The 242,314-nt window shown below is 40.3% G+C and overlaps 2 protein-coding genes and 1 pseudogene across 5 annotated transcripts; 2 read left to right on the forward strand and 1 right to left on the reverse strand.

Annotated features, from left to right (window-relative positions):
* Window positions 1-58,835: 58,835 nt before the first annotated feature.
* On the reverse strand, window positions 58,836-184,414 carry TRIM33 (tripartite motif containing 33). 4 transcript variants are annotated; one of them, XM_063625810.1, is made up of 21 exons: window positions 183,765-184,346; window positions 130,660-130,778; window positions 129,671-129,815; window positions 129,369-129,501; window positions 99,707-99,823; window positions 96,891-97,005; window positions 93,884-94,030; window positions 93,314-93,431; window positions 91,588-91,862; window positions 90,736-90,900; window positions 87,631-87,831; window positions 86,574-86,645; window positions 76,510-76,642; window positions 74,993-75,056; window positions 72,951-73,110; window positions 71,416-71,765; window positions 68,771-68,894; window positions 67,406-67,480; window positions 65,494-65,646; window positions 63,979-64,029; window positions 58,836-63,899 (listed from the first exon to the last, which is right to left on the reverse strand). In XM_063625810.1, the coding sequence occupies exons 1-21, from the start codon at window positions 184,288-184,290 to the stop codon at window positions 63,687-63,689; spliced, it is 3,456 nt and encodes a 1,151-aa protein (XP_063481880.1). In that variant the 5' UTR covers window positions 184,291-184,346; the 3' UTR covers window positions 58,836-63,686. The 4 variants fall into 4 exon arrangements, with proteins under 4 accessions (XP_063481880.1, XP_063481882.1, XP_063481881.1 ...); XM_063625812.1 differs by lacking the exon at window positions 86,574-86,645 and having other exon boundaries at window positions 183,765-184,414; XM_063625811.1 differs by lacking the exon at window positions 63,979-64,029 and having other exon boundaries at window positions 183,765-184,347.
* On the forward strand, window positions 137,544-138,628 carry LOC134734185 (eukaryotic translation initiation factor 2 subunit 2-like; annotated as a pseudogene).
* A 25,125-nt stretch (window positions 184,415-209,539) lies between the features above and the next one.
* LOC129466482 (pyruvate kinase PKM-like) lies at window positions 209,540-211,358 on the forward strand. Its single transcript, XM_063628216.1, is given in 3 exon segments — window positions 209,540-210,667; window positions 210,670-211,083; window positions 211,288-211,358. Coding segments are annotated over 3 exon segments (1,530 nt in total). The 5' UTR covers window positions 209,540-209,622.
* The last annotated feature ends 30,956 nt before the right edge of the window (window positions 211,359-242,314 follow it).

Here is a 242,314-nt window from a genome sequence, read left to right on the forward strand (position 1 = left end):
ATTATCATTTTTTCAGCCACAATAGGACTCCCCTCCTCCTCTCTCATTGAGGAAGCCACAAAGCTCCATTTCTTCCTTTCCAGGTCTAGTATCCACCAACAATAAGAAAGCAGGAGTTCTGAGGGACAGGTGGTGAGTGGACAAGAAGTCAGTAAGTGTGAGAAATGCCTTCTATGGGCCAGACATCATATCAGGTATGAAGACCCAAAAGGCTTATGGCCTTAGAGAATGACCAGTAAATCCACAAATATATCTGGGGTGCCACTGTGGGGCCCAGCAACTGGATTACAGAGAAAGTATCCTGAAGGAAGTGATGTTTCCATTAAGGGCTGAAGGCAGGATAGGAATTAGCCTGCTGAATGGAGGCATAAAGGCACCTTAGACAAAGGAACAGCATGAGCAAAGGCATGAAGGCAAAATCACGACAGCAGCATATTTCTGAAGCTTTTTTTTTTTTTAGACAGCAGAGTCTCTCTCTGTCACCATGCTGGAGTACAGTGGAGCAATCTTGGCTTACTGCAACCTCCGCCTCCCAGGTTGAAGCCATTCTCCTGCCTCAGCCTCCTGAGCAGCTGGGACTACAGGCATGCACCACCACGACCAGCTAATTTTGGAATTTTTAGTAGAGATGGGGTTTGGTTTCACCATGTTGGCCAGAATGGTCTTGATCTCTTGACCTCATGATCCACCCGCCTTGGCCTCCCAAAGTGCTGGGATTACAGGCATGAGCCACCGTGCCAGGCCATTTCTGAATCTTAAAGATCAAGGTGCAGAGTGGACGATGTGGCGATGTGGAGGTGGCAGGAATTGAGACTGATGAAGCAGCCAGTGGTCAAATTATGAAGGACCTATTGATACATCTTTGCAATTTTCTTATAAAAACCAAAGTTTTAAGCAATAAGATTACAAATTCATATTGGCATTTTGGATAGATACCACTGGAAGCAGTGTGAAGCAGTGAGAGGGGAACAAGACTGGAGGCAGGGAAGCCATGTGTGATAGATTGAATTATTAGTCCGAATTCTTCACTTCACTATAGTAACATTACACATCCACACCTCTTCCATGTCCTCATGGTGGGTGCCATTCATTTCCCACATGTTGTCTTTGGATTCAATTTGGCCAGTAGGATATTAGCAGCCATGACACAAGTAGAGATTTGAAATGTGCCTGCATGTTTGAGCTAATGCACTTGTGCTCCTGCCTTCCACGATGAGAAGAACATGTTGCTGCATGCCTCTGGTGTCAATAATCCCAGAAGGATGACAGACAAATGGGGCAAACTCAAACCCAACATGCAGTTGGGACTTGAGGCAGGTCCAGCCAAGACCAATCCAAGGTTATTGAACCACAGCCAACTTGTAGACACTCAGATGAGGAAGAAATGCTTGTCATTGTAAATCCCTGGGTTTGGGGGTGGTTTGTTTCCAGAATTATTGCTTCAGTAACTAATTTACATACCAGTTAAGAAGGTATTGAAAGACGAACAAAAAGAAAAAAGAAAAAAAAGAATAAGAGGATGATAAGGACTTAAAATAGGGTAATGGCAATAAAGATAAGAAAGAAGTAAATCGATGAAACACCTAAGAGGTAGAATCTAAAAGACAGGGTAAGCCAGGCGCGGGGCTCATGCCTGTAATCCCAACACTTTGAGAGGCCGAGGAGGGCAGATCATAAGGTCAGGAATTCGAGACCAGCCTGGCCAATATGGTGAAACCCTGTCTCCACTAAAAATACAAAAATTAGCCAGGCAAGGTGGCACCCACCTGTCATCCAGCTTCTTGAGAGGCTGAAGCAGAATTGCTTGAACCCGGGAGGGGGAGGTTGCAGTGAGCTGAGATCGTGCCACCGCAATCCAGCCCGCATGACAGAGTGAGACTTTATTTTGGGAAAAATAAATAAATAAATAAATAAATAAATAATAAAAGACACGGTAACTGACTGGATATGGAAAGTAAGTCAAGGAAGCCTCATGGGATCCTAGCTGAGACAACTGAATGAATGGAGACAAATGTCACCAACTGAGTTGAGGGATGTAAGAGGGATGAAGAAGAAGCATATTTGGTTAGAAGATGATGACTCTAGTTTTGATATGGGGAGCTTGAGCAGCCTGTCGGGTATCCAAGTGGAGATGACTGGGAGTCTATTAGAAAAGAGGGAGACGGATGTAATGAACTTGGTTTGGTTTGGTTTGGTTTCTGCTTTGCATCTTATGAACCTACTTTATATGCCAGAGGCGCTCCCATTGTATGAATTTGGTGGGAGACATCACCCCCACTAATTCTCCAAAAGTCGAAAAGGCCAGATATTTACTCTCCATGACATCTGAGGTCAAGAGTCACATGACCCAAGTATTGCCAATCAGCTAATTCTGCTCAATGCTTTGTTTCATTAGTGAAACAAAAAAGCAGGGGATAGTTGAAATTTAATTCAAATGACGCCAGTGGTAACATCCAGCGTCCTGTGTTTGTCCAAGCAGGGGTATCTGCATCTTGTGGGGGTGGCCATAGTATACCCCACCCCATCCTACCCTCGCTCCTGCTCATTTTCTAAACCTGGTTCTCCAGCCCCACTGCAGGCTCTGCGAGCTATCCAATATCCTCCCTAAATCAATTCCTTTTCTGATTAAGTCATCCAAAGTGGGTTACTGATGTTTGCACTAAAGAACCCCAACTAGTAAAGAAATTTACAACAAGACAGAGCTGCAAGGAAATGGAGAGTTTGCTGGCAGATTGGTTATAAGTCTAGTCAGAATACTAAAATCCAGTTAATGTTCAGGGAATCTGGCAGTCTGTGGCTCACAGTGGTAAATTGCTCAAATTAAATGCTCACTTATAGTCACCTGGAATGAAGAATTCATTAAGGCAAAACTTTGAAGACCATGTTGCTACTTGCGTAGAATGAAATGAAGAGCTTGAGTCATACAGACCGTTGTAAATGTAGCTTTTCCCAAGAGAACAGGAGAGTTAAAAAAAAAAAAAAAAAAAAAAAAAAGACAAGCTTAAATCTCTAAATGTCCAACTCAAAGACTTTCCAGTAATGTGCTAAAATGATATCTTATTTACAGTCTTTTAAGGCTAACATAGCTGAAAGACAAGCACAGAAGTGCATTGCCAAATTTCAACATCTGCTGAGGTGACATACTGAAGTAGCTGCATGGTCCAGGGTATACACCCTGGAGTTCGTCATCTCGCGCCAGGAAAATTTAGGACAGGGACGCACATGAGGAGTTTAGGAGCAGAGATTTAATAGAGAGAAGAGAACAGAAAGAGAAACAGCTCTCTCTCTAGAGAGGGGTCTCCCAGCAGAAAATGACCAGCTGGTGGAGGAGGCACTGGGTTTTATAGTCCAGCTTGAGGAGATGGTGCCTGATTTACGTAGGGCTCACAGATCGGTTGGATCAGGTATGACATTTACACAGCCCCAGGGAAGGCTGGCTACCCTGCCCTAATCTCATTATGTAAATGAACTCTCCCGCTGATAAAGAGAAGGGAAGATGGGGCCACCATTTTGAACATGATTGGCACAACTGCCGGCATCTATCAGCTCAGTTTTACAGGGTGCTTTTTGTTAGAAGGGAAAATGATTTGGGACTGCTTTTCATTAAAAGGAAAATCTTACCGAGGACTTCCCTACCCTCACTATGTGCCTAAGTAATTTCTTAACTTCTATATCAAAACTCCCTAGGTATGTTATACAAAGGATAGGGCATCGTTCAGAAAGGACTGTGGCCCCTACATGGGGCACGATGGCTCACGCCTATAATCCTACACTTTGGGAAGTCAAGGCAGGAGGATCACTTGAGCTCAGGAGTTTAAGACTAGCCTGGACAATATACTGAGACCTCGTCTCTACAAAAAAAATTAACTGAGCATGGTGGTGCACACCTGTAGTCTCAGCTATTCAGAAAGCTGAAGTGGGAGGATCACTTAGCCTGGGAGGTTGAGGCTGCAGTGAGCCAAGATTGCACCACTGCACTCCATCCTGGACGACAAAGAAAAACCATGCCCCCCCCAAAAAAAGACAGCGACATCCAAAATTGTAATAAGGACATTTGGGAAGATCTTGGAGACTCATAGAACACCAAACATGGAACCCTCTGGGTCTCTCTTGCCAGCTAAAAGGCATGTCCCTCCCTTGTCTGATGAGGCTGCTCCTGCGTGGTTTGAAGATGCTCTAACTCTGTGCACAGACTTCCTCACAGAAAGAAGCCAGCTCTGCTCATGCCTCTTTCCTCCACGCCATCGCTCATGGCTCATAAGTCTATAAATAGAGTCAGACTCTCGTATGGAAGAGAGTGGAAGGAAGCAGGAAGTGGAGCTTTTGATTACTTAAAAAGTTAAATCCCCATCAAAAGACTTTCAGATAAGCAGATTCTAAGGTGGAGATTAGCAAGCAAGACCTTTATCAGGAAGTGAGCTTGAGACCATGCCTGTGGAGCAGAAGGGACAGAAGCAGCCTTGGGCAAGGGAGCGGTTGTGCTGTGCGCACAACTAGCACAGCTCCGGAGCTAGATGGTCATTTAGAGCTCTTCTGAGTTGGAACCAAGGAGCCAGGCTTTGTTAACCCAACTTTGACCAGTCGTTGGATGTGGCTGCTTCATGATAGGGCCATTTCTTCACTCAAGGCATCCCCAGAGAGAGCTGCTGGCTGACGGCCCACTCCCAGCAGCTGGGAGAGTAAGTCCTTCATTTCTGAGAGGGGATACAGTGGTGTACCACAGTGTCCAACACCGTGCATTATTTCAAATCAGCCTGAAATTAATCAGGAGTATGCTCACCAGAAATCAAGAGACAGTGTGCTGTCTCCAGCCATTGCAAGTGGCCCTAATTGCTGCCTGTCAGTTGTTTTGAAATGTGGGCTCAACAGTGGCTCATGTGAAATGAAATTCCATGAAACAATGGAAGAAATAATCCAAAAATTTCAGAATATAGAAGTGCTGGAGAGGATTTATCATGTGTCACCTACCCATTCATCTGCTAATTCTCTCTCAAGACGGCCCAGAAGAGGGCCCAGATTGGTGAGGGAGCACCTCCATCTCTGAGAAGCAGTCTTGTGACTGATTTCCGTAAACTAAAGATGCAATTGTAAGCAGTTGAAATGGGATCCCTGATTTTAATGGAAAAGGAAAGATACCAGAATAGCAGAAACTGATTTCAGGCACTTAACTACAAAAGACAAGATAATCATGGTAGTTATAATAGACAAGAGGGCTGGAATGGTAATAAAAATGATCCAACCTGACTTGATGGGGGCTAACTGATGAAGTCTGGGGTAGAAATTGAAGTTCTCCATCAATATCCACTCTCTTGTTCCCTCTAACCCAGCCTCCTTTCAGCTGATATGGTTATATAACTAGCTCTGGCCAATGAGATGAAAGAAGAAAGGTGGGCTATCTTCATCCATTGTGCTTCTATAACAAAATACCTGAGACTGGGTAACTTGTGAAGAACAGGAACTTATTTATCATAGTTCTGGAGGCTGGGAAGTTCAAGAACAAGGCACCAGCAGGTTTGCTGTCAGTGAGGGCTGCTCTCTGCTTCCAAGATGGTGCCTTGTTGCAGCATCCTCCAGAGGGGACAAATGCTATGTCCTCACATGAGAGAAGGGCAAAAAAGGGCCTGACTCTCTGTGAAGGCTCTTTTATGAAGGGTTTATTCCTATTCACAAGGGAGAAGCCCTCATGATCTAAGCATCTCCCAAAAGGCCCCACCTTTTTATACCACCACTATGAGGATTAAGTTTCAATATGTAAATGTTGGACGGGACACCATCACTCAAACCACAGCATGGGTCATCTCCAGGACATGCCCTTAAAGGGGGTGGGGAGGATACCATCTTCACTCCCTTCCTCCATCCTACTGTGTGGAAGGAACATGGGGGCAAGTTGTCTTTGGTTGGGGGGACACCCGAGGGATGGTAGAGCAACCAGACAGAGTCTGGGTTCCTGGACAATTTTGGAATGCAGAGCTGCCATACCAGCCTTAGACTGTCTACCTTCAGACCATTACATGAAAGCTGGGTCTCTTCTATCTAAGTCATTGTTGTTTGGGGTCTTTGTTACACCCAGCAAAATCTATGTTATCTAGAAGTTGGTAGCTAAAAGTGTGGCATTGAGTTAGCAGGTGGCAGGAAACAATCATTGTGGGCTAGGAAATGGTGATGCTGGTTGGTTTCCCACGGCAAAACATTTGGCCACAGTGTCACCTATAATACATTGGGAGGTATGAACTAAGCTTGCGGTTGTGCAGGAGGTGATTAAGACAAAAATAAGAACATTGGTATATTTTGGGTGCTCTTTGCTCCCTTTAGAATAACCCAATGAGCTGAATGTGGTGGTGTGTGCCTGTAATCCCAGCTACTTAGGAGGCTGAGGCAGGAGGATTGCTTGAGCCCAGGAGTTCAGGACCAGCCTGGGAAAAGAGTGAGACCCTATTTCAATAAACGATGATAATAATTGTCATCATTATTCTTTAATAATCCCAGGAAGAGAAGATGCTGGGGAGAGCATCCAGTCTGCAAGGGTGGGTGGAAGGGGGAACAACTCTGCTGAGACGTTCCTTTCTCTGCCTGCCACCCACAATCTAAGTTGCCTAAGAGTCAAAGATGGGGCTTTGTGGGTCAAAAAAGCTAAGCTAACTGCTTCTAGTCACTAAACTAAGCATTTGTAAGTTAAGAGCCACCCTGTAGCAGGAAATAAGTATGTGGCTGTGGTGCTAAACCTTTCTCAACCTTTCCCAGTAGCCAAGAATGGATTAAGGGTGTTGACTTCCCTTCCAAGCCTGTTGTTTCAGCTGGCCTTGAGGTAACCACCGTTAAATTGGGAGTGGGGTGAGGAACGAGTTGAGCACAAAGGTCAGTGAGCAAATGGCCAGAGCCTTCAGGCTTAAAAATCTATGCTTAGACAAGACGGTTCGCTGTTGTTACTTGCACTTTGAACCAACCAGACGCAAAAAAAAAAAAAAAAAAAAAAAAAAAAAAAAAGCTTTTTAATAAACAGATGGCGAAAGACACACAGCCTGGCCTGAAAAATCTTGTAACTGGTCAACTTTCAAGTCTGTGGCCATTCAACCTTTTTACTTAAAAGGGGGTTGGGACAGCACTGATGAAAGGGCCAGTAGGTAAATATCTTGGGCTTTGTGGGTCCCATGCCTCTGAACCCACTTCCTATGTTTGCAGAACCTGTCACTGTGTGAATCGTGGTGAGAAGAACGCCCCTTCCTCCACTAAGACAAATACTTCCTTCCCCTCCCCCTGGCAGCCACAGCATGGGCAGGGGACCTACATGTGGCCCAGCTCTTGGGCAAGTGACACCAAGAAGCAGGAAAGTTAGAATTCCCTCAGGCAGCTCAGTGGTGTGGCCTGTGCCCAGCGCCAGTGGTGCCAGCAGCAGTGTCTGTGCCCTCAGAGTGTACAGTAGGTCAGGTTGCCCTGTGGTGTGACCCTGGAAGGGGTCCTGGCCATGGTTCCCCCACACTCCTGCCCGATTTCTAAGCCTAATCTCTTCAGCTTTCTTGTCCACTCATGAGAAACCTAGTATCTTTCCAATAAATTCTGTTTCCTGCTTAAGTTAATCAGTCTTCTGTCATTCTTCTTGCTGTTATTTGAAGCCAAGAAGCGTAAATTACAATTAGAGATAACTATTTTGTGGCCACCAGCACAAATGTAGTAGCTAAATCTATGAGGTGGTTTGAAATTGCTCTCAATGAGAGAGAGAGAAATAAGCTGGAGGTGAAATCTCTGGGAACAGAAACATTTAAGGGAAGGAGAGAAAGTGATCTATAAAAGGGGAGTGATAGAGAATGGAACAAGTACAAAGTGAAGAGATATGTACAGAGATGGAACTCCAAGTTCAGTATTTGGAGCTGGAATTGTTCTATGTGTAAATAAAATACAAAGTGGGTTGGTGACATTCACAGATGCCACCAAGGGCTGTAAGCCAGTAAAGGGTCATTGACATTAACATGGAGGTCACGTTTCTCAGAGTGACCTCCTTTAATCCAATTTAAGTAATTTATTAATTTGTTTGAGACAGAGTCTCACTCTGTTGCCCAGCTGGAGTGCAGTGGTGCTAACTTGGCTCACTGCAACCTCCACCTCCCAGGCTCAAGCAATTCTCCTGCCTGAGCCTCCTGAGTAGCTGGGATTACAGGTGCACTCCACCACACCCAGCTAATTTTTGTATTTTTCATAGAATTGGGTTTTTGCCATGTTGCCTAGGCTAGTCTCAAACTCCTGGCCTCAAGTGATTCCCCCACCTCGGCCTGCCAAAGTACTGGGATTACAGGCATGAGCCACCGCTCCTGAGCCTATTTATTTGTTATTTTTTTTAGAGACAGGGTCTCACTCTTCACTCAGGCTGGTGTGCAGTGGCACAATCACGGCTCACTGCAGCCTCCAACTCCTGGGCTCAAGGGATCCTCCAGCCTCAGCTCCCAAAGTGCTGGGATTACAGGCATAAGCCACTGTGCCTGGCCCAGTTTAATTACTTTATTTTTTAAAATTTTTTATTTATTTTTATTTTTAAAAAATTTTATTTATCTTATTTATTTATTATTATTTATTATTATTTTTTCTGAGACAGAGTCTTACTCTGTCACCCAGGCTGGAGTGCAATGGCACGATCTGGGCTCACTGCAACCTCCGCCCCCTGGATTCAAGCAATTCTCCTGCCTCAGCCTCCCTAGTAGCTGGGATTACAGGTGTGTGCTACCACACCTGGCTAATTTTTGTATTTTCAGTAGAGACGGGATTTCACCATGTTGGCCAGGCAGGTCTCGAACTCCTGACCTCAAGTGATCTGCCTGCCTGGGCCTCCCAAAGTGCTGGGATTATAGGCATGAGCCACCACGCCTGGCCCCAATTTAATTTCTTAATCCGTTTTCCATACTGTGCAGTTAAACAGTTTCCAATTTTCTCTATTTTTTCATTTTCACATTATTGAAATTATTCTCATTGGCAATAATTTTCTTCATTTAAATTCTAAGATGCTTCATCATCAGCTTGTGGCCCATGGATTCTACCAGTTACAGCATCTGCAAATGGGAATTTTCGTAACCATTTTTTCTCCAATCAAATTTTGTAAATTTGGTCAAGTAGATTTATTCTGTTTTACTCAGTGACAAATTTTATTCAGTGTAGTTTCCATCACTGACAGTTTCATTTAGTGATATTTAGAATGAATTGAATACACCCTGAGAACATGCATCTATTTGTATTTATTCCTTGGTTAACCCATGAGAAAACTGTGAATGGTTTTATGATATAGAGAGAAGCAGAGACAGGAGAGACATGGGCAGGGAGGGGAAGGGAGGAAAGGAGAAGGGAGGGGAAGTCGAGTGAGACCCAGAGGTAAGGAGGGGAAGGCACCCTCTGTCCCGTCTTTAATCACCAAGTATTTAACCACCAGCATTAGGGGGTCTCTGCTTGGGCACTTAGTAGAGTTGCATCTCTGGGATCCCATGAGGCTGAAAGGGTAGATAATCTTGTTCAGGCGGGGAGTTGTGAGCCAAGCCCACCTGCCCCCTGGGCCAGAGCCTGCAGTTGCTGATGGGACCCGCCAGAGCTCTCTGTTCTCTGACTCAGCACCCAGCAATGTCCCACAACTGGCGGCCCCATTAGTCTGGGCCTCCAAGCAAGCACAGCACAGAGCAGAGTGAGGCACATGGAATGTTTATGGGAAATAAACCACGACTGGTTTAACATGAGCCACTGGAATATGGGGGCTATTTATTATGGCAGCATAACCTACCTATTTCAATTGACATCGAGAGCTGTGTGGTTTTGCACAAGTCTTTAACCTTTCTGATTACCAGTTTTCTCATGTAGAAAACAGAGAAAACAGTACTTAACTTGCTTGTTGTGAGAATTTATTAAATTTAGGCTGGGCGTGGTGGTTCACACCTGTAATCCCAGCACTTTGGGAGGCCAAGGTGAGTGGATCACTTGAGGTCAGGAGTTACCAGCCTGGGCAACATGGCGAAACCCCAACTCTACAAAAAATACAAAAAAAATTAGCCAGGCATGGGGGCACGTGCTTGTAATCTCAGTTACTCAGGAGGCTGAGGCAAGAGAATCGCTTGAACCCAGGAGGTGGAGGCTGCAGTGAGCCGAGATGGCGCCACTGCACTCCAGCCTGGGCACCAGAGTGAGACTCTGACTCAAAAAAAAAAAAAAAAAAAAAAAGAGAGAGAGAGAGAATTTATTGAATTTAAAGTGCCCAATGTCTAGTAGACCGTAAATAAGAGCTTTTTAAATTAATAGTACAGCTTAGTGTGAATTTTAATCCGGTTTAATTCAGAAATCAGCTGTCTTCTTTTCTTTAATGTCTTAGGATTCCGCCCACTCTAAGGCAGGAAGGCACACGTGTATGCCCCTCACCTCCAGGGTGTTTAAAGACCCAGCCGTCCCCTGCCTGGAGTAATGGGGAACCCATTTTTGGATGCCATAGATTTGGGCTCGGGTTTTCTGGGCCATCAAGACCTATTGTGAAAGCAATAGGAGACCGGCGTTCTTGGTGGAAGGTTCTGGGGAAAGGACAGGGAGAGGGAATGGAGACAGATGTTGAGCTACTGGATGAGGCCTGTACAGGATGAGCCTGGGCCTCGGAGCAAGCACAACGCAAAGCAGAGTGATGGACTGAGACGCTTGTGGGGAGTAAACCAGGGCTGGCGCACTGTGATTCTGACCCCTGGAAAGTTGCCTGCGAAGGGCACCGCATTGCCAGAAGAGCCAAGTGAGCAGATCAAGGGAAAGGCCTCCACCAGGAGCCTTCCCCCGAGAGACCGCTTTTCCTCCCACCGCAGGGTCCGCTTGCATGAGAAGCCTGCGCTCCGCTGGCTCCAGCCCCTCCTGCAGGGGGGGCGCGCACCCAGACCCTCCCCTGGGCTCCCCTCCTCCCCTCCATCCCCCTTCCCTCCTGGCCCAGGGCCCCCGGGAGTGACGGCGGGAGGCGGAAAAGCTCTGGGAAGGGAGGGCCGGGCCAGCCTAGGGGAAGACATGGCCGTCTTCACCCTCCACGCCCTTCTTTCCTTCTCCACCTCCTTCTTCCAGATTCCTCTCCAGGCACTGATAGAATAGACCGAAAGAACGACGGGTTTGACTTGTTTAGCAAATGCTTTTGATACCCCTGAAACACAGAGAAACGTGTGCCTTGGCAATAAAGGATTATTGCACGTTTTAACTTAGCAGGACTGAATCAGGCGGAAAGAAACCTAATCACCGGTCTCCAAAATCGGCCCAAACCTCTGGCGGGCGCGTCACTCGGCTCCACCAGTCTGTGCCGCCTGCAGCGCCCCTAGCGGCCTCGCAGCCATCGCGCCTCAGCAGCGCCGCGGCGTCCCGCTAGGCAGTGTCCATTAGAGGGCGCCAGCGCGCCTCAGAAGAGGGACGGTGACGCTAGCCCTCGCCGGTGCAGCCCGGAATTGCAAGAAGGCTGCGGAAGGCTGTGCCAGCAACGTGCACCACAGCACCTTGCTTCTAGAGCATGAGTTTACCTGAACATGCAGCTCAAGGATTGTTTTCAGATTGAAACCATTGCACATTCCCTGTGGCAGGCAGCCCCTCTCCGAGGGTAACAATCATGACGATAATCATGGTCATGATCATCTTTGCAATGGCCCCTTGCCCTGAGGGTCTTCTGGCCCAGGATCGTCCGCTCCTGGCTGCTCAGGACAGGTGATTACCTTTTGAGGGCCTGAGCTACTATTCTCCCTCATTGGCAAAACTTTAATTGCCAATGTCTTGTAATTGTCTAGCTTTTGAAGATTCTCAGAACCATCTCATTTAGATCTCACAGAAATTGAACTCTCCAACTCCAATCCCCCAGCTTTTTGCCTCCCGAAATTTGCTGTGTGTGTGTGTGTCAGAGAGAGAGAGAGCATGCACCTCCCAAGTTCTTTGCTTACTAGCTCGCTGATACCTCGCAGACCAATATTCACTCTTCCCTTCTTTGACACTTTCCTTACTAAACTGTACCAGCCACACAACATACACGCGGATGGGTATGGACAGCACCAGATCCCTTCCCCACAGCACCAGATCCCTTCCCCACAGCACCAGATCCCTTCCCCACAGCACCAGATCCCTTCCCCACAGCACTGGGGTCCCAGCAGGTGTAGGAGGAGGCTTGATGGCAAGCACTTCAGATCAGCGTCTGGAGATGTGTGTTCTGGGCCTGGGCCTGCCACCACCTATGAAACCCTGGGCAAGGCACTAGCCCTGGGTGCCTCCCCCGAGGAGGCGACTGACCACATCTCTGAGGTTTCGCGCGGCTCTAATGCTTCTGCACTGTGATTGTACAGAAAGCAGAAGGGCCACTGCCAAGAAGAAGGCACCATGTGCTGTGTTGGGTGTGAGCGTTGCCGTGGACAGGCAACCCTGGGCACCGAGCTTCCACCCAAACCAGCCCTGAGCTCCATCCCACTCCTCTCCCCATCATGACCTGCAGACCCCACCTCAGGAGCTGCATTCTCCAAGCCCCAAACTGAGAGGTGTGGTCTGATGATTTCTTAAGGGAATGTCATCTTTGAATGACGGGCCTTAGGAACCCCAAAGCAGCGTCTGCAGGCAGCCACTCAGCCTCTGGCCCTGAATACATTCCTGATGCTGCCCTGCTCTGCCAGTTCTATTAATATTACATTAGCCTCCTCTCTCCACAGGGCCTCATACCGTGGGGGAGCTCCCAGCTTCCTTTGTTTGACTTCTCCCCAGATGCCACACCTGAGGACTTGGAAATATAATACGTGAATCCATTGTAATTATCAAATTGATGACAAAATGGTGTTTTTACTAAAGAAATAAAGAAGACCCTATGGAATTTCTAGGAAGCTCTACCTAATAATAGACTCCCCACTAAAGGAAAAGTACATATTTCAAGATCCAATATTATTTGCATTTTACTGGTATATGTGGGTGTGGTTCAAAGACTTTAGTCAGTTGGCTTTAATAAGTTGGCTTTAGTCAGTTGGTTTAAATAAATTTGCTCATTTATTATTTTTTTCTGACAACTATAACCACTCTAATGTGTTGCATTCACATAACATCTTTCATCTGCCATCTCAAATGTTTTTCCTCTCAGCTTCCTGAGTGCTGTTTGTCAAAATTGCTTTGGTTCTCTTTGTCCTTCAGGGATGGTTCCCCTGTGCCTACACCTGAGACGTGTCTCTCCTGAAAACTCAGGATGAAGGTGGACTTGAAGGAGGAGGCTCAGAGCCTGAAGGGCTGGGGGCTGGGCAGAGGCAGACACATGGCAAGGTGGGAGGATAGGTTGGGCAGACACGAGGCCTATTGGCCAGTCTTCAGCAGGCTCCCAGGCTCCTGAAGGAGAAGTTCGGGTGCCCTCAGGCCATGCCTGACTGCCCTGAGTGAGAGGCCCATCTTGTGGGCTGGGCACCGAGTGTCCCCACCAGACTGAACCAAGATAGGCTGAGCACAAGAATCCTGGCCAAACAGGGATCTGCATGGCCACCATTCCACAGGTGTTGCCAACCGTAGGAACAGTGCCTGCTCTCTGCCCCTGGGTCAAACCATTCTGAAGCTGCCTGGTCCTGACTCGCAACAACCTAAGATCTTTGGTGGCACAGGAGAGGTGATAGGTTTCAGTTAAGCTACTTGGGTTGCAAGGAGCATAGAGAGTTACAGACTAACCCAGGACCACAACGTTCCAAGCCTTGCAGCTGGGACGGGAGGAGTGGCTCTTGGGACCAGCCAAGCACTCCACCATGCTCAGGGGCCAGCTTCAGCCCTGAGTGTCTACTCCATTCCTCAAACTCAGACTCGCTGCTGCTTCTTTTACTCTCCCTTATTTACCTGTTCTCTGTCCTATAGCTTCTGCCTCCAGATAGTTTCTATCTCCTTGTAACTTCAGCCTGCCCAGATCCTCACTCAACTTCTTGGTCTTGCCCTACAGCAGGATCCTTCAGCTGAAGTCCCCATGCTGCGTGATTTTCTCCATATTCACAAATTCCAATGCCCCTCTTAGACCAAACAGCCTCAGGCCCCCAGGGACAAATGTGGGGTGACCTGACAAAGCCAGGTTTATTGACTTGTTGCAGTGAAAGAGCCACACACCAGAGGAACCATGAGGCATCTCACCAAATGTAGGAGATTGATTATTATACAGTGTTCGGGAAGGTGGTGTTTAGGTGACATTTAAATGATCAGTGTCTTACCAGGCTCACAGCAAGGCAAAGCTGAATGTGAAGGGGCAATGTCAGGTCTGGAATGCAAAGTGAATCCAAGGACCTCTGACCTTGGAATCTAAAGTTAGGATATATGTAAAATGTTGTGTCCAGAAACCCCTTACCTGAGGCTCTGCACATGGACTGTAAATTAAGGCTACTTCCCTGTGTCAATGACTGAGATCCTCCAAGCAACAGAGAGGTGTTTTATTCTTACTGATGTAATTTCAAACAGTGAAATTTCTGATAGTCTATATTTTAGAGAACCAAGTTTCTCAGTGAGTGAGAAAACAGTAGTCACTCAAAGAAGGGAGTTACGACATTTTACAGCTGCACTGTGTCCTTGGGGAAAATAATGTTTTCTGTGAACTTTGCAGCTCACTTTATCCACATCATTATTCCAGCACGATAGTCGGCTGGCAGATTCTTTCTTTCTTATGTTCAAAAAGAGCATCTGCTCGGCCCAGCCTATCTTTGCAGGCTGCTTCCCAGCTCAGGCACGCGGTGTCCTTGGGTTCCACTTCCCCCAGCCCAGGTCTCATCAGTGACACTAGGAAGAAGGCTGTCCTTCAGGCCACTCTCCAGAAAGGGCTGTGGACATAGCCAGTGTCCTGCTGAATGAATTCCACATGAAAATGGGAGCTCCAGCTCCAGAGCTGGGTAAAGTCCCTCATTCAGTCTACTTGGTCAGGGTGGAAGTATCCTGCAATCCCCACCCACCACTCCTTGCTCCACTCTGCCTTTCCACGTGGAAGCACGTGTCCTCGGGCAAAGGATAAACTGCTTAAACAAGAAAGAAGTTTCTCTCCAGGTGACAGTCCGGAGGTAGACAAGTGGTCCAGTGCTGGTGTGTGGCTCTGCCATCCTCAGGCATGGCTTCCATTTGCAGCTGCAAATGGCTAGTATAGTCCTTGCTAATGCCTACCCAGCAGGCCGGGAAAGACACAGGGGAACACACACTCAGTCCTCTTAAGTGCAAGAATATAACATCCTGGGAACTAAGGTGTATGATTTCAGCTCATTTCTCGTTCGCAGGACTTGCTCTCAGGTAAGGGAGGCTGGGAAAGGGACTTGACTTGGTGGCCACGTGCAGGAGCTGTCAACCCTCTCCTAGCCCACCACTTAGAGACAGTGCCCTTCTTGTTGGATAGCCTCTTCCATCCACAGGCAAATGCGTCCTTTCCTCTTTTGTCCTGTCCTAGTCTCTAAAAGAACCAGAGATGTTAACACCTGAGCCTTCCTTGCGTGCAGACCAATGGGGACAGGGCTGCAGATCCTGGGCAGGGATCTCCGTGCTGATGGTGAGGAGAGATTGTCAGTGGACATTTCTCCACCAGAGTCCTCCCTGCAGCGCCCTTCACCGCCCAGCCCCCTTGCCCACCCCTGTCATTTGGTGCTCAATTTCAGATGCCTGCCCATCCCCTACCTTGCTCCAAAGAACTTTGGTAGGTAGAGGAGGCACTGCTCCAGGGCCCCAGGAGCATGGGAGTATCCTGAGGCCAGTCGGTGCCTCCAGGGCTCTTCCCAGCCTCCTCCAAACAGCATGTTCTCTTCTCCCTTCCTTGGGGCTAAAAGGGGTCAGGGCATGTGAGAGTAGAGGGTACTGAGGTTGTGCTGGCCTTTGTGCTCAGCACCCTCCATCCACTGCCACCCACCTATGCCACTCTCTTGGCTTGTTGACTGGCCAGGCTGGGGATGCAGTTTTCTTACATGTCCAGAGCAAAGCAGTAGAAGACAGGCCAGCACTGCAAGCTTAAGCCTACATGCCCCAGCATCTCTGAACTCCCAGGCGTCCACCACCCCACACGTCAGCCACTGGCTCCTGGGCCCCGGCAAGTGCCACATTACTGATGTGGTAGACGCTGTCCCAACTCATGTCAGGCCAGGCCCAGAGGCAATAGGAACTGATGGACAAGATAGATCACCACCTCCCCACCTACACAATTATTGTAGACATCCCACCCTAAAGCTTGTTCTATAGTTGCCATGGAGGAATGCCCCAGAGGAATGAATTGGTACCAAGGTCATAGTGACTTCATGCACTGAACAGCAGGGAGGTATAGCAGTTAAGTGCATAGACTTGAAGTCAGGTTAACTGCGTTTAAATCTGAGGTCTACCACTTCCCAGCAACTGGGACCTTGAGCAAATTATTTAACTCCTCTAAACCTCAGTTTCTTCATTTCTAAAATGAGACTAATAAGGGTAGCACACTTCATAATCATCAAGAACGACTAAAACAATTGTTACACCAAAAGTGCTTAAAACAGGGCCTACCACAAAATGAGCATTTCATAAATGTTGGCTATTGTTACTTTTCTAGAGGTCTTTGGATTCAATGAATCAACATGACAATACACGACCTTGTGGAAAGACACTAATGGTGGTCTCCCACACATCAAGTCACAGAAGTAGGGGCATAGTTTTAGGGCATTGGGAAAGCTGATGTTGCCCACAGGGAATTGTCTGATGTAGAAAAGGGCTTCCCGGGAACTGTGGAGTCAGAAAAATTGGTCAAAATCAGACTGATTGCTGTTAACATGTCGGAGGCAGGCAGGCTGCAGAGACAAAGCCTCTGGGGTCTCCTGATCACCACTGCGTAAAACCCAGGTTATTCTTCAGCACCGCTAGGACAATCTCACCCCACAAGCAACAAGGATGGTTGTGTGAACCCTGCTGTTGTAAACCTGGGGCTGGGAAAGGTGAGACCAATTTGTTGGATAAAGATGTGAGGACATTTAAGCCCTTGCCATGCATGAAGTTAGGAAAATTGCAATCATTTCTGCTTATAGCAATGCCTTAAAAGTTATCCTATGTCAGCAGTTGTGACTGGGAAGAGCCCTGTGCTGGTAGTGCAAACAAGACCATGAGCTTCCTGAGGTAGGTGTGGATCTAATCAATTGCCTGGCACACAGATGATGCTCAATAAATGTTGGCTGGATGCAGTCAGGAAACCTGTGTTCCAGTCTCTGCTCTGTAGGGAGCCAGCAGTGTCACCCCGATCAATATGCCTCTCCTCCAGGGTTGCTGTTTCCCCATCTGCCTCTGGACGTGATATCTGAGATTCCACTGAGCAGTAAGATTCTGTCCGTTCCCAGCCTGGGATCTTGCTGCCCACCTAAGGAGACCTGTCTTGCTGTAAGACCCTGAGGCCTTGCCCTCCTCGACCTCAGCAGGGAGACTGCCTGCCTGAGTTGGAGGTGGCATGTGTGGTGGAAAGGCAAGGCCCCATGTTTCTTTCCTTTTAACTGCTCGACAGTGGAGCCTCAGACCCCTTGCAGGAGCAATGAGTCCATGTGAGGAGGGTAAGTAATTGAGCCGAACCTGGCAGGAGGAGGAGAATAGGTGCAAAGGAAGTCAGGGCAACCAGCTCCCTGGGGAGAGGCTGAGAGACAGCAAGGAGAGGCCGAGCCAGAGATGATGGGAGAGGCCCCAGCAGCAGCAGCGAACAGCAGCGTGGCTGGGGAAGAGCAGATGGGGCTGACAGATGGGAGCTGACAGGCTGCATGGACAGGCAGGCAGCTCAGCATTTCTCAAGAGGCAGCTCCGCTGAGCAGCCAAGGGGAGACGGGGAAGGCTGAGCTATCAAACCCCTTCTTCTTCCCAATCATGTCTTTCTCTGGGAGACCTACAGGAGAGAATTGGGCCTAAGAAGTCAGGGTTGCCTCCCACAATTAATGATAAAATTTCAATTCGAAATCAATAACTTAATGGAATGAGATTTCTTTTCATTTGAATTGGGAAGCATTCATTAAATACCTACTCCGTGGCAAGCCCTCAGTAGGATGCTAGGTGAGAAGGACCTCTCTGCTGTGCAGGGGAAGCTCAGTCAGGGAGTAGAGCAGGCAAGACCTCAGACTCCAGGCAGACAGTACCACAGTACAGGTGGGCAGTGGGCCTGCTGTGGGGGAGGAGGAAGGGCCACTGGAACTGGGAGGGGATGTAAGACAGGAAGGTTTGGCAAAGGCAGCAGCATGCAAATTGAACTCTCCATTTTCACATGGAGGAGGTAAGGCCTTCTGACCGTGTGAGTCAGTTTGCAGGAAAGTGCAAAAGCCAGTCTGAAACATAAAGAAATATTAAGACATGCAAGGCCATCCTTTGTTTCCGTTTAGTCTGGTTTGCTTAAGGGAAGCTTTCTTCATCCAAAATAGAACGTGGTTAGGGGGTGGTGGGGAAGTAAGAAGCAAATCCTGCCATCGTGCTCTGGATTCCATCTCTCCTTGCTGATCCCACCCTGGGACACTTACTCAATTGATTATCCCAGCTCTCTTCAGTCTCGAACTTCTCCTCTGTTGGTCCCTCATACCATCTTTGAACTTGATCCACTATCTCATTAATAAACAAACTATCCCCTTTCATACTTCCTTCTTCTCTGTCTCTTTCTCATTGTAGCTAAATATCTTTAAAACGTGGTCTATATTGTCTTAAAGTTAGTCCTGCTGCTGCCTTAGTCTTGCTGAAGAATGGGAACAGAAGATGGAGATTCTGAATGGCCAGAAAGAAGGGCCTGGCCACAGACAGCTTTGCCTTTCTCTGCACCGACCAGGTAGGGATCACAGGCCTCAGTAGTGCCGATCCCTTCCAGGTTTTGTGCCAGAAAAATTCCAAGTCAAGCCCCTCAAAGGATCACAAACTGCACCATTGGCAATGGCTTGTTTAACCGAACTTGAGAACTGTTCTTGACCCCACAACCTGGTATTGTCACTAAAGGTTTTACCCAATCACCTGGGGATGCTGTCTTTCAACTCTCAGATTTGGAAGAGGATGAAGAGGAGGTACCACTCTATACTTCAGCAGCCACTTCAGTGGAACAGAAACATTAAATATCCAAGCAACACTAAGCATCCTCCCACTACCCACACTTCAGGATAGGGACTGGCTGCTATTGCTGTCTCAAACCCAGGAAAGCATCTGTCATAGACAAACCGAGCATTTTCCCTCCTCACTACCTATGAGATATTGTATGTCTCTGAAATCACTCAGGTTGCCCCAAGCTCAGTCTCCCTTTATAATTCCAGGAGAAGCAGTGATAGCAGTTCGCTTATCACAATTATAAATTCTCCTGCCAGGTACTACAATTCAGCATTGATTAATCCACAAAATGTATGGTTTAAGACTTTCATTAAATCCTCCTAATGTGGGCCAGTTGAAGAGGAGTTTAGTAGACAGCTGAAGAGATTAGAGATAGCTAGAGTGATAGAGTCCTGATGCCCAGGAGAATGGAAGCTGCCAAGATGTGGTGGCTTACATCTGTAATCCCAGCACTTTGGGAGGTCAAGGTGGATAATCACTTGAGCCCAGGAGTTTGAGACTAGCCTGGGCAGCACAGTGACACCCCTTCTCTACAAAAAGTAAAAAATTACCCAGGAGTGGTGATGTATGCTTGTGGTCCCAGCTACTAGGGAGTCTGAGGTGGGAGGATGCACTGAGCCCATGAGGTTGAGGCTGCAGTGAGCCATGATCATGCCACTGCACTCCAGCCTGGGCAACAGAGTGAGACCTTGTCTCAATATAAAAAAAAATAATAAATGCAGGTAGCAGTTTGTTGGTGAATTGAAAAGGAATCACCCTTTCAGTCACGATGGGTAGCCTCGGACCTCCACTATGTACATCCCCACCAAAATTGGGTAGGTATCCTGTAGGACTGAGACTCAGCAGTTAGCTGACCTCTTGTACAAATTTGGATGCGAATAGTTATGCGCTGACTGAAACATCTGGTCTGGTTTGATTTGAGAAAAAAGAAATGTGGCAAAAAGGTTATGCATATGGAAGTGGAGGAATGGGAACAGAATGTGATGAGGAAGTAAAGGATGAGGTCTGATGAATGGAGAGATTGTGTATGCAAAGTCCATGAGTCTATGGAACCAGCAAAGAATGAAAAGTTTAAGACACTTCATCAGTTGGGTTTTCTTGCCTTGGAAAAGGGGGAATAGAAAATGACTTGGTAAGTACTCCCTCTTTTACTTCCTTTGGAAGGGATTGGGCAAAGTAAGTATTATTTCCTCCTCATATAAGTAGAATTAGTTTTTTTGGTTTTTTGTTTGTTTGTTTGTTTTTGAGACAGAGTTTTTGAGACTCTGTCACCCAGGCGGGAGTGCAATGGCGCGATCCCTGCTCACTGCCACCTCTGCCTCCCAGGTTCAAGTGGTTCTCCTGTCTCAGCCTCCTGAGTAGCTAGGATGATAGGTGCCTGCCACCATGCCTGGCTAATTTTTGCATTTTTAGTAGAGATGGGGTTTCACCAGGTTGGCCAGGCTAGTCTCAAACCCCTGACCTCAGGTGATCTGCCCGCCTCGGCCTCCCAAAGTGCTGGGATTGCAGGCGTGAGCCACCACATCCGGCCTAGAATTGGTTTAGAAAGCCATTTATCTGTGGAATTTTCTTTAATGAAAGATTAACTATAGATGCATTTCTCAAAAGTTATAAAAATTTGCATCAGTTTTCATTTTTCTAGAAATGTGTTGATTTCATCTAAATTTTCCAATTTACTGGCATAAAGTTGTCCATAAAATCTTGTTTTAGGCCCAGTGCAGTGGCTCACGCCTGTAATCGCAGCACTTAGGAGGCTAAGGCGGGTGGATCACTTGAGGCCAGGAGTTTGCGACCAGCCTGGCCAACATGGTGAAACCCTGTCTCTACTAAAAATACAAATATTAGCTGGGCGTGGTGGCATATGCCTGTATTCCCAGCTACTTGGGAGCCTGAGGCAGGAGAATCTCTTGAACCCGGGAGGCAGAGGTTGCAGTGAGCCTAGATTGTGCCACTGCACTCCAGCCTGGGCCACAGAGTGAGACCGTCTCAACAAATAAAAAAAAAAAAAGAAGAAAGAAAGAAAGAGAGAGAGAAAGAAAGAAAGAGAAAGAAAGGAAGAAAAAGAAAGAAAGAGAGGAAGAAAGAAAGAGAAAGAAAGAAAGAAAGAAAGAGAAAAATCTTTTTTAAAAAACTCATTTTAGGGCTAGGCTCAGTGGCTCATGCCTGTAATCCCAGCACTTTGGGAGGCCGAGGCAGGTAGATCACGAGGTCAGGAGATCGAGACCATCCTGGCTAACATGGTGAAACCCCATCTCCACTAAAAATACAAAAAATTAGCCGGGCATGGTGGTGGGCACCTGTAGTCACAGCTACTTGGGAGGCTGAGGCAGGAAAATGGTGTGAACCTGGGAGACGGAGATTGCAGTGAGCCGAGATCATGCCACTGCACTCCAGCCTGGGCAACAGAGCGAGACTTCATCTCAAAAAAAAAAAAAAAAAAAAATTCGTTTTAGGCCAGGCACATGGCTCACGCCTGCAATCCCAGCACTTTGGGAGACCAAAGCGGGCAGATCACCTGGGTCAGGAGTTCAAGACCACCATGGCCAACATGGCAAAACCCCATCTCTACCAAAAAATGTAAAAATTAGCTGGGCATGGTGGTGTGTGCCTGTAATCTCAGCTATTGGGGAGGCTGAGGTTTGAGGATCACTTGAACCTGGGAGGTGGAGGTTGCAGTGAGCTGAGATCATGCCACTGCACTCCAGTCTGGGTGATAGAGTGAGACTTTGTCTCAAAATAAAAATAAAAATAAAAATTCATTTTAAACTTTTAATTGTAAAATAAAGTGCAGATACAGAAAAATCATACAAATGTAGTTTTGTGAATTTTGATTAGGTTGACACCCATGTAACTACTAATTGGACCAAGAAATAAAACTCTGCTGGCCACCCCAGAAGTCCCACCTTCTGCCATGTTCCTATCACAGCCCACTCCCTTCCTCCAAAAGGAACCACCATTGTGACTTAATCGCTTCTTTATGTTTCTTTAAGATTTTATAACCTGAATCCATTCTAAAACAGTATTTTTTTAAGGCGTGTCTTTTTTTTTTTTTTTGAGACGAAGTCTCCCTCTGTCATCCAGGCTGGAGTGCAGTGGTGCGATCTCAGCTCACTGCAACCTCTGTCTCCCAGGTTCAAGCGATTCTCCTTCCTCAGCCTCCCAAATAGCTGGGATTACAGGAACACACTACCAGGCCCGGCTAATTTTTGTATTTTTAGTAGAGACGGGGGTCTCACCATGTTGGCCAGGCTGGTCTCAAACTCCTGACCTCAAGTGATCCGCCCACTTTAGCCTCCCAAAGTGCTGGGATTACAGGTGTGAGCCACCGTGCCCGGCCTAACGGTGTGTCTTTTAAGCCTCTTTTAATGCACAGGTTTCCCTCCTCCATCACTTTAATTGTCTTGCAATTTTTCTGCTGATTATGAAGAATACAGGGCATTTTACCTGAGGAGTTTCACACAACCTGAATTCTGAAATTTGTTGACTGCATAATTATGGTGCATTTCAATATGTTTCTCTGTGTTCTGTAATTTCTACAGATTGGTAGTGGGATGTAAAAGCTTTAGACTCAAAGTAATACTTTGCCAAGACCGTATATAGTTTGGGTTGCATTCTTTAATCAGGAAGTGACTTCTGAACAGCCAGCAAAATTTGGAAGTGGATGAGTTAGTTGAAAGTGCAACCAATCACCCTCTGCCACTTTTGGGGTGTGACTGGGGTCCTGCCCTACTTGGCTAACCGTGCCACCATTTGACATTTTATGCATTTGTATTTGTTTGTATTTGTGGCACCATGAGAGTTTGCTCAGATTGGACTCACTGGCCCATGCAGCCATTTGGAACTGGGGAGAAGGATTCAGGACCTCACCCAGCCCCCTTCACAGGGGACTCATTTGGAAGCACACTGTTTGCATATATGAGTGTAAGACTTTGTGTATGGGCCCTGATTCCTTTGCTATGGAAGATAAGCGAGAATGATGGGGGGTACTCCCTGCACTGTGTAATGGCTGGAAGGCTCTGGAATTTCCTTTCAATCATGTTACCTTTTTTTCTTCCCCGCCTTTCTTCCTCACACCCTGCTTGTAAGACCTGGCTCCTACACAAGGCTGGCCAGGCTCTATCTTCCTCTGTTTTCTCTTCTGCCTGCTTTTTATGAGTATGTAAGTGTGTGTTTATAGGTACATTTATGTATTTTGTTATGTGTTGTGGCCACAAGGTACCAAATTGGCTTAAAGGAGTACTCATAAATTAATAAGCCCAAATGCTTTCCAAGTTCATGTGACTTAAGTAAAATCTTTAATAAATAAGATGGCTCTAAAATTAGTAGTAAAATAATATTAGAAATGCCTTTAGAATTGTCAATATATATTTTTGTTTGGATTTACTGATCAAGCGGTTTCATATTTATCTCTGCCAGATATTATTAGGTGTCAACATTTGACATAAGAACTATAAAACTATAAACCCAGGCCAAACCAGAATGATTTTGTGTAATTTTTTATAAACAAGACATTTAATATTGTTTAAAGAAAACAACTAAATCTTCTGAGTTGTTGAAAAAATGCCCATATGTTTAAGTTTCTTATCTGGATAGACACCTGATGTTCACAAAGCTTTAAAAATGCTTAGCAGGGAAATAACTTTAAATAATGACCACCTTTGTATGGTATCTCAGTTTTCATAAATAATCTAAATAAACAGTGAAAAATGGAACGAATGGATACATAAAAATGAGACAAATGTTTGTAAGTAAGCTTTTTTATAAAATTTAAAATCTTTTTTTTTTTTTTTTTTTTGAGACAGAGTCTCACTCTGTCGCCCAGGCTGGAGTGCAGTGGCGCGATCTCGGCTCACTGCAAGCTCCGCCTCCTGGGTTCACGCCATTCTCCTGCCTCAGCCTCTCCGAGTAGCTGGGACTACAGGCGCCCGCCACCACGCCCGGCTAATTTTTTTTATATTTTTTAGTAGAGACGGGGTTTCACCGTGGTCTTGATCTCCTGACCTCGTGATCCACCCACCTCGGCCTCCCAAAGTGCTGGGATTACAAGCGTGAGCCACCGAAAATTTAAAATCTTAAAATGATTTTAAAATTTAAAATCTTAAAATCATTTTGGATGCTTATGGGATGTCTGGGTCATTTGCAATTTTAAAAAAAGGGTTATGGCCAGGCACAGTGGCTCATGCCTGTAATCTCAGCACTTTAGGAGGCCAAGGCAGGTCGATCGCTTGAGCTCAGGAGTTCGAGACCAGCCTGGAAAACATGGTGAAATCCTGTCTCTATATTATATTATATTATATTATATTATATTATATATTTTATATCAAAATTACACTATAAAAATATCTTATATCTTTATATTTTATACCAAAAATATAAAAATTAGCCAGGCACCCAAGAGGCTGAGGTGGGAGGACTGCTGGAGCCCAGGAAGTAAAGGCTGCAGTGAGCCGTGATCATGCCAATGCAACCTAGCCTGGGTGACAGAGTGAGACACGGTCTCAAAAAAAATCAATTAATTTAAAAAGCATTATTAGATGGAAAATATGTTCCAAAAATTGTGGAATGGTTCTCATCTATAAAATGCTAACATCTGATAAGCAGTTGAACATTTCTTACTTCCTAGGTTCATATAAAATATGCCAAAGAAGATGTGTTCTTATTGAGAAACAGAATAGTTTTGTCTAATTCAAAGGTTATCAAAAAGCTAATTCAAATTACAGACTTGAAAAGGTTATTCCATCCATGTAACTTTCTGTATTGCTTTTAAAGTCCTTGTGATGTTAAACTTACAGGGCTTTGACTCTTCAGTCTAAAAAGGGCACACGATAATGTCATGTCTAGACTTAATTCTCTTGAATACTTAAAATCTTTTGCAAGCTCAAAAATAACTGCTCTAGACTCATTCTGGGAAGAGCAATAGCAGTCACTGTGTACTATACTGAACTATAGTTCAGTAGCTAAGGTTTTGCACTTTCACACTGGTAGCCTAGGTTTAGTTCCTGGCTTTGGGAATAAGCCCTTTCTGTGTTGATAGTTGTGGGACTTTTGCCATTTATTGATTCTCTCCCCCTTCATGGACAGCTTCTGATTTTCTGTCTGGAATTGCTTACATACCAGATCGTTCCCCAAAAATAAGAGTTGCTAAGAGTTAACATTGTAACATGTACTTGAGATTACTGGAGAAAGTTTTACATGCAAGATATACAAGGAAAGTAGAATGTGCTTTCGGCAAAAGGCTATAAGAAAGCATGAAAATATGGTTTTTGTTGTAGGAATGTAATTTTTTCTAGTTCAGAGGTTTTAAAGGATTGTCCTAACGTAAAAGGGTAATAGGACAAAACTAAAGGTTTAAACAAGTTGTAAAAGATTTGTGAAAGATTGATCTTATAAAGAAAATTCTGTGGGTATGAGTAAGTTGGCTAAGATTTGAAGGGGATTACTTAGTTTTTCCATAATTTAAACATAAAAGCACACTGATGCAGGGCCAGAACCTGGGCCCATGTGTTTAAATAATAATGTGTATTTGAGAATTGGCCTATTGTTTAACAGAAAATTGAAAAGGATTATAGAAAGTTATGAAAATCTTACCTTATGGTCAAACTAATTAAGATTAAATAGATTTATTTATAAGGTTTTATTAAGAATTGGGTTTAACATTAACAGGATACTAATGCAAAAGTGAAATTTGGCTTTCTCTCTCTCTCTCTCTTTTTGAGACAGGGTCTCACTAGCCCAGGCTAGAGTGCAGGCTAGTGTGATCTCAGCTCACTGCAACCTCCACCTCCTGGGTTCATGTGGTTCTTATGCCTCAGTCACCCAAGTAGTTGGGGTTACAGGCATGCGCCACCACACCTGGCTAATTTTTGTATTTTTAGTAAAGATGGGTGTCAAAGGAAAATAAATCTTGGGGCCCCCAAATCACTAAGCTAAAGGGAAAAGTCAAGCTGGGAATTGCTTAAGGCAAACCTGCCTCTCATTTTATTTAGTATTCAAAGTCATCCCTCTGCTCATTGAGATAAATGCATATCTGATTGCATCCTTCAGAAAGGCTAATCAGAAACTCAAAATAATGCAACTGTTTGTCTCTTACCTACCTGTGACCTGGAAGCCCCTTCCTTGCTTGAGTTGTCCCATCTTTCTGGATGGAACCAATGTACATCTTACATATATTGATTGATGTCTCATATCTCCCTAAAATGTATAAAACCAAGCTGTGCCCCGACCACCTTGGGCAAATGTAGTCAGGACCTCCTGAGGCTGTCATGGATGCATGTCCTCAACCTTGGCAAAATAAACTTTCTAAATTAACTGAAATGTGTCTCAGATATTCAGAGTTCAGATTTTGGCGACCATAAAGGGATTCTAAGTGGAGGTGCTCCTGACCTTTGACAAGTCTCCTATCAGTATTTGGTAGAAGCTTGAGCTATGTTTTTGTTTGTTTTTTGGTTTTGAGACAGAGTCTCGCCCCATCACCCAAGCTGGAGTGCAATGGCGCCATCTCAGCTCACTTCAACCTTCGCCTCCCAGGTTCAAATGATTCTCCTGCCTCAGCCTCCCGAGTAGCTGGGATTACAGGTGCCTGCTACCAGGCCCAGCTAATTTTTGTAGTTTTAGTAGAGATGGGGTTTCACCATGTTGGCCAGGCTGGTCTCAAACTCCTGACCTCATGATCCGCCAGCCTCGGCCTCCCAAAGTGCTGGGATTATAGGGATGAGCCACTGTGCCTAGCCACCTTGAGCTCTTTATGGACAAACCAATAGGACAATTTGCTGAGGCCCAGAAGCATCCCTTCCAGAGAATCCCTGATGTCCTCAAATCTAAACTTTATTTTGCTGTACAATTCCTTTTTTTTTTTTTTTTTGGAGTTTTACTTGATTCCAACAAAAGGAAGGCAAACTTTTCCTGTTTCCATGACAATGGAAGGCAGGTAACTCCTTCCTGGAGTTTGAACTCACTTCCAACAGCGAAGACTAATTTGAATTTTTTTCCTGCTTCTCAGAAACTCAAAAGAATGCCTCTTTGGAGGCAGTCTTCAGCCTGAGACCCATCTCTAGGTAAGTAACTGAATTGGAGTTTGTCTTGGCTAAACTTAACAAGCAGCTGGTCTTAATTTCTCCTTACCATTAGAGCACTCAGTGATCACATAAGTTGTGCCATCATGGGCCAGGCACAGTGGCTCACGACTGTAATCCCAGCACTTTGGGATGCTGGGGCAGGCGGATCACAAGGTCAGGAGTTCGGGACCAGCCTGGCCAGCATGGTGAAACCCTGTCTCTGCTAAAAATACAAAAATTAACTGGGCATGGTGGCAGGTGCCTGTAATCTCAGCTACTTAGGAGGCTGAGGCAGGAGAATTGTTTGAACCCGGGAGGTGGAGGTTGCAGTGAGCCAAGATGGCACCATTGCACTCCAGCCTGGGCGACAGCGTGAGACTCCATCTCAAAAACTACATAAAAAATTAAAAAAAACAACAATAATAATAAATTGTGCCATCACTTGTTTTGCTTAACTGTTTTTTTTTGTTGTTGTTGTTGTTTGTTTCTGTTTCTGTTGTTTCCGTCTTTTTCCCATTGGGTTTGATCAACTCTATTTGACTTGATCAAATCCAAAGGAAAGTTCCAAATTACAGGGAACAAGGTCTCTGAAGTGGCTAAATTCTCCCCCACCCCCAACACACACACACAAAAAGGTGGTGTGGTGGGGGAGAAAAACAGCCAGCAAAAGGAAAAAAAAGAAGAAATGTTTTTGCTTTTGACTACTTAAGGGGCTTTATTTACATAACAAGGCCACGTTTTTGTTAGCCAATCTGAACTGAAAGAGCAATGGCTGTTGCACCATGCTGAAGTTCCATAGCTGAGGGTTCTGCCTTCTTTCTTCCCACCATGACAGCCTGGATTTGGATCCTAAATCAGGCCCTTTCAAGTTTGATACTTGGTATATCATAAATGTTAATAGTGTAGCAGGACGAGCCACAGACAAAACCCCTCAGACACCAAGTTGAGGAAGGAAAGGGCTTTATTTGGCCAGGAGTGTCGGCAGACTTATGTCTCAAAAAACCGAGCTCCTTGAGTGAGAAATTCCTGTCCCTTTTAAGGGCTTACAACTCTAAGGGGGTCCGTGTGAGAGGGTCATGATCGATTGAGCAAGCACAGGGTACATGACTGGGGGCTACATGCACTGGTAATCAGAACAGGACAGGGATTTTCATGATGCTTTTCCATGTCTGGAATCTATAGATAACACAAGCAGTTAAGTCAGGGGTTGCTTTTAAATACTAGGCTCAGGGCATGGCACCAGGCTGTCTGCCTGTGGATTTCATTTCTGCCTTTTAGTTTTTACTTCTTTTTCCTTTGAAGACAGAAATTGGCCATAAGACAATATGAGGGGTGGTCTCCTTCTTTATTCCCCCCTTTGAGAACTTCACTCATTAGTCGGAGTTCTCACTTTCATCCTCACTACCCATGTCTTCTTGCAAGAGAGATCAATAGTGATTCATATAGTACACTTGTGCTGAAGCATTTTGGTGAACTAAGGTAGTGATGAAGCTTTTTAATCATTTGAAGGAGTACAGGTAGCAAACAAGGGAGTAGTAAGCAGGTTCCTATTACTATTACAATTCCTTTTATAAGAGTTTTAAGTCCTCCTAGTGCTGGGAATCATTTTCCAAACATGGCCCCAGGATCAAATCCATGCCACACTTGCATGGGCACATGTGCCAGTTTTGTCATATCTCTATGTCTTCAGCTACTTGCCTTTGATCATCTATGTGTAGACAGCAATTGGTAAGGTTAAATTTCCCACAAATTCCACTTTCAGCTGCTAGCAACTAGTCTAGGGCTAATCTATTCTGATAAATGGCATTTCTCATCAGGGTTTCTTGTCGGGCTAAAACAGTCAAAGCTCTGCCAGTTTCATTAGTGATTATTTCTAAGATAGCTTGTTAGCCATATAATCTAGTTGAGCATGTAGATGGGCGTTCAGTATCCCTACGAGCCATCTTGTGCCCATGTGGCAAGCCCATAGTACTGTATGATTCATTCTTTCAGGGGGCCACTTGTCATTTTCCAATCACCTATGGCTATGCTCCTCTTTTCTCGGGAAGCATAGACAGGGAAGCCTAGGAGCTTACCTGTTTTTACAAGCAGTAGGAAAAAGGATGGCTTAATGGTGCTAACGACACAACTACCTGCCCATTGGTCAGGTAGCTTGGTGTAGGCTCCATGCCTGCATATCCAGTATAGTCCAGCTGGAGCTGTCCAGTCCCAGTGAGACTTGGGATGGGCCCAAACAGTTTGCAACTTAGGAAACTTACTAAATGGCTTCTTCTTAGTATGGTTTAGACCCTACCAGGTGACTGTTCTTAATCTTATTTCAAAAACTGTGACCATAGAGGGCTCAGATGGGTTACAACACACATCAGGCTGGTCACTTTCTGGGCTACATACCTGGTACTGGGTGACATTATACAAACAAGTCCCTTTTAGAGTTCCAGCACATTTATGATAACTATAAAACAAAAAGTTTTAATTTTTTGCCCTACCTCAGTGAGCTGATGTATACACTGGGAACAGTCCCCAGTTTGAGGAAGGTCAGTTGAGGTCCTTACTGCACAAGTCCAAAATTTAAGGAAAATAAGTCCCACTGTGAGTGTCCTCATACTTTGGCTGTGCATGGATCAGTCAGCTTCCAGGTGTGACTGGAGCAGAGCTTGTCATCTTCTTCAGAGTCACTTTGCAAGGATTGCCTGGGCTTGGTCTCGCCTCCCAAGTCTCAGGTGCTGTGGGTTTCACATGGCTGTGGTGGATCCAGGCTGGGATTCCTTCTACTTTCACAGCTGTGGGAGTGGTCAAGACAATGGTCTGGGGTCCTTACCACCATGGCTGCAAGGGGGCTACATTCCAATCCTTGATCCACACCCAATCACCTTTGCTGTCTTCTGTACCAAGTCAGCCATAAATGCTGACTCATTGTCCAAGCCGATTTGTAAGGGCAGTCCAAACCTAGGGATGAGATCTCCACAGTTGGGCATCTCAGTGAAGTCTACTTGGGGATCTTCAAAGGGGGCTGCTCCATAAGCCTATATGCCAGGTGGGACGGTTGGACCTTGCCTAGCATTTTGCTGCTGGCAGGTGACACACTGCTGCACCACTGTTTTGGCAAGGGCTGACAGATGTGAGATGTAGAAGTACCGGCCTAACAACTTTTTAAGAGACTCTTGGCCTAGGTGGGTGGTCTCATGCACAGCTAGTACGACTGTGGCTCCTAGCAGTTGTGGCATGGCTATTCTTCTGTCCAATAATGAGATCCATCCTTTTTCTATCACCTGCCCTCCCTCTGGTTGATGAAATGCCAGGGTGAAAGGGATAGCCAATTGGACTAAAGCACAAGTGCCACTCCAGTTATTCGGCAGAGTGTCCAATAAAGGTCCACCACAATACCACCACATGTCCACTCGGGGATGAACAAGGGCTGACTTATTGGTAAGCTGTTGAAAGTTCTTAAGTTCACTGCATCCCTTCAGGTCTCCAAGGAATGCTAAGTTTCCTCCTTGTTATGAGAGACACGAAGTGAACTTAGTGTTGGGAGACAGAGCTGGATGGCCCTTAGGGGCTGACCCGCAGAGTGCTGAACTTCGGCATATAGCGGAGAGAGAGCTTGGCATGACTTATTACTCCAGGCTATAGAATCCTGGAAAAGAGCTACCATGCAGCCCACGCCTGGTTGACTGGAGGACCACCTTAGTGGAAAGCAGACGATCTGGGCCTCTGTCCTACCACATGCACAAGCATAACAATTGCTTTTCTTTAATGTGTGTACAGAATATTTGATCCATTCCAACCAGGCATTTGCATCTTGGTATCCTGTCTTAATTGCCAAAGTTTAAGTCTTTAACTTCTATGATCCTATAGTAAAATGAATGTATGGTTTTAGGAAATTACAAAAACCAGTTGGGGCAGTCCATCCTTGCTTTTTAGTGGTCCACAGAACATTGGACCAACTACGGCATAAAAGCTCTACATCGGGAGGCAAGACTCCTGGTTGACACTGGGGTCTTTATCAAAATCTCCCCAGATTAAATGGTCCCAATTTACTAATGCCTAGTCTGAGGAGAGTCAGGAGGGACAGAGGCACTTTTCTAAAGTAGAGAGCTGTCTTTGACTTGGAAAATCCCCACAGGGTAAAACAAGGCAAGCATTAAATGCAATAGTTTGAGGCAAAATTGACTTGGTTAATAAGTAGATGATCAGCAATACAGCGAGGAAAGAAGAAAGAGTAATATAATAGATGAAAGAGTTAAATTTTTCTTAGCTTTAGTTTGGTTGGGTTTTCTCCTGGGACTATGGCCCACGACTCTGGAGGGGGTGGCGCTTTCTTGACTCAGGTGTGATGAGTCCATCCCCTTTCCACTTGTATGAACAGCAGTCTCAGTGGTTAGCAGCACAAGGTAGGGTCCTTCCCAGGCTGGCTCGAGTTTTTCTTCTTTCTACCCTTTGATGAGAACGTAATCTTCAGGCTGGTGCTGGTTTATCAGAAATTCTAGGGGTGGTACATGTGCTAAAAGACTTTTAGTTTTGAGGGAAAGGAAAGTGGAAGATAAACCAAGTATATAATTTCTAAGAAATTGACCTTTTGTTTTAAATGTGGGGACATCAGAAGCAGACTTTATAGTCCTTGGTGTCTTCTTACTGAGAAATTTCCTTTAGCACCTATTTTTATTAGTTTTTAGACCAAAGAAAGCCAAACAACATTTTATATTTGACGGTACTTTCTGTATGATTTTCAAACCAGATAAGCTAAATTTCACCTTTATATTAGTGTGTTATTAATGTTAAACTTAGTTTTAATAAACCTTTGTAGACATATTTATTCAATTTTTAATGTCTGACCACAAGGTAAGATTTTTATAGACTCTTTTTAACCTTTTATAATTTTTGTTAAAGAGCTTTAAGAAAAACCCATTTTGTTTTTACTTTAATGTCCAGTTCACAGAAAAACTGGATGATGCCCCTTTAACTTTAGCCAATATGTTTACACACAGAATTTCCTTTACAATTAACATTTTAAAACTTGCTTAAACCTTCAAAACAAAAAAAATTTGTTAACCTTTTAATGTAGGTAAAAATCCACATTTTTATGCCTCCTTGTAATCCTTTTACTAAAAGTATATTTTACTTTTCTTATACACCTTGCACATAAAGTGTTTCTTCAATAGTTTTACATTCAGGAGGCCTAATTACTTTTCAATTATACAACATTTCTTGCATAAATTCCTTTTTTATAGCACACTTTTTTCTTCTTTCACAACTTTCACAGACAATTCTTTAACATGTCTCAACTTTCTGACTTATTGCAAACATCCCTTTCTTTAAACAACCAGTTAATTTATTTTAGGACAAGAGTTTACTGTATAATATTCTTTTTACACAAATTCTCTCCTGCCTTTTTCTCTCTCTCTCTTTTTTTAACTTGGGATAGTTCTGAACTGGTGAGGTGTGCTTACAGTGAGGTTTCCTTTAAAAGTTATTTTTCTACTTTTTTCTGTTAGCAAAACCATTGCCGCTACAGATTGAATGTATTTGGGCCATCTGTGGGTAACTGGATTAAGGAATTTTGATAGGAAGGCTACGGGTTGTCAGTGGCCTCAGTGCTTCCATGCTACGCCCTTGTTTACACTGACAACAAAGTGGTATTGGAGTGTTATATGGTCATGGAGAAGACCTTTAATTATCAATTATAGGTTCTAAATTTACCTTGGCTTTTAAAGGAATAGGGTACACTTTTTTTTCTTAACTACTTGTATATCTCTCTCTTTCTCTCTTTGACTTTCTCTCTCTCTCTCTTTGACTTTCTTTTTGTTTCTGTCTCTTCCTCTCTCTCTCCTTTTCTCTCTTTGCCTCTTTTCCTCTCTCTTTCCTCTCTCTCTCTTTTTGCTCTCTCTCTCTTTCCCCTCTCTCTCTCCTCTCTGTCTCTCTATCTCTTTTTCTCTCTGCTGGTCTTTCCTTGCCTCTGCCAGCTGCTTATGCTGCTGTTCTCCTCTCTCCTTCCTCTTCCTCTAGGGGAGGGACTGGCGGGAGTGGAGGTACTCTTTCTGCCTTGGCTGTCTGTCCCTTTGCCACTAGTACTACTGCTGCCTGTCCTCTTAAGCACTGTGGGGGGTCTAAAACCAGCTGCAACCAAGTATCTATGTATGGAAACTGATCTGGTCCTGATTTACCAGTTACTTTGTGCCATACCTTTGAAACTAGGGACCTGTCTAGGCTTCCTTCTGATGGTCATTCCACCTCTAATGCTGGACAATGTATCTCACACAAAGCCTTAAGCTTTCCAAGTGTCATAGCAATTCCATAGTCCCCACTGAATCCTTTCTTGAAATTCTTTAACATCGTTCCTAATGGGGTAGGCTTACTTTGTGTTTTACTCATTTTCCTCTCTCAGGAGACAGAACAACGCTCTTACCACAAAGAGGGAAGGGAAAAAGGGGCAAAAAGTCACTCACTCCACTCACTCACCAAGCAATTCACACTAAAACCAAAGAATGGATAAGGAGTTACTCATTCATCAAGCAATTTGAGCCAAGTCAGAACCGAAATCAAAGCCAAAACAGTTCAAATCCAAAAGCCAATACCGAAATCTAAACCAAAGCAGTGCAAATCTACTCAAAATCAAAACCAAAACCAAAACCAAGTCACTGATAAAAGCATGCCATGGGTGATCAGGCCATGCTTCCACTCAGATGGAGTGGGCAAGTTCCAAGACCAGTCTTACCGTGTTCCAGATGTCTGGAGTCCAAGCACTGATTCCTTCTCGGTGTTCAGCCACTGCATTGATCCTCCATGGAGGCCTACCGTGCACTGCTCTGGCAAGGCATTCCACCAGGGTAATTGCCTACCTGGGAGTGCTCTCAGGATTCGTGTCGCTAAAGCTAGCCAGAGTCCCCCACAGGGATGCTCCACAGGGCAGGCCTAAGCCACGTAAGGGTTGCCTCAACCATCCGCTAATCACCTCGCTTCCTAGTTGGGCCACGATGAAATGTAGCAGGACGAGCTACAGACAAAACCCCTCACACACCAAGTTGAGGAAGGAAAGGGCTTTATTTGGCTGGAAGCATCAGCAGACTTATGTCTCAAAAAACTGAGCTCCTCCAGTGAGCAATTCCTGTCCATTTTAAGGGCTTACAACTCTAAGGAGGTCCATATGAGAGGGTCGTTATCAATTGAGCAAGCAGGGGGTACATGACTGGGGGCTACATGCACTGGTAATCAGAATGGAGCAGAACAGGACAGGGATTTTCACGATGATTTTCCATACAATGTCTGGAATCTATAGATAACACAAGCAGCTAAGTCAGGGGTTGATTTTTAGCTACCAGGCCCAGGGCACAACGCCGGGCTGTCTGCCTTTTGCTTTTTACTTCTTTTTTCTTTGGAGGTAGAAATTGGGCATAAGACAATATGAGGGGTGGTCTCCTCCCTTAATAGCAGCAATTTGTCCTAGCTGAAATATGGTAATGAGATTTTAAAAAGTTCTTTTAAAGGAGCTCAATGGTAAAAAGTCAGCTTAATTAAAAGCTAACATCCAAGATGTGTATGTACATGTGTGCATATGTGTGTGTTTGTATTTAAAAGGTCTTCATGTTTTTGTTTTGTTTCTTTCTCCTAGGACCTTGTCTTTTTTTTTTTTGAACAAAAGTTTTTCTTAGTTGACTGAATTCTGTTTTCTTCATTTACTTCTGCTGTCTCTCCTTTCTCTTGCACCCTCTGCTGCATGAGGGATGTAAAATAGTTTATAATAGCCTGGGGTTCCCTAAAGAAAATGGAGAAGGCACCAGACTCCCTTTGAGGGAGAAACATGTTTTTCCTTTTTCCTTGTGGAACCCCAAGAGTGTAAACAGACAAGTTTGTCTCAGCTCTTAAACTGCTTGCTTTTGTATTGTGTCACCTGATTTACCGACTAAAATAGTTATTGCAACAGAGACTACTCTTTGACTTTTAAGGAAGAGTGTAGTTTAGACAGTTAGAAATGTCTATGTTTAAAAAAAATGTTTAAGTGCACTGTAAAAACATCACATGGTCTAGCCTCATAATAATTCTCCCTTTTTGGAGACCAAGGATTCAGTGTGGACTCTGCCTAAAGCTCAGAGATCCATTTAAAAGATAGGTAATCCCTATCTAAATAAAATTGGGCTTCTCAAACAATCTTATGATAGATTTCTATAATTTTATGTTTGATTCAACATCCATCTTTAATCTCCCTCTAGCACCACCAGACTTTATCTCTCTGTACCTTGAGATGTAAATTTTGCTATCTGATTTTTCATCTAAGAGTTGTTTCCTTCAATATGCAGATTTACAGCTCTGTAGCTGACAACTGCCAGGATAATGAAACAGGTTATCAAGAGTTTGCAAGTCTAAGATAGGAAAAAAAAAAAAAGGAGATCTTAGGAATCTTTAAGATGTACTTCCATCAGTATGCCTAATACAGCTATGTTTTTATGTATTGTGTACACAATGTTTCACTTCTAAAAATATAGAAAAGAGGTCTAATTAATTGGCTTAAAGAAAAATAAAAGCACTTAAATCAAATACTTTATCAGAAAAAAGGAAAGACCAGTCAAATGCTCTTTCAAGTTTATGTACTTAAGTAAAATCTTTAATAAATAAGCTAGCTTTAAAAGTATTGGTAAAGTAACATTAGAACTGTCTTAAGAATTGCCAGCAAACATTTTTGTTTGCGTTTATTGATCAAGCAATATCATACTTTTCCCTGGCAAATACCATAAGGTGTCAAAATTTAACACAGGGGTTATGAAACTATAAATCCAGCCCAAAACAGAATGATCTTTGCTTGTGTAATTTTTTTTTTTTTGAGACAAGAGTTTCACTCTTGTTGCCCAGGCTGGAGTGCAATGGCGTGATCTCAGCTCACCGCAAACTCCGCCTCCCAGGTACAAACAATTCTCCTGCCTCAGCCTCCTGAGTAGCTGAGATTACAGGCATGCGCCACCATGCATGGCTAATTTTGTATTTTTAGTAGAGACAGGGTTTCTCCATGTTGGTCAGGCTGCTCTCAAGTTCCCGACCTCAGGTGATCCATCTGCCTCAGTCTCCCAAAGTGCTGGGATTACAGGCATGAGCCACTGCACCTAGCTGCTTGTGTAATTTTTAAAATAAGACATTGATACTGGTTTAATGAAAACAGCTACATCTTGAATTATTTAGTAAAATTATCATAACTTCTAATCTTGTGGTTTTAGGCAATGTAGTCCACAGGCACAAGGTGGTTTGTTTGGGAAAGGACTTTTATCATCTTTGTTTCAAAGCTTAACTATAAACTATCTTTCTCCCAAAGTGAATTTGACTTATGCCCAGGAATGAACAAGGACAGGTTGGAGGTTAGAAGCAAGATGGACTCAGGTCATGTCTTTTTTCACTATCTCAGTTATAATTTTGCAATAGCAAGTTTCATAAGTTTAAATGATGACTATCACAGTTTTCATAAATAATCTAGATAAACAATTAAAATAAAATAATTAGGTAAACGTAATGGGATAAATACTTGTAGACAAACCTCGTAATTTAGAATCTAAAGGTATATTAAATTAAATAATAGATATTTCAATAAAAACATATATTGTAGGAAAGCATCCTTTCTTAAAAAAAAAAGTGTCCTTTTGGCTGAGCACAGTGGCTCACGCCTGTAATCCCAGCACTTTGGGAGACCAAGACAGGTGGATCATGAGATCAGGAGTTTGAGACCAGCCTGGGCAACATAGTGAAACCCCGTCTCTACTAAAAATACAAAAATTAGCCAGGTGTGGTGGCATGTGCCTGTAGTCCCAGCTACTCGAGAGGCTGAGGTGGGAGAATTGATTAAACTCAGGAGCGGAGGTTGCAGTGAGCAGAGACCATGTCATTGCACTCCAGCCTGGATGATAGACGGAGACTCCATCTCAAAAAAAATAAAAAGTGTCCTTTTTAAAAAGGTGAACAATTCGTGTCTAATTCAAAGCTTATTTAAAGGTTATGTATAAAACAATGTAAAGGGAACAAGGAAATAACACAGACGTAAAGAAAGTTATAGAAATAAAGAAGTATTTTTTGGTAAGAAAGCTTAAAGAGAAATAATTTTATATGAGAAATAATCTTGTATGGTAAATTCAGTCCTAGAATAAAATGACTGTTTAAGGAAGAGGGATGTTCAGAACAAACCAGAAAGTCCAAGCATGTTATGGATGGTCTGTGTAAGTCACAATAAAAGGATTTATAAAAAAAACAACAAAAAAAACTTACATGATCAAGTTGTCTGTAATTAAAGGGAAATTACAATGGTCTTTCTAGAGATTGGGTTTTAAAAACCACTTATACACTAAAGAGTTGATTACAACAATAAAATTTTCTTAAGAGATTGATTTACTCACAAATTATAAGTGATTTTAATTTTTTTAAACCCAAAGTTCAACTTTTATTGCATCTCACCGTTTTTGGTTTTCTCTCCCCTTTTAAAAGGCATGAAATAGAAATGCTCTCCTTCAACTCATTTTCAGCTCATATAAATCTTTTTTTCCCTCGAGTTATGTTTGTTGTGGCCTGATACTAACAATGTTTTCTTAAAGGTCTAAAGGAAATGTTTTCTTTCAACATAATATTCTGTACACTGCAGACGGTCTTTTCTTTTGCTTTTTGGTAACTGGCCTAACAGATTTTACGTTTTATCAAAATATTTTCTATGTCATTATTATGAAGTTTTGGTTTGCTTAGAAAAAAACTGTGATAAACATTTTTAATTAAGGTTATTGCATCTATGTATCTTTCTGTATGTACTTTTAAAGTCGTTGTGACATTCAGTTGTAGGGCTTTGACTCCTGGGTCTAAAAAGGACACCAAGTCCTGCTAAATTTTAAACCCTGACAGTAATTAAAGCCTCATCTTCAGGCCTGGTAGAAGACGCCAATCAAAACAAACTGCATTCCTGAAACACAGGGCCAGAAATTAAAGCTATTCAACTCCTCAGGGCCCAGAGACTATTGCAGAAGAGATGGGTGTGTGAGATTGTCAGGGCCAATTTGAGAGATAAAATAAGTTCAGTTTTTCTATAAATTAATGATTAATGTCAAAGGCACACTGATGCAAGACACTGATGCAAGCATATGGGCCCCTGTGTCAGATTGACAAAGTTTTCTTGAAGCATTAACCAACTCCTTAATAAATGTTATAAAGTTTATAAAAGGCTTATGGAAGTTATATCTTGTGGTCAATATTAAAATTTTATAGATTGTTTATAAAATTTTGGAAAGCAAATTTAATTGGCTTCACTCTGTTTTTATTAGGGCTTATTGTTTGGAAAATTAAGTCTCCTCTCAAAGAATGAAGATTTTTGTCTTTTGTTGAAATCCTTATCACTTTTATTAAATGAATGACTTATTTTACAATGATCTGTGATCCTATTTTGTGATATCAAGTGTTTTAAACCTTTGATATTTGACAAACTTTCCAAAATCAAATTATAAATTATGTTTTTCTGATCTAATTAATCTTTTAAAATATTAGGTTCCCTAAAGCCCAAAAATGATATATTTGGCTTATTTGGTATAAAAATTTTACAGAAAGCATTGTCAAATATGAAATGGTATTTGGTTTTCTTTGGGCCATATTTGTATAAATATGTTATTGGTATGTGTTCCAAAATTGTGAAGAAACTCCTATAATTCTGATATGACTTACTGTACATTAACAGTAATAATTGGCCCAGCGCAGTGGCTCACGCATGTAATCCCAGCACTTTGGGAGGCCGAGGTGGGCAGATCACGAGGTCAGGAGATCGAGACCATGGTGAAACCCCGTCTCTACTAAAAATACAAAAAATTAGCCGGGCATGGTGGCGGGTGCCTGTAGTCCCAGCTACTCGGAGAGGCTGAGGCAGGAGAATGGCGTGAACCTGGGAGGCGGAGCTTGCAGTGAGCCGAGATTGCGCCACTGCACTCCAGCCTGGGCGACAGAGAGACTCTGTCTCAAAAGAAAAACAACAGTAATAATTATAATTGTTATGTTAAATTATTGTGTGCCACAGAGAAAACAAATTTCCTTGTCAATTGTGTCTTTGACTATGGCTGCCCTAAAACTTTTTGTCATCCACAAACAATTACTGTCTTGTTTGGGTCTTCTTTAGAAAGTGGTTTGATAATCAGCTATAAAACTCAAACAGGTGCTCTTGAATGCAGGTTTCTGATAACTTTGAAGATTGTGACATCAGAATAGAGGAAAAACTTTCAGGACTCATGGAGAGCTGAAATGTTCATGAATATCAAGCAGAATAGGAATTAACTGCATGGACTGAAGTAAAAGAAGACCGAAGTAATCTTTTTGACGTTTTGCTGAAAACATTGCTGATCCTTTTGTTTTTCAGAGTCAAGGAAACTTTTCTTTTGAGCTATTAACAGATTTTTTTTTTTTTTGGACACAATTTTGCTCCTTTTGCCCAGGCTGCAGTGCAATGGCACAATCTTGGCTCACCACAACCTCTGCCCCCCCAGTTCAAGTGATTCTCCTGTCTCAGTCTCCCAAGTAGCTGGGATTACGGCATGCGCCACCATGCCTGGCTAACTTTGTATTTTTAGTAGAGACAGGGTTTCTCCACGTTGGTCAGGCTGGTCTCAAACTCCTAACCTTAAGTGATCTGCCTGCCTCATCCTCCCAAAGTGCTGGGATTACAGGTGTGAGCCACCATGCTCAGCCTACTGACAGCTTTTAACAATTAAATATACTCCTATGAAAAAAATTTGGAGCATATTTGTTTCTCTCTACCTGATTTCTCCAGAATTTAGAAACTATTTGTGTGCATTCTTAACTTATGGCAATATTGTTATTTGCATAAGTGCAATAAGAATCTGTTTTCATTTGTAAATGAAATAGGACACAACTGGGGAAACTGGTTATTTTACCAAGGCTTTGGCTGGAATGGTGTGCATTCCTGTAAGGAATCAAACTTGACTTACAGAGCCAATAAAAGTGCCTTGGGAAAACTGGCCTCATACTTTGTACACAGTCCCTGTAGAGGGTTCCTGACCTGTGGTAAGTAAGGAATGTCACTTTCTGACAGGCCCAGGAGCCCCAAGTTATCTTGGGACCTCAAGAGGAGAAAAATTCACCCAACTTACAGGTATTTGATGGTACAAATCCATGGCTGGGCATGGTTTTAAAAAGTATTATCTGAGATTCCTTCTACGGAACAAAATTCCATGAAAGCCAATTTTAAAAGCCTATGTAAAAAATAATTATACTTAGATGGGTGTGGTGGCTTACACCTGTAATCTCAGCACTTTGGGAGGCCGAGGTGGGCAGATCAAGAGGTTAGGAGTTCGAGACCAGCCTGGCCAACATAGTGAAACCCCACCTCTACTAAAAATACAAAAAAAATTAGCCAGGCATGGTGGCATGCGCCTGTAGTCCCAGCTAATCAGGAGGCTGAGGCAGAAGAATCACTTGAACCTGGGAAGTGGAGATTGCAGTGAGCTGAGACCATGCCATTGCACTCCAGCCTAGGTGACAGAGCGAGATTCCATCTCAAAAAAAAAAAATTATTATTGCTGCATTTTTTTTTGAGACAGTCTCATTCTGTCACCCAGGCTGGAGTGCAGTGGTGTGATCTCAGCTCACTGCAACCTCTGTGTCCCGGGTTCAAGCAATTCTCCTACCTCAGCCTCCTGAGTAGCTGGGACTATAGGCACATGCCACCACGCCCGGCTAATTTTTTGTATTTTTAGTAGAGATAGGGTTTCACTGTGTTAGCCAGGCTGGTCTCGATCTTATGACTTTGTGATCTGCCCACCTCAGCCTCCCAAAGTGTGCAGATTACAGGCATGAGCCACCACACCTGGACTTTCTTGCTGCATTTTATACAAGTAATCTGGCCAAGTATAATAAAGCAAATTGGTCCTACCATGATATCTCTTTAGTAAAAATGGGAAATTAGAGAGAGAAAAATTATGTTTCAAAAACTATAGTACACCTGTTGTTAGATTCTAGTCTTGCCTAATGTTTTTCAATTTTTATTATTTTCTACAGTATGGTCTGAATTCTAATCTTTCCTGGCTACAAGTCTCCAAAACAATGTTTTCAATTTTTTTCTCCTTTCTTTTCCTTCACCCCCCATTTTTCCCAATTTTAAATCTCTGAAAACTAAGCTATGTTTTCTGAAATCCCTGTGAACTGAATCTAGACAACTTAAACTTCAGTAGAAAATAACAGCAATCTATTTGCATACATAAGCCACTTTCATAACTGCCTAATGATGTATGAACTTCAGAATAATGTGGCCTATATTGATTTTCCAGGATTGTTCTTTTGTTTGTTGTTGTTTTTCTCCCTTCCTCCCCTTATTTTCTCTTCATAGGACATGAGACTTCTCAACCTGCTAAAAATGAGTTTTCCTAATAACTCTAAGAATAAACCATCCTAGCCATGAGAGATCAGAAAAAACCTGAGACCAGGGCTCATTTTCTTATAAAATGCTTTCTCCAAAAGATTTTTAAAAAGGGGGGGAAATGTGAAAGGAAAATAAATTTTGGGGCCCCCAAATCACTAAGCTAAAGGGAAAAGTCAAGCTGGGAACTGCTTAGTGCAACCTGCCTTCAATTTTGTTTAATATTCAAAGCCATCCCTCTGCTCATTGAGATGAATGCATATCTGATTGCCTCCTTTGGAAAGGCTAATCAGAAACTCAAAAGAATGCAACCATTTGTCTCTTACCTACCTGTGACCTGGAAGACTCCTCCCTGCTTGAGTTGTCCCACCTTTCTGGATGGAACCAATGTACATCCTACATATATTGATTGATGTCTCATGCTTTCCTAAAATGTATAAATCCAAGCTGTTCCCTGACCACCTTGGGCATCTGTCATCAGGACCCTCAGGCTGTGTCATGGGTGCACATCCCCAACCTTGGCAAAATAAACTTTCTAAATTAACTGAGACCTGTCTCAGGTATTTGGAGTTTACACGAGGTTTTGCCATATTGGCCAGGCTGGTCTTGAACTCCTGGCCTCAAGTGATCTTCCCTCCTCCACCACCCAAAGTGCTGGGATTACAGGTGTGAGCCACTGCACCCAGCCAGCTTTCTCTTTTGAACATAATTTTCATGTAATATTAAAAGATAACAAAAGTTTTTTGTTTGGCTTTTGAACAAGTGACAGAAGAAAAACAGGGAAGAGAATAGAGACAGATTTAGTTGGCCTCATGCTGTCTTTATTGGGTTTTTTTGGAAAGCTGAGTCTATCCTCTATCAATGAGCAGAGATTTTTCCCTTTTTCTTATAATGATCTGGAATTCTATTTTGCAATATCAAGTGTTTAAACATTTGATATTTGACAAACTTTCCAAAGTTAATTTCTAAATTAAGCCTTTTTTTGCTCTGGTTATTCCTTTTAGATATTCAGTACCCTAAAGTCCAAAAGAGGCATATTTGATTTGGCATATTAAAATCATACAGAAAGCATTGTGAAATATGAAATGGTGTTTAACCTTCTCTAGATTATATTTATATAAATGTTTTATCAGTATGTGTTCCAAACTTGCATGAGATTCTTATGATTCTGATATATCTTAATATGTTATCAGTAGTGATTATTATGTAAAATTGTTGTATGCCATAAAAGTAACCAAAATTTCTAGTCAATTATGTCTTTAACCATGGCCATTCTAAGATTTTTGTCATCCACAATGGTTGTTTTACTTTGATCCTTTCATAGGGCAGTTTATAATCAGCTATTGAACTCTGAGGAGTACTCTTAAATATAGGTTTCTGATAACTTTAGAGATTGTGCCATTGGAATGAATACAGAGAAAAGCTTCTGGGACTCTAATGGAAAGCTGATATATTCATGAGGATTGCTGATTCCATATCGAGCAGCACAGGAGTTAATTGCATGGAACGAAATAACAAAAGATTGAAGTAATCTTTTATCACTTTTTGTTTAAAGCATTTGATTATTCTTTTTATTTTGTTTTTCAGAGTTGAGAAAACCCTTCTTTTAAGCTATTTGCAGCTTTTAACAGTTGGATAAAGAAAACTCTTAGAAATTGGAGTGTATTTCTTTCTGTCTACCTGATTTCCCCAGAATTTGAAAACTGTAAGTATACTTAATTTATGAGAGTACACTTATTTGCATAAGTTCAGTAAGAATCTGTTTTCTTTTGTGACAGGACATCATTGGAGAAACTGGTTATTTTACCAAGGCTCTGACTGGAATGGCATACTTTCAAATGGAAACAGACTAAGGAATCAAAGTTGACTTATACAGCCAATAAAAAGCCCCTTGGGAAAACTGGCTTCACACGTTGTCTACATAGTCTCTGTACAGGGTTTCCTGATCTGTGGTAAGTAACAAATGTCATTTTCTGACAGGCCCAGGGGCTCAAAGCTATTTTGGCACCTCAAGAGGATAGGAATTCACTCAAATCCATAGAACTATTTCTGGGCACAGATAAATCTGTGGCTGAGCTTAAGGCTTAAAAAAAAAAAAATCGAATCTAAAATTCCTTATGGATCAAAGTTCCAGCAAAGTAAATTTTAATTTTAAAAACAGCCTATATGGCAAATAATTGTTCTTGCTGCACTTTATGCAAATACTCAGACCAAGTATAACAAGACTAAAACTTAATTTTGCAAATAAATTTGTCCTACTACAACTTATCTTTAGTAAACATGGACACTGGAGAAAAATTGTGTCAGAAAAAGATCATAGTACCCCTCCTGTTAGATTCCAGTCTTGTCCATTGTTTTTGAGTTTTTATTATCTTTTTGAAATTTGGACTAAATCCTGAATTCTTTCCAGGCTACAAGTCCCAAGTTAATGCTTTCAATTTTTTCTTCCATTTTTCTAATATGGACTCAGTGAAATTACTACTACATTATTCATTATTCCTTGTAGTACAGTAAGAAAAACATGTCAGACTGCTGCTGTCTCCTCTATAACTTAAAGACACTTTTAGTCTAACATCTAACATTGTTTCCAACGTTAAGATTTGTTTTTCTTCTGTTTCCATAGGAATGCCTCTTATTAAAAATCTGTTTGCCTTCATTACATGCAGAGGCCTAGCCTATCTGCAATGCCACCCCCTGGATGAGGCACAGCTATTTACCTAAACTGGTCCATTCTCAAGAACTAGACATGGCTTGTGACTACCTTCATGGGTATTCAAACTTTCTGTAGCCTGCTAAATATATATTTAGCTAACCTGTCATCATATCTGGTTACAATTGGCAGTGGGGACCCTGCATGATAATTAAGACCAACTGCTATGTATACATCCCAGATAATTTGGGAAATGTCTCAGATAGCCCTGCAAGATATGCACCAACAAATCAAAGCTATATCTGACCCCACATTGTCCCTAGACCAGTGGTTACTATTCATATCTGGGTCAGGACCATCCTAGTGGCAAAAGGTGCTTGTAACATTGGCCTTAATTGCAGGGATAGGCATATCCCTCTCTTGTGGTGTTTACTGCTATTGCACCCTCTGTGTGGGAATGCAAGACACGCTTTCCCAGGGACTCTGGAGACCTTGCACCATATTGCTCCAACAAACATCTATAAGTCTGGGTACTCGTGAATATTTCCAACTCCAAGTAGACCTCTTCCATTCTGATTCCCAATGACTATGTCCCATTTTAGCAGGAAGTAGCCAGAACGAATACGGTGTCCAAATCCCATAAAAATGGAATTGAACTTGGCAGTGGAGATTTGTAACTGAGTAGTCCCATTTTTCTGATACAGTTTAATTATTTTTTTATCTGTTCTTATCCTTTTTTAATCTGGTTCTCCACTTCCTACTTAGTCCTTTAGAAATGCAAATATAGAGCTGGGCACAGTGGCTCACAGCTGTAATCACAACACTTTGGGAGGCCAAGGCAGAAGGAGCAACTTTTTATTTTTTGTAGGGAAAGGGTCTCATTATGTTGCCCAGGAGACCATCCTGGGCAACATAATGAGACCCTTTCCCTATGAAAAACACAAAAAAATTAGCAACACAAGGTTGTGCAAGCCTGTGGTCCCAGCTACTCAAGAGGCTGAGGTGAGAGTATTGCCTGAGTCTGGGAAGTCAAGGCCACAGTGAGCTGTGATCGTATCACCATGCTCCAGAATGGGTGATAAAGAGACCCTGTGTCAAAAAAAAAAAAAAAAAAAAAAAAAAAGGCTTGACATGGTGGCTTACATCTATAATGCCAGCACTTTGGGAGGCCAAGAGCAGGTGGATCATCTGAGGTCAGGAGTTCAAGACCAGCCTGGCCAATGTAGTGAAACCCCATCTTTACTAAAAATATAAAAATTAAAATTAGCCAGGCTTGGTGGTGGGCGCCTGGATGGCGGAGGTTGCAGTGAGCTGAGATCATGCCATTGCACTCCAACCTGGGTGACAAGAGCGAAACTCCATCTCCAAAAAATAAAAATAAAAAAAATACAAATAAAGCCTTTTACCTTTTACCTCCCCATTCACCAGATACTCTCTATATGGCAAATTCAACTATGTGCTCCAAGACAGAACTCTCAAGAGTTAACAGTCAATTTACAAACCAATGCATGCCCTCTGTGGAACTCCCACTCACCAGGAGGTTATCTCGAGAGGTAACAGTCAAAAGCATACACCCACTACTCTCTCACTACCTAGTTACAACTTATCTCTGCCCACAGATGTCAACCCAACTGCTCAGAAGATAAGACACCAAGCTAGCTAACAGACACCTACCTTGCTCACTTCCTCCTCTGCCTTTTACAAGTGTCTGCTTTCTGCTCCAAAAGTAAAGCTAGCTTTGAAATAAATCACTTTCATTATACTGGAACTTACTCTTGTTAATTGAACTTTGTGCAGCTAGCAACTGACCTGTGTTTCAGTTACAAGACCATATTATAACCTAAGAATTGGTAATAGCTTGCCTGTAGTTTCTAGCCCTCTGTAATGGACCAAGTTAGGGAGATAAAATAAATATTATTTAAAAATCAACTGTAGGAGATATAATTTATAAAAAATAAAATGTATCCATTTAAAGTGGATAGTTAGGCTGGGTGAGGTAATCCCAGCACTTTGGGAGGCCAAGGTGGGAGGACTGTTTGAGCTCAGGAGTTCGAGACTAGCCTGGACAACATAGGGAGACCTCATTTCTATTAAAAAAAAATTTTTTTTTAATTTAGCCAGGTATGGTGGTGCACGCCTGTACTTCCAACTACAGCAGTTCAGGGCTGCAGTGAGCCATGTTCACAGCACTGCACTCCAGCCTAGGTGACAGTGCGGGACCCTACAAACTGACTTCTACAAAGTCAGTTGGGATTTGGATAGGGATTACACTGAATCTGTATATCAGTTTGAGTATTGATCCATGAACACAAGATATTTTTTCAAATATTTAGATTTTCTTAACTTTTTTCAGTAATGCTCTGTAGTTTTCAGAGTATAAATTTTACACCTGTTTTGTTAAACTGTTTCTATCCTAATCTTTTTGATGCTATTGTAAATGAAATTATTTTCCTAATTCCACTTTCAGTTGGTTTATTGCAAGTGTGTAGAAATACAATTGATTTTTGTATATTGATCTTGTATCCTGCAATCTCAAACTCATTTATTAGTTCTAATAGTTTTTGGTGGATTCTTTGGGATTTTCTAGATATAAGACCATGTCTGCAAAAACATAGTTTGACATCTTCCTTTCTCCTTTTTTTGAGACAGAGTCTTGCTCTGTCACCCAAGCTGGAGTGCAGTGGTGCAATCTTGGCTCACTGCAACCTCTGCCTCCCAGGTTTGAGCGATTCTCACGCCTCAGTCACTCAGCAGCTGGGATTATGGGAACGTGCCACCACACCTGGCTTTTTGTATTTTTAGTAGAGATGGGGTCTCACCCTGTTGCCCAGGGTGGTCTCGAACTCTTGTCCTCAAGTGATCCGCCTGCCTGTACCTCTCAAACTGCTGGGATTATAGGCATGAACCATTGCGCCCAGCCTGTTTTATCTTCTTTACTTGTTTTAAATCAATTCAGATTGTCTATTTCTCAAGTCACTTTCAGGAGTTTATGTGTTTCTAAGAATTTATACATGTCATCTAGGTTATCTAATACAGTGTCATACAATTGTTCATTTTATTCTAATACTTTCATTTCTGTAATGTCTTATTCATTTCTGATTATAGTAATTTGAGTCTTCTTTTTCTTGGTCAGTCTAGCTGTTTGTCACATTTGTTGATCTTTTCAAAGAACCAGCTTTGGTTTTCTTGGTTTTCTCTATTCTCTATTTCATTAACTTCAGCTCTGATTTGTATTTCCTTCCTTCTGCTTGCTTTACGTTTAATTTGCTCTTCTTTTTCCATTATCTTCAGATGGAATGTTATTTTAACTCTTTCCTAACATAGGTATTTACGGCTATAAATTTCTCTGTAAGCTGGGCTTTAGCTGAAGTTCTGTTACGTTGTGTCTTCATTTTCATTCATCTCAAAGTATTTTCTGATTTTCCTTCAATTATTCTCTGACTCACTTAGGAGTATTTTGTTTAATAATTCCACATATTTCCGAGTTTCCCAAACTTCTTCCTGCTATTGATTTCTCATCTCATTCCATTGTGCTGGAGAACATACTTTGTATCATTTCTTTTTCTTTTTTTTTTTTTTTTGAGACGGAGTCTCCTTCTGTCACCCAGGCCGGAGGTGCAGTGGCGCAATCTTGGCTCACTGCAAGCTCTGCCTCCCGGGTTCACGCCATTCTCCTGCCTCAGCCTCCCGAATAGCTGGGACTACAGGTGCCCGCCACCATGCCCAGCTAATTTTTTTGTACTTTTAGTAGAGACGGGGTTTCACTGTGCTAGCCGGGATGGTCTCGATCTCCTGACCTCGTTCGTGATCCACCTGCCTCGGCCTCCCAAAGTGCTGGGATTACAGGCGTGAGCCACCGTGCCCAGCCGTATCATTTCTATCTTTTTAAACTTATTGAGGTTTCACAGACTAACATATAAACCTATCCTAGAGAATGTTTCATTAGCTCTTGAAAAGAATGTATATCCTCTTGTTTGTTGAGAGTATTCCACAGATGTCTGTTAGGTAGTTGATTTATTGTGTGGTTCAAGTCTTCTGTTTCCTTACTGATCTTCTGTCTGGTTGTTCTATCCATTATTGAAAGTGGGGTACTGAAGTCTCCAGCAATTATTATTGAAGTGTCAATTTCTCTCTGTTTCTATCAGTGTTTGTGTCATGTATTTTGGTGCTCCATTATTAGGTGCATATGTTTATAATTATTATATCTCTCTGAGGGATTAATCTTATCATAAAATGTCCCTTCACATAATTTTTTGTTCTAAAGTCCATTTTCTCTTAAAGTATATCCACTCTAATTTTCTATAGGTGCTATTTGCATATTTTATTCTATCCTTTTACTTTCATCAATCTATTTCTATTTTGAATCTAAACTGTGTCTCTTTTACATAGTATACAGTTGGATCAGGTTTTCAACATCACTAATGATCAGGGAAATGAAAATCAAAACCACAATGTGATTCCACCTTACTCTTGCAAGAATGGCTATAATCAAAACAAAAAATAATAGATGTTGGCATGGATGCAGTGAAAAGGGAACATTTCTACACTGCTGGCAGGAATGTAAACGAATACAACCATTACGGAAAACAGTGTGGAGATTCCTTAAAGAACTAAAAGTAGAACTACCATTTGATCCAGCAATCCCACTACTGGGTATCTACCCAAAGGAAAAGAAGTCATTATATGTAAAGATAGTTGCACATGCATGTTTACAGCAGCACAATTCTCAACAGCAAAATACAGAACCAGCCCAAATTCCCATCAATCAACAAGTGGTTAAAGAAATTGTGATATATATGTAATGGAATACTACTCAGCCATAAAAAGGTATGAATTAATGGCATTTGCAGCAACCTGAATGGAACTGGAGACTATTATTCTAAGTGAAGTAATTCAGAAATGGAAAACCAAACATTGTATATTCTCACTCATAAGTAGGAGCTAAGCTATGAGGATGCAAAGGCGTAAGAAAGATACAATGAACTTTGGGGGCTTAGGGGAAAGGGTGGGAGGGCGGTGAGAGATAAAAGACTACAAATTGGGTTCAGTGTATACTGCTTGGTGATGGCTGCACCAAAATTTCACAAATCACCCCTAAAGGACTTACTCATGTAACCAAATACCAACTGTTCCCTGATAACCTATGGAAATAAAAAATTTAAAAAAAAAAGGTTTTCAGAAAAGTCAGTCGGTCTTTTGATTGGATTGTTCAACCTATTCATATTTAACATTACTGATTTGTTGGATTTATGTCCTTTTCTGTTTTCCATGTCTTACCAAGATTTTTCTTTTGTGACTATTTTCTAATGTAGTATTTTCATTTCTTTTATTTTCTTTTTTTCTTTTTTTTATTTTTTGAGACAGAGTCTCACTCTGCCACCCAGGCTGGAGTGCAATGGTGCGATCTCAGCTGACTACAACCTCTGCCTCCTGGGTTCAAGTGATTCTTCTGCCTCAGCCTCCTGAGTAGCTGGGACTACAGGTGTGTGCCACCACGCCCAGCTAATTTTTGCAATTTTAGTAGAGACGGGGTGTCACCATATTGGCCAGGCTGGTCTCGAACTCCTGACCTAGTGATCTGCCCATCTTGGCCTCCCAAAGTGCTGGGATTACAGACGTGAGCCACTGCACCTGGTTGTATTTTCATTTCTTTAATAGTTTCTCATTAAAAGAGAAACTTTGTTGATTTTTTTTTTTGAGAGAGAGGGTCTTACTCTCTTGCCCAGGCTAGAGTGCAGTGGCATAATTATAGCTCACTGTAACCTCTAACTCACAGGCTCAGGTGATCCTCCTGCCTTAGCCTCTCGAGGAGCTGGGACTACAGGCACTCACCACCACATCTGGCTAATTTTTAAATTTTTGTAGAGACAAGTTCTCACTATGTTTCCCAGGCTGGTTGTGAACTCCTGGCCTCAAGTGATCCTCTCATCTCAGCCTCCCAAAGTGCTGAGGTTACAGGCATATAATCTCAGCCACTGCACAGTCCTGAATTTTAAGTCAATCTAGGCTTTACCATATGCATCTTTCAGAACTGGACTCATTACATGCAAACATTGCTCTTATATATCTCTATTTTCATTTTCTCCTTTTTGTGATCTTGTTATACATGTTAATATTACAAACTCAACAACACATTATTACTTTACCAACTGCAGTTTCTCTAGCCCCGTACACCTTTGCTCCTTCCTGCCCATTTGCTTTGTACCATTATCAGAAAATTTCATACACATTACATTTTCATATTTATAGGGCCACTATTATATATAATGTTTATATAATTTCGGTTTCTTCTTAAAATCAAGAGGAGATATTCATTTGTACTCTCCTATATAATTACACAATTACCTTTACTGGTATGTATTCAAATTACTATCTAGAGTCACTTGCTTTCAACCTGGAGTCCTCTTTTAGTATTTCTTGCAAGGCAAGTCTCCCAGCAACAAATTCTCTCACTTTTTATCTGAGACAGTCTGTGTTTCACCTTTTTTGGAAGTAGCTTTGCTGAATATAGAATTATTGGTTGACTTTTTTTTTTCTTTTGAGCATTTTGAAAGTGATCTGCTACTTTCTGGCTTTGTTGTTTCTCCTAAAATGGTCAGCTGTTAATATTCCCTTGAGAGTAACAAGTTGCTTTCCTCTTGCTACTTTCAAGCTTTTCTCCTGTCTTTTAGCTTTTTTGTTTTTGTTAGGACATGTCTGTTTTTGAAACTCTTTGTGTTTATGCTATTTGGAATTCATATACGTTCCTGAATATGTAAGTTATTGTTTTACAAAAAATTTGGGAAAATTTTTAGATGTCATTTCTTTGAATGTATTTTCAGCTCCCTTCTGCTGAAACTCCTATTATGTGTATGTTGGTGTCCTTAAAGGCCACACATATGTCTCTGAGGCCATGTTCACCTTTAAAAATTTTTTTTTCCTCTAATCTCTATCAATCTTTCTTCAAGTTCATTTACTCTTTCTTCTGCCAATTCTACTATTGAGCCTCTGTAATGAACTTTTTATTGCAGTTACTGTTCAACTTCAGAATTTCTGTTTAGTTCAGTATCTCTTTGATATTTAACATAATGTCATCACACCTTCCTTTACTTCTTCAATTATTGTTTCCTTTAATTCTGGGAATGTTTTTAATGGCAACTTTCAAGTTTTTTTCTCATAACTTGACATCTTGTCACTCTCAATTTTTTTTTTTTTTTTTTTTTTTTTGAGTCTTGCTCTGTCGCCCAGGTTGGAGTGCAATTGTATGATCTTGGCTCATTGCAACCACTGCCTCCTGGATTCAAGTGATTCTCTGCCTCAGCCTCCCCAGTAGCTGGGACTACAGGTGTGCACCATCACACTAATTTTTGTATTTTTAGTAGAGATGGGGTTTCCCCATGTTGGCCAGGCTGGTCTCAAACTCCTATCCTCAAGGGATCCACCCACCTTGGCCTCCCAAAGTGCTGGGATTACAGGCATGGGCCCCACACCCGGCCTCATAGTCAGTGTTTTGTTGCTTGCTTTATTTCTAGTGTATGAGTTGTACTTTCCTGTCTTTGCATGCTTTTATATTTGTTACAGACTGGATATTTTAAATGATATGTTGTAGCAACTCTGGATACCGGTTATTCCCTTCTCATATCCCTGGGGTTTGTCACTGCTTAGTGACTGGCTCATTTATTTTAGTGTAGCCCCTCCCATCCACCAGTATTAAGCCTCTGTTGTTGCTCCTCAGGTTGTCATGACTGGGTATGCCCAGTCTCCTTGGGATGACAGTGTTTTTTTCTAGGCCCAGCTTACTCTATTCATGATCATGTCTAGCTGTTGATCTCCAATAATTGCCAGCTCTGTTTTCAACAATGTTCTGAGTCATAAATTGCTCTACAAGCTAATTCTATCATATTGTGACTCCTTTGAAGAAAAGGTTTCCAAGGTCTGTTTCACATTTGTTCTAATCCCAGGAGAGCTCCTGTGAGCTGTCTTATTCCCTGGTTCTCCTGCAAACTAGCTGGTCTACAGTTTATACAGATGTTGAATCTCTTCAGTTGCTTTTTACCACAACCTCTAGTGGTATGCTCTGAGATTTGAAATTATCTATGCTGTGTTACAAACGAAGTCCCTTTGTTTTGGAAGAGAATAGGGTTAGTTATTTCATCTGGTTCAGTTCCCAGGCAAAATCTCTAAACCAGGGCATTGGAACTGTAACAATGGCAAGCTTCTGTGTGACACACTACCATCTCTATCTCCACCCTAGAAACTGAGTGCTTAGTGGAGGGGGTTGGGCAGCAGCCTGAGGCCTTCTCAGCTTAACTCTTCTGGCACATAACTATCACCTCATGAGCCAGGGCAAAGATCATCTGTGTCCCAGTATTCTAAACATGCCACACCCAACGTAAAGCCTCTGGTGGCAAAGTGGGAGCTGAGTGGAAGATGTGAACCCATACTGTTCAACTGTACTCCCCTGGGTTTTAACCTCAGCAAAAGCAGCTGGGGGCAGACCAAGAATTGTTAACATCCTGCTTTTCCCAAGAAGAGGGTTCTCCAACTGGGAGATGAGGAAAAGGGAGCCCTGTGTTCTTGGCTGCAACAGTCTGGAGTCTCCACATTAATAAGCAGAGAAGGAAGCAAGGAAGCAATCTAAGTTTAAATATCACAAACTCCCATTTCCTACAGAATTTTCACATTTCTTTGAATAGCTGTTTTTCTCATCTGCTGTTTGCTCACAGGATCATTTACAGAGGCTTTACATAAATAGTTTTAATGTTTATATTTTATTTCACATCTATTTTGTTTTACATAAGTAACTGGTGAAAATAATTATCACCAGTTTCCCTGAGGAGGGGGTAAGCACAGCTCTTCACACTATCACGCCAGTCATTCAGTTTTCTTTTTTTTTTTTTTTTGACACAGTCTGGCTCTGTTGCCCAGGCTGGAGTGAAGTGGCGCGATCTCAGCTCACTGCAACCTGTCTCCCGAGTTTTCAAGCAATTCTCCTGCCTCAACCTCCCGAGTAGCTGGGACTACAGGCACCCACCACCACACCCGGTTAATTTTTGTATTTTTAGTAGACACGGGGATCCACCACGTTGACTAGGCTGGTCTTGAACTCCTGACCTCAAGTGATCCGCCCGCCTCAGCCTCTCAAAGTGCTGGGATTACAGGCATGAGCCACTATGCCCGGCCCAGTTTTCTTTTTAACTCATAAAAATCAGTACCGTCATTTTTACATTTTTGTTTTTTAGAGATGGGATCTCACTATGTTGCCCAGACTGGTCTTGAACTCCTGGCCTCAAGCGATCCTCCCACCTCGACACTACCGAAGTGATGGGATTACAGGCATGAGTTGCCACACCCAGCCTCATTATTACTTAATTTACCCTCATTTACCATATATATATATATATATATATATATATATATTTTTTTTTTTTTTTTTTTTTTTGAGACGGAGTTTTGCTCTTGTTGCCCAGGCTCTGGAGTGCAGTGGCGCAATTTCGGCTCACTGCAACTTCTGCCTCCTGGGTTCAAGCGATTCTCCTGCTAAATTTAGCCTTCCAAGTAGCCAGGATTACAAGCAAGCACCACTACACCTGGCTAATTTTTGTACTTTTAGTAGAGATGAGGTTTCGCCATGTTGGCCAGGCTGGTCTCAAACTCCTGACCTCAGTTGATCCGCCCACCTTGGCCTCCCAAAGTCCTCGAATTACAGGTGTGAGCCACCGTGCCTGGCCTCACTTACCACACTGTCTTTGCTCACCATCTCTTCTTATGTCTTACATGTTCTTTCTGATCTTATTCTGATTCCTGGAATAAACTTTCCTAAGTTCATTTAATGAGGACATGTTGATAGTAAGCTCTTTTTATCCAAAATGTCTTTGGCCCATTTTCCTGATAGTTGTGTTTGCTACAGAATTCTAGATTGACACTTCTCAGCACATAAAATATACCACTCTCCTCTGTTTTTCACTGTTGTCAAGTAGCTGTTACACTAACTGCTGTTACTTTGTAGATAATGCTTTCTTTCTCTTGTTCTTTAAGAGGCTATTTTTAGTGGTTTGCTTATCAAGAGTTTCACTCTGGTTTCTCACGTTGTCTGTCATCTACAAATTAGCTCAATGGGTCTACAGATTGATTTATTTCCTTGATTTCCTCAAATGCAAGGATGACTTTCATCAAACTGGAAAATTTCTCAGCTAAAATACCCTAAAATATCATCCCAAACCATTCTATCATCTCTTTCTGGTAGTCTATTAGATGTTCATTGACCTTGCAAAATGTCCCTGGTGTTGAGTTTTCACACATTCTACATAATTTCTTCATCTTGGTCTTCTGGTTCATTTTCTTTTATCTGTTTTGCTTTTCATGTCTAGATGTTTCACTGTTTCCAAATCTTATTTTTCTTGTCACATGCTCTTGCTTATCCTCCACCCCCATCATTTTTTGTCTTGTTCCTTCTTAATCTTTGGATATTCTTTCATTCCTTACACATACTGTATTTCAATAAATCTAAGCCATCAAGTACTGAAAAACACATCGTTTTGTGCCAATTTAATGCTGCACTGTCATCCAAATTTTAGAGATGTTAAAAATTTTTGTGTGTCTTCGAATACTCTAATCCAGTAATTCCAAAATGTGCAGTCTTTGCAGGTCAGATTCTGTTATTAATGTATTCACAATGACTTTTCAAAACTTTGAATTTGAGTATGAGTCCAAAATTATCAGAATACTACCTATGGAAGTTATTTGAGATTGTTTAAAATGTTTCAAGAGTGTACTAACATTTGTTTTTGTTAAGGGCCCAGAATAACTTCAAACCTAACCACTTTAACTTCTTAGCTTTTCTTTTTTTTTTTTTTTTGAGACAGGGTCTTGCTGTGTTGCCCAGGCTGGAGTGCAATGGTGTGATCATTGCTTACTGCAGCATTGACTTGCCAGGCTCAAGCAATCCTCCCACCTCAACATCTCAAGTAGCTGGGGCTACAGGTATGCACCTAATATTTTTGTTAAAAATGGCATGCCTGGCTGGGCCTGGTGGCTCACGCCTGTAATCCCAGCACTTTGGGAGGCCGAGGTGGGCGATCACGAGGTCATGAGATTGAGACCATCCTGGCTAACACGGTGAAACCCCGTCTCTACTAAAAATACATAAAAATTAGCCGGGCGCGGTGGCGGGTGCCTGTAGTCCCAGCTACTCGGGAGGCTGAGGCAGAAGAATGGCGCGAACCTGGGAGGCGGAGCTTGCAGTGAGCCGAGATCGTGCCACTGCATTCCAGCCTGGGTGACAGAGCCAGACTCCGTCTCAAAAAAAAAAAAAAAAAAAATGGCATGCCTGGCTTAATTTTTAAAATGTTTTTGTACAGACATGGTCTATGTTGCCCAGGCTAGTACCCAACTCCTAGGCTCAAGCAATCCTCTCATGTTGGCCTCCTAAAGTTCTTAGCTTAATTTTTCTAACCACATTGGTAGTATGAGTTTGGCTCTAAATTGATTTGTCAGCTTGTGGATACAAATTATCAGGTGAATTTTTTCCTTCTCTCAATCCAGTTTTCTTATTTTCCACTCTGAGGTAGCATATTCTGGTGCATTCTTTCACTGAGCATATCATCTTTTGAGGTTCTAGGTTTTGGAAGACTGTCTCACTCTGAGTTCATATTAATGTTGGCCACTAGGCTTTGTTTCTCTTCTAGAGCTTAGCCCATTCCAAAGTCGTCACAAATAAAAAGACTGGGATAACTGTCAGGGAAAATGTCCCGTTTAATATTGTTATTTCTCTGGATTCATGCTTTTTTGTTCAATTCCACACTAAGCCTTTTATTTTTAAATTTCTCAAGTCTACCAAGATGTTGAAACATCAAAATACACAGTTATCTACCTTACACTAAGATTCACCAGCTGTTATTCTGCTGCATTTGCACTATCTCACATATGCTTTATACACCCACAACAGTTGTGCCTACTGGAAAACACCAAAAAGAATGACACTTCATCTCTCATTATTCCAGCATACATCTCTGAAGAAAAGGGACATTCTTCTATTCAGGCACAAAACCACTGTCACACCTAAGAAAACTATTCCATGTAAGAATTCATATACGAATTTTCTGAAATGTTCCTAAAATAGTTTAATGGCTGGGTTTAATTCAAAAGGAAATCAAAGTTCATGTAGTACATTTGATTATACTGTATTTCATTGCATTATTGATTACACTGCATTGTTTTATATACAACAGCCTCCCCACTTGTTTTGTACTTTTTAAGAATCCAAACCAGCGGTCCTGTAAATGTCCTACATTCCGATTTTGTTTAATTATTCCACGTGATTAGATTTAGGTCAAATGTTCTTGGCAAAAACGCTACACAGGTGGTGAAGTGGGGCTTTAGAGTATCTTCCTTGTTAGCTCTACGATGTGTTTAAAGATTTTCGCTTTTTAAAGAAATCTCATCCAGCATTTCAGGTATTTTGTACCATCAGGAGGGTTCTTCAGGGCATGCAGTCTGTCATACTGCCAGAAACGCATGCCCCTATGTAGTATTGCCTTTCCAGATCACTAACGGTAACATTTTCACAAATGAAAGACTGCTGATACATTTGCCACCAACTGAGGTAAGGTAATAAGAAAAGGGGATGCGGCCAGGCGCGGTGGCTCACGCTTGTAATTCCAGCACTTTGGGAGGCCGAGGCGGGTGGATCACAAGGTCAGGAGATCGAGACCACGGTGAAACCTCGTCTCTACTAAAAACACAAAAAAATTGGCCGGGCGTGGTGGCGGGCGCCTGTAGTCCCAGCTACTCGGAGAGGTTGAGGCAGGAGAATGGCGTGAACCCGGGAGGTGGAGCTTACAGTGAGCCGAGATTGCGCCACTGCACTCCAGCCTGGGCAACAGAGCAAGACTCCGTCTCAAAAAAAAAAAAAAAAAAAGGGGAAGTCTGGAGCCTAATATGGGTGGTTGTTGAGTTTTGCAGTCTAAGGATCAATTAATATAGGATTACATTAATATTTAGGGCTGAGGACAGACCTGAAAGACTTGAGTTCCAGTTTGAAAGCCTTTTCTTAGGTAGAAATTACATTTTGAACCTACCCTTTCACGGCAACAGAAGATGTGAAAAAAGAAACAATATCTGTTGAGAATTTATTGTGTGTCAACCTTGTGCTATAAATGATCTCAATTCATCTCCATATTAATTTCATGAGCTGGATATGACTATCCTCGTTTCACAAATAAGCCAAGTAAAACTCAGAGCTCTAAGTCATATTGGTAACACAAGGGTTCAACCCCAAATCTGGACAATGGCAGAACTTGTATTTTTTCCACTATATAAAATGCTTCTAGAAGGGTAACAATTATGAATTCCCATTCTGATGTTTTACTTGGTTATTCAAGGCCTTAAGCTCTGTATAATTTTTTAAAAAATCATTTCTTGAAAAAATAGTCTATACTCAATCATTCCTTCTATGTCTCATTCACCTAACCCACTGTACACTTGTTGCTGCTCAAACTGGAACAGCTTTTATCAAGGTCATCTATAACTTCTACATTGTTAAATTCAATGGCCACTTTATCTTTACTTCAACACTTGACATCAGCAACACCCCCACACCCCATCTTGAAACCTCTTTTTCATCTTCTATTATCACTCTCCTGGCTTTCCTGACTAATCCATAGGAATCCTTTGTGTTTTCTTTTCCTAGTTCTTAAATATTGTTTCCTCTGTTGTTGTAACTATTCTGCTCTTCCCATTCTACAAATTTCCTAGACAGTATCATATACTTATACTGCTTTAGTTGCCACTTATACTAGTAGCTAAACTTTGATGTTTATGGCCACCATGCACTAGATGTATTCACTGATGAATAAAAACAAATATGATACCTAACTGATGGATCTCACAGGCTCTATCTCTAGCCCAAGGGTCTCTCATGAGCACCAGAACTATAGAGACATGCACCTTAATTTTCTATTAGTAGTTCACACTCAATACATCCCAAACTGAACTCACTCCCCTGCTTCACTCATAACCTATTCCCTTCTCCTCCTCTTCCTAATTTTAATAGGTGCTAGCAACTCCATGGCTTCAATTACTGGTCCATTTTACTAAGTCTCTCAAGTTTGACTGCTATTCTCCCATTCTACTGCCAGATAGCTAATTAAGGGCTCACCTGAATTACTTAGAGCATACAACTGGGTCTCTACCTCTAATATTCTGCAGAACTCATTCTTTACTGCTACAATGACCTTTCAAAAAGGCAAATCTGATTATTTCACCCCTCCAGTCCCCACCTTGCTTAAAATTCTTCAAGGACTCCTTGTTGGCCTCAGCATAATTCCCAAACCCTTTAATATAACTTACAAGACTCTCTGCTTGAAGAGGGCTCTGCTCATTTCTGAGTGTAGTATTTTACCACTCCAACTTACACTGTTTCAGATTAACTTTCAGTTAATTAACTTTTCAGTTCCTGGAATACATACATGTTCTCTCTCACTCAGTCTTCTACATGTTGTATTCTCGTTTCACTCTTTGCCTTGTCCACTGTCCTTTTATGAGTGAAAGAAATTGCTTTCCTGGCAAAAAAGTTTGGGTTAGATCCTTTCCTACGCATTACAATTATATTCTGTTAATCCCTATCATAACATTGATTACTCTAACACAGAGTCTAAAGTCTGTGAAGGCAACGACTATATCTTGTTCACTACTGTATCTTTGGTGCCTGGCACATAGTGTAAATTTTTAAAATGATTTAAAACTATGATTACGTTTCAACTCACAGAAGAAGAAAAAAAGAAATTCATTTGAAAACTTTTTCAATTTTCTAATTTAATAGAAATAACCAAAACAATGTGGCTTTCAAACAAGGGTTTAAAACTAATCTAATACAACTTCTACAACACATTCCAGAGCATTATAACAAGAATTATTTACAGGCAGCTAATGTATTAAATAACCATGAAAAGAAAAAACTTGCTTTTATTACACACCAGCAAAAACACAGGAACGAAACAATTAGAAACTGCAACCTTGTTTTAAAAAATTAAATATGATTATTTAGAGAATACGATACCACAGAAACAGCACTTTTTAAGAATCATATTGAAGGGCAGTTAACTATGTGCAAAAATAATAGTACTAGTAGTAATAATAATAATGAGGGGAGGAGACCAATTGAAATACTGGAAGCAAGGAACTAGTAAGGCTGTGAATTTAACCCTTTCGTGTGTAGGTATGTCTACATAAAAAATTAACAGGCTTTCAAATTGCACAAACCTTTTTTATAGGCTTATCTATATGTTTCACTGTGTTTTAAAATGTAGTAGATGCCTACATTTTTCAGAACCAGGAGCAGACATGCATTCTATCCTTAAGATTGAAATTTAGGCCACACTTGAAAGGGAATATTGCAGTGGCACTTACAAAATCATTTTGGTGCCTTCCCACACATATAAATTTGGTGAATGTAAAAGAGGAACATTTTTAATTTTAAAGATCACTTTCTAGAAAAGGGCTAAACTTAACTTTGTACATTTTGTAGTTTGATATGACAAATATATCCAAATTAACTTATTTTTGAAGATAGTTTTGTTTCTCCGATACAATAAAAAATATATAAAGGACCACATAGGCAAACACAAGGAACTAAGATGAAAGAAATGCTATACATGCATTTTGACCAAGTAAAAGAAACCATTATATTCAAGAGTACGTGTTGAATCTGAAATGTCTATGTAAACTGTGGCATATAAATTTTTTTCCTTAAAAAAGTACCTTCAATTTTTTTACTCAAACACTTACTTTTAAAAAAATATGCAACTTTCCCCAATTTTTAAAATAAAATGCCACAATATATTGTCATTACTTCCAGCATACATTTAAATTTCTTAATTTTTAAAAGATAGACTGGGTGATATGCATACAAACTTTCCTATAAAATCACCATCCAGGATAGGATTCTGACATGCTATTAGGCAACAGACTTAAAGCAGTGTTATTGCTTTATCAAGGAGGAGATTAACTGTGAGAAAAAAAAAATTAAATATCCAGGTCCGGTACATGATCAAACTGTATTACACCTTGAAAATCTTGAGTCACCTTCAGCAGATCATTAACATAGATGGTACAGAAATTAAGAATTCATGGTATGAATTAAGAATCTGTTTTAACTAAGGGAGTTGGGTGCGTGGATTTTTTATAAAACTACTCACTGATCTGATGATGAGTATGCAAATAAGCAGTGCTGATTTTGACAAGAAATGAGATTTTTATATTTCACATGTTGTACATGAATGGGGGTGGGTATGGGATGTAAAAGCCAAGGGAGACGGGGCCACAGCATCTACTCCCATTTTGGATAGTAAGAGACCATTTAATAACATACGGTAGGCCACAATCCAAGGGCATAGTTGGAAGACCTGAATCTATTATCTTATTAACACTAATCACTAATAATTACATGGCAGGATACCTGCTGAGGTAATTGATAAATCTACAATTTGCACACTTATAAACCTTTTACTTCTATTTAAAAGCATTACTTATTTCAATTAACTAAAAATTCCAAAACTTGTTATCACAAAAAATGAGACAACTGACTTAGCATTACCTAAAATTCCCTTATGTTAAGATACAGAAGTCAGAAAGTACCAACTTGTTGATCCAAAAATAATAACTTCAATAGTGGATCCAATGCCTTATCATTTCTCTGTAGTAATGGTTTGATGTTTCCATATAGAGCACGACCTACAATCTAACCACACTTTAGAACTTTCACATGCTTTGCCTTATAAAGCAATTCCTTCACTCAGTGAATTGGCTGAGCCAAGTGCTGAAAACACAAATTTAGGTCAGCGGAACAGACTGAGCAATACTTTGTTCTTAGTTTTCTGATGGAAGAAGTAAATTGAAGTACAGCAAAAACTTTAAAAGCTTTTAAGAAAACATTATTATGTGGACTTTTCTCCAAATCTTCTAAAATACTGCCATTTAAACAACAAATACAAATGTGAGAGGGTATAAAAACAAACTGCCTTCAGGGACTGACAGATATTCAATTTTGTCTTTTTAAAACATAAACTAATAGGAAAACATGTATCCAAATATCAATTTAAGTTTTTATACTTTTTAACCATAGGTATATTAGAGCTGAAAAAATCATCTTAGAAACACAACGATCAGTGTGCAAGAAAAAAGCTTTAATAAAAAATCTAAAATGAATACCTTAATTTAATGGTGGCATGTTGATAGCTATTAACAGTAATTCCTCAGCAGTATAAATTATCTTAACAGAAGTGGAGGCTATTAAATTTTGACAAAAAAGTGGCTTTTAAATTGCTTTAACCAATCTTAAATTAAAACCAAAAAAACCTAAAAACTCTACCTAACATGTAATTTTAAGGGAGCACAATTATTTTTTAAGGCCCCAAATACTGAAAAATATTTACTTAAAATGTGTTTCTCCCCTCAGTTGGCAGAATCTATTTATGACTCATTATCTACAATTTTTTTAAAAGGATCCATTTGAAGAGCAATACAAAATATTAAAATTCAAAGGCCTGACAAAATGAAGTTATACTGCTGCTATTCCTCACTTTCCAAAAATGTGCCCTTAGATATATGTCTACTTACAAACTGAAATCATGGATTTTGTGAAAAAAGAGGGAAATAGGCATAGGCATAAGTATTTTTAAATAATTTTCTCCCTCTTATTAAAAAACTTTTTTAGGAATTTAAAATTTGAGTAAAACGTTTCAACAGTTTGGTATATTTTCAAAGGCTTAAATTATTTTTAAAAAATTGAAAGAAAAGTGAAAAGGAAGCCAGGAATAAAGTAAATCAATAGCAATAATAAAATCAATACTCTTTAAATACACAACCAGAAAGCCTAAATCATATTCCTGTTTACCCCCACCCCTTGTTAAGAAAAGAAAAACAACCCAAAGGAATTTGTATAATAATTTCTTTAGAGCACTTTATTTGATTCAATATGCACTAAAAAATATTGACCTCTTAGACAATTACGTGAAATAATTTTCTGAGTAGTCTACTCTCTGAACTGCTTAAACTGAATTTTTAAAAAGGCAAATAAACGATTTGCCACAAATCTGCTGACTTCTGAAAAATATCTAATGGCAAATTCTTCTATTTTGGTCTCTGAATATTCTAATGTGTCCATACAAAAGTAGGACTAAAATCTTTAATCAAACAAAAGAGAAGCCTGTAACAGTGCAGAACACACATTTTGAATCTGAGCATCACAAATGAAGAAAAGAAAAATGAACCAGAGCCAAGTTGGTTTATCGGCCTCGGGTGCTGTAATTGGGGTGGTAAAGGTGGGTTTACTCCAGTAACCATTCAAGTGGGGATTGGCTCATTTTCAGGATTTACTTACAGGTCTCTTCTAAGTCCTTTAAGCCCCCAGTCCATGCAAATGTCCCACTTGGTGGACAGATGAGTAATCTAACCCCACCGGGTTTATTTCAATATTTCGATATTTCAGTAATAAGCTGCTTCTGAAGATTTTTTGAGAAGTCTGTTCTCTATTAAAATAAGATAGAACCTCAAAATATGAATGTGAACATTAGAAATAGACAGCATATATTACAAATCCATTCTTGATAGGAACATTAGTAAGAATACACATTAGCTTAAAAAACAGGCTCAGCAAATGTTGCTGATCTGCCAAAAGTTTTAGTTCACTATTTACAAATAAGACAAAGTGAAATACAGAAAATTTTACACATTTGGTAGTTGACAGATACTGTTTGCCAATAGTGGTCTATCAGAAAACTGACATGAAGGAAGACTGGAAGAGAGCCAGTTGTCACCTTCTCAAATTTAAATGTACAGAAAACTAGATTAATTTTGAAACAAACATTCTGCCTTTCATGGGAATAACTGTATGATCACATGATTTGATTGGGAAGTACAATTGTGAGGAAGTGTTTTCTGGAAACGACTACTATAACTCTAAATAATCCACTAATGAAAAGTTACCATTTTTGTTTCAGTAGACCATTGAAGTTGATTAAATGATAACTAGTGGTCGTGTTTCCTAAACCCTAAGTATGAGTAGAAAATAAAACCACTGCTTTGTTCTTTATATCAATTTTAAAACTAAGACCCAACAGCATAAAAATGAGAAAAAATATAATGGCATGATTCAATGCAAATCTGCACTGACATTAAAGTAGAATCTGAGCTACTTGGGTTTTTAACTAGAAAACAACCTGATATGTATGTGTGTGAAGGGGGAGGGTTAAAAGTTGTTTTAATAACTGTGTGACCTAGTCCAAAAAGAAAATTTATCAAGTGACACGAGCCTCAAGTATTTACTCGTACACCAAGTATCCTGCACCAATCAATAGCACACAATCATCATTTGCCATTTCTAACAATCAGAGAATCATCCTCATTAGAACAAAAATCCTCAAATCATTTCACTTTTGCTTTTAAAGTTACAAAGAGTTCTCTCCCCCTTTCTTGACAAGAATGTGTTTCTGTCCATTATTTCAATCTAATACTGTGTAAAAGCTATCAGCTTCTTCAAGGAGGTGCCCACTGTAGGCAGGATATTCCAGCAACACTTTAAAGTTTTCTGGGTTTTCTTTTTTTTTCTTTTTTTTTTTTTAAACAATTGATTTAAATCCATGTCATTTTACTTTATATGTACTGGTCTCTCATCTGACTTTAGGCGTTTTCTGCGGGGCTGTATAAAGTCTTCATCAGAGTCCTCAGTTACCTCACCATCATCCTCTTCCTGCTCAAACTCTGGCAAAGGTGCGAAGGTCCTGTCTGAGTAGATCTCTGTGAGTTTATCTTCAAAGTACAATGCAACTGCTTTCCCTGCCTGAGCTACTTCTGAATCAGCCTGCAAGCAAAAGATAGGAATATTCACCTATTGGTAATGCATATTCCTTCACCAAGTTTGCATGGTCTGAAAAGCTTACCTTCAAATTAATCTCTTGTGTGTCTGCATAAACTTGAACAACTTTCATCATCTAAAAAGGATACCAGAGTCAAAAAAAAAAAAGGGAAATTATAATCCTTTCTAAAGTTATGAGACTGCATAGGATTGGCGACGAAAAGTCAGCCATACTAGGGAGAACAAATTGCTACAACCAGATAAAGTGCTTTTCTAAAATTCTACAGAACATGGAACCATTTTCTTTACAAAGCCCTGTTACTAAAGCTACTGTGAAACCTCAGTAATTGTCTTATTTTGAATTATCAAGGTCAATCTGAATAGGAATTGGTCTGAACACATCAATCTATTCAAGAGAAAAGTATTTGTGAAGCTAATTATATAAGAAACGTTGCTTTAAAAAACTGACAAACTTTCAACAAACCACTTAATAAAAATTCTATCTGTATAGCAATATGTTAATCATAAACTATCTAACTATTACTGAGGCAGGTAACATGGGTCTTCTTATCAACTATAGTTCATGAAAGCATATTTATTTGAAAATAATTTAACTGCACTGAAAAATAAGACAGAATTTGGGACTATAGTTTCTAAATATAACTTCAAACTAGTGAGATTTTACTAATATACTCTGTGTCATACTGCTATAAAGGTGACTTAGAATTTTCACCTTATAAGGATTTTGTTTTGTTTTTAATTTTAAAATGCCATCTGGATGCTTCCAGAGGCAGCTATAGGAATACATTACAGGATCCAGTGTGATTTATTTTAGTAATAATCATATGGCAACCAAATTACATCAGCAATAAAGAGACTTTAGTATTAATCTTTTAAAAGATTTTGTGGATTCTCATTAAATTCCATGTTCTTCTCCTATAATGAAACTCTTCCATAACAATAATAGAATCGATTTTATCCCTAATAAAAACAATTTCCCTGAAACAGGTATATAATACATTTCTTCTCAAGGCATGGCTAACTCAACCTTACCCTCAAAAAAAAAAAAAAAACAAAAAAACAAAAAACTCCCCAAACCAAAAAACATAACCAAAATTAATGAAAGTCACACTGCTGAAATAAGAAAACTTAGTATTATACACTCTGGGCTACTATTCAAGATGGGTCACCAGAGATTAGTTTGTTATTTTAAGGTTCTACATTTATGTTGTCAATAATAAAATGCAAGGACATGGGTACAGATACTTTCTTAACAGTACCCAAAATGTAAGCTGTTTATAATCATACTCCACAAAATATACTTAACTACTGACAGTACTTTCCATACTTATGCCAATTCTCAACTCATTTAGAAAAGGATATTTGATAATATTCTTAATTTATTATATTTAAGTATATACTCCAAATCACACACAGTAAATTTTCTTCACTGGAGCTGTTAATAAAATCAGATGTTACTTTTGACAGGACTTTAGCAGAAAAAACAATTTTAATAAAATTAAAGTCAGCAGAAAAAATAAAACAAGGAAACAAACAAAAACTAACAAATCAAGACTCTATAGGTTGGAAGTTAACATACTTCATTAAACCTTTCACAGTTCTTGAAGATCAAACGGACATCGGCCACAAAGTCATCTGGGATTTGGTAGTGTTGGGAATGTTTTTTCTGAAGCTTCTTTTTCACGGTGGATAAATCCATTGGTTTCTTTATAATTTTATAGTAGTTTGGTATCTAAAATAAGCACATAATGGCAAATAAGAATTCTCCAAAAATGCCAAACTGTTTAATTTGAAAATGCATAGCGTATTAAATTTAGGGAAAAAAATTATTACAGAGCCAGCTGCTTGCAAATTTTGAGTATAGACGTGTGTACTTTACATCTTCATGAAAACCAAATCTTATGCAGCATATGTGCCAATCTTCATGGTTAGTCCAAGTCCCCAAAGTCCTACTTTTAATAATAAGATTTGGAAAGAAAGCAATTAGCAAGGGTAACCAACCAGTTGCCTTGAGGCAACATTTGACTTACCAGAATTTTATGACTCCTTAAGAGTTTTTCTTTTTTTTTAAAGAAAAAAATTTACAAAGTATATTAATGTTACAATTAGAATATGATGTGTTTTGGAAAACATCACAGGGAATATCATTTACATCACGAAGTCTTCACTTAGTAACAGAGGAAGACTATTAGAACGTAAGAAAAATTTACTAACTTTATTAACCATTTAGTGTTCACGCTAGGGAATTCTGACCCCAACCCTGGCAAAAAATTTCTACCCTTGGGATAAAAGTAAAGTTACAGAAGCTATTTTATTGATTGATTGACTAATTGATTTTTGAGATGGAGTCTTGCTCTGTCGCCCAGGCTTGAGTGCAGTGGCGTGATTGTGGCTCATTGCCACCTCCACCCCCTGGCAATTATCCTGCCTCAGCCTCCTTAGCAGTTGGGATTACAGGTATGCACTACCACGCCCAGCTCATTTTTGTATCTTCAGTAGAGAGGGGGTTTCACCATGTTGGCCAGGCTGGTCTTGAACTCCTGACCTCAGGTGATCTGCCTGCCAGGCCTCCCAAAATGATGGGATTACAGGCATGAGCCACCATGCCCGGCCAAGAAGCTACTTTAATAGTCCACAAAAAGAAAACATTTGAAAGTCATTTTCTACTTTAAAATCCCTGCACTTAAAGATGAGACAAATTTTCCAGAAACAGATGATTACTGCTTGTACAAAACATCTTCCTTCTGTCTATACCTTTTGTGATTTAAAATTCATTTCTCAGACTACCCAGTAAACAAGTCAACTACCATTTAATATTCTCTAACAGGCCTGGTATGTAATAATGTACTATTCAACAACTGATGGCTAGCAATAAAATGTGTGTAGAATATTCTTACCCCACTTATTAGGCACCAAACACCTCTAATCTTCCTTTTATTGTGGCATTTTAGAGCCTTTATTCCTTACAAAAGTCAATGACTACAGACTATGCTAAACATTTTACATAGCTTATCTTATATAATCCTCAGGACAACCCAATGAGGTAAAAAAATCATGTCAGAAAACTTGAGTCTTAGAGAGGTGGAAGATCTTATTCCAGAAGGCTGAGGTGTAACACAAGCTTAGTCTAAGGCTATACTTTTTTTTTTTTTTTTTTGAGACACAGTCTCGCTCTGTCGCCCAGGCTGGAGTGCAGTGGGGCAATCTTGGCTCACTGCAAGCTCCGCCTCCCGGGTTCACGCCATTCTCCTGCCTCAGCCTCCGAGTAGCTGGGACTACAGGCGCCCGCCACCGTGCCCAGCTAATTTTTTTGTATTTTTAGTAGACACAGGGTTTCATCATGGTCTCTATTTCCTGACCTTGTGATCCGCCCGCCTCGGCCTCCCAAAGTGCTGGGATTACAGGCGTGAGCCACCGCACCCGGCCGCCAGAGCCCATACTCTTAAGTATTATGAGACTTCCCCACCGAGCTACTAAGGTAGGCAACTCACCGAAGCAGGAACAGGCTCCTGGAATTCAATACTTAATTCGTGGCAATAGAGGTAAAGCAGAAGACGTTCACATTTCTGGCCCAAACAAGGAAAGGAAAGCACATGAAATATTTTTCTCCTAATAAAACATTCTCGAGAATGAGAACTATATCACCACAAAGTTTGATTACAACAAACTGAACACAAGCCCCCTGTTTACTAGATACTCAACTAAACATAAACACCCAAAGAAAATTCCCTTGCTTCTCATTTTGTTTTCAGACTATCTTTTGTTCTACTTTAAATAAGAATGGAAGATAACTAAGGTAATTTATGGAAGGGAGTCACAAAAGCAACATCTAACACTTTGTGCAAAAACTTATAAATTACTTGGTAATAAATAAGTAAATAAATTATCACTATTGCTCCTCATGGTAATTCCTTAGACAGGCAAGACAAATGTTGGAAGTTATTATCCCTTTTCTTCAAATGACTCCAGTCAGGTTCAAAATAAAAATGGCCTTCTCAATCTAACTCCAAAAATATTTTTTTACCCAATCATGATTAAACTGAAATGCATTTTACATTCACAGTCTTCTATTTATCTAAACTTCTTTTAATACAAGTTTGTATACCCTAAACATGTATCTTGTCTTCACAGATAGTGGATGAGGGTTTTTACCAGTATATACACCAGAGTAGAGCCAAACTTAATTCTAATGACTGCACGACAATGCAAAAGATTCTGTCTTTGGGAATCAGACTGCAGGCCAGATTGGTAAAAATCTGAGTAAAGTAAGGAGAGAGTTTCCATTTTTAATATGATGAGAAGCTATTAGAGGATTTTAAGCAAGGAAATGATAGACTTGTTCACTTTTTAAAAAAGAACACTGTTTAATACAGAAAACAAACTATAAAGGTCAACAGCAGAAGCGGGGAGAGCAGTTAAGAGATCATTACAATAGTCCAGATGAGAAATTATGATGTAAGGTAAGAAAATGGTATTATAGTTATTATTATTTCATTTCTAATAGGTGTCTAACCTGAGCAACAGAAATGAATGGTGGTATCATTCAGTTAAAGGGAATACTGGGGGAGGAATACAGTTTTTTATGTCATTATTTGCTTGGTTTTGTGTTTGGAAGGAGAGGATTAGAAACTAAGATTTTAGTTGGGACATGTTAAGTTTGAGGAATCTGGATAGAAGGGTCTGTAGTTCAGGGTTAGAGGAAAAAAAGACCAGAAATCATCAATATACCATCAGATGACAGGATTAAAAATTAAATGTTATCAGGTTTTGTGTATGCTACACAGAAAAAAAAAAGGTGTATGTATAGGCAGACAACTACTGAATCCCAGTGACAAATCAACTTATTTGACACTTACCCTTTGGTCCACGGGGCTTAATCCCTGCGCAGTTTTCCCCTTCTTACTATGTTGCAAATTATCACAATCATATTCAACTTCTGGCTTTCCAATATCTCTACAAAATGTGCATATCCAGTCCCCACTAGACAGGGAAATAGGCAATTAGTCCACATAATTGTAAGAAAGCCTGCTCTAGAAAAGCTACTTCCCTAGACAGGGGCCTGGTTTATTTTCTTAATAATTTTTTGAAAAAAGGGAGGTTTTATAGTTGTGAAATCTCATCAGGTGAAGTCATGTGATAAAAACTCCTCTAAACTTTCCTAGTCATGCATCAATTGATTACTTTCTGGAATGCATTATAAAAATGGCATCTCCGCATTAAAAGGGGGGTCTCTTAGTAGTGATGAGCAGTACTTGCAGCATAAGGCCTAAGACCAATTCTCTCAGGTCCCAATATCACCATTATTTATGAATAAGAAGAGCACAGGTTACAGAGTTTCTCAGGTATCTTGTACTGTTTTGGCATGTATTAAAATACCACAAGTAAATCAGTTCTTTTTTCATGGTCAAAACCTAGAACACACACACACATACCTGCAGGCACAAGCACATGTATATATACCTCCCTTTTTTTGGAGACAGAATCTCCCCCTCGCCCAGGCTGGAGTGCAGTGGCATAATCTTGGTTCACTGCAACCTCCGCCTCTCAGGTTCAAGCGATTCTTGTACCCCAGCCCCCCTAAGTAGCTGGGATTACAGGTGTGCACCATCATGACCAGATGATTTTTGTATTTTTTTTGGGACACAGTTTCACTCGGTCCTCCAGGCTGGAGTACAGTGGCACGATCCTGGCTCACTCCAACCTCGGCCTCCTGAGTTCAAGCGATTCTCATGCCTCAGCCTCCTAAGTAGCTGGGATCACAAGGGCCTGCTACCATGCCCAACTAACTTTTGTATTATTTTGTAATATTTGTATGGGGTTTCACCATGTTGACCAGGCAACTCCTGACCTCAGGTGATCTGCCTACCTCGGCCTCCCAAAGTGCTGAGATTACAGGCACCCACCACCATGCCTGGCCAATTTTTGTATTTTTAGTAGAGATTGGGTTTTTTCACCATGGTGGCCAGGCTGGTCTCAAACTCCTGGCCTCAAGTGATCCACCTGCTTTGGCCTCCCAAAGTGCTGGGATTACAGGCGTGAGCCACTGTGCCCGGCTACCTCCTATCTTTTAACCCTGCCAAGTATATACTTTGTTTTTATCAGGATTTCTTATCAAACTATGAATTCTAAAATGATTTGCTCCCTCTCTCTATATAAATAGATATATGGAGATATATAGAGAGATACATACATAGATCCTAAATCTAGGGATTGTACTAACCAATCTATTTGTTTTTCTATTTTAGAGACGGAGTCTTGCTCTGTCACCCAGGCTAGAGTGCAGTGGGGCAATCTCGGCTCATGACAACCTCTGCTTCCCAGGTTCAAGCAATTCTCCTGGCTCAGCTCTCCAAGTAACTGGGACTACAAGGTGCATGCCACAATGCCCAGCTAAGTTTTTTTTGTTTTGTTTTGTTTTGTTTTGTATTTTTAGTAGAGACGGGGTTTTGCCATGTTGGCCAGGCTGGTCTCAAACTCCTGACCTCAAGTGCTCCACCTGCCTCAGCCTCCCAAAGTGCTGGGATTACAGGTGTGAGCTACCACGCCTGGCTAATTTGCGCCAACATTTTACAATCCTTTCAAAGCATTTGCCATTGAAAGAAGGCATTCAGTGGCAAAATTCTGACATTCCAGTAAATATTACTACCCAAAGAAAATTCTTAATTTCAAGATCAAAGTGCCAATGCTTTTCTTTTCTAAGTAAGAGTAAAGAAAAAGAAGGTCCTTATTATATCTCTAGCAAATAACTATCTCCAAAGACTTAGGTAAGAAATTACAATTCTTCAGAAAAGTATTCTGGCACTGTTTAAATATCTACTAGTTTTCTAATCCAAAAGGTTGATGCTTTCAAAGAGGGCACTATTATTCAATTAAAGTTACTGCTTCTCAGGAATTTGAGAAGATATATCTTTTTTTTTTTTAAATTTATAGCAAGAGAAAAGCTGTGTTTACCCCAAGAATACTGATTTACTTTCGCTAAAAAGAAATTGGGGGACAAGAGAGGAAGGAGAAGACTGAAAAAAACAAGTATGACTCTACTATTTTATGGTCTCTGAAATCAGAGACAAGAGATTGCATGAACATAAAATATTAAATGGAAGGGAAGAACTACAGCTCTTCTAAACCAAAACCTACCACTTGTAGATGCAAAAACTGATCCCTGATAACTAGTGAATTGCCCAAGCTTACTACAGAATTAGAACCAGACTACAGGTTTTGTAACTTTAGACCCCTCTTAATTTAGAGTTTTATCTATTTTCCTTATACTGAATATAAACTAAAGGCCAGGAGATGAAATCTACTCTTTAACATTAATGTACTACTTAGATCTTAGATATTTTATTGTTAGTTTCTCTGGAAGCTAATACCAAAAGAATAACAGGCTCCTTGTTTTACAGAAATACTATGCACTGGTTAGAAGGCCATGTGCCCTGAACAATCTTCTGTTATTTATTTTTAGCTTATGAAAATCAACACCAAAAATCAATTATTTCACTGGTACCTTGGAAAGCTAAGTAGTGTTGGAACATGACAAGTTAGATGAAAGACCTTTGGACATTTTTCGCAGCACAAGAGATCTCCTCCATTTTGGCAGACAGCACACCAGTCTTCATTTGGGTCATCATCTTTATTGTTGCCATCTCCTCCAATCCTTGCCGACCTGTGCATGAGGCTTCGAATTGGGGACTTTCCATTAACAAGGCTGCTGAGCCCTGACTGTTTGCAGCTTTCATTCATATCTGCAGGTTCAGTTTTCACATGGTTTTCCAGGCTTGCCAATGCATCCAACTCACTTTCTAGATGCAGGTTGGTTGAGAGAGGCGGTGTCAAGCTACTCTCAGGACTGCTCAACTAAAACAAAACGATGACAAATTCTTGAAGAATCATTTAATCTTTATTGTATGCCGTATGTGTATTTAAAAGTTATGTGAATATGCATATAGATATACTGATGTAACAAATTTATTTTATAGATCACAATAGTGCCATAAAGAAATGACAATAACCCCAAAATTATTCAGGCACACTAACATATATGATTTTAAGGGGTCTGCCCCTCTGATAATGTCTCACTCAGATAATAATTAATTAAACTGTTAAGCTATCGATTGGGAAGTGAGCATAGGGTTATACTTTTCCTTGAGAGAGCTAATTATGGCACACTCCTTTTCACATACAGAATCTTTTGCATAGCATTTTAGAAGCATTCTATAATATTCTTCTGCTCACCCATCATTCTACTATATTGTAGGAAGGTTGCAACAACATAAAAGAAATCGTTCACCACCCTTGGTACCCATTTTTTTTTATGGGGGTACTTTCTAAACCAAGTTCTGGATGAAGAGGTAACAGTACTCCAAAACCAAGGCTGAATCTCTTGCTCTCTGAATCTATATATACTGTGTTAAATATACTAATACCTTGAGATGAATTCCTATGTGCCAACCATATAAAAAAGCAAAAAGAAGCCCGGTCAGAAAGAGAAAACAAAAATCAAAATATTTAAACCAAGAGGGGCTTGGCCTTCCTTCATTCTGTATTAGAAATTTTACAAAATGTTCCACTCAAGGGAACTCCAGAATGATTAGTAATACATAAGCCAAAAGACAATCTTCCTATCACAAATCTCTGATCAATAAATTTCTTTTCTGTCAGCAATCTTAATGCTGAGCTCACAGGTCCAGGAGAATCCCAAAGATCTTTTGTGGCCTGAGATTCAATGTGACTATTGAAATAGTAATTTCAGGACAAGATACAATCTGATTTAGCATCATGGGAAGAATATTGACTAAATACAAATTCAAAGATAATTTCAAATGAGTACTTAATACAATTAAGTCTTTTCTGATTAATTACAGCTGACTCTTAGACAAAAAAGTTGAGTTAGAAAAAGACATATCTGGCTTGTGCCAGGCATGAAATTTCAAAAATAAATAAATGTTTCTAGAACCACTACTTAGTCTTAATATACTCAGAGCTGAAAGAATCAATGAAGTGATGTCTTTAAGTCCCTGTCAGACCCCAGTAGGAGCTTACCATGCAAGCACTCCTCCTGCCATCCTCTGTTTTTTCTTGTTTTACACCTCCTGAAAAGCTACATATTTCATCTTCAGTCCCAGGTTCTTGCTTGACCTTCACCTGATCAGATTTGAAACTAAGACTTGTCTTCTCAGCAGTTCTTCCTGATGATCCACAGCTAATAAGAAACAACAAATAAAGATCACATACGTTTGACTATATGGCATAAAAACAATTATATGAAAAGTAATGTTCACTAAAGTGAAGACAACAGACAATTAACTTTATAGAAGGATACCTCATAATGTAGTTAAGGGGAATGTGGTATAAAGCCTAGCTTAAAACTCTTTAAAATTATGCAGCAACTTTCAGAAGACCCTAAAAACACATTTTATGGTTTGAAGCACTTCTATCTACACACACACACACACACACACACACACACACACACACTCCTATTTCTTAGCTCTGTCCACTGAAAAGGCCTAAGAAACAATGAGCAATTCAGTAGCAATGAGTGCTATTAGTACTAGAATATTATCCTCAAACACCATTTTCCTGCTTTCCTGCTAACACTACCAGAACTTCCTGGGAAAGTGGCTGATTCCAAGTCTGAAGCAAGAAATGTACAAAATGAACCTGAAACACTGTTTCACAGGAAACACGGAAGCTTAAAAAAGACTGCTGTGATTACAGCCAAAGGACTAAGGAGCAAGCCTGAGAAAGCTCTGACAGGCCAAAGATAGAATAATGTAAGTGTTCAATATATACATACATACATACATAACATATATAATGGATTAAAAGATATAAAGTATGTTTAAATATCTCAGTCCATAAAGGTAATAACAATAAAATTGTCACTGTTGGAGGGTGTTGGAAATCAATTCATTACCACAAAAGCAGGGAAATAAACAGAAAGAACTTATCCTATTTTTCTTTTTTTTTTTTTTTTTTTGAGACGGAGTCTCGCTCTGTCGCCCAGGCTGGAGTACAGTGGCGCAATCTCGGCTCACTGCAAGCTCCGCCTCCCGGGTTCACGCCATTCTCCTGCCTCAGCCTCTCCGAGTAGCTGGGACTACAGGCGCCCGCCACCACGCCCGGCTAATTTTTTTGTATTTTTTAGTAGAGACGGGGTTTCACCGTGGTCTCGATCTCCTGACCTCGTGATCCGCCCGCCTCGGCCTCCCAAAGTGCTGGGGTTACAAGCGTGAGCCACCACGCCCGGCCTATTTTTCTTATAACCCAATAGTTGATGATAGAAAGTTTCTCTTTACAGAAATATTCTAAAGAAATAAAGAATGATACAATAATTAAAATATAATATTTCAACCAGCAGAAAAATAATAGAGCTAAACAATGATTATTAACAGTTGCCATCACAAAAACCCCCAACCAGGCATAATTCGCCCCGATGGAAGTATACACTACCACTACACTACCAAGTCTTCTTGCTCTCCCTTTCCCCAAATCAAACCTAAATCTGATCAACCCTCTTGACCTAAATACCAACATAGACAAAAAAAACAAGAGGCAATGTACTTAAATGACAAGATGGAGAAATCGGGAAAACACTGTAGGAGAAACTACACTTTTACAACAAATAAATTGATAGTGATGTAAACAAACTGATGGCAATGTATAGAGCTTATTTGCATCTGATTCAAAGAAATCATCCGGTTTTTTTTAAAAAGGCATTTGTTGCAAAAATTGGGAACACTAAATATTAACTGGATCTCTACTGATATTAAAGAATGAGTTGTTAAATTTTTTTAGGTGTGATCATGGTTCTGTGGTTATAAATTTTTAAAGTTCTTTTCATTAAGTGATACATACTGAAACAGTCACAAGTGAAATGACTGAGATTTGTTTCAAAATAATTCAGACCAGAAAGGAATTGGCAGAAGTATAGAAGAAACAAGGTTGGCCATTATTTGATCACTGTTAAAGCTGGGTGTTAAGTATACAGGGGTTCATTGTAATATTCTACTTTTATTATATATATTTGCTGTTTTTCTTAACAAAAAGGAAAAAATAATTATTAATAACATAATACTCACCTGCCTCGACTGCCAGTACTAGAAGTACTTGGGGGTCTCACAGGTGTGTGAGAATTGGATAAACCTAAAAAGTAGTAAGTCAAAATGAGTATCAATGCATGTAAGAATATTTGGAATTCTACCTACCAGTCACAGAACTCAAGATTATTATAACCCAGTTAAAAAATTATTGGAAATCAGACCTAGTCACAAAGCCAGGGATGCATGTGTAACCATTAGCAGACATCAACCAGTTTCTCTCAGCTGTGTCCAGACATCACCTCAGAATCCTCCTCAGGGCACCACTATCCAGTCAACAAAACAGACCAAGAAAACATTATCTGCCATCCCTCAACAAGTTATTGGATAAAATATTCTACTTAGGTTCCCATTAATTATTTTCAGAAGTCCTGAAATAATTCTTATTAAACCTTAAAAATTATGTGATTTAAAAAATATGTTAATGTTGCATCTCATGGAAAATCCATATTTACATGTGAACTGTTCTTCCTCTAGAAAGAAGTAGGTGGTCTGTTTCAGTAAGAAAGAAATAACATTTAATTTACATCAGAAAAATACATTCAATAACACTTCAAGACTGTTAACCTGTTTGGAGTTGCTTCAATCATGTATTCAAGAGTCCCAATTGAATCACTGAGTAATAGGGTTAATAAAACCACTGGGATTTTGGAAGAGAGCTACATATCATGGCTATTTTAATAGTTTTCAGCAAAATTTTTATTTTAAAATTACAGTTTGAAAATTAACCTGCCCTTCTTCAGCTCTTATTTTTTTTAATAATTTTTCAATGTTTCATTATTTTACAAAGTGTTTTAAAGTTGACTTGGAACCAAAGAACTCTTCAACTGACCCTCTGTGTTGTAAAATATAAGATTAAACCCATAAAAGACTGTGAATATACTAAGGGTTGAGTAACTTGGAGTTCCAAATAGTGTAGACTACAGATATACATTAATATGGCTTCAGTTACCGAAAGAGTACCAATAGTATTTGAACAAAAATAATTACAAAGAACAATCAAGAAAAAAATATGTTATTGTGTCAACTTGGCTAGGATATGACACCCAGCAGTTTGGCCAAACATCAGTATAGATGGTACTGTGAAGGCATTTTTTTTTTAGATGGGATTAATTAACATTTAAATAAGTTGACTTTGAGAAAAGTAGATTATCTTCCATAATGCAAGTGGGCCTCATACAATCAGGTAAAGCCCTTTTAAGAGAGAAGAGAAGACGGAGCCCTGTTCTCTCCCCTACCTCCTCATGCCCCAAAGAAGAAATTTTGTCTCAAGACTGTAACAATACTCTTACCTGGGTCTCCAGCCTGCCTGACCTCCCTGCCAACACCCACAATCACACGAGCCAATTCCTTAAAATAAATCTCTCTCAATCTCCTTTTCTCTCTTCAAGTAGATCTCCTACGTATTCTGTTTTTCTGGAGAATTCTGACTAAGACAGATACTGAGACATTTTTTTTAAGGTGTTAAAAAAATAAGGTAATACCCCTGTTTGCTTTACCTGATGATCCCGGAGAAAGGGCAGAGGGACCTGGAGAAGGATTCATGGTGCTTGTAGGCTGTGGGGGTAGGTGACTGCCTGAGATGTATCTACTTAGTAGATTATCTAAACTACTTGAGCCAGCATCTTCCAACTGAAGAGAAAGAAGATAAAGACAAATTTGCTTTGATTAAAGCAGAGAAGTTATTAATTTTATGTCACTGCTTATACTCAGTTTATTAATAAACTAACAGATTATCCAATATCAAGCTGAGCCTTATTATTGCTTCCTTAGGGTCCCCTGAGGGCCCACACAGTATAAAGTTTATGTGGATAAAACTGTATTATTCAACAAACAACTAGGTGCTCAGAGCAAAACAAATCCTATATGTTCTATTATGAAAATAGCTGACATGCTCTGACACTTCTGCCGTTTCTCAAAATTGCTGCAGGACCTATTTATCAGTATTCTTGTCCCCAGTATCCCTCCATTTCAATGTCCACAATCATTCACTTAAATAGAAATGTAATTATGTTAGTATCCAGCTCTAAAACTCTGAAAAATTCTTATAGCCCACAGAAAGCCCTTAGCTTGACACATAAGGCCCCTTACTACATAAAAAAAGGCACAGTCAATAGTACATATGAGCCTTTCCCTTACTTAGAGGCAGTATGATAAAGCCAGAAGACCCATAACTATGATTCTGGGCTGGTTCTCAAACTGAACGTCAGTTACCTATCTTTAAAACATGCCACCTATATTGCAGAACTCCTATGACTAAATGAGAAAATGTGTAAGAAAGAGTAAAAAAAATGATTTAAGTATGAATATTACCTTAAATTTTACACTATTTCATAAAATAAATGGTCATATTCTTCTTTTATTTATTTTTGAGACAGGGTCTGGCTCTGCTGTCCAGGCTGAAGAGCAGTGGCATCATCTTGACTCACTGCAACCTCCACCTCCCAGGCTCAAGCCATGCCCTCCATTTCAGCCTCCTGAATAGCTAGGACTACAAGCATGTGCCACCACGCCTGGCTAATTTTTGTGTGTTTTTATTTTTTTTTAGAGAGATGGGATACATTGCCCAGGTTGGTCTCCAACTCCTGAGCTCAAGCAGTCTGCACACCTTAGCCTCCCAAAGTACTGGGATTACAAACAACACAAAACCCATGCCAGAGACATGAAGGGCTGAAGGTGAGAGTGGACAGTAGGTTAGCTGGAGGGAATCAAAGGACAATAGCAGTTGTGTTACCCTGTGGTCATAGCTGTTGGCCAAGTATGCACTTGTAAAGCTGTGACTACAGGTGAATCCCTAGCTGCAACTCAAGTCAACTGGAAGATTTGTTATGAGGGGGGAGTACCTAATATGGGCCAGACATGAAAATGGGGCTGCATCCCACCTAAAAACAGAAGGGGGAAGATGATTCAAAACTGACATGAAAATCCCATGTTACCTATTTCCACTCCTTTTTATACTCCTCACCTACAATTTGTATCTTTTGCTAGAAAGATAACTCTAAGGGTAGAGGATGAACAGGTCAGGAAGAGGCAAACAGGAAATATGTTAAAGGACATCCCTGTTGTCATTATAACCTCCAACAGGTAGGTGCTAACTGAAGCATTCACCTGTGGGTTTCACTAGACAAGGTTTGTCACCATAAAGGTCTAACTGGAAAGATATTAATTCATTTATTCATTAAAGCAATGTTTTTTGAGCATCCCTGAATAAGTACATGGAAATATAAGTATTATATAATTTTCATGATTTAAAAGTAAAAACACAGTCCAATAGGAAAATGAGCAAAGATATTTCCCTAAAGACAAAGATAATTTACAGAGGAAATAAAAATAATCAATGAACATAAGAAAACCAATTTCACCAATCAAAGAAATGAAAATAAAATTAACAATAATATCATTTTAATCCATCACTGGAAAAGATGGAAGAATGAATAATTTACCTAGTATTGGGAAGACAATGCAAAAATAGGCATTTTCAAATATATAAGCTGGCACAATATTTTTTGTAGAGCAATTTGTTCAGTATCTATGTGAAATTTAAATGTGTAATTACTTTTGGCCCAGTAATTATACTTCTACCAACTTCACTTACAGAAATATGTGTTTAAAACTATACGCTCATTGTGCCTCAATGCAGCTTTTTACAAATGACATTAAAGTATAAATGATGTACAATAAACTAAACATATTCAAAGTGTAGGATCTGATGTGAAAGTTTAATGCATTTTCACATAGTCTACAACTGGGAAACCAAAATCAAGAATAGTGGACAGATCTTATCTATCACCCCCAAGATTCCTCATGCCCCATGGTAATCAATCCCTCTCTCAAACAACCTGTCCTCAACCAACCACTCATCTGCTTTCTTCAGCTTTAGTTTTTTTTTCTAGAGTTTTATATAATTTGAATTATATACTGTATGCTTTCTTCATCTATTTTTTTCACTCAGTATAACTGAAATTTATTCTTGCTGTTGGATCAAGTTCATTCCTTTTCACTGTTAGTTACTATTCTATTATATGAACACACAATTTGTTTATCCATTTATCTGCAGGTGGACATTTGGGTTGTTTCCAGTTTTTGTCTTATTACAAAAAAAGCTGCTAAAAACATTTGAGTACGAATCTTTGTATAGATATATTTCCTGTTTTATTTTGGCAAATAAAAGCAGAACGGCTGAATCATTATGACAGATACACGTTTAACTTTTAAAGAAACTGCTGAACTTTTTTCAAAGTGATTGTACCATTTTACAATCCCAACAGTGTTTGAAGGTTCTAGTTCCTCCACATTCTCACCGATACTTGCTATGGTTAATGTTAAGTCTATTTAATTTTAGCCATCCTAAAAAGTATGTCGTGGTACATTCACTGTGGTTTTAACTTGCATTTTCCTAATGACTAATGATGTTAACATCTTTTCACAAATGCAGCTTTGTTTTTAATAGCAACATATGAGAGATAAACCAAAAGTTCACCAACAGAGGGCTAAAAAACAGCCAATGAAATGGAATACCATATGGATTAAAACGCAAGAAAGCCCTAAGAACTGACATGAAAAAGTCCAAAAGCGGCTGGGTGCGGTGGCTCATGCCTGTAATCCCAGCACTTCAGGAGGCCGAGGTGAGCAGATCACCTGAGGTTGGGAGTTTGAGACCAGCCTGACCAACATGAAGAAACCCCATCTCTATTAAAAATACAAAATTAGCTGTGCATGGTGGTGCACGCCTGTAATCCCAGCTACTCGGGAGATTGAGGCAGGAGAATCATTTAAACCCGGGAGGCAGAGGTTGAGGTGAGTCGAGATTGTGCCATTGCACATCAGCCTGGGCAACAAGAGTGAAACTCCATCTCAAAAAAAAAAAAGAAAAAAGAAAAGAGAAAGTCCAAAAGCAAACATGTAAAAAAAAAATGTAAAACTTGCAACACAGTATTTATAGCACTAGTTGTGTACATGTGGTATAATCTCATTTTCTGTTACTTAAAAAAATTACAGGATGGCCAGGTTGGCTCATATCTGTAATCACAACACTTTAGGATACCAAGATAAGAGGATCACTTGAGACTAGGAGTTCAAAACCAGCCTGGTCAACTATTAGTAGCAAGACCCCATCTCTACAAAAGAAAAATTTAAAAATTAGCCAGGCATGGTAGCGTGTGCCAGTAGTCCCTGTTACTGGGGAGACTGAGACAGAAGGATCCCTTGAGCACCACTACACTCCATGCACTCCAGCCTCGGCAAAAGAGTGAGACCCTGTCTCAAAACAAAATAAACCAAAATAAATCACACACACACACACACACACACACACACACACACACACACGTTTTTAAATTCATGTTTGCATATTCCTAGGGAAAAATCTGAAAGAATGTACACCAATTGGTTATAGTGCTGGGATTTAGTTAGGTGAAAGAATGGGGTAGGCAGCTATTTTTGTTTTTTTCCTTTTCCTTTTTTAAAAGCTACAATGGTTTTATATGGCTCATAAGGGCCTTTAAAAAGTAGGCAAATCTGATAGGTCATGTACACTGCTCCTACCCCACCAAAACCCTTCAAAAATGGTTTCTCATTGAGTTTAGGATAAAATCCAAAATCCTTTATGCAGCTTAGGAAGGCCCTACCTGATCCAGTTTCCATTTTCCTCTATAGAACTAGGCCCTTCTCTCTTTCCTGTTCTTCACTGGCCTTTTTTCTGTTCTTCAAAAGTGCCCAGTTCCTTCAGACCTTGTGGGATTTGAAATTCTGCCCTTTTTCCTAATAAAATTTACTGCTGACATCTCCCTACTAACTCTTACCCAGCTTCCAGGTTTCAAAGCGGCTTTAACAACCCACTGTGTTTTACTGGGTTCTTCTGGTATACACGCACCTTAGGTTGATGCCTTATAATTTCCCCTTTGAGTAATGCTATACAATTTATTATAGGTAGGGTTTTAAAAAATCTATAAATGTCTGCATTCTCCTGGCCTGTAAACTCTATGACAGCAGGTCTCTCTTATCCCTATTGTTCCTCAAGACAAGTACAAAGTACTCAACACACTTGGATGAATGTTTATAATTTTTCTATTAAGCATAATACGAAAGCATAATAGCGGTCCTTCCTCCCAAAGCTTACTTTTTAATAATGATGGCTGGTGAAGAAGAAGAGGAAGAGAAAAATAATCGTAACAACTAACATTTATTGAATACTTATACGTCAGGCACCAGACTTAATCTTACCAACATATCCATCCATGAGGTAGACTCTATTTTTTTTTTTTTTTTTTTTTTTTGAGACACAGTCTCACTCTGTTGCCCAGGCTGGGGTGCAGTGGCACGATCACGGCTCACTGCAACCTTGATCCCCTGGGCTAAAGGGATCCTCCTGCCTCAGCTTCCCAAGCAACTAGGCTCATTTTTAATTTTTTTTGTAGAGACTAGGTCTTGCTATGTTGCCCAAGCTAGTCTCAAACTCCTGGCCTCAAGTGTTCTTCCTATCTTGGCCTCCTCAAAGTGCTGGGACTACAGGCAGAGCCACTGCACCCAGGTTTAAGAGAGCTTAAAATAAAACAGTGACAAAGTCAGCATAAAAAAGAAAAATCACAAAATCTGACCTCAGATTTGAAATTATCATCTACAGTACACCTAACTGCTTTGAATCTCACACTCCTTTCATGCCCTTTGTTGCTTCAGCATACATAATTCCTATCTGGAATATCTGCCTTCTAACTAACCTCGACTAGCTAACACTTGCCTACTTATCTTTCAAGTCCAAATTTAAGATTATCTCATATAAAGTCTATTCTGACTTCCACAGGCAGATGTAGAATCTTCTGCCTCTATTCTTTCACTGTCATCTATACACATCCATTTGTACCAATAAGCTCACTGTTTTGACCCTGTTTAGAAAACTGTCACACGGCCAGGTGCGGTGGCTCACGCCTGTAATCCCAGCACTTTGGGAGGCTGAGGTGGGCAGGTCACCTGTGGTCAGGAGTTCAAGACCAGCCTGGCCAACATGGTGAAACCCCGTCTCTATTAAAAATCCAAAAAATTAGCCAGGCGGGGTGGTGCATGCCTGTAGTCCCAGCTACTCGGGAGGCTAAGGCAGAAGAATTGCTTGAGCCCAGGAGGCAGAGGCTGCAATGAGCCAAGACTGCGCCACTACACTCCAGCCTGAGCAATAGAGAAATACTCCATCTAAAAAAAAAAAAAGCACAACAGCAACAAAAAAGAACAAAAGAAAACTGTCTCCCTATTACATAAGAAACTCCTTGAGGTCAAGGACCATTTCCATTTGATCCTTGTATAATCAGTACCTAGGGTCTAATACACGGTAAGTTCTCAGATATTTGTCAAAGAAAATACACAAGTGCATTAATAGTGATCCATGTTTCCAGAAATTCTCTGGTGTTATGCACTATTGAAGACTTGGCCTTGAACCTAATAAAAGGATTCCATATTTAGGTGCTATTCTACTGATTATCAGGAAAATATTACATTTTATCAACAAACAGAAATGTTCTAAAACTGATTGAGATACATGTACTGTACCATAAGTGAAACACTAAATATACTACAAAACATTCCGTTTTCCATTTACTATCTCCTATTACCTTCTTGTATAAATAAAATGTAAATGCTAAAATTCTTCATTTTAATATATTTCTTCTAGTTACCTAACTATATCACCATTAATACATCTGACTTAGTATAATCAAAAGCTATACAAATAATTCCTCATCTATTCTATTTTGGATAACAACTCACTTCTATCTTATTACTCCAGTTATGCCTTTTCACTCCCTCAAGCCATTGCATATACTATCCTCTATCTTGACCAACAAATATATCTCATATCTACACACTAAAGTATAATTCAGTCCTTGAGGAAGTTTTTCTTGATTAGGCAAAAGAAAATTGAGACTTCATCTACATTTGAGTCTTAAACTTAGCTGTCTTGGCTATTTCACCAGCTTAAACTAATGCTAATGCTAGGTTTTCTCCATGTGAATTCTTAATCTAGCCAAATTAAGTAGAAAAAGAGTTAAAAATAATCCATAAATGTGCTTGAATATGCTTCCTGTAAACCTGCAGAACAGTTACACAATTAAACCTCTTTTCTTTATAAATAGCAATGCAACAACAGCCTAGTACACTACGTTCATACTTGTATGAACTCGTACATGAAAGCTCACAGCAGCATTATTCCTGACAGCCAGAGAAAAGCAAATGTTCAATGATGAACAAATGATATATGTATACAATGAAATATTATTCAGCCATAAAAGAATGAAATCCTAATACATGCTAAAACATGGATAGACCTGGAAAACATTATGCTAAGTAAAAGCAGCCAGACATCAAAGGCCAAATATAATTCCATTCATATGTGGAATGTCCATAGAGACAAAGTAGATTAGTGGTTTTCAGGGGCTGGAAGAGAAGGATATGAGTGACTGCTAATGAGTACCATTTCTTTTGAGGTGAAGAAAATATTCTTGAATTAGTGGTAATGGTTGTACAATCTTGTGAATGCACTAAAAACCACTGAACTGTACATTTTTAGAGTGGATCTCATGGTATAAGAATTGTATTTCAATAAAAAAGTAGATGATACTTGCCTCTCCCTTTGTAAGGTTCTTAAGAACTAAAACTAAGTCTTGTTTATCTTCTTATCCTCAATGCTTGAGGACTTTAGCATACAGTAAGTGCTTAGTAAAAACTGAATGACATCGTTATACTGTGCATACCTCTGGCCGCCCAAAGCTCTCAATACCATGTGTTTCCAGGCCTACAATCCCAAACTACCTCCCTGGTATTGTCACAGGTAGTGTGGAGAAAGAACTGGACTTAGTAGTCTGGACTTAAAACTCCACCTTTTCTTATTATTTATTTATTTTTCTTGAGATAGAGTTTCACTCTTGTTACCCAGGCTGGAGTGCAATGGCGCGATCTCGGCTCACCGCAACCTCCACCTCCCAGGTTCAAGCAATTCTCCTGCCTCAGCCTCCCAAATAGCTGGGATTACAGGCATGCGCCACCATGTCCCGCTAATTTTGTATTTTTAGTAGAGATGAGGTTTCTCCATATTGGTCAGGCTGGTCTCAAACTCCTGACCTCAGGTGATCTGCCTGCCTCAGCCTCCCAAAGTGCTGGGATTACAGGCGTGAGCCACTGCACCCAGCCTAAAATTCCAACTTTTCTATCTATCATGTGACTCTAGGAAAGTCACCAATGAAACTGCATTAGTTCGTTTTCACACTGCTATAAAGATACTACCGGAGACTGGGTAATTTATAAACAAAAGAGGTTTAAATTGACTCACAGTTCTGCATGGTTGGGGAAGCCCCAGGAAACCTACAATCATGGCAGAAGGCAAAGGGGAAGCAGGCACCTTCACAAGGCGGTAGGAGAGTGAGTGAGTGCAGAGGAAACTGCCACTTTAAAAACCATCAGATCTTGTGAGAACAGCATGAGGCAAACCACCCCCATGATCCAATCACTTCCTAACAGGTCCTTCCCTCGACAAGTAGGGATTACAATTCGAGGTGAGATTTGGGTGAGGACACAGAGCCAAACTGTATCGCTGCCTTTGCAAAAATTGTATCAGTGAAAGAGTCGGGGAGGTTCTGATCTAGTCAACCTCCCTCTTCTTTGCCTTTAGCCTTCATGCTGACATTAATTATTCCTGGGCCTGAGACAAGCTGACTTTGGGAGACATTTAGTTTATAGTTTACATAATAGCCCTTCCCCAAAACTGAACTGCCTTTGTAAAGTTAAAAAGAGACCACCAGGCTAGGAGGAGGAAAGGAGCCTGAATTCTGCTAAGGTGTTGACATAAAGGACTGCCAGCCATTACTCTGGAGGTCATAAGATAGACAACTTCCTTAATTACTCCTGCAGATAACATCACTATTGCTGAACCTAAGATTGTCCTTTTTAGATATCTTTTGAGGTTTCTCGAATGTCTGACACAGACAATGGCTCCACCTGGACCCAACAAGCCCTCCAACAAGCCCTCCTGTGGCCCCACCCAGAAGCGATTCAGCAATTAAAGGGGATTTTCCCACACCCCATGACTGCATTCCCCAACCAATAAGCAGCAAGCACCCATTGCCTTACTGCCCCCACCCCTTCCTCCAAACTACCTTTGAAAAACCCCTAAGCTGCCAAGCGTAGTGGCTCATGCCTGTAATCCTAGTACCTTGGGAGGCCGAGGTGGAGGTCAGGAGTTCAAGACCAGCCTGGTCAACATGATGAAACTCCGTCTCTACTAAAATACAAAAATTAGCCAGACCTGGGGGCGTGTGCTTCCAGCTACTCGGGAGGCTGAGGCAGAATAGCTTGAGCCTCGGAGGCAGAGGTTGCAGTGAGTCGAGATTGCGCCACTGTACTCCAGCCTGGGCAACAGAGCTAGACACCATCTCAAAAAAAAAAAGAAAGAAAGAAAAAGAAAAACCCCTAAACTACAAGCCTTCAAAGAGACTGATTTGAGTAATAACTCCATCTCCTGCGTGGCGTGGGTGGCCTCGCGTCAATTAAACTCTTTACTGCAATGCCATGGTCTCTGTGAATTGATTTTGCTTGTGTGGTGGGCAGAATTAACTCACCAGGTGGTTATACGAACCTCTCTTACTCTTATCCATAAAACAGGGATATTACATATCAGGTGATTTTAAGCATTAAACTTATGTATTGCCTGTGAAAGCGCTTCACAAACTATAAGCTGTTAACTTAGAAATGTTACTTTTTAATTTATATTTTAAAAGTTTCCATTGTGTATGGTCCAGTCCTCTCATCACCAATAAAACTACCATTCCCTCAGGCAAAAAAGACTTCTCCTAGTATTAGGGAAGCAATCAGGTTAAGAGAATTCACAGTATGTTAGTGATTTCTGAACAATTTTGTTAATAGTGCATTGTATTCAAAATTTTCGCTAAATGAGTAAATTATAGCTGCTCTTACAGGAGCAGGGGGATGGGTAATTATGTGAGATAATGGATATGTTAATTTGTTTTACCACAGTAACCAGTTTACTATGTATATGTTTAACATCATGCTGTTACCTTAAATATACATACTTACTTTAAATAAAATTTAAAAAATGTTTGAAGCTATAGAAATATCTTTTAAAACTCTTACATAGCCCACTAAAATCCACTAAAACAAAACGTTAAACTGCAGCCACAGAAAGAATCAAGGGTGCTACTGTTACAACAGTTTCATTGCTCCTTGTTCCTATGGTGACCCCGGACTCTAAGATATGAAAGTAACACATACAATGCATAAATTCAGTATAACGCTGGCAGATTATATTTACGTTTTAAAAGACAATGCTTTTAACTGAAACAAACTGGTGAAATTTCAGAAAGATCCAAAGGATACTTTTCTTCAGTTGAAAGGGACAAAAGGCCTCACTCAAAGGTCCTTCACATTCCATCTATTCCTCTTCTCCATCATTTCCCCCTCTCAGTATAAGCCTCAAAATGTCTACTATCTTGGCCTTCTAACCCCATCCTTTTCCCAGTCCAACTGACTACCCCTTTTAGATCTAACAGAAGAACAACAAAGATCTAACCACATTTTGGTCCTGGGTCTTCTCTCTGGCTCCAAACTCACACCAGGAGTGCATCATCTGAACAACGTTTGCCTGTAGCAGGTGTAGAAAGGGAGTAACTAGCCTTTTAGCAAAGGTGATATTAATCCTCCATTATTGTACTTCTGTTTAGATAGTCCCATAATTTGCTATTCATACAATCTTCAATTCCCCAGAACTTTAAAATATTGAAGAATGCTAGTTTTAGCTAAATAACTTTTCAAGACTCAAGTATTTATACTTAACTCTTTTTTGTTTAACTGGCAAATAACAATTGTGTCTACCTATGGTGTACAATGTAATGTTCTGATCTATGTTACAGAAAGATTGAATCAAGCTAATGAACATATCTAACCCCACCAACCCATCATTTTTTTGTGGTGAGAAGCATTAAAAATCCATTTTGGAATTTTGAAATATATAATACACTATCGATCAACTGTTGTCACCATGCAATGCAAGAGATCACTAAAATTTATATCCAAAAGAACTGAAATTGTTACATCAGAGAAATTATCTGCACTCCCATGTTCACTTCAGCATTACCCACAATAGCCAAGATATGCAAGCAATCTAAGTGTCCATCAATGGATGAATGGATTTTTTTTAATGTGGTATACATATACAATGGAACATACTATACAGCCTCTAAAGAGAAGGAAATTCTGTCATCTTGCAACAACACGAATGGAACCAAAGGACATTATGCTATGTATAATAAGCCAGGCACCGAAAGACAAATGCTGACTAATCTCACTTACATGTGAAATCTAAAAATGTCCATCTCATAGAAACAGAGAATAGAAAGATGGTTAACTGGAGGCTAGAGGAGGGGGTGGGCGGGGAATGCAGAAAGAGAGGATGTTGATGAAAGTTTCACTTAGACTGGATGGAGACTTTTAGTGATTTAGACTTTACTCTTTAGAAATTTCAAGGAAATGTTGATCCTGAATTAAAAAAAAAAAACCTCTGAAATAAATACTCTAACTCTGTAATTAACATTAAGTTTAATGAAGCCTCATTCAACTTAAATACAAACCTGTATGGGTGGAATATCTGGCAGCGATGGAAGGTTTTCTGGATTGGTAACTGAGGGGATTAGCTCTATTGCTGTAACAGACGGGCTGGTGGGACCTCGGTTTGCATTTGCCATAGTTGCTGTAGTAGGGCTCGTTGGGTTGATTGTGGTGTTGTGTACCGATACTACGGGAAAGGGTCCAGCATGCCCTGGGTTTGAGTGCTAATAAGAAAGAAGACATTATCATTACTTGATCTGCCAGAATTGCTGAATATAAACTATACCTTTATAATTTTTAGTTTAGGAAGGAAACAGAAAAAACAAAGAAGTGGGCCCTTTCAAACTTATTCAGGAGAAGAACAATTCAAACTCAGCCTTTTCATTTTTCTATTCATTTTTGTGTAGTATCTAGGGAAAGGCAGACTTGTCAATAATTTCCCAACACATCAGCCTGGTGATATGATCTTATTTCAGTAGAAGGAAGTATGTAACAGAGGATCTGTAAACCTCCAAATTTTCAAACACCAGGGTAAGAGAACTACCATTCGGTCATTATTCCTCTTCGACCCTTAGTCATTTTTCTCATAAAAACGATTATATAATGTAGCTTGATGTGGTAGAAAGAACAATGAATTTACAGAAAAGAAAAATGGCATCAAGTCCTGACTCTACTGTGTGACCTTAGACAAATCACATAATCTCAGTCATTTAGAAATGTGGGTAACAATACCTCACTTGTTTCATTGTGAGGGCTGTTATGAGGATCATTTAAGACAATATACAAGAAAATCTTAAGAAAACGAATTCTACAAATATAAATAAATCATTTGAAATATTTAAAAACTAAAAATGCTTAATAACATCCAGTGATTTCTGTAGAGGTATACCCAAAGTCTAAGGAAAATGAAAATGTTCTGAGATGATTCATTAGTCTGATTGTGTAGCTTCTGCACTCTGACAAGGTGTGCTTGGCCCCTAGAAATACCTGAAGGCCTTCCATGAACTAAGGGGCACATGATTATGTGAAAAGTGTGAAGGAAATAAATGTTCAGATCCTCAACCTTTTGTATGTGCTCTTTAAAAACAAACAAACAAAAAAATCTGATTTGCCTGAGAATGTGCCATGCTCTGCTGGATCTCCTTTTCCACCACTTTCGCAAATGCCCTTCCCCCACCCTTGACAAAAGAACACCACACCTTTGACCATTCCTAAATCTTATTCTAGGCACACTGCACCAGGAAGGAAAAAAAAAACCTGTAGAAATAATCAAAGGTACAATTGGAAATAATGATGTTGGGTGTCTGACTCTAAAACCTGGGTAACAAACCTTCAAATGGGTTCGAATATTTGATGATTAACAAAAATGAAGTTGTCACTGACAAAAAGTTTTTAAATAGTTTTGATAGATTGTTTTCTCAGCTTATAATCTAGAAAAAATTCAAAGAATTGAGGGATATTACTATAACAAAATTCTTTTAATTCCCAAATACATAATTTTGTAAACACGTTTCCTGAGCATTACATAAAAACAAATCCCAAAAAAACTAGTAATAAAAACCAATGTTGAATTCCGACTTATTTTAAAAATAACAGCATACAAACATACATAACCAAAAGCAGGAGGTGAAAAGTCTCCATCTAGCTCAAAGAAACGTATATCCAAAAGAGTTTTGTATCTTCTAATAGTCTTAAACCATGTAAATACACCCATTTTGTTTCAACAATTGTGGCGATATAACGATAATTCAGTCCACAGAAAAAGTTTCAAATCTTAATAATAACCCTATTGTCACCGGAAATTTAACAATTTATTACAACAAACATTTTTTCCTGCAGAAATTTACAATAGGCTAATCTATATCTATCAAATAAAACTATCTTACGGTAAGATAAAAAGAAGTAGAAGTGAAATTCAAGTCCAAGGAGAGCTTGCTAGGGTATTTGGAATTCCAGTGGATTCATTTAAAATAATGTAAAGGTTTTTTAACTTTATAGCATCAATATTTACAATATGCTATAAAGTATAGCTTTTGAAACTATTTAAACTTAAACCTATAATGTAAATTTTAAATGAAAGCCTTCAAATGTGAGTATATATATATATATATTTTTTTAAATAGAAACGGGGCCTTGCTATGTTGCCCAGGCTGGTCACGAACTCCTGGGCTCAAGCAATCCTCCTGCCTCGGCCTCCCAAAATGCTGGGATTACAGGCGTGAGCCACCACTCCCAGCCAAGAAGCGCCATTATTTTAAAAAGCTCTTTTTGGGCGTATATGGACCAAAAAGTTGAAGGACCACTGTTCTAGGACAGTGTTTCTCCAACTTTAGTGTGCAGATTGACCTGAGAGACTTAGTACAAATTTAAATATTACTGAGTACTCCCCACCTAGAAATTCTGATTCAGTGGTTATGGCTAGTAATCTATTCTGACAAGGTCGCCCACCCCACCAAAGCTGACTGGTGATTCTGATGGTGTTTAAAACATGTTTTGAGAAACATCATTCTAAGAGTTAAAAAATAAACTCTGTTATCTTATAACTAGAAATCCTATGAAAAAGTGGCCTCACTGTATACTCATATCTCCCATATAAACATAACTAGGCAAAGATTATAAAACATGTCTCTAAATACACTTATTAAAGCGTATCTACATCCTAAAATGAACAATATTTGAGTAGAGAAAAAGGTAAAAAAAAAAAAATACATATAGTTAGCTCTATTACTCTTAAAGTCCTTTTTATATATTAGGATCAAAAAGCCACATTAAAAGAGCAGAGCAGCATTTTCAGGAAACTAAGGTTCTTGCTATTTTATCACTGCTTTTTGTGATTGTGGGTAAAATCACCAGCTCATTAGATTTTTTTCACTTCTGCAAATTGAATGGGTTAACTACATCAGGGTTTCTTAACCCATAGTATATGATGCACTTAAAGCATTTTTTAAAAGCTCGTAAAATTAAATACAAAATCTCATGTGTATATTTATTTTTCTGGGACAAGAGGATATATAGCATTAATCAAATTCTCAAACACATCAATGACCTGCTCCCAAAAAGTGATTAAGAAAATGGTGTCTTTTAATTTTAAAATTGTAGGATTCTTACAAATGTAACTCTATGCATACTTGTCTTTGGAGGTGTGGCTGCATCATGGAATATTGAGGGCCGCTGTGCCTGGGTATCCCTGGTATTCTGGCAGCATTCTGAGCCAGTCTCATCTGATGGGCTTGAAAAGCTCCACAGTTGATGTTGCCTCTTTGCATTGTTTGCACACTGATCAATCGAGGAGGCTACAAAAAGTAGAAATTGCAATTTATGTAATAATTTTAAAATAAATTTATCTCTTAATTATAAAATGTAATCATAAAAATAATTCAGTCAAGATAAAACAGTATAAAGTAAAAAGTATAAATAATTCTTATCGCTAGCCCCAATCCCCAGAGGACTGGTAATGACTAGTTTGTGTATCACTCCCTAATTTCCCTTGTCTCCCTCTCTCTTTCCCATTCCCTCTCTTTTTCTCTGTATGTGTGTTTAAAGCGTATCAACATTAACGTATCCCATCCTGGAGTAATAGTTTTGATAAGGATGGCAGTGGAGAGAGCAAAAGACACACAGGTATAGGAATGATTTGAAAAAATGCTTAAGGAACATATCAGATCCTAGGCAGAAACAGTCTGGTCCTTTGGTCCACACAATTATACGTGGAAAACAAAAAAGATTTGATGTGAAAGGATGAGAACTTACATCCTTTCAGAGTATTAGTGAATTAATTCTGTTTCCTAAGACAATTTACTTACTGCCTTTCTTTACAGCTCCCTTACATCACCATCATAACTACAGCAAATATTTAAACTCTGAATTTTGAACTCTGCTCAAAGTCTTGCTAGTAACTTTGAAATGTGTAATTTATATAGGAAAAAGTGTAGTGTTGAAGGCTTCATAATTTCTATCAATAATATAGTAACAATACTTACCTGTTGTTGTAACATCTGAGGGGCTGCTTGTCTAGGATGCTGTTGTGTTGTTGTTGTTGTAGTTGGTACAGGTGCTGGTGGTTGCTGCATCCTCATCTGTTGCAACTGCTGATGTTTCTGTGCATATACTTGTTGTTGCATGTGCTGGAGTCGAAGCTGTGCTAAGTTAATCTGTCCAGGGGTTTTACTAATGTGGTTTGTCCCTGGAGGAACTTGCCCAACTACAACATTAGGAGTATAACCAGGAGCTGGTTTACTCTCTATTACTAGATTACCTGAAAAATTTAAAAAAATGAGAATTTGCATATAATCAACTAAATCATCTACTTTGTTGAGTAATCACCATGTTTTCCTCTCTCCTCTGACAACTATCAGCATCTCAAAGCTCCAACAGTACAGCAGGGAATGGAGTCAGTTTAAAGATGATGATGATCAGAAACTTAATACATTCCAAAGCTGAATAAATGACTTTTGGCTATTCAGAAAAACATATTCTCTGTCCTTATTCTTTTTTACATAGACATACAGAAAATTAAGACACTAAAAGCGATATCTATTAGAAGAGGCCTATCTAATCAATCTAAATCAATTCTCCCATGACAAGACTTACTCAAGGATACTCAAGATTGCTAATACTGATTCCATCTGCCTTTGAATTGCCAAAATATGCAAGGCAGAGCATTACAATGTCACGAAATCGTCTTCTGTGGAAATACTGAATGCTTTAAACAACTTATATCCTTAGACGTGATGGTTTTCCTTGCTTTTTATGGAGCCATTGCTTTCTAGGGATAGAAGCCAAATTTTAGGAAGATGTGATTTAAGGAACAGGTTGACAGGCTTTCTCTGTAATGGGCTATAGAGTAAATATTTTATGCTTAGCAGGCCACATAAGATCTGTCTCACAGTCCTTGGTTTGTTTGCTTTTACAACCAGTTGAAAATGTAAAAACCATTCTTAGTTACTACGTCACATAAAAACAGCTGGCTGATGTCAGAACTAAGGCTATAGCTAAATTTGAATATAATTTTTTTCTTTTATGCAAAGATCACTTTTTTTTTTTTTTAAACACAAGAGCAACTAGCCTCTGCTTTTACAATTCCCACTGTTTAGGACTTAACTGTTCTGAAAGTGAGTTTACTCAATTTGTAAATAGCTCTCTAATTGCTAGGAAGTTTGTGTCATGTGTTTTAACTGAGCTCTCTGTAACTTTCATCTATGGTCTTTAGGTCCACACTATGCTGTAACAAAAGCAAAATCCATTTCTCTTCCATGTGAAAAGAGCTAGTCTTATCTTTCAAACACTCCTCAGGACCTAACTACTGGACACATTAGCATCCTAAAAGTCCGTCACTAATGTACAATTTGGCTTAATTAAACAACTAAACATCTGTGAAATTATTCCAGACAATGAATCATTTGCTAAGATTTCTATACGAAACAGTCAATATAAATTTAAAAGATGGAGGGTCGGGGGACTAGAAACAGTACACATTAAAAAACAATATACAGAGTGGACTCTCAACTTTCTTAAGATGTAATAACAGCCACACAAAACCACAGCTAAAGTGAGTTTCCAATGAATAACAAAATATTTTTACATAAAATGTAAAACATAAGTAGTTTTATATTTTAAAGTTAAAAATTTTATCTAAATTTGCTCTAAGTATTTTCTCCTTCTAATTCAGTGTTCCAAGTTATATTCATAAAACTCATTATTTCTCACCTAAATTGACTACATTCTTTGCCCAGAAGGTGGGATCACAATGGAAACGTATTGCTCCATTAGCAGCAGGGACAGGATCACACCGTGCTTTCAAAATATGACGCAACTGGAAAGTAATCTTAAAGGGAAAAAAATCCACATTAGTCTCAAAATTAAATATCAATTGGGAAAACATAAGATAAAGACATTAAGAAACAAAGCACATATATTCCCACAGTGTCAGCCTCAGATTAGGCAGCATCAACATTTAAATAAGCAATCAAATCAAATGTACATACTTGAATTTCTGCCATTTTGGGTAATAAAGTGCACTAAGATACTAGGTATCTTCAAAAGAGTACATACTATATAATTCCACTTATATGAAATTCCAAAAAATGATAGAAATCAGATTAGTGGCTGCCTAGTGGAATGAGGAAACTTTGGGGGGTGATGGAAGTTTTCTGTATCTTGATGTGGTGGTGGCTACATTTGCCAAAATTAAAATGTATACTTTAAACAGGTGCAGTTCACTGAATATATATCTTAATAAAGTCCATTAAAGAAAAATAAAAACAGTATGTGTCTCACCAGTCGCTTGCTGTATAGTAGTGCTGTGCTGCTGCCACTTGCAATTGCCCAATTTGTGAAGTTCATAACATGCTTCACCTGCCGCGAAAGGCCTGTGATGTCATTCTGCTGCTGTAGTAACTTCATCTGTCTTTCCTTTGTAACATTCTGAAACAGAACAAGAGCTTCGCTGTAGAATTCTGTATGAAAAAAAAATCAACCCCAAATTTCTAATGCAAATGGGCACAATACCGATACTTCCTTTAAAAATGGGCTAAGTGAATAAGCTCCAGGATTATTTAGCAAGCCTATCATCAATCAGAGGAAAAGCCACTAACAAAAGTGGGACTAAAACTTAGTTCTCTAAGCTAAAAAGGATATTCCACATATAGAAATTAATGTTAATGTCACTTTTCTACCAACATGTCTGTTAAAAATAGTGTCTTCCTATTAGATTAATCTAATATATGGTATTTATAGCATAAGGAGCTAACTTTAGAAATAAACTTATATAATCTTAATATACTTTAAAGGCCAAAAAAATTTTGTGTCACCAGTGCCACCTCCTGGTATGGCATGAGAATGAAGTTAAAATCTCTCTTAAATATACAAGACAAAATGAAAAAGATAACTTCCAGAGTTCTAAGAGTAGAATTAGGGAAACTTTTGATATGACAGAACTTCATAGAGAACAAAGAAGTAAGGACTGACCAAACTGCAAAAACCAATTTCAGAGAAACACTGCAAAGGAAAAATAAACTGCTTTATGGAAACTAAAATCACCCCAGGAGGGATGGGTAATGTCCTACATACTTTTGACATTCAGCATGCTAAACAACTCATCTACTATTTTCTTAAGAACTTTATCCCAAAAAATGATTCAAGTTGGTTTTCCTGGACAATATTTTTCCTAAGGAAAGAAGTTGTTCATTTTATAATGTAAATCAATGGATAAGAGTATTCAACTGACAGAAGTTTGGTTTACTATATTTCTTTTATAAAGCTTAGGAAAAAGTTTCTTCTACAAAGTGTAAGAACATATTACACTAGAAAACATCCATTTTAAAATTATCATCATGTTAGTAGTATGTGGCGTATTTATCATTAGGTATTTGTATACACTTTAGCCTTAAGAGGCTTTTTTTTTTTTTTTTTTTAACAGAGTCTCACTCTGTCCCCTAGGCTGGAGTGCAGTGGTACAATCTTGGTTCACTGCAAACTCTGCTTCCCAGGCTCAAGGGATCTTAAGAAGCATCTTTTAATTCAGAAACTCTTGAAATGGTTTTACAAATACTATTTTAGACATACAGCTCAAATGTATTACAGTAAGTTTAAGTGTATCAAAAATAGTCACTAAGTGCTCTATATTCACATGGGTCCTTTTGGGGGAAAAAAACCTATTAGGGTTAAATGCAACAGACTGGTGTACAGTAGGAAAAGGGACCCACAACTTTTAACAATCTACACAAGAGTACTTTTTTTTTTTTTTTGAGACGGAATCTTGCTCTGTCGCCCAGGCTGGAGTGCCGAGGTGCAATCTTGCCTCACTGCAACCTCCACCTCCTGGGTTCAAGCAATTCTCCTGCCTCAGCCTCCTGAGTAGCTGGGATTACAGGCATACAACACCATGCCTGGCTAATTTTTGTATTTTTTTTTTTCAGTAGAGATGGGGTTTCACCATGTTGGCCAAGCTGGTCTCGAACTCCTGACATTGTGATCCACCCACCTCAGCCTCCCAAAGTGCTGGGATTACAGGCGTGAGGCACCGCACCCGGCCAAGAGTACTTTTAATCTCACAAATTGTGTTTCACTGGAAAGATGTATTCCATTCAGAGATAACATTCTAATGACATCATTTCATTTTTATGTAACTATGCACCTAATATTTTTAAAGGGTGCTATGAAGAGATAGGACAGAAAAAAAAAAAACTATTGACAATTTGAGGTTAATGGAAGTAATCAAATAAATCATTTCATTATTACTATTCAATGGTGCAGAAAAAATAATCCCCATATCATCTGAACCTAGTTAAGAGCATGAAATTTTCAATCAGGAAACATTTCTCTTTCTGAAACTTCAATTTCCCAGAAAACTCATATTTGAAATTTGCTAAAAATAAATCAAATGGGCAGTGGAGACTTTGATTAAAAATTCAGATTTCATGACCTGACTAGATTTTCATCTAGAAACTTACACCTACAAATTAACTTCAAAATATGCAATATAAATACCTAATATCACAAAATTTTCATTAAGTTTAAGGTTTATAAATTTCAAAATGAGCAGCATTTTCTGCAAAACTATGGAAATATTTTTAAAATAAGGTAAAACACAAATGACTCAAGCAGAAGCCCAACATGCATCTATATGGAAAAGTTAAATTGAGGCCCCATCTTAAGGGGGTGGGGAAGAAATGTGGTGGGACTACTTTGCCTTTATGCACATCACATTTTAGTAACATTTCTTTTTTCTTTTTCTTTTTTTCATTTTGGAGACAGAGTCACACTCTGTTGCCCAGGCTGGAGTGCAGGACACAATCACAGCTCATTGCAGCCTTGACCTCCCGGGCTCAGTCGATCCTCTCACCTCAGTTTCCTGAGTAGCTGTGACTACTGGTGCATGCCACCACCCTGGCTAATTTTTGCATTTTTTGTAGAGGCAGGTTTCGCCGTGTTGCCTGGGCTGGTCTGGAACCCGGGGCTCAAGTGATGTGTCTGCCTTGGGCTCCCAAAGTGTTGGGATTACAGGTGTAAGTCATCATACCCAGTCTTAGTAACAATTATTTGATTTCTAAAAGGACATCACTATTTCCTAAGGTATACAGCTAAAGGCAGTGTTATTAAATTGAGCCGCAAAGTAACTAACTAGAAAAGGTCTCTTTTCTAAAAGTAAATTTTAAAAACCTTATTTTAAGTTTTACTTTATTTCCATACCCCCCAACCCATCTAAAATAGTTTTCAATAAACATTAAAAACAGCTAAAGAGCAAGAGAAGCAGTTTTTGTTTTATTTTGGCTTTGAACCATACCTCTAGCTGCTGTAAGAGAGATTTTCCTTTCTTATTAATTTCATTGATAAGGGTGAAAATGGCCACTTTAATTTCCTGTTCTACTCGTTTGTTAGTCTCATTTACTTCTTTTATCCTGAATAAGAGAAATGCATCATTAGGTTATCAACTTATCCTAGGTCTCTGAATCATCAACTGTTACAGAAATTCATCCAACTGGGCACTTAACCGAGTAATGAAAATGAAAACTTCGTCAAAATGCACAACTCATGTTTCAGCAGACCTGACCAATTTGGTCCAAACAAGTTATGTATATAGACAAATAATGAAACTAATATTTAGTAATTTTAAATTATGCTCATAAAGGACAGTTTATTAAGCTGGATGGCAATCTCCTTAAGTAACTATGACATGAATGTGATGCGCAAACACCAGTGACTTCTGGTTAGTGTCAAATGCGGCACATTGGTTCTGTTTAACCTTGACGCTTTCCAAGAACAATGTGCAAAAGGACAATGTCACAAGCAATAATTATCTTTTGAAAGGATAATAGTTAAACGTAGAAGCATTTATTTTCATTTATAACTTAGCCACTTCAAACGTGGGTTCTGATACACTCCCTTCAAAATTACTCTTAAAATAGTTTCCTTTTGTATACAATAAAGGGCATGAAACATTTTCAATCCATTTTTAAGAATAGCTTTAGATGTTTTATAAGTAGGAGTAAGCACTCAAAGCAGTTATGGAAGTTTTAGGTGCAAATATGAAGTGGCTGATACTTTGGTATTTACAAAACAGGAAGTGGAGAATCCCACCAATATAAATATATAAAATGTCAATCACCAACCATAAGACATAGCCTTCAATTTTTATACGTTCTACTTCTGTAAAAACTATAACCCATGCTTTCAGCTCCTAAACTGCCTTTCATTTGCCAAGTTCAAATTTAGTAACTTTAATACACTCCAAGAAATAATGTAGTTTTTTTCCTTCTCTGTACATCATTTGGCACTTACTTGAAAATTTTGAGTTCTGTCCTTATCTTACTAAGGTGAGTGGAAGATATTTTTAATATATAAAGGTACTAATAACTAGTGATACGAAATACAGGTGTCAAATATAAAATGACTGGGCCAAAGATAGAAATCACTAAGCATGCTGAAAACAGAGAGTAGTTAGCCTCAGTCAGACTCCTATTGGTCTTAATTAAGTCTACTGTATGTTCAATTTTGAAGAAAAAAATGTACATTAAAAAATAATGGAGATAGGTCAGTGAAAAATGTGTCTAAAAGGGGAAGTTATCAGAGATTTTAATACTGTTTTTTAAAAAACTTTCTACGGATGAAATCAATCTCCTCAACCCTGTGCAATCTTGTAACAGGTAAACCTCTTGCTCTACTTTTGTATACAGATTCTGGAACACGTGTACAAAATATATTTAAAAAATACTTATACAATGTACACACAAAACATCTGTATAAAAATATGAAACTGCCATATGAATCAACTCACTATATTTCCTTTGAAAGAGACACCCATCTATCATTTCTGAGAAACAGTCTTCTCCAAATCAACCATATCACCAGTTTAACCTAAAACAACTGAACATTTCCAAAAACAAAAAGAGTGAGTGTGTGTGTGTGTGTGTGTGTGTGTGTGTGTGTGTACAATCTACAAGCTCTGAGGAGCCTTTTATTTTCTTTTGGTATTACTTAAGATAAAAAGTAAAAAGTTCGGCCGGGCACAGTGGCTCAGGCTTATAATCCCAGCACTTTGGGAGGCCGAGGCGGGCGGATCACGAGGTCAGGAGATCAAGACCATCCTGGCTAACATGGTGAAACCCCGTCTCTACTAAAAATACAAAAAATTAGCCAGGCATGGTGGTGGGCGCCTGTAGTCCCAGCTACTTGGGAGGCTGAGGCAGGAGAATGGCGTGAACCCAGAAGGCGGAGCTTGCAGTGAGCCAAGATTGTGCCACTGCACTCCAACCTGGGCGACAGAGTGAGACTCCGTCTCAAAAAAAAAAAAAAAAAAAAAAACTTCTACCATGTGTAAAGTACTATTTTCATTCATTCATTCAATTATTTAATACTTTTGAGCATCTACTATGTGTCATTTTAATCATAATGAACTTTAATATCCTTAGAAGTTCTAATATTTTTGAGTCTATAAACACATATTAACCTTATTCATACCCCCAAGAATTTAAGTTTTAATTACGCCAGCTCAAAGTGTTTGTCCTTCTGGTGTAAAAGTCATAACTTTGTTAATCTGCTCTCTTATGGAACCTACTCTCACTTATCAATAAATTTACTTAGAAATATACCAAAGTAGAATACTTTTTAAATAATAAATGGTGATGATAATTATAAATACAATAGCAACAGCTAAAATCTAAGTGTTTACTATGTGCCAGAAACTGTATCATGTATTCATCTTATAATGCTACTCATAAGAGAAGCACTGTTTTCAATGAAATGGGGAAATAATTTGTCCACCCGTGATACTCTCTTCTCTATACTGTATCTTCCACACAATCTCCACTTTAAATTTTATATGTCAACTCTCTCCATATTAATTTCTTTGTTTCCACATTTAAGGTTTAACACAGACTAGAGTCTTATTAAAAGAGACAAAGATGTGTCCTAAAAGGGTATACAAAAGTTTGGTCAATTAAATTTTGTTTAATTGACAAATACTATAATCCCAAATTCATACCATTTCCCCCTCAAAAAAATGTTTTCTTTATATGCTTCATATAGCAGAAAAACAGATTTAAACTGGACCACTTCTCTTTAGTAATTCTTAAAATTATGGTTTTAAGGCAACAAACTTACCTATTCTGCACCTGAGTAGCTGCAAAATGAACGTAATTCTTCTTCTCAAGAAGTTTCGCCAGTAGATTCTCAATTGCACCCTTCTGATTTTGAAAAGCTTCTTCCAAAAACTGATACCTTAAAACCAAAACAAAACTACATTTAAAACAAAACATTTATGATTAAGATTTTGGAAATAAAGAACAGCTACATAAATCAATCTTGAAACCTTAATTAAGTGATCAACTCTATGCTGGCCACTCATACCCTATCTCAACAGCAACTTTTAATTGGCAATCACCCATCTCCCTCCAACTCTGACCCTGAAAGGCCATTATGAAAGAAAAAAATTACTCAGATAATGGTTGAGTGCTCTTATATTAGAGTTTTCATTCAGGATTACACCTTTTCAAAAATTCAAATATTGGCATAAGTTGTATACATTTTAAATCATAAAGTGTAACCACATTACAGAAAATACTATAAAAGGCAGGGAAATCACCCAGAGTTCCAACATCACAAACTCACTGCTACCACTGTAATATATAGTTCCTTAATCTTTTAATTATACATGTACTTATTTACTTATTTTTTAATAAAGACAAGGTCTATGTTACCCAGGCTGGTCTCAAACTCTTGGCCTCAAGGAATCCTCCTGCCTTGGCCTCTCAAAGTGCTGGGATTACAGGAGTGGGCCACTGCATGTGGCCTAACTATGCATTTTTAAATGCAATTATAATAATAATGAACATGCAAATTCACATCTGACTTTTATTCTTTATCTTGTCTTTATAATTACACTTAAAATAATTTTTCAGTTCTGGATGCCATGTACTGTCAAACTTTCCACAAGGGTTAAATCAATATAAAACATCACATCAACACCAGTTTTACTTTGTCAGCATGAATGCTATATGTTAAGATTTTCTAATCATAATAGTGCAAATATAGACTCTAATAACATTTATTTGGCTACGAGGAAGCCAGAATAATAGTTTTCTTTGCTACTTTTATTTCCTTTTTGTAAATTATTTATTAGGTTTTTAAGTTATTAAGTCAACAAATATTATTTAGTTTTTTTCTATGTCCTTTTTACATGGACTAAAGAATCCATTATTGTTTGCATTACCAACAAATAGTCACAAATACAAAATGATACCACACTGTGACAAGAGATATAATTCAGGTATATATAATTTACAAGAAACCACTGCCTACATCGGCCTCAATACCAAGAAAAGCATAGCAGAGAAGTAAGAACAGCATCTTATGCTAGGTACAGAGGCATGTTTGAGACACGTAAATACTTCAATATGGACAAATAAAAATATACAAAAGTCAGAATATGAGACAATAAATGATAAAATCCACACATAAATACTTCAATATGGCCAAAGAAAAATATACAAAAGTCAGAATATGAGACAATAACTGATAAAATCCAGAGGCAAACTGTGAAGGGCCAAGTATAGCACACTACTTGTGCATTTAATTCTCTAATAATGGAAAACTTCTGAAGAATTCTAACCAGAATGTAATAATCACATTTACATTCTAGGAAAATCATCATACAGAAATATAAAAGACCCAAAGAAGGGAGTGGAAGGGAAAGACCAGCTAAAACTCTAAGACAGTAACTCATATGAGAGATCAGGGTACAGTACTGGTTGGTACAGCCAAACAAACAAGCTGGAACTGACTTTATCAGTGAGATCAGCAGAATTGAGAGGTTATGTGTCAGTCATGGCAAGGTCCACGGTACAACCTGAAAACTAAATGCCTAGCTAAGGCACAGTCAAGAAACAAATCATTGGAAATGAGTTCACAATTACTGTGTAATTGTCTATGTGGGCACTAAAATCACAAAAGTAATAATACTATGAGCATCTAAATGTCCATTGTTTCAATGAAAGTCTCAGCTAAGGCAGACAAGAGGAAAGACTATGAAATTGTTAACATAAAGGAAAGTTTGTTAAGATAAAGGGAAGTTTACTTAGTAGTGGGATACAAGAGGTACAAGAAGAATGGAGGACAGTAGGAGAGAAAATGTAGATCAATATGGGAATTTCTGTTACAGAAAACTGCTGGTGCAGTGATTTTATTGTGGTAAAATATAAGTAGTAAAATTTACCCGTTTAAACTTTTTTTCTGAGTCAGGGTCTTACTCTACCGCCCAGGCTGGAATGCACTGGAACCATCACGGCTCACTGCAGCCTCAAACTCATAAGCTCAAGCAATCCTCCTGCATCATTCTCCCGAGTAGCTGGGACTATAGACACGTGCTTTTTTTTTTTTTTTTTTTTACTTTTTTGTAGAGATGAAGTCTTGCCATGTTGCCCAAGCTGGTCTTGAACTCCTGGTCTCAAGTGATTCTCCTGCCTTGGCCAAAATGCTAGGATTACAGACATGAGCCACCACATCCAGCCCAATTTAACCATTTTTAAGGAGAATATTTTTAAAGCTCAACTGTCTACAATGTTGAGCAACATTATAACTTGTATAAGATATTAATAGCACAGGCCGGGCGTGGTGGCTCACACCTGTAATTCCAGCACTTTGGAAGGCCGAGGCAGACGGATAACGAGGTCAGATCAAGACCATCCTGGACAACATGGTGAAACCCTGTCTCTACTAAAATACAAAAAAATTAGGCCGGCATGGTGGTGTGTGCCTGTAGTCCCAGCTAGTCAAGATGCGGAGGCAGGGGAATCACTTGAACTGTGGAGGCGGAGATTGCAGTGAGCCAAGGTCATGCTACTGCACTCTAGCCTGGCGACAGAGTAAGACTCTGTCTCAAAAAAAAAAAAAAAAAAAAAAAGATACTAATAGCACAAAAAAGCACGTGAGTATTTTAAGAGAGTTTGTTTGTTTGTTTTTGAGACGGAGTCTCGCTCTGTCGCCCAGGCTGGAGTGCAGTGGCGCAATCTCGGCTCACTGCAACCTCCACCTCCCAGGTTTGAAGCAGTTCTCCTCCTCAGCCTCCCGAGTAGCTGGGACTACAGACGTACACCACCACGCCTGGCTAATTTTTTTTTTTTTTTTTTTTTTTTTTGAGACAGAGTCTTGCTCTGTCGCCCAGGCTGGAGTGCAGTGGCGCAATCTCGGCTCCCTGCAAGCTCCGCCTCCTGGGTACACGCCATGCCATTCTCCTGCCTCAGCCTCTCCGAGTAGCTGGGACTATAGGCGCCCGCCACCACGCCCGGCTAATTTTTTGTATTTTTTTTTTTTTTTAGTAGAGACGAGGTTTCACTGTGGTCTTGATCTCCTGACCTCGTGATCCGCCCGCCTCGGTCTCCCAAAGTGCTGGGATTACAAGCGTGAGCCACCGCGCCCCGCCACGCCTGGCTAATTTTTGTATGTTTAGTAGAGATGGGGTTTTGCCATGTTGGCCAGGCTGATCTCGAACTCCTGACCTCAGATGATCCGCCCACCTCGACCTCCTGAAGTGCTGGGATTATAGGCATGAGCCACCGCTCCTGGCAAGAGGCTTTTAAAGAGGCTTTACTGTTAAGATAGGGGACCCAAAGTTTGTTCCTTCGTGAAAGAGCAACATTTGATTTATCCCACATACTATGATATCTCTACATCCAATAAAAACTATTACTATGTTAAATCTGAATAAAGTAGAAATATGAGGATTCCATGCTAACCCTTTTGACTTAGCTTTATTTACATTGTGATTAAAAACAATCTTTTTGAAGGAGAATTTGATGATGTCAACAAATAAGCATTTGATAGAAAGGTTAACTAGTATCAAAATTCACAAAATTCTAACTCATAAAATTTAACCATGTACAAATTCTCCTTATCCCAAAATAAATATTTTTCAAAGTCCTGTTTCTAAATATATCTTGTTACATTCATGTGAACAAGAAACAAGCAAACACACACTATTTTCCTAGATATGATATACCTAGGTAAACTGAATTTTCTTTAATAAAAATTACAGCTGAAATGGGGAGAAAGAATAACCAACAAATGAACTAAATGTAGTTTTGATTAATACATAAATACTTCAAAGTAACTTCTTAGATTTCAATCTTGCATTTTAAAGTAGTATTTATTTATTTATTTAGAGACGGAGTCTCGCTCTGTTGCCAGGCTGGAGTACAGTGGCGCAATTTTGGCTCACTGCAATTTGTACCTCCTGGGTGCAAGCGATTCTCCTGCCTCAGCCTCCTGAGTAGATAGGACTACAGGCGTGAGCCACCACACCCAGCTAATTTTTGTATTTTTAGTAGAGACGGGGCATCACCATGTTGGCCAGGATGGTCTCAATCTCTTGACCTCGTGATCCACCCACGTCGGTCTCCCAAAGTGCTGGGATTACAGGCGTGAGCCACCGCGCACAGTCTAAAGTAGTAATTCTTGTGGGCTTTCTTAGTCACAATGAACTGTTCTCCATATTTCAAAATAAGTAAAATAAAGTAAAAATTATGTATGCCCAGGATTTAGTTAGGACAGACTAAGTAAAACTTTTTGTGCTTCTGGCTAGAATTATATAAACTTGGTAAAATTATCTGGTTTTGATCAGAATTAATCAGTGTGCTTAGCTTTTTTAAATTATTGAGATACAAATTATATTTAATACAGTTTTGTAAGAAGTTTATGAAAATATAGTGCTCATGAGTAAAGGGTAGGAGATAAATAATAAAAGGGTGTTTTTTGCTGGGCACAGTGGCCCACACCTGTAAGTCCCAGGTACTCATGAGGCTTACGAGGCTGATGTAAGAGGACCACTTGAGCCCAGGTCAAGGCCAGTCTGGGCAACATGCATACAAATATACATGGATGGGTGTTTTTTAAAAGGCTGAGAATCACTTAGCTAATAACTTCAAACTTCTGAATGTACATTATGGTCTTATTAAGTCCTGTGCTCTACTACTCTACTTTGCAAGTGATACAGTACTATTCTTAGTAATCGTCACTGTATATAGTAAGTTTTGATTTTGGCACACCTAGGGAAAAATGCATCATAGTGCTTTATATCCAAACTGAATAAAAGAACCCTTTTAATAAAACCCAGTTTCATTTTTCTTCAGTTATTCCATTTTTTAAAATTACATTAAATTTCAAACATATATTAGAAGTCTAATTCCGCTGAATCGATCACCCATTTTCAAGAAGTATCCATTCATAGCTGATTTTATCTATACACCCACCCACTCCATCAACTGGACTACTGTGAAGAAAATTCCAAACATCATACTTTATCTAAACATTTCTCAATCTATAGATGGCAATGGCCTATTCTGATAACTTACGACATTTTCAGGCACTGGGCTAAGTATCTTAACATGCATTCTCTCATTTAACCTTTAGAAAAACTTAATGACTTAGATACTACTAATATTTTCATAGTTTAAAGCTGGATGACTTTGACAACCCTCTGCGTCTCACTTCTTCTCCAGTAAAACATAGAACAATCATCATATATACATGCACAGGACTGTCCTAAGAATTAAACTGGTCAAAACGCACAAAGCAAAGCACTTAAGGCATACTAAGGATTTAATCCCTGCTATCACTGTTATTCTTAGCAGTAATTTTAAAGGATTTATACTGTTAGAATTTATATTGTTGCAAATGTATATTGTTCCTTATTTAAAGCTCTATATGAAGGGGAGATGATAACAACCATAAGAGTTCAGGAAAGGGACAGAGAGTAGGATATGTGAGCAACTGTGAGGAAAATCTGAAAGGGTAGAAATTTCTATGAAGTATGGGAAAGACATTAAAATCCTCACATAAATAGAACAGGGACCAAAAGCTAACTCTAATTAAATCTCAAAGATCACAGTGACATCACCTGATATTTCAATTACCTAAGACTTCATTAGAACAGGATGTCACTTTCTATTGCTGTCTTCCAAATCATTTATCTTTTCTTCTGTAATATCTAATCTTCTGGCCGGGCACGGTGGCTCACGCCTGTAATCCCAGCACTCTGGGAGGCCAAGGTGGGCAGATCACAAGGTCATGAGTTTGAGACCAGCCTGACCAACATGGTGAAACCCCGTCTCTACTAGAAATACAAAAATTAGCTGGGCATGGTGGTGCACGGCTGTAATCCCAGCTACTCAAGAGGCTGAGGCAGGAGAATTTCTTGAACTTGGGAGGCGGAGATTGCAGTGAGCCGAGATTGCGAGATTGCGCCACGGCACTCCAGCCTGGGCGACAGAGTGAGACTCTGTCTCAAATTAAAAAAAAAAAAAAAATCTAATCTCTGTTAATCCTATCCAAAATTAACCCCCCCATCAAAAAAAACCAGTGAGCAATGAAAAGTCATAAGTACATTAATATATGTATAATTGGCATCCCCAAAGGAGAAAAACAGAGGGAAGAGAAAAATATTAGAAATAGTAGTTACGGATAAAAGTTTTTCAAATTTGATGATCTATAGCTCTAAGAAGCTCAACATCCCCCAAGCACAAGAAACATTCAGAAAACTACACTAAGGTATATAATTTCCAAACTGTTTAAAACCAGTGATAAAGAGAAAATATTAAAAGCAACCAGAAGAGAAAAAAGATACATTGTACACAAATGAACAAAAATAAAACAGATTTCTTGGTGGAAACAATGAGAGTGGAGCAATATCTTTAAACTACTCAAAGAAAACTTTCAGCCTTGAATTATTTATCCAGAAAAGTTAGTATGAAGGTGAAACTACTGGGAGAGATAAAGATGTTCACTATTTTGACTGTGATGATGAATTCACAGTCCGTCACCACAAAGCAGAGATCTAAAACCTATACCACTACAAAGCAGAGATCCAAAAGTGCTATGACCTTAACATAAGGGTATAGTAAGGGTAACCTGCCCCTCTATCACCTCAAAAAGACTGAATGACAGTAACAACGATGCTGTGGAAGAGGACAGGGGAGATCCTCAGAAGTTGTATCCACAAAACACTTCACATGTGAATTTTCAGACCAAGCGCACATCATCTTGGTGGTTCAAAACTTCATTCCAGAAATTTAACTGTTGGAAACTGGTAGCGCTTCCAGGCAACAGCAACAGGAAATTCAATCCTTTATTGTGGGAAGTATCTTAATTTTAGACAAAAAAAAAAAAAAAAAAATTGCATAATTTTTCAAGTAAAGAGGAAAGTTCATAGTTTTAAAAGACTACATATATAAGGAAAAACGGCACCCTAAGCAAGAATCAACAGAAATACCAGGAAGAACAGACTCACTAACAAGGCAAAATAAATACATGTACTCTATTTAAAGAATAAAACACAACTAAAATGTTCAGACAACTATTTAAAATTTTAGATGAAGTATACAAAAGACATCTTTGAACTTTTTTTTGCTATCTAAAAATAAAATTTTTAAAAGGGGAGGAGCTGGCTGATTTAAAATATTTAAATTATAATGGATGGATTTTAATGGCAGTTTAGACATAAAGAGTATTTGTGAACTGAGATTGTTCAGAGAAAAGTGTCTCCCTGTTTTGCATTTTCAATGTAAAAAAAGGGGGGGAATACAAACATTAAGAGAAATGGAGAATGGATTGAGGGGAGTCTAACATACATCTCACTGGAATTCCAGAAGAAGGACCAACAAAGAATGCAACACATGGAATATGCAAAGAGATTACTGATTGAAAGACACAATCATAATGCACATTTTTAAAGACATCTTTGTTATTCTTTACACGTTTCTTTAGGTATACTTCTGTGTATAAATTACGTATCTTGTGACTCTTAAAAGACTTTTAAGACTCTTAAAGTACAAAGGCCAGGCATGGTGGCTCACCCCGTAATCGGCAACAGTTTGGGAGGTTGAAGTGGGAGGATCGCTTGCGGCCAGAAGTGCAAGACCAGCCAGGGTAATAAAGCGAGACCCTGTCTGGACAAAACATTTTAAAAAACGACTAGGGGTGGTGGCACATGCCTGTGCTTCCAGCTACTTCAGAGGATCACCTTAGTCCAAGAGTTTGAGGCTGCAGTGAGCTATGATCACACCACTGCTCTCCAGCCTTGGTGACAGAGTGAGACTTCATCCCTTTAAAAATAAAAAAGTATGTAGTCATTATTGATATGAACTAAATTTGCCTATTTGCCAGGAAATATTCAAACGGTAGGGACACCACAGTAAATAAGGTAAAATAAGGTCCTGTTCTTCCTTTCATTTTAATTAAGGAGAAAACAAAAATTTGAATAGGGTGATGTGATAGAGAGGACGTAAGTGGCTAAACATTCTACATTGGATACATGCACACAAGGGAACTCTTGAAGACCTGATGACACGTACAATTATTTCAAAGATAGGAACTAGACATGCACAGAGAGATAAGAGATGAGCTGTAAATAATCAGAGGTAAAGCTGCATTTTTGCAAATGAAAATGACCAATTGGTTTTATTCTTTGCAATAATTTTGCCAATTAATAAAATTTTCACATGGGATACTTCTCAACCCATCTGCCCTCTTTGCCAAATGGGTAACTTTTATCTGTGGAACTAATGACTCTGAATGTGTTTCTTCCTCAAGTCTTCATTCCTGATATTCTTATCTTTCAAGTTAACTCTTAGCCATACGGAATTATTCTCCTTCTAGCCATAAGCAATGATTCTGCTGGGTAACTGACTCATTGAATCTATGGGCTCTTCAGATAGTTTGATATCCTAATAGGATCAGAAACTATAATATTAAAATTAATGAGGCTATGTTTCAGCAATACCCAAATGAATTAATTCAAATTTTAAAGAATACTCAGAGATGAACTATTATGGAACCAAATACTCAATCTCAGTCGCATACAGACTATACAACTCCAAGATAGCAAGGACAGAGCATATTTTTTCATTATTGTATAGCTATCACCTAGCAAGGTACCTGGTATATGGTGAGTACTCGAATATCTACCGAACAAATGAGATCAATGAATACTTATTTGTTGAGTGAAGTTCAATAAACAAACCATTTTGTCTGACAATAAGTGTACCCCATGAAAAAATTATGCTTGGATAGGAAATCTTTATTTGTTGCCACAGCTCTGAATCTAGCTCCCTAAGAGGACTGGTGGTAGATACGTATTTACGTATCACTTCTACCAAAAATGTATTCAGATTCTTCAACAACTTGGATTGCATCTCAAAGAATTTTTAGGGTCGGGCATGGTGGCTCACTCCTAAAACCCCAGCACTTTGGGAGGCCGAGGTGGGTGGATCACCTGAGGTCAGGAGTTTTGAGACCAGCCTGGCCAACATGGTGAAACTGTCTCTACTAAAAATACAAAAATTAGCTGAGCATGGTGGTGGGCGCCTGTGATCCCAGCTACTTGGGAGGCTGAGGCAGGAGAATAGCTTGAACCCAGGAAGCGGAGGTTGCAGTAAGCCAAGATCGCACCATTGCATTCAAGCCTGGGCAACAGAGCAAGACTCTGTCTCAAAAAAAAAAAAAAAAAGGAAAAAAAACCTTTTAGAAGAATTTACAGAAAAACTAAAAAAATGAGTTTCAGCAAAGGTTCTTTTAAAGCTATGAATAATGCAAACTACCTGGGATGATTTACCAGTATTCTTAAAAGATTGTAAAAACAATTTTTTTATATCCAGGCCATAATATAAGATTCTTATCTAACTAGCCTGGAACAGGAATGAGGCATCAATATATTTTTTTAAATCTCCCTAAATAGTTTTAATATAAATTTAGAATTGTGAATATCTGCTCTCAAGTTTATCCATACAAAATCTTAATTCAAAAGTCCAATTCTAAGAAAAGCTATTCCTTCCCTTCCTTTTCTTCTTTCCCTTCTCTCTTCCTCTCTCCCTCCTCTTCCTCTCTCCCTCTTTTTTTTGTTTTTAAAAATAATGGAGATGGGGGCTGGGTGCAGTGGCTCACACCTGTAATCTCAGCACTTTGGGAGGCCGAGGCAGGCAGATCACGAGGTCAGGAGTTCGAGACCAGCCTGGCCAACATAGTGAAACCCCATCTCTACTAAAAATACAAAAAAATTAGCTGAGTGTGGTGGCACGCACCTGTAATCCCAGCTACTCGGGAGGCTGAAGTGGGAGAATCGCTTGAACTCAAGAGGCAGAAGTTGCAGTGAGCCGAGACCATGCCATTGCACTTCAGCCTGGGTGACAGAGTGAGACTCTGTCTCAAAATGAATGAATGAATGAATGAGACGGTGTTTCACCATGTTGCCCAGGCTTGTCTCCAACTCCTGGACTCAAGCGATCCACCAGCCTCAGCCTTCCAAAGTGCTCAGATTACAGGCATGGGCCATTGCACTCTGATGAAAAGCTATTTCTTTAAGAAAATATTTTAGAGAAACCTCACATCATTCAAGTAACTACCATCATAAACTATCTTACTCTTTAATAAAAATATCTGATACTAGGTTTTAAGTAGCCACTCTCTCTTAAACAGTATCCTCAAAAACAATCTAAAATTACTCTTCTCTAACTATACACAAAATTGCAATAGGGTATAAAAAATATTAAGTGAAGTTAATATTGGAATGAAATGGAGCCAGGTGTGGTGGCTTATGCCTGTAATCTAAACAATTTGGGGAGCCAAGGCAGGAGGATCACTTGAGGCCAGGAGTTCGAGACCAGCCTGGGCAACACAGTGAGACCGTATTTCTTAAAAAAAAAAAAAAAAAAAAAAAAAAAAAAAATTAATTAATGTATTAAGGTGGAACAAAGGTGACTTTCACTTTCGGCCAGGACACGACTGGTACCAGACTAGCCCTTGTCACCAAAAATTATAAAAAAAGACAGAAATACATGAGGCAACTATATTCAGTCACTGAACCACATGTAGACAAAAATCTACATTCCTTCAGAGAGCATCATAATCATCCTACCTCTCTGTCTGTAGACAATTTTATGATAACTGGAACAGGGGGCTAGAGACCAAGTAGAGCAGAGGAAAAAATTATGGTGTGGGCTCATGAGTGGCTGAAATCCATGGGGCAGGGCACTGGAATGGAGGGAACAATGTAGGATGAGAATGGAGAACAGAGGGTAGATAGAGGGAAGAGAAGATATTGAATATGTGTGAATTCCTCACAAGTCCTTGGTCAAAGTCTGGGCTATATATGACAGGGTGAGACTACACAAAGTTTAGCAGACTGCAGTTGCTATGAAGTTGACACTGGAAGAGAAGAACTAGAGGTTATGGAGTTCTAGAAGAATTCAGCTTGAATTCTATCTTCAGAGGAGAAAGACTTTGTTAATCTCCCTGGGATCTACCTGAGAAACCAGAAAGGTCACCCCTAAAGGACTATACCCTGGAGTGAGCTCTACCCTAGGCCTATCCTGTCCTAACAAAACCTAAATAAAACCAAGCCTTGACAAGATCTTCTAAGAAACAAGGTTCAGAAATTGGGTACCACCAACTTAGAAAGGCTTGGGAAATGACTTGGGCTTTCTACAGATCTTCCCTAACAAAGCATAAAACCAAGCATACACAAGCTTACAGTAATTTAAATGCCTACAAGAACAATCAAGTCTTCAGAGGAAGATAAAATTTCTAGAATTTCTACAGTGTATTGTCCACAATGTCCCAATCACAATAAAAAATTACCAGGCATTCAAAGAAACAGGAAAGTCTAACTCATAGCAAGAAAAAAAGTACTCAATACAAACTGACACCAAGATGATCTAGATGTTGTAACGAGCTAAAAGTTTAAATGGGCTATTGTATATTTATTCAAACCTTTAAGTGAACATAGGTTCTTAGTGAACAAAATGAGAGGAAATCTCAATAAATAGATGGAAACTACTAAAAGAAAAAAGGAAATTCTAGAAAAGTACAACAACTGAAATGAAAAACGTCACTGGATGGACTTAGCAGCAAATGGGAGACGTCTGAAGAAAGGCTACGTGACCATGAACACACATCAATAAAAAGTATCCAGTCTGAAGAAGAGAGGGAGAGAATAAATTCAAGAAAAATGAACAATCATCAGGGATTCTTGTGACAAAATCGAATAGTCTAACATACATGTAACTGAAGTCCTGGGAGACTTGGGGTGTTTTTTGTTTTTGGAGATAGGTCTCACCCTGTCGCCCAAGCTGGAGTGAGCACAGTGGCATGACCACAGCTCACTGCAGCCTCAATCTCCTGGCCTCAAGCGATCCTCCCACCTCAGCCTCCCAAGTAGCTGGGACTACAAGCATGCACTGCCATGCCTGGCTAATTTTTAAAAATTTTATGGTAGAGATGGGGTCTTACTATGTTGCCCAGGCTGGTCTTGAACCCCTGGGGTAAAGTGATCCTCTCACCTCAGGATCCCAAATTCCTGGGATTACAGGCGTGAGCCACCATAACTGGCTGGAAAATCTGTTTTGAGGAATAATGGCCAATTTCCCAAATTTGATGAAAATCAGCTCAGTGAACGCCACAGTGGAGAAACAAAGACGAACATATCTAAAAACTTCATGGTCAAAAGGGAAAGCCCAAAGAAAAAGAGGAAATCCTGAAAGCAGCCAGAGAAAAGCCATAAAACATTCAGGAAGGAACAATACGAATGACATCCAAAACAATGGAAGCCAGAATACAAAGTAGTAATATCAATATCTTTTTAATGTTGAAAGACAAAACTGTCAACCCAGAATTCTAGAGTAAATCATCCTTCTAAATTGAAGATTTTTTTGTTTTTGTTTTTGAGACAGTCTCGCTTGGTCACCCAGGCTGGAGTGCAGTGGGGTGATCTCAGCTCACTACAACCTCCGCCTCCTGGGTTCAAGCAATTCTCCTGCCTCAGCCTCCCAGGTAGCTGGGACTACAGGCATATGCTCCCACGCCCAGCTAATTTTTTGTATTTTAGTAGACAAGGTTTTCACCATGTTGCCCAGACTGGTCTCGAACTCCTGAGCTCAGGCAATCCACCTGCCTCAGCTTCCCAAAGTGCTGGGATTACAGGAGTGAGCCACTGTGCCTGGCTTAAATTGAGGATTTTCATATGACAAGAAGACGAGAGTGTATTCATTGTCAGCAAACCTGCAAAACAAGAAATGCTGGAGAATATTCTTTAGACCAAAGGAATATAAGAGATAGAAACTCATATATACTGGAAGGAATAAAGTGAAACAGAAATGGTAATAAATCAGTAAATATGAAACACCAGCTTTTACTTTCTCTTCTCATAACTTCCTTAAAAGACAGCTTTTTTTTTTTAAGTATTGTATGTTAAGGTATATAATGCATGAATAAATGACGTGGCAATAGTACAAAGGATAGTAATTGAGTAAAATGAATAATCCTTTTGTAAAGTTACTAAAACCATACAATATTTTAAGTAGACATTAAGTTAAAATTGCATATCACTATCCCTACAGCAATCGCTAAAAATAATAAAGTACAGCTTAAAAAGCTACAGTAGATATAAAATGGAACACCAAAAACTATTTATAAACTTAAAATAATGCAGCAAAGAGACAACAAAAGAACAAAACACAAAAAAAGAGAAATAAAAAACAAATAGTAAATGGTAGATTTAACCATATCACAAGTTACATTAACTATAACAAGATTACACATTCCAATTAAAAAATAGAGAAAGGAGCCTGGCATGGTGGCTCATGCCTGTCATCCCAACACTTTGGGAGGCAGAGGCGAGAGGATCACACTTGAGCCCAGGAGTTCGAGACCAGCCCAGGCAATATGGCAAGACCCCATCTCTATAAAAATTACAAAAATTAGCTGTGTGTGGTCCCAGCTACTTGGGAGGCTGAAGCAGAAGGATTGCTTAAACCCAGAAGGTTGAAATGTTTGAGAAGTAGCAAGAAAGCCAGTGTAGCTGTAGCAGAGATGGAGGGATAGGCAGAGTAGTAGCAGATAAAATGCATGTATAGGGTCTTTAAAGCCACTATAAAGATTGACTAAAGAGTCACTGCAGGTTTTGAGGAGGGAAGTGATACAGCCCAACTTAGGATTCACTCTAGCAGTTGTATTAAGAATAAATGGAAGAGAGGTAGTATTAGAAGCACAGAGACTACTGCAGTAATCTAGGCAAGAAATGATCGTGGCAGAGACCAGGCTAGAGGCAACAGAGGTAGTACGTGGTAGGAGTTGGTGATATATTTTGAAGGTGAAGCCAAAAGGATTTCCTGATAAAGTTGGATTTGGGTATGAAAAACAAGTAGAGTCAAGGATGGTGCCAAGATTTTTGGCCTATGCAACTGAAAAAAAAAAAAAATGCAACTGCCAAACTGAGATGGGGAAAGGCTGCCAGTGAAAAAAGGTTTGGAGAAAGTGATCAGTAGTTGAGTTTTGGATGTGTTATGTTTGAAAAAGTAGACATTCAAGTGGGAGATGTCAGAGTCTGTAGGGCAGACAAATCTGAAAGTCCAGGAATGAACAATGAGCTAGAAATATAAATTTGGAAATAAACAACATATAGATGGTATTGTAAGCCCTAAGACTATACGTATAGATAATGGTGTAAACCCTCGTACATCCAACCTAGAAGAACAAACAAAATAAGCAAATGAGATTGAGAAAAAATAATCAGTAATTAGTAGGAAGAAAATGAAAACAATGTGTTCTTCTGGTAGCCAAGTACATAAATGTGTTATAAAAGGAACATTAAACATGTCAAATGTTGCTGATACAATAAGGTATTAAGATGAAAACTGAGAAATCACCTCTAAATTTAGTTATGTAGTGGTTATTCATGACCTTGAAAAGAGCAATGTTGGTACAATGCTGACAGTCAAAAGTATGTAAATTTAGACAGAATGGGACAGGAGGAATTAGAGACCATGATTATAAGCAATTCTTTCAAGTTTTTCAGGGACAGCTCTGATGGCAAGGAAAGGAAGTTAAAGAGAAGGATTCGTGTTTCATTTTTAAAAATGGAAGAAAAACAGCAGCATACCGAAATACAGGAATAATTGTTAGAAACTGAAAAACTGACAGGTTAGCAGAAAGAAGGGTAAATTTCTGAAACAATGTCATTGGCTACATGAGATGGGATGGAACTCAGTGTATAAGCAGAGAAATTAGCTTTCTAAAGGAAGAGAGTTCAGCTAAGATAACAGAAATGTAGAAATATGGGTACAGGTGCTTGTTGGAAAAGTAGATGTGGTAGAGGGAGTCTGTAGTTCTCTTCTGATAGCTTCAATTTTCTCAGTGAAGTTGGAAGCAAATGCCAGTATTTCAGAGTGAGGAGGAAGTATTTGACATTTAAAAGAGGGAAAGGTATGAATATACAATATGACTTCCAGACAACATTAAGGGTCTACTTGAGGGAAGTGGTCAGGAATTGAGAATGTGACCTATTGGTATCATTATGCTAGAATGTGTTTTTCTCCTGTGATATTCAGCTGGATAAACAAAATATGATAGGAAGAAAGTCAGGTTTAATCAGGACTGTAGTTATACCAAGTGAATTCAAAAAGTGGGATATGGGAGTCAAGGCTAAATGCAAGGGAGTGATTAAACTGACTAGCCATGACATTAAATAAGGAAGGAGTTAAATGAGATCACAAAGGGATGAGGTAAAGTGAAAGGGTAGTAGGATCAATGGATTAAAATAAAAGTCACTGTGTGGTTGAATAATTGTAGAAGTTTCGTACTAAGCAGAATGAGCTGGAGTAACAGATGTGGCCACAGAAAGGAATGCTTAAAATTGAATAGAATTATTACAAATGATAAGGTCTAGTATATGACTATGCATATGAGTGGCTATAGCAGTGTAAATGACAAGAACACTGGAAAGGAGGTCAAAGAACACAAAGACTAGAGTGTCTGAAAGATCAAATCCATGTATATTAAAATTGCTAGGACTTAATAGTAGCATTCTACAGTTTACCACTGAGTTAGGGAAAAAAACCTTTGAGAGATGAAGGGGAATGACCCAAGGGTTTTTAGATGACAGCGGCAATGAGAGGTTATGGATGATGACATGAAATTAAAATCCGGATATTTTAGGGAGGAAAGAGAAAGAATGGTCTAAAAAAACGGTAAAAAGACTTATCTCATACCTCCAGGCCCAGTCATACATGAGATGTGGAAAAAAAAAAAAAAGTCACCAGTCACGACAGTTGCAAGAGATGCAGTGTCCATTATGCCAAATAAAGCAAAGAAAAAGATAAAAAAAAAAGGCTGGGGATATACGGATTCTGATGACATGCCAACAATTCCAAAGGACAAAGTGGCAGAATCAGGCATATGTAGAGCCTATGGAATTAAAGTGTGACAGATGAGGTGACACCTGGGAATGTGGCACTTGTGGCATTCTCTTGGGTAACAGAAAAATACAGATAAAAAATGTAACAATATTAGTCTAGTAGATATAAGGCTGATAATGATGGAGAGGCTGCAAATAGTGGTGGTAATGAAGGATGCAGTTTGGGTCTTCCTCTTGTAAAACTGTCAATGGAAAAGAAATTCTAGTTTCAGCGAGTCAACCCTATCTTCACCTCAAACGAGGATTGAAGACTAAGAGAGTGTGGTCTTAACGTGACTATTCATTTCAGGAGAAATAAATACATTTCTCCAAAATATATTCTCTCCAAATTTATTCCATCTTGCCCCATGCTGCAATCGCTAATGTTTCTCATGAACTACCACATGCCAAACTTGTCAGCATTATTTTTCAAATGACCCAATATAACAAATTTAATAGACATGGTTCCATTTTTTTCCTGGAGACCTTCTTCATAGGATCCTCAGTTTTCATTCCTCATTCTAAATTATTTTACCCCATGGCTGTCATTCCCTTACCTTTTATTTTCTTGGTTTACTAACTTATTTTGGTGAATCACATTCTCTAATGGCTTTCCAAAAAGAGGCACATAAGAGGCAAAGCTTCTCAATACTTGCATGATGAAACATGTCTACATTTTATTCTCACATTGATTTATACTTTAGCTACAGAATTCTAGATTGAGGCTGGGCGTGGTGGCTCATGCCTATAATCCCAGCTACTTGGGAGGCTGAGGCAGGAGAATCGCTTGCACCTGGCGGGGGCAGAGGTTGCAGTGAGCCAAGACCGCACCATTGCACTCCAGCCTGGGCAACAAGAGTGAAATTCCGTCTCCAAAAAAGAGAATTCTAGATTGAAAACCTTTGCCCTTCATCTCCCAACTTTAATGATCCTGTTTTTTTGTTTTGTTTTGTTTTTGGAGACAGAGTCTCAATCTGTCACCCAGGCTGGAGTGCAGTGGCATGATCTCAGCTTACTGCAACGTCTACCTCCTGGGTTCAAGTGATTCTTGTGCCTCAGCCTCCCGAGTAGCTGGGACTACAGGCATGCACCACCACGCCCGGCCTAACGTTTCTATTTTGATTCCTATTTCATTGCTGGCTTTGGAAACTAAAAATTTACTAAAATTTTTTTGTATTTTTAGTAGAGATGGGGTTTCACCATGTTGCCCAGGCTGGTCTTGAACTCCTGAGCTCAAGTCATCTGCCTGCCTCAGCCTCCCAAAGTGTTAGGACTACAAGCGTGAGCCCCCATGCCCAGCCTAACGTTCCTATTTTGATTCCTATTTCATTGCTGGCTTTGGAAACTTCCCTGATCTTAACCTTAATCCATAGCATACTATCATTTTATGATGTTATACACCTTGATATGGGTCTTTTTAAAAATCATTGTTCTGGGCATTAAATGGGACATTTCATCCTGGTGACTACATTCTTAGATGAATTTCTTGCAATAGTTATCTAATAATTTCCCAACATTTGTTTTCTTTTTTCTATAATTTATACTGGTCTGCTGGAACTCGTAATTTTTTTCTTTTAAATATTCTTGCAAGGGTGAAAAGGTCTCTAAATCCTAAAAGAGAGGTAGGAAGGGACAGTGAAATGAAAAAGCGTCATGACTAGCAATATGGAAGTCAGAGAGACTGAAGGTCCCTAGAGCTCAGTGGGCAGATTTATACTTAATCTCCCTGATTTCAGTCTGGTACTTCCTCCCCATGTGGACCCAGTATCTCCAAGTCCAGTGCCTCTCTGATTTTATTTCTCCAGAGAATAGGTCCAATTTTTGTGACACCTATCACCTCTAGGTACTAGGTATTACAGGTTCCTGAGAAATATATTGATTGGCTTCCTTCATATCTCCTTTGCATGGCCTTAGATCATTCAACCCCATTAGGCCACATATCAGATCCACCAAATCTTCCGTTCATTACCCTGCTTTAAAAAAAAAAAAGGACTGAAATCCCCATTGATGTCTCTTCTCCCATTCTTAGTCTTTATAAGTCTACAGATTTTTAAGTTCCTTTAATGTGAATAGAATTTTTGGAGGGAGATGGAAAAACCCCATGGTTTATCTAGAAACCTAGTAATGTTCTCAGGTACAAAATTTCATGCAGTTCTATAGCTGCTTTCCTTTTTCAAAACAACTTCTAAAGCCATAAAGTAAATCGAAGACTTCAATTAAAAAAAAATGTAAAGAAAGAGAAAAAAATAAAACATGTGGGCTGCAACTGTAATAACCGCCAATAATAGCTAAACTGTTATTGAGTGCTTACTATGCTAAGCACTTTATAGGTACAATTCTCAGTACTTGTAATCCTCACAACAACCTTATAAAGTTGGTAGTATATTTCACTTAAAAGATACACACACAAAACATAGCTCATCTTTTTTGCTATACAGCAATTATTTTAATTTAAACAAAAATTTTAAAAAGCAGGGAGAGGCAAGAAAAAAACAAAACACAGTTATAGACTGTATAAATGGATGATTATGGAATGAAGCTAAATTCAGAGGAAAATTCACATCTTTTTGATTAACTGAGGTTTCACATAAGATTCTAAAAAGTATACAGCAAAATCAAACTAAGTAAAAAATTAATAAAGATAAAAGAAAACTGTGAGGATCAGAACATTTTCAAAGAATAGAATAATGAATTAAAAAACTGGGTCACTAAAATGACCAATAAAGACCACAAACTTATGGCCAATCTAATAAAGAACAGGAAATAAACTCAGCTATAAAACATCATAAATAGGCTGGGCATGGTGGCTCATGCCTGTAATCCCAGCACTCTGGGAGGCAAAGGTGGGCGGATCACGAGGTCGAGAGATTGAGACCATCCTGGCCAACATGGTGAAACCCCGTCTCTACTAAAAATACAAAAATTAGCTGGGCGTGGTGGTGTGTGCCTGTAGTCCAAGCTACTCCGGAGGCTGAGGCAGGAGAATCACTTGAACCCAGGAGGCGGAGGTTGCAGTGAGCCCAGATCACGCCACTGCACTCCAGCCTGGCAACAGAGTGAGACTCTGTCTCAAAAAAAAAATAATAATAATAAACAATCATAAGATATAACTACAGATCTTCATAAAATCTTAATGTTTAATTCAACATTTTTTAACCTCTACTAAATAATTTCCTAACAAAATATACATTATCACAATTGCAAAGTTGACTCAAGACGAGATGGGAGCTGGATGCAGTGGCTTATAACTGTAATCCCAACAATTTCGGAGGCCAAGGCAGGAGGACTGCTTGAGGCCAGGAGTTCAAGACCAACCTGGGCAATGTGGCAAGACCCCATCTCTTAAAAAAAAAAAAAAAAAATTAGCCAGGCATGGTAGTATACACCTGTAGTTGTAACAATTTGGAAGGCTGAGGCAGGAGGATCACTTGAGCCCAGGAGGTTCAAGGTTACAATGAGCTATGATCATGCCACTATACTCCAGCCTGGGTGACAGAGCAAGACACCCTGTCTTCTAAAAACAACTCAGAAGAGATAGGAAACCTGACTGAATCAATAAGCATATGAGAAATTGAGGTTCTTAAAGAACTCGCCCTAAAAGTCCTTAAGTCCAGAGAGAAGAAGGGGGGGTATTGGTAGGGAGGGAAAAGAATGGAGCAGAAAGCGTTAGTTAAGACACACAGAAGTGGCTAGGCACAGTGGCTCATGCCTGTAATCGCAGCACTTTGGGAAGCCGAGGTGGGCAGATCACTTAAGGCCAAGAGTTTGAGACCAGCCTGACCAACATGGCAAAACTGCATCTCTACTAAAAATACAAAAATTAGCCAGGTGTGGTGATGTCCACCTGTAATCCCAGCTACTCGGGAAGCCGAGGCATGAGAATCACTTGAATCCAGGAGGCAGAGGTTGCAATGAGCTGAGATCATGCCACTGCACTCCAGCCTGGGCAACAGACAGAGTCTCTCAGGGGAAAAAAAAAAAAAAAAAAAAAAAAGATACAAAGAGGTGAACTAGTTTTAAGGTTAAATGGCTCTCCTAATAAATACAGGTCTAAGAAAACTGCATGTACAAAGCTGGAGGGTTAGGTAGAGGGTTGTTGCTACTAGAGTGTAAGTGGAAGATAAGAGATTGTTTAGTAAAAAAGTTAACTTTGCCCAAAGAGAGATCTAGCCTTTGCCTTCAGTCCCTGGCAGGTAATCTCTAACCCCCTGAAATGTCCTGCCTGATGAAATTATCTTTGTTTGCCTGGGGACTTGAGCCAAGCTAGATAGTCTGTGTCAACAATCTGATTTACAGTGGGAGCTCTGGGTCACACAGTCTCAGATCAACCTCAGGAGGAGCTGTCCTGGAGACTGAGGTCTACCATGTGGCCGGTGAACCACATCTATGTGACAGAGACTGACTCAATAAAAATTCTAGACACCAAGGTTTAGGTGAGATTCCATGGCTGGCAATATTTTGTGCACACTGTCACACATCACTATCAGGAGGTGTTAATGATGTCCATGGCTCCACTGGGAGAAGACAACTGGAAACTCCACATCTAGAACTCTCCTGGACTCTGCCCTGTGCATCTTTCCCTTGCATGATTTTAATCTGTATCCTTTCACTGTAATAAACATAACTGTGAGTATAACAGCTTGCAGTGAGTTCTGTAAATTCCAGCAAATTATCAAACCCGAGTGTAGTTTTAGGGAATCTTGATCTTACAAGTGGCGTCAGAAGTGAAAGGAGTCTCGTGGATTACTCTCTAATTTTATACTCAGCATCAGAAGTGGGATCACTTGAATGACCCTGGCTTACTAAAACAGGTGGTTTGTGAAGAGGGAGGATGAGAAGGTGGGAATTGATAAACCTTTAATTCTTGGATGGGTACCAGTCATGGCATGGTTACATAACTGCAGCTGCAGTTACTAGAGGTAAAAATTACCAATGGAATTTAGAAATGGTAGACCCAATTCCCGAGGAGTTGAACCACCAGATAAATAAGGAAATGCAAACTAATAAGCAAAAAAGTAGGCCAGGCATGGTGGCTCATGCCTATATACTAAGCACTTTGAGAGGTCCTGGAGGAAGGACTGCTTGAGCCCAGGAGTTGAAGGTCAGCCTAGGCAACATAGGAAGTCTTCATCTCTACAAAAAAATAAAAAATTGGCCAGATGTGGTGGCACATGCTTGTAGTCCCAACTACTCAGGTGTCTGAAGCAAGAGAACTGCTTGAGCCCAGGAATTAAAGCCTTCAGTGAGCCACTGCACTCGAAGCCTGGGCAATAGCACAGGACCCCTCTAAAAAAAAAAAAAAGTTAATGAAACAATTCTTTTGTTACTGCTACGTGCACTAGCTAAAATGAAAATACAAGAGAATGTTAGGACAGATCCTGACACCAGGCCAAGCTCAGATTTCAGCCAGTCTGGGCTACAGTCACTAGTCTCAGGGTCACTCCAAAAGGAAAAATTATGCTGGAAATTAGATAGCATGTCTGTGACCTCCAGTTACAAGGAGGCGGTCCAGGTATAAGAATGACAAAACCAAGAAACTACTGAAACCAGGGATTATCGTACAAATTGTCTCATTTTGTTGATCAACACTATCAGCTTCTGGAATAAAAACCTTTACTAAAATGGACTGTGACAGTGATTGACTTAGAGGCACAGTATCTTTGGTTTTTAATGCTGTAGAATCAAAGAGTGTGTCTAGGTTGAAGCGAGACCCACAGCTCACTATTGCACAACCAGAGAAGGCTATACATGATCCAGACACACCAGCAGGTTATTCCCAAGGGGACAACTAGCCCAGTGGGCTAGATATAAAAGTCACTGTAAAGTGTGTTTACCTTGAAAAGGGCAACTATCCTCCTCCTCCTATAAATGCCAAATTGAACTCCCCAGAATAAGCAGCTGATAAGCTTCTTATGCAAGCTGCACTGGACTGACATGATGATGGGATAGTCAATAGATGACTATGAGTGACATGACTATGACTCAGTATGCATCATGGTATATGGTAAATACTGTGATTGAGGGGGCCCCTTTTGCATGGGCACTCCCATGTAACCTTACTGCTGTAAAATCTAGCAATAATCTGAGAAGCCTTATCAGAAGTATTATCTAAGCTTCCCTTTATGGGTCTTAACAGATGCTAAGAAAATTAGAGTTAAGTCGTAAGGAAACAGGGAAATAGTAGAGGTCAAGGAATTTATCCTAGGAAGATGGAAATCTATAGATGGTTGTTTTAAAATGGGATGAATAAATTGAACACGGATGGAGTTGAAACAAAGGTCTTAATGCAGCATTACCATGGGACTGGATAGACCAATGAGAGCCCCAGCTAGCTCCCAACATTAAAGGGCCTTAAACTAACTATGCTGTATTTTACCCCAGTTTGGGAAGATTTAAAAAGCCAGGGAACAATAATGACAATAAGCAACCTGACCTCAAATTGCCTGGGGCAATAGTCTGGCAGATTACTCAGATGAAGACAGAGAGGTCAACCAGCAGCTGGGGAACTAAGGCAATATACACGTGTGGGTAAAAATGCCAGGGGTAGATAAGAGACCTTACTAGAACTCCTTGACAGGGAGGCCCCCTTGACAGGGAGGCCCATAATTCTAAATCTTGTTGAAGTCCTAACTGGTGTTAAGGTTAAATTAAAAGGTGACAGCTGATGGGATTAAGGTAAAAATTTACATTAAAACTGGAATGTCTCAGCTGCCTTTATGTGAAGTGGTTACCTCTTCATTACCTGAATGTACTATTGGGATAGACAGTATGTTTGACTGAAAAGTACACCTGTCTAATACTGTAAAACAGAAAGCATGTAAGTTCACCCTGAGGCCAGTGTTGATGAGAAATGCTAACTAGGAACCACCAGAACCGCCCAGGGCCTCAGAGGTTGTTAATTTTGGACAGTATAAGGTACTACCTGATGAAATTACCTGTTGGACAAAAAAAGATTACCATTTTAATGAAGAATTAGACAATGGAGTGCTGGTGCCAATGAATTCTTTGTACAATAATCCTGTGTGGCCTATGAAAAAAGCAGATGGCTCATGGAGACTAACAGTGAACTATGAAAGCCTGAAGTAGTTCCGCCATAGCATCAGCAGTTCCTAATATGGTCTCAACAGTACAAAAAACATATAAAATATATAGCAGGGCAAAGGAAAACAGTACTCAGGGACTAATCTTATGAATTTTTTGATTTTACCTCCATCTTCAAAAAGAGCCAACCACAATTTGCCTTTGAGTGGGAGAGATCCCAATTTACACTTACTCTATCACCACAGGGTTATTTCCACTCACCAGCTTACCGTCATAATTTGGTTAGGAGAAATTTAGAGTTGATTTGGGTCCCCACATGTAATAATATAGTACACTGATGATGTCATGCTACTATCAGAAACTGAAGACCAAGGCAGGACTAATTTAAATGCAATGGTGATAAAAAGTTTGGGGAATTAGGGGAAAAAAGCAGCAATGACATGTGACCAACAGGAGCTGGCTGATAAATCCAGCAAAGGTCTAAGGGCGTGCCTAAATGGTGAAAAAATCCTTAGAAATAACCAGAACAGGAGCATCCTATGACACTCAACAGAGAAAGAAAAATATACTGCTGTAGCCACCTACCCCAGCACTAAATAAAAAGCCCAGTGTTTGGTTGGGTATATCCGTGTTTTGAAGGACACATATTCCATATCTGGGAATACTGCTGCTCCTATCAATAAAACTCCCTAAAAGAGGCCTACATTTCAATGAGGCCTGATCAAAGACAGGCTGTATCTGAACTGCAGAAAGTAGTCTCTCTCAATACTTTACGGCCCTATAATCCACATTCCGCCATGATTTTGGGAAGTGTCAGCAACACATACTAATGCAGACTACAGCTTATGGGAAAACCCTATGAGTGCCACCCAGTAGCAACCACTAGGATTTTTGGACCAGAAGATGTCCGGATGCCATGGTACAATGTACAACACTGGAGAAAAAAACAGCTACTGCAGGCATTAACTGAGACTGAATCTATGACTGAAGGACATAAAATAATCCTGAAATTCAAAATAGCCATAACATCTTAGGTGATGTCAGAGAAACACTAATAAGGAAGGCAGTGTCCAGAAGAGTTCCCTATAAAATAGAAATAGTTCGTGCAGGATTTACAACCAGGAGAATGCAAAGAGGTACTCATCATACTTATAAGCAGGTAGCTTCTTTTTCCCTAAGGCTGACTTTGAAACTACCTGAGGAGCTGCTGATGCTGTGATCAGATGGGTGCTACACTATAAACTACTTTCTATTAATCAGTAAAGAGCAGTTTGGTTTATGGACAATTCCAAGATGAATGCACAGCATCTTGTTTGGAGGGCCACTACTCTGATTACAGAAAGTAAAAAATCAACTCAGCAGGCATGTGATTTTCCCCTATGTTTGGGTTTTCACAGAACTCTGCAGTTGGTGTCAGAAGTGATGGTGATCTTGTGGACTGTTTTGTAACTCTGAACAGACGATGAAGAGAAAGACACTGGTAAAATTCAATAATGTATGTTATACTTGCAACTGCCTTTGCAAAATCATAACAGTGAGAGAAACCTAACTGACTCCACCTTGCTTCTAACCTCACAAGCTGTCTTTGCTCATTCCCATATGTGGGCCAACCTAACTATGGGAGGAATTTATTTTATGGTTTAAAGCAAGGATAATAGTCTCTTCCTGAAACTAATACCCTCCTTGTTCAGGGACTGAAACCACCTTTGTGAAGCTAATGAAAGGCTATAAGGTTAGAATTACAGTAGGGGCCTAAATTCTGCTAAGATTTAGGCATAAACAGCAATCATTGTTCCCTGTCTTGTTTTTTATAATTGCTTATTGCTCAGGAGTCACTAGCAAGTGGTCACAAGATTTCTAACTTCCCCTATAGATAAGATGACTATTGTGAAACCTAAGACTAGTGTTTGAGATATTTTTCAGACTTTGCATTCTGCTGGACTAACTGATACCACCCAGGCTGGTGACCCATACCAAGACACTAATTCAACTGGTCCTGTGACCCCCTACTCAGGAAGTGACTCAGCATAACTCACTGCACAAAGACAGTTTTGACACCTCTATGATTTCATCCCTGACCCAACCAATCAGCAACACCCATTCCCTAGCCCCTGCCCACCAAACTACCCTTTAAAAACCCTCATCTCCAAATTCTCAAGGAGTTGGAATTTGAGAAATATTTCTCAAATATCTCCCATCCTCCTTGCTCAGCCACTCTGCAATTATTAAACTCTCTCTGCTGCAACTCCTGCTGTCTCAGTGTACTGACTTTTTCTGGACAGGGAGAAAAGGAGAATCTGGCTGGGTGATAACATACTGAACACTTAAACTTTGATTACTGTTAAGTATTTTTTTTAATGGGGGTCAACTATACTTTAGCAAAATAACCCTGGCAGCAACACAGACAGGATGAATTTGACAGAGTAAACCTCAAAGTAGGGAGAATAGTTGTAAACCTGTTGAAGTAATGGGAGGCTGGCTTTTAAGTCCAATGATATGGTTTCTGCAACAGTCCATCCAGAGAAAATAAAATGAAAGCATGAACAAAAGAGAAGAAATGTGTGATATTTTAGTATATATTTGTTCTGGTCTTTGTCCCTATTCCTGGCATACAATTCCTAAAACCCTCAGAATCTCTGAAATAAGTACATTTTTGTATGTTAACAAAATGACCAATAGCTGGGGACTCCCAGACCCATCAGGATGGGTGCTGGCTGCCAGGCGAACCAACCAGATAATTAAAGAGTTGGAACTTTCAGCCCTACTTCCTAACCTAGGAAGAGAGGGGCTGAAGGCTGAGATGATCACAAATGATCAACAATTTAATCACGCATCCCTACATAATGAATCTCCATAAAAACCCGAAAGAGCAAGGGTTGGAGAGCTTCCAGGTTACTGAACATGTGGAGGATAAGGCATCCACCACAGAGGGTTGTGGAAACTCCGTACCCCTTCCCACATACTTCACCCTATGCATCTCTTCACCCAGTTGTTCATTTGTATTCTTTAAAATATTGTTGAGCTGGGCATGGTGATATGTACCTGTAATCTCAGCTACTGGTGAGGCTGAGGCAGGAGGATCATTTGAGCCTAAGAGTTTAAATCCAGCCTGGACAACACAGCAAGACCTAATCTCTTTTAAAAAATTAAATAAAATATTGTCAGGTGGGACACAGTGGTACACATCTCTAGTCCCAGGTATGCGGGACACTGAAGTGGGAGAATCACTTGAGCCCAAGAGCTTGAGTCCAGCCTGAGCAACAGAGTGAGATCCCGTCTCTTCAAAAAATAAGAAAAATTCTCTTTCTCCATATATATACAGTTAAACAAAAATTACAGGAGGACATTGTTCTGGACTAAGCTCCTGCACTAGGCCCCAACAGATCAGACTAAAAATCAAAATACAGACAGAACCAGAAGCAGCATACAGTTCTCTTCCCCTTTGTGGCCACTGCTGAAGCAAGAGTGGCCAAAATAAAGTTTAATCCCTTTGTAACTTCTGACTGAAGCAAGAACCACAAAAGGTGTTTCAATGCACCTTCCCACATTTATAGGAAGATTACGTCTTCCCCTCTTTCCTAAGAGCTAAGACAGAAGTACAGCGCTCATTCCATGCTCATCCAAAAGGATGATAAATTTCAGATTGTGCGAGGACACTATAAAGGTCAGCAAACTGGCAATTTAGTCAAAGTTTGAAATATATCATCAACACTGAACAGATGCAGTGGGAAAAGGCTAATGGCACAACTGTCCATGTAGGCATTCACGCCAGCATAGTGGTTATCACTAGGTTAAAACTGGACAAAGACCACAAAAAGATCCTTGAACAAAAAGTCAAATCTCACCAAGTAAGAAAGGAAAAGGCCAAAATACAAGGAAGAAACAATTGAGAAGATGCAGGAATAAAGTAATCTTATATACAAACTTTCATTGAAACTGTTGAAATAGAAAAAAAAAATCAAAATGGAGTCCCTCATGCTGAGTTCATCAAACTGAAAATGAGTTATCAGACCATCCAAGAAATCAGGAGAGAGATAGCACCCTCATTTCCCAAATAAGCCAGTTTCAATTGGCATGATAATGAGGCTCCCTGTGTTTAACCCCTCCCCCTTTTTTTCTTTTTTTTCTTTTTGGTAAACCTCTCCTATGGTGCTGATGTCTTTAATCCTTACAATAAAAGGTAACCTGAGGTAACCTGATGTTAGCCAATCAATTATTTCTCTATTGTTCTACCCTGCTCCAGCCTTACTAGGAAAGTAACTTTGAAATGACCAACCACTTTTTATTCTTTGTTTTTGCTTTCCTCAGTCCCTCTCTGTCTATAAAACCAAGCTCCTCTGCTCAGTTCACTGAAACAATCTAAAATCACAAATAAAACCAATTAAGATCTTTAAATTGTTGTAACTACTTTAATTTGTAATAAATTGGCAATAGTAAGTTAAATGCCTCCCTGAGTTCTATGACCCATTCCAGCAAATGACCAAACTCAAGGAAGGGGTCGTGGGAACCGCCCTGCCCCGCCCCCAATTTACAGTCAGTCAGTCAGAATACCAGAGGCCAGGGGCCAAGCTCAGTGGCTCACACCTGTAATCCCAGCACTTTGGGAGGCTGAGAAGGGAGGACAGCCTCAGGCCAGGAGTTTGAGGCTGCAGTGAGCTATGATCATGCCATTGCATTCCGGCCTGGGTGACAGAGCAAGAACCTGTCTTTTAAAAAATATATGTATTCTTTTTTAAGTATCAGAAGGTGGGACTTAACGACTGGTATTTGAAGTGGAATGGCAGTTTGCAGGACTGAGCCCTTAACTTGTGGGACCTGACTCTAACTCTAGGTAGACGGCGACAGAACTGAACTCATTTACTGGACACCAAGCTGGCGAGAATCAGTCAATATGAGGGGAAACTGGTCACACACATGGTCACAGAAGTGCTCTGTGTTGTGTGGGTATAGGAGGAGGAAAAAAACAGTTTTTTTAAAAAATTATACAAGAGATAATAAGGACTTAGATATAAGTGGTAAAGGAAAATGGTAAAAGAAAGGGAAGGATAATGGTTAAACTTTGAGGTGGCAATGCCGCTGAAGCTGTTCTTTAATGAGGAAAAGTTATGACATCTTCCTTTTCTTTTTGCCTCTCACCATCAACTTAAAAAGCTATAAGAAATCTAACACTCAAAAAACGATCTGACTGCAGCTGTGAAAAAGGTAATCTAATGTCTTACTGAGACTGTTAGCAGACAATCTAAAATTTCAGCCAAGTTATAGGTTAAGACATTTCTGAACAAATTAAGAGTACAAAAATTTAATAAATATACTGTAAAGCTGTGAGAGATGCCTTGAAAAAGAACAAAAAGCACTACCTTTATATAGTCAAATTTGAGACATTCTGCATTCTATATTCTCTATACCCTATGGAAGAAAATGAGCATATGGGTTAAGAAGAGATCTGGAGTCTGACTACCTGTATTCAAATCCTGGTACTACCAATTACTATGAGACTTTGTACAGATTACTACAGCTTTCTGTGAGTAGGCTCTCTTACATTTAAAACAGTCATAATACTAGTACCTAAACCTCATGGGTAGTTGGTATGAATTAAATACATATTCAGCACTCAGAAAAGTACCTGGCACAAAGTTAAGGCCGCAATAATTGTTGGCAATTAGGATTACTGTATCCCCTCTTTAAGAAGGCTCTAATAAACTTCAATGAATTCAAATGAATTAAAAACTCTAAGAAATCATATCATTAAGAAACACATTTAAGTGTGGTTAACCCAAGTTCTCTTACACATTTTTGGCAATAGATTAATAAAATCTATTCCCATCCAGCCATAAAAACTGTTGTTTGAAAAACACTTTGGAAAATTCTGGACTATGGGTGACACCATCTTTTTACTTGTAATAAATAGATGCCATGGAAGCTGGAGAAATTTACTGAAGGATATTGTTACACAACTACTAGAAATTTTAGTACAGTTCCCAAACCGTTCATATGAAACACACTCACAGTAAATGAATACTACTGAATTCTGAGGGTACAAGGCTAAAATACAAAGGTATGTATCAGAGGGTCAGTAACTCTGCTTAGTTGTTCATAAATCCCTAGCTTTTCTACAAATTTTATATGTAACATGAAATCAGTGTACTTATGATTTGATGTTTAAAGGAATACTGCTTTTGTAGATTACAGCCAAAAATACTATAGGACACCAAGAAAAAGCTTATTTGAATCACAGGAGTAGCAAACAAATGAATAATATAACTCCATTCTTGTAAACCCAAACCTACAAAATGATACATTTTAACAAACATTCATAAGACAATTAGATATAAATGTGGAAATCTTTAAATAATTTACCAAAACATATATTGCTCAAGAAATTAAAATATGTAAAATTTAGATTTAAAAGATTAAGAGACAAACATATAATCAATATTTGCTTTAAGACGAAGAATGACTTTACAAGCACTTTTTATAGTATTTCCTGGTAAGTAATTATGATTTCTGTACCTATGTTCTTTGTGTTCCAATAGCTGACAGTCTCTACATGTCAATCTATCACATGTTTCACAGAAAAGTTTCAACTGTTCTTGTTTGTGTACAGGGCAGAAAACAGGGCGTTGACCAGATGCTCCGACAGACTCTGTAACAAAATAAAACAAATATTTTTTAACCAAACATACAATTTTTGTCTAGTTTTCTAAATTCCTATTGATGTTGCTATCCAAAGTTTATAAAGAATAAGTAGAAAATGCTATAGGGGCAAAAGAGGGAGGTTAATCATTGTAATGATTACAATGCATCTATCTTACCTGAGACATCTTCTTTCTTCCTGATCAAGTGATCTTTAGTAAATTTTACTCTTTGATGTGCTTCGATACATGTCTTACATAGCCACTCTCCACATTCTACACAAAAGCCAACTGCACTTGCATTGTCTTCACAACTAGTACATACCTAAAAGAGGAAATAAGCACTAATCTAAATTAAATACATAAAATGTAGGTCCAAAAAATAAAAAAAAAAAAACTTGTTCTTAAATATACTATTTCACTGTACACAGAATCAAATTATTTTGTTATCCATTTATCTTCAACAAAATCCTTTTCCTTACAGATCATTCATGTAGGTAAAAATCTAAGGCTGAGAACACAAAGTCTGTGCAGATTTGACTGTGGTTTTTTTGTTGTTTGTTTTTTTGTTTTTTGTTTTTTGGTTTTTTTTTGAGACAGGTTCTCGCTCTGTCACCCAGGCTGGACGGCAGTAGTGCAATCATGGCTCACTGCTGCCTCAACTTCCTGGGCTCAAGCAATCCTCCGACCTCAGCCTCCCAAGTAGCTGGGACTAAAGGCGCACGCCACCACGCCCGGCTAGTATTTTTATTTTTTGAACAGATGGGGTCTCACTATGTTGCCCAAGCTGGTCTCGAATTCCGGGGCTCAAGCAATCCTCACACCTCAGCCTCCCTAAGTGCTGCGATAACAGGTGTGAGCCACCATGCCTGGCCCAAATTTGACTTTTTTTTTTTTTTTGTCTATCTACTGTGTCCCAGGCTTCTTTATTTAAGAAAAAAGTGATACATGATGTGGGATTAAAATCAAGAGCATCATATTTTAAGTAATAGCTTTAGTCTCATTTAACTAAGTTTGAGAGTATATAAGAAAGCTATCTTTAACTTTCTATTTGAAACAGGAATCCGTAGCAGAACCACCCTAAATTACTTAACTATCCAAACATGTTTTTCTTATAATTTACAGTTTGATATCAAGATAGGAATATAAAGAAAAATTGAGAAGCATACCTGTTCTGATTTTTCATCAGAACTGCTAGGAGCTTCAGATGTGTCTTTCACAAAATAATTATCCACAAGGTCTATCTGTCTGCATTCTTGGCGGCATACTGGGCACCGTATTACACCAACTACAACATAAAATAACAACATTTTAAAATATTCTTCAGGAATAAAGAAATTGTGCATGATGTCCATATGGAAACATTAATTCATCACAGAGAAGACCAAAGAAATGAGCATCAAGAGTTCAGTAAAATAACCCAGCGAGTTATTCCATTTGGGTAAAAGTGATACTCTATTTAGGAAAAGAAAAAACAAGCATTATGATGCCTCCCAAGAAGTGCTTCCTCATTACAATATGTGGTTAGCTGAATAATTGCCCCAAAAGAAATCCAGATCCTGATCTTTGTAAACTGTGAATATTAATTTACATGGTAAAAGGGACTTTACAGATGTGATTAAGGCTCTGGAGATGGTTTGTCCAGCGGGTCCTAAACGTGATCAAGTGACCTTATCAGGGGGAGGAAGAGGAAAATAAGACTACAGAAGAGTGGAAGGCAATTATAATAACAATGGACGCAGGGAGTAGAGTGATGTGCTTTATAAAGGAAGAAGCCAGAGGCCAAGAAAGACAGGCAACCACTAGAAGCTGAAAGAGACAAGGAAATGGATTTTCTCCCAGAGCCACCAGAAGGAACCAGTCCTGCCACCACTTTTGACTTTAGCCCAATGAAAGGGATTTCAAACTGCTGGCCTCCATAATGGTAAAACAGTAAGACAGGTGCTGTTTTAAGACACCAAGTTTGTGGTAATTTTGTTACAGCAGCAACAGAAAACTAATATACAATCTATCATCTTATAAATTCTGACTTGGTTAGAGATACTTGAATACATGCTATTATGAGAAGAAAGATCATCTGTACTTTCACCTGCTAGTGTTCTCCAAAACTTAGACACCAAGGCTCAGGTGAGATTCCCTACTTGGCAAACTCCCAGTGTATTGTCCCACATTGTTGCTGGGGACATCTGAAAGCATGGGTCTGCTTTCTCTTGGACTTTGCATCATGCACCTTTTCTCTTTGCTGATTTTAATCTGTATCTTTCAACTATAATGTCTTCAACTATAATAAAATGCAACCATAATATAAAAAATTTCTCTATCCTATGGGTCCTTCTGGTGGATTACTGTTCCTGAAGCCAATCTTGGGGGACCCCCAACTCAACTAAGAAAGAAGGAAACTGATAATAGCAAGTACAAGTTTACAAATTATAAGAAAAAAGAACAGGAGGCTACAAAAGATAGCAGAAAATATATCTATCTTTCCTTCTATCCATATGTATATAATTACATCTATGTAAAATACTGAGAAAATTAATGAGAAATTTGTAACATCTAAATGAAGGAATATTTTTGTTGAAAGACACAAAAGATGGAGAGACATTCTATGTTCTAAGCAAGATTCAACGTTCTGAAAGTATCCATTCTGTGTAAATAAATTATTCCATACAGCTCTATGTTACACTTTCTGAAACTCAAGTTAATTCTCAGATTCTTATAAATTTCCAACTCAATCTAGCAGGCTGACATCACAGCTTATGAAGACAAAAATTCATCTTCTTCTTAAGTCTAAATCCCCACTAAAATGATATTAAGGAATTTAGAGGATTAACACAAGATTCAAAAAACGAGGGTGAAGGAAGGAGCAAGGCACATATATCAGTACACAAGCAACTTTAGCAAATTTAGATGAAAAAGAATAATTCAACAATACAGAAGAAACCCAGGCCGTAGTACACAGGAATGACAAGATACACCTGAGTTAAGACTTACTTGCTGAAAAAAATTTCAGAGAAGCTTGGAATTCAGCCACAAGGCATGAAGAAGTCCCAAAGAGACACAAGGGAATACATGCAAGTCTACAGACATCAGCAAATCCCACTTCTATACTGACTACTTACCTCTGACGGATTACTCAGTAGCCAGAGTGTCTTACCCCCACAACAAGAGTTGAAGGTTCTTTAGGGATCTTGTTGCTATCTGCTTCTGTATTTATCAATAAATCTTAAAATTACATAAATGTCTGCTCTAAAAATGAGAGCTGGCCAAGTATAGTGGCTCACACCTGTAATCCCAACATTTTGGGAGGCCAAGGCAGGCAGATGGCTTGAGTCCAGGAGTTCAAGACCAGCCTGGGCAACATGGCAACACCCTATCTCTACTAAAAATACAAAAATGAGCCGGGCATGGTGGTGTGCGCCTGTAGCCCCAGCTACTTGGGAGGCTGAGGTGAGAAGATTGCTTGAGCCCAGGAGGCAGAGTCTGCAGTGAGCTGAGATTACACCACTGTACTCCAGCCTGGGCAACAGAGTGAGACCCTATCTCAAAAAAATAATAATAAATAAAAATAAAAATGAGAGCCACTTTACATTTGAGTATGTATTCCCCTTATAAGTAGTGTATATCAGATGAGTGTGCTCCGGACTTAATCACTCAGTACTAGTCACTATGATGAGTTCTGATCACTATACAAAAAAACTGACACCTAGACTCTAAAACCAAAGCTACTGACCAGTTTTATGCATAATGTCCCTAGAACTGACTTCATCAATTCAAAGCTCAAGTTCTAAGAGACCCATTCATACTTATTGAATTAGTTTCTTTTAAATGTAAATTTACTAACATTTTTATTTGGGTATGAGGGGTCAGTGGGAAATGAGATTCTTCTAAAAGGCTAAAATACACAAGTCTACAAAGCAGTTTGTCTTTACAATGTTAAGTGGAATTTAGTTTCAGTAAGTTGACTGGTGGACTTCCATTCAAGATGAGTGATTAAGCAGGTGTGGAAAGACCAACTGATTCCCTGAACTCAAACACAGAAATGGCTAAAACATAACAAATTAAAAGTGTATTTTGAAAAATACTTAACTAACCCTGGAAGGAAGAAGAAAATATTTTGAAGTGCCAGAAACAAAAAGAAAACTCAAAGCCCATGTGGTGAGGAACTGATGCATGTGGGTCACAGGAGTTATTACAGTACCACTGTTGGGAACAGGAAAACAAAGTTTAAAAGGTGAAACTCAACCCCTTCATAAAGCATGGAACTCCCAAACAATCTATGAACTCCCTTCATAAAGCATGGAGCAAAGCATGAAGCGGGCTTTTAGTGTCCTACAGCCTGAAACCCTTGTCGGTCCTAGAGAACCCCAAAAAAGCTGTATGCATACATATAAATATATAACCAAAATCTGTACCATCTGTACAGGATACAGAAATGCCAAGTCAAGAAACTAATAAAAAAAGTTGTCTGTAACCTTACAAACACAAAACCATCTCATGAGAACACCTCCCAACCTAGAGCACAACAAGGACTCCCACTGAAGACAGGCTCACACAATAAAAACTTCAATGCACATGAGCAAACCCAACATCTCAGTGTGAGTCAACAAACACAATAAACCAAGAAGTAACAACCTAGAAACCACAGATTTTAAATAAATAAATAAAGCAGTCTGAAAGATTTCAAATATGTATGAAATTGTTCAGAGTGATAAAGGGCCAAACAATCCATGAAACTGGGTAGATCTGAAAAAGAAATAGAGAAATAAAATAGCACCGAATAAGCTCAAAACAGGTTAAATGGTAAGCAAAAGATAACTGAAAATTATCAAGATATAGATATAAAAGAAATAATACAGAATTTGTACAGATAAACGAAAAAAATGGACACTGCAAAAGAGAAGGTAAGAAACTAAAGAACTAAATGAGAAGCTCTACCATAAGTCAAATAAAAGTTAATGGAAGATAAGCAATAGAGATGCTATTTAAAGAGATAATGAATGAGAATTTTCAAAGAAATGAGCCCTCAGACTGTAAGCCAAGTCCTGAGTGGGACAAACAGAAATAACAGCTAGATATACTATAAGAAAACTAAGAAACAAAGATAGAGAAGAAACTCTTAACTACTAGAATGAAAACAAAAATTACAGTTATAGAAGACAATCATGCTGACAGCAGACCTCACCAGTAAAAGGCAATACCAAAAGATAACAGGAGTAGTATCTTCAAAGCATTGAGGGAAAGCAAAAGTCAATCTAGAATTCAATAACCTAAAAAACTTTTACTCAAGAGTAAAAGCAAAAAAAAAAAAATTTCAGACATGAGTATTGCCCATTTCTATAAGAACTAGTAAAGCATAAAGTCAAACTATATAAAATTGCCAATATTAAACCACTTATGACTTGCAAATATGGCAACTTTATACAGTTCAACCTAATATTTAAGAAAATGGAAACATATTTAGATGTGAGATGCAAAAAGCAACTAGCAAAGGTAACAATAAAAGTTGTTACTAAACATGCATGGCCTAAAAGTAAATATAAAGATATATAAATATTAGTTTGGGAGATTTTAAAATGATGAAATCAAAACATCAAACTACAATAGCTTGTTACACTACAATTAAAGTTTTAAAGAGTCATTTTAATTACAATATGAAAGAAAAATTAAGGTATAAAATGTCAATCAAAAATACATTAAGGCCAGGTGCAGTGGCTCACGCCTGTAATCCCAGCACTTTGGGAGGCCAAGGCGGGCAGATCACGAGGTCAGGAGATCGAGACCATCCTGGCTAACATGGTGAAACCCCATCTCTACTAAAAATACAAAAAAGATTAGCTGGGTGTGGTGGCGGGTGCCTGTAGTCCCAGCTACTTGGGAGGCTGAGGCAGGAGAATGGTGTGAACCCGGGAGGCGGAGCTTTCAGTGAGCCAAGACTGCACCACTGTGCTCCAGTCTGGGAGACAGTGACTCGGTCTCAAAAAAAAAAAAAGTAAAACCTTGCCATAACACAACATAGTAATTGAGGACCTGGAAGTTGAATCACATGAAATACAGTCAAGTTGCTGTAAAGTAAAATAATCTGTGCAACCCTGCTCACATAGCCAATAATAAATTTCAGAGACTAAGTTCAGTGCCATGCTGACATTGCAGCTTTGTGGGCTATACTTTTTGAGAACAACGTTCTAAAATACAGACAAGAATTCTAAGAATCTGTTAGTTGATGTCATTTTTTCAGCTTGGCTCATAAAACTACTAGGGATGTGGGAACTCTCTGTTATGCCATGTCCCTTGCCTGATGTTTCCCAACCCAACTTTGCTCTTCCCTGCATGTCCGTCCTCACTCAAATAAGAACTTTAATCTGTCCATTTGAGAATGAGTGCTGTGCTGAGGACAGGCTCTATTCACAAAAAAATTGCATCTAAATATGCATTATTTACTATAAGATCAGTTAACTCTTTTTTTTTTTCTTTTTTGAGATTGAGTTTTTTTTTTTAGATGGACTCTTGTTACCCAGGCTGGAGTGCAATGGCACTATCTCAGCTCACCGCAACCTCTGCCTCCCAGGTTCAAGCTGTTCTCCTGCCTCAGCCCCCGCGCCCGGAGTAGCTGGGATTACAGGCATGCGCCACCACGCCCAGCTAATTTTGTATTTTTAGTAGAGACAGGGTTTCTCCATGTTAGTCAGGCTGGCGTCGAACTCCTGACCTCAGGTGATCTGCTTGCCTTGGCCTCCCCAAGTGCTGGGATTACAGGCGTGAGCCACCACGCCCGGCCAGATCAGTTAACTCTTTAAGAAGTTTATATGTATAAGTGTATTTAGTTCTCATAGCAGCCCTGTAAAGTAGGTTCTATTACTATCCCCACATTAAAGGTGAAAAAATTGAGGTTCGGAGAAATCAAGAAACATTCTGAAGGTCATGTGGTGATGTAAATGCCAAGATCTGAAACTAACATGTCTGTGTCTACGGCTCATGCTCTTAAGAACTATGCTAAACTATTTCTCTAATTAAAACGCTGGTCTATCAGTAACAAGAGACTAAACTAAGGCAATATTAAAGGAAATGCAGAGGATAAATCAGAGTATCAACTGGACTTAATAAATGACTGTATGATGAAGGTGTACTAAGAGTTACAATGAAGAAACAAATTAGAAATTCTAGATGATTCTCAAGTTCCTGGTGTGGGTAATGCATAGATAATTACATAACTACTCAAAATGAGGAAAAAGTGTTTTAGCCAGAAATGTAATGAGTAAGTTTTGGATAGATGGTGTTTAACTAGCATATTTCTGGAGCTGAAGGGTGTGGAGGGAGCTACCAGCATGTAAATAACTCAAATGTGAAGTGCAGTTATGACTGCTGAGGAAGAATATTATCAAGGACAATAACCCTTGTTACACCAATATTTACAAGTCAAGCAGAAGAAAAAGAGCTCTCAAATTTAGGAGACAGCTTTCAAACATTTTCAACTGCAAACTACAAGAAGTACACTTTACATCAAAGGCCAGGACACAAATACGTAGCTGTCTGTGTAACTGAAACAAACACGAGTCAAAGAGGGATCAACTACTTTTCCATTAACCATTTATGATTAACTTGTTACCACTGTACCAATTTACTTTTAAAATTACACAATGTGCTTAAAGTCAGCTGACTCTTAGCATGACCTAACAATCTTTTCATTTGGCCCTAGCTTCTCTTTCGAATATTCTCAAGCAGTCACTCCAAAGCTTTGGTCATCAACACCACTCTCCTTTCCCTTAGAAAATAATGAAAAATTACGGATATATTTTCATATAGAGACGTGAGTTGAGAGAATTTATACCTACAGCCTCTAATTACTTAAGTCAGAGCCCAGTCCAAATGATAAGAGAGTCCTGTGAGTTAAGTGTTGAAAGACTGGAATGAATTATCCAAAGAATGGGAAAAAGAAGCTGGAGGGAAAAAGATTGTCAAGTGGTGCCAGAAACCTCAAACTGAAGAAGTATAACCATGCCTAAGTCTAGTTCCTCTCTCCACCGTGCACTTATCTCTATTCCCACCCTATGTGCACACATTAATAAGGGGCTAGAGAGTGCAGTGGTAGGAGAGGTAACAGCAGGAGCAGCGCCGCTGCTGGGGGCTAGGGCAGATCTGTCTGACTTCCAGTCTGTGCCTAGCCCATTCGAGCTGCAGCCATGTCTGGGGATGAGATGATTTTTGATCCTACTATGACCAAGAAGTAAAATCAGCAGCAGCAGTCCTTTAGTTAGAGGAGGAAGGGGATACCCAAACAGAGGAGACCCAGCCCTTAGAAACAAAACAAGTGGAGCCAGAGCCAACTGGGGACAAAGAATTGGAAGCTGATGAGGAGAACAGTAGGGAAAAAGGTGCTTCTGATGATCTAGATGACTTGAACTTCTTTAATCAAAAGAAAAAAACAAAAAAGATGTTTGATATTGATGAAGCTGAAGAAGGTGTAAAGGATCTTAAGATTGAAAAGATATTCAAGAACCAGGTGACCAGAGAACGACCTTAATATTATGCTTGGCAATAAAAAGAAGAAAAAGAAGAATGTCAAGTTCCCAGATGAGGATGAAATACTAGAGAAAGACAAAGTTCTAGAAGATGAAGACAGCAAAAAAGACAACGGTATCTCATTCAGTAATCATAGAGGCCCTGCTAGGGCAGTCTCAGATACACTTATAAGGAGCTACTGAAGCAAATGTTCAACACCACGAGGGAAAAGAATCCAGATGTGGTTGCTGAAAAGGAAATTTGTCATCAAACCTCTACAGGTCATTTGAGTAGGAACCAAGAAAACTTACTTTGTCAACTTTACAGATATCTGTAAACTATTACATCATCAGCCCAAACATCTCGCATTTTTGTTGGCTGAATTGGGTACAAGTGGTTCTATAGACGGTAATAACCAACTTGTAATCAAAGAAGATTCCAACAGAAACAGAAAAAGTCTTCAGAAGATATATTAAGGAATACTTTTTACACATACTGATCACTGGACACAAACCCGCAGAAGGAGACTCAACTCTCCTTCTTACAGTGAGCAACTTATTGTTGACACTCTGTTGCAAGTACAAAACCAGTTTCCAGGCTGTCACAGGCAAGCAAGCACAGATCCATGCCAAAGCTAACTAATTTGCCAATCACTGATTTTACAATGTGTTGTGGAGATTTGGTGGGACAGGTTTGTCATCAGAAGGGATATACTGTTGTATTAAAAAAAGAAGATTAAAAGCTGCCAAGTTCTTTGATGAGGGGTCGGCTGGTCTGAAACTCTTGCAAGATGCTGCTGTTCAAACTGTTGACATAATCATTGCCTCTTCTCTCTCTGTCAGAGAGATGTGATACGGGGTAAGGAAGTGTTTTTCAAAATTGTTCACTGGCATCTGTAAGATAAATTAGTTCTTGTAACAGTGCAAGAAAATTAAATTTAAAAAATAGAGACCTAGAAAGCAATATGTATTTGCCAAAAGGAATGATGGCAAAAAACAGTAACTATGTTCTGGAGCAACAGGTCACTAATCTTTACTAAAGAAATTTTATAGCAATGGAGGTAGCGGCAGACAGACATTAGCATGAGTATGGGGAGCTGAAGATGTGAAATGCTGAATATGTTGCCCACTCTTACAAAAAACTTGGCAATGAAGAAAAGAGACAAAATGACCTGTCAACAGAGGGAGAAAAAAGAAGAATGCTGCTTTATACAGGGAAAACTTGGAGATACGATACAGAAAGTAACTGAAATAATTTATAATAAAAATGGCTTAAATCCTATAAAATAATATCACAGAGTAACATATATTTATATAACGTCAGTAAGTATTTCCAAAGTTAATTTTATCACTTAAGAATGAAGCTGGCTTAAGGTGAAGTCATAGTCATACTTGGCCACATATGTGCACATACAATCATATACGAAGAACACTAATATCTTATAATAAACTAAGTATAACTAATATCTATTATCATAAAGCTTCTTGGTATTCTTAGGGCTTCTTATATTCTTGAAGATACACAGGAATATCTTGTTTTACTGCATTTAGCTTTATACCGCTTCACAGATGCTGAGCTTTTATAAATTGAAGGTTTGTGGCAACCCTGCATTAACCAAATTAGTAGACGCCATTTTTCCTACAATGTGTGCTCACTGTGCGTCTTTCTGTTACATTTTGTTAACTTTTGCAATATTCCTAACTTATAAATTATTATTTATCTATTATGGTGACCTGTGATTTCTGATCTTTCATGTTACTACTGTAATTGTTTTGAGGCCCCACAAACTGCGCCCAATGAAAACAGCAAACTTTATCAATAAATGTATTCTGACTCTTTCACTGACTGGCCATTCCCTGTCTCTCCCTTTCTCAGGCCACCCTAATGCCTGAGACCAAACAATATTGCAATTAGGCCAATAAATAACCCTACAATGGCCTCAAAGTGTCCAACTGAAAAGAAGAATCGATTCAGCAGGACTTGGTCAATAACAAAAACAACAACAACAAAAAGTCAAACATCTCCTACATTAAATTTTAAAAAGCTAGAAATTGTTAAGCTTAGTGAGAAGGCATGTCAAAAGCCAAGACAGGCCAATGCTAGGCCTCTTGTGCCAGTTAGCCTAGTTGTGAATGCAAAGAAAAAGTTTTGTTTTGTTTTGTTTGAGATAGGGTCTTGCTCTATCGCCCAGGCTGGAGTGCAATGGCATGAACACTGCTCACTGAAGCTTCAATTTCCTGGGCTCAAGTGATTCCTACCTCAGCCTCCCATGTAGTGGGGACCACAGGCTCATGCCACCATGCCCAACTAATTTTTTGATTTTTTGTAAAGATGGGGTCTCATATTGTTGTCCAGGCTGGTCTCGAACTCCTGGGCCCAAGCAATCCTCCCACACAGGCCTCTCAAAGTGTTGGGACTACAGACATGAGCCACTGCGCCCAGCCTGCAAAGTTCTTGAAGGAAATTAAAAGTGATAGTCCAGTGAGCATATGAATGATAAGAAAGCAAATCAGACTGGGCATGGTGGCTCCCACCTGTAATCCCAGCAATTTGGAAGGCCGAGCTGGGCAGATCACAAAGTTAAGAGATCAAGACCATCCTGGCCAATACGGTCAAACTCTACTAAAAATACAAAAATTAGCTGGGCGTGGTGGCGTGCACCTGTAGTCCCAGCTACTGGGGAGGCTGAGGCAGGAGAATTGCTTGAACCCAGGAGGCGGAGACTGCAGTGAGCCAAGATCACGCCACTGCACTCCAGCCTGGTGACACAGCAAGATTCTGTCTCAAAAAAAAAAGTGCCCTGCTAAATTTAAATAAACACAATTTCCACATTAAAAAAATTAGAAGACCTGAAGAATGGTAATCCTAAGAAGCAAATTAGTAGTCTGCTACTAATGAAACTTTAAGACATACCTATTGAAAAAGAAAAGGATAAACAAACATACAGCAGCAACTGCAAAAAAACAAAACGAAAAGGCAAAACAAACCAAAAACAAACAGGAAGAATATTAGTATTAGATAAACCTAAGTCAAAGTTAAAAAAGCATTACATAGGAATAGTGGGAATACTGTGCAACAATGAAGGACACAGTCCACAAACTGTCAAAACAAATTATGCAATTTATGCAGGATAGTAGCCACAAACAAAAGGCAAAATAAAAATGGAAAACATGTTATTTTATAAAAAATTTAATGGTTGTCAAGCTCACACTTCCTTATCTGGTTTTTGAAATACAGAAAATTATGGTATGTTTAGCCACAAAACACATTTAGTGAAAAAAACCGGACCTGAACTGGCATAAAGCTATATATATCTTTAGTTACGCTATTTAGTGTAAATACTGCTGCAGAAATATTAAGGCATTTGATTATAGAGTATGACCACAGACGATGCTGGAAACTTAAGTACCATCTTGCCTTCCTGAAATGTGAACACTTACGCATCCCAAACACTGAATATATGAATAAAATTTTTAAACTTAGAAACATAAAAGTATTTTGTTTTCCTATGTCCACATTAATCATGTAACCTGGCTGCAATTTTCTTAAATTCCAAAAATTAAATATTTTACTGACAACATATATGAGCATAATCCAAATAACTCTAAGAAATAAAATTTTTAAAATGACCAGTTCCCCAAAGTGAAATAACTGCTAATTAAGGAACAATATTGTGGTTCAAGCAGAAAATTTTTCAAGTGGAATTTTTAAGAATTATCAAAATAGAAAATATTTTATAACAGTGTATTTCATTTCATAATAAAGTGATTGAAAACAAAATACAGAGGTGGCCAGATGCTGTGGCTCATGCCTGTAATCCCAACACTTTGGGAGCCAGAGGCGGGCAGATCACTTCAGTCTAGGAGTTTGAGATCAGCCTGGACAACAGGGCGAGACCCTGTGTCTACAAAAATAAAAATTAGCCAGGCATGGTGGCGCCTGCCTGTAATCCCAGCTACTCAGGAGGCTGAGGTGGGAGCATCACCTGAGACTGTGAGGTCAAGCTGCAGTGAGCAGTGATTGGGCCACTGGGGGACAGTGAGAGCCTGTCTCAAAAATGAAAACAAAAACAAAAACAAAACACAGAGGAAGGCCTTTGTGGCTCTTATAAAAATTCACAAGCATGAACTTAACTTTAAAGATATACACGGTTACAATTAAACTGTTAAAAGTCAAAGACAAGAAAATTTTGAAAAGAGTAGGAGAAAAATAACTCATGACATACCTGGGAACAATATGATTAACAATGAGCTGAGCAGAAACAAAAAAAAAAATTCAGAAGGCAGTGTGTTATAAATAAAGTTTTGGTGCCCCAAAAGAAACAGCACTCGAATATAAAATTTTCTTTTTTTGGAGGCCAAGGTGGGCAAATCATGAGATCAGGAGATCGAGACCATCCTGGCTAAGATGGTGAAACCCCATCTCTACTAAAAATACAAAAAATTGGCTGGGTGTGGTGGCAGGCGCCTGTAGTCCCAGCTACTCAGGAGGCTGAGGCAGGAGAATGGCATGAACCCGGGAGGCGGAGCTTGCAGTGAGCCGAGATCACGCCACTACACTCCAGCCTGGGCGCCAGAGGAACTCCGTCTCAAAAAAAAAAAAAAATTTCTTTTCCTCAGCAAGGCAATTTACTTTTATAGAAGGATGCACCCTCACAGATGGACCAATGGTGAGTGCACACCTGGACAAGGGAGGGGAAGGGGTTCTTATTCCTGACACACGTGGCCCCTGCTGCTGTGTCACTCCCCTATTGGTGAGGGTTAGATCACACAGGCTAAACTAATTCCAACTGGCTACTTTAAAGAGAGTGACGGGGTGAGTGGTTTGGCAGGAAAAATGGTTATGGCAGAGCAGGAAATTGGAATGAGTCAGGGTGGAGAATGAGTCAGGGTGGAGCAGGTAATCGGAATGAGTCAGGGTGGAGCAGGTAATTGGAATAAGTCAGGGTGGAGCAGGTAATTAGAATGAGATAGGGTGGAGCAGGTAATCAGAATGAATTAGGGTAGAACAGCTGATTGGAATGAGTCAGAGTGGAGCAGGTGATTGAAAAAGGTTGTTTTACGAGGAAGTTAAGTTTAAAAGTAGAAGGCAAAGAATTGAACATACTGACATATTGATTATCTGAAGAGAAACTTAGAACTCATATTTAACAAGTAGAATGACATAATTTGAAGTAGTTTTTAAAATTCTGCCTATATCAATTTAAGAACTTCAGTAACTTGGCCTAAATGGAAACCAATTTAAAAATGTAAGAAAAAAATAAAACAAAACACTGCCAACCAAGAATTCTATATCCATCAAAACTAACCTGCAAAAATGAAAATTAAATGAGGACATACTAAGATAAACATAGACTGGGAGAATTCATTATCAGGGGAAATTCAGCCCCCGATATTTCAAGTGGGTCCTTTTCTATTTTCCCTAAGTGTCGGCCGGTCTGAGAAATAAAGGGAAAGAATACAAAAGAGAAATTTTAAAGCTGGGTATCCGGGGGAGACATCACATGTTGGCAGGTTCCGTGATGCCCCGAGCCATAAAACCAGCAAGTTTTTATTAGTGATTTTCAAAAGGGGAGGGAGTGTACGAATAGGGTGTGGGTCACAGAGATCACATGCTTCACAAAGTAATAAAATATCACAAGGCAAATGGAGGCAGGGCGAGATCACAGGACTGGGGCGAAATTAAAATTGCTAATGAAGTTTTGGGCACGCAATGTCACTGATAACATCTTATCAGGAGACAGGGTTTGAGAGTAGACAACTGGTCTGATCAAAATTTATTAGGCGGGAATTTCCTTGTCCTAATAAACCTGGGAGTGCTACAGGAGACTGGGGCTTATTTCATCCCTATCTACAACCATAAAAGACAGATGTTCCCAAAGCGGCCATTTTAAAGACCTCCCCTTGGGAACGCATTCTCCTTCTCAGGGATGTTCCTTGCTGAGAAAAAGAATTCAGCAATATTTCTCCTATTTGCTTTTGAAAGAAGAGAAACATGGCTCTGTTCTGCCTGGCCCACAGGCAGCCAGATTTTAAGGTTATCTCTCTTGTTCCCTGAACATTGCTGTTATCCTGTTCTTTTTTCAAGATGCCCAGATTTCACATTGTTTAAACAATTTGTGCAGTTAACACAATCATCACAGGGTCCTGAGGTGACATTCATCCTCAGCTTACGAAGATGACGGGATTAAGAGATTAAAGACAGGCATAGGAAATCACAAGAATATTGACTGAGGAAGTGTTAAATGTCCATTAAATCTTACAATTTATGTTCAGAGACTGCAGTAAAGACAGGCGTAAGAAATTATAAAAGTATTAATTTGGGGAACTAATAAATGTCCATGAAATCTTCACAATTTATATTCTTCTGCCATGGCTTCAGCCGGTCCCTCCGTTCAGGGTCCCTGACTTCCCACAACAATTCATTGCTAGTCAACCTGCCTTACAAAACACGCTAACGAAAATTCTCCAGATTTAAAGGAAGTGACATCAAAGATCGTATCAAACGGATATAAAGAAAGAGCACTTGTAAGGTTAATCATATAGGTAAATGTCTAACACATATAAACCTACTTTTTCACTTTCTTAAATTATTTAAAAGAAAATTGCTTCAGATAATAATAGCAGAAAGAAAGGAGAGGGAATGGAAGTATACTAGATAGAACAAGATAGAACTAGATAGAACAAGAACATGCCACCAAACCATAAGTGGAATCCACAGCAATTAAAGAGTACTAGAAATGGTAAATAAACGCAGGCTAATTAACGTAAGAAAATTTACAAACATGTTTTTCCTTTCTTCTCTTAACTTCTTCAAAAACCATAAAAGTATAAAGAACTGTATAAACTCAGCACAGTATTGCTGAGTTTATAACACATAGATGTAACAACATAACAATTACACAAAGCCAGAGGTGGGGGGGGGAAGGAGGAAGAGAGCCACACTGGAGCAAAGGTTCTGCATTTTACTGAAGTCAAGTTAATAGTAATTTGAAGTAGACCGTGATAAATTAATATGCATACTGTAATCACTAAGAAATCAACTCAAAACTCACAGTAAAAACATCAATGAAGGAATTAAAATGATACACCAGAAAACATGTATGTAATGCAAAAGAAGGCAAATAAGTGTTACAAATAAAGTTTCGGTGCTGTAAAATAAATAGCACTCAAATATAAAATTTTCTTTTTTTCTTCTCAGCAAGGTGATTTACTTCTATAGAAGGGTGCGCCCTCACAGATGGAGCAATGGTGAGCGCACACCTGGACAAGGGAGGGGAAGGGGTTCTTACTCCTGACGCACATGGCCCCTGCTGCTGTGTCATTCCCCTATTGGTGAGGGTTAGATCACACAGGCTAAACTAATTCCAACTGGCTACTTTAAATAGAGTGACAAGGTGAGTGGTTTGGCAGGAAAAATGGTTATGGCAGAGCAGGAAATTGGAATGAATCAGGGTGGAGAATGAGTCAGGGCGGAGCAGGTAATCGGAATGAGTCAGGGTGAAGCAGGTAATTGGAATGAGTCGGGGTGGAGCAGGTAATCGGAATGAGTAAGGGTGGAGCACGTGATCGAAAAAGATTGCTTTATGAGGAAGTTTAAAAGTAGAAGGCAAAGAATTGAACATACTGACATTGATTCTTTGAAGAGAAATTTAGAACTCATATCTAACATAAGGAGGAACCAATGAACAACAATAAATACATGAGCTACACAGAAAACAAAGAGCAAAACAATCAACATAGATCTAACCATATCAATGATAGTAAATGAGAATGAATTAAGTACCCCAATGAAAATAAAGAGCAAATACAATTAACTATATACTGTTTACCAGAGACACACTTAATTTATTTTTTCCAGATATAGTCTCTGTAGCCCAGGCTGGAGTGCAGTGGCGCTCACTGCAGCCTCAACCTCCTGGGCTTAAGCAGTCCTCCTGCCTCAGCCTCCCAAGTAGTTAGGACTACAGGCATACACCATCACACTCAGTTAATTTACGTAAAATTTTTGTAGAGATAGGGTCTCACTATGTTACCCAGGTGGGTCTCAATCTCCTGGCCTCAAGCAATCCTCCCGCTTCAACCTCCCAAAGTGCTGGGATTACAGGCATACATCACTGCACTCAGCCCAGAAACACACCGTAAATCAAAGACACATACAGGATGAAAGAAAAAAGAAAGTCAAATCATGGAAACCGTAGTTACATAAGAGCTGGAGTCTTGGTGTGGTGGCTCACACCTGTAATCCCAGCACTTTGGGCTGAGATGGGAGGATCACTTGAGGCCAGGAGTTCAAAACCAGCCTGGGTGGCACAGCAAGGCCCCATTTCTACAAATTAAAAAAAAAAAAAAATTAAACCAGGTGTGGTGGTATTCGCCTGCAGGCCCAGTTACTTAAGAGGCTGAAGCAGGAGGCTTGCTTGAGCCCAGGAGTTCAAGGCTGCAGTGAGCTAGGATCATGCCACTCTACTGTAGCCTGGGTGACTGAGCAAGACCTTGTCTCTATTTAAAAAAAAAGAAAAAAAAGGCCAGGGGCAGTGGCTCATGCCTGTAATCTCAGCACTTTGGAGGGCCAAGAGGCCAAGGCGGGCAGATCACCTGAGATAGGGAGTTCAAGACAAGCCTGACCAACATGGAGAAACCCTGTCTCTACTAAAAATACAAGAATTAGCTGGGTGTGGTGGCGCATGCCTGTAATCCCAGCTACTCAGGAGGCTGAGGCAGGAGAATTGCTCGAACCCAGGAGGTGGAGGGTGTGGTGAGCCGAGATCCCACCACTGTACTCCAGCCTGGGCAACAGGAGCAAAAACTCTATCTCAAAAAAAAAAAAAAAAAAAAAAAAAAAAAAAGCAGGTGTGGCTATTCTAATATCAGATAAAATAGACATTTACACAAAAATAATCATTAGAGACAAGAGCAAAATTTGTATAATAATAAAGATATCCATTCTCAAGAAGATACAGTTATATGCATATGTGTACGTAACAAGACAGCTTCAAAATACATGAAGAAAAATCTGGCAAAACTGAAGGGAGACAAACAGAAATGAACATGAAGATGAACAAAATATGCCCTCCCACAAAACAAAAGAGAGGCTCACTACCTGTGGGACAATTATCAAGTGGTCTAATATATGTGTAACTGAATTCCCAGAAGAAGAAATAAAAACAATGAGAAATATACTTTAAGAACTAATCATCAAGTTTTCCAACTTTAATAAAAACTATAAGCCAAAGATGAAGAACCACAATAATCTCTGAAGATAGCGCTTCTAAATAAAACCATGCAAAGCACATCATAAATTGCTAAAAAAACAGTAATAAAGGATAAGTCTTAGGCCAGGCGCGGTGGCCCATGCCTGTAATCCCAGCACTTTGGGAGGCCGAGGCAAGCGGATCATGAGGTCAGGAGATCGAGACCATCCTGGCTAACATGGTGAAACCCTGTCTCTACCAAAAATACAAAAAAAAATTAGCCAGGTGTGGTGGCAGGCACCTGTAGTCCCAGCTACTCGGGGGGCTGAGGCAGGAGAATGGCATGAACCCGAAGGCAGGGCTTGCAGTGAGCCAAGATGGTGCCACTGCAGTCCAGCCTGGGCAACAGAGCAAGACTCATCTCAAAATAAAAATAATAATAAATGTTTAACAAAGCAAAAGAGAATGCCACTTAGTATGACCAAGAAAAAACAGCATGAAAATAATTTCAAAAGAAATCTATAAACAAAAACAACAACTAAATAAATAAAAGGATCCAGCCTAGGCAACAAAGCAAGACCCCATCTCTAGAAAAACTTTAAAAACTAGCTCAGCGTGTAGATGTGCATCTGTGGTCCCAGCTACATGTGAGGCTGAGGCAGGATTGCTTGAGCCCGGGAGGTGGAGGCTGCAGTTAGCCATGTTCACACCACTGCACTCCAGCCAGGGTGACAGAGAGAGGCTCTGTCTCAAAATGATAATAACGAAAAATTATTAAAATAAAAGAGATCATGCAAACATAGAAGTACAGTTTTCAAGTGAGGTATAAAAAAACAAAACATAAAAGAATGGATGAAATAATTTCAGAGCTATTTATTATATATTCCTGGAATAGAATATATACATTTTTTGGTATGTCTGTGTAATATTTACAAAATTTGATCTTGTATTCAGCTACCAAAAACAAATAAGAACAAAAAAAACCTTTCAATTAAAAAGATACTGAATTTTACAGTCCACATCCTATAAAAGTTTAAAACTTCACAAAGTGAAAGTAAATAAAAACATCACTACACACAACCCAAAATAAAAATGGATTCCATCTGGAAATCCAAACTAAAATTACAAGCTATCTGGAAAAAAACGCAGCAGAAACAGTTCATACTCAACTCTATTATTTCTATCTGTAGACTTAAATGTTTAAAAATAAAACTAATAAAACTTATCTTTCCTTGACAAATTTTTTAAAAAAGTATGAGAACAGAATTAAATATAAAAGCTGAAATATATACATTACTGAAAACAAAACTGATTACCTAAAAATAATTTTTTGAGAAAAAAGTAAAATCTTTAGGAATCTAACGAAGAGAAAAAAAACATAGAGAATGAAAACAGAGAAAGCAAAAAAATTTTAAAAGATTACTAAACCTATATCAGAAAATACTCCATGTAACTCTAAAGCAAGCAATATTAAAATCTAGCATAAATGGACAATTTTCTAGTAAAATATGATTCATCAAAAGCAAAACAAGAATTAAACTTGAATAGACATATTAGCATACAAAGATTAGAAGAAGTTGCCATTTTAAAAAAAAATACAAAATCCAGATAGACAGGAGAGTAATGCTTAAAGAACAAACTAGCATTCCATTATTATTTGAACCAATCTAGAACAAAAGAGTGAAAATCCGAATTCATTTTATAGAGCCCAACACTGCTTTACTATTAAAACCTACCAAAGGCAATTCAAAAGAAGAAAACTGCAGACCACTCCAGCGTATTGACTCTACATTTCTAAATGAAATATTAACAAACATTCTGTCAATCTGTCAAAAGAATGTTATGATCATGGTTTACCAGGAATTCAAGGATTATTCAACGGAAAGAAATTTAACAAACTAATCGTATCAAAACAACTGAAGGAGAAAACTATATGGTTATATAAACAGATGTTAAAGTGGCATATGATAAAATTCCAACATTTTTAGTGAGAACACTAAAAAAGAGAAGCAAACAACCTAAATGTGAAAGAATCATTTACCAAAATATTAAATAGCATTTAAAGCTAGCAAAACCTTAAAGGGAAAAAAAAAAAAAAAAAACACTTCTCTATTTAACTCAGAAAACAGGCATATCATTTACCAAAGAGGCAATATACAAAATTATTAATGGCACAGATTCTGGAGCCAGACTACACAGATTTAAATCTCAACCCCTTCAGAGCTGCTAATTCCTTAATCTTTGTGTTAATTCCTTAATCTTTGAGTCTTAGTTTCCCATTTGCAAAATAGGGATAACAGTACCTACCTCAAAGGTTGTTGGAAAGACTACATGTTTATACATATAAAATGTGACACACACTAAGTGCTCACAAAATGTAAGCTATTATTACAAGTTACTATTCGTCTCAAAGATTTTAGAGCATCACTGTGTAACAGAATTTTCTGCAATAATGGATACGTGCTGTATGTGCACTGTTCAATGCAGTACTCAATACAACACTGGCCACTGAGCACTTAGAAAATGGCTAGTGGAACCAACAAACTAAATTTTAAAATTTCATTTTAGATAACTAAAAGTTAAATCACCACCAGTGACTAGTTGCTATGGTACAGGACACTGCAGTTCTAAAAAACGCAGGATAGCTGAGATGTCACTTACTTTTTAAGACTACTAAAATTTAAAAGATAAGTTTACAACAAAATGAAGGTACAAAAAAAATTAACAGCTGGACCACTTTCAATAATGGCACAAGGGAAAGCAAATCCTCTCTTCAAAGACAAAGTATAAAACTGTACAAAACTGTCAAAAAGAAAAAAAAACAAACAACAAATTCAGACCACAGGGAATCAACTACTGTCATGCAAAATGAGACACACTTATTCTACAAAGACTGCTGAAGTTTCAGGTAAAAGCAATGACAGGCACTGGCCCTCTTGCTTGAGGATGCTCCCACGATTCCCATTTACTCCAAAACTCTGGTCTGAAAAATCAGTAGTTTTACTAGAATGGGACTGACCATGAAAACAGCAGCTTTGCTGTCACACATGGCAGAATCAATTGGGGAGAGAGGTGAATACGAAAACATGAGATTTGCCAGCTATAAATTAGTATCTGTTTGGAAAGAACAGGTTTTGCTATACCTGGGTTGGGGGTCACAGAGCAAGCAGCAGACCAACCACATTAATACAAAGAAACTTGAAATGAGAGTCAAAGAAGGGCTAAGATCAACTGTCTATACAGACATGGCTAATTGGGACACTGCACATATCAAATGGAGACACAAGAAAGCCCTAAAAAAACTAAAGGCCAAGTGAGAATAAAAACAAAGATTTCAAAGCAACTATCATAAATATTTTCAAAGAATAAAAAGGAACCAGTGTTCAAATAATAAAATAATATGGCAAAGCCTCAACAAATAAGAAGTCTCAAGAGAGAACTATAAAAAGAACCCACACAGATTAAAAGTACATGCAAAATAAAAAATTCACTACGTATCTGGGCTTCAATAATACACTTAAGGCCGGGTGTGGTGGCTCATTCCTGTAATCCCAGCACTTTGGGAGGCAAAGGTAGGTGGATCGCCTGAGGTCAGGAGTTCGAGACCAGCCTGGCCAACGTGAAACTCTGTCTCTACTAAAAATACAAAAAATTAGCCAGGCGTGATGGTGGGCACCTGTAATCCCAGCTACTCCAGAGGCTGAGGAGGAGAATTGCTGGAACCCGAGAGGCAGAGGTTTGCAGTGAGCCAAGGTTGCACCATCGCACTTCAGCCTGGGCAACAAGAGTGAAACTCTATCTCAAAAAAAAAAAAAAAAAAAAAAAGATTTGAGTGAACTTGTAGATGGATACATTAAAATTTAATTTCAATCCAATCAAAAAAATCAGAGACAAAAAAAGACTGACGAGAAAAGAACAGATCCTCAGAAACCAGTAGAACAATGTCAAGCTCCCAACATAAATGTAATAAAAGCCACAGGACATAAGAGCAAAGAAATAGAAAAAATGTTTGAAGAAATAATGGTGGAAAATGTCAAACTGGATGAAATACATTAATCTGCAGATTCAAAAAGGGGAGAGAACCACAAACAAAATAAACACAGAATAAACCAAACCAAACACATCACAGTCAAACTGCTGAAAACCAGGAGAAAAACAATTCATCAAGGAAACCAATCCATCAACATCTGACTTTTCATTAAAAATATGGAGGCCAGGAAGCAATGAAATGACATATTCAAAGTATAGATTATAACCAAGACTTGTATATGCAACAAAAACATCCTTCAAAAATGAAGGTAAAATAAAGACAGCCACAGGTAAACAAAATTTGAGAGAAAGTCACACTTAGCATATATTTGTACCACAAAAAATTCTAAAGGAAGTCTGTCAGGATGACAGGAAATAAAACCAGACTATATAAATCTAACAATCATGACAATAACTGTACAAAAGATAGAAATGGAGCTACAGTGGAACAAAGTTGCTATATTTTAACAAAATGAAGGTAGTATCGTCCTGAAGTGACTTGTGGTGTTAAAGATATATCATAATTGCAAGAGTTACAACTAAAACAAAAACTAAATCAAAGAAAATTTTAAGGTACACTAAAAATATTGGTTAACATAAAAGTCTCAGTAAAGAAGGAAAAGAACAAAAATGACACACGGAAAACAATTAGCAAAATGGCATACCTAAATCCAACTATATCACTGAGTAAACACTCCAATGAAAAGAAGAGATTGTCAAACTGGATAAAAAGCAAAATCCGACTATATATCCTCTGAAAGAAACATTTTTAGATTCAAAGACATAAATAGGGTTAAAGTAAAAGGAGAGGAGAAGATAAAATCATGAAAGTTGTTGCCTTAAAACAGCTGGAGTAGTCACACTAACATCAGAAAAAAAAAAGATTCTTGGGGTCAGGAGTTCGAGACCAGTCTGGCCAACATGGTGAAACCCTGTCTCTACTAAAAATACAAAAATTAGCCAGGTGTGGTGGCGCATGCCTGTAATCCCAGCTACTCGGGAGGCTGAGACAGGAGAATGGCTTGAACCCCAGGAGACGGAGGTTGCAGAAAGCCAAGATCACGCCACTGCACTGCAGCCTGGGCAACAGAGTGAGACTCTGTCTCCAAAAAAGAAAGAAAGAAGAAGAAGATTCTCAAAGCATATTACTAAGTAAAACGAAGCATTTTATATGTTAAAGAATCAATACATCAGATACATGTAACAATCATAAATGTAAATGAACCAAACACAAAATTAAAACTATAGGCCAGATGTGGTGGCTCACGCCTGTAATCCTAGCACTTTGGGAGGCCGAAGCGGTGGATCACGAGGTCAGGGGTTCCAGACCAGCCTGGCCAAGATGGTGAAACCCCGTCTCTACTAAAACTATAAAAATTAGTTGGGTGCGGTGGCAGACGCCTGTAATCCCAGCTACTCAGGAGGCTGAGCCAGGAGAATCGCTTGAATCTGGGTGGCAGAGGTTGCAGTGAGCGGAGATCGTGCCACTGCACTCCAGCCTGGGCAACAGAGTGAGACTCTGTCTCATAAAAAAACAAAAAAACAAACAAAAACAAACAAAAAGAAAAAAAATATATATATATATAGTTTTTTTTTCCTCCCCATGGGATACAGCTGAAAGAGCGCTTAAACATTTTTTTTTTTTTTTTGAGATGGAGTCTCACTCTATCACCCAGGCTGGAGTGCAATGGCATGATTGCACCTCACTGCAACCTCCGCCTACCCAGTTCAAGTGATTCTCCTGCCTCAGCCCCCTAGTAGCTGAGGTTGCGCGCCACCATGACCAGCTAATATTTTTGTATTTTTAGTAGAGATGGGGTTTCACCATGTTGTCCAGGCTGGTCTTGAACTCCTGACTTCAGGTGATCTGCCCACCTCGGCTTCCCAAAGAGCTGGGATTACAGGCCATTGGTCCAACAAAACTTTCTGCCATGACAAAATGTTCTATATCTGCACTAATATGGCAGCCATCAGCCACACATGATTACTGAATACCTGAAATGTGACTACAGTGACTAAGGAAGTAAATCATCAATTTCAATTACCCTTAATTTTGTCACGTGGCCATTAGGTACCACATTTAACAGCATGAACTTAGAAATGTATAGCTTTAAAGACATATATTAGAAAGGAAAAAAACATCTAAAAGCAATCATCTCAACATGCCCCTCATTAAGCTTGAAAAAGAAGACCAAATCAAAACATTAAGTAGGATGAAATAAAGATCAGGGTAGCTATGAATAGGGAGGAAAGGGGAATGAAACTCAAAGTTGGTTCTTTGAAAACAACTGATAAACAATTACCTAGATGGGAAAGTGAGTGCAGGGAGGGAGACGGGGGGAAATAGAGAAGACAGATTGATACTGATCTAAAAAGAAAAGAGAGCACATTGTGCCAAAACCAAAAATGAAATATAAGACTTAACAAGAGATCCTGCCAAAATGTTACTGATATGGTTTGGATTTGTGTCCCCACCCAAATCTCATGTTGAATTGTAATCTCCAATGTTGGAGGAGGGCTCTGGTGGGAGGTGACTGGATCACGGGGGCAGATTTCCCCTTTGCTGTTCTCGTTATAGTAATTGAGTTCTCATGAGATCTGGTTGTTTGAAAGTCTGCGGCACTTCCCCCTTCATTCTCTCTTCCTCCTGTCAGCCATATGAAGATGTGCTTACTTCCCTTTCACTTTCTGCAACGACTGTAAGTTTCTTAAGGCCTCCCCAGAAGCAGAAGCCTGCACAGCAGGAAGAACCAGAGAAACCTCTTTTGTTTGTAAATTACCTAGTCTCAGGTATGTCTTTATAGCAGTGTCAGAATGGACTAATACAACTATGAACTTCTTATGCCAAGTTAGACCACTTAAACAAAATGGGTCAAATTCTTTAAAAATACAAATTACCAGCTAGGTAATCCCAGCATTTTGGGAGGCTGAGATGGGAGGATCACTTGAGCTCAGGTGTTGGAGACCAGCCTGGGTAACACAGTGGGACCCTGTCTCTACAAAAATAATTTTTTAATTAGCTAGGTACGATGGTGCACATTTGTAGTCCCAGCTACTTAGGAAGCTGAGGCAAGAGGACTGCTTGAGCCTATGAGATGAAGGCTGCAGAGAGCTGCGATCACACCACTGTACTCCAGCCTGGGATACAAAGCGAGACCCTGTCTTGAAAAAAAAAAATTTTTACCAAACTGACTCAAGAAGACATAGAAAAACTGAATCTGAATACTAGATCAGTAATTTAAAATCTTCTACAATAAGGGAAGTCCAGACCCAGTCGGGTTTTTTTTTTCTTTTTGAGACAGAGTCTCCGTCTGTCACCCAGGCTGGAGTGCTGTGGCATGATCTCACTGCAACCTCTGCCTCCTGGGTTCAAGTGATTCTCCTGCCTCAGCCTCCCAAGTAGCTGCGACTACAGGCGCCCACCACCACGCTCAGCTAATTTTTTGTATTTTTAGTAGGGATGGGGTTTCGCCATGTTGCCCAGGCCGGTTTCGAACTCCTGAGCTCAGGCAATCCACCTGCCTCAGCCTCCCAAAGTGCTGGGATTACAGGTGTGAGCCACCGTGCCCAGCCCCAGTTGGTTTTAATGGTGAATTCTCTCAAGGAAGAAATAATACAAACATCAAACTCTTCAAAAAATAGAGAAGAAAAAAACGTATTTTAAGAGGCCAATATTACCCTATTACCACAGACATAAGACAAAGACATCACAAATAAAATATTACTAGAAAACTACAGACTGAGGAGTAGAGGAGTATTAGAAGAGGAGATGAAAACGATGCCCAAATTTCTGGTTTAGGAAACCAGAACAATGAGATGACTGCTCCAGTTTGTAAGTGGAGGTTTGGAAACTACAATTAGTTCAAGTTTAGAGACAGTAAATGTGAGATGCATCTGGGTCACTCAAGAAAAGATGTTAAGCAGGCAGTTGTGCTAAATAAAAATGTACATGACTGAGTTTGCACAAAGATGTCTTATTTTGAAATAATGGTCTGCCAGACAAAATTCAAGGAGCCTCTTAAGAGCTTGTGTGTCGTTTTAAATTTTATAATAAAGATGAGATAGTCAGCATTTCATACTTTGGAAGCTTACAGACTTAAATGAGTTATTTTATATTCTTTTATACTGTTTGAAATTCTAACCATGTCCACGTTTTACTTTTTCTAAATAATTTTAATTGAACTGGTAAAAAAAATAAAAAAATAAAAAAAACTTGGCTAACTAACCATCAAGACTCTGACCTGCAAATTGTTTCATTTGCAAGAATTATACTGGTCATCCTTTTCATCTTTAAAAACGTGTGTTTAGGCTGGGCACGGTGGCTCACACCTGTAATCCCAGTACTTTGGGAGGCTGAGGCGGGTGGATCACCTGAGGTCAGGAGTTCAAGACCAGCCTGGTCAACATGGTGAAACCCCATCTCTATTAAAAATACAAAAATTAGCTTCCTTCCTTCCTTCCTTCCTTCCTATTTCCCTCTCTGGCCCAGGCTACAATCTACTCGGCTTGATTCTGCCCGCGCCGCCGACTGCCTGGGACTGCTGGCGCGCGCGACCGCTGCCTGCCTTTTCTCCTTTGGATGCAGGCACGCATTCGCCATCTTGGCGACGCTCGTCGCCAGCTCCTGACGCTGAGTGCTCTGCCCACCTCAGCCTCCCGAGGTACTGGGACTACAGACGGAGTCTCGCTCACCCAGTGCTCGGTGTTGCCCGGGCTGGAGTGCGGTGGCGTGGTCTGGCCTCGCGGCAGCCTCTACCCCCCGGCCGCCTGCCTTGGCCTGCCAGGGTGCTGGGATTGCAACCCCTGCCCGGCCGCTGCCCCATCTGGAAGGTGGGGAGCGCCTCTGCCCGGCCGCCCTGTCTGGGAGGTGAGGAGCACCTCTGCCCGGCCGCCCCGTCTGGGAAGTGAGGAGCGCCTCTGCCCGGCCACCCACCGTCTGGGAAGTGAGGAGCGCCTCTGCCCGGCCACCCACCGTCTGGGAAGTGAGGAGCGCCTCTGCCCGGCCACCCACCGTCTGGGAAGTGAGGAGCGCCTCTGCCCGGCCGCCCCGTCTGGGAAGTGAGGAGCGCCTCTGCCCGGCCACCCACCGTCTGGGAAGTGAGGAGCGCCTCTGCCCGGCCACCCACCGTCTGGGAAGTGAGGAGCCCCTCTGCCCGGCCACCCACCGTCTGGGAAGTGAGGAGCGCCTCTGCCCGGCCGCCCCGTCTGGGAAGTGAGGAGCGCCTCTGCCCGGCCACCCATCGTCTGGGAAGTGAGGAGCGCCTCTGCCCGGCCGCCCCGTCTGGGAAGTGAGGAGCGCCTCTGCCCGGCCGCCCCGTCCGGGAAGAAGTGAGGAGCGCCTCTGCCCGGCCACCCATCGTCTGGGAAGTGAGGAGCACCTCTGCCCGGCCACCCATCGTCTGGGAAGTGAGGAGCGCCTCTGCCCGGCCACCCCGTCTGGGAAGTGAGGAGCGCCTCTGCCCGGCCACCCATCGTCTGGGAAGTGAGGAGCGCCTCTGCCCGGCCTCCCATCGTCTGGGAGGTGAGGAGCGCCTCTGCCCGGCCGCCCCGTCCGGGAGGAAGTGAGGAGCGCCTCTGCCCGGCCGCCCCGTCCGGGAGGAAGTGAGGAGCGCCTCTGCCCGGCCGCCCCGTCCGGGAAGAAGTGAGGAGCGCCTCTGCCCGGCCGCCCCGTCCGGGAAGAAGTGAGGAGCGCCTCTGCCCGGCCGCCCCGTCCGGGAAGAAGTGAGGAGCGCCTCTGCCCGGGCGCCCCGTCCGGGAAGAAGTGAGGAGCGCCTCTGCCCGGCCGCCCCGTCCGGGAAGAAGTGAGGAGCGCCTCTGCCCGGCCACCCATCGTCTGGGAAGTGAGGAGTGCCTCTGCCCGGCCACCCACCGTCTGGGAAGTGAGGAGCGCCTCTGCCCGGCCGCCCCGTCCGGGAAGAAGTGAGGAGCGCCTCTGCCCGGCCGCCCCGTCCGGGAAGAAGTGAGGAGCGCCTCTGCCCGGCCGCCCCGACCGGGAAGAAGTGAGGAGCGCCTCTGCCCGGCCGCCCCGTCGGGAAGAAGTGAGGAGCGCCTCTGCCCGGCCGCCCCATCCGGGAAGAAGTGAGGAGCGCCTCTGCCCGGCCGCCCCGTCTGGGAGGTGAGGAGCGCCTCTGCCCGGCCACCCATCGTCTGGAAAGTGAGGAGCGCCTCTGCCCGGTTGCCTCATCTGGGAAGTGAGGAGTGCCTCTGCCTGGCCACCCATCGTCTGGGAGGTGAGGAGCACCTCTGCCCGGCCACCTATCGTCTGGGAAGTGAGGAGCGTCTCTGCCTGGCCACCCCGTCTGGGAAGTGAGGAGCCCCTCTGCCCGGCCGCCCCGTGTCTGGGTAGAAGTGAGGAGCTCCTCTGCCTGGCTGCTCCGTCTGGGAGGTCTACCACGGAGGCCAGAAGCAATGTGGGGGCTGGACGTGGTGGCTCACGCCTGTGGTCCCGGCACTCTGGGGGGCGAGGCGGGTTGATCACTTCGGGCTAGGAGTTCGAGACCAGTCTGGCCAACTTGGCGAAACATGAAGAATACAACAGACAAACCAACCAACCAACTCAATGACAACAAAACAGGTCTACCCTGGAGTCATACTCTAATTTTTTCTATTTTCCTCCCTTTCTGATCCTTTATCCCACTTTCTTTTTCTTCCTCTTCCTTCTCCCTCTTCTTTGTCAAATAGAGGATTGAGTTATTATCACTGATCCATATAAAGTCCCTCTCTCATTTATTTTAACTCCCACCCCCATTTCTATTCCCCGACTTCCCATGTGCAACCTTCCTAATATGTTTGATACGCATCTTTTTGTTTGTATGTATTTTTAGAAAATGTTTATTGTTTTTGTATGCAAAAAAAATTAATTAAAAAAAAAAATTTTTTTTTGTAGAGATGGGGGTCTCTCCATGTTGCCCAGGCTAGTCTTGAACTCCTAAGCTTAAGTGATTCTCCTGCCTCAGCCTCCCAAAGTGCCGGGATTACACGTGTCAGCCACCACACCTGGCCTTAACTTTTATTTTAATGTAATCCTTTAGCAGCTAAATTTTGTCTGACTTCTCACTTCAATGGTACTGCTATATGATGTAATACAGGGGTCAGGTAAAATTAATATTTTAGGAGCTTATAAAATTTAGTATAATACTGATGATGATGATGATCAAATATACTGAGAGACTGAATTAAAGTCCTGTTGTGATGTTATTCCAAAAAAAAAAAAAAAAAAATACAAAAATTAGGCTGGGCATGGTAGCTCACTCCTGTAATCCTAGCACTTTCGGAGGCTGAGGAAGACAGATTGCCTGAACTCAGGAGTTCGAAACCAGCCTGGGCAACACAGTGAAACCCCATCTCTACTAAAAATAAAAAAAAATTAGCCAGGCATGGTGGTGTGCACCAGTAGTCCCAGCTACTCAGGAAGCTGAGGCAGAAGAACTGCTTGATCCCGGGAGGTGGAGGTTGCAGTGAGCTGAGATTGCACCACTGCACTCCAGCCTGGACAACAGAGCGAGACTACGCCACCAAAAAAAAAAAAAATGCACACAAAAATTGCCAGGCGTGGTGGCACACGCCTGTAATCCCACCTACTTGGGAGCCTGAGACACGAAAATCACTTGAACCTGGGAGGCGGAGGTTGCAGTGAGCCAAGATCACATCATTGCACTCCCGCCTGGGAGACAGAGTGAGACTCTTGTCCTAAAAAAAAAAAAAAAAAAAAAAGTATGCGTTTATTCAAATCTCCGAAACTCCAAACTCCCAAGGGCAGAGATAATCTAACACTGCCTTGCAGAGAATAGGAATTAAAAGCATGAATTTAGTGAGTTATGAGTCCATAATTTCACGACTATAATCTGTAAAATGTTAGGACCAAAAGAACTCAGTATCTCCACTGCTGGGATCTTAAATAAAGGCGACTTTAATTGAAGCCCCAATTTTTTTTTAAACTAAAAATACTGAAAAAAAAAAAAAATCTCCCATTCCTCAACATCAGTAGGGAATAGCACGAAGCTGAACTTCTACTCCCACCTGGCAATAATAAGGAATAAGGGGGTAAGAGATCAGGCAAATCATCACTTCCTATCCCTTTCCCTGGTATGATAAAATACAAGTGGAAAGCTGGGACTCCACCCCTATTATGTAGCAATCAGGTGGGATGAGTTAGCCCTACATTTCCTCCCTCCCTGGTGTCACAAGGGCTCAGTGGAACTGAACTTAAACCCTAAATCAGAGGTGACAAGGTGGTATGAGTTGGTACCCCACTTCATCAGGAAGGACCAAGGGAGAAATTGAACTTTCATCTCACTTATCTGCAACATGGCAGAGAAAGTCAGCACTCCACTTTTGCCAGGGTGTTGTCAGGAGGCCCAAGGGGAAGGTGAACATACACACCTACCTGGCCTTTATGTTATACCTCAGTAGAAAGACTGCTGGAAAATAATGAAGATTAAATAGAATCTCAAGTCTCGGAATGTGATATCCAAAATATTTGCAATATACTCAAAAAATTATTTGCCAAACACCAGGAAAATCATAACTGACAAAAGACAATCAGTACATGCCCAAACCAAGATGATCAGATATCAGATACTAGAAACATCTGACAAAGTCTTTAAAGGAACCATTATAAAAATGCTTCAAAAAGCAATACAAGCCAGGCACAGTGGCTCACACCTGTAACCCAGCACTTTAGGAAGCTGAGGCAGGCAGATCACTTGAGGTCAGAAGTTCGAGACCAGCCTGGCCAACATGGTGAAACCCCCATCTCTACTAAAAATACAAAAACTAGCCAGGTGTGGTGGCACACGCCTGTAGTCCCAGCTATTTGGTAGGCTGAGGCAGAATTGCTTGAACCTGGGAGGAAGAGGTTGCAGTGAGCTGAGATCGCGACACTGAACCCCAGCCTGGGCGACAGAGTAAGACCTCATCTTAAAACAGCAATACAAATGTCCTTAAAACAAATGGAAAATAGAAAAAAAATGAAAGTTATAGAAAAAAAGACAAATGGAAATTATAGGATTAAAAAATACACTTTGGAAGTGGAGATGGGCAGATAACTTGAGGTCAGGAGGTCGAGACCAGCCTGACCAACATGGAGAAACCCCGTTTCTACCAAAAAACATACAAAAATTAGCCGGTGTCGTGGCACCAAGATCACACCACTGCACTCCAGCCTGAGCAACACAGTGAGACCCTGTCTCAAAAAAAAAAAAAACAACCAATAACCAAAAATTTAAAACTCAATAAATGGGTTCAATAGACAAGAGAAGATGACAGGCAACAGAATAACTGACCTTCAGGTAAAATCAAGAGGGAAAAGGAAAAGAGAAAAAAGAAAAGAAAAAAAACAGAACACAGTCTCAAGAACCTGTGGAACAATAAGAAACTAGCTAGCTAACATTGCTGTCACCAGAGCCGCAGAGTTCCAGGAGAGGAGTGAGTACATAAAATTTAAAAATTACTTGAACAGGCCGGGTGCAGTGCCTCATACCTGTAACCCAGCACTTTGGGAGGCCAAGGCAGGTGGATCACTTGAGGTCAGAAGTCCAAGACCAGCCTGGCCAAAATAGTGAAACCCCATCTCTACTAAAAATACAAAAATTAGCCGGGTGTGGTGGCATACGCTTGTAGTCCCAGTTACTTGGGAGGCTGAAGGAGGAGAATCACTTGAACCTAGGAAATGGAGACTGCAGTGAGCCAAGATCACGCCACTGCACACCAGCCTGGGCAACAGAGCAAGACTCCGTCTCAAAAAAAAAAAAAAAAATTACTTGAACAAATAATGACTGAAAATGTCCCAAATTTGACAAAAGACATAAAACTACATATAAAAAAACTGAGTTAATGCCAAATAAGAAAAACCCAAATAAATCCACACCAAGATACATCATAACAGTTCTGAAAGATAAAGAAAAAAATCTTGAAAGCAGACAATAACCATTTTACTTGCAGAGGAACATCTATTCAAATGACAGTGGATTTCTCATGTAAAACCATGCAGGCCAAAAAAAAAAAAAAAAACAAAAACCTGGCTCAACATCATTCAAAGGCTGAAAGAAAGTAACTGAGAAATGCAAATTCTATATTCAACAAATATCCTTCAGGAATGAAGGACAACTAAAGATATTCTCAGATGAAAAAATATATAAAAATTTGTCACTAATACACCTAAAAGTATGTATGGTTAAAGAAAATTTGCCATGACAGAAAAAAAATGTTAACAGAAGGAACCTTGAATCTTTGGAAAAGAACACCGGAATGATAAAAATGAGAGTAAACATAATAGACTTCTTCTCATGGATTTCTTAAATCATGTGAGAGCTTATAAAAAAGATCATATATTATCTGGTCAGCTATATAGACAGAAAATTAAAGATAATCATTTTAAAACTAGGAAGAGTAAAGGGACTAACTAGACGTAAAATTTCTATACTTCACTCCAAATGGTAAAATGTCAATACAAAGACTTTAAGTTACAAATAAATGTTGCGATATCTACAGCAACCACTAAGAACCTATTCAAAGCACTCCAAAAAAGTATAAACTACACAAAACCACCACAAATAAAGATGGAATCTTAAAAAGATTTAGGTAACTCAAAAGAAGGCAAGAGAAACAAAGGAAACAAACAGAAAACAATAACATATTTAAGCCATAACACATCAATAATTACCTTAAACATACCTACATACCTTAAATACTCTGAAATACATGAATTAAATAAAGACCAGAAGAGTGGATAAACTTAAACCATAATCCAACAGTAATACTATCTATTAATACAAGAAGCTTCAAACACAATAATATAAGTACATTAAAAGAAGATGAGAGGCCAGGCACAGTGGCTCACACCTGTAATCCCAGCACTTTGAGAGGCTGAGGGGGGAGGATCGCTTGAGCCCAGAAGTTCAAGACCAGCCTGGACAACAATACAAGACCCCATCTCTACAAAATATTAAAAAATTACCCAGGCGTGGTAGCATGCAGCTGCAGTCCCAGCTACTAGGAGGCTGAGGTGAAAGAACTTTCTTGAGCCCAGGAGGTCAAGACTACAGTGAGCTATGATCGCATCACTGCACTCCAACCTGGGCAATAGAGCAAGATCTGTCTTTAAAAAAAAAAAAAAATTCAAGGGATCCAGAAGAACCAAAACGATCTTGCAAAAGAACAACCCACCCCACAACACAGCAAGAACCCATCTCTACAAAAAATAAAAATATTGCTGGGTGTGGTGCAGCCACACATCTGTAGTGGTATGAGACACACATCTGTAGTCTCAGCTGGGGAAGCTGAGGTGGGAGGATCACCTGAGCCCAGAAGGCGAAGGCTGCAGTGAGCCCTGAGCGCACCACTGCACTACAGCCTGGGTGACAGAGTGAGACCCTGTTTTTGTTGTTGTTTTTTTTAATTTTGTTATTGGCATCAGGACAGACATACAGATCAATGGGATGAAATTAAGTCCAGGAAAACACCCTCACATTTACCCAGTCAACTAATTTCAGACAGGTTGCTAAGACAATTAAATGGAGGAAAGAGTAGTCTTTTCACTAAATGATACAGGGACAATGGATATCCTTGTGCAAAAGAATGAAACTAGATCTTTACCTCACACACAAATTTCACATACAAAAATTAACTCAACTTTATCAGAGAAGCTGAATCTAAAACCTAACACTGTAAAGCTCTTAAAAGAAAAAATAAGAATACATCTTCATGACCTTGGATTATGAAATGATTTTTCAGATATGGTGCCAAAAACAAAAGCACAAAATATAAATTGGACCTCATCAAACTTAAAAACTTTTGTGGCCAAGTGCAGTGGCTCACACCTCTAATCCAAGCACTTTGCGGGGCTGAAGCAATAGGATCACTTGGACCCAGGAGTTTGAGACCAGCCTGGGCAACACAGTAAAATCCGGTCTCTACAAAAAAAATAAAAACATTAGCTGGGTGCAGTGGTGCACCTGTAGTCCAGCTACTTGGGATGCTGGGGTAGGAGGATTACCTGAGCCCACAAGGTTGAGGCTGCAGTGAGCTGTGATTGCACCACTGCACTCCAGCCTGGGCAACAGAGCAAGATCCTGTCTCGAAAAGTAAATAAATAAAAAACTTTTGTGCTGCCAACACTGTGAATATAACTGAAGCCAATGAACACACTTAACAATGGGTAAAATGGTTAAATTTTGTTACATGTTATTTTTCCACACACAAAAAACTTTTGTGCTGCAAATAATTCCAGAAAGAAAGTAAAAGACAACCCACAAATAGAAGATAGCGCTAAATCAGATATAAGGGTGCAGCACCCAGGGCTGGGCATGGTGGCTCACACCTGTAATCCCAGCACTTTGGGAGGCCGAGGCAGGAAGACTGTTAGGGCCCAGAAGTTCAAGACCAGCCTGGGCAACAGAGCGGGACTCCGTCTCAAAAAAAAAAAAAAAGACAAGAAAAGGAAAGAGAAAAGAAAGACAAGAAAAAAAAATTAAGAGAAGAAAAAGGGTAGAACATCCAGACTATCATAAAGAACTGACAACTTTAAAATGTCAAATAACCTAATAATGGACAAAAGTCTGAACAGACATTTCATCAGAGAAGATATACTAATGATCAATAAGTGCAAAAGAAAATGCTCAATATCATTAGCCACACAAGAGAAATGCAAATCAAAACCACAATGAAATACTATGTCACACCCACCAGGATAGCTATAATAAAAAAGATAACAATTGTTGGCAACATTATAGAGAAACTGGAACCCTCATACATATTGCTGATGGTAAAGAAAAATGCTAAAGCCACTTCAGATAACAGTTGGCAGAACCTCAAAAGATTAAATATAAGTTACCATACAGCCCAGCAATTGCACTCTCAAGTATACACCCAAGAGAAATGAAAACATATGTTCACATAAAAACTTACCACAAATGTTCATAGCAGCACTGTTCAAAATAGCCAAAAAGGAGAAACAACTCAAGTGTCCATTTACTAATGAATGGTTAAACAAAATGTGGTATAGCCATAAAAGAGTATATTATTCAGGCCTAAAAATAGTGAAGTACTGGCTGACTTGAAGGTAGTGAGTTATCTCAACAGATTGTTCAGTCAGTTACAGATCTAAGTCTTTGCTCTACTCTCTCCTCATATTACTACTGCACTTGACTAGTTTTTTTAAAAAGTATTTAAAAAAAGAATGAAGCACTGATACATGCTACAGCACAGATGAAGGTGAAAGTCGACCACATAAGACCACACATTGTATATTTCGATTTGTAAGAAATGTCCAGAATAGGCAAATCTATAGAGACAAAAAAGTAAATTAATGGCTGCCTAAGTCTGGGGGCATGGTTTGGGGGTGAGTAATAACTGCTAATTGGTAGAGGGTTTCTTTCGGGAGTAATAAAATGCTCTAAAATTGATTATGGCGATGGTTACACAACTCAGAATATACTAAAAACTACTGAACCATACACTTCAAATGTGTGATTAACATATCGTTTGTGAATTAAGTTTTAATGAATGGCTATATTAAGATCAAATAGACTTCAGAACAAAAATCAAAGGAAACTATGTACTTTTCAGAGAAAGATCCTGAGGTGTTGCCATTTATATAAGAGAAATAATTTTATTTGCATTGACATAGGGTCGATTCTCATCATTTATAGTAGTTATATTCTATACAGTTGCTGCAAACAATAAATTAACAAATTAACTAAACTATTGCTCCTGGAGGAAATGCAGGATTAGGTTCCTGCAAGCCTCTGGTCACAAAATTTTCATCAACCAGTCAATACGTAACATTTTTATATGCATCTATATTTAAAGTCACTTTAAAACATATTGCTGAGGGCTGGATGCAGTGGCTCAAGCCTATAATCCCAGTACTTTGGGAGGCTAAAGCGGGTAGATAAAGCTTGAGTCCAGGAGTTCAAGACCAGCCTGGGCAACAGGGTGAAACCCTGTCTTTACAAAAAATATAAAAATTTAGCTGGGTGTGGTAGCATGGGCCTGTAGTCTCAGCTACTCAGGAGGCTGAGGTGAAAGGATCACTTGAGACCAGGAGGCAAAAGTTGCAGTAAGCCGTAATTGGGCCACTGCATTCCAGCCTGGGTGACGCTCTGAGCAAGACCCTGTCTCAAAAAAATAAATAAATAAAATATATTGCTGGTTCATTAACACTGAATTCAAAGCCAAAACACTGTAACTCATACATGAATGAAGCTTATCTTACACGTGTTTTCTCCATAAAGCACACACATCCTTCATGCAATTAGGAACACTAGCGGGCACTTCAGCTTTATTACATTTAGGGCCATTTGAAGCAGTGAAGTCAACAAAAAGCAGGATGAGAACAACAGGGCCACAACAAGGACACATATTTATGCTATGAGTGCTTAAAGAAGGCAAAGCATCTCCCAATTTGACCTCAGCTGGGAATATGTGAATTGGGCGAGTCAAATTTTTTGCTGCTCTGCCCATGTCTGGGGATGACCGTGAAAGCACTGCAATTATTAATACTGGGGTTACAAATAAATTTTAGCGTGTAGGTGAATTCTAAAACACAGAATCCACGAATGAGAATCAATTTTTAACATATAATAAAACATACTTTAAAACACATGATTTTAAAATTTCTAGAAGGAAAAACATTTTTAACATATTTTAACATTTTTATTGTGGTATATACATATAACATAACATTTGCCATTTGAACTATTATGTATATATATTATGTATACAAGTATACAACTATTAGGTATGTTATATGGCATTAACTACATTCAACATGTTGTGCAACCATCCAACCATCACCATAATTTTCAAAACCTTTTATCATCCCAAACAGAAACTATATCCATTAAGCAACAATTGCCCATTCCTCCCCAACTCCCATCCTGAACAACTCTCTATTCCCTCCCTGTTCTCCCTGCAAGCCCTTGGTAACCCTCTAATCTGCTTTCTGTCTCTATGAATGTGCGTGCCTATTCTGGACATTTCATATAAGTATAATCATATATTTGCCCTCTTGTGTCTGTCTTATTTCACTTATGTTTGCAAGGTTTACTCATATTGCAGCATATATTGGAAATTCATTCCTTTTCAGGACCGAATAATATCCCATTACATGTATATACATTTTATCAATTCATCTGTTGAACACTTAACATTATTTCCACCTTTTGGCTACTGTGAATAATGCTGCAATTAATACTACCAAGTATCTGTTTGAGTCCCAGTGTTCAGTTCTTTTGGGTCACAGATATGTAGAATGGATTTGCTAGGTCACATGCTAATTTTATGCTGAACTTTCTGAGGAACCACCAAACTGTTTCCCACAGTGGCAGCACCATTTTACATTCCACCAGCAATATAGGACTCTAATTTCTCCACATCCTTGCCAACACTTTGTTGTTTTTTAACTAGAGCCATCCTAGCAGGTGTGAGGTGGTATCTGTGAAGTGGTATCTCCTTGTGGTTTTGTTTACATTTCTCTTAATAACAAATGATCTAGTGTATCATTTCATTTGCTTACTGGCCATATATACATATCTTCTTTGGGGAACTGTCTATTCAGATCTTTTGCCCATTTTTAATTGGGTTATTTGTCTTTATTATCAGGCTGTAAGAGTTCTTTATATATTTCACTATTATCCAATATATGACTTACAAATACTTTCTCCCATTCTGCAGGTTTTCTTTTCACTTTTTGAATAATGGCCTTCAATGTACAAAAGTTTTACATTTTGATCAAGTCCGACTTACTATTTTTTCTTTAGTTGCTCATGCTTTATTTAGGTTGTTACTTGTCTTTGTTTTGTTTTTGTAGAGACAGGATCTCACTGTGTTGCCCAAGCTGGTCTCAAACTCCTGGCCCCAAGCAATTCTCCCACCTCAGCCTACCAAAGTGCTATGATTACATGCGTAAGCCACCATGCCCAGCCTGTCGATATATTTTGAGTTAACTTTTGCATATGGTGTGAAGTAGGGGTACGACTTTATTCCTTTGCATGTGAAAATCCACTTGTACCAACATCCTTTTTTTGTTTTGAGACAGGGTCTCGCTCTGTCAGTGCACTGCAGTGCAGTAACACAATCACAGGTCAATGCAGCCTCAACCTCCCCAGGTTCAAACAATCCTGCCTCAATCTCCCAAGTACTTACCAGGGACCACAGATGTGAACCACATCTGGCTTTTCTTTTTTGAGATGGAGTCTCGCTCTGTTGCCAGGCTGGAGTGCAGTGGCACGATCTCGGCTCACTGCAACCTCCGCCTCCTGGGTTCAAGCGATTCTCCACCTCAGCCTCCCAAGTAGCGGGATTATAAGCATGCACCACCATGCCCAGCTCATTTTTGTATTTTTAGTAGAGATGGGGTTTCACCAGGTTGGCCAGGATGGTCTCGATCTCCTGACCTCGTGATCCACCCACCTTGGCCTCCCAAAGTGTTGGGATTATAAGTGTGAGCCACCGCACCTGGCCATTTTTTTTATTTTATTTTATTTAAAGACAGGGCCTCACTATGTTGCCCAAGCTAGTCTTGAACTTCAGGCTCAAGTGATCCTCCTGCCTCAGCCTCCCAAAGTGCTGGGATTACAGGTATGAACCACCATGCCTGGCCCAATGTCATTTTTTGAAGATATCAATCTTTCTGCCACTGAATGGATTTGGCACCATTGTCCAGTATCACTTGGATATACTGGAAGGACAGATAAAGTATTAACACAGGTTTTGTGTTGGGGGAGACAGGAACTGGATGAGGATAAGGAGTGGGAGGGAGGCTTCTCAATATCCAGCTTCGTATACTTATTTACTTTTTAACCAGTGTGAAAATACTGTTGACTCAAAAGCTAAAATAAATTTAACATTTTAAAACACAATTGCTAGGCAAGCCACAAAATAGGATATATCTCTGATGAAAGAGTCATGATTGGAATATATAAAGAATCCTACAAAAGCATTGGAAAAAAAGGTAGACAAACCACAGGGGAAAATGTGAGCACAATCCGAACAGGCAACTACAAAAAATGATATTCAAAGGCCAATAGCCACACAAAAAGATGTTGGACTTTACCGGTTCTCACGGATCTGCAAATTAAACTATAATGCTAGTTTACTTAAGTACTTGACTAAACTTAACTTTTAAAAATTATGAAATCAAACTAATTATAAATTAATGACATCCACCTTAAAAATGACTAATCAGATTCTAACAAGTCAGGACAAAAACAGAAAATTGGCAGCCTAACTGGTATTATTTGGCCAGAATAGAGTTGTTGTTGTTGTTGTTATTGTTAGGCAGTCTCACTCTCTCGCCCAGGCTGGAGTGCAATGGCACCATCTCGGCTCACTGCAACCTCCACCTCCCAGGTTCAAGCGATTATCGTGCCTCAGCCTCCCGGGTAGCTGGGATTACAGGCATGTGCCACCACACCCAGCTAATTTCTGTATTTTTAGGTAGAGATAGGGTTTCACCATGTTGGCCAGGCTGGTCTTGAACTCCTGACCTCAAGTGGTTCGCCCACCTCGGCCGCCCAAAGTGCTGGGATTACAGGTGTGAGCCACCATGCCTGCCAAAATAGAGTATTTTTTAAATGCAAAAAGGCTAGGCAAGTTTCACTACTCTCAATGTCTTACACTAGTTACTTTCCTAGTTCCTGAAGGCATCTGAGTTTGTGCTATCAGCTCGACATGGAAAGGCCACATTTAGGTATAATGTTACCACATTACTTCGGTAGCCTCATTTGTTTAAAAAAGAAACAAGGATAATATTATCACCCTGAGATAATTCTTTTTAATTGGGCAAAACTTCATTCTGCAAAATATAATGAGTCTTCCCTCTGAGAGGATTTTTATAAGCAAATAAGATAACATGAAAAAGTTTTAACTTTAACATAAGATAAAACATAACAAAATAACTTATGTTATTTTACAGACAAGGAACAGAAGTCTAGACAGATTCAAATAAACTTATCCACAGCTAGTTCTTTCCTGCCGTTATTAATTCAGATAATCTACTTTGAAAGCATTCAACATAAACTGAAAAAGGAAAACAGAGAAGAGAAAATTGGATGGATGTCAACAGCAGCCTAGATTACAGCCAAAAGCATAAGGACTAAAATCATATAATACACAAATGAAAAAGAGGGAATCACCTCCAAACCAACATTAAGAGCAGAAATAGTAAATTTCAGCTATGACTAATCCTTTTGAACCATATTTCAACAAACATCTGGTTTACTGAAATCAAATTTATTACTAATTTATTATAAAATGTATTATACTGTTCTTTAATATAATCTCTTACCTCTCCAGCGAGATTCAGTGGGTCCAAGGTTCATTACATATATCCCTTTTATATGCCTCACAACACATGAAGGTAATGTTCAACACAAAGCAGAAAATGTAATATATGAAGGACAGCTGAAATGCAGTGCGCTTATTACTTTCAATACTTCAGATTCATAAGCACAGTAATACAGTGAAATGATTCTCAATACCTTACCCTCATATCTGCCCTATTGCAGACAAAAAACTGATGGGGATCTTTTGACTGACATTAGCTTTTTGCTTAAGTATTTACTTTGTGAGGGTTAGTATTTAAGCCAACCCTCAGTGATGGGAAAAGAAATGAGTTGTGTAATTTGAATTTTAGCATCCTATTAATAAACCACAAATGGATGACAGGCCAGACTGGTCCAAAATTCATTTGTGGAACTCATTCTGGCAGTCATTTGTGATGTTAGACGTAGAACCCTGTAAATTCTCATTCTTCCAAATCTATTGTGGACAACAGGTCAGGCTGTACACACCACACTGCTTGAAATCTGATTCATAACCAACACCTAACATGTCCCATCAAACGAAAACATGAGATGTGGCATCACGAGGCATAGTAAATATCTTAGGTTGTTTAGGAAAAAAGACAGTATCAAGGATATTATGTAGGTATTTACACAATGAAAGAAAAATTTCCACAATTTTTATCTACAAATTCAAAATAATTGAGTAATTTTTTTTGTAATACAGGTCTACCAATGAGAAGAATAAAATTCTCATTTAATTGGGAAAATTTTAATTAAATCACCACAGGTGAAGAGCTATCCCTGTTTGGCTAACAAATGAGCCACTCAAAAACTTCTCTTGTTTGAAGAGCCTCATTTTCATTTTTTAGTTTTAAGAAATTCTGCTGTGATCAGATATTCCATTTTAAACTTTCTTATTTCTGATTTTTGCTTTCCTGTGAGTTGGGAATAATGTAGTCAGTGCTTAGTCTGGGGTTGTCAACATAACACTGTACTCTTTCAGCACAGCTATAGCGTAAGTACATAATAAACACCATGCTTTGCCATCTAACTCAAAACAAAATGTACTCTGCTGTAAAAGCATGACATTTAAAATCCACTCACTCTTCTTTGAAATGATAGGTATGCACTATTTTGGAAAATTTTTTAAATTTTAAATGTTGTGCTACAGCCATACACATCCCTATCAAGTTATAGCTGCATCAATGCAATTTGTAATGTACCAAAAAGCAGTACACAGTATTTGTCACAACTACTCAATTTTCCCATTATAGCATGAAAGTAGTCACAGACAATACATAAATGAATGTGCGTGGCTGTGTTCAAATAAAAATTTCTAAACACAAATTTACACTTAAAAATTTTTTCTTTGAGATGGAGTTTTCACTCTTATTGCCCAGGCTGGAGTGCAACGGCACAATCTCGGCTCACTGCAACCTCTGCCTCCCAGGTTCAAGAGATTTTCCTGCCTCAGCCTCCCAAGTAGCTGAGATTACAGGCAACTGTCACCACACCCATCTAAATTTTTTTGTATTTTTAGTAGAGATGAGGTTTCACCACATTGGCCAGGCTGGTCTCCAACTCCTGACCTCAGGTGATCTGCCCACTTTGGCCTTCCAAAGTGCTGGGATTACAGGCATGAGCCACCGTGCCTGGCCCCTAATAATTTTCATATGTCACAAAATATTCTTTTTTCCCAACTATTTAAAATATAAAAATCATTCTTGGCTCACAGGTCATACAAAACCATGCAGTTGACTGTATTTAGTTCATGGGCCAGTTTGCCAATCCCTGATCTAAAGCAATGCCCAACAATTAACAGGCCCCACACACAAGCACAGAATCTTCAATCAGAACTGTATTGCCTCATTCAAGTGGGGAGACAACCAAGGATCATCTATTGCTTGAAGAAGCCTATGAAACACAAAGATCAAAAGGAAAAAAAACAGAAAGTAAAGCAGATAATAAAGGGAACAGAAGATAAACAAGAGTAGGCAGAAGCAAACAGTAAAATAAGATGTCAAAAATGTTATATAATGATAGCTGGGCACAGTGGTACACATCTATAATTCCAGCTACTCCAGAGGCTGAGGCAGGAGAATCACTTGAATCCAAGAGCGGAGGTTGTAGTGAGCCGAGATCGCACCACTGCACTCCAGCCTGGGCGACAGACTGAGACTCTGTCTCAAAAAAAAAAAGTTATATAATAGAATTATCAAATATAAATATGGAATCAGTATACCTGAAATGTTTCAAAAGTAGAAAGTCAAATGAAAAATAAAGTAAAATACATATTTTGCCTGGGGAAGAAAAACATTTGTATCCTCAGAGAAAGAAGATATTAAGTCCACAGAAAAAGAATAGCATCTTATAAAAATACAACCTAAGCAAGGAAGCTCTTAGAAATGTACCATGTAGGCCAGGTGTGGTGGCTCACACCTGTAATCCCAGCACTTTTGGAGGCCAAGGCAGGTGGATCATCTGAGGTCAGGAGTTCGAGACCAGCCTGGCCAACATGGTGAAACTCGTCTCTACCAAAAATACAAAAAAATTAGCCAGGCGTGGTGGCATGCACCTGTAGTTCCAGCTCCTCGGGAGGCTGAGGCATGAGAATCGCTTGACCCATGGAGGCAGAGGTTGTAGTGAGCCATCCAGTCTGGGTGACAGAATGAGACTCCATCTCAAAACAAAACAAACAAAAAAAGAAAGAAGAAATGTACAATGTACAATGTAATTAATAAATTGGATAAAAGGGTTAGAGATAAGGACAAGGAGATCTTTCAGAATGTCAATTGAGCAAGAAAACAAAGGGAAGGAAACTAGAAAAGATAGCGGAGAATATGAACCTCGGAGAGCCAACATCCAAATAGTAATAGTTCAATAAGAGTGGGAGGTGGGGAAGGACCTTCTGAAAAAAATGTGAAGTTCTCTTACTATAAATGAAGATTACAAGACTAAATGAAAAAGCATAATGAATTTTCAGAAACTTTAAGGAAAAAAACAATAGAAGCATATCACTGTATTTCAAAACAATGATAAATAGATGAAGAGATCCAAGACATAAAACATAAAAAGATCTCAAGAAGAGGTAAACAAACAAATGAAACCCAACTGGGGTTGTACAAAGAAAGCAAAATCGGAGTAGCATCAGCAACACTGATTTAAGACACTGGAAGAGATGCCTTAAAAGTTCTGAGGAAAAAAGTTTTAACCCAGAATTTCATATCCAGCCAAGCTATCATTTAAGAAGGGAGTAGAATAAAGAAAACTTCAAAAATGCAAAGGCTCAGAAATTATACTCTTAGTGACTCTTCTTTAGGATGTACAAACAAGGGAGTAACAAAGAATGGGGAAGACATGGGAGCCTAGGGCCTGTGTAAAGTATTAATTAGATCAAGACTCATCTTCCTAAAACTGACTTGAATGATTACAACCTCAGTTATTAGGGTGCATAAGCAAAGAATAGTGAAATTAAAAAAAAAAAAATCTGACCAACAGCATGGAAATGAAGAAATCTGTCACTGCCTGGGGTTGGGGTAAGGAAAAAATTTTTCTCCTGAGAATTTCCTTTTTTTTTCCCCCACACCCACATTGTGTATAATTCTGAGAATTTCTAAATACAAGCCAGCCTATAAGGTAAATGCTAAATCAACGTCTGACAATACTAAGATATAGTAAACTAAAAGTCCGCTTCAGTAATTTCTGTGTTGGTGGCACCTGACAGAAGCAAATGCAAAATACCCTTTGGAGGCTTGTTCCCTAAAACAAGTCTGGCAGATTTCATAAAGCCCTGGTGAACAGGCTCACTGTCTAAAACTATAAAACACAGGAGGACACCACCCACAACAAACAAGAGCAGGCAGAAGCAAGTAGTAAAATAAGACATCAAGAACATCAGATAATGGAATTATCAAATATAAATATGAAATCAGTATACTTGAGACATTTAAAAAATAGGTCAGGCACGGTGGCTCACACCTGTAATCCCAGCACTTTGGGAGGCCCAGGCAGGCAGATCACTTGAGCTCAGAAGTTCAAGACCAGCCTGGCCAACATGGTGAAACTCTGTCTCTACTAAAAATTCAAAAATGAGCCAGGCATGGTGGCATGCGCCTGTAATCCCAGCTACTTGGGAGGCTGAGGCAGAAGAATTGCTTGAACCTGGGAGTCGGAGGTTGCAATAAGCAGAGATCATGCCATTGCACTCCAGCCTGGGCAACAAAGTGATACTCCGTCTCAAAATACACACTCAAAAACATTCATAGACTTAAGCAAATGCAGAGGCATACCATGTTTATAAATACGCAGACATCATAAAGACATTTTCTCCCAAATTGATTTACATATTCAAAGCAATTCCAACAAAAACACTGACAGGTTTTTTGTTGTTGTTTTTTTTCTGTTCTTTTTTAAAGAGATGGCGGCGTCTCTCTGTGTTGCCCAGGCTGCAGTACAGTTGCTAATCCCAAGTGCAATCATAGCACATTACAGCTTCAAACTCCTAGGCTCAAGCCATCCACCTGCCTCAGCCTCCTGAGTAGCTGGGACTACAGGTATGTACCACCACACACAGCTTAATAAGTTTTTAAAATGAACTTTCACAAGATAATACATTTTAGTATAAAAGTGAGCAAAAGGTGAATGGCCAAGGTTTGTCTTGGAAAAAGAAATTTTTTAATAAAAAAAAAAGGAGCAAAAGGTCAAGATCAGTCGAGATAATCTTGAAGATGACCAAGGTCTATGTAGAGAGGGCAGTGAAATTACCTTAATGAACAAAACTTACTGCTTATTATAAAGCTACTAAGAACAGCAAAAAAAAAAAAAGGAGGAAAAACTACTTTAATATAAAAACATGAAAAGACAGCTCTCTAAAAAGTAAAAGTGTATCAGTTATCTATTGCTATGTAACAAATTACCTCAAAAATTAATGACTTAAAACAACAATAATTATTTCTCACAGCTATCTTGAAACAAGAATTTGGGAGGGACTTGACAGGCAGTTCTGGCTTAGTGCCTCTAAGAAGGCTGCAGTCAAGATGTCAGCCAGGAAGGACTGCAGTCATCTGAAAGCTTGATTAGGATAGAGAATCTACCTCAAAAGCGGCTCTTTCACATAGCTGGCAAGTTGGTGCTGGGTCTTTGCAGAAGACCTCAATTTTTCTCCATATGGCCTCTTTAAAGGACTACTAGAGTATCTTTCACAGAATAGCAGCTGTTTTTCACCCAGAACAAGCGATCCAAAGAGCAAGGAAAAAACTGTATATAAGCCTTTAATGACTTTTTAATAAAGTCACTATTAATTCTGTTATATTCTCTTGGTCACAGAGACCAGCCTTGAGCAACTGGACAGCAACCATACAACAGTGTGAATAACAGGAGAAAAGGAACAAGGGGCCATCTTAGAGGCTGGCTACCACACCAAGCCATAGGCTCAGAATAAATCTTCAACCTACATCATCAACAAAGGATCAGTATACAGAATTTGTCAAGAATTCTTGTAAATCAAAACAAAATGTAAGCTATCTAAAGAAAAACATAAAACACATGGACAAATAATTCACAAAAGGAACATAAATAGCATATAATAAGCATTCAAATGTACTCATCAGTACCATATAGTGCATGCTGTTTACTCATCACTGGGGCATAGGCTTTAAATATTTTTCTAAAAATGGTATATTTATGTTTATCCATCCTTTTTCTTTTTCCCACTTCCCCGTGAGTCGAATGGCTAGGGATAGAGGTGCAATTTGTGGCCAAAGAAGAGACAGAGGTTAATTTATCTATCATCCTGAGCCCAATCTCTGAGGCTGGCTTAGACAGACTGTCATAAACATGAAAAAAATCAGTAGACCTATAGTGAGCTATTTTTAACGGTTTAACTTCAGTTAACAAGTACTTTCTTCATTTTTACATTTTACTAAGGGGAGGCTTTTTCTGAACTGTTACGGGTACTCCAAAATGAAGAACTATAAATGTATAAATCTGTCACCTACTATTTTATGATCTGACATTCTTCCCACTAGCCCAAAGACTCTGAGACATTATCATTTTCTTAATGTCCTTTAACAGAGCAGGGCTCAAACTTTCTGGTCTCGGGACCTCTGTTACAGTCTTAGTTACCGGGGAACACAAAGAGCTTTTGTTTAGATGGGGTATGACCATCAAATGTGTAATAAAAATGGATGTTTTAAATATATGTTAATTCATTACAAGATGAATTAAAAATGAATCTTAAATTTTAAAATGTTAAAATGACGTTTATTTTATTACTGGTTTTGTTTTCTGAGACACAGTCTCACTCTGTCACCCAGACTGGAGTGCAACGGCATGATCACAGTTCACTGTAGCCTCAACCTCCCGGCCTCAAGTGATCCTCCCACCTCAGCATCCTGAGTAGCTGGAACTACAGGCACACACCACCACACTCAGAGAATTTTTTTATTTTTTGTGGAGTCGGAGTCTCACTATATTCCCCAGGCTGATCTTGAACTCCTGGGCTCAAGTGATCCTCCCACCTCAGCCTTCGAAAGTGCTGGGATTACAGGCATGAGCCACCATGTCCGGCACGACAGGTTTAAACAACACTTTTAAAAATCAGAAACAACTGTATTTCCTAAAACAAAAAAAAATTAATAGTGTCATTGTGCTACATTTTAAAGATCTCTTTAACATGTGGTTTAATAGAATATGGCTGGATATATGCTTCTGCATTTAATGTTTCAATACGTTGTTTCTTTGAAGAATATAAAGAAAATCTGGCGTCACACAGCTAAGTATCTAAGAAAAGGGAAAGGCAGATTTTAATACCCTTTTCAGATCACTGTGTGGATATTTTTCTTTGATATAACACAAAAACTGAAGAAGTATATTTATTTTTTAAACATCAGTTGCAATGTGGCATCTCAAACCTTAAAAATAAACTTTACTACTCTCTTGCGTTAAAATCTATTTATTGGCCAGGTGTGGTGGTTCATGCCTGTAATACCAACACTTTGGGAGGCTGAGGTGGGCAGATCAGCTGAGGTCAGGAGTTCAAGACCAGCCTGGCCAACATGGCAAAACCCCATCTCTACTAAAAATACAAAAATTAGCTGGGCGTGGTGGTGTGTGCCTGTAATCCCAGCTACTTGGGAGGCTGAGGCAGGAGAATTGCTTGAACTCAGGAGGCAGAGGTCATGGTGAGCCAAGATAGCGCCACTGCACTCCAGCTTGGGCGACAAAGCAAGACTCCATCTCAAAAAATAAAAATAATAAAATAAAATACAATCAATTTATTGTTGCTCTGTTTTGCACTTATGCATTTCTCATTTAGAATATATTGCAATAAGCTACGCAGATCTTTGAAATGTTGACATTACGCAATATCGAAAAATTCACGCTCATTAATATCACCACCAATCTCTTCAGGAAAGTCTTTAAATACCGAGAAACTAACCAGCTCATGGCAGCAAATACCAATTTTCCAAAATTCTAATTTTCATTTAAAATCTCAATTTTTATCACTGGCAACATATGTCAATTGTTTTCCTGGAAATAACAGGCTCAATTCATTCACTTTTGAGAAAATGGCTGCCAAATACCCATGCCTAAAAACCAGTTTTTACATAAAACCAAAGTTTCGAGTAAAAATGGTTTTCTATGAAAAAAAGCAAATTCAGCTTAGAACTCAAAAAACTGCACAAGTACTCTTCTTGCACTTTCGTCCACAGCAGAAGCATTTTAGGCACATTTCCCACTTCATCACACAGAGCTTTAAAGATCAAAATTTAATATAGTAATTGTTACTGTTTCATAAAGGATATTAAGTGACAATGACATAGGTTTTTGTTTTTTCTCTAAGTGTGTGAAAGTAAATATACAATGACTTTTATAGTATGGCTTGGAGCCATTATCCCTTTTTTTTTTTTTTTTTTAAAAGACAGGGTCTCACGCCATTGCCCAGGCTGGAGTACAATGGCACAATCACGGCTCGCTGCAGCCTCCACACTCCCTGCCTCAGGCGATTCTCCCACTTCAGTCTCCTGAGTAGCTGCGACTACAGGCACGCACTACCATGCCTGTTTAATTTTTTTGTATTTTTTGTAGACACAGGGTTTCATCATGTTGCCCAGACTAGTCTCCTACTCCTGGAATCAAGCAATCCACCCACCTCGGCCTCCCAAATGGAGTCACTCACCATCTTAATTCACGCAGAGGTGACGGCAGTTTTATCCATCATTGCTTTTGCACCATTAATATAAATGTCAGCACAGTGAATAAGGCGAACATCAAATTAGTGTAACTATGAAAATAGTTTTAAACTTGTGCACCTCTAAAAGGGTCTCAGTGACACGGTCACTACCATCACCCCCACCCCAGCATTCTGTGGCCCACACTTTGAGAATCATTACTTTAAGATACTCTCATTTAGGACCCACTGAGAGCAGTATCCATGAGAAAAGTAAAAGTAATTAAAGTCCCTTAACTAGGGCTTTTGATGTCATTATACTAGACATTATAAAGACTTAGGATTTAGGATATGAGTTTATAAGTTTTTACAAGTTCTAGGTAACTAGAAAGATTTGGAACTCAAATGATTTATCATGCATGCTGTACATATCAGTAGACATCAGAAAAGCCTTTAAAACCACAATTTACCCCCCTGCCTCTTCTGTTTACTGTGAGATAGTCACAAAGACAATGGGGGGACAAATAAAAAATCACCGAAATAACACTACTGCATTTTATTGGGGGCTTCCCATGTGAGCTCCCAATAAATGTACCTTGCAACACATTAACTCTCTTAATTCTCACAAAAACTCTGATGTAGGTATAATTATTACTCCCAATTTACAGATGTTAAGTAACTTATCCATGGTCATTCCAGTAGTAAATGGTAGAGCTCAAAAATGAATTCAGGTAGTTTGACCACAATGCTAGACAGAAGTTGTGAGAAGTATTTCAGCAATCTTGGACACATCTTTAATGACTGGTTGTCGGTGTAGTACCACATGATCATTCAAACACTCTAGCTTGTTTCTTTTGAAGAGGACAGTCAGAAAAAGTAGAGCCTAAAAAGTCCCCAAACCAGTTAAGTCACACTGAGGCCAGAACTGTCATACAGTATACACACTCCAGGGACAACAAATTCTGAGGGCTCAAACAGAAGACTCCTCAGAGTGGCTCAGCATGGTCTGTGATAAGCAGACAGAAACACTATGAGGAAGTGCTCTTCACACTACACTCAGAGGTTTTCCCTCCCACTTACACATGATTGTTGCCATCTCAGACTTCTCATAGTAAGTTTTTTTGTTTTGTTTTGTTTTTGAGACGGCTTCTCACTCTGTTGCCCAGGCTGGAGTGCAGTGGCGTGATCTCAGCTCACTGCAACCTCCGCCTCCAAGATTCAAGCGATTCTCCTACCTCAGCCTCTCTAGTAGCTGGGATTACAGGTGCCTGACACCACGCCCAGCTGATTTTTGTATTTTTTGTAGAGACAGGGTTTCACTATGTTGGCCAGGCTGATCTCGAACTCTTGACCTCAAGCGATCTGCCCACCTCAGCCTCCCAAAGTGCTGGGATCACAGGCATGAGCCACTGTGCCCAGTCCATAGTAAGTTGAAGAATTCAGTAACAGAATGATTTTTCCATGGTGATTCCACTATTACGCCCCACAAACTATAAGGACATTAAACGTATGTACATACAGAATGTTAGCATAAAAGACAACAGAATCATATAACCTAACAGGATAGGAACTCAGCCTCTTCATATTGCAAAAGACCTGAAGAGACTTCCTAGGTTCCTTGCCCAAGGGTTACGTAGCTAATTAACAGCAGAACCCAGGCCAGGCGGTACCTCACGCCTATAATCCCAGCACTTTGCGAGGCCAAGGCAGGCGGATCACATGAGGTCAGGAGTTCGAGACCAGCCTGGCCTACATGACGAGACCCTGTCTCTACTAAAAATACAAAAAATTAGGTGGGCATGGTGGTGGATCTCTATAATATCAGCTACTGGGGAGGCTGAGGCAGGAGAATCACTTGAACCCAGGAGGTGGAGGTTGCAGTGAGCCAGGATCGCACCATTACACTCCAGCCTGGGTGACAAGAGCAAAACTCTGTCTCAAAAAAAAAAAAAAAAATAGCAGAACCCAATGCAACTTAATACCAATTCATTTCTTCAGCTGCATCATTGTGCCATCTCAGAGGTAGCCTCATCTCCTTCAAGAGTTCATCTGAGAGTTTGTTCAGATGCATCAATATGATTCCTATTTAAAAAAAGATTTTTTGAGACAGGGTCTTGCTATGTTACTCAGGCTGATCTTGAACTCTTGGCCTCAAGTGATCCTCCTGCCTCAGCCTCCTGAGTAGCAAATCTGTATTTTTATTGATAAAGTACAAACGTATTTATACCCACTACTGATAGCTATTCTGCCTCAACCTGAAAAAGCACCCCCAAAAAAATCACAAAAACACTTTAAAAAGCTCACTATTGAAATTCAATATTAACTAATTTATCTATTTTGACTTTGCAAATACTCCAACAGTAAACAGATCATACTTTCTCCTCAAAATATTTAAATCCATGTTCCTCAAAGTGTGGTGGTACCACCAGCATCAAAATCACAGGGCACCTTTTAAAAATGCAGGCACATGGAGTCATCACCAAATCAACTAAACCAGTCTCTGAAGAAACTCCCAAGTTAGAATTTTAATAAGCTCTCCAGTGATTCTTATTTACTCAAAACTTATTTGTTGAACAGTCTACAATATGCTAGTGCAAAGTGAGACAGGCAAGTAAACAAAAATAAACATTTTAGATTTTAGCTGTGCTACAAAGAAAAAAAGATGATATATCAGAGAGCGACCTGGAGGACTACTTTAAAATGAGAAGTCAAAGTCTGAGGAGACATTTGAAGTGAGGAGCCCTTCATTCAAGACAGTGGTTCTCAAACTTAAGCGTGAATCAGAATCACCTGGAGAGCTTGTTAAACGAGACTACTGGTCAGGAGGTCTGGAATGCGGCCCAAGAATCTGTATTCCTAACAAGGTCACAGATGATGCTGATGCTGTTGATCCAGGAACCACACTCTTAGAACTGTTGATCTAGAGAGAACAGCCAGAGGGTGTGAATAAATGTATTAAGAGAAACAGGAAAAGACCAGTTAGGCAGGAGGGCATTATACTCATCATTATTTCAAAATCACTTGAAAAAGACAGTGAATTAAAACCACTAGTTATGATCTCCAGACCAGAGAAGATGATATCTGAGGTTGATCAATAATATCCTGTATTGTTGAAGCATTTCTCAGTTACAAAGCATTTTCACATTTATTATTTGCCTTAGTGAGATATGAGTAAACAACTATCAGCTACATTTTAGAGGTAAACTGAAGGACAAAAACAGTATGAACTCCCTTTAGCGTAAAACAGCTAAGGAGCTGAACTATGTCCCCTAACACCCAATCTAGTGTTCTTTCCAGCACAGCTTGATCTTTTTACAGAGCAAAGCAGAATGGTATATAGGAGTTAATACTGACAAATTACTTTCTAGACTATCTAAAAACATGGTGGATGGCTGGGCACGGTGGCTTATGCCTGTAATCCCAGGACTTTGGGAGGCTGAACAGGCAGATCATTTGAAGCCAGGAGTTCAAGACCAGTCTGACCAATATGGCAAAACCCCATCTCTACTAAAAATAAAAAAATTAGCCAGGTGTGGTGATATGCGCCTGCAATCTCAGCTACTTGGGTGGCTGACGCACAAGAATCACTTGAACCTGGGAGGCAGAGGCTGCAGTGAGCCGAGATCGAGCCACTGCACTCCAGCCTGAGCAACAGAGTGAGACTCTGTCTCAAAAAAAAAATTTTTTTAATCAAAAACATGGTGGATTCCAGACTCAATTTATTTCAGATATTGGTTAGAGAGAAATATTACTTAAGATTGACAGCATTTGGTTAGTCCCTTCCACTTACTCCTCCTCCTTCGAAAAGAAACGATAAAGAAATGAAGAGGGGATTTACATACTATTCTCTCTCCTTCATAAATTTCAGAGAGCCAATTTCATAACCTCAGTCCCTCAGCCACATCAGTCAAACATAATCTGTATCTTTGGGTTCCCTCTAAATCTCTCACCTAACCCAGGTTCCCACAAGAACACTGAATCCTATGTGTCTTACTATGCTCATGGGTGCACAGACCACCAGCAGTTATTCTCTGAACACCTATTAACAATTAGTAGCTTCTCCAACAACCAAAGCCTTACTCTTAACATTCTTACCTACATGTCCCAATAATGCTAGAAACCCAAAACATCCCAATCTGAAAACATTTTATCCTCCCTACACCCCAGCCCTCACCCTCACCCCAGCCCTGCTTCAGTGTCTGAATATGTATTAATAGCATTGCCATCCACCAAACAAAAAATGTGGAATTCTACATGTTTGTCTCCCTCACACCAATCTCAATACACTCCCCCCGTCCCTCCATTCCCATGGCCACTATTAGTTACTACTAATATACTAGCTACCATTTCATTAGTAACTACCACGTACTAATCACTTTACACATTTTATCTTACTTCATTCTCTCAATAACCCTATGAGGTTATATACTTTTTTCCTGCTTCACAAATGAGAAAACTGAAGCCAAGAAAAGGTCATCTGCCCAAGTCGTAAGTAGGAGATGGCAAAGTAGATTTCCAAACCCTACCGTTCCCCCAAACCAAAATGCTTCATTCTGTAATACCTGATATATCATTCCTTTACTACCCATTCCAAATGTTAATTTCTTTCCTAGATAACCGCCAGGATTCTCCTAACTGGTCTCCTTGTCTCCAGCCTTGCCTTCCCTCATCCCTCAAGTGCCCTAAGTGATCTTTCTGGATCTGAAATCTGATCCTTTTATCCTCTTGATATGAAAGCCCTCCAGGAACATCCTTTAGTCCACAATGTCGAGGATACACTCTACAGGATGAATTCCAAGCCCTTTAGTGTAGCTCCACAATCCCTTACCTACAGTTCCGAAATTCAAAAGCTTTGAAATTTTAATTTTTTTCATTGGTTTGCAACAGAACCCACTGTGAATGTTGGGAGGTTATTTATCGTCTATCCCATTAGCGTGACATTCATGTATTTCAATGTAGAAACATTAACGTGTTTCATAGAGTTAACTCAGACCCTGATAAACGTCTCACATAAGAGACCTTGCCAGAAAAAAGAAAAAATCCCAAAATATTCTTAAGTCCTTACACCTGGATCCCAAGAGTTAGACTGTGAAACCTTTATCTTTTCAGCCCATCAATCTAATCTAATTTCCACCAATCACCTTACACATTCTTTAGTTCCAGGGATGTAGAAGGGTGTCCTGTGCCCTGAATACCCTCCAACCCAATGAGGTACTCATTCCTCAAGAAACCTGTTCATGGATTTCCTTTCCTGTGAAGTTTCCCTGACCTTTCCTCTATTGTGCCATAACCATTGTACTGAGGACTCAACTCCACTGCTGCAAGTTACATGTTTCTCCTGTTAGACTGTGAATGAAGTCTTGAGTACTTTATTCAATCCTAGCACAGTGCCCCAACACTAGGGGCTCATTAACGTCCAATTAGCTAAAACAAATTCATGCCCAGCTTTCCCTAACTCTCAATTTCCTTCAAAGTTCATTTCTCCTTCATCCCCAAACCTTAGGATTTTCCCTAACCATGCAATCCACTTTCCTAGTTTCTCCTTCCCAATGTCATCTTACAATCTTCTGCCAGGCGCCTTCTCTGGACCCCATACTCTCCAACATATTCTATCCACCTCCATTTAATCCACAGTCCTCCTCTCTCCTATCTGCTAACAGGCCGAGTCCCCTCCCTCCAAAGCAATCCATCTTCACTGCCCTTACCTCTTACCTACTTCCTCAACACCTCGCTGGCCCGGGCCCTTCCAGCCAAAACGTTTCCTCACAACGTGTTTCCCAAATCTCCCTTCTCTCACTGTACGGCTCTGCCAGCTCCAGAACCAGCGCTCGGCCGGGTTCCGCACATCACAAACCCTCCCTCGCAGCCAGTGTCCCCTCCCCCAGCCTCTCGCAGCCGGCACCCCTCCCTTCATGCTCCCCTTATCTCTTGCGGTCCAGCTTCTCTGGAAAGTGTCCCAGGGGCGAGTCTTTCACCTTAGAGACCCCTTAGGATCGCGCCTGTCCGAGCAGCCCCAGGCCCCAGCACCTCCGTCCCCAGCTCCTCTAGGGTTGCGCAAATCCCTTGCGGCCCAGATGCCAGGCAGGGCCTCCGGCTCACCTTGCTGGATGTCGCCGTTGCTGCCCCCCGGGATGGGCACGCTGAGCTGGCGCTCCGGCTCGGGCAGGCAGCGCAGGCAGAAGGAGTGAAGACAGGGCAGCAGCTTGGGCTCCGCCTCACGCCGGCTCTGCAAGCTCTGCTGACACACGGCGCAGGTGTCCAGGAGCGAGGCCGGCGGTCCAGGAGGCGGCCCTGCCGAGGGACCCGGAGCGGGAGCCGAGGCTGGAGCTGGAGCCGGCGTCGATACTGCGCCCCCGGGAACTCCAGGGCCCACTGAGGCCGCAGGGGATGAAGCAGCCTGGGCCGAGCCCGAGGAGGCCGCGGCCACCCCCCTGTCGTCGGGCCCGGCCGCGCCGCCCTCAGCGCCGGCCCTGCCGCCTTCCTCCTCCTCCTCCTCCACCAGCACCGCGGTGAGAGGCGGCTCCGCCTCCTGCGCCGCGGGCCCGGCGGCCCCGGCAGTTACCGGCGCGCTGCCGCTGCCCCCGCCGCCGCTCTCAGCCTCGCCGCCGCCTTTGTTTTCCGCCATGTTTTCCTCTTTGAACCCGCCGGACCGCCCCGCGCCGCCCGCCGCCCGCGTCGCCGCCGCCGCCCCCAGCCCCAGCCGCAGCCGCAGCAAGAGCGGCAGCCGAGAGCGAGCGAGAGAGCGAACCAACGAGAGCGCGCGCGCACGCAGCGCCCCCGCCCTCGCGTCGCGCGTTTGAAGGAGGGCGGTTGCGGCACGCGCACGTACGCACGGGCCTCCTCCCGAGGGAGGCGGGAACTCGGGGCGCGGAGCGGTCCCGGACCCTCGAAGCCAGTGCTTTGCGTCAGTGCCGCGGCTCTTTAACCCGAAGGGAGATTTTTAAAGCCAGAGGCCGTTGACGCTGGGTAGCCTTTGGCTGGGGTTGGTTATGAACTCCGACACAGCAGTGGTGCGTACGTCAGAGTGGAAGCCGGGCCGGTTCCGGTCCCTGCGAGCGTGTCCCGGGCGTCTCCGCGGAAGCTTCACCTGCCGCGCCGCTCGATGGCCAGCGCCTCCTGGGTCTCTGCTGTGCGTAGACCAGCCGCGTTCATTTGGGTGGCCGTGGAGCACTAAAGCGGGGCTTTTTGTTTGTTTGTTTGTTTTTGCTTTTGCTTTTTGTTTTTGAACTGAGGATCTACCAGAAATAGGCTGAAAAGACCGAGTGAGGAAGAAACTCTTTAACAGCTATTTATGGCATCTTAAGGTGATTCTCAGGAGTTGCTACGTATCAGAATCAACGGAGGAGTTTTTCGAAGCAGAGGTGTCAGGGCCAGTCCCCAGACCTGAATCAGGAAGTGAGGGAGAGAGCCGACGGAGGGGGAAAAGTCCCTTCAACTGATTCTAATGTATGTCAGTTTGGAGAGCCACGGATATAACCAATACTGCGTCCTTCTGAGGTCCCACTTTAAGTGTCCTGGGTTGAGCTGGGTGACAAATGCCCTTACAACAATGGTAGTAGAAGCTTAGTGGCTCACGCCTGTAATCCCAGCACTTTGGGAGGCCGAAGCGGGCAGATCACTTGAGGTCAGGAGTTCGTGGCCAGCCTGGCCAATATGGTGAAACCCCGTCTCTACTAAAAATATAAAAACTAGCCGGGTGTGAGGGCGTGCGCCTGTAATCCGAGCTACTCAGGAGGCTGAGGCAGGAGAATGGCTTGAACCCGGCAGGAGGCGGAGGCTGCAGTGAGACGAGATTGCGCCACTGCACTCCAGCCTGGGCGACAGAGCGAAACTCCGTCTCAAAAAAAAAAAGGGAAAGCTTTCAGAAAGTTGCCTTTTTATTTGGAAAAAAGAAAAGGTATTTGGAGGATTTTATATAGTGCAACAACTGTTTTAGTGTTAAGATCATGAAATGCTTTGGTCTCCTGTTACTGTTCCCAAGAAAGGTGCTGTAAGTCCTTAAACCACGTGAAAACTTTTTTTTTTTTTTTGAGACCTCGTTCTGTCACCCTGGCTGAAGTGCAGTGGCGTGATCACATTTCACTGCAGCCTCGACTTCCCAGGCTCAAGCCGTGCTCCTCCCAATTACCTGGGACCGTAGATGCACGCCACCATGCCTTAGCTGATCTTTTATTTCCCCCCTTGCCTTGAAGAGGCTGGGGTCTCACCATGTTGCCCAGGCTGAAACTCCTGGGCCCGAGCGATTGGCCCGCCTCAGCCGCTGGAAGTGCTAGGATTACAAGCATGAGCCACTGCGCCCAGCCTCCTGAAAACTTTTTAAAATTTATTCAAAAATGTTTCCTGACCTCTTTATTGTCATAGTGTTTTAGAGACACACTGGGATTACAAAACAGAGGAGCTCCCTGCATTCAAGGGGTTTACAATCTAATAGAGAAAGATTGAGAATAGATATATGCCAGGGAGTGGTAAGTGCTGTGAAGAAAAAAATAAGCGGGGTAAAAGGGATTAGAGGTGATTGAAGAAGGCCCCTGTTGATGAGATAAAGGAACCTGTCTTGCAGAAGAGCAGGTAGAGGAACACATAGCAAGTGCAAAGGGCCTGAGGGAAATGGATTCTTGGCTTGTTAGAGGAGGAGTCAGTGTGGCTGGAGTGGCCTGAGCAAGGGAGAGAATAGTAGGACATGAGATAAGAGAGTTATTAAGGGAGCCAGGTCATGTACAGAAATGGTCAATTTTTTTTTAACTTTTGTGCCCTTTAAAAGAATTTTGGAAAGCTGTTTTCTTTCCTCAAACATTATAAGTTGACTAAATTTTTTCAGAAGTTTAAGTAGTTGCAGAGTGTAATTTGTGACATTCTGTAATACTGACACTTAAAAATTATTTTTCATCTAATAGGGAAGTAAACGCTAAAGTGGCTTAATACTATCCATTTTTTAAAGGATATTAAAATGTTATATTTTTTTAAACATGAAAAAGTATCGGGAATGTTTTAATGAGATGGCTGGGAGTCTTCCCCCTTCCCCTAATTAGTTCGAGTAGGCATGAATGCATATAACATTGCTAGAATGAGATAAGGTCCTGTATCAACTCCATTTGTCATTGCCACAGACTTTACTGCATTAAAAACTATATATGTATACATGTGTGTATCTACACACTCACATATATGATGGATTAATTCCCTTAAAACTACCCTTACTTTTTTATGTCCCCCTTGGAAAATTTTCCTTCACTGAAGTACCCCAGGAGTACTCATACCCTAGCCTTAGGACCACCGAGTCAGATAGGAAGCCTTGGATGGGTTTTGAGCAAAGACTCAAAGCAGAATTGTGAAAAGAGTCACTGTGGCTGCTTCCTAGAGGAATCACCTGTAAAGGGCCAGTGGAATAAGGAAGACCAGTTGGGGGCTAATAGGGTAATAACTCGGTTGGTTGGACCAGGTTAGAATCTGTAAAGGTGGTGAAAAATATGGAGTATAAATCATAAATACTTCTTCTCAAATTCACTTCAAAAAAATAAGCTAATGGACTGAATTTCTCAACCAAAAGTTTTGCTTCCATGAGTTTTCTTAACCTTTTGATGCCTGCTACTTTTGCCTGTATAAAAATCTAGAATAAAAGTGTTGTTTTTGAAAACTATATAATTTATATAGGATGGAAACAGCCCCCATGAAGTTCACTGTGTGCTCTGAGAAGGCAGTGCCTGGAGTGTAACTCATGAAATATTTAGGATCATTGAAACAGACCCAGCTACATCCTTGATTTTCTGTGGGAGCCCAGAAATCTTGCAGGAGAAACTATGAAATAAGTCCACAGATGAGGCTGAGATATGATAATGCACAAACCTGTCTAATAGACTGCATAGCATGGGGTTCATTATGCTCTGGGACAAAATGCTTGATTTGAATCTGGTTCCATCACCTACTAGCTATGTGATTTAGGGAAACTTAGCTTGTCTCAGTTCCCTCAGTCATGAAAGGGTGTTTGCTACTGGTAGGACCTACCTCAAGGTTGTCTCACAAACAATATTTGTAAAATGTTAATAGCAGCACCCAGCACATGGTGAACATGGATGTTAAAGTAAACCCAAAGTTCCCTGAAGGAAACAACTGGCGGGAGAAACATGCCACTGAGAGAAAATTTCAAGAAGAGGAATCATGCTATGGCCCAAACTGAGCAGCAGGTATAGGTAGAGGCTGTGTCCAGCCGTTTTCCTGACCTAGGCTACTATCCCTTGTTCTTCTGGTCTGAGCATTATCAGAAAAACACAGTTCTGAAATAAAGGAAAGAGCTCTTAGGAGGTTCATAGCGGTTCTGCTATGAAGAAAACTCTAAGTTGCTTGTAAACAATAGTGGAAGGAGTTTTCCAGTTGTCTAGGAAAGAGAAAGGGCGTTGGAGGTGAGGGACCCCGGTAGGTAAGCAATGGTGAGAACACGGTGTGTCCATCATCTGGGCACAGGAGGTTGGCAAAAGCAAAGCAGTAGCCCAAGGGTAGCGTGAAGATTTGCAAAGGCTGGTCTGCACCTTCTGGACAGAGCAGCCATGCTGAACAGCAGGAACAGAAGAGTACATGAGAACCAGCAGAAGGATGCAGAGCTGCAGCTGAAATCTGGGATATTTCTGTAAATGTACAATGCTTGCACTCACCAGTGGGTGAGGCCAGAGGATCTAAAGGTGACATTTTATCTTTTAAAGTTCACTTCTCAGCTGGCTGTGGTGCCTTACACCTGTAATACCAGCACTTTGGAGGAAAACAGGAGGATCACTGGAGGCCAGTAGTTCAAGGCCAGCCTGGGCAACATAGCAAGACCCCCATCTCTACAAAAAAAAAATTATTAATACAAATTTTAAAAATAATGTAAAGTTTAGTTCTCATCATTCCATGGTGTACCAAATACACTTTGACTTCTAGGTACTCTGTTGTCTGAATGAGAGCTATTAGTACCAAGAAAAGCAGGACAGATAGCAGAGTTCTGGGTCTAATTACTATTGGCTTTTCTGTGTCTCTAAGGCCTTTCAGGAGCACACTGTAATTCTAGTAATAAACACCACATTTGAGCAGCAGTTTACAGTTGACAAAGTGCTTTCACACACATTACCTCTTAATTTTTGCAACCAGTAAAATATAGCTCAACAATAAATAGACTTCTTTATGTGAATGTACTGTAATGTATTATCTATTCATAGACAATAAGATTGTTTTCAATTTTTTACTATTATAAACAATACTGTGATAAGCATTGTGATGCATTATTTGCATATCTGTAATTATTTCTTCTGAATATTCCTTTTTTTTTTTTTTTTTGAGACGGAGTCTCGCTTTGTCGCCCAGGCTGGAGTGCAGTGGCGCAATCTCGGCTCACTGCAAGCTCTGCCTCCCGGATTCATGCCATTCTCCTGCCTCAGCCTCTCTGAGTAGCTGGGACTACAGGCGCCCGCCACCACGCCCGGCTAATTTTTTTTTTTTGTATTTTTAGTAGAGACGGGGTTTCACCGTGGTCTCGATCTCCTGACCTCGTGATCCGCCCGCCTCGGCCTCCCAAAGTGCTGGGATTACAAGCGTGAGCCACCGCGCCCGGCCTTCTTCTGAATATTCCTAAAAGAATTGTTGATTCAAAGAATATGCCCATTGTAAAAGTTTTTAATATGCAAATTTAAAGTATTCCATATAGATTATTAAATTGTTTTGATGTATTTTGCTACTACAAATTTAAAAAAAGTGAAATTAACATGTAATTTTTTCCTTTTTTTTTTTTTTTTTCTAAAGATCCCTATTTCCATGACCAGGCGCTGTGGCTCATGCCTGTAATCCCAGTGCTTTGGGAGGCCAAGGCTAGAGGGTTACTTGAGACCAGGAGGTTGCAACTAGCCTGGGCAATATAGCAAGACCCCCATCTCTACAAAAAATGTTTTAAAAATTAGACAGGTGTGATGTCTTATCTGTAGTCCTAGCTACTTCGGAGGTTGAGGTAGGAGGATCTCTTGAGCCCAAGAGTTTGAACCTGCAGTTAGCTATGATTGTGCCACTGTACTCCAACCTGGGTGACAGACTGAGACCCTGTCTCTAAAAGTAATAATTAATAATAAAATAAAAATCTCTATTTCCTCACATCCCATTCATCCCTCAGTCCACTCTGGCCTGGCTTACACTCCCATCACTTTACCAAAACAGCTTTTGCTAAGGCCACTAATTACTTCCATAATTTTATATCCAGTGAACTTTTTTTTTTTTTTAATAGACGAATCTCGCCCTGTTCCCTAGGCTGGAGTGCAGTGGCACGATCTTGGCTAACTGCAACCTCTGCCTCCTGGGTTCAAGTGATTCTCCTGCCTCAGCCTCCTGAGTATCTGGGATTACAGGCACCCGCCACCACGCCTGGCTAATTTTTTTATTTTTAGTAGAGATGGGGTTTCGCTGTTTTGGCCAAGCTGGTCTCGAACTCCTGACCTCAGGTGATCCACCTGCCTAGGCCTCCCAAAGTGCTGGGATTACAAGTGTGAGCCACCGCGCCTGGCCTACAGTGAACATATTTTATCCCTAACCTTACTTGTTTTCTTGGGAGATTTAACACTGTTGGCCACTCCCCCTTCTGGAATCACTTCCTTGGTTCTCATGACACCACAGTCTCCTGGTTTTCCTCCTATCCCTTGGACTGCTATTTCTCTTTTATGCACTGTCAGTGTCGCCAAGACCACACTTAGGTTCAATGGTTTTCTAGAAGAACTCACAGGACTCAGAAAATCTGCTGTGCTTATGTTTATTAAAGTATGAGGATACGGATTAAAATCAACAAAGGGAAAAAGCACATGAAGCAAAATCCAGGAGGAAACAAACTCAAATGTCCCTTCCCATTAGAGCTTTATGAGCATTAATTCTCATTAATTAGAAGTGTGACTACATGCATGAAGTGTTGCCAGCCAGGGAAACTTACCTAAGCCCTAGTGTCCAGAGTTTTTGTATTGGGGATCAGTCACATATGCGTGCAACACCCACACGATTCACCTCAACTACTCAGACTCCATGCCTCAGAGGTCAAACTGATACAGTGTGACCCAAGGCCTCAGGCATACAAAAATACTCACTAGACTGAGTATTCCAAGGACTTGGAAGTTATTTCCCAGGAGTTAGTCAAAGGCAGTTCTAAAGACAAACCTTTCTCTGGAATGTGCAAGGTTTGAGCAATCCAGTTAACCCTTTCCTGAGCATAAACTTATTACATGTTGGGCTTTCTCAACTCTAGATTCCCTTCTCTTAATCAATTTTCTTTTGCTGGCAAACTCATCCATGCCACGGGTTCATTTACCATCTATGTAATGATAACTCCCAAGTGTTTGTTATATCTTCAGCCCAGGGCTGTTCTTTGAGGTCCAGGCCCATCTTGACAACTGCCTATTTAATGTTTCCATGTGGATGTCTTAAAAGCATCTCAAACTCAGCATGTCCAAGACTCGACTCAATAATCTTCCCCCAAACCTCCTGATCTTCTTCCACATTCCCTATCTCAGTGGATAGTATTACATTCTCTTAGTAGCACTAGAAATAAAGATATTTAGAATATATATCAACTGGGCTAGGCATGGTGGCTCATGCCACTTTGGGAGGCTGAGGCGGGTGGATCACCTGAGGTCGGGAGTTTGAGACCAGCCTGGCCAACATGGCGAAACCCCATCTCTACTAAAAATACAAAAATTAGGAATGGTGGCGCGTGCCTGTAATCCCAGCTACATGGGAAGCTGAGCCAGGGGAATCACTTGAACCTGGGAGGCAGAGGTTGCAGTGAGCCAAGATCATGCCACTGCACTCCAGCTTGGGCAACAGAGTGAGACTCTGTCTCAAAAAAAAAAGAAATCAACTGGCTTTTTGGATATAGGATGGCAGATTGGATATAGGATGGGTCATATTTGAAACCTACAACTTCTGACCCCTTGTATCTAATCTATTACCCAGTCCTGTCAATTTGACTTCCTAAATATTTGTCCAAATCCCTCCGTTTGTCTCAGTGTCCACTGTCACCACCCTGTGTCAACTTAACACCCTCAAAATGCCACCCCCTTATCTCTGAGTGCACTGTGACTCCCCTGCAATCCATTGTGAAACTGCAATGAGAGTAATCTTTTCAAAAAGGAACTGATCCCTCCTCCCCCAACCGCCATTCCCATGTCTTCCCATTGCTCTTAGGACAAAGAACAAAATCCTTAAAGGTTTATGACTTTATTATCTTACCTGGACTGCCTCTTCAACCACACCATGCCCTACTGTCCACTTGCTTTGTACATTCTAGATACACTGGCTTTCAGTTTCTTCACTGTGCTATGTTCCCTCTTCCCTTGGGCCTTTTGCACATACTGTCCTCTAGCTGGAATGATCATTTCTCCACCCCTTTCCCCTCCTCATCACCCACTTTACAGAATTAATGCCTACTCAAACTTTGAGTCTCAGTTCAAGTAGTACTCCTTCAGAAAAGCTCCTGTCTAAATCAGTTTTCTTTGTTAGATGTTTTCATAGATCCCCGTTTGTCTCCTTCAGAGCTATTTGTGAGAAGCAGTAGAGTTTAGTGGTTAAGAGCAGGGGCCAGACTGTCTAAGTTTAAATTCCAGCTCTGTTACCTACTGGCTTCATGACCTTGGAAAACATAACCTCTTTCTGCCTCAGTTTCATCATCTGTAAAGTGTATATAATAGTTACTAACTATATTCACAGTATATATAATAAGCTGTTTAATGATTAAATTAATACATGGGAAGTATTTAGAACAAGGCCTTACACATAGAAGCACATATTTTCTTTTATCATTAATGTCTAGATTTGTAATAATGCATTCATAAGTGTTATCTGATTTATAGTTGTCTCTCTCACCATGAAAGCAGAGATGATATCTACTTTTACTGCAAATAAAATTCACAGTGCTGGGCACGTAGGTGCTTATTAAATATTCAAAAAATTAATAAATGATTCTTTTCTTTGAGATGGGGTCTTACTCTGTTGCCCAGGCTGGAGTGTAGTGGTGAGATCACAGCTCACTACAGCCTTGACCTCCCCTGGCTCAGGTGATCCTCCCACCTCAGCCTCCCAAGTAGCTAGGACTACAGGTACACTCCACTATGTCCAGCTAGTTTTTTGTATTTTTTGTAGAGATGAGGTCTTCCTACGTTGCCCAGGCTGGTCTCGAGCTCCTGGGCTCAAGCAATCTGCCTGCCTCAGCCTCCCAAATTGCTAGGATTACAGGCATGAGCCACTATGCCAAGCCACAATAAAGACTCTTTAAAGTGGATAAAAGAGTTTGCACATATTAAATGTTTTCTGTACTCATTGTGCAAGTCCTCTGAAGAGAGTTTATTTTGTTTAAAAGACAGGAAAGATTTGACCATGTTTCTGCTTAAGAAAAAGAACCAATAATGATACAGAGCTTGAAAATAAAGAAAGGAAACTTTTAATAAAGCAGACTCCCTAGGAATCTGGAAGAAAATGGGTTGTAGAACAAAGATGAGTAGATTAGCCTTGGATAAGAGGAAGAATATCACTGCCTCCCTATGAAGGGAAAGAAGACAGAAGAGCACTGTAGTGATGCAGAGAATTCTGTGGCTTGGCAGATGAGGAGGAGAAGAGTAGGAAGAGGCTGCACAGCCTCCACAATAGATGCAAGGCTGTATGCTAGGAGAGGGGACACCAATAGGGTTAGCTTGACAGTGAGAATTAGCTGCAAGAAACAAAATTTGTGAGAGGAACAATTATTGAAAAAGCAATCAACATTATCTGCTATGACTGATAAATATTTAAAATAGCCACTGAGCTCTTCTTCTTTCCCTTTCCTTTTCCCTTCCCCAACAATTCAGTCCTAAAGCAATAATGTAGGATCAAAAATGTAGGTATCAGGGCCTGGGGTGGAGGGTCACTGTGATCCAGAGTGGAGAGTCAGAGACTGAGCAGGGCATCCCTGGGGAGAGACGAGTCAGCCTAGGACAGGGTGCCCAAGTCTACATGGGGTGAGGAGAAGAGCATGGGGGGGGTCCATCACAGAGTTTTGGAGCATAAGCAGGGTGAGGAGGGCATCCATGCAGGGGCTATAACGTAGCAGAGGCAGTCAAAGCCAGAGCAGGGTGAGGGCATGGGGTCAACATGAGGTGGAGGCAGAAGCACTCCAGCATGGGACATCAGAGCACAGGGTGAGGAACGTGGCCCAGACGGGGGATAGCTTGGCCCTGAGTATCAGCACCCAAGAGGGCATCTTTGTGGGAGGGAGGCCAGTGCAGGGTGTTGGAACCAGAACAGGATAAGGAAGATGCCCAGTGGAACAGCCTTTCATGGGAGAGGTTTACCCAGCACGGATAGCCCAAGAAGGTCAAGTAGGTCATCAGTGCAGGGGTGTGACCCTTCATTACACATCAGAATCCCAGTACAATGAGAAGGACATCCACAAAGGGAGAGATGTGGCAGCAACAAAGAGGGATTATTTACACACAGGCAGATTGATCAAATAAACAAATGATTTAAAAAAAATATTCTCCTGGCTGGGCATGGTGGCTCACGCCTGTAATCCCAGCACTTTGGGAGGCTCAGGCAGGTGGATCACCTGAGGTCAGGAGTTCAAGACCAGCCTGGCCAACATGGTGAAAACCCATCTCTACTAAAAATACAAAAAATTAGCCGGGCATGGTGGCAGGTGCCTGCAATCCTAGCTACTTGGGAGACTGAGGCAGGAGAATCACTTGAACCTGGGAGGCAGAGGTTGCAGTGAGCTGAGATCGAGCCATTGTATTCTAGCCTGGGCGACAAGAGCAAGACTCCATCTCAAAAACAAAGCAAAACAAATAAACAAAAAATTCTTCTTAAGTACAAATGTAGAAAGAGAAAATTAGAGTGAACCTTAAGGCCGGGCACAGTGGCTCAAGCCTGTAATCCCAGCACTTTGGGAGGCTGAAGCAGGCGGATCAACTGAGGTCAGGAGTTCTAGACTAGCCTGGCCAACATGGCAAAAACCCATCTCTACTAAAAATACAAAAATTAGCTGGGCATGGTTGTGGGTGCCTGTAATCCCAGCTACTCAGGAGTCTGAGACAGGAGAATCACTTGAACCCGGGAGGCAGAGGTTGCAGTTAGCCGAGATGCCACTGTGCTCCAGTCTGGGGGACAGAGTGAGACTCTGCCTCAGAAAAAAAAAAAAAAAAAAGAACCTTGTAGTGCTGGATTGGAATTGTGGTATCTCTGTGTCCTCATGGCTGTCAATATATAGATAGATAGTTATAGAAATAATATAGATGTAAACATATGTATGTGTATGTTTGTATGTATGTATATACATATATTCCTTAGGCTTGTCCACTGAGAGGCTTAGGGGCAACAATATCCCAATAGCAACAAATACACCAGTACCCAGATCTTGGCTTTTAAATATTATTCTCCTTTAAAAAGAACGCTTTGCTGAAATAACTGATCCCAAGTCTGGAGCAAGGAAAATGCAAGATGAGCCTGGGATATCTTGTGACAGAAAGTAAAGTAGTCCTTATAGAATGATAACAACATGTTAAAAGGTCAGAGAAGTCAGTTTGAATGGATTCCCATTAGCCAAACCTGGAACAATTTGAGTATCAAAATAAATAGTGATTCTAATGGATTATAACCCAGTGAATAAAACAGGAAACAATGAGTCCAAGCTGATAAAAATAAATGAATAATTTGAAAGTAATGGGATTCTGGCCATGATACCCTAAAATATCGCACCTTAGCATTTGAGAAAACAGCAAAAGCAGGTAGGTCACTCTTGCTTCTTCCTTCTCCCCGAAGCAGCTCATAAGAACCTCATTTAAGAGGTGCTCTCCCTATTCCTGGAAAAAAGGAACATCCTTATCTCTGAAAACACAGGGAAACAGAAAAGAATCTGAGCAAAACAGGCCTCAGTAATTTCTCTCCAGTTTATTATCATTAGGTCATACTTTTTCAATCCAATCATACTTCTCCATGACCATCCACTTCACCAACCCTAGCAAGAAGATTCTATAATAATAAAACCGTTTGCAGAATGTGTGTGTTTCTCTGTCTTTTTTAGGGTTGGGGTGTCGCTCTGTTGCCCAGGCTGGAGTGCAGTGGCATGATCATAGCTCACTGCAGCCTCAAACTCCCGGACTCAGGTGATTATCCCGCCTTATCCTCCCAGGTAGTAGCTGGGACTACAGGCACACGCTGCCAGACTTGGCTAATTTTTTTTTTTTTTTTAAGAGTTGGTGGCGGCAGGGGCAGTCTTGCTTTGTTGTCCAGCCTGGTCTCGAACTCCTGCCCTTAAGCAAACCTCCCACCTCGACCGACCTCCCAAAGTGCTGGGATTATAGGCATGAACCACCGTACCCAACCGAGTGTTTCTCTCTTGATTAGCAAAAACTGCCTCATCCTTTGGTCTAGTTAGTCACCAGAGAGGAGGTGGATCAGTTGCATTAGGAGGCTCAATCTTATAGGATAAAGGGGACCAAGACCCCAGTTTCTGCTCACCGAGATCTGAAGTTAAGGAGGAGACTTTATCTTATCTTTAAGGCCCAGTGGCAAAGGAGGACTGAGGAGACAGCAGTTTTATTTCTCTCTGCATTTAGAAGAGGATTCTGTTGCCCTTTGGGCTGAGTAAGCCCCAGCCCCATCCCCTACAACTAGGATTCTTGGACATTCAGAGGAGAGGAGGGCAAAACACAAGTGGGAAAAATGACTTCTGATTAGGGTTTGTGGGAGGCTTAAACTATAATAGAGAAAGTTAAGAGCTGTAACTGACCATATTTGTTCCTTAAGTTTGTGGAGCAGATCATACTGGTTACACTAGTATAGAAAGAACTCTTTAAAAAGTCAAGGAGAAAAACAGCATTCAATAGAAAATGGACAAAGAGTATGACTAACCAAATGCAGAAGAATAAAAATAAATGACCATTAAATATATTTAGAATGTTTAAAATGCACTAGTAATAAAAAAACTATACAAATGAAAAGAGCTGTCATGTGTCATAGATCAGATAATCAAAGAAGATAACATTATTTATTGTTGTAGAAGATGTGAGAAAACATGTAGTTCCATATTCTATAAGAGGAACAACAAATTGGCATTATGCATACAAAATTAGTTGTGTATTTGTTTAATTTAAGAAAATAAATAGGCCGGGCGCAGTAGCTCATGCCTGTAATCCCAGCACTTAGGCGGAGGAGGGCAGATTACTTGAAGTCAGAAGTTCGAGACCAGTCTGGCAAACATGGTGAAACCCTGTCTCTACCAAAAAATACAAAAATAAGGAAATAATTGGGTAAATTCCCAAAGATGAAAACATTTTTTGTAGTATTGTTCAATAATGTATATGATTCATGTATACAGTGGATTAATTATGCCTTCCACATTTATGGGAGTTCTAAGATTGCCTGTTTAATGCCTATATTGTTAGAAGGTCATTCACTGCCCCCAACACCCACTCCCACCCCTAACTATGCCTCAGTTGCAGGAAATTTGGTTAGCTATTCTTTTTTTTTTTGAGACGGAGTCTCACTCTGTTGCCCAGGCTGGAGAACAGTGGTGCAATCTCAGCTCACTGCAACCTCCGCCCCCTAGGATCAAGCAATTCTCCTGCTTCAGCCTCCCTAGTAGCTGGGATTAGAGGGGTGTGCTACCCATGCCCAGCTAATTTTTGTATTTTTAGTAGAGACAGGATTTCGCCATGTTAGTCAGGCTGGTCTCGAACTCCTGACCTCAAATGATCCGCCTGCCTCGGCCTCCCAAAGTGCTGGGATTACAGGCATGAGCCACCGTGCCCGGCCTCAGTTAACTATTCTTAACAAGTACAAAAGAAAGTAGTATCAAAGTTGAACGGGAAGAAGGAAAGCAAAGAGAGGAATTGAGATTTCTCAGTCTCCAGAAATTTTGACTTTTTTTATGGCTATAAGGATTGCCCAAGCAGAAGAATTCCTCCTGATCTTCTGTAATGCACAAGAGGCATCCTTGTGGGCTCCAGATGAAATGCAAATATGATTTATTCATTTTGGGAGAATAGACTATTGAACCATTTCAAGTAATAATTAAAAAAAAAATTTTTTTTTTAGAGACGAGGGTGTCATTATGTTGACCAGGTTGTTCTCGAACTCCTGGCCTCGAGTGATTCTCCCCCTTGGCCTCCCAAAGTGCTGGGATTATAGGTGTGAGCCACTACACCCAGCCTTTCAGACCATAAGTAACAGCTCTACCTGGACCAGTTCATCTACCCTTGTTCTTTATATGGAGGAAAACCATATAATGTATTATCTAAACCAAAACAGCTCAGAATGTAATTACACTGGGAATCTCCTAGGAAAACATGCTCGAGGGAGAAAAACAGGTCTAAATGACATCAATATTAGTAGTTATAAATTGAAGCATGAATCAGATAGATAACTATATAGCTAGAGAGATAGATGTTGATCAATTTTTATAAGATTAGAGACACGTCACACAATAATTTTAATAGATATCCACTGTCTAGTAAATATATCAAATTTTCTTATCTGACTTCTGCTTCCTAAATAGGCTGATTTTATTACAACTACTTTAACAACTTGGAAAAATGTTGTTGCTAGCTCTTTAAATTCTTGTCTGTTTGCATAAATAATGGCAGATACAGTAGATTGGTTCACGCAGCCTTCATTCCAAACCCTTTTTTGCTTGCTTTACTCTAACATAGAGAAGTATGTTCCCAGACTCTCCTGTAGCTAAGTGTGACCCTGTGACTCAATTCTGTCTTAATGAGACTTAATTGGAAGTCAGCTGGTGTTGCCTCTTCCTTTTCCTCCTGATGGCTTGGAATGTATAAAATATTTGATGTGTGGCATCCATTAGCAAGAAAGCAAGGCAGGAAGGTAGAAGGAAACTGGGTCTTTGAGTACAAAATTTAAACTCCCAATACCAGCTCTGAACTATTTACAGATGGACATACCAAACAAATCAACCTCTTTCTCATTTAAAAAATGTTCTGGTAACTTTCAGTTAAATGAAGTTTTGACTAATATAGAAATTATAAATCAATGTTATGTGTGTAGAGTATATTTTTTAAAGAATTTAAAATAATACTGGAATATAGATTAGCATGGTTGAATATAGATTATAACCAACTGTTATAACAAACAATCCCCAAATCTCAATAGCCCAACTCAAAAAATATGCATCTCTCCTCTTTCATATGTCAGTACAGGGCAGGGACAGGAAGGCAGGAAGTAGGAGTACATTCACCTGGTTTCATATTGCAGCCATCAACATTTGTCCTCCAAGACCCCAGAGAAGAGGGAGACAGATTAATAGGCTTGTGTGTGAAGGATTATTTAGCACTTCTACCTGAATTCCACAGGGCAAAACTAGTCACATGACCCCACCTAGCCGAAAGAGTTACTGGGAAATGTAGTCTTTCTACATGTGCAGGCGGAAAATGAACTGGTTTAGTAAATACATTGAATTGTCTTTGCTATGGGAAATTTTGTGGAGAAGGATAGAAAATCAAGAACATCAAAACCTGGAATCCAAATATCACAACATAATGAAATAAAAATTAAGGAAGTAATTTAAAAAAATTACTATACTTGCTGTCTTAAAATATAGTTAAGCAGAAACTTCGTTCATTAGAAGGCTTGTGAAGTATATTTTGGTAACTGAGTTTTCTTAGTAACATAGGAATAACTCCCAAATTTTTGCTGTTTTGAATTTTTTTTTTTTTTTTTTTGAGACAGGGTTTTGCTCTGTTGCCCAGGCTAGAGTGCAGTGGCACAATCATGACTCATTGCAACCTCTGCTTCCCGGGCTCAAGTGATTTTCCCACCTCAGCCTCTGAGGACCTGGGACTACAGGCACACACCAACATGCCTGGCTAATTTTTGTATTTTTAGTAAAGATGGGGTTTCGCCATGTTGCCCAGGCTGATCTCAAACTCCTGAGCTCAAGCTATTCTCCTGTCTTGGCTTCCCAAAGTGCTGGGATTACAGGCATGAGCCACCGCATCTGGCTTGATTTTTCTTAAAAATCTTCTAAAATCTTAGTGTGTATCTCAAGTAACATGGTATTATACATCTATTTACTGCTTCCAGTATATGTCTCTATCAGTTTCCTATTACTGTTGTAACAAATGACCACAAACAGGGTCTCAAAACAATAAAAATGTGTTATAGTTCTGGAGGTCAAAAGTCTGAAATGGGTCTCACTTGGCTAAAATCAAGAAGTCAGCAGAGCTGTATTCTTTTTGTAGGCTCCAGGGGAGAATCCATTTTCTTAGCTTTTCCAGCTTCTAGAAGCCACCTGCATTCCTTGGATGCTAGCCCCTACCTCCATTTTCAAAGCCAGCAATAGAGCATCTTCCAATCTCTCTCTGACTCTGATCTTTTGCCTCCTTCTTCTATACTTAAAGGATTATTGTGAATACATTGCGTCCATCAGATAATCCAAGAGAATTTCCCTATTTTAAGTCCAGCTGATCAGTTCCTTAATTCCATCTGCAACCTTAATTCCTCATTGCCAGGTAATAGAACAGGTTTCAGGGATTTATTCACGGACATTTTTGGGAGAATCATTATTCTGCGTTACACAATGTCATAAAAAATTGTGATTATAAGTGTAATATGTAGGCCAGACATGGTGGCTCACACCTGTAATCTCAGCATTTTGGGAAGCCAAGGCAGGCAGATCACCTGAGGTCTGGAGTTCGAGAACAGCTTGGCCAACATGGTGAAACCTCGTCTCTATTTAAAAATATCAAATTGGCCAGGCACGGTGGCTAACGCCTGTAATCCCAGCACTGTGGGACGCTGAGGCAGGTGGATCACTTGAGGTCAGGAGTTTGAAACCGGCCTGGCCAACATGGCGAAACCCCATCTCTACTAAAAATACAAAAATTAGCCTGGCATGGTGGCACGTGTCTGTAATCTCAGCTACTCGGGAGACTGAGTCAGGAGATTCACTTAAACCCAGGAGGCGGAGGTTGCAATGAGCCGAGATCGTGCCACTGCACTCCAGCCTGGGCAACAGAGTGAGACTCCATCTCAAAAATAAATAAATAAATAAATAAATAAATAAATATAAAAATACCAAATTACCCGGATGTGGTGGTGCATGCCTGTAATCCCAGCTGCTCAGGAGGCTGAGGCAGGAAGAATTGCTTGCACCTGGGAGGCAAAGATTGAAGTGAGCCAAGATTGTGCCTCTGCACTCCAGCTTGGGCAACAGAGCAAGACACTGTCTTGGAAAAAAAAATAAATAAGTGTAATATGTTTGTTATAGAGAAACTGGTTACACATAAAATATGTTTTTCATAGAACTGATTACATACAGAAAAATAAAAAGAATAAAAATTAAAATAGGGTGATTCTGTCAGCCAAAGATTACCACTATTAACATTTTGGTATGTACTTGCCAAATATATATATATATATAATATACCTTAAATATATATATTTTAAATTGGATCATAATGTTTATTTTGTTTTCATTTAATATAAATATCTTCCCAAGTCAGTAGATATGACTCAATACCATTTTTATTATTTGTAATTTTTTTTTTTTGAGACAGAGTCTCACTCATCACCCAGGCTGGAGTGTAGTGGTGCAATCACAGCTTATTGCAGCCTCGACCTCCTAGGCTCAAGCAATCTCCTCATCTCAGCTTCCCAAGTAGCTAGGACTACAGGCATGAGCCACCAAACCTGGCTAATTTTTTAATGTTTTCTAGAGATAGGGTCTTTCTATATTACCCAGAGTGGTCTCAAATTCCTGGGCTCAAGCAATCCTCCTGCCTTGGCCTTTCAAAGTGCTGAGATTACAGGCATGAGCCACCATGCCCAGTCTATGATTTTTTTTTAAATATATAAAACATTTATGGCCAGGCACTGTGGCTCACGCCTGTAATTCCAGCACTTTGGGAGGCTGAGGCTGGCAGATCACCTGAGGTCAGGAGTTCAAAACCAGCCTGGCCAACATGGGGAAACCCTGTCTCTACTAAATATACAAAAAATTAGCCAGGCATGGTGGCATGTGCCTGTAATCCCAGCTACTGGGTAGGCTGAGGCAGGAGAATCTCTTGAACCTCAGAGGCAGAGGTTGCAGTGAGCCAAGATTGTGCCACTGCACTCCAGCCTGGGCAACAGAGCAAGACCCCTCTCAAAAACAAACAAACAAACAAACACTAAAAGAACAAAAAACCAAAACATTTACATGGTCCAGAAATCAAAACAATATACAAAGGTATATTTAGAGATGTTTTGCTCCTATCTTTACCTCCTAAACTATTCCAACCAATCCCTATAATAACCTTTTTCATTAGTTTCTGGTTTATCCTTGCTGTGTGCATGTATTGAGGCTTTTTAGGGGAAATAAAAAAGTGTGCATATTTATATTTCTCCTTTCTTACACAAAAGGAAGCATGCTATGTATACCATTTTGCAACTTGGATTTTTCACTCATCGGTACTTAGAAATCTTCCTTGTTGTTTTTTATGGCCACTTAATACTTCATTGTGTGAATTTTAAAAAAGCATACCCCAAATTTGAATTAAAAAAAAAACAGGCCGAGTGCAGTGGCTCATGCCTGTAATACCAACACTTTGGGAGGCCAAGGGGGGCAGATCACCTGAGGTCAGGAGTTCAAGACCAGCCTGGCCAACATGGTGAAACCCCATCTCTACAAAAATACAAAAATTAGCCAGGCATGATGGCGGGTGCCTGTAATCCCAGCTGCTCAAGAGGCTGAGGCAGGAGAATCACTTGAACCTGGGAGGCAGAGGCTGCAGTGAGCCAAGATCGCACCATTGCACTCTAGCCTGGGCGACAGAGTGAAACTCCGTCTTGAAAAAATAAATAAACTTAGCTGTATATTAGATAATATAACTTCAGAGAGAAAAAGAATTAATTCAATAACTCTGAGCACAGGTTTTCACTGTACACATTTAGGGAAATAGGATTTGAAGACAAAAAGAACTACAGTGAAATCTTAAAATGTTACTTAGATTGGTTGCTGGTAATGATTTCGGTGTTGCAACTCTGAAATTCTTTTTTGTGTGTGATACATCAAAGAACAAATGATTGATACTGAGAGCCAGGATTTTGTGGGAGATGAAAAATACAAATATCGAATGGGGGAAGTCAGGAAAGGCCTTGTGATGTTGGATTTGAATTGGAGGCGTCAGTGTTAATTCATGCTTTTTGTTTCGTTTTGTTTTTTAAGTGTGTTAACCAGTTTTGCCCACTAAAAAGGCCTATAAGCAAGGACAATCCAGAATAATTTCTACAATAAATACCATTCTTCACTCTAAAGAACCAGAACTATCTTTAAAAAAAAAATAGTACATCCTGCATTTTATTTAATTCCATATGACAAAAATAAGTCTAGATTAAGATATCCATTTTAATCAGTAGATGTGTCAAGGCACAAGATTTAATAATAAAATATATTCGATCTGGGTAACAATTCCCCACTGGGGACTGGGAAGGCGTTAGCCCTACATGGCATTACAGTATAAAAATGTCTCTCTGGCCAGGCGCAGTGGCTCATGCCTGTAATCCCAGCACTTTGGGAGGCCGAGGTAGGCAGATCACGAGGTCAGAAGATCGAAACCAGCCTGGTCAACATGATAAAACCCTGTCTCTACTAAAAATACAAAAAAAAAATTAGCTGGGCATGCTGGCGCATGCCTGTAATCCCAGCTACTTGGGAAGCTGAGGCAGGAGAATCACTTGAACTTGGGAGGCAGAGGTTGCAGTAAGCTAAGATTGCACCACTGTGCACCCCAGCCTGGACGAAAGAGTGAGACTGCGTCTCTAAATAAATAAATAAATAAATAAATGTATGTCTCTTCACCATGCAGAGAAGGATGGCCTAGCCCTGCATACAGGATGCGGTCAGTCTCACTATACCTTCGTGAGCCATCTTATTTACAACACTTTACATTTTTCTTTTCTTAAGTTATATACACATCCTCGGCCGGGCATGGTGGTTCATGCCTGTAATCCCAGCACTTTGGGAGGCCGAGGCTGGTGGATCACCTGAGGTCAGGAGTTCGAGACCAGCCTGGCCAACATGGGGAAACCTCATCTCTACTAAAAATACAAAAATTAGCCAGGCATGGCGGCAGGGAACTGTAATCCCAGCCACTCAGGAGGCTGAGGCAGGAGAATCACTTGAACCCGGGAGGCAGAGGTTGCAGTGAGCCGAGATCGCACCACTGTATTGCAGCCTGGTCAACAGAGTAAGACTCCATCTAAAAAGAAAAAAAGTTACATACACATCCTTTTGGGAGAAGAGAGAACACTACATGGTACCAAATACCTACCCCCTCCCCAAAAAAAATCACACCAAAAAGGACACAGCTAAATAATAAAAACATTCAGCTGCTGAAACACAGCAACATTAAGCCACCTCAGTTTTCTTTGCATACCCAATCCCTCATCCTGTAAGAAGGGATGGTACGATATGGGGAGGTGACATCTCATCACCATGGAAAACAGAGCTGTAGAATCAGAACTCTTTAGAGAAATAGGTGAGTCCAGATCAGGGGTAGAAAAAGTACAAGGTGAGCCTGGAATGTTTGGTTGTGCCAGAAAACAAGGAAGTGTTAAAGACTCCTGGGAACGTAGCGAAAGGACAAAGGAGCCAGAGTCAAAGGTCAATATGAGGATCAAAATGCATAATGATGGTAAAGGATTATGACACACTTGCTTTTTAAAACTTTTAATTCCATGAGTTCATAGAAATATCAAAAGGAGACAGAAGCAGATGTTGTTAGGCCCTACTCCACGTCCCCTCAGCCTACCTGAATTCTCTTGCAGTTGTCAACAGTTACTAACACCCTGACTTCAAGTGCCTATGTTTCTCTCCTCTGTCTGCGGTCTTTCTCAAGAACCACCTACAGTGCATGGCTGCTGGGCGACATAGTTTGAAAGCTGGAGGATAGGTATCCCTGGGAGTAGCAGTCAACCAAGGGATGATGGAATCGGGAAGATTCGGAACCATTTCACGTGGTTTCTCAGCGCGGCTTCATTGAGACTGAGTCCCAGTAGCCAACAGCAAAATGTTCAATATATCCCTTACTGGCTTTTCTCCCTGCCCTGTGTCACTCGCCCTGCTAACTCTGTGTTTTCTGGTATCATCTCCCATATAACCTACCCACGCCCAGGTTTCTTGTGTCAGAGTTTGCTTTGGAGGCGACATCAAAACTGAAAAAGTTAAAGAGCATAGGGAAAAGAAGAAAGACTAAACACCTCTTATAGAAAAATGCCAACTGATATGTAAAAAGAAATGAGAGAATTATGAAGATTGCCATTTTACAACCCCAGTGTAAAAGTTGATTTTGGCAAGGGCCATTAATTTATGCTAAAATCATTGAGGGAAAGGTTAATGGGGAACAAGATATTCACATGGTCTCAAAGTATTACCCCACAGAATACTTAATGATTACAAGGAGATATACCTGCTCAGTGGAAAGATCTAGTCACCACCTTGTCAGGTCACTAGGCTGGGGTGGTTTTGTGGTGGCTTAGCCTCAGAGATGATGGGGAGAAGTGGCTGCTTACCCCTGAAGCAAGAAACACTCCCGCAGTAGTTCTAATTCCATTATCATGTAGGACCTTGGCTGAAACTGTGCCTCATGTGGGCCACAGTGAGTGGGGCACAGTATTGGATCCTTCTCTGGGGGAAGCACAGCTATGTGGATTCCAGGCGGCTCCCTCAGCTGGGTTTAGTGCCTATGAGGACTGCAGGGGCCCCAGTGGTGAGATCTGTACCTGTCCAAGGTATTGATGGAGGTTGCTGGAATCCCCTTACTTACTACCTCACCATAAGAGGTTGATGCCGGCTGGGGGATACAGTGGTGGAGGCCTGGCATTTCCTCTCATTCTCTGTTCTCTAAGTGGCCATCCCGAGTTTCTGTGCTCACCAGGGTTTCTATTCGTCCTCTGACACACTCTAGAACTCTCCCTGTTTTTGTGAAAATATAGTTGCTTATTAGTTGTTCTGGCTGTCTTTGTGAGGAAGATGAGTGCTAGGGATTTCTAATAGACCATGTTGCTAACATTACTCTCCTCAAGGCTCATTCTAAGCCTTAAACATTCCCTCTAAAAGACATTAGGTTATTTCTAAAATTTCAATATTATGAATATACTTTGTGTTTTAATTTCATACCTATCCTTATTTACTTAGAATATATGTAATTAATTCTTTTTTGGGGGGGGAGGGGATGGAGTCTCGCTCTGTTGCCCAGGCTGGAGTGCAGTGGTGCAATCTCGGCTCACTGCAACCTCCACCTTCTGGGCTCAAGCAATTCTCCCAAGTAGCTGGGATTACAGGTACCCGCCACCATACCTGGCTAGTTTTTGTATTTTTAGTAGAGACAGGGCTTCACCATGTTGGCCAGGCTGGTCTCAAACTCCTGACCTTAGGCGATCCACCCACCTCGGCCTCCCAAAGTGCTGTGATTACAGGCGTGTGCCACTGCGCCCTGCTATTTGTAATTAATTCTAAGAATTCTTTGTGTAGAATTCTTACCTAAATAATAGTTTCTTCTTCATAAGTCAATCAATCCTGTTGTTTCATGGTTGCCAGTTTCATGGTTCCTTCTTAGACCCACTTCAGGGCAGATTCATTTTGTCCAACTTCAACTTCACTTTCTCTGCTATTCAAGAGTAATCTAGTCATCTTCTTTTAACTCATTAGGAAGCAATATGTCTTCTTAAGGCATCAGTTCCTTAAGTCCTCATGACATGGCCATGCATTCTTTTTCCTAAAACTATATTTATTGACATCTGCACAGTCCAAGTGATGTAGGAAAATATATGTATTTATTTATTACATGATTACCTGATCATGTTATCCTCATAAAATGTTGACACATTGTAAGTTGAAGGTACCCCATCTGGACAGTAGAAATTTCTCTTGTAAAAGCCGGTGATGAGGAGTTCGAGATGAGCCTGGCTAACATGGTAAAACCACATCTCGACTAAAGATACAAAAAGTAGCCGGGCATGGTGGCACATGCCTGTAACCCCTGCTACTTGGGAGGCTGAGCCATGAAAATTGCTTGAACTCTGGAAGACAGAGGTTGCCGTGAGCCAAGATCATGCCACTGCACTCCAGCCTGGGCGACAGAGCAAGACTCTGTCTCAAAAAACAAAAAAAACAAACTGGTGATGATTGTTCCAAAGCCAGGGAGCTGCACAGGTGAGAGGAAAGAAAGCTTTTTGTCCAAGTTGCCGTCTCATAGCCTAGACAATGCTCTCTGTCCTAGGATGCACCCACCACCACCTCAATTCCCCCAATATGCACGTACACACTAGTTCAAAACAATCCTTTATCTATCCAGGAGCTTCTTCCGGTTATTTCCTGGATTCCTGTAGTTTTTTTAAGGTTGATCTTAAGGGAAGGAGTCAGCAGCCAATCTCTTTCACCATATTTATCAAAAAATGCCGTTAAGACTGGGCTTAGTGGCTCAGGCCTGTAATCCCAACAGAATTTGGGAGGCGGAGACAGGAGAATTGCTTGAGGCCAGGAGTTCAAAACTAGCCTGAGCAACATAGCAAGATCTGGTCTCTGCAAAAAATTTTAAAAAAATTTTTTTTAAATACCATTAAACACATTACAACAGTGCTATAACAAAGGACTGGGGCATGGGTTAAAAGAGAATAAATGAATAAATGAATTAAACAGGAGTGCCCTTGCACAGGGCAAAAAGTCAAATAGTGTTCAGGGCTTATTATAAGAAAGAGCAAGGAGGCTGAGGCAGGAGAATGGCGTGAACCTGGGAGGCGGAGCTTGCAGTGAGCTGAGATCACACCACTGCACTCTAGCCTGGGCAACAGAGCAAGACTCTGTCTCAAAAAAAAAAAGAAAAGAAAAGAAAAAGAAAGAGCAATTCTTTGGCCTTCACATTCTACCACAATTCCCAGAACCCCTAACATTCAACTCATTCAGATTTTTCTTTTGGAACTTGCTTTGTATTTCTAAACAAAGTTTTAAAACTCTCATTTCCTGATTTTTCAATTTTAGATGTTTTCTGTTGACTAGAGAGGGAGATTTATTGTGAAGCTAATAAAGGTTAAGTTTCAGAGTCCCTCATTTTCATGGGCCCTCTCCAAGGCCCTATTCTTAGCCATTGAATTTGGAATTTTATTTTCTTACAGCGCATTCAGCTGGGTGCTGTGGCTCATGCCTGCAATCCCAGCACTTTGAGAGGCCAAGGCAGGAGGATCCCTTTAGCCCAGGAATCCAAGACCAGCTTGGGGAATATATTGAGAGCCCTATCTCTACTAGAAATAAAAATAAAAAATATTAGCCAGGCATGATGGTGTGTGTCTGTGGTCCCAGCTCAGGAGGCCGAGGCAGGAGAATCATGCCATTGCACTCCAACCTGGGTGACAGAGTGAGACTCTGTTTTAAAAAATAATTTTTTTTAAAATTTAGCCAGGCACAGTGGCTCACACCTGTAATCCCAACACTCTGGGAGGCTGAGGCAGGTGGATCATGAGGTCAGGAGATCAAGACCATTCTGGCTAACATGGTGAAACCCAGTCTCCACTAAAAATACAAAAAATTAGCCAAGCATGGTGGCACGTGCCTGTAGTCCCAGCTACTCGGGAAGCTGAGGCAGGAGAATCGCTTGAACCCAGGAGGCGGAGGTTGCAGTGAGCCAAGATCAGGCCATCGCACTCCAGCTTGGGAGACAGAGCGAGACTCCGTCTCAAAAAAAAAAAAAAAAAATTATCTTAAAGAGCATCCTCCAAATCATGTATGCCTCTGGCCCCATAAGCCCTGAATCCACCCTTGATTTGCTAACTACTTTGGATGATGACGGTTTAGCTAACTTAGATCGTAGCCCTTGCAACACACATCAATACACAAACATTTCCCCTTCCCGGTTTCCCAAAATGTAGTCAAGCTATTAATTTTTAGTTCATTTATCACGTTTTAGCCTCTAAGGGCCCTTTCTTGTTATCTTGTCTACATTAGCCTGTTCTTTGTCTTATGGATCCAATATTTGATCTCTCCAGCAATATCGTAGGGGTTGTCTTATTTTGTTTGTTGGTTGGTTAGTTTTTTAGTTTAGTTTTATTTTCTCAATTGTCTGTTTCCTTTTAAGTGCCTTTTCCCTCGTGGTTTGTTTTGGCCTCTCTCTTATATTGGAGACTTTCCTAAAATGGGTGGTCATCCAACTATATTTAAGAATGAGGCACCAAAGCTGGACATAGTGGTGCATGCCTGTAGTTCTAGCTACTTGAGAGACTAAGGTGGGAGGATCGCTTGAGCTCAGGAGTTGGAGGCTGTAGAAAGCTTTGATTGCACCACTGCATTCCAGCGACAGAGCGAGATCCTGTCTCCAAAAAAAAAGCAATAAAATAAAATAATTTAAAAATAAGAATGAAGCACTTAAAAGCTAATCAGAAGCTCAGGTTGGGGAGTTTTCTAAATGGTGAGTGTGATAGGAAACCTGAAAGGTGGCACCCAGTGATCCTCACCTCCTGGTATTCATGCCTGTGCAACAAAAGGATTAACCTTGCTCCAAGAAGTATCTGGCCTTTACTCTCACTTTCTGGGAGGTAATCTCTAAACTCTTAGAATGTTCTTTGTTTACCTGGGGGCCTTGGGCCATGCCAGATGGTCTATGCTAACAATGTGATATGTGGTAGGGGCTCTGAACCATGCATTGTCAGCTCAACCTCAGAACGGGGATGGACATGAAGGCCAGCCACACAGGCAGTCAGCCACGTCTACATGACCAATAAAAATTCTGGACACCAAGGCTTGGAGGTGCTTCCCTGGCTGGGAATACTTCATGTGTATTATCACACATTGTTACTGTGAGAAGAATAGCTCCACTGGGAGAGGACAACTAGATGCTCTGCATTTAAAACTCTCCTGGGGCACAGCAGCTGCACGTCCCAGGGCTCCTGACCTCTTCGCGTTTGCAGTGTAGCCCAAGTCGGTCAGCACTGGAGGACCTCAGCATCCATGTCGAAGCCCCATAGTGAAGCCGGGACTGCCTTCATTGAGACCCAGCAGCTACATACAGCCATGGCTGACACATTCCTGGAGCACGTATGCCACCTGGACATTCACACACCACCCATCACAGCCTGGAACACTGGCATCATCTGTACCATTAGTCCAGCTTCCCAATTGGTGGAGATGTTGAAGGAGATGATTAAGTCTGGAATGAATGTGGCTTGTCTGAACTTCTCTCATGGAACTCATGAGTACCACGTGGAGACCATCAAGAATGTGTGCACAGCCACGGAAAGCTTTGCTGCTGACCCCATCCTCTACTGGCCCGTTGCTTTGGCTCTGGATACTAAAGGACCTGAGATCCGAACTGGGCTCATCAAGGGCAGCAGCACCACGGAGGTGGGGCTGAAGATGGGAGCCATTCTCAAAATCATGCTGGATAATGCCTACATGAAAAAGTGTGACGAGAACATCCTGTGGCTGGACTACAGGAACATCTGCAAGGTGATGGAAGTGGGCAGCAAGATCTATGTGGATGATGGGCTTATTTCTCTCCAGGGAAAGCAGAAAGGTGCTGACTTCCTGGTGACGGAGGTGGAAAATGGTGGTTCCTCAGGCAGCAAGAAGAGTGTGAACCTTCCTGGGGCTGCTGTGGACTTGCCTGCTGTGTCAGAGGACAACCAGGACCTGAAGTTTGGGGTCGAACAGGATGTCGATATGGTGTTTGCGTCGTTCATCTGCAAGGCATCCGACGTCTATGAAGTTAGGGAGGCCCTGGGAGAGAAGGGAAAGAACATCAAGATAATCAACAAAATCGAGAATCACGTGGGGGTTCGGAGGTTTGATGAAATCCTAGAGTCCAGTGATGGGATCATGGTGGCTGGTGGTGATCTAGGCATTGAGATTCCTGCAGAGAAGGTCTTCCTTGCTCAGAAGATGATGATTGGGCGTTGCAGCTGAGCTGGGAAGCCTATCTGTGACAGTGATGTGGCCAATGCAGTACTGAATAGAGCCGACTGCATCATGCTGTCTGGAGAAACAGCCAAAGGGACTATCTGGGGGCTAGGCGCATGCAGCACCTGATTGCCCATGAGGCAGAGGCTGCCATCTACACTTGCAATTATTTGAGGAACTCCTGCCGCCTGACGCCCATTACCAGCAACCCCACGAAAGCCACCGCCGTGGGTGCCAACGAGGCCTTCTTCAAGTGCTGCAGTGGGGCCATAATCGTCCTCACCAAGTCTGGCAGGTCTGCTCACCAGGTGGCTAGATACCGCCCACGTGCCCCCATCATTGCTGTGACATGGAATCCCCAGACAGCTCGTCAGGCCCACCTGTACTGTGGCATCTTCCCTGTGCTGTGCAAGGACCTAGTCCAGGAGGCCATGGCTGAGGATGTGGACTGCTGGGTGAACTTGGCCCTGAATGTTGGCAAGGCCCGAGGTTTCTTTAAGAAGGGAGATGTAGGCCGGGCACGGTGGCTCACGCCTGTAATCCCAGCACTTTGGGAGGCCGAGGCGTGCGGATCACGAGGTCAGGAGATCGAGACCATCCTGGCTAACACGGTGAAACCCTGTCTCTACTAAAAATACAAGAAAATTAGCCGGGCATGGCAGCGTGAGCCTGTAGTCTCAGCTACTCGGGAGGCTGAGGCAGGAGAATGGTGTGAACTCATTGTGCTGACCGGGTGGTGCCCTGGCTTTGGCTTCACCAACACTATGCGTGTTGTTCCTGTGCGGTGATGGACCCCAAAGCCCCTCCTCCAGCCCCTGTCCCACCTCCTTTCCCCAAACCATCCATTAGGCCAACAACGCTTGTAGAGCTCACTCTGGGCTGTAATGTGGCACTGGTGGGCTGGGACACCAGGGAATAAGATAAACGCCTTGCTGAAACATGGCTGTGTTTACAGCCTGCTCTGGTGGGACAGCCCAGAGCCTGGCTGCCCATCATGTGGCCCCAGCCAATCAAGGGAAGAGGGAGGAATGCCAACTGGAGGCCCCAAAAGCCAGATGGCAAGAGGGTGACAGCTTCTTTTCCTGTGGGTACTCTGTTCAGTTCCATTAGAAAACAGATGCCCAGAGGGCTCCCAACCCTGGCCTGGGGTCAGGAAACAGCCAGCGAGAGTTAGGGGCCTTAGGGCACGGGGCAGTTGTTCCATTTAAGGACTCTGGCCCTGGCCCTTACTTGCTTCCCCAAACCCCTGGGCCTCCCCAATTTGCACCTGTCCCCACCCTCCACTCAGCTGTCCTGCAGCAAAAACTCCACCCTCCACCTTCCATTTTCCCCCACTACTGCAGCGCCTCCGGGCCTGTTGCTATAGAGCCTACCTGTATGTCAATAAACAACAGCTGAAGTTAAAAACAAACAAACAAAAAAACTCTCCTGGACACTGTCCTATGTGCCTCTTCAGTGAGTCCTGTGAGTCCTTCTAACAAATTGTCAAACATGACAGTGTCTCACGGACCCCAAGCTTGCAGTTGGGGTCAGAAATCATGGTGGTCGTGGGGATTCCCTACATTTGTAATATCTTTATGTAGTCATGTCTCCTTTAGTATGGGCTGGACTTAGGGACTTGCTTCTATCGAATAAAATATGACAGAAGTGACAGGATGTCCATTTTAAGATTAGTTTATAAACAAGATTAGTCTTCCATTGTGGGTGCTCTCTTTTGTGTTGCTTGCCCTGGGAGATGACAGCATTCATGTCCTGAGGTGGCCCTGTGGAGACGCCCACTCATCCTGTGACCAATAACCACACATAATTGAGCTTGGAAGCGGATCCTTACCCCAGTTGAATCTCCACATGAGACTACAGCCCTGGATGACAGCTTGACTGTAATCTCATGAGAGACCTTGAGCCAGAGGTGCCCAGCTAAACTATGCCCTGATTCTCGACCTGGACAAACTGTAAGATAATAAATGTTTGTTGTTTTAAGCCGCTATATTTGGGGTAATTTGTTATGCACTGGGCTACGATATAAGGTGATCTAGTAGACCTACGTATTGGGCATCCACAAATGTTTTTATCTGGAGGTCTTTATTTTCTAGAGTGGTTCAATTTCTTCAGAAAAGAACTTTCCAATCTCCCAGACAGCATATGCCTGGCTGCATGAGTTCAGGGTCCGGAGCTGGAGAAGAGAACCAAACTTTCACGCGTTCTCTTCTTTTTAGCCCCTGTAAAAACCCCTGTTATCTGGTGCACCTGATGTGTCTGTCTGGAGCCCTTCCCAGATCATTTATCTGGAGAGGTTGTTGCCCGGTTATGCCCAGCTGGAAAAGGGACCTGATAAGTCCAACTGCTTTGTATATACACTTTCAACAATTTTCCTTGTTTAAAACCTAGATCCTTGTTCTCACCTTTTAAAGTAACTAGTGCTACTCACAAGAATAACTCCAGAGGATATGAATCTACCATGAAAGAGAAAGCTATAAAACTCTTAGGAGATAATAAAAAACAATACCTTTATGACCTCAGGATGGAGAAAGATTTCTTAATCTAGTTTCAAAAGCATTAGTTATAAAGAAAAAAATGATAAATTAGTTTACATTAAATATGAGAACTTTTGTTTATCTGAAAACATTATTAAAAGAGTACAGGCCAGGCGTGGTGGCTCATGCCTGTAATCCCAGCACTTTGGGAGGCCAAGGCAGGTGGATCACTTGAGGTCAGGAGTTTGAGACCAGCTGGCCAATGTGGCGAAACCCTGTCTCTACTAAAAATACAAAAATTAGCCAGGCGTGGTGGTGTGTGCCTGTAATCCTAGCTATTCAGGAGGCTGAGGCAGGAGAATCACTTGAACCTGGGAGGCAGAGGCTTCAGGGAGCTGAGATCACACTAGTGCACTCCAGCCTGGGCGACACAGCGAGACTCTGCCTCAAAATAAAAGAAAGTAAAGTAAAATAAAATACAATAAAATAAATAAAAAGAAATGATCCCTGAAAGTATAGTCTTATAAATTGTTGTTATATCCAAACAACAGAATGCTATCCTTCCAAGAAAAGGAACTAAAGATACATGCAATATAGTGAATGAATCTTGAAACCCATTTTTAAATAAAACAAATGACATATAAAAGAATAAATACAGTATATTATATAAAGTCCAAAAATAGGCAAAACTAGAAATGCATACATAGATTGTAAAACTATAAACAAAAAAAAGCATGTAATTACTATAAAAGTCAGGATAGTGGCTATCTGTATAGGGGAAGAGATTATGATCAGGAAGGAATGCTAGTAATGTTGTATTTCCTGACTTGGGTACTGCTTAATACGTATGTGCTTTATCATTATTGATTATTCTGTAATTCATATTTTATGTATTTTTCTGTATGTCTGTTGTAGTTAATAATTAAGAAGTTTAATTCTGCTTTTCATTGCTGTTGTTTCTGTCATTCTTCTGCTATTTAAATGCTGTTTTATTTTTCTCATGGTTATTTTTATAATGACACCTTTATATATTACCTTTCCTCTTAAGCAATATTTATTGCTTCCCTGCCATGCACAACATGAGCTGTATCCTCTTCCTCCTGTCTAACCTCCTTCTCTTTCTCCATTCAATTTTAGTAAATAACATTACCTGACTCAGGGCTTACCTTTATACATTTATACTTCTACTTGACTTGCCACCCTTAAAGATACCTTTAGATTCTGAGCAATTACAGATGAAGCTTTCAAGACTTAAGCTACTTCCAAATTATCTCTCCTTTCTCTTATTTATTTTTGGCAGTTCAAGTTTTCCTACATTGTCGTAGTATGTAACATTCTGTCATCCTCATTCTCACCTTTATTTTTCCTATTCCTAGCCTTATTTTTGTTTGTTTTAGATCTGGAGTTAAAAACATTTGATTCTTACTCTCAGTCCTATAGCTAAAGTTTGCTCATTTTCTCTTGGCTGGCTGTAGTTTGCTGGTAGTTTCCTCAAGAGTATTGTTTATATAGTCAATATTCTGTGGGTTCTTGCTAGCTTAAAAGTGTTTGTCAGCCGGGCGCGGTGCCTCACGCCTGTAATCCCAGCACTTTGGGAGGCCGAGGCAGGTGGATCACGAGGTCAGGAGTTCAAGACCAGCCTGGCCAACATGGTGAAACCCCATCTCTACTAAAACTACAAAAAATTAGCCGGGCGTGGTGGCAGGCACCTGTAATCCCAACTAGTTGGGAGACTGAGGCAGAGAATTGCTTGAACTTGGGACGCGGAGGTTGCAGTGAGCCGAGATCATGCCACTGCACTCCAGCCTGGGCGACAGACTGAGACTCTGTCTCAAAAAAATAAATAAATAAATAAAAATAAAATTTAAAAAGGTGTTTGTCTATAACCTTTATATTTGAAGGACAGTTTGTCTGAATAAAAAGTCTTTCCATCAGTTTCTTTCCTTGAGTACAGTGAAGGTATTACTCTTCTGTGTTCTGGCATTCAATTTCACTGTTGGGAAACCTATGCCAATCTGAATTTCTTTCTGTTTTAAAGGACTCATCTTAGGCCAGGTGCGGTGGCTCACGCCTGTAATCTCAGCACTTTGGGAGGCCAAGGCAGGCAGATCACTTGAGGTCAGGAGTTCGAGAACAGCCTGGCCAACATGGTGAAACACCGTCTACCAAAAATATAAAAAATTAGCCATGTGTGGTGGTGCACACCTGTAATCCCCGGGAGGCTGAGGGGCACACCTGTAATACTCGGGAGGCTGAGGCAGGAGAATTACCCTGGTTTAAAATAATACTGCCCCTGTTAACTCTATTTTAAAGACCTTTGTTAGGCAGCAACATGAAAACAAAACAAACAAACAAAAAAAACAGGCCAGCTGTGATGGCTCATGCCTGTAATCCCGGCACTTTGGGAGGTCAAGGCAGGCAGATCACCTGAAGTCAGGAGTTCAAGACCAGCCTGGCCAACATGGAGAAACCTGTCTCTACTGAAAATACAAAAATTGGCTGGGCATGGTGGCATGTGCCTGTAATCCCAGCTACTTGGGAAACTGAGGTGGGAGGATCCCTTGACCCTGGGAGGCAGGGGTGGCAGTGAGCAGAGACAGCATCACTGCACTCCAGCCTGGACAACAGAGTGAGATTCCATCTCCAAAAAAAAAAAAAACTGTGTTTAAAGTCTTTGTTTTTCTTGGCACTAGTGTCTCTACATGTATTTTATCCCATACACCTTTCTTTTGCAATCCAATTTCTTTATTATAAGTGTTTGGATAAACAGCAACTTACTAATACATATATTATTTATTATTATATAATTATATAGTTCAATGTTTGAAATCTCTTTGTGAATTTAGAAAATGCAATCTACCACCATGATAAAAGAATCATCATAGTCCTTTAAAACTGTATGTAGATTTATATATATATATACATAAAATATATGTATATATAAAATTTTTTTTTCTTGGGATGGAGTCTCATTCTGTGGCCCAGACTGGAGGGCAGTGGTGCAATCTCCGCTCACTGCAACCACACCCAGCCTAGATTTATATTTTTATAATGTTGTCTAGGTTCTGAAAAATCAGCTTGTAAAAGCCACAGCATTTATAGATTACAGTATATTTAAGTTACAATTTCATTTCACATTAGATGTAGATGTTCTTTATAAGTAGTCTCAATATATTTATAAGTAGTTTTCAGACTTTTTTTTAAAGTAACTTCCAGAGGTTTTTATCCCTTCATAAAACATCCATCCTTGCATGGATTAAATACATGCTCTGCCTGTAAATCCAATTTTATTATTTGGGGCAACTACACTGCCAGTGACAGTGTAATTGTCACTAGAATAGACAAAAAGAAAAACAATTACATTTTCTTCAGAATAACTTGATGGAAAGGGTCCAAGAAGATTCCCCCGGGTGCAATATTGTTTTTCCAAAATGTAAGTAGGGTACCAAATAATGGGTATCCTTCAGAACCTTTATTTAGCCAAGACTAGTAACACCTTTTTATTTGTAGTAACACATTTTTAGCTGCCCAAGTTTGTTAGTGAATTGCTCTTGCCAAAGTAATCAGCAGGAATTTTCTGCTTAGAGCAGCACTGTCCAATAGAATATAATGTGCATTACATCTATAATTTAAAATTTTCTAGTTGCCACATATAAAAAGTTTTTAAAGAGGTGAGATCATGCTGGGTGTGATGGCTCACACCTGTAATCCTAGCACTTTGGGAGGCCAAGGCAGGCAGATCACTTGAGGTCAGGAGTTCGAGACCAGCCTGGCCAAAATGGCGAAACCCCATCTCTACTAAAATACAAAAATTAGCCAGGTGTGGTGGTGGGCACCTGTAATCCCAGCTACTTGGAAGGCTGAGGCACAAGAATCACTTGAACCCGGGAAGCAGATGCTGCAGTGAGCTGAGATCGTGCCATTGGACTCCAGCCTGGGTGAGAGAGTGAGACCCCATCTCAATTAAAAAAAAAAAAAAAGGTGAGATCAATTAATTAATTGTAATTATGTATTTTGTTCAACTGGGTATATTCAATTCAATATACCCAAAATATCATTCTGCTATGTAATTAATATAAAAATGTATTAATGAGGTATTTTACATTCCTTTTTTGTACTAAGCCTTCAAAATCCAATGTGTATTACAGTTGTACCACATCTCAATTCATACTAGCCATATTTCAAATATTCAATAGCCACATAGGATTAGTGGCCACCAGGATGGACAGTGGAGACTTAATTAGCTTCTGCATTACATTAGCCCACAATGAAGACACCACTCCTAAAAGGTCTGGATTGTCTCCCAGAGTGAGAAGCTGAAAATACCTTGACTTCTCAAACTCAATTTGCCTTGGAATAGAGTACCGAGAGTACAGTATGCTTTCCCATTAAAGGGTTTAGCATTCAAAAAATTCTTTTTTTTTTTTTTTTTTTTTTGAGACAGTCTCACTCTGTCGCCCAGGCTGGAGTGCAGTGGTGCAATCTCAGCTCACCGCAGTCTCCATCTCCCGGGTTCAAGCGATTCTCCTGCCTCAGCCTCCTGAGTAGCTGGGATTACAGGCGACCGCCACCACACATGGCTAATTTTTTTGTATTTTTAGGAGAGATGAGGTTTCACCACGGTGGCCAGGCTGGTTTCAAACTCCTGACCTTAAGTGATCCGCCTACCTTGGCCTCCCAAAGTGCTAGGATTACAGACATGAGCCACCACACCCAGCCCAGATAATTTCTTTCCTTCTTTCCTTCTTTCTCTCTTTCTCTCTCTCTCTCTGCCTCTCTGTTTCTCTCTTTCTTTCTTGAGACAGGGTCTCATTATGTTGCCCAGGCTGGTCTTGAACTCCTGGGCTCAAGTGATTCTTCCAACTCCGCCTCTCAAAGTGCTGGGATTACAGGCACGAGCCACCATGGCTGACCCAAAAATTTTTTCTTAGACTTTATTTTTTAGAGCAGTTTTAGGTTCACCGAGGAATTGAGTGGAAAGTACACAGAGTTTCCATATGCCCCTTACCCCTAAATATGAACAGCATCCCCCTCTATCACCATGCCACACTAGAGTGGTTAATTTGTGAAAATCAATGAACCTACACTGACTCCTCATTGTCACCTAAAGTGCAAAGTTTACATTAGAGTTCACTTTGGTGTACATTTCATGGGTTTTTACAAATGTATAAGGACATGTGTCCACCATGATAGTATTGTACAGAATGCTTTCACTGCTCTAAAAATCCTCTGTTCTGTACCTATTCATCTCTTCCTCCTCTCAAACCCTGGAAATTACTAATTTTTTACTGTCTTCATAGTTCTTCCTTTTCCAGAATGTCATATAGTTGGAATCATATGGTACAATATGTATAGAGCCTTTACAGGTTTTTTTTCACTTAGTAATAGATATTTAAGTTTCCTCCATGTCTTTTTAGAACGTGATAATTCATTTCTCTTTTTTTTTTTTTTTTTTTTGAGACAGAGTCTAGCTCTGTCCCCCAGGCTGGAGTGCAGTGGCACCATCTTGGCTCACTGCAAGCTCCGCCTCCCGGGTTCACGCCATTCTCCTGCCTCAGCCTCCCGAGTAGCTGGGACTACAGGCACCCACCACCACGCCCGGCTATTTTTTTTGTAGTTTTAGTAGAGATGAGGTTTCACCGTGTTAGCCAGAATGGTCTCGATCTCCTGACCTTGTGATCCACCCGTCTCGGCCTCCCAAAGTGGTGGGATTACAGGCGTGAGCCACCGGGCCCAGTCATAACTCATTTCTCTTTAGCATGGAATAATGTTCCATTTTTTGGATACATCAGAGTTAATTTATCCATTCACCTGTTGAAGTACAGCTTGGTTGCTTTAAAGTTCTGTCAATCATAATTAAAGCTGCTATAAACATCTGTATGCAGGTTTCTGTGAGGATGTAAGTTTTCAACTTATTTAGGCAAATACCAAGGAGTAAAATTGCTGGATGCTATTGTAAGAGTAGGTTTAGTTTTGTAAGAAACTGTCTTCCACAGTGGCTGTACCATTTTGCATTCCTTCCATCAATGAATGAGAATTTCTTTTGCTCCATATCCTCACCAGCATTTGAGCTTCTAGATCCTAAATAGAAAAAGATGAGAGTTTATAAAAGTTTTGAGTGAAAAAATACCCTATAAAACCTATTGTTTGATTAAAATGTCTCCAGGCAAAGATCACATTAAGGAGGTGGTTTCATACCTGTTATTAAAACTCCTTAGTGCTTTAACGTGCCTCAGGGCAAATTCAGATCAAAGGTATAATGCCAGTAAAACCTGTCATTTGAATAAAGCCTTCAGAGCAGAGATCAGATTAAAGGTGAGACCTTTCTATCTTATTCTGATAAAGGTACCCTCCATTAAACTGAAAAGCCTACTAAAATCCCTCCCCAATATTCATTTGAAAAAATAAAAAACCTACAGAAGAGTTGTAATGGTACAATAAATATCCATATACCCTTGACCTAGATCCTTGAATTGTTCACAGTTTGACACATTTTCTTTCTCTCTCTGTCAACCCATGTGCATGCATAAACACACACTCACACATTTTTGCTCAAGCATTTAGAAGTTAGCTGTAGACAATATGGTGCTTCACCTGAAAAACCTTAGCACACTTCCAATAATAAGGATGTTACCTTATATAAACACTATGTAGTAAAGAATTTGGCTTTGCCCAAGTAGAAGTTCTGGCCTTTGCCCTAGGCTTCATGGATGTAATCTCTGGGTACTTGGAATGTTATGCCTGATGGGACAGTCTTTGTCAGGGCACCTTGTGTCAGACTGGATATTCTAACAATGTGATTTAGGGCTGGGGCTGGCCACACCAGAAAGACTCACATGTTATTTAGAGTGAAGGCACTTTGGTTTTTAGGTTTTTTTTTCTTTTTTTCCTTATATTTTTATTTTTTCTCTAGGCCATGTTCTCATCGGAAGGGTGGGGGCTCTGGTTCATGTGGTATCAGTTGACCTGGAGTTTGAGATCAACCACATGGACAATTAGTCAATCATGCCTATGTAATGAAGTCCCAGTAAAACTCTCAACACTTAGGCCTGGGTGAGCTTCCCTGGTTAGGAATACTTGGTGCATATTGTACACATCAACACTGGAAGACAGTTTCAGCAAGAAAAAAAAAGACATGCATAGATAGATAGGAAGATAGATAAATAATAGGTAAATGATAGATAATATATATAAATATATATATAGAGAGAGAAAGAGACATTGCAAACATAGCACAATACTAGCAATTGGATGAATCTCGGTGAAAAGTATGTGGGTGTTCATTATCTTATTCTTTCGTGGAGTAATGTGTTCTGACTCTATGAAGAGAGGACGAGGGAAGCTCTACATTTGGCACATCCCTGATTTGGCCCTATGTGCTTCTTCCTTTAGCTAAATTTAATCTGTATGTTTTTCCTGTGTAAACTATTACCATGAATATAGTAGTTTTCAGTGAGTTCTGTGAGTCCTTGTAGAGGATTATCAACCTGAGGATGGTTTGGGGAACTCCCAGACTTGCAATTGGTGTCAGAAGTGAGAGTGGTCTTTTATAGATACTATTCCCTCTGATTTCCTAGTCAGCTAGGAATTGATGCAAACACATTATAATTTCACATTCTGATAATTTAACATTGATACAATATTATATATAATACATATTATTATTTATTTATTTTGAGAGACAAGATCTTGCTATTTTGCCTAGGCTGGTCTCAAACTCCTGGCCTCCCACCTAGGCCTCCCAAAGTGCTGGGATTACAGGAAGGAGACACTATTCCTGGCCATCTAATACATATTTTTTATTCAACTTTTACAGAGGGAGCACAAAAAATTTTCTAGAAAACCCTGTGCATGTAGATGGGGCCTGTCAACTCTGCCCTTCACTGTAGAGTAATCTAGCTGGTTCATTTCAATGATGTCTTTAGATCTTTTCTCTCGGCCAGACCAGATTTTGCCAGCAAAGACCCTTATAATCTCCTTCCAGAAGGAGGCTGCTAGCAGAGTGGGGAAAGAGGGCTGAGGGATTCTTCCTAAGTATATAAGCTCTCACTTAATCTTTCTTCTTTCAGTATTGAATGCTTGCCCTTGACCGTACTAGGTGTTACCAGTCAAGCAATTCTCTATTTTCCCCCTTTTTGGAAAACATACTTTCTGCCTTCTGTCTGCCCAGCCAGCTTGTATTGAAGATGGGGATTTGAGCCTTTCACTGCTTCTTTAAAGTTAAGGTAGAACAGGGTCTAACTCCTTCTTAAAGTTAAATTCAAAGACCCATAAAGACATCTGGGGGACATTGAGACTACACATTGAAATAATATTATTATATCAGTGTTTATTTTATTTATTTATTTATTTATTTTGAGACAGAGTCTCACTCTGTCACCCAGGCTGGAATGCAGTGGCACAATCTCAGCTCACTGCAGCCTCCGCCTTTGCTACTTGGGAGGTTGAGGCAGGAGAATTGCTTGAATTCTCCTGCCTCAACCTCCAGAGTAGCTGGGACTACAGAAGCATGCTAATTTTTGTATTTTTAGTACAGACAGGGCTTCCTCATGTTGGCCAGGTTGGTCTCGAACTGACCTCAAATGATCAGCCTATGTTGGCTTCCCAAAGTGTTAGGACTACAGGCGTGAGCCACTGCACCTGGCCCAATTTCACTTTTTACCTCACATTCACCCCCACTCCCAGAGGTCACTGGTGCTACCGAATCCTGGGTCCAGAAGGTTGTGTGGATAAACAAAACTGCTTTTTAACTTTCATATTTTGCTTTCTCACTGTTGGTTTAGGGTTTAGCTTCTTTGCATCTGTTAAGGCAGTTACCCCTCTTCCATTTGCATTCCATCTTCTCCAATTTCTTGCTGTTGTCTCATCTCTCATTTTCTTTGTCTTTGTGGATTTATGCCTTGAAACAAAACGAAGAACAAAAAACTTTTACTAAATGTTGTAGTGTGATTTTGGGAGGTAGTAGAAATAAATGTAAACATTCACTTCACTTTCTTTAGCTTGAAGCTTTCCACCATTTTTTAATTTTTTATTTTTGGAGACAGAGTCTCGCTTTGTCAGCCAGGCTGGAGTGCGATGGTGCAATCTCAGCTCACTGTAACTTCCACCTCCTAGGTTCAAGTGATTCTCCTGCTTCAGCCTCCTGAGTAGCTGGGACTACAGGTGAGCACCAGCAGGCCCGGCTAATTTTTGTATTTTTAGTAGAGATGGGGTTTCACCATGTTAGTCAGGCTGTTTTTGAACTCCTTAGCTCAAGTGATTGTGCTATCTTGGCCTCCCAAAGTGCTGGGATTATAGGCATGAGCCACCGCATCTGGCCTCTACTATATATATATATATATATATATATATTTTTTTAACTTCAGTTAGTTTTCACAAACAACAGAGCTCCAAGGTCATAATGTATTTCAGCCTGGTCTTTGAGAGTAGCAAAAGTAGTTCACACATACTGAAAGAAAGCTATTCACAGCAGTTTAAATTATTTTTTAAAAACTTTTAATTTTGAACAATTTTAAACCTACAGAAAAGATGGAAGGATAGTATAATAAACACTCACATACTTTTCACTTGGATTTATCCAATTGCTAGTATTGTGCTACATTTGTGTGTGTGTGTATATATATATGTTTATCATCTATTATCTATCTTCCTATTTATGCATGTCTTTTTTTCTTGCTGAAACCATTGAAAGTAAGTCCTAAGCATCATAACACTTCATCCTTAAAACACTCCAGCACATATCTTTGAAGAACATAAACCACAATACCTTTATCTTACCCATGAAATAAAAAATTGATGCAATATTATGTAAATATATAGTACCCAAGTGTGTCCCCAAAATGTCCTATTGCTGTTCTAACTTAATATTTTCCCCTTAGCTATGACTTGCTCACCTCCCTTCCTCCTTGGTTTTCTCGGCACTGCCAGGAAAGGTGGGGCCAGGGAGAGTTAGCGTACTTTGGCACCACTCTCATCCCCTCTCAATTCCACAGCCTCAGCGGTTACCCAGTTTCTGCTTGAGAAGTTGCTCAATCTAGTGTTAGTTGTGGCTTGAATGAGTCCTCAGTCTTTCTTCAAATTACTAGTATTTTAACCCAGGTATTTTTATCCCAGATATCAGTGTCCACTGGTTTAAATTTCGCTCTTTTTTTTTTCTGAGACAGAGTCTTGCTCTGTTGCCCAGGAGTGCAATGGCGTGATCTCGGCTCACTGCAACCTCCACCTCATGGATTCAAGCAATTCTCTTGCCTCAGTCTCCCAAGTAACTGGGATTACAGGCGCGTGCCACCACTCCCAGCTAATAATTTCCTTCTCTTATAAGCTTAGTTAACTTGTCTAGAAAACCTTGGGAACCTCAAGAAAACCCCAGGAACCTGGGCTACTCTAGCAAAAACCGATAGAAGCACCCATGGATTATGTTTTTGGCCTCATCAAATGTTTATATGTTTTCAATTTACTGTGCCAAACCACTTGAAGTCAAGATGTGAGTGGACAGTGAACTGATACCTCTCCACTATAAAAAGTCACAACATTTTGGGGTTCCTGCTCCAAGGATGATCTGAGAATCATCCTAGAAATCTTGCAGCATTTATCTCTGCTTGGATTTCATAAAAATTCCCCCAAATTACTTTAGGAGCTAGGACTTTGAGCCAATTTCACTTCTGATACCAGTCTGTATAGATGTAAAAAAGTAATGATGGCCTGGGCATGGTGGCTCACCTGTAATCCTAGCACTTTGAAAGGCCAAGTCTGGCCAATCACTTTGAGCTCAGGAGTTGGAGACCAGCCTGGGCAACATGGCAAAACCCTGTCTCTACAAAAACTGAAAAAATGAGCCGGATGTGGTGGCTTACACCTGTAGTCTCAGCTACTTGGGAGGCTGAGGTTGGAGGATCGCTTGAGCTGGGAAGTAGAGGTTGCAGTGAGCCAAGATTGTGCCACTGCACTCCAGCCTGGGCAACAGAGCGAGACCATTTCTCAAAAAAAAACACAAAAAAACAAAAAAACAAAACAATGATGGTATGATTAACTAAAAGACACCAACAGAGCCAAGCCAACAATACAAGCTCCTTTAATGTAGGTAAACACACAAGAATTTTAACAGCTTGAAAACATAGAGGACACAGCCGAATACTCAAGATAGAGAGGTCAGCTTCCCTGCTCTTCAGGTTCCCCCCTGAGGTCAGATGACTTTTGCTGAATTTACCTGATAAGGGTTGAGATACCATCAGATCTTTCAAGAAGCTCTCTTGCCATTCTCTTATAGTTTTTTTTTTTAAAGCCTTGGTTCCCTTCTAGCACTGGAAATGGTAGCTATGTGTCTGCCTGCTCACTAAGTGCTAGTAATTGGTGATAGCTCCAGCCCATTGCTGAATGTGAACTTGAGAAAAGAAGGCTGATTTTTCAGGCATACCATCCCTCTTAAAACTCTAAGTTTTAAGACAAACCTGACAAAAACAAGAAATGGGGAAAGGATTCCCTATTTAATAAATGGTGCTGGGAAAACTGGCTAGCCATATGTAGAAAGCTGCAACTGGATCCCTTCCTTACACCTTATACAAAAATTAATTCAAGATGGATTAAAGACTTATATGTTAGACCTAAAACCATTAAAATCCTACAAGAAAACCTAGGCAATACCATTCAGGACATAGGCGTGGGCAAGGACTTCATGTCTAAAACACCAAAAGCAATGGCAACAAAAGCCAAAATCGACAAATGGGATCTAATTAAACTAAAGAGCTTCTGCACAGCAAAAGAAACTATCATCAGAGTGAACAGGCAACCTACACAATGGGAGAAAATTTTTGCAACCTACTCATCTGACAAAGGGCTAATATCCAGAATCTACAATGAACTCAAACAAATTTACAAGAAAAAAACAAACAACCCCATCAAAAAGTGGGCAGAGGACATGAACAGACACTTCTCAAAAGAAGACATTTATGCAGCCAAAAAACACATGAAGAAATGCTCCTCATCACTGGCCATCAGAGAAATGCAAATCAAAACCACAGTGAGATACCATCTCACACCAGTTAGAATGGCCATCATTAAAAAATCAGGAAACAACAGGTGCTGGAGAGGATGTGGAGAAATAGGAACACTTTTACACTGTTGGTGGGACTGTAAACTAGTTCAACCATTGTGGAAGTCAGTGTGGCGATTCCTCAGGCATCTAGAACTAGAAATACCATTTGACCCAGCCATCCCATTACTGGGTATATACCCAAAGGACTATAAATCATGCTGCTATAAAGACACATGCACACATATGTTTATTGCGGCACTATTCACAATAGCAAAGAGTTGGAACCAACCCAAATGTCCAACAACGATAGACTGGATTAAGAAAATGTGGCACATATACACCATGGAATACTATGCAGCCATAAAAAAGGATGAGTTCGTGTCCTTTGTAGGGACATGGATGAAACTGGAAAACATCATTCTCAGTAAACTATCGCAAGGACAAAAAACCAAACACCGCATGTTCTCACTCATAGGTGGGAACTGAACAATGAGAACTCATGGACACAGGAAGGGGAACATCATGCTCCGGGGACTGTTGTGGGGTTGGGGGAGGGGGGAGGGACAGCATTAGGAGATACATCTAATGCTAAATGACGAGTTAATGGGTGCAGGAAATCAACATGGCACATGGATACATATGTAACAAACCTGCACATTGTGCACATGTACCCTAAAACCCTAAAGTATAATTAAAAAAAAAAAAAGAAAAAAAAATAATAATAAAATAAAATAAAAAAGAATCTAACTCTAAAAAAAAAAAAAAAAAAACTCTAAGTTTTAAGTTGGCCAGAGGATTACCTTTGCAATGTAGACACTAGAATTTGTGCAAAAAGGGTGAATAGGATGTTTTTTAAAAAATGTAATATATAAAAACCTTTTAAATTATTAGATTGTCTCATTTTAAATGTTTTCCCCATCTTGTGGTTTTTAAAAATTATGGTAAAATATACATAACGTAAAATTTACCATTTTCTACATTTTTAGGTGTACAGTTCACTGGCATTAAATACATTCATATTGTTGTGCAACCATCACCACCATCCATCCGAAGAACTTTCATCTTCTCTAATTAAAACTCTTCTCTACCTGTTAACTCCTCATTTCCCATTTCCCTAGCCCCTGGCAACTCTCATTCCATTTTCTATCTCCATGAGTTTGTCTACCCTATGTACCTTACATAAATGCAAATAGCCTCTTAGTTAACGTGAAAATTAGTAAAAAGAGATGTGATTATATAGAAAAAACATGCAATTGTGTTTTTATGTGCAAATGTGACGACACTGTGTGTGTGTGTGTGTATATATATATACAGCATAAATATGCTATTTTACAACTTTCTTCACTTAGCAATATAGTATTGTTATTTGTTATCTAATGCTGCATAACAAATTACTCCAAACCTTGGTGGCTTAAAACAACATTTATTATCTCACAGTTTCTATGGATCAGGAATCTGGATGTGGCTTTGTTGGGGCTCCTGTTTCAGGATCTTTCAAAAGGCTGCAAGTCAAAATGTCACCCAGCAGGAGGATTGCTTGAGCCTAGGAATTTAAGGCTGCAGTGAACTATGATCATGCCACTGCATTCCAGACTGGGTGATAGAGTGAAAGCCCAGCTCAAAAAAAAAAAAAAAAAAAAAAAAAGGCCGGTGGCTCACACCTGTAATTCCAACACTTTGGGGAGGCTGAGGTGGGCAGATCACTTGAGGCCAGGATTTCGAGACCAGCCTGGCCAACATGGAGAAACCCTATCTCTACTAAAAATACAAAAATTAGGCCAGGCACGGTAGCTTATGCCTGTAATCTCAGCACTTTGGGAAGCTGAGGTAGGTGGGTCACTTGAGGTCAGGAGTTTGAGACCAGCCTGGCCAACATGGTGAAACCCCATCTCTACTAAAAATACAAATATTAGCAGGATGTGGTGGCACACACCTGGAGTCCCAGCTACTCCGGAGGCTGAGGCATGAGAATCACTTGAACCTGGGAGGTGGGGGTTGCAGTGAGCTAAGATCATGCCACCGCACTCCAGCCTGGGCAACAGAGTGGGACTCAGTCTCAAAAAAAAAAAATAAATAAAATAAAAATAAAAACTAGCCAGGCTTGGTGGCAGGTGCCTGTAATCCCAGCTATTCGGGAGGCTGAGGCAGGAGAATCACTTGAAACCCAGAAGGCGTACATTGCAGTGAGCAGAGATTGTGCCACTTTACTCCAGCCTGGGTGACAGAGTGAAACTGTCTCAAAAAAAAAAAAAAAAAAAAAAAAAAAAAAGAAAAGAAAAGGAAAGGAAAGGAAAAAAAAGGAAAGGAAAAGAAAAAGTGTTGCCTGGGACTGCAGCAGACTCAGGCTTGCTCATGTTGTTGGCAGAATTCACCTTCTCCCAGGCCATTGGACCAAGGGGTGCAGTTTTGCTCTGGCTGTCTGCTGGAGGCCACCCTCAGTTCCTTGCCACATGGACTTCTCCATAGGGCAGTTCACAATATGGCAGCTTGCTTCATCAGAAGAAACACACGAGTCAGAAAGAGAGTGAGAACAGAGTGAAAGTCAGTCTTTTATCATCTAATCTCAGAAGTGACTCTCTATCACTTTTGCCATATTCTACTCATTAGACGCAAGTCACTAGGTCCAGCCCACACACACAAAAGATAATACAAGGGTGTTAATATCGGAGGCAGGAATTGGGAGCCACTGTAGAAACTGCCTACCACAAATATCTTTCTGTTAGCAGCATATATCTCAACTTCATCCTTTTTTTTTTTATAATAGTTACTCTCTTTTTTTTTTTTGAGAGAGGGTCTCTGGAGTACAGCAGCACAATCACAGCTCACTGTAGCCCCAACCTGCCAGACTCAAGTGATCCTCCTAGCTCAGCCTCCCAAGTAAGTGAGACTACCAGCACATGACACCAGGCCTGGCTAATATTTCTATTTTTTATAGAGACAGGATCTCGCCATGTTGCCCAGGCTGTTCCTGAACTCCTGGACTCAAGCAATCCACCTGCCTTGGCCTCCCAAAGTATTGTGATTACAGGTATAAGCAACCATGCCCAGCCTACTCTATTTTGAGATAAATGTCTGCAACTTAAAAAATTGGTATAAAGATGAATATACTTCTGCATCATGGAGAAGACTGCAGAGAGCCTACTATCCTTAACCTCTTCCTTGAAGGATAAACATAAATTCATCAAGAAACAAAGTGGGGAAGGTATTCCAAGGAAAGAAAAAAGCACATGAAAATGGGTAAAAAATGGAAGGATGCATCATGGTGGGTTTAGAGAAATAGGAAATTTTTTCTTTTCTTTTTATTATTTTAGAGGTGGATTCTTGCTCTGTTGCCCATGCTGGAGTGCAGTGGCATGATCATAGCTCACTGCAGCCTTGACCTCCTGGGCTGAAGCTGTCCTCCTGCCTCAGCCTCCTGAGTAGCTGGGACTATAGGCACGTGCCACCACATCCAGATAACTTTATATTTTGTAGAGACGGGATCTTTCTACATTGCCCTGGCTAGCTTTAAACTCCTGAGCTCAAGTGATCCCCCTGCCTTGGCCTTCCAAACTGTTGAGATTACAGGTGTGTAAATCTCTAATGCTTGAGATTACAGGCATGAGCACGTCTGGCTGAAAATTTAAATATGGTTTGAGGAAGGGGTTCAGGCAGATGAGATTTACAAGATTTGGAAATAATAGCAGCATCTAACATGTGCCAGGCACTGTTCTATGCATTTAATGTGTAATAATTTATGTAATTCTTACAACAACCCTATCAGATAGAGTAGAATTATTGTGCTAATTTTCCACCTGGAAAACAGACACAGAGAAGTAAATAAACTTGCCTGAGATCACATAGCTATTAAATGATAGTTTGACTCCTAGCAGTTTGACTTCACTGCTAGGTTCACTATCTGCCTTTCTTTTATTTATTTATTTATTTTTTTTTTTTAAATAGAGACAGGGTCTCACTATATTGCCCAGGCTGGTCTCAAACTCCTGGGCATAAGTGATCCTCCTGCCTTGGCCTCTCAAAGTGTTGGGATTACAGGTGTGAGCCACCATGCCTGGCCACTATCTGCCTTTCTCTTAAAAACTTTGTATGCCATGGTAAGAAGTTTAGATTTTAATTTTCGGTAACAGGCTGGGCGCAGTGGCTCACACATGTAATCCCAGCACTTTGGGTGGCTGAGGCAGGAGGATCACTTGAGGTCAGGAGTTCGAGACCAGCTTAACCCACATGGCAAAACCCTGTCTCGACTAAAAATACAAAAATTAGCCGGGCTTGGTGGCAGGTGCCTGTAATCTCAGCTACTCAGGAGGCTGGGGCAGGAGAATCACTTGAACCCAAGAGGCAGAGGTTGCAGTGAGCCGAGATTGTGCCACTGCACTCCAGCCTGGGCAACAGAACAATACTCCATCTCAAAAAGAAAAAAAAAAAAAAAAAAAAAAAATTGGAACAAAGAGCCAATGACTTTTAAGCAAAGGAATGGCTTTATTAGATTAATTTTGGGGGAAGATTACTTTGGTACCAGCTTTGAGGGTTAACTAGTAGCACAAGAAAGGTTACAAGAACAAGGAAGAGGCTATTCCTATGATTCAGAGATGAGGAGGACCTGAATTCATGACAGGTGGCAGTGAATACATAGATCAGGATTAGTGTGCCATTTCCAAAGTAAATGAATAGGATTTGGTGACCATTTGGATATAAGGATTAGGGAGGAGTCAAGGACAACAAGTCAAGTTCGAGAATCTTGCAGAGCATCCAGGTGGAGCTGTCAGTTGCAATACTGCTGGGGAGAGAGATATGGCTAAAGATACAGATTAGTGAGTCATCCACTTCATTGGTGGTAATTAAAGTCTATGGGAATGGATTGCTCAGGTTAGCTGATCCAAAACAGAGCCTTAGGGAACACCAGCATTCAAGCAGTGGGCAGAAGAAGAGAAATAGCCCATAAAAACACAGAGGAAGACGGGTAAAACAGGTAGGAAGATAAAATACTAAACAGAAAGCAAAAAATACCATAAAAGAGGTACAAACAAAGTAATGTGGGAGTTCAGAGTAGGATTACAACTTAATCTTTCTGAGTCTCTGTTAACTCACCTGTAAAATTAGGTTGGACTAAGTGATCTCTGAAATCACTTTTGTCTCTAAACCTTTGAAGCTATTCAGTGTCTACCATGTGACCATTAACATGATGGATGCTATGGAAAGAAAGGCACAACCCCTACTCTAGAAGAGCTTTCTTAATTTAGTTTTTTGTTTGTTTGTCTTTAGAGATGGAGTCTTGCTCTGTCACCCAGGCTGGAGTGCAGTAGCGCAATCCTAGCTCACTGCAGCCTTGAACTCCTGAGCTCAAGCGATCCTCCCACTTCAGCCTCCCAAGTAGCTGGGGTTACACACATACACAACCATGCCTGGTTAGAAGAATTTTCAGTTTACTGGGGAGCTTAGTCTCTACACAGCTACTGAAACAAAACAAAACAAAAAAACCAGACAAACAAAACCCACTGGAGATGGAGATCATTTATAATTAAGGGTTGAATTTTGTGGCATAGCCTGTGGGCTGCAATCCAGAGAAGGAAGGTGTAATAATATGTGTATAGATGCTTCGTGGAGGAAGAGAGTGGACTTGGGCTGGATTCAGAAGGAGAAGAATAATGTGGGCAGAAATAAAGATATGAGTTCACTTACCGGACAACTTGAAGACCTCAGTTGGGAATTCATGGGAAGTAAGGTTTTAGATAGGTAGCATAAGGCCTACCTTACTAATCAACTTATGTAACTTAGTTGGGGCTTAGAATAGACACGGAAGCAGTGGCAAGCTACTGTAGGTTGTTGGGCAGGTTTGTGATGTTTATTGCACGGGATATATTGATAGATATTTTTATTGCACAAAATGTCTATCGCTATGATACGTTTTCCCATTGCCAATTTCACACTACAGTGGCTGCTGCGGTGTGTGCCCAGATCACCTCGCTCCAGGTCTGAAGCATGCATGCGTGCCCCCAGCTTCTGGGAGAGTAGACGGCTGGCAACTCTCAACTAAGTCCTTCTCCGGGACTTGCCCTCAGCTGAACAGAACCACTTTGCCTAATGTCCCACCACCTTACCAGGAGCAGCACACATTAATGACTGGTTGATGAGCTTTACAAAGGCCCCGCCTCCCCACCCCAGTTCAGAAAAACCTTGAAGTGTCCTCCCCCTAGCTCCAGAGCCTCCTGGCTGAGGCCTTTGTTGCAAATGCAGCACAGTTCATCTCCTGCTCAATCCTGCTTCCTTTGCTCTCAACAGGTGTTGATCCCAAGAATACTTCCTAATAAACTTCCTACATTCTGATTTCCATCTGTTTGTTTTCTGGGCAATCAAACTGAAACATACATGATAATTATGTTCCCTCAACTTTTCATCTATGCTACTCAACTTTTTCATCTATGCCCCTCAACTTTTCATCTATGCTACTTAACAATTAAACTGTAGAAACATTTTGTGAGCCCAGATTTTGACTTGAGGAACGTTCTTCAACAATTTTGACATTTGTAGTTTAGAACACCAAGATCTACCTTTTATAAAACCTGCACTCTCTAAAATCACACACCCATTTTGGCACTATACATTCAGTTCAGTTTTTGTGAAGACAGTAGTAGATACAAATAGCTAAGCATATGTAAGGAATATCAATCAAAAGGAAATAATGAATTGGTGGTAACTGTGTCTTAGCAGGATATACCATAGGTTGATGGAGTGCATTGCTCAGTGTCTTGTATAGTAATACTCTTGGAGACACCAGGTACTCCACAGAGGTAGTCCACAATTGGAAATTTTACAGAGTGTTGTTTTGGATCACAAAGAAACTGTGACACCATTTGATTTTTTTTTTCTTGCGCTTATCCAAAATATCTTTATCTATATACTTGGCACTTAGCACTACTTAAAAAAAATCACCAACTATGACACTATCAGGCAACTCTCAGCTAGGCACATTACTCTCCTTTAGTTTAAAAGCTTTACGAACAAAGTTCAGAAATTTAAAACTTGGAATAAAAATGGGCAAAAAAACATTGTAAAGTTGGTGGTAATAAAGTGATCAGCATTGTTAGAATGGTTACCTCAGAGTGTTCAGAACATCAAAGTACCCCTGCAAAACATCCTGCTGAGACAATTGGGCTTGTAGCTTTTTTTTGGTGGGGGGATGGAGTTTTGATCTTGTTGCCCAGGTTGGAGTGCAATGGCATGATCTCGGCTCACTACAAGCTCCGCCTCCCAAGTTCAAACGATTCTCCCGCCTTAGCCTCCTGAGTAGCTGGGATTACAGGTGCTGGCCACCATGCCCAGCTAATTTTTGTATTTTTAGTAGAGATGGGGTTTCACCGTGTTGGCCAGGTTGGTCTTGAACTTCTGACTTCGTGATCCACCTGCCTTGGCCTCCCAAAGTGCTGGGATTCCAGGCATGAGCCACTGTGCCTGGCCGGTCTGGTAGCTCTTAAGAGGGAAAGATGAAGGGTGAAAAATGAGAAATTGTCCATCTATATTTCCAATAGTCTATGTCCTTTTAACATTTTTAATTACTTTTTTTTTTTTTTAAAGACAAGATCTTGCTCTGTTGCACAGGCTGGAGTGCGGTGGCATGATCATGGCTCACTGTAGCCTTGAACTCCTGGGCTCAAGCAATCCTCCCACCTCAGTCTCCCTAGTAGCTGGGATTATAGGCATGAGCCACCCTGCCCGGCTCCTACATCACTTTTTTGTCCTTATGACATCTGTTTTTAAAAATGTCCTTTCCTCTGTTCGCAAAGGGCAAAAATAAAACCATAATAAAAAATAAAGTAAAATGTACTTTCCTCAACACGATTAAGAGATACAGTTTTAGAGACAAATAACATTCAGTGCTCACTGAAATTATCAAATTTTTAATACGGAAATAGATGGGTTTATATGGCATTCTTTATAATACAACAAATTCTGTAAAGGGAAATATATTGAAAATGCTGGGTCTGTAATTGACAGATTGCCAAAGAATAAATTATATCCTGTGCTGTAATTATGTATTCAGCAATAATGAATACTAGGAGAAAACAGCAAAGTAGTAATTATACCAATTAAATTGATTAGTCGGTATTAACATAAAAAGATGTGCTCATTGTGTTATACTCTATTATATCACAAAAGGCTCTGATGTATTAAAGATAGTTGATTTCTTTATAAAGTCCCTTTTTATAATTGACTAAACTCAGTGAGTTTGGAAGGAAACTGGGAATTTGTGTAATTACTCATGATAAAAATTTATTATGCTACAATTTTCATTGTTTTATGCTACTGTTGGTTCTAATTTTCTAATCTGTTTTTCCTGTGTTATTGGTATACTAGCACTGCATTTAAAAAAATGGAACAAAGTAATCCAAAAGAACTGTAATAACTGGAACTCATAAATATCCACTATTGTTTATTTTTTGTTAGAAATTGAGATTTAAGGTGGCAAAGTAATTGCTACTGTATATAAAGTAGAGCTCTGTTTCTTTACACATCTCCAAAGTGTGAATTTAACAGTTTAGCAGGACTAATTATTTTAGACTTCTGGTGAGTTGGACGCACTTCATAATTTTAACAATAAAAGTGAAGTCTATGTGGGATTAAATTTAAATTCTGAAAAAAATGCAAGGATCCTTCAATATATGAAACATCAGAGTAAATTTAATTATCTCAATTTTCTCAAGTCATGTAATGGAAAGCAGGCAGGTATAAATTGCTGCTGCATGGGTAATTTACTTTACTTTTTAATGACCTTGTGCCCTCTATGGTCAAACAAGAATACTACAGGAAATAAGCAGGCCCTCTTTTAAAAGTAGGAGAGCATAACAGATAGCACACTGAAAAGAATATCTTGAAACTTAGTGAAAAGCACAAAATAGAAAATAAGCCAAATAACATTTAAGTGTGACTACGAAGATGTTCTTAGGGCTAGTTTTAGTGAGTGGTAAAATTTAATTATAAGCAAAAGTCTAATATATATGGCCATTGACAGAATTCAATTTAAGACCACTTTGTTGTACACATATCAATAGCGTATTCTTTTGAATGCATTTAGTTGTAAAGTGTGGAGGAAGAAGGGAACACTGAGCTAAGATGAAGCTGAGCTTTTTATTATCCTGAATTATGTACCCTTAAAGTCCATATCCAAATTCCTTGACCAAATGTTTTTAAGATCTAGAGAAAAAAAAATATGTTAGAGAAACTGTTGGCTGAGTATGGTGGCTCACACTTGGAATCCCAGCACTTTGGGAGACCGAGGTGGGTGGATCACTCGTGCCCAGGTGTTTGAGACCAGCCTGGGCAACATGACGAAACCCCATCTCTACAAAAAACAGAAATATTAGCTGGGCATGGTGGCGTCTGCCTGTAATCCCAGCTACTCGGGTGGCTGAGGAGGGAGAATCACTTGAGCCCAGGAGACTGATGCTGCAGTGAGCTGAGATTGTGCCACCACACTCTAGACTGTGTAACACAGTGAGACCCCATCTCAAGAAAAAAAAAAAAAAAAAAAAGATTTCTGGTTGGTAAAACGTGGTAACTAAAAGCAGAACTTGAAAGTTGCACACATCACTTTACTTCCTATCTCATTGGACACAACCTAGTCACACAGCATATGTACATGGTCGGATGGGAAGTTGGCAGTTAAGTTTTTAGTTGAGCATCCATATGCCCAGCTAAAACTTCTATTATTATAGGAGAGGATAACATATATTAGAGGGGCAAGTAAGTAGTCCCTGCTATAGTAAGTCACTGAGACAATAAGCTCTGGGTTTACCCCTTTCCTTCTCAAAGACATGTAAAAATACAACCAAGTGAAATATGCATAGGGATCATCTTGAATCTGTATGATATATTTAGAAAGAAAGTTATTAAAAACTGCAGGTTTTGGCTGGGCATGGTTTACGCCTGTAATCCCAGCACTTTGGGAGGCCGAGGCGGGTGGATTACTAGAGGACAGGAATTTGAGACCAGCCTGGCCAACATGGCAAAACCCCATCTCTACTAAAAACACAAAAATTAGCCAGCCGTGGTGGCATGCGCCTGTAACCCCAGCTACTCAGGAGGCTAAGGCAGGAGAATTACTTGAACCTGGGAGGCAGAGCTTGCAGTGAGCCAGGATTGCACCACTGCACTCCAGTTTGAGTGAAAGAGAGAGACCTTGTCTCAAAACACAAAAACGAAACTGCAGGTTATTTATTTATTTATTTATTTTTTTAAGGTAGGGGTCTTACTATGTAGGTCACAAGCTAGTCTCAAACTCCTGGGTTTCAGCGATCCTCTCACCTGAGCCTCCCAAAGTGCTGGGATTACAGGTGTGAGCCACTATGCCCAGCTAAAAACTGCAGATCTTAAGTTACAGTGAATAACAAATTACTTAGCCCACATCTCTCAACAAACCACAGTAGCCAGCTTATTGACTTTTATGGCTATTTCCCAGCACAAACTATGAAACAGACAGACCATCCCAGTTCTCCACTACTAAAATTATGCCATAATAAATATAACCTATTATATTTTTCTTTAGAAAGAAAAAAATCCTAGGGAGTAGTTGAGTGAACTGCTTATCATACTGGGCCAGCTAAGTGAAAGGGGTTATCTCTCTCTCTCTCTTTTATTTTATAGAGACGAGGTCTCACTGTGTTGGCCAAGTTGGTCTTGAACTGCTGGCCTCAAGCGATCCTTTCCCCTCCACCTCCCAAAGTGCTAGGATTACAGGCACGAGCCACTGCTCCTGGCCAAGGGGTTGCCTCTTAACTCAGGTTAAGATCCAGGGTGTAATAGACATGTTATCATTATCTGCCCAACTACTTCCTCTCCTGATAGAAGCGCCATCCTATCTTACTTTGGGGAGATATTACTCCAATCCAATCAACTGCCAAGCATAGCACTCTACCCTCAATTCTACAGGTATATGATCGATATCTGGCCAATCACAGCGCCCCCAAGTACTAGCTATACTTCTGATTCTAAGGACTGAACGTGAAATTCAGAGCACATCAATCAAAATCCTCTGAAATAATATATACTGATATATTTGCTTCCTTCTAAGGCTGCTAAACTGAGGTGATGTAAGTCTGGAGCTGCCTGTGGCTTTGGCCTCTGTTGTATAGAGGAAGCCTATTTGTAGGAGACAATATGGCCAGAAGGAGAAACAGAGAGATGAAAAACAGGACGACATGGGATCTCTGGAATTATTTTTTATATTTTATTTATTGAAAAAAAAATTTTTTTTGAGACAGGGTCTCACTCTGTCACCCAGGTTGGAGTCAGCTGTGTGATCACAGCTCACTGCAGGCTGAAACTCCTGCCTGAACCTCCCCAAAGTGCTAGGATTACAGGCATAAGCCACCATGCCCAACTGGAATCCTTGGATTTAGTTGAAGATGCAGCTAGTTCCATCTCTGTGCTTACAAATTAAATGAACCAATAAATCCCCCTTTACTGCTTAAGGTAGTTTTAGTTAGCTTTCTGTCACTTGCAAACAGACTTCTAATATCCAGAAATAGAACTTCTAAGGAAACAAGAAGCGAAGTGGGTCTAATGTAATAAATGTTAGTCCTCAGGGCAGAAAGCAGGGTGAAACAGAAACAGAAACTTCTGTTCATGAATAAGTTTACAGAGTGTCCCATTAGTCCAACTTATTTTTGATTCTATGTTATCCAACAAATTTATATTGAAATTAAATGAAATGTGGTTTCTGTGTTCTTCTGGCACTAAATAAAAATAGTACCTTGAGTGGCAGTCTTAATGAATAATTTTCATTTTCTTTTTATCTGCATTTTCTGATTTGCCTATAATAAACATATGTAGATTTTTCACTATGTTAAATCAAACATTTATCATTACTCTTTACCAACTATTGTATTAGTTTCCTATCAGTGCTGTAGCAAATTGCTATAAAGTGGGTGGTTTCAAGCAAAACATATTTATCATCTTACAATTCTGAAAGTCAGAATAAAGTGGGTCCGCAAAGCAGTTTCTCCTGGCCAACACTCTGATGGGAGATTTGTTTCTTTGCCTTTTCTAGTTTCTAGACACCACCTGCATTCCTCGGCTCATGGCCCCCTTCCTTCATCTTTAGGGCCAGCAGGTTAGCATCCTTTCTCCTCTCTAACCTTCCACCTTCTACCTCCCTCTTAAAAAGACCCTTGGAGGTCCACTCCAGACCCTGTTTGCCTGGGTATCAGCAGCAGAGGCTGCAGAACAGCAAATATTGCTGAACAGCAAATGGTGCTACCTGATCGTTCCTCTGGAAGTTTCGTCTCAGAGGGGTACCCGGCCATGTGAGGTGTCAGTCTGCCCCTACTGGGGGGTGCCTCCCAGTTAGGCTACTCAGCGGTCAGGGACCCACTTGAGGAGGCAGTCTGTCCGTTCTCAGATCTCAAACTCCATGCTGGGAGAACCACTACTCTCTTCAAAGCTGTCAGACAGGGACATTTAAGTCTGCAGAGGTTTCTGCTGCCTTTTGTTCGGCTATGCCCTGCCCCCGAAGGCTACAGTAACCAAAACAGCATGGTACTGGTACCAAAACAGAGATATAGACCAATGGAACAGAACAGAGCCCTCAAAAATAATACCACACATCTACAACCATCTGATCTTTGATAAACCTGACAAAAAAAAAGAAATAGGGAAAGGATTCCCTATTTAACAAATGGTGCTGGGAAAACTGGCTAGCCATATGTAGAAAGCTGAAACTGGATCCCTTCCTTACACCTTATGCAAAAATTAATTCAAGATGGATTAAAGACTTAAATGTTAGACCTAAAACCATAAAAACCCTAGAAGAAAACCTAGGCAGTACCATTCAGGACATAGGCATGGGCAAGGACTTCATGTCTAAAACACCAAAAGCAATGGCAACAAAAGCCAAAATTGATAAATGGGATCTAATTAAACTAAAGAGCTTCTGCACAGCAAAAGAAACTACCATCAGAGTGAACAGGCAACCTACAGAATGGGAGAAAATTTTTGGAATCTACTCATCTGACAAAGGGCTAATATCCAGAATCTACAAAGAACTCAAACAAATTTACAAGAGAAAAACAACCCCATCAACAAGTGGGCGAAGGATGTGAACAGACACTTCTCAAAAGAAGACATTTATGCAGCCAAAAGACACAGGAAAAAATGCTCATCATCACTGGCCATCAGAGAAATGCAAATCAAAACCACAGTGAGATACCATCTCACACCAGTTAGAATGGCCATCATTAAAGTCAGGAAACAACAGGTGCTGGAGAGGATGTGGAGAAATAGGAACATACGTTGGTGGGACTGTAAACTAGTTCAACTATTGTGGAAGACAGTGTGGCAATTCCTCAGGGACCTAGAACTAGAAATACCATTTGACCCAGCCATCCCACTACTGGGTATATACCCAAAGGATTATAAGTCATGCAGCGATAAAGACACATGCACACATATGTTTATTGTGGCACTATTCACAATACCAAAGACTTGGAACCAACCCAAATGTCCAACAACGATAGACTGAATTAAGAAAATGTGGCATATATATACCATAGAATACTATGCAGCCATAAAAAATGATGAGTTCATGTCCTTTGTAGGGACACGGATGAAGCTGGAAACCATCGTTCTCAGCAAACTATCGCAAGGACAAAAAACCAAACACCACGTGTTCTCACTCATAGGTGGGAACTGAACAATGAGAACACATGGACACAGGAAGGGGAACATCACACACCTGGGCCTGTTGTGGGGTGGGGGGAGGCGGGAGGGATAGCATTAGGAGATATACCTAAAGTAAATGACGAGTTAATGGGTGCAGTACACCAACATGGCACATGTATACATATGTAACAAACCTGCACGTTGTGCACATGTATCCTAGAACTTAAAGTATAATAAAAAATATATGTTAAAAAAAAACTTTATATGTATCCAAATTTGGCATGCACCATTTTCCTTAAACTTTACTATGAGATCCTGAAAAAAAAAAAAAAGACCCTTGGGATTACATTGGATCTACCCAAATAATTCAGGATAATCTCACTTTAAGAGCCTTAATCACATGTGCAAAGTTCTTTTGCCACGGAAAGTAACACATTAACAGGTTCCAGGGATTAAGAACTGGACATCTTTAGGGGCCATTTTGCAGCCTTCCACAACTATCTACATGTAAATGAATATGAAAGGTAATTAATATAAAACCTGTGAAGCAAGCACAGCCTACCTTTGTAAATGCACAATTTCAATGGTTGGATGAAAGCTCCCAGGGAAAAACAAGCTGGTCTGGCTTCAGCTTCCCTGATAGTCACAAAGCCTATTCTGTGGAAGCGAGGGAACAAAGCTTTAAGTGATTTCTTGGAAACAAAGGGCTTAATATTGTTGGGGTTTCTGAGCAGGCTGGAATGTGCATTTGGCAGGCGTTAAGTTCAGGGATGAACTCCTATGAATTTTCTACTTGCAAGCTCTCCAAGAGTAGGTACATAGTAGAACATTTCTAGCAGGTCAAAGAAGGAACAGGAACTTCATTAGAACACAGAACACAGTCTTGGGGACTTGGGAGGAAGGGTGGGAGTGGGGCAATGGATAAAAGACCACAAATAGGGTGCAGCATATACTGCTTGGGTGATGGATGCACCAAAATCTTACAAATCACCACTGAAGAACTTACTCATGTAACCAACCACCACTTGCATCCCAATAACCTGCGTGTGGTGGGGAAGAACATGGTCAGATTGTGGGCCAGTTTTCCCTTGGGCTGTTTCTCAGTGTAAAATGATGGTACAATGATAGCAGGCATCTTTGTGATGACAGCTCTCATGAGCCACAGTGTTCCAATCTGAACCAGTTGGCTTCTACGGAGTGTACATATATAATCCCGAGAGCCCTTCACCAAGCTCTTTGGAAGAGTCCCGTCACTGCTTCCCCATGTTTGGCTGGAAGAGCACACATCTTTCAGCAGCCCCTTGAGAAATGATATTTAGGAAGTAAATGCTTTTGAGATCTCATATATCTCCCAAGTGTCTTTATTCTACCCTAATCCTTGGCTTATAATTTGGCTATGTAAAGAGTTCTAAGTTGGAAATAATTTTTTGTAAGAATTCCAAAGGCACTTCTACATTATCTTCTTTCTAGCTTCCAAAGATGTTGAGAAGCTTGAAGACATTTTGATTCTTGATCCTTTATATGTAAAAATCCGCCCCTCCGCCCCCCCTACACGCCTGCAGAATCTTCGTGTGCTTGGGTGTTCTCTTATCTCACAAGTAACATGCTCCGGAGTTGGTCTATTTTCATCCATTATGCAGTGACCTTTTGACTCTGGAAATTTTATCAATCAATCAGTTCTGGAAAATTCTGAATTATTTTGATGACTTCTTCCCTCCTGTTTTCTCTCAGGTTATTCAGCTACTGACTTTCCAGACTAGTCCTCCTATTTTCTCTTCTCTGTTTTCCATGTTTGTCTTTGTTGGTTCCACTTTCTTAGAGTTTATCAACTTTAATTCCTAACTTTCCCATTGATTTTTAATTTCTGCTACCATATTTTTTAATTTCGACAAGCTGTTTTGTTCTGTTTCTTAATAGCATCTTATATATTATTATGGCTGCAATATCTCCAAGGATTTTTTTTTGAGACACGGTCTGGCTCTGTCACTCAGGCTGGAGTGCAGTGTCACAATCATAGTTCATTAAAGGCTTGAATTCCTGGACTCAAGCAATCCTCCTCCCTCAGCCCAAGTAGCTGAGACTATAGGCGCACACCACCATGTCTGGCTATTTTTTTTATTTTTTGTAGACGGGGGTCTCACTGTGTTGCCCAGGCTAGTCTCAAATTTCTGGGCTCAAGTTATCCTCCCACCTTGGCCTCCCAAAGTGCTGGGATTTACAGACATAAGCCATCACACCCAGCCTCAGGATATGTTTCGTAAAAATAATTGTTTTCTTCTTGCATCATCTATTTTCTCCATAGTCTTTCCCAGATTTGCTTTACTCCTTATCTTTCACAATGTAGAACTGCCTTATCTGGTGATCCTCAACTGTCTATTCATGTTTAAAAGTGGGGAGCTAAAGCACGGTTTAGAAGCTGTGTTGGTTGAGGGGTGGTTTGTTGAGCCTCTGCTCTGTGTCCTGGCTTGGTCATTTGTTGGGAAACTATCAATTTCAACAACTGTAGTAGGTCTTTTCTCTTAGGCTGGTCAGATACTCCACAACTCTTCCAATTTCCTTCTGAGAGAAGTCCAAGGGTGGGGAATAAAGAGATGGATGACAACACTCCATATGCATTCATTCCCACAATCCCTATCTTCAACACAGAAATGTGGCTCTCGCTGGGCGTGGTGGCTTACGCCTGTAATCCCAGCACTTTGGGAAGCTGAGCTGGGTGGATCACCTGAGGTCGGGAGTTTGAGACCAGCCTGACCAACATGGAGCAATCCTGTCTCTACTAAAAATACAAAATCAGCTGGGCGTAGTGGCACATGCCTGTAATCCCAGCTACTAAGGAGCCTGAGGCAGGAGAATTGTTTGAACCGAGGAGGCGGAGGTTGCGGTGAGCCAAGATCAGACCATTGAACTCCAGCCTGGGCAACAAATGCAAAAAAAAAAAAAAAGAAATGGGACTCTCAATTGTCTTAAGGTACCTTCGAAAGTACTGACCATTTATCAATATCACAGATCAAAAAGTTCTAGGTTTATTTTGTATTATAATGAACATCCTTTTATATTTTTTAAAATTGAAAAATAATTTTTAGATTTTTCAATTTATATTTATCAGTTATTGAGATGAACACCTCTCAATAATTTTTTTTTTTTTTTTTGAGACGGATTCTAACTCTGTCGCCAGGCTGGAGTGCAGTGGTGCAATCTCGGCTCACTGCAACCTCTGCCTCCTGGGTGCAAGCGATTCTCCTGCCTCAGCCTCCCGAGTAGCTGGGACTACAGGCACATGCCACCATGCCCAGCTAATTTTTGTATTTTTAGTAGAGATGACGTTTCACCATGTTGGCCAGGATGGTCTCGATCTCTCAACCTCGTGATCTGCCCACCTCAGCTTCTCAAAGTGCTGGGATTACAGGTGTGAGCCACTGACCTTTCAATAATTTTCAGTCAGTCTTTATACATTAAGACTACCTTGCTTCGTTTGAGACAGGGTCTTGCTCTGTCACCCAGGCTGGTGTGCAGTGTCACAATCACAGTTTATGGTGGCCTTGAACTTCTGGACACAAGTGATCCTCCTGCCTTGGCCTCTCAAAGC

This window comes from Symphalangus syndactylus, chromosome 12, assembly GCF_028878055.3.
Source record: "Symphalangus syndactylus isolate Jambi chromosome 12, NHGRI_mSymSyn1-v2.1_pri, whole genome shotgun sequence".
Taxonomy (NCBI): domain Eukaryota; kingdom Metazoa; phylum Chordata; class Mammalia; order Primates; family Hylobatidae; genus Symphalangus; species Symphalangus syndactylus.

Coding starts and splice junctions, on each gene's coding strand:
- TRIM33 (XM_063625810.1), bottom strand. CDS start 184,290: ATGGCGGAAAACAAAGGCGGCGGCGAGGCTGAGAGCGGCGGCGGGGGC. Junction 130,779..183,764: donor CAACGGCGACATCCAGCAAG/GTGAGCCGGAGG, acceptor TTTATGTTGTAG/TTGGTGTAATACGGTGCCCA. Junction 86,646..87,630: donor CAGATATTCCACCCATACAG/GTTTGTATTTAA, acceptor CACCTGCTACAG/GCAAACGTTGTTCAGATGAT.